General features: G+C 41.4%; 4 protein-coding genes across 4 annotated transcripts; 2 read left to right on the top strand and 2 right to left on the bottom strand.

The window, feature by feature from the left end:
* Positions 1-11,839: 11,839 nt before the first annotated feature.
* Positions 11,840-12,820, bottom strand: LOC139928449 (guanylin). Its single transcript, XM_071921009.1, has 3 exons — positions 12,746-12,820; positions 12,167-12,359; positions 11,840-11,898 (listed from the first exon to the last, which is right to left on the bottom strand). The coding sequence occupies exons 1-3, from the start codon at positions 12,818-12,820 to the stop codon at positions 11,840-11,842; spliced, it is 327 nt and encodes a 108-aa protein (XP_071777110.1).
* Positions 12,821-32,327: 19,507 nt separating this feature from the next.
* nmur3 (neuromedin U receptor 3) lies at positions 32,328-35,970 on the top strand. The gene is given in 3 exon segments (XM_071921006.1): positions 32,328-33,192; positions 35,539-35,777; positions 35,779-35,970. Coding segments are annotated over 3 exon segments (1,287 nt in total). The 5' UTR covers positions 32,328-32,336.
* A 1,962-nt stretch (positions 35,971-37,932) lies between these two features.
* On the bottom strand, positions 37,933-48,981 carry lactbl1b (lactamase, beta-like 1b). Its single transcript, XM_071921010.2, has 6 exons — positions 48,858-48,981; positions 47,526-47,626; positions 44,719-44,876; positions 41,465-41,712; positions 39,619-39,724; positions 37,933-38,911 (listed from the first exon to the last, which is right to left on the bottom strand). The coding sequence occupies exons 1-6, from the start codon at positions 48,979-48,981 to the stop codon at positions 37,933-37,935; spliced, it is 1,716 nt and encodes a 571-aa protein (XP_071777111.1).
* Positions 48,982-90,432: 41,451 nt separating this feature from the next.
* On the top strand, positions 90,433-214,236 carry ephb2b (eph receptor B2b). Its single transcript, XM_071920993.2, has 16 exons — positions 90,433-90,562; positions 138,479-138,558; positions 149,880-150,564; positions 180,128-180,283; positions 182,344-182,679; positions 197,073-197,197; positions 198,664-198,826; positions 200,505-200,613; positions 201,235-201,302; positions 202,984-203,106; positions 203,269-203,516; positions 207,063-207,278; positions 207,866-208,015; positions 209,369-209,562; positions 210,479-210,634; positions 212,340-214,236. Exons 1-16 carry the CDS (start codon positions 90,511-90,513, stop codon positions 212,446-212,448), a joined length of 2,970 nt encoding a protein of 989 aa, XP_071777094.1. The 5' UTR covers positions 90,433-90,510; the 3' UTR covers positions 212,449-214,236.
* The last annotated feature ends 21,849 nt before the right edge of the window (positions 214,237-236,085 follow it).

Below are 236,085 nucleotides of genomic sequence, written 5' to 3'. Positions count from 1 at the left end.
TCTTGAGGTCCATTCAAAGCTGTTTGTGTGGTGTCATGCACCAAAAACACTCTCAATCCATTTTTACACGTTAATTTTCCAGCATCTCTCTGATCCTTACCAAGAACAGGCTGTTTCTGTGTCTTTAAGGCTCATTAATATTAACGACCTCTCTGTTCTGATTGGTTAACCGTTTCAAGAGTGAAACTTGAGCCGCCACAGCCCAGCAGCGACAGGTAGGGAAAACTCTCTGGTAAATAAACAATGACAACCGCTCAACTGCTTTGAAAAAAACACTTTGTCTATTATTTCTTACAAAAATGATAATGAGCGAACCTCTGTGACGCCACAAAGTTACGGAAGTCCAAACGGCTCGTTTAGAGGCTCGGTTTTCTAATATGGATTGTGTGGATTTAGTTGGCGACCGTGTGTTTTGATACTTTCACAATGTTTAGAGAGCACATCCAACTCCTTTATAATCAAAGATGCAAGGGAAATCCCGTTTTACACGATATGGGACCTTTAAATCAGTGAAAAACTATTTGTTTCGCAGGTGGTCCTGTTTTGAGGTCAGCTGTGTTGATGTCTGATGTCAGTAATGAATATCCATGATGGTTCTTATGTAAATTAGCTGCTGTAGATATTAGTTATCTTAATTTTAGACAGCTGCACATATGTGAGAAGATTTCCTGCCCGTCATATTCCATTGGGGTAGAATAGGATGTGAACTATGTTGATAAGTTCAAGGTGTTTTCTCCCACTCAGCTCCTGTTTCCGGCTTCATTGGTGTGATAAAAAAGTTGCAGACCAGTCTGCTGTCAGTTGGAAAAGCTGCAGGATATGGACTAATGTTGACGGTATGGTTGATTAAAAAGTCATGAACTGTTAACATCCAGGCCTAAAATTTTGATTTAGTGACGTGAAGTTTTTGAGAAAAACGACTTTGTTTCAGGTGTGTACCGGATTGGTTGCTGTGGTGACAGCTGTGCCTGTCTTGTCTGTGCCTGAGAGTGCAGTTGGGATTAACGCCCACTTTGCAACCCGGAAAGTCGACCAGTTTTTGTGATTGAGTGAGTCATCTTCCAAATAGACGATCTTCAAATGAGGAACCAGCAGCTCTTTTAATTCTCATTCACCTTAAGTCTGCTCTAACCTTGGATGGGCAACTGAACACGATGAAAGGCCTTCAGTACATACAATTTTTCTTTCTGCTGAATAAGATTGAAAGAGCTGACCCCCATAAAAAAAACCTCTATGTGGGTGTGTGCGTGTCTGTGTGTGTGTGTGTGTCTGTGTGTCTGTGTGTGTGTGTGTGTGTGTGTGTGTGTGCGTATGTGTGTGTGTGTGTGACCAAGAGAGAGAAAGAGAGATTGCGTGAGCATGACTATGTTCTTGAATTTCAATTTGTGTAAAAAAAAAAAAAAAAAAAAAAAAAAATCACTAAAAAGTATAAACCTGCTCTCAAGGAAACGAACATACAATAGTTTTATTATGAATAAGTTGGTACAGACTCAATAAGTTAACATTAAAGTTCATTATGAAAGCACTCCTAGCTGAAAACGTAAAAAGGACAATAAAATAATATTCAAACATTGCAGAATAGGGGTTTGAACTCTGATGCGAGACCATGTATAAACAGCAATTTTACCACAAAGTATAAAAATGACAGCTGACTCCATGACTGTGTTTTCTTTGTAACTATTAAAAACCAGTGAGTTGAATCTGACCCTTGAGCCTTGAAGCGTGTCTGGCTCGGCTCCCGGCTCACAGGACGTGTTGTTCTGACGTCGGCCCATGGGCGTCACATGTGAAGAAGCGGAGGTATTTTGGAGACTCTCGGGCGAGTTGGTCGTGTCTCCTAACAGACGGCAGCTTCAGTCTTCACCTCAGACACCCAAAGCAGGACGGGTTGGCGCAGATTTCACACGGATCTAGAGGCGTGATGATCGCCGCTGGAAAGTGCAGGAGAACATGCAACATAAATATTTATCTGACCTAATAATAAATGTTTATGTCCCACACAAGGGCCCACTTACCACATTTATTTGAATACTGCTAATATTGACAATGGGAGTAAATGTATCAGTCTGGTTTGCGGAGCGATACGGCAACGTGTGTGTTATCTTTGTCTCGCGCCTTAATGGTCCTCGAAGTCTATTTACTCAGCTTTTCATTGGCCTCTTGTCTCCCATTATCATTTCAGAGCCACTTTGAGGTGCAGCAGTAACAGGATGTGCATACGGTAATACAAAAGGTAAACACTCGACTAGGAATCCACTTGAGTTAACTAGAGCCAGGGCTGGAAACAGGACTAAAACACACAAATCAAGCAGAAGTACTGTTACCCTGCTGAAATTATACTTAGAAGCAAGAAGTAGAAGAGTAAAAGTTACTGAGTGACTTTTTTAGAAAAGAGAATGTTTTTAGATGTGATCTTTTCCATGCAATTCTAAAAGGATGAGAGGACAAACTAGATTATTTTAACTGGAAAAATTTGATATTACAAAATTAAGTGCACAAACAAAGTAAAGCCAGATTACTCTTCTCTTCTTTGCTGACTGATTGTTCACTGCGAACGGCTCCACAATTGGCCAATTTACGATGGTCTAGTTTCTGACGCTTATGGAGAGACAAGTACTGAGCTAAGTAAAGTTACCGGCTTTAAAAAATAAAAAAAGCTACTCAATTACAGTAAATGCAGACTAGAACTTTGACCATGGCTAACATCTGCAGCATGATGGTTTCCTCAGACTGAAGCCTGCACATGTTGTTGTTGTCTTTAATCACAAGTTTGAGAGCGCGTGTCTCAGTAATAATGCAGTAGATTAAGCAGCATCTCGGCGTGAGATTGCTTGCTGTATGAATCTGACAGAAGCAAAATGTTGAGAGTGATGCTCGCACGCGCTCTCTGTTGTCAACGATTTCTCAATGAATCTTGAGACGTCATTTTGTTGACCTTGTAATGCGAGAATGATGTGGCTATTGTGTTAGTCTCTTGAGTTAATGTTGATTGCTAGAGGAAGATATACAGTATTATATAATAGTATATACAGTAAGCATGCTGCATTCTCCTCCCAAGATGGATAAACACTTAAGTCCTTTATGTTTTGTGGATCGTGTCCAACACCTGCTGTTGAGGATTGAGATGTTTGTGTTTTTGTTCCTCAGTGTTATTAGCTAATTATGACTGAGCAAGTACCTGACATTTCATTGGCACAACTCATTATCCACACAGTATCGTCTGGAACCGTATATACAGTACGCAGCAAGAGTGCTGTTTATTCTGTGAGAGGGAAGGTTATGTCCAGGGTGGGAAATAAACACCCATCACCTGCCAAATGTGGGTGAATTGGGTAGTCACCAGTTAGCAGAACCTTTACAAAGCATGCTCCCACAGTGATGCGGCCCTCTGTTTAGGTCCCAGTTTAGTCGCAGTTTTAACACAAATTCTTTTGATGTGAAATTTTGTTAGCTTGTCTACCCTGAGGCTGATAAGACCGTCAAACTGGAAGCAGAATGTGGCGACATGTTGGAGTTAAAAGGCCAGCAGAAACAACTGACACACTGTAGCAAGTGAAGAAGGAGACATCAGGCCAAAGAAAAAAGAAAAAAAAACAATATTTCAATGGGAAGTGGCAACGCAATGAGCAAAGCAAGATGAGCGACTGGCTGGTTTTCGAGTCATCTAGACAAACCATGTATCATGGCCTTTAACATCAACATTATTTTCCAAAAAATGTGGGTGACTGGTAGACTTTAGGAGTCTACCAGACAAAGTGTCAAGTGGATCAAAAAGTTAATTACCCATACTTATGACCGAGTTTCTTCACATTCATATGTTGATCAGAAAAAGACATTAGCAAGAGACTTGACAGGAGCGTAAAGTAAGAGTTTCAATATTTCACATCCAGCATTCCTCTGTTTCATTGGTTCATGTGACTCTGGCAAAGTCCTCACCTAGTCTGGAGAAGACGATGGCGGCCCCCCTTTCTCGGCACACCGGCTGGAAGACCTCTGACAGGGCGGGGTGGGCACACACAGCTGCAACACTGGTCTCAGCCAGGTGAGGGTTAATGTGGGCGTCGACATCCATCAGCTGCTTCAGCTGCTTCACTGCCTCCAGGGGGAAGCTCCTGCCTCCGTCCTAATGAAAGGAAACACTTTGAGAGGCAAGAAAAACTCACACATCCAAACCTTCTCACTGCAGGTGTGAGGCATCGAAGTGGCAATGTGAAGGAAGCGTGTCGTGCTGTTCTTGTACTGCGAATGATGAGATGAATGAAAGAGGTGTTTGGTCTGAAATAATCTCAATCTGTTCTCAAACTGGTTGGGATTTGGGTGTGAAATTCACGCTGCCTAGAAGGCCACTTTTGGTATAAAGAAGTGGATAAAGCAAACGTTAGTTGACTGAATAAAAGGTGTTGAATCGCAAGAGCTGTGATATTTTTTTTCACATTTTATGTTAGAGGAAGTGAAACTAGTAATTTGCTGCCTTATACAACCCTGAAAACGTCTGGATTTTCCTTTATAAAATAGTCGTTACGAAATGAAATGATAAGAAGAGGACCAAGAGGATGATTCCGATAACGTCTTTAATGAAATTAGATAAGTTCTGATGAAATATTGTGAATGGGGTTCAAATGAGTTTAAAGACCCAGGTAGGCATCAGAGTCAAAGATAACCAAAAACCAAAGATGAAGTCCAGAGGATCCTCTTTTTTGGTTTATAACCTCTATCCTCTTTTTGGTTTATAACCTCTATCCTCTTTTTGGTTTATAACGTCTATCCTCTTTTTTTGGTTTATAATGTCTATCTTTATTGTTTACTCCGTCAGCAGGAGTTTTCACTGTTGACTTTGCGTCTCAGACTTACGCACCCGATGCCTCGACATCACGTCATAAATCTGATCCTCCATCTCTCTCCCACAGATATTAGTCACCAACCTGTCTGATAAAGAAGCGGCCATACATATAGAATCGATACATATAGGTCAACAGGCACTTCTTTAAATAGCTGTGATATTTGCCAATGACGACGTTTTCTAGATGTAAATGTCAACTTTTTACTTCGATTACACCGGAGTGAAGAAGCACCTTAAAGCAGAAATTCATGTTCTGATGATCTTGAAAAAGCAGTTAGGTACCGCTCTCTTAATTCAAAACATTATTTACTCTCTGAATTCAAAACCTAAAATTTTTGAAAAGCTGTTATTTTGGCAAAGGAGACAATATGACTGAAGTAACTATGATGTTAGACACTTTGATCGACTTTTGTGAAAGGGAGCAGCTCTCTCCCAAAGCTAGACAACAGAGATAAGAGATAACCAAGGGTCAATCTGTGACGTCACTGTGAGTCAAAACCTGGAGCTCATCCATGAGCAATGACTTTTAGTCTGGCTTTGTGACCTCATACGCTTTGTTTCAGATTTTACATTGAAACAAGCTTTATTTCTGTGTCCTGCTAACAATTATGTGCCAGACAATGTGCCAAAGTCCTCACAAAATCACCCTGGATAGCCGACTTTAACTGTATTTCCAGTCTCCTGTTCAATTTAAAGGGAGGAAATTCGAGTTTTATCTCCTGAGTCTTGGATCTCTCGTTTCTGACTTTGAAACAGACTTCATTCGTTCATGTTCTGGACTGAACTCATCATGAACATTAGAATAACTTTTGTAAATGATCCTTTAGGGTGGGCTTTTCCTTTTAAATGGGATGCCGCTGAATTTTAGCTTTCAAATACTTTCCTACTAAACCCAGTTGCCTAGTCTGTGATGTTACAGGGATGTGAATCTCCACTGAGAATAAATAGCAAAATAAAAATGGAACAAAATGGCTATTACAATATAAAGAGTTCAGAAACACACACACACACATACACACACACGCATACACACATACACACACACACACACACACATACACATACAAAAGCAGATCAGAACACAGCTGTTAATCTAAAACTCAACAAGTATTGTTTAGAAAATCAATGAAGAATGTCAAACACCTTGGTTTTCACTGAGTTTACTTAATGGCTTGCATTGACAGCCTTGTTATCTGTCCATTAACCAAATTATAACTGAGGTTCAGATGAGGGAGTCAGTGCACATCTGAACTCACAATCACCCCAAAGCTTCACCAAAAACTTGTCCATCTTCTTGATAAGATATACAACTTATATCTTCCCTTCCTCCTCTATTGTCAAACCTTTGTACGGTAGTTACAACTGATCTCGCTCCTGTCTTGGGGGAAAAACATATTCCTCTGCCTAACACTCCTCAGGTATTTATTATACATAAATATTCTAGGGACAGAGGCATATTTTTATTCTGTGGATACTGTTGTTTGATCCCTGAACTCATTATTATTGGCTGCTGACAAACCTCAATTCATCGACCCTCTGACGGATTTTAACCTGCCCGATTTGAACGGATTTCAGGCGAATGGCCTTACGGACTTCACCGGCAGAGCACACCGCAAGGTATGGACTAGGAAGCGGGGGAGGAGAGGTGGCGTCCGCCTCAAGATGAAAAGTCGGCCTCTCTCTCGTATTCCCCTGCCTTCTATTATACTTTCCAATGTTCAGTCTCTTCGTAATAAAATCGAGGAATTGCAAGCCCAGGCTCGCTACAACCATGAATTCAGAGATGCCTGCATCTTCGCCTTGACGGAGACATGGCTGTCGGACAGAGACACGGACAAGGACCTTGAAATTGATGGATTTGGTGTGCCCATTCGGTTCGACAGAGACTCTGCGATCACAGGCAAGTCCATGGGAGGGGGAGTATGCCTCTTTGTAAATCAACGTTGGTGCAAGAATGTTATAGTTAGAGATAGGTTTTGCACTGCGGATCTGGAATTGCTTTCCGTCTCACTGCGACCTCATTATTTGCCTCGGGAGTTTTCCCAGGTATTTGTCACTGTTGTCTACATCCATCCAAAGGCTAATGAAAGTAATGCCTGTGAACTTATACACCAAGTAATACAAAGGCTACAATTAATATCTCCTGATGCCCCTAACATCATTCTTGGTGATTTCAATCATTGCACACTGTCAAAAACTTTGAGGAACTTTTATCAGTATGTTACATGCCCAACTAGACATGATAGGACTTTGGATTTGTGCTACGGTACAATTAAAGGGGCATATAAATCCATCCCTATCCCGCCCCTGGGCACGGCCGACCACAACTGTGTGCACCTCATCCCCATATATCGCACTGCACTAAGGAGGGGCAAGGTGCGAACGATGCAAGTGAAGAACTGGACAGAAGATGCTTGCCTGACTCTCCAGGGTTGTATTGACTCTACTGACTGGTGCATGTTTAAGGAGTCATGGTCCGATATTGATGAATTGACTGATGTTGTTAGTAGCTGGGTATCCTATTGTGAAAATGTTGTTATTCCAGATAAAACTGTTATGGTATACCCGAATAGCAAGCCATGGGTATCCAAGTCCCTTAAAATGCTGTTATACAAAAAGAAGAGGGCATTTAAGGAAGGGAACATTTCAGAGATGCGCAGGCTGCAAAAAGATATTAAATTGGAAATCAGGGCAGCTAAAAGCAGGTATAAGGATAAAATTGAGACACAGCTTAGTATGAATAATCTGGGCTCCGTCTGGGATAGCATGAAAACCATAGTGGGGCTCAAGGAAGGTAGTAGGAGCAAAGTAGATCTTAATGGCTACAATTCAGACCACCGGTTGGCTCAGGATCTCAATGAATTTTATATGAGATTTAATGTACATGATTTTAGTGATAATCATTCTGAGTTCAGAAATAGCCTACAGTCCACTGTCCGTTGTGATCCTCCCTTTGATGAGCAAAGTGTGATTAAGTGTTTCAAACGTTGTAGACCAAGGAAAAGTCCTGGCCCAGACGACATAGGTAGTCGCCTACTCATCGTATGTGCAGAGCAACTAGGTCCCATTTTTAATTATATTTTTCAGCTGTCACTTACTCAGCAGAGAGTGCCATCCCTATGGAAGCAATCCATTGTAGTGCCTGTTGCCAAAATTAGTCAGCCCAAGACCCTCAATGACTTTAGACCGGTTGCTTTAACGTCCTTAGTTATGAAGTCATTTGAGAGACTAGTTAAGAAAGAGCTTTTAGCTAAAACAGAGAGCCTTTTAGATCCTTTTCAATTTGCCTACAGGGCCAAGAGGGGTGTGCAAGATGCTACCATCACCTTGCTTGATCTCCTGGGTAAACACATGGAGGGAGGTAAGAATCATGCTAGGCTGCTGTTCGTCGATTTCTCATCAGCTTTTAACACCATACAGCCACACATTTTAGTTGAGAAACTTGTTAGTAAATTTAGCCTAGACTCCGGTATAGTGGGATGGATCCTAGATTTCCTTACAAATAGGACTCAGAGAGTGAGAGTAAATGGAAACCTGTCCGGTGAACTGATTTCTTCCACCGGCTCTCCTCAGGGCTGTGTTCTCTCTCCTCTCTTGTATATTTTGTATACAGATGATTGTCGCAGCCATTATGAGAATAGATACATTGTAAAGTTTGCTGACGACTCTGTAATTCTTAGCCTTCTTGGTGATGATGAAGCTTGTCATGGGCCTGTAGTTGACGATTTTGTTCTTTGGTGTGAAAATTCTTTTTTACAACTAAATGTAGCAAAAACAAAAGACGTGTATAGATTTGAGGCAGCTCCCCCCAGCTCCCCAGAGCAGTGTCATCAAGGGTCAGGCAGTCGACATGGTAACCAGTTACAAATATCTGGGCACCATAATTGATAACCGGCTGAAATTCGATCTAAATACTGATATGTTGTGTAAAAAAGGTCAGCAACGCCTTTACTGTTTAAGGAAACTCGCCAAATTTCAGATTGATAAGACCCTAATGACCCTGTTCTACAGAGCTTTTATTGAGTCTGTCATCTCTTTTTCTAGTATCTGTTGGTATGGCAACCTTGGCATTAAAGAGAAAAATGCCCTTGCTAAGATTGTGAAAGTGGCCAGTAAGATAGTAGGAGTACAGTTCAGTAACCCAAATGACTTATTCAATAAGCAGGTGCTTAAGAAAGCTAAAGCTATTATTTCAGATAGTGCTCATCCCTTACATTCTGAGTTTAAGTTGTTACCATCTGGCCTACGGTTTAGGTCCCCTGCTGCCACAAAAAATAGGTATAAGAACTCCTTTATCCCTGTTGCCATTCGAGCCTTAAATGCTGCTGGTAGGAGGAGGTAACCGCTAATTGTATTATTATATTATTATTATTACTTTTTATTGCTGTATGGTATGTTACATTGCTAGTAGCGATGTTGCTTGGTTAGGATGTCATTGCTCTGGTGGTGAAGTTGATGATGACAATGCACTGATAACCATACTTTTGTATGGTATGTTGATAAGCTGTAGGCAAGGTATTGTCGTTGATGATGTCACTGACTACTCCTGTGTCGATGGTGATGATGATGTCGATGATGCTGTTGACGTTGACATGGCTCAGTCTTGTAAGGACTGTTGTTGATGTATATGATTTTATTGTAAGCCGTATGGCATGAACGGACACGTGCGCCAATTCTCTTGGATTTGGAATGAACTTGGTGCAGTGGTGTGAGTCACCTCGGTTCCTTTATCTTAATGTTTCTATGTGATACTATATGTTTTATGTTGTCATATGTGTTTTATACTTGCTGCAGCACAAATCGCCCATCTGGGACAATAAAATTGACTTGACTTGACTTGACTTGACTTGACTTGCTTTCATTGTTGGTAATAATGGATTCTGGACTCTGGTAAAGTAAGTGTCACCGAATTGCCTTACATGCAAATTTGAAAATTATATATCTGCAAACCAAGAGCTGGATGTTAAAGACCCAGTCATGAATTGGAGTTTAACGCCTTTTGTGTTGCCAAGATCATCCCATTGGATTTGTTTCAGTTTATTCCACTGAGTTGAAGCTTTTTTTTTTCTGTCTCAATTCAACTGACTCAACTCATAACTGTATGTGAAGACTTAACACGACTTTAAAATGTATGTTGAAGGTATAAAATTAGTATTTACATTTGCATTGTTTTACCATTGATACATTTGAGAAGAATGGACTTCAAAACTTCAATGCAATAAGGCTGGGTAACTGTTTACTGATGTAGTGACATCTATTGATTTTAGTGGACTGTTGATGCACATTAAGCTGTTTAACCAAACACATACAAGTGATTTACAACAGGGATTTAAAGGATAAGTGTTTTTTAATGCATTGCTTACCATCAACAAATCCTATGAAAATAACAAAATCAGCAATGATTTTGTTTTGCCAACAAGTCTCGTCCATGTAGCCGGTGCCCAATGCAGCCATGTCCCTGCAGCCATAGAACTCCATTGTATTAAAAAAACTATTAAAAACACATCAAAGAGCCATGCTGTTGCTCTGGCAACATATTTCATCATCACGATGCACCAGGCCGGCCGACTTTTTCCTCAAACAACTTAATAAGCCGGCTGTAAACACTTTGCGATCTCAGGAAAGTAGTTCCGTAGCACCGAAAATAGTCCCCGGCGTAATGAAGAATTTGTTCCCATTTGAATTTGATTTGTTTTGAATTTGAATTGTATTAGTAGCAACAGCCAAAACATCAACAACAACAAAAACATGCATGTGATGTGGTTCTTCAGTGATTAACTAATTTAATCAAATTTCATTAATCTCATCACTTTAAATTATCATGAAGTTCTACCAATCATAACTTATATACATATACATATACATATTCAATACGTTTTTGTTCACAGTATGATGTGGAGAGACTGAAAAAAAAGCTTCTTAGCAGTGGACACAGATACAATTTGAGAACATAGTTACAGTGCTATAAGTGGAAGCTTAACCAGCAACAGTGGTGATGTTATAGCCTACAGGCCTAAAAGTTATGGGGAAGGTTTAGGTGACTGGAAGGTTGCTGGTTTAAATTCCCAGACTGGACGGGAGAATCTAGGTGGGAGAAGTGAATGAGGAGCGAATGAGCGATGCGCTTGAAGAAAGCACCTCTGAAATTACACTGATTTATTTACCAGAAGCAGCAAATGTACTCTACCAGAATTTGTCTCAATGGCATTGGTGCAGACACACACACACACACACACACACACATATATATATATATATATTTATGTATGCATGTATATAGGTATCACTGCAGTTTCATCATTAAATAATTATGTGCCTCCAGGCATCAAGGCAAAGAGCGTGGCTGCAGCTGTACAGGAGGGCATGATGAGGGTCCAGCAGTGTGTTGGACCTATAGTTTATCTGAGGTAGTTATGCTGAGTAGGATGAAATGCATTAAATAAATCATTCGCAACCCTGAAAATGGACATAATTCCTGAGGCGAGGTAGTTAAGGCTTGTGCAGATATCGTGAGTGATGCATTTTGTAAAGAACACAAGGTAAACTGGATCTATCAGTTAAGGCTTTTTATTCAAAACAATAATAAAAAAGAAGAAAAAAAGAATAGGCATCTTCTGGTTTAAATACGTATACAAAGCTTGGTAAGATATGTATGTGAAATGTAACAAACAAAATACATTCTAAATATGTATGATGAAGGAATGGTAGCAGAAAAATAAGTGCTAAATATGCTACAAGGTAACAGTTTGCAGAAAACATGCCTCAATTTGTCTCAACTCTTTTTCTTTTCGGCCATTTTGTCTGATGTTGACTTCAAAGTTTACAATTTGCCACAGTCAGAGACTCTCTCTGCCTCCAGGGAACACAAACTCTGCATCTTATCATTACATGCAACAATACCAGAAATGCTCTGAAAAAAAGGTGTTTGGAAAAAAAAAATCACAAGTTTTAAGCTTGGCAAGATGGTTTTCTGTTTCCTTCTGGGTCCGCTGGGTTTGTTTAGCAGCCGGTGCAGGCAGCAAAGGCGCAGATCTCACAGACGTCCATGGGAACAAATGCTAAATTGAAGAGAGGAAAGAAAAGTAATTTAGACAGATATTTTAAAAAAAAACCTGGATCACTGTCAACTCAGCTATGTTGCCGAATCATCTGAACTTCAATATTCACTTCAAATATTCACACTTCAAAACCGGCACAACTGCTGCATGACCTGACGTCTTTACCAAATGATTTAGTGTTCGCTATTGATCTGCTCATCACAAAGCTTGGCTGTGCATCCCGGCTCGTACAAAGAGCTTTTTGTAATTAGTCCATATTTTGTCTCACCTAGTCTGGAGAGAGACAGGCTTGCTCCTTTCTGCTGGCAGAGGGGCAGGAACTCCTCTGGAAGGGCGGGGTCGGCACAGACGGACACGCTGCTGGTCCTGAGCCGCGGGTTTTGTTTCCCTGTCGCGCTGCTGCTTTCCGTCAGCTCCTGGAGCTTCCTCACTGCCTCCAGGGAGAAAGAAAATTCACCCTCCTGCAAAAAAACACAAGAGAGTTTTTGGTTAAAGTTGAAAAACCCGTGGGCCAACAAAAAGGCCAAGATTATAGAAATAGATGAAGTTATTACAGATGTATTGTATTGGCAGTTTCAAATAAAAGTGACAAAGTGACAGAACAAAATTACATGCAGCTTTAATATGGTTTGTAATCCATGAAAGTACAAAATGCAACTCTGTAGATGTATAAGTCTTGCCTGCAATGTACCTACACTATATGCAAATGCACTATATGCAGACCCAACTATGAATGATCTAAATATGTCAATCTCTGTTTCTTTTAATGTGCAGAAAATGGTCATTATTGAAGACAGTTCAGTCCGTGAAGAAATCAGTTAAACAAAAATGTTAGAGATGCACTTACTTGGACCTGCACTGCCTCGGAGGCCAAGCCGAGAGCCAGGATCAGCAGAGCGATGGTGGGCAGCATGGTCTTCATGTTGACTGTTGACAGACAGTAGTTTACCTTCTTCTTGCTGTTGAAGTGCTCAGCAGGTGCTCAGCTCCGTCTCTGCCTTCCCTCTGTCTCCATCCCTCCTTTTAAACGGTTTTGCCCCGCCGTCCGCCGGTCATGTGACCACAGGTGCTACAAATGGGAGCAAAGTTTTTCTCACGGGTTAATGAGTAGTGATGGGGTTTTACAAGGTCGTAAAGAGGAATTCATAAATCCTACTCTGACCTCATCACCTGTCTGACTTTTTTATGGATCCCTGCCTTGCTCTTTCTCTCTCTCTTTCTTTCTTTCTCTCTCTCTCCCTCTCTCTCAGAGTGGATCACACCTCTGGTGGGCAGGCAGGTTAAACAGTAACCATGTGGTTCAGTCATGCAAGGTGCCTTCGTAATACAGCCACACCAGCCCTTTGTTAGAAGGTCCTATTACTCACACTTATGCAAATTAATGGACTTGATAAGGAAAAAATAATGGACTTTGGTTTTCACATGGAAATATCTGCCAGACCTGGGAGCTAACTAGCTGAGGTTCAGGAGCAGGGCCACGCCTCAACTCCACCTCTTCCGGCCTTAACCTATACAAGCTTTCTTACCCTGTACCCCTGTTTGTCCTCGTTCAACCGTGCCCCTCCCACCCTCCCTCTTTTCTCGCATAGGGTCCTCAGGGGGTCTGCTGAGCCCGGGAGCTACAGTAGATTCTTCTCCGAAGCCTTCCCCACACCGCAGTCAACGTTTCATCCATATCCAAGAAGAAGCCATCATCTATGGCCAAACGCTACAAACTGTGCTAACTGAAAACCTAACATTATCACTGAATAAACGTTCAAATCGCATTCTGTTGATGGCGTGGTCCTTGCTTGTGAATACCTCTTAGTGTTTTGATCTGATTAATTTGTTGTTTAATTTGGGGTTCACCACACTGGAACAATGCAGATAGTGCCAGGTATATTGCTAATGACAGAAAAGTATACTAAATGTAATGCCAAATGCTTTTCTGTTATTGTCTCGCCTTTCTGGCACACATTGTATAGTCTTGTGTGGCAAATCCCACCAGTCATACACCCAACTAAAACAAACCACAAAATCGTACTATAATACTATTTTATCCCATGTCTGATGTCTGCATGGTTCCCATTAGCTTGAGGGGCCATAAAATAATGATCTAATGCCATTCAGAGAATACATTGACATGTTTTAGTGTCTGCTTGCTATCATAAATTAGCTAAATAATCTTAGAAACTAAACAATAAAAAGCCAATTAAAAAGTTTGTTGCTTTCTAATTCAACTACGATTACAAATAAGACAGTAAAATCAAGTAATAATGTAACATTTTCATAAAAATGTCAGTTTTGCTACTTTGTATCACCAATTGATAGACGCAATAGTGATTCGACTGATTCCCAGTTCATGAAAGTCTTTACATTTGCTGCTCGGTGTCTAGTAGGTCTTTCCAGGAAAAAAATCCTCAAAAGAAAAAAGAGGCCACCTACAGAAAGTCAGCCACAGCAACGACCGCTCAGTACCAAAGATGTTGCCAAATTAAAGAAATGTGGATATTGCAGATTACCACTTTAGCTTTTATCACATCTCTCATTCAAATACCCTCAATGTAGACTATACTCAATTAGTCATATTTATTTTATTTTTCATATTTATTTAGCCCTTTATCACAGGCATGTCTCAAAGGGCTTTACATACAATCAGCTTCATACAATTGCCACGCACAATATAAATAGAACACATTCAGATGCATTTCCCCAGCAGATGGGGTTTATAATCTTGCTCAAGAGCACTTCAACAGAGACAGACTCATTGACTGTTGCAGAGATCACACCTGTGACCTTCCATTAAAGGCATAATGATGTAATTGCTAGGCTACTCTGCCTCTCATGAAGTGCCACTGCAAAATCAACTGACGCGTCACCCAGGGAGTCACTGCAGGCACTGACATACAGAGCTGTGCATGGGTGTGGCGTGCTGGTGACACATTTGTGAGGTTATAAATAAGATCATAAACCCCCAAACCTTTATGCATAGCATGACAGACGTCTATCTAACAGACTGGGAGTAGCTCAAAACACTACAACTACACATATAGGCTTGTGGTCAAGTCACTTACATTTCTCCCAGTTAGAACTGTTAATTGAAACTGCAAATCCCATAGTGATGGACTCAGTGCCTCTCATTAATTACTCGGGAGTGATGACTTCATTCTTTGAAGCAGCGATACGTGAGGTGATTCTGACCATAAATGTATTGATAAGGCTCTTAAGCTGCATGCATCACACAGGCAGACAGACAGGTAGGAGTGGTATTGTTGCTTCAGTGGCGCTTCAAATTGCATTGTAAAGTGCTAACCTTTGTATCAGAGAGGCAAGGCTTCAGCCAACTAGATTTGGAAATCAGGCCAATGGGCTGCTATAAAAACAAGGAGGCTTTCTGGCGGAAATGTGTGGGTGATAACAATGTGTGACGTATGGCAGAGAAAAAAAATATTAAGGTGAGGTAATAAATGTCAATAATTTAAGTTTGTTGACATATTCAAAACTCAGCATTTACATTTTCTGCCGTAAGTGAAGACTTATATACGCATTAAATGGCTCATTAATCATTTTGGGATAATAATAATAATATAATAATAAACTTTATTTGTATAGCACCTTTCATACAAGAAATGCAGCTCAAAGTGCTTTACAACAGAGAAATTACATGCACCGAGTGCTTCACATAAAACTTGATAATGATAGTGAGAATAAGATAAAGAGGAGAATAGAATACATAAAATGCATCTTCACAAAATAGACATAGAATGAGCATAACATAAGATGGAAAATAAAACCCACTGAATAACAATAGTAAAAATATGAGGAATGCATAACATAAGATGGAAAATAAAATCCACTGTAAAATAATAATAAAAATAAAGTTAAAAAATAGAGTACATAGGATGCATAAAATCAAGTAAAATACAAATTTTAAAAGAAGTGCAGCAGTGCATAAGTGCGAAGCAAAGTGAGAACAAAAAAAAAAAAAAAAAAAAAGTTTAAGGCCTGTATCGGGAAAGTCATAGCTAGTTAAAGGCTAAAGTGAAGAGATACGTTTTTAGCTTTCTTTTAAAAATATTTAGCGAGCTGGCTTCCCTGATATCTATAGGTAGTGTGTTCCATAGCTTTGGGGCGTAATTGACAAAGGCTGCATCCCCGATTTTCTTTCGGCTGTTGCTGGGAACCTCCAATAAACCAGCAGCAGATGATCGCAGTGTTCTTGAAGGCAGGTAGTGAACAAGGGAGTTAGCAATGTAGCTTGGTCCTAGCCCATTAAGGGCTTTGTATATAAGGGATAAGGGACAGATGGTGAATGGATCATTCTGGCTCTCACTGCACACAACAACCTTGGTTGACTTCATCCAAGCTGTTTGTGTCTTGCATTGCTAATCAGAAATTTAAAGCTAATCGACTTAATAATTCAACCGAAGGAATTGATTTCAAGTCGACAGTCCTCTACTCTTGTCAGTGGGATTACTGTGTGGTCAATAGACTGAATCGAACAGGCTCTCTGCCAGGCCAAGGAGTGAGAAATAGTCTGTGGGAAGGGCAACAGTTCAGACAAGCAAGACTGATGACCATCATTTAGACGAGAGTCGAGTAAATCATCAGCCTGACTGCATGGGCCAGTGTGGACAGAATATCTTTGGGCATTTGTCTGACCCTCTTACCCGGGACATCTTAACAGTCAAGAGAGCAGGTCGGTAATCAGTGTTTTGCTCAAGGACACTTCATCACGTCTGTTGCTGGACTTGAACTTGAGACTCTCCGGCTATAAGAGTTTCTCTAACCACTGCTCTGAAAACCGTTTCCCTTTTAAGTCATTGCATAAGTTAAACGCCTATGTGACCTGACTGGCTCAGTAATCCAATGTGTCCAATGAGTTTTATGGACAGTTGGAGTTCATTTCCAAAACAATATGCATACATTTTATTATTATTTAATGTAACTATTAAAGACGAAATTCATCATTGTAGATATTTAGGATATAGAGGCTATTGATTGTTACCTATTGCCCTTTGAAAAGTATGAAAATTTGGGGGGGATTTTATGCTGTCAATCATTTTGTAAGAAAAGGCGACACCCAGATTGATCTTCAGTGTTGTAACATTTCACGAGGAAATGCTTACCTCGAAAGCCAAGGTTTTCAAATCAAACAAAGAAATCAGAAGGCAGAGCGTTCAAACTTCATGTCAAATTCAATACCTCTCACTTTTCCATGTTGATCAAAATCCTTTGCTCTGATGAAAAGAGACACACTACTGTTCAATAGGAAGTGAAAGCATTATTTCCAACACTCTGTGATGCATATGTATGATAGAAAACAGATGAGATACTACATTCCCAGTGGGACTACAGTAGATATTGACATTAATCAAAGGAGGAGGTGACTGAAGCTGAAGTTTGTATTTCTAAGTAAATGAAACTCTGCCCTTGAGAACGCCATATTGCCTTATTGATCTTGATTTTCTTATGCTGTCCTAAATGTTTATTACTGTTTATCAGATAGCACACGTGCTTTCATACACACAGACCATAGATGGCTGTAAACACCTGCAGATATCGATTACTTAAATTTGTTTTTCTTCTAAGACCATGCAGCCATTAAAGGCACCTGCCCATAAAGTCAGTTGCCAATAATTGAGTAGCAACTGGAATGCATTGTAAAATAATCACTGGTGATTAAACAGTCTTACTAATATATATTCTTAAACAGACTGATAAGCTAGAAATTGCAGGACTGTAAACTAATTTGGCATGAGGGTCAGTCTGAGTGTGTTCATGCTTTTATGTGCCAGTGCACAATGTCACACACTTGTGTATTTGCTGACATATGTGGCTGTTAACTCACAGCTAATATGCATGTGCTTTTATCACTTATTTTCAGAGGCTAGCAAAGTGATACATGCCTCCTTGTATCTCAAGCTTAGAAGTGTTTTAACCCAGTTACTTAAGTTGATTGACAAAGTCTATTCCCATGCATATACAGTATCACTGCTGTCATGTGGAAAGCTTGTAACGCCAATTTTGATGATTTTTAGGGTTTAACCTCAATTCAAGGATCACCTGCTCCTCTATGAGACTATTGGACTCATGAAACTCTTTCTAGACCCTTTAGATAAACTCATGAAATGCACAACGGTCAAGCTGAAAACAAAGCTGATTTTCTTAGTTCCTGAAAAGTTGATGAGGTTTTCATCAGAGTAGATTAGATTAGATTCAACTTTATTGTCACTGCACAGAGTACAAGTACTTACACAATGAAATGCAGTTAGGCATCTAACCAGAAAGTGAAAATAGTATTATAAAAAGCAAGGTGTAAATAAATATGAATATACAGTATGTACAGTGGAATGTATGTATAATAGTGCAATTATTGTATGTAAAAAAATATAAATATGGGTATGGATGTAAAATATGGATGTGGGAATGAATAAAAATAAACAAGAGTAAATATAGTATGTACAGAGTATGTATAGTATGTACAGATGGGCAGTGCAATATATATATATATCTTACTGAGGTATTTATTTTATTTCATCCAACAGTGATGTAATAATCCTTGAGACTGAAGGTTTGATGTACAAACTCAGCATTATTAAATTGTCAGGCACACAAAAGTGAAGTATATCAAGTTAACCAGACGTCATGATTTTCATGTATGTGACCTTTCCTTATCTGAGACACTGGGCCTGTTAACTTGTGTTTATATTGTCATGCTTAAAGCTGTAAACTGGGCAAATCATTTCTGTCACACAGACTTATGTCATAGGATGGTCAATAAAGGGAACTTTGTAACTGCAGCAGCTGATGGTACTTTTGACATTTGTTATGTCTCAACAGAGAGAAGAGTCCATTTTAACAGCATAAACATCAATTTGGACTGTAACTCTCTTTATTCTGGCATCAATCAAAAGTCTTTTTCCCATCTTCAGCCTGTACAGCTTGTTGTCTCTCTTTCCACCGACTGGGATGAAGAAGAAAAGTGACCAGGCTTTTATCTTCATCAACGACCTGCCTGAAGAGTTTAGGCCAGCAGAATCACTACCATTGTTTAAATCAATCTCCTTTTTTATAGACTGTCTATTATTTTATTATTAGTTTATTATTATTATTAAAGTTTATTATAGACGTTATATCTATTCCTTTTATCTCGTGGTGCCTTCTAGTTGTAATTTATGAGTATGATGTAAACTCTGTTATAGATTAGATTAGATTAGATTAGATTCAACTTTATTGTCATTGCACAGAGTACAAGTACTAAGACAACGAAATGCAATTTAGCATCTAACCAGAAGTGCAAAAGAAGCAGTAAAAGTGCAGTGCAATGTAATGTACACACACATATATATTTATATGTATATATATATATATATATATATATATATATATATGTATATAGAAATAAAATAAGCTACAAGGGTAGTATGAATGTGCTAAGATATATACAGTATGAACAGTATTAACAGTATCAACAGTATGAACAGTGGATATGAGTATGCAAGATATATGAATATGTGTAGGAGCCAAATATGTTGTTGAAATAACCAGAATTGAATTGCCATTTACTGTGTGTACATTGGGTGTCGCTGTGTTATTATCTAGAGCTCAGGTATATAGGTAGGTAATTCACTGTTGTCGTCAGGTGTTTGAACCCGGAAGGGCAAAGGGTTTTTGACTAATATTAAAGGAGCTCAATCTTTTACTGAGCTACTGAGATGTCTAAACCAGGAGTGACCTGGTTGACGCGCTTCGCTAATTTGATGTTATCATACGCTATCGTTTGCTGTGTGTGTTGCGTTCAGTACGGGATCTGCAGGCTGTTCTTCAGTTGCAAAATCACGATCTCTTTATTGTTTCCATCGTGCATAAGTGTGAATACAGTCCATTTTCCTGTTTCCATCGAAAACCAAATACACCGCTCACAGCATGACAAAACAAACTTAGCGCCACAGCGGTCAAAAACCCTTTGCCCTTCCGGGTTCAAACACCTGACGACAACAGTGAATTACCTACCTATATACCTGAGCTCTAGATAATAACACAGCGACACCCAATGTACACACAGTAAATGGCAATTCAATTCTGGTTATTTCAACAACATATTTGGCTCCTACAATATGTAAGATGTATATAATAATATATATAGTATATTCAGTATGGTGTATATACAGTATGTACAGTATTAACAGAATGAACAGTATGAACAGAGTGGTATGAATACGCTAAGTATATAAATAGAATAATAAAGATAATAATAGAATTATAAAGAAGCGCTCTACAAATAAAGTTTATCAGAATCAGTTTTATTGGCCGTGTAAGTTTGAATACACAAGGAATTTGATTTGGTGAGTTGCTCACGTACGCCACATTACACATAACACAACATAAGAATAAAGAGTAGTATGTATACAATTTTTAAAGTAAGGAATTAGTGTCTTTTAGAAGTAGTATATAAAAGGATGTAGTATATGTAGTCAAAACATTAAAAATGGAAATTTAGGAATAGGTCCTTATTATTATGATTATGATGATGATGATGACTATTATTATTAATAGTCTTGTTGTTGTTGTTGCTGTTATTATTATTATATATATTGTTTTATAGTGTGTGTTATATATATTGTTTCTTGTTGTCTTCTCTTCATTCTGCTCAATAAATGTTGATGGATTTTGCTTGTTTTCTTGCAACCCTTGGCTGCCAGCCATTCGTCTATATTCACAAAACGAAAATCTGGCTACAGCATAAACATGTGATTGTGTTATGGACAATCTCATTGTAAATGGTCTCACCACTTGACAGAGGCTTTACGCAGCCATAAACTGAGATAGATGGGTCAGGTGGCTCCTGTCCAGATCCGACAGACTGAGCTAGGAATTAATCAGCGGTGTCAGATTTATGTTTGGATTGTTTAATCCTTGCCAATAAATCAGCATTGTTTATTTCAACTGGGAGGATGGGCGTCATAGCAGTGATTGTTTTATCTGCTTCCACTGTTCCCATCACATTATCATCCTCTTATCCCTGTGAGTAGACTGACAATAGAGCAGCAATAGAAACAGACAGCAGAGGCCCCTACTGTGATCACACAGAGAGAGCTGAGGTGAGCAGCGGAGTGGCTTTGCACATCTTGCTCTCTTATTTCCACAGTAGAGGCAACCTCACATGACTTCTTTTGTTGCCAGACATAAACAAAGTAGAAATTAATTTAATTGGCTGGGATGTGTGTGTGGATTTTCTTTCATACAAACACATTGCACGCACACACACACACACACACACATCTCATTTCGCTCACCCAGACACTTGATTATATTCATACTGATATTAACAATGTCTGCAGAGGCGGTATCTTAAAATGACAAGCCACAGTGAATTTGTTTATACTATGAGATGCAATGAAAGATACAATTTGTGATTGTATGTAGCCTGTACGAGAAAGAATCACAGAAATACAGAAAATATTCATAATCTAATTACTTTGTTTCTGCTGTAATTGTACTGGATTACTGATACAGATTATTGATATGGATTACTGATACTGATTACTGATATGGATTACTGATACTGATTTCTGTAATGCTGCTTCATGTAATCTGGGACTCCACAACCCTCCAGGTAAGTGATTCACAAGGCTGCTATAATGAACTTGATGAGTGAACGCATTTTATGAGTGATCTTTTTTTTTTTTTTTTTTTTGCTTGCGTATATTGGGTATTGCACTTTGTTTTGTCACTATTGCATGAGGGAATGTAATTTCCACATGAACACTGAAGTGGTAAATCTACATCAATTGTAGATCCGGTTACTCTATAATGTAGATGTAGATGTTATCTTATCTGTTATGGGAATTAAAAATGTGTTGTGACAGTATCTGCCTAGTACCAAACAACACTTCAGTCTTTATCTAGCCAAGTGAAGTAACTTATTATCCAGCTAGATTGTTTAGGAGTATCCAGCCCACTGGCAATCGCACGTTCAGGGCGAGGGAATCCAGATACAGACTGCGTGTTTTTGCTTTTATAGCTTTCAACAAGCAGGGATGACCTACATGTGTATTCATGTTCACACAAAAAAATCGCTGCTGTACTAGGATTTATCTCCATAAGTTTTACTTTTACTTTTACAAATTAAAATGCTGCAAAAAAAAAGTTGTTTTTATTCTACCAAACAAGTAATGATAATAAAAAATAATAATAATCACCAACATCATCAACATCTTCATTTATACAACACTTTTCAAAACACAGTTACAAGGCACTTTACAGGTACCTTCTCTGGCAGTTGTCGAAAGGCATTCTGGGAAACGTAGGAAATCACTAACTGAAGTAAAAGTAGATGAGGCAGGTTGAGGGAAAATGGGTTCACCAAAAAAGGTAAATTACAACACTTCATCACAAAATAACTCCTTGAATGCATTGAACATCACAGATTTATTGATATTATCCAACTATGGAATTTTCCTTTAAATGTGATCAATAAAATCTTAAAATGGTTTCAGAAACCAACAGGTAACCGATGTAAAGATGCTTTAAAACCAGGATGATGTGGTCTTGTCCCTGTAAGAGTTTAGCTGCTGCATTTTAAACAAGGTGGAGATTTCGCCTGAGGCAGGAACACAGAGAGTTGCAGTGGTCAAAGCTGAGAAACTGTGTAATTAAATGACACAAGATTGCACAACTCTCTTGACCTGTTTGTTGAAGCTCAATTTTGCGCCTCAGATTACATGTAAATTTCTTGCTACTGGCTTTACATTGGCAGACAGAGAATCTAATTCACAGTTGACCAATTTAATGGAGTTGGGTGAAATGACACACACTATTTCTGATTTGGTTTCATTAAGTTGGAGAAAGAAAGAGGCCAAAGTACGAGTTATAATTATATGGTATGTTTGCAGATAATATGTCCAAGCAGAAGCATGTAGATGGAGAATCCAGCAGGAACCGCCATTAAATATTAAACACTGAGGATGAGGATGAGTTGCCGAGGGTGACCGAAAACTTGAGTTGAACCACTGAAGAGCTTTGTCCCTGAAACCAACCCAGTTTTCCAGTTTTTCAAGCGATCTAATAAAGTGGTATGGTCAGCAGTAACATGTTTTTGGCCCCATAGTTTTGTTGCAATACTTTTAACTGATTCCTTTTATCTTGAATCATGCAGACTGAGGTGAAATGTCAAACTGAGTACAAGGTGGGGGCGTTATCATGCTATCACAGAGAGATATGCTATCAAACTGCAACGATCGCTGCTACGAACAACTGTAAACAGCATTTACATGATATGAAAAATGAAAAACATATATGGTATCTTTGCTTGTTGTCTTGAGTGATAATATCAGTCAATAAATCAATATCAAAATACTACATGAGATTTCTGACAAGCAGCTCAGTCCGCAGCTCGCCAGTGTGCCCTGTGTTGCCATAGTTACCTCCTGTACACCATCAAATCAAACAGCTACAAAGAGGAAAGTTTTATTTCCCTCTAAAAGCTAAATGACTCTAAAGCTGTTTTAGCCTCACAGTCGAGGTCAAGATGCTTCAAAGAAAAGCGCACTGACTGATTTAGCGTTTTGCATCGACTGCACACCATTCTCACATGTTGTTGTCAATATGTTTTATGCCATATAGTTCTGTACATACACTTTAGTGTATTTTCAGGCTGCCAGGTTTGATTGTTTTTCTGTAAATCATCACCATAAAGCCAGAGAGCGAAGCGTTTTTGTTTTATGTTTCTGGTGGGTGTAAATTTCTTTTCAAGTCTTTTCAAGGACACCAGTAAAAACAGTCAGCCATCCCAGTGGAGTGAAAGGCCAAACATGTACATATTATAAAGATAAGAGGAACTGGAAGAGCCCATAGGGCCTGTAAATGATACATTATGCAAGATTAATAGCACCTGCACTGTCAGAAATAAGGGTGCAGTATAGGTCCATTTCTGAACCCAAAGATACCCATACACTAGTGGTCTTTAAGGTACTTGTTGTGAAAAGGGACATACAGTATCTGTACCTTTTCGATGGATACATTTTTGTACCAAAGCATCTAAGTATGTACATTTGATTTTTGTCATGTCACTTGGGGTCAAGCGGCCAAAACCACGGGTGAATTCTGAAGCCAATACGAAAGTGGCGGCAGCGGCAATTCCTCTAATGTCCGCTATAGAGGCCGGCTCCAAAAAGACTCCAAACCCGGCTCAACTCCATGCAAGTCAGTGGGACCACAACCCAAGTTCTCGTCATACAGTCAATACATTTTTTGCTGCTACTGAGATTATGGTCTCAGTTGCTAATTTCAGTTATTTTATGTGTCTGCTTATTGCGATTTTCAAAATAATTGAGTCATTAACAGGATATAACGGATAACACACGGTTGTTTTGGGTTGTGTTTGCCTAATGATTGACAGGTCGCCTGTCCAGTGATCAACAGGTCGCAGATTGAGGGCCAATAGTAGGCGGCCCTGAGGCTCTGCGGACAACCCAAACTCCACTCTTGGCCCCGCTTTGGCTGCTTCAGCTCCTGAAAATGTCAACATGGCGGCGACCGTGAACACAATCTCCAGGCTTCAAAACGGCCCTTCAGAAGCCAGTGGGTGACGTCACACTCACCACACCCATCTGTTTTTTTACACTCCATGCTTGGGGTACATAATTGTTCTTTAGAGGTAGAGGTAACAAGGGTACAAATATGGACCCATACCTAAAAGGTACAATATTCATAAACTAATAGGGTACAGACCCAGAGATAAGCATTTCTACTCTTTTAGGTAGTTTCTTGTACCTTGTTTTGTGAGAGTGTGCTGTCTATTCAGGTTTTAATGACTTAAACGCTGCTGTGCATGTTTAATGAGGGGATAACACTTTTGACATTCGATGTGCAGTTTCTCAGTTGAACGGCATGAAGTTACTGCAACATGACAAGGAGAATAAGTTCACTCAAAGATGCTAGAAAATGCATTTGACAGAAGTGACACTCTCACACTTGAGTGTCAGAATTGATTTTAAGATTTTACTGATCACATTTAAAGGCATGAATGAGTCTGCCACCAAGCTGTATCACACACATTTTAGCCTCATATCAAGTCGTATCTTGAGATCTTGAGGTCCTGTGGCAGCTTCCTATTGGCTGTCCGGATTAAAAACAAGAGGCGATGGGAACTTTGCCATTAGGACTCTGAAATGTTGTAAGGACTCGCCTGCAGCAGCTCAGCCTGGCTCTAAATCCATATCATCTTTTAAATCACTTCTTAAAACTCATTTTTATAGACTTGCTTTTATGTAATGACCTTTTATTATTATTTTTGACCTCCCTTTTATGACTTGCCTTGTTTTTATTGCTTTTGCTGTTGGTTTTGTTTTTTTGTCCCCTGTAAAGGGCTTTGTAACTGTTTTGAAAAGTGCTATATAAAGAATTTTCATTGCCCTAACCATACAAAATGGATTTATCAAAATGAATAGTAGATACGCATGGCAATCCATCACATACACTGTAGTAACCTTGTCTCCACTGGAGGTGTTGACAGTCTCATCACAACCTGAATTTACTCTGCCCTCTGTTGGTAACATACGGTTTCAAGAGCATATTTACCTTGAATCAAAGATACCAAATATTAGGAACGCCGGAACTGCAAACAATCTCCATCTTAACAAGTCATTTAGTCTATTATTGAGTCCTAAAATTATAATTTTCTTAAAATAAGTCAAAATATCTGCCAATGGGGTTAGATAATTTCACTTTTCCATTGCAAATCAACTTGTTTCAAGGATTTTGAAGAATCAAGTGTCATTTTCTTGAACTGCATTGGGAACAAGTGGAGTTATCTCACCTCACTGGCTGAATTTTTCTCTTGGTTTAAGAAAATAAGATCTGAAGGCTGAATATGAGACCAAATTACTTGTTAAGATGGACGTTTTTTGCAGTGAGATGGATTGTGCAACAGGCGGTGAAACCTGATACAGTATTCCTAATGTTTCATACACTGAATGCGATTCTTGGAAACTAGTCTTCTAAGAGTTAAGATATGATATTTCCACCTGTTTCTGGGTTAAAAACAACATTTAAGCTGGAAGGATACACAATGTAGAGCCACAATAAATAAGTAACAACACAAATACCTTCATGGGAGGTTTCTGACAAGGAAAGGAGAATGATAATAGACTAATTATTAAAAACAACAGTGTTTTGGACTCAAAAAGAAAGCCACAGATTATTTCATGTCTGGAGCACTTTCATGACGTGTGCTTTGAGGAGACGGAATGTGGGAAAGAAAGGAGTTATGTATTCAACACACCGCTTTTGGGAGGTCGCTGGTCCTCCATACAATTTAAAGGAGTAATAGTCTTGGAGGAGAGAATGGATTAGCAATAAGTAGGCCGTACATTCTTCACAGTATAGCAGTGCAGCCTGAATAATTATAAACACACAACTTGAAAATACAGTGGAAAATGTATTTACGGTGGACACTCAAAGTGTTTAACGGAGCAGATTAATACACAGACTGAGGACGATGACCAAGGATTTGGTTTCAAACTGAGAAGGGAACAGCCCAAGGTAAAATTAACTGAGTGATTTTGAATTGACAGCACTAGCTTTATGAAACCATCGCTGTTATGAAAATATAAATATATAAAAAAAGAAACCCTGTAACCTGAAACAGAAGGCTGAATGTTAGTGAATGTCAGCCAGGCACAGTGTGGGATGTGTGTTACATACGGAGGTGGAAAGTAACTAAGTACATTTATTCAAGTACTGTGCTTAAGTACAGTTTTGAGGTCCTTTCACTATAGTTGAGTATTATTTTATGAGACTTTATACTTTTACTCCACTACATTTATCTGACAGCTGTAGTTACTAGTTACTTAGCAGAATAAGGTTTTACATGCAAAACATACAATAAGCTCATTAAATATGATGCATACGCAGTGGCGGAGCCAGGGGGTGGCTGGGGGTGGCCGTGGCCACCTTACGCTGAATCCTGGCCCCCCCATTGGCCACCCCAAGCACCGCGTCACTAATGTTTTCCCCTGTGCGGAACCATTCCTGCACTGCCGCAGCACCACTGCCGGACACTTTAGCTGCGCGCACATCCTGTTGTAGTGGTGCCCATCCCCCAATATAATGTAATATAGAACCTTAATATCTAGAACCTCCTTGATCCCCCACCGGTTCAACAGCACTCTGCCTGTAGCCTGACGCTTGGTTCAGACAGGACGTGTAGTGGCCAATTACCACGCAGTTGGCCCGTTCACACCAGAAGCTTATTTCTCCACGCCGGCCAGCAGCTCTCCTGCTCTACAGGAGGAGAAAACCCCGTGGAAACAGCTGTAGGCTGCTTACATTGTGCTCCAATAGCCACTAAAGCTTCATCTGTTCACTGCTGTCCTTGTAGAAACAATGCTGACAGCTCACTGTACTTTTCCACATCTGGGATGAACTTTATATCTTCCATCTTCTTAATTTCTCCCTTTCTTCACAAACTCCCTCATATCAAAGCAGTCACGTTTATTTGTTTGTTATCTCAGCCAGAGTCGTGACTTGTGATCAGGCAATAATTAGGAAAGCCTAATCTCTCTCCCTCTCTCCTTCTCTCTCTCTCCCTCTCTGTTTAAATGATATAGGCCTAAATAAATTAAATAGCCTATTAACAAACCTAAACGTGTACCCTTGTTTACTTTTGTGGCAATTCAATAACAGACACAATTTTCAAAAGGCAAGGGATAATTCAAAACCAGATAGATCATCATCCTACAATGTGTTGCATTTAAAACTTGCATCAGTGCAGATGGATTAATCAACAACAACAGTGAAGACCCTGGTAAGTTGATCATTTAATATATTTGTGCTTCTGTGGTGATATAATGTAGATATGACCATCTATAGTGTATTTCTATTGTGTTTTCCTGTGAAATATGTGCCGCAGCACGCAGAGAAAATAGACCAGACGCTGAAACTGGCGCTACAGATTGCAAGTCCATTATGATTCCTAATGGTGCACTTGTAAGCTTGGTGCTCATTTAGCAGTCACTGTTGCCTGAGTGAGTGAATGAAAGGGTGAGTGACCCAAAATAGTGACTATTTGGATACGTTGCTGCACTACGCAGACAAGGCACCGATTTCTGTGCCACCCCAAAGTAAATACTGGACCCAGCCTGGCCACCCCAATGAAAATTGTCTGGCTCCGCCACTGATAGTTAGAGTTTCAACTCCCCAACAGCATATAGAGCAACGCAACTTCAGGCAGGAAACTCTAGCTGGCTTCATCTTTCCAAGTGAACCAATCAACATACACACACACTACTGTCGAGCCTTTCAAATAACACACTCGCTCACAGTTTAGCTCGCTGTGCAGATTGCCACTCTGCTGCTATTTTCTGCTGTTATGAGTCTTGCTGCTTTTGTTCACCCACTTCCACTACCTAACAGGGACGTGCAGAGAGTTCTTCAGGGGCAGGTGCTCACATGAAAAAGGGCATCTACAGTGTCAAACAGTCTGTGGAAGAATCTCTGTGTTTGAGTGCAACAATGCGGTGTTGTTATATCCCTTTACTTTACTCATCTGTTATATTTGCTTCCATCTGTCCTCTTCTTTCTCCCCCTCATCTCTCTGCATTTCTGTCTGCCTGTGATATTAAATACAATAAAATATATATATATATATATATGTATATGTATCTTAGTGATGAATACTCAATTATCTTATTATATTTCTATCATAATAGTACAAGCTGAAGACTCTAAACAAAATGTAACAATCTTTATTGGATAGATTTTAAGATAAAGTCACTAAATCTATTTTTTTCCTTGCATGATGAAGGTAATTTAGCCCTGCCACTGTCTGACTCCCCAGTCTGCCTCTCACCTGTTGTCTTGAGTCCCATAGCTGCCTTCTGCTTTACTTTCTCTTTTACTTTCACCCTTCTTGCTTTAGAGGGCATCTTGCAGCCACTCACTATATAATATGTAAAATGAAAAAATAACGTCCACATGTGAGAAGGACAGAGAAAGGGGCAAAGCACTGTGTTTATTTGTGTTTTGCAGTTGCTCAAATACTTTCGCTCGTATCGCTACAATTTATTAACTATTCGGAAAATGCCTAAAATAAAATAATAAATTTAGATCGGAAGGGGCATTTTGTTCAATTAAGGGAAAAGGGGCAGGTGCCTAAGCACCCATAGCCGCCCCCTCTGCACGTGCCTGCTACCTAACTTACCTTACATATCAAAATATGGATGTTGGGGCGGGACATAACACAGTGAGGGATCATTCAGAAGTCTAAACCAATGGAATATGAGTCAGGGAGAGAAAGGCAGTTTTATTGGATGGGAGGGGTGCAGGGGCGGGATTGTTCAAAAATCTGTGATGGTTTTATTGGTTCAGAATTTATATTTACACCTACTGGTGCAGCATGAGGTCACCATTAAAGATACTCTGTTTTCCAGGAAGTAAAAGTAATAGGAGTTCATTTCATGGGGACTTTAAAGTTCAATTACTCATACTTTCAAACTACTGCAAATAAATTAGAGTAAATTTGACCAGAAGACATGCAGCTGCGTCACTCTCCTCCCCACCACTGAACGACTCCAGCAAGCTAATATCCAGAGCATATATTTTTTAAATGAAGTGCTTTTGGAAAGCCTTCATAAAACATTCTGGGCAGTTCTATATATATTTGATTTCAATGAATTTAGCCAAGGTAGCACTTAAACGTTTAGATATCTAGAGGGCAATCAATTTGATGCGGCTAGATGCATTACTTTCAACATTTTTCCACCAAAATCTAGGCCACTTCTCACACACCTGCACGTTTACTGCGTGCGCTCGCACACACACACACACACACACACAGTAGGAATTAACAAAAAACTATAATGTTATGGGGACTTGGGGACTGTGGCTGTGGTACACAACAGTATTTTTATTATGACCATATCATACTAAATGTTTTTATATATATATCTATAATATAATAATAATAGTTATTTTTCATAAGGGAAACATACATAATAGAGAACCAAATATCACAATAAGAAAGTTCACTGGTTGTTTCCAATGTAATATTGCTTTAGTGCTTTAGCACAGCAAAACACAAAGTTATCACAGAAGGAGGATTGACTGTATTTTCTTATGGGCGAAACATACAGTACAGTACTGCAGTCATAGTGAATTTGCTAATTCAAACCGTAAATAAAGTGGACGGAGTCTCTCTCTCTCTCTGTCTCTCTCTCTCTCTCTCTCTGTCTCTCTCTCTCTCTCTCTCTCTCTCTCTCTCTCTCTCTGTGTGTCTCTGTCTCTCTCTCTGTCTCTCTCTCTCTGTCTCTCTCTCTCTGTCTCTCTGTGTCTCTGTCTCTCTCTCTCTCTCTCTCTCTCTCTCTCTCTCTCTGTGTCTCTGTCTCTCTCTCTCTCTCTCTCTCTGAGCCGTGACAGCAGCGCAGTCTCATCATCCTCTGCAGCCTCCTCAGGTCTCGTCTCCGCAGCGACAAGTGCATCCATCAACTTTTGCATTCGTTGATAGTTTTTCCTGTCCTTTTCTTTTTTTTTTTAAAGGGAACACACTGTATTTGCTTCTCCATTTCCAACCATGGAGCGCGTTTTAAGAAGAGGCGTGCAGACCAGCAGCGTCAAGGTGAGCTTGTTTCTGAGCTTTTACTGCAGCAAGTCAAGCATCTATCAACAAAAGTTATTAGGTGTAGCCGACTCGTGCTTTATTGAATATCTGCAATATTCTGCATAATAAGCTTGTATTTAGGCTACAGGTTTATGGGCTTTTGACTGATGCTTCTAGATGATGGATAGGAATATATGACTCATTTTCTGCTCTTGCTAATCAATCTTCCCTTGCGAAAAAGAAATATACGAAAATAAATTTTAGAAGGATGCTAAACAAATATCACAGCAAAACTATCCTTTAGGTAGCCTATGTTATAAGAAATTTATTTAAAAAAAAATGACATTAAGTAAAATAAGATCATTATAACTCACTGTATAATCACGCTATAATTCCCTATAGGAATATTATAGACAATTATAATGTTTTTTCTTTAGGGTTAAGACTTTTATTCCAACCATGCAGACTAATATCTTATTATTCCAAACCTTAATATTCCAAGGCGATGCTTGAGCTGTGAGCGATATAATTAACCTTTTAGAGAAAGCCATTAGCATCTACCAGTACAGTGTGTGTAATTTAAATTATCCTCGATAGCCACCAGTTGATGAGAATGGTTTGCACCATATTAGTATAGCAGTGAAGCAATATGCAGCAGCTCAACAAGGGGAAGATTGCATTTCAATCAAAATGCGAGGCTAATTTGCATGTTCACTGAATTGTTCCTTTGATCAAACAACACTGTGACCAACTTAACATCAGAAAATGGATTTTATTATCATGAGTCTCCTTAGTCTCTGATGTTTGAGAGCAAAAGTGACATTTCCCAGCAGTAAGTAATCAGTGATTTTCTTTGTTGCTGCAGTTAATGGTTCTTAGGTCTGATTCGGTTTGTAGGTTTGGTCTTTCATAATTGCAATGGCAAGACAAGGTACATGGGGAAATGTAATGATCACAGTCAAATGTTCCTACCTTTCATGGCAGGAAAATCAATAAAAATAATCTTCTATATAATTACACCAATCACTGGTGGTCTATTTGATGTTTGGCATCATGTTATTACAACACTGACAAAGAAAGACACTACTTTGAACAATCATGTGCACACACACACACATACACACACACACACACACGCACACACACACACACACACACACACACACACACACACACACATCTTATTTATTTATTTATTTTCTATCCGCATAGCTGCCGTTTTGGAACATGTCAAAGGTGTTTTTGGACTCTATATGCTAAACAGAAGGCAATCTGACAAAAACACACACACACACACACACACACACACACACGCACACACACACACACACACACACACACACACTGTTGGATTCCTCTGAGCATGCTCCTGTCATCATTGGGTTAATAGCCTTTTGCCCTAAAAATAACATGCTTTCCTCCAATGTTGTCAGTGTTAATCCTTCAGAAAAGGAATCACCTGCTATTGCTTTAAGACCTTTTGGATCCTAATTTCCATCTGCATGCAGGGTGATAATTATTATAACTATCTGAATATGCTTAAAATTTTCCTGTATAGTGTGAAGTTAAATTGCTGTAGCCTAATGGGAGCACATGGATAATTTAGTTTCAGGTGAAAGGTGTGACTTGTAAGGTTATGAAACAAGTGGAAGTAAATTGTTAAACTGAGAGAGTGGCACCACAAAGTCATCACCATGCAGGATCGTGTGCAGTGATTTTTGAAAGTAAAAATCAAATCAAATCCTCTTCTGATAGCCCTTTTTGATTCATCTTTTATTTTCTATTTTCTCATCAGGCCCCCCAATGTTGAATGAACCCAGAAACACACACATAGGATGCCAAGGCCTTCCTCTCTGAAATGGAACACTCTCTGCAGATCTCCTTCTCAAACTTATCCAAACTGCACACCATGTTCCACAACGCCACCATGCAGCTGAACGCCACTGGGAATTACACCAACGACCAATCCGCCGACGACTACCTCTCTGAGATCCTGGGTCTGAAACGATCCCCCTTCTTCCTCCCCGTGACCCTCGTTTACCTGCTCATCTTCCTCACCGGCTTGTCCGGCAATCTGCTCACGTGCGCCGTGATCGCCAAGCACAAGAAGATGCGCAACCCCACCAACCTGTACCTGGTGAGCCTGGCCGTGTCGGACCTGCTCGTGCTGCTGTTCGGGATGCCCCTGGAGATTTACGACCTGTGGCAGAACTACCCGTTCCCCTTCGGCGAGGGAGGCTGCTACTTCAAGACCTTCCTCTTCGAGACGGTCTGCTTCGCCTCCATCCTCAACGTCACGGCCCTGAGCGTGGAGAGGTACATAGCTGTGGTGCACCCGCTCAAAACGCGCTACCTGTCCACGAACCAGCATGCCAAGCGGGTCATCACCGTCGTGTGGGCGGCGTCTATGTTCTGCGCCGTCCCCAACACCTCGCTGCACGGCATCTTCTACCTACCGGGCAGGATGGAGGAGTCGGCCATCTGCACCGTGCTGAAACCACTGTGGATCTATAACTTGGTCATGCAGATCACCACCGTTTGCTTCTATTTTGTACCCATGATGGTGATCAGTGTGCTGTACCTGGTGATGGGTGTTCATCTGTGCAGAGAGAAGCGCCAGTCCCGTGGGAACCTGGGAAAGAACTGCAGTTCCAGCACTCGATGGAAGATCCACGTGGAGCACGGGCGCAGGAGACAAGTCACCAAGATGCTCTGTGAGTTTTTGCTCTAGTCACCATAGTTAAAGTTATCACCTTCATTCAAGGGATTTTGCCCCTTTGCTGTAGTTTTTCCCGCATGTTTGTGCTCCTCATGAATGAATGCATGGATTCCAATTCAACTGAGGAATTGGAATTCGAAAAAACCTACAGGAAAGAATTGGAATTCAATTGGAATTTCAGAAAGTTGAATTATTTATATATATATATTATATATATTATTTATATATATATACATATATATATGTATATATATATATAATTCAATGAAATTCAGTGTTTTTTTGTTTTTTCTTACCACATATCTGAGATTACACATAGTGTATATTATCAAACTGAATAACATAAAATGTTTAAGGAAACTTTCAGGTGACATTTGATGCATAACGTAATCATAATACATACATAATTGAATGTATTTGAGTTGTTTAACTATTTGATTCATAAGTTTTGATTTATAATGTCTAGCGAGTCGAGACAACCTCTCTTAGAAGTGGAATTTGATAATTCTGTTTCCTGTCATTCCAATTCAATTCCAATTCTGTTTACTTGGAGCTGGGTGACATTCCAATTCCAATTCCAACTCCAGGAACTGAAATGGAATGTAACATGCATTCTCAATTCGGTTCATCAACGGCCCCAACCCTGGTACTGTGCATAGCAAGCTGAATCTGTTTACTGTATGTTGTTTTGTTTATGTTTACCTTGATGCCAAACACATGCGGATTTAGCTCAGCATCTTTCTTTCTCAGAAAACGTGCCTTACCAGTTGGCCCATTCTAATCTGAGGTGCCAATGCCCAGACGTGTTCCAAACACAAAACGTGATGAAAACACAGGCAAAATAATGAGAAAGTAACGTTGATTCTTTGGAAAGGAAATTTGTATTCCGAGCCGTGCCTCTTTGCTCCACATCTCCTATAAGCTTTAGGGCTTAACAGGATAGCATATACAGTGTTAGCACAGTTCTGCCACAGTATTCAATGCACCTCTCCAATTACCCAATATAACTACTGTATCTACCAATGTAAATTAGTAGATAATTGGTGTGCGAGTATTGTCCCTCTTCTCCCTCTTTCAGTGAGTCAGAAAATATCCGTCAGTTGGCCCTCAGCATATATCTATATAGTGCTTTCATTGTTAAATGGGCCATGTCCGCAAAGCTCGCCAGCCCCTTTGTTGTCAGTGGGTCCTGACAACCATCATGTAGCATTTTAGTCAAAGTTATGCTGGGTATGTACAGTATGTGAATCCAGTCTGATGCTCCATTCAAGAGAATGCTAAACTGGAGCAGAGAGAATGTTATTCACATGGCAGATAGGAGTGTCAAATGTAAGTGTCAAATTATCGTCAGTCACATATTCATAAATATCTCCTCCACGCTGTGTCACGGTGTTAATTCCACTGTGTTATTTTCACTGTGTGGAGAAGCACCAAGTTTCATACCATATGTTCAAACACTCTGCTGCACCCCCTCAGTGAGAGTAGCATGTGCCCTAAGAGCATAATGCTTTGATTAGAAGAGAGATCCTAAGAGTCCTCTGGTGCTGAGTCAGAGCATGCTCTGCTCCTCAGCGTGCCAATTTTCAAACTGGGATGAACAAAGGAATCATGAAATCCTGAAGCAGTTAAAACTATACACACCAGGATCAATGCTTTGTTCAGTTTTATCTTATGGGTTACATGAACAGAAATGTAATGGGAGTACATTATCCTAGCAACCTCATTTACATCTTTCCTTGACTTTAAAGCTGCAATATGCAACTTCTATCACATTAAAATAGCAATGAATGAATAAGATATATTATACATCATCAGTCTGTGTCTGTGACCCTGATGTGTTCATGACTAATTCCCCCCTATTTGCCTGTAATTGGCTTTTAAATTATGTTACAGACGTTTTGGGGTGTCTACCATTTAAAGTGGGCGTGTCATACGGGCGTTGTAGCTGTCATGTACAGAGAACAACAACGCAACAATGGCAGAAAGCTGTAAGACATGAAAGAACAGCGAAGTGTAAACAGACAAAATCCTTTGGAAATCACTGAACATTGACATTGTCTTTTTTTAATTAGGGATTGCCTGTGTTCACGTCTTCTTTTTTTAATGCCTGTGGAGTCTTAAGGGATGTAACCTCAGCCTCAGGCGATATGCCGTTTCAAAGTGTCCCAACTCATCAAGATGAGAAACAAGTGTTGGGTGTAAATTTGGGGGGGAGGAGGGCAGGACTAACAATACACTTGACTGCCTCAGTGCGAAAAGTTGCATATTTTAGCTTTAAATACTTGACTCATTCCTTCCTTCCCTCCTTCCTTCCTTCCCTCACTCACTCCTGATCCTCTAGCGATTGTCGTGGCGGTGTTCGGAGTCTGCTGGGCGCCCTTCCACATCGAGCGGCTCCTGTGGAGCTCCGTCAGCCAGTGGACCGACTTGATGCACGACATTTACCAGTGTGTCCACATCCTGTCAGGCATCCTCTTCTACCTCAGCTCCGCCGTCAACCCCATCATCTACAATCTGCTCTCCACGCGTTTCCGGGAGTGTTTCCGGGAACTCGTGTGTTCGCACACGGAGGACAACAGCCTCCGTTAGAGACTCCCCGCCCTTCCCTAAGATTTTGTTGGGTCCCTCTGTCTCAGGGTCCAGAGGTCAGGTCAAGGGTAAGAACTCCAACGCTTTCGTCCCTTTGCTGTCTCCCAACATGTCGCTGAGCATAGACAACACAATCCTTACATGCACATGCAAAGAGACTGACTGCATAACCTCTGTGTTTTAACCGAGATTTGATTTGAATAAGCTAATAAGCAGCTGATACAGACACACATTAAACTGATTACATGTAATTAAAATTACATGAGGTTGCAGCAGTTGTACATGAACTTTGGTTGATTTGGTTTGTATGGATAATGTTTTTCAGCAGTGCCTGCATATTCCACCTACTGTCGTGTGCTATTGATGCTGTATGCCTTAAAGAGTAAGTCCAGTAAAAAAAAGTAATTGTTTTCTGATCTCAGAAGTATGTGGAAGACAATTGGATCTGTTCTGTATGGTGCTTGGATCAATCCCAACCAACACATCTGAGACGGTGTTTGATGTTTGTGGTGTGCTTTGACTTATGTTGTTCTCATTTTGAAAATTAATGTATTGCCGGACAACCAACATTCACATGTTTCTCTGTGTTTCTGCGGAAATTGTAAACAAAACAAATGTATGGTTTTACTCTGAGCTTTTCCAAGCCTTGCATTGCCTCTTGTTGCACTGTGAGCCGTCATGCACATGGTTTGATTGGTAAGCTGTTGTTCACTGTGATTGCAATGGTGAAGACTGTGATTATGGCTATTGTGCAATGCCTAACTTCAAAGTTACATAAATAAATTTGAGGCAGTCCTGATGTTGCTATTATTCTTTTTTTTAACTCATGTTACTGCAAGGCTACTTATTGAGCATCATGTTCGGCATTGTAAAATTGTTCTTGCCTTGAATAATTCAAGTCTGGATAACAAGCCTGAACACAACCAGAGAATCGACATATGATATAGTTTGCAGGTCAATACAGTTCAGTTCCAGTATATATTTTGGCTCCTTGGCTCACAGTACTGCATAACAGAAATGAAGTTTTCTACTCAAATTATAATCTATGAGAATGAGTTTTAATAGATGCCGGTGTCAGTCTTTCCTTCATATCATGACGGATAAAGTAGCTTTGTTTTATACGAACCATAGCGTTCAAATTCATTTTATTTTGCCACATTGCACCTGATGCTTCAAGATTAAGCAGTATTTGCAATATGTATTCCGATTTCATCATATTTTCAGTCAGCCGATCTAATTTAAAAGGTAAAACAGCAGCATTTGCCTTAGGAGGGTTATTTTTGTCTCCTTGCATCTGCAAGTTCATGCTCGAGTCAGAGCAATATATTATTCATATTGAGGTTAGAGATCAGGATTGAAATTGGAGTCCATTTTTAGGGATTACAAAGTGTAGAGTCATTTCTGGTACCACAAGCCTCTCTGTCCCTAATCGCCTCTTATTGGACTGCCAAAATATTTTGTATCTTAGTCACACATACATTCATGATCATTGACATTGGATCAGCAATCCCTAAAAGGGATGCAACAACACTATTTAAAAAACAGAGTTTATTCGTGTTTGGCATGAACACATCATGGTTTTTATCTGGGGCCGCAAAAAGAGAGTTAGTGACAAAAACCAAAAGTGTGTAATAAATATGTATGAGATGATAAGTTTGTGGAATTGCAATCATAGACTAAGACTTGAAAATATACTGTTTGTAAATGTTTATGTAAATGATCGCAGTAGAGTTGATGAAAGCCGTTGTTCTATTCTCTCTCATGCAAACTCCAGAACAGAAATGACCAAGACAATGTAAGAGTGATGTATATGAAGGCAGGAAAAACACAAGCACTGCATCACATTAACATGAATATGTTCAGTAAATGCTCAGCATGATGAAGGATTTGTATGAAAACTACAATTATATACAATGCCATATTTAACAGAGAATCAAATTAATTTCCTGTGCAAGACATTATACAACTGGGTAAACATTCTGTGGTATTAATTATGTAATTCAATAACACAATTCTGTCCGCGAAATGTCCTCTAATTTTCCACTTGGTTTTCAATATACATCCTCCTTTTTGTTTAGAGTTCCTTACAGATCCCAAGGACACCTCCACACCATTTGTCTGTTACAGGCCACAGTTTTGCTGCAGTTCAGTTTGAAAAGGACGGCCTGCGGGCTATTCTAACCACGTTATATGTATTTAGTCCTGGTGCATCAAAACCAGGGGACAAACCCCGCTTGTCAAACATGTAGAAGTTAAATAGTTGTCCATCCTGGGCCTCCAGGGACACGGAGGCGGTGCTGACCCGTAAAACACAGGGGTACTCCTTCTCAAACACCACCCTGAACACCCGCTCAACCAGGTAGTTGAGTTTGATTGTCCTGTACTTCTCTGGGATCAGCTCCTCGATCTGCGGCCCAAACTGCTGCATGATCAGAACTCCATCTGGTCCGGCTTTGATCTCATAGAAGGTGATGTTTCCGTAGGTGAAAAAGCCGATGTAAGGATCTGGGTTTGGGGGGGCGAAGAGGACCTTCTTGGCCTCCCGGAAGGCTTTCTCTATGGCTGGGATGATGTGGCTGTAGGCCTTGCTGACCACATCCTGGCTCTGGGACCTGCTGCCCGCCATGAGCACCACCAGGCCCAGCTTCAGTCTGGGCACCAGGGAGAAGGTGGCCGAGTAGCCGTCCAGATCTCCGTCCTTACGCACCACCTCATACCCCAGCTGCTCGTTCACCTCCCACGGCGTCCCGGTGCGGTTGGCGAAGTAGTCCTTATCGCACCTGAAGAGCGGCGTCAGCATGATCTTCAGGGTGTCCGGCTCCAGGAGCTTGCGGTGATAGGCGCCCAGCAGCATCATGGCTAGCTTGGCCAAGTCCGCCGCTGTGGAGAACATCTGACCCGAGGGCCGGTACCAGCCCAGGTCATAGAGAGGGGCTGGCTGCCCGCTGGAATACACCCCCACTGCCATCTGGCTCTGCAGCCCGGGGGTGATGTCGAACCCAGTGTCCTCCATCCCCAGCCGGTCTAGGATGTTGTCAGTGATCCAGCGCTGGTAGTCGATGCCGATCACTCTCTCAGCCATCACATGAGCCAGCAGCGAGAAGGCAAGGTTGCTGTAGTGGCACCTAGAAGAGAACAAGTGAAAGAAATATAAATATCAAGTTCACTAATGTAGAAAATGTGAGACAAAACTTCTGTATATACCAGAGTTCAAAATTATTAACTGTGTACAACAGGCTGAAACTGTACCAAACAAGTGAAACATGTTGTCCCCCACAAATGATGCAGGCACCCCTTGGGCCAATTAGTAACAAGATGCATCATCCAAGTTTCATCAGCATCGGACTGGCGGTGCGGCCATTATGGCCTTTCAAACTTTGAAATTTTGACCTTTAATTATAGCGCCCAAATTAGGCCAATCAGTGTCATCTTTGTCAACGCCCGAACAAAATGCCAAAATGCATCATCCCTTTCGAGATTTGTCAAAATTGCACCAGTAGTGTCTGACATATCACATTTGATTTTTAAGATTTTGACCTTTAATTATAGTTCCCCTATTAGGCCAATCAGTGTGTATTTTTTTTAATGCTGGAACACATTCCTCCATGTTTTGGCAAAATCAGACCAGTGATGTCTGTGATTTCACCTGAGATATAATGTTTGGACGGATGCAGCTCAATCCATATTCCCAATTTTATCATGTGGGGGACAATAAACAGAGAATATTTACTGAACACTGGCAGAGTGGTAGCGTCTATACATTTTCTATACCAATCACAATAACAATTTAAATTTAAAAATATCTGAATCAGCACAGCATAACAAATCTTACTTGGTGCCTGGGTCTGCGACTAGGACGTCATCTTGTAGTAGATTGATTGCCGATTGTGTTTTCCCTTTCCAAAGCAGATTTGTGGCCCGGAGTCTCCTGGGCAGGCCTGGGAAGTAAAAAAAAAAAAAGAAAGAAAACAAAAGCAAACATAACTGATGAACTGTGTGTATGCATTAGATTCAAACATTACTACTTCTTTATCTCACTTTACTTCTCAAAAATGGGACAGCTCTGCACTTTTTACCATTTCACTTTGTTGGTTTAATCCCCTTTCACCGGTATCAGCAATTTATCAGTATTCCTGCTGAAATGACAAAGTTTCTTGAACAAATAGATTATCTAGCTCACCCTCGACACCTCCGTGATGAAACCAGACAAGGTGGGAGATTTAAAGGTTTATTAACCCCCTCATCTTGATTCAGTATACAGAGTGAAGTATTACAAAGTGAATAGCTAACTTGAGATAAACAGACGCGTGTGAATGCATGACCACAGGAACTCATCTGTTCTATGGATACATCGTTGTTGAATAACTCATGTATGAATAAGAATAACTTGTGTGTCTATTAGGTGACATAACAGCTCAGATTGTAAATGTATACCTCCACTGTTACAGCTATCCCTTTATCCCTTGCAATCTGTACAGTACACACTGGCATGCATACTGATTTCTTTTTATCTTGCTTTTAACTGTGCTGTAACAGTTGCTCAGCGGCCGGTCTCATTGATCACAGCAGACAATAAGCAGAAGCAGCGATAATCTAAATGCAAATGTACATTTCTTTTCATGTTTTTTGAATCCCAGTGATGCACCGGTGGGTCCTGGGCAGTAGGCATGAAGTTATGTGATTTGGTTTGCAACAACAACCTCCTTAATAAAGTCATTTCTGCAATGCATGCAGGAACACATTTAAAGCTGCACAGGGCAAATCCGTGCATTGGCAGATCCAAATGGCAGCGAAAGGGAACTGTTTAAATAAATTTAACTTCAATACTCAAAAATCATGTAACTTGTCGTCACAGTATGCTCATGTTTACCAACCCTGCCAGTCTGTGATTGCCAAAGGATACTAAAAGGGACAAGAGAGGCAAAATATCTAACATTGGTGAATCCAGCTTTCTCTGGACAGAGCGCTCACTAGCTGCTGTTTACGACAGTGATTCTCAACCTTTTTCATATCACAGACTCCTAATTTAGGCCACATTAGGGCCAAAGACCCCCATTTGATGAGATTTTGTCTTTCGGACCCAAATCTGAGAACATTTTTATTGTTAGATGTGATTTTGTCCAGAATTCCATGACTGTCTGTATTGTAGGTAGAGTACAGTGAAACTATGATCAAAATAGTCATTCTTCTACATTCTCTAATTGTGTTAACTGCTTGTAAATGAAATAATGGTGAAGTTTAACAATTCAGCAATGTGCTGGGGACCCCTTGGAACCTCTCAAGGACCCCTGGTGGTCCCCGGACCCCACGTTGAGAACCACTGGTTTAGGAGACCGATTGTATTTTGCTCTTAAGTTTCGATCCGTCACTTGCTGTGGGCGAAGAAGTGTCCATACCAGACACCAGAATTTCATTTGAGCAAATAGGGTAAAACCACGGCATCTATATTAGAGGAGATGGGACGCTGTTCTCTATTGCAGCCCTACTTTGTGATTTTGGCTGACAGGACAAGTGCATTTTTACATAAAAATCTTGCCTGGTGCAGCTTTAAGACATAAAGGAAATACATTGCCATATCTGATCAGTTAGATCTCAAACGTTCTGTCTTGGTTGTCTTTTTTGGAAATTTAGCTAAACTTGAAGATACTAAGTTGCTCAAAAGCACCCAGTGAAGCTACCTGAGAGCTGGCTGGCCATCCTGCGCAGGGTGACGGAGGAGGAGCGGATCTGAACCTCACCGCTGTCCAGAAATATCAGGCCATCTGTCACGTATTTCAGCTCCGAGTCTCGCGTCTTCCCCAGCGGGTTTTTGATGGTGAAGTTCTCCACATACTTCTCCAAAGGGTCGTCTAAGGAGCCGATCTTCCCGTCCTCCCACAGCCTGTACAGCATCAGCGTCGGGAAGATCTTGGACAGGCTGGCAATTCTGAAAGACAGAGAATAAGTTTGTGAGTATCTACATATTGGCACACTCCTGTAAAGTTCATTAAATTGGCTGAAATGTAATTTTTGTTGCATGTTTTAGTTGCTTTCAGTGCTGTGCTTGTTGTTGATGGTGTTATTTATCCATTATGCTGTTTGCTGTCTGCAGGTCCCTATGTGTGTCCGTCAACATTACAGTTTTTATGTTTTCTGTTGCCTTCTGTAAACACCTAGCCTTCTTATCTTGTCTCCGTGCCTTGTGTGTGTGTCCCTTTTCCCCTAATTCCCCATCAACAGGCATTTTGCCAGACCGTCATTGGAAAAGGGAATTTGTTCTTAATTTACTTGCCTGGTTAAATAAATGTTAAATAAATAAAATAAACCAAAATATGTACAAAATATGTATTTACATGATTAATTTGTGTTGTTAGTACAGTCATGATAGAGTTGGATTGGAAGACAGAGACAATAGCATGAGTATTTATTATTCTGTATTAGATATACTGTAGCTATGCAGTAGTTATTGACATGCAAAATACTTTGTTCCAGTCTTGGATACAGTGGCTTGGATAAAAAGCTATTCTGAAACTCTTTTAGATAGTCCTGACAGATAATTTGGACATAAAGATGGAGGACATTTTAAAACAATTTTTTTTAGAAAGTAGAAAGTTAGACAGAAAGTTTCCTGCAACAAGCACATGGGTGGGTGCAATCTGCCCGCAGAAAACACTTAAGTGAATTTATACCATCGGAATCCATCTGTCGCTCCGTTCCATCTGGTTGTCTGTCAGCAGGGTCTCTCAAAAAGCTATGAGTGTTGGATTAGGGTCAGAACTGATTCAGTTTTCACACTGATTGGCCAAAGGGGGGCGTGGCAGTGGGCGTAGCTTCTCAAAAATAGGCATGTAACTTCCGAACGCATTCAAATAACACCATCAGACATAGGAATTGTACGTCTATCAGCAGACAGAAGAAGAGACTCCATTATTGGCCCAATCAAACAACATGGGGGCACTGGAGAGCTCATTTCCGGTTTAGACATAACATCAGGGGTTAAAGTGGGATTTGGCAGGTGGGGGAACCCTGTTTCGGGGGGGGGGTAAGATACATAATTGGTTGGGGGGTCAGAAAAAAATAAAATTTCCTGCATTTCTACACCACCTAACCTCTTGGATTAAGTCAAGAAACAGCAACCCTGTATAATGTTAACCAAAAATGTTAAATTATGTTATATTGCTAGATTTCAGCATTAAGGTGCTTACATTCATGATTTTGCATAGGCATACTAACCTAAAAACCTATTGTTGGGAATCTTGAGAAAGTTTCAGAGCGACAGACACAGAGCGTCCCCGTAACCATAGTAACTCACTCTCACTCCTGCCTGCGTGCGCACAGGGCGAGAGGAGAGGGAGAGACGCAGAAGAGCAGCTGACTGAGATTACTCTGAGCAGCATGCATGGGAATAAATTACAATGTAATAGATTTGTGTATATTTCTCGCTATTCAGATGGTCTGAATAACTCTCTGCTGCACGGTGCTGCTCTGTCTCGTCTCGTGCGCTGTCAGTGTCTCTTTTCACGCTGCGATGTTATCAGTTATGAATTTGTTTTTCACTGCGTGAGAAAATGGACTTGTGGCGTGAGAGCGTGTGAAAAATGTCAATTGCGTGAGTCTCACGGTCAATGCGTGAGAGTTGGCAACCCTGTGAACAAGCTTGACATTATTATGTATGAAACTGCCAATCAGAATTATTTACTTATTAATCGAAGGTGCTGGAACGCCGTTCCGGATCGTTCCGGCCCACTTTAACCCCTGCATAACATGTACATGGAAGTGGCATCTTGACAATTGCATAGCGTTGGCGGAGGTAGGATCTCTACTGACTGCCATCTATTTTGTCCCAGAATCAATCCAAAATGGCTTGATTTTGATGCTGGGCGCTCATGAATAGGCTGAAAAGACCTGGGATTGATTGTGTCCGGGTGTGCCGAACATAATTGCCAGCTGCAGCAAAAATGTCTAAATGTGGAAAAATGTCTTAAATGAACCATCACCCCTTTCAAGAGCAGCTGTGAATTCGACAGAGCACTTACGATCTGAAAGTGCTCAGTGAATCTTTATGGATCCACCTTTTAAAGTCAAATCCTCTCAGAGCGAAATGGGTACTTCAATGCATAGATTTTCCTTTTAGATGCTGCAGTTTGTAGTTTGAGCTGTCAGTTATAAGCACTTAGTTTTGTTTCACCACAGATAGATTGGAGTCATGAATGTATTCTGTCCAGACTGAGGTCAAAACAACTAATTCTTAGCATTTTTTTTAACCTAAGTAACAGATAGTTGGGATTTGCCATATGGGACAATAGAATGAGCATGAGAAACTTTAGACAACCACTAGAAAGTATTTGAATGTCAATTTAGTTTACTTTTGTGTGATTGACAACTTGCCTGACACTATCTGAGTTAACAGATAGTGTGCAGTAAACCCCAACTATCTGGTACTCCAAGCAGATGAAAACAAACATAAAGACCCAGGTCTGATTCTGTTCCCAGCTTTCTGCATCAGGAGAATTGAGAAAATTCAGATAACACAAGACCAGAATGTGTCTAACATCACTCAAAGTGATGCGTTTTATGTTTCCAGCAGCAGCAACAGCAGTTTGTTTGGAATAAACAGAAGAAGAACTGGGTAGTTAGTATAAGCAGCGATAGCCACCGTGGCTGAACAAAGAAAAGAGCGCCACCTACAGAAACTCACACTGCATCGACAGAAAATCCAAAGACATCACAGTACTGGAGACACTGTTTGATTGACAGGTGATCTCTGGGAAGTGCAGTGCAGAAACACCACAGCAACGACCACTTATCACCAAAGATATCACCCAAAAAAACCCCCAACAAATACAAGGATCCAGCAGATTACTACTTTAACCGATCAGACCAGTGAAGAAGAAATTCTTATTTGCAATTACATGAATGATGACTTTGCAAAAGGCCACAGTGCAGTACTCACCTGTAGATTGTGTACTCATTGGGCGGGCCGGACAGAGGATCGCTCCCATTCCTTTTTCCAAAGTTGCCGGTCCACAGGACGGTGTCGTTGAAGATCACGATGGCTGACAGAGAGGGAAGGCTGATGGGGTTGACGCTCTGCCGAAGCAGCGTGTCCACCTGAACCAGGACAGAGCAGAGCAGGAGGTGAGGAGTTTCATTCCAAAATGTTACGTATCCATTTTAGATTTTTGGGGAGTTCAGAGTTATGTCAAGTTCATTTGTATAGCCCTTAATCACAGTTACAGTCTCAAAGGGCTTTGCAACACCCACATTATGAAAACTATAAATGAAAAAACTGTTATAGTGGGTGTCACACTTTTCACACTTTCCAAGTCAAGTCAAGTTCCTTTGTATAGTGCTTAATCACAGCTACAGTCTCAAAGGGCTTCACAACACCCACATTATGAAAACAATAAATGACACCCCCCCCCCCATTAGAACAAGGAAAACTCCTACAAAAACCTCAACAGGAGAAAAAAAAAAGAAGAAACCTCAGTCAGTGGGCACACAATACACACAATAAATCTCATTTTGGACTGAAACTCAAATACTACTCGTCAAGCATCGATTCAGTTCTCCATCATTTGTCGCTATAAAATTAAAAGTCTACTGTAAGGAAAGTGGATTGTTTTCATGACGCTCTTTTGCCATGAAACCATCAGTTCAGATGTACGGAGCCGTATTGATTCGTGGATCCTTCCTCGTGGTCTTTTCATAACTCAAGGTACTGTAAGGCACAGCAGTATGAATCTCTATCAGTCTATAAGTGTAGATGGAAATTTTGTGTGGCATAGACACATTTTTTTTCCACCTCTTAACTTCACAATAAAGTGAATAAGCATTATATAAAAAAAAGAATATGCCATCATTCCACCAGTACTCCATTACTACAAAGAGGAATGGATCACACAGGCATCTACTCTAACTGCTTCACGGATGTAAGTAAGTGAGTGCGTCTTTATTTTATACAGCACTTTTCAAACTGATATTACAAAGTGCTTTACACAAAAAAAGACATCAAAAAAAGGGCAGCAAACGGTGTTCAACACAGCGACTGCAACAGCAGAGAGCAATGTAACAGGCACTTAAAATACCAAACCAAAAGGAAAATAAAAAAATATAAGTGATAGGGAGGAAGACACAACATCATCAAAGCCATAAAAAAAAAAGTCTTACAAATGAACATTTTTTAGCTGACACAAGGATTATTTCCTCTATCTAATGCTTTGAATCCATCATGAGAAAAAGTACATCTTGGACGCAAACAAAAACGTCTGGATAATCCACACAAGATTACCTCCAACTAAGTCTCTGTATTGCTAGTCACGCACACTGCTTAATATTGGGTTAAAAACTGATATAATGCCTAGAAAGCAGAAAAAGGAGACATGGATTGGAGGTGAATGCGACCAGACTGTCAATCAAAGTGCAACTGTCTCCTCTGAAAAAGATACTAATGTCAGATGGGTGTTTTGATGATACTTTCAGAGGATGTTTGTTCATTGAAAAGCCATCTGGAGAGCAAGATGCTGATGCCTCATAAAAGTTATAAAAATTACAGACAAGGCTAAAGTGGGAAAAGCTATAAAAAAGAACTTGATTATGCACTTCTTTCCTGTATCTTTTATTTTGTCATGTCTGGAGGAATTAGAATCAGCATCCTTTTATTCACCAAGCATAATAAACGCACAGGAATTTGCCTCGGTGGTTTTGGTGCTTAGACATATTGACAATATATACATACAAAAGTGGCACAACAGATACTGACACTCATGATATTTGTGGTATCGAAGCTACTGGTATCCAAGATTTATCAAATCAACATCTGAGTTCTCAAGATTCAAGATTTGATTGGTCTCCGTAGAGAAATTTGTCTTGGACCCTAAAGAATCCCATGAGCTTTTTTAAAATTTTGTTTATTTAGAAAGTGTTTTGTCCATGATTATCCATATTACTAAATCCCAGCCTGAAAAAAGTGTTATACTTTGCAATGTTTCCTTAAATGTTAGTTAATTTGAATAAGTTAATACTAAAATAAATAAAGTGATAATACAAAAAAAGTGTTTGGATTTGTGTCCATTCAACAAATAAAATTTCATTCTGATAGGATGAAAGTTGTATTTTGTTCACCTGTGTTGCCTCACCTTAATATCTGTATTAATAAGAAACAGATGACAGCCAAAATTGGCCTGATACATCTATTTTCAGAAGGTTTACAAGCTATTATCCCCATTCTACCGCTCTGTGTTTGCATGACATTATGGTGGTTTGTTTGATCCGTACACAGTCATCTATTATTTAATCAGTTAGACCTCGTTTGCTGTAGAGATGAAAGATAGAAGTAAACTATGGTAGAGTTTCAGAAGATAGCAAAGGCACAGAATAAACTAAAAAGTAACTGGTCTGCCCGACTTTAAATTAATCAGCGAAAGTGTCCTGCTGATATTCATCAAACTATTCATCCACAAAATGCAATTATGTCCTCATTACTGATTTAACTATTTTCACATTCTCCTGTGAGCACTAAGTTGTTGGTGTGTCATTGTTTTGTGTTTGATGGACTGTGCAGAGTGGCGCCTCCCTGCAGACAGAAACACAACCTTTGATCAAACAGAGACACACTTTCTCATCAACTATATCTTTAATCTCCTTCTGTCAACCGTAACTGCTATTTGGTGTGAAGGATTATCACATCCAGAGTGTTCATTTTCCTCCTTGGTGGACACGATAGAAAAACATGACCACAGATCGAGGCACTGCTCTCACCTTCTCCAGGGCCTCTTTCAAACTGGGAATGGGATGCTCCAGTGGGAGAGGCTCGGGGAAGCGCGGACACATCCTCTCTGATTTGGCGTTGCGACCCATCGCTTCATCTGGCAGCGGACGGAAAACGACAGAAGCAGGAACCGGGCGAGAGAGAGGGGCAGAGGGAGCGTTGAAGGACAGGCCACTGAAATTCCCACTTGATATTTGATAGAATAATGTATGGATGGCATGACACAAAGGCTAACACAATGTGGTATAATTGCCTGGCTCAGAGCTACATTCATTCTCTCTGCCTCCGTGAGGAACCCCGTCGATCTCAAAGGATCCAATTTGACAGACCGCGCTAATGTACATCGATGGATGGATATTTCAATACATTCCATTGTGGCACGAGGCGAGCATTTGCCTTTTCATTCTCCAGAGCTAATGTAGATGAACAATGGGTATATTATAATATGAAAAGATGGATTAGTGCTCATTGAAAGATCATCAAAAACAATATCTATATACTGTATATATTTTTAATCTAACAGCATAGTAAGTTAGATAAAACTTTAATGATCACCGTGGGGGGGAATTGGGTCAAAGGAGTTGGATTCAAGAACACTGTATGTGTAGTTTGAAAAAGAAAAAAAAAACACCATCAAAGTTATTTCGTCATCCAGTTTCTCAATGTAGCTTTTCTTTCCGCATTTGAAATTTCAGGTGACATTTCAAAATTTGGAGGGATGACGCATTTTGGCTCTGTGTTCTGGTGTTTACAAAATTGGTGAATTGGCATAACTGATACAACTTCAGCAGGGAAGATCTGTGAGGCTGCACTGAGACAGCTGCTCTGCTCCTTGGTAAGCACAGTGAAGATCGACTTTAGGAGTGTAATCCAGTTCCCACTTGCAAGAAGAACTTAACGGTAATAGGATTTCACAGTCTCACCTACACGCCAGCGTAGGAGGCGCAGAGATTCACCTCATTCGGCTGCGAGAAAGTAGTCTGTTTTGTACTTTTGTATTTTCTTGAAATTTTTTTATCAGATTTTGAATTATTTAAGTGTTAAGTGAGTGTTAAATTGTGTCCTAATGATAAAATATAAATGCTCCAACAACAGATTCAACAGTCATTCATCTAACATAACACTGTTGTCAAGTGAAAACCTTGTAACTCCAATTTTGGTGAATTTCATGTTGTAACTTCAGTTAAAACAAAATCCAATTAAACTCAAAAATGCATGATGGGCAAGCTAAGATCAAGGCAGTTTTTCTTGACACTTTGGAGATACTAGGTTTTCACCCGACAGCGTCAATATATTTCTGTGTTTTTTCCACTGCCTGTCACCGATGGCGCCGGTCTTACCTGGCAGTAACTTTGGCAGGTGGTACTGCCAGAGGAAGCATCCCGTCATCACCAGCGACAGCAGCAGGAAGAACACCAAGCCCAGCTGGGTCCATTTCACCTTCATCCTCTTGGCTTTAGCGAGTCCGTCTAATTTAACCGTAGCAGCAGGGGCAGCCACGGCAGGAGTTGGCTGAAATACAGACAGACAGACAGACACACACAAACACACAGTGGGTTAGTGTGCCTTTTCTCAAGACACTCATTTCTAAAAATGTCCCCTATTCATGGTTTCTCACAGCCTCAGAGCAGGTATTCCCTTCCGGTTGATATCTGTTGAAGAGCCAGAAACCCCCGTCACCCCCGTTCAGTACAAAAACGATCCCAGCAGCGCTTAAGAGTACTCACCACCTGATGCTAATGCTTCACAAACAGCAGGAGGGCGGACTGGACTACCAACGGAAAACCAATCTTCTTATCACTCAGTCAACGTCCCAACCATCCACTCAGCACTAGTTCGACTGCGTAAGCAACTCCCAGAGCCCCAAAGGCAGCGGCCGGTCTTCCATGGCAGTTTTCCTGACCAGCGGAAAGGCACAGACATGGACTCTCCCATCTCTGATTTCTCACCGACTGTGCTGTAATCCCGGGCCGCCGGCGCTCCGTCTCTCACAATTCAATTTCCTCTCCTGCAGCCACGGGCCTCTGACATCATAATCCCCAGATTTACTCCACCAAAGCCCAGCTGAGCGGGAGGGGAAATCTTAATCTCTAATCCCTGTGAATCAATTCACTTCGGTCCAGTTTCGCCTGCTGGAGCCCACTGCCGAGTCGACACCGAGGCGAACCTTACCCACCTTACCCGAACGCATAAGCCGGAAAAGTTAAATCACATGGGTGCGCCCGTTTTGGATCAAGTGGATGAGTGAATGAAAGAGAATTTGGGATGCTGAGGGGAATTTAGATAATGACACAGGATCAGAGGCAGCAAGGCAATCTCCAACTCTCGGTCCCGCAGCAGCAGCAGCTCACTCTAGTAACAAACTGGCAACCGACATGCAAACTGCACAAAAATACGAAATCCAATTTATCTGCATGTTTTTTATTTAAAAATCGGAATTGGAATCAGAATCAGTGACATACATATGAGCACAGGGACAACAGAAGCTGGTATACTGTGTGAGGGGATATTGCAACACTCTGGGAATTTACTATATTAAATATTCAATCACATTCGGACAGCATGGCACACCGACTGACTGAGGATTTGAGATCAGATGAGGCCTTGACTTGTGGCGATATGCTGGTGCGGCCATTTGTGTGTCTGAGCATTGGGAAAAGCAATAATGACACGGAAGGAACGCTAGTAATTGAAATTACCAACAAATGTGCAAAGTAGCAACTGGGAAATATAAATTGAATGTGTGATCTCTGTGCTCCGAGATTTCTCTAGATTGCGTTTTCAAGATTTAATATTAAAAATGTCACTAGTGTTACAGTTACTACAACTGGTCCGGTCTGTGTCACAGATAAGACACCAAATTAGTGTTGAGCTACAAACGGCTTCTCATTCAATGTGTCCGAGAGATGAATATAAAATTAAAGCGGTGCAATAAAAACATTTTAATTCCTTTAGTTTAATAACACAAGAGCTTTAATAATAATAGTAATGTGACACTTTTTGATCTTGACGAGGAAATTATCTTTTTTGATTTCCCCCTCCACAGAGGTCAGAGGTCAGGCTCAGATACAGAACAGCAGCCCTGGAGCTGGAAGGGACTCAGTAGGCCTATCTTGCTCAAGGACACTTCAGCAGGGTGGAAACCAGAGCATGTGAGCGGAGTGGAGTGAGTTCAAACTCTGCTCAACCGCTCCAGGTCCTCAAGCCCCCGCTCCTCTTCGACTTGGATCAATTGTGTTTGACATCAGTTGCTTGAATCAAGTAGTAATAATTTCCTATTTTTGATAATGACATTCATTTAGTTAGTGATAGGTGTGTAAGAACTTGTAAAGATGAGATATTGGACCTGATTGCAGAGAAGACACCAAGGCGTAACTGTGTGTTTGTTTATATTGACTCAGCAAAAATAAACAAAACTACTGCCAAACAGGGCAGGACTAACCTAAACTGAGCAGACTGCACACTCGTGACTGCAGAGAAAACAACAAAGAATAGACTACAACTACTAAAGCGCATTTTATAGTCATAATCTAAACGTAAAGTAAAGCGCGAATATAAACAATGCGTCGGCAATTACATTTAAATTTTTATATTTCTGCATTGATGTGCAAGTAGCATGTTGTTGAAATCCCATACACAGGGTGGCAGTGTTTAAAAAAAATCATATCGCACCAAAATGAAACACAGAATTAGAGAGGAAGAGGAAGCAGACGTGGAGACAATCACCGGTAAAAACAAACATGGAGGCGACTATAGCACTGCAGCTGGAGGAATGGGATGAGTTGGAGCAGTTGAAACTTGAAGAGTTGGCCAGGATCGCCTCTACGATCAACCAATCAGAGTGCGCGACTCAGCGTAGACTCGACGCAAAATTGAGATTCTTGGGCAGGTACGCAACACCTAGGCGGAGAACTTTTTCATGCCCAAATACGCGTCAAATAGCGTCAGTTTGTGCTATTTTCATTAAAGTATAAAATGCGCTTAAGATAACGTAGCTCACCACAGCTAGGCTTAACAGGCACACAATCACAGGTCTGATACTTTGGTGAAATATTTTGCACATTCCATTTTAAATTCATCAGTTTGTTGCTTATCTGTGATCTTAACGTTAGCATACGGTAAATTACATGTGGTGTGGAGAACTAGGACATTCTGTGCAGAGCGGAGCAGAGCAGGAACTTGACAACATGGGGGCTTGAACCCAAGTCCTCTAGCTGAAGCTCAGTCTCTCTAGTCGCTAAGCCACCTTGACACTCCTACAGTATAATCTGTATATCATAGCGGCTTAAAATCGATAAACTAACGAAAATCTTGCTTAATATAGCTCTTGTCCATCATTGGTTACATCCCCCCGACTTTCATTCCTTCAGTCAACTTAATCACAAGATATTAATGGTTGAAATGGTCTCTCCAAGGCTCAGTAATGTATTTCGATGGTTATAGGTATAATGATGCGATATGGGCAAATAGTGTGTGAAAGCAGGCTGGAGCTGATCCTGGTTGCGTAACCCAGTGATAGCCAGGGAGCACAGCAGCTGGCCCATTTCACAGATGAGCACTAAGGCAGACAAACGCACGCACGCACATGCACACATACACACACACACACACACACACACACACACAGATAAACACAACCTCTCTCTAACCACCAGAGCAGTGTACTGTATTTTCTGTGTGTAATGCGTGTTGTGTGTGTGTGTCTGTGTGGTTTGCACGCTCATTTATGTGTCTGTGTGTGCATCAGTTTCCGTGTGTGTGTGTGTGCATGTGTGTTGGTCGGAGTGTGGGTGCCTTGTCTGTGTGTGTGGAGTGGATGCTTTTACCTGTGCTTGAACCCCATCCACTGAGGTTTCTCTGAGGACTTTACTCCCCGCCTTGCCCATGGTCTTACTGCACAGGCTGTAACACGAATAAGAAAAAAAAAATACAGTTATAGTTTTCGCACAAAAGACCTGCAGGCATCATATTCATAACTTCAGTCTTGAAATGATGCAGGATGTTATCTATCTGGTTATCTTTCCTCATATACGCTCTTCTTTCATTCCTCCTTGATCAGAGAATAGTAATGGTAGCAACACTTGCAATGTATAAATATCAGCTGTAATGTATAAAACCTAGAGGGACGCAGAAAAAGGAAAACAAAGGAGAGAAACTGGAACCTGGTCCTGGTCCAGTTGGTTATTGTTAGAGCTCATAGATTAAGCCTATTAGTAATCAGAATATAATGGTTGTGTTGATGTGTTCATGGCCGGCTGTGTGCCTGAGAGCTGGGAAGAGCAATAATGGCAGTGAAAAAGCGATTTGGATTGCTGTCAAGCTTGGCAACAATCAGAGCAATTGGAAAACACAGACTGAAAATGCACTCTCAGTGGGGTGAGATGACTCTAAATTTCCCTTTAACAATTTCATGTGGATTAACAATACCAGTAATGTTAACAATACTGGCAGTTATTGTTTAAAGGCCTATTAGCAATCAAAATATAGTGCTATCTTGGGCTTACCCAGCTATTGGCTTTGTCAAAATTACAGGATACAAGAATATGTGACAAGTGTGGCTTTAAATGTATTTTGAAGGTCTTTTTATAAATGAATCATTTGACTTTATAAACATTGCAGGAAAATGGATGTGTATTGTGAGTCATGGTGAGATCTGAAAGCTGCTGAGTTTATTTTCCATCAGCACCTCCCATCATTCACAAAAACAAAATAATATCACAGGCTTCAACCATAACCCCACTTCACACTGCATGTCTCTTATGAGTCACATAATGCAATACAACAAATTAGTATAAAAAACACACAAAAAAGAGTGTGGGCTGGTGGTTTCATAACCCTTTTGGAGAATAACAATGAGCTTCAGTCGTTGTTACTGCTCTCCTAGGACAGTTCAGTCTCTATGCAGTGAAGCTGCACTACAATCTCCTATTAAGATTGTGCCTGATTAGTGCCTGTTCACACCTAAATGTGTTTTGCATCCAGTGTCCAGAACAACAGTAACAACCCCATTAACATACCCTGCAAAATTAAAATTAATTGTATCAAGATAATGTCACTTGATTCAAGATTTTTTTTTTTAAACAATTTATTTTGCAGGGGGAAACAAGTGAAATATTCTCATCCCCTTGACAAAGTTTCGTATTTGTTCTGTGGAAAGTAAAGTTTTAAGACTCAATACTAGACTGACTGACTTGGTAAGATGGAAAACCACGCAGTGTGTAAAGGGACAAAACAAAATAGTCGCCGCACAGTTGGAAAAACCTAAAAGAACGCATATGGCTAAATACAGTTCCGATCTATAGGCGCCGATTTATGCTTCTGCCGGTGGGTGCTCAAAACAGTTGAATGCCCCACGCCCGAGATAAAGCTTCTGCAGTAACCATAGCCTACATGACTTGTTGCTGTACGGATATGGAAAAAGTAGTCAAACGCACGCATTTCAGCACCATAGGAAATTAACAGCGACCGACACACATGCGCGCGCACACACACACACACACACACACATTGGAGATCAAACGTTTAACTAACGATACACACCATGAAACGCACGGAAAATAATAATCAATGCCACCGAAATTATTTAGTAAAAAGGCTCACATGAACATAAATCATAGGCCAAGTGCACAATCCAACACAATCCGACACCACCGTGGCTGAGACACCGCTGCTATAGCCCAGTACACCCATAAAGAACTTGACATAACACTATAGGCTACAAGGGGCCTATTAACAAGCCAAACAAGTTATAATATCATTACACACGCAAAGAAAGCATACAAGCGCACGCAGTAAAATACAGTCAATTAATTAACCATCAACACATAGGCCCACACAGCTACTAAATATTAAAAATTGGATTTGTTTTTCACTCACCATTGACGTTATTTCTTTACGAGGAAAGTGTTACTCCTTGCAGCCGTGCGCTTGATGAATTCATCTGACGATTACATCCAGGTTCCTATTTCGTGACACATTCTTGTGACAGTTCAATACAGCAACATGGGTCAGTCTTGCTTGCCCCGCTGTGGACCGCAGATAAGTTTTAAGACGCCGCAGGCCTGAAAATGACCTTTCTGAACTGCAGGATGTTACAGGGACAGTCAGTGCGAGTTTCAGTAGTTTGGTGATCGGATCAACTTGTTTTGCAACGTGGGCTATGCTATCAAATCAACGTAAATTTGGCCCCGGCCGCTGGCGCATATACAGTAGGCCTATCAAGTGCATTGTCCCCATTGTCTTCATCGGCGCCTATGGTTCCGATGGCAACATATACTGTAGCCTCTTCACACACACACACACACACACACGCACAATTGCAAAGCAGCAGCAGTGTTCTCTTCTACCCAGTGGAGCTAGACATATTACACAAGGCACAAGGTTAGATTGCCATCAACAAAGCAGAAAGAAAAAAGTTTCCCTGCCTCCCAAGCTGTGATGTTCAGCAAAGCTCCATAGAGAGTGAATTAGAAATGAGAACAGGCGGAGGAGGTAATGGCAACAGTAAGGTCATTTTCCATGGCACATTTCCTCATTTCTGCTAGCACTGCTCTAGTATAAAATGTACTTTGCATGACTCACACTGAAATCACAGTTTGGAATTGTAACAGGCTGGTTGCTAACCTTCGGAAGGATTTGTTCATAAAAACGTATCGTACTGCACAAGGCAGTATGAGCGGCAATGCAAACTCTCGCATTGGGTGGTGTTCCTCTTAAATCATGAGAAATCACTTTGAAATTTTCTAATATTCTCCTCTGAAATATACTAGCCCTAATCTGAGTGTGGGAACGAAAAAATAGACTTCCACATATTGTCTGAAATGAATAACCAAGGGTCAGAGAGGCATAAGATACATCTCTGCTGTAAACTATAGAGGGAACAGATTTTTCCACTTAAACAACTTCCCAGTGGCATATAATAGTAAAGTATTACACATTACTAGTATGATGAAAGCTGACATACGGATTGGATCAGTGTTCATGAAGGTGCCATACCAGTGTTATGAAATTCTTGATCTGGCATTATGAATGTGTTATAAACCAGTGGTAAAGAATAGAGTTACAGAGGAGGTGAAAGTAAGATTGTGCAGATCTGTCTGTCAATCCATTACAGTCCTTATTACTCCAACACTTTACTGAAGCTAATCTGTCAGTGGCCCTTTAAGATTAATACCTTCAACTTTGCACTCAATTTGTCCATATTTGTTGATGACAAAGCATTCATATAGAGCTTGACATGTGCCACCATTATTAGGAGTCTGATAACATTTACTCTGTTTCTTTCTTCATCTATTTTAGCTATTGTAATCTGTAGAAGAAAATGAGTCTCTCCAGTGCATATTTCACATACTGTAGCTTACAAAGTTTACATGGCTATTGTAAGCTATAAAATTAGAACCATTAACAAGAAATCTTAGTGACTGAGTATTTAAGGGTGCGTTCACACCAAGCATGTTTGGAGCAGTTAATTCAAACCTTTGCTCCTTTAGTTCTGGTTCGTTTGGACAGGTGAGAACAATCCATTTGAACTCAGGTGGCACCAAATAACGGCAGGAAGACGCAAGGAGCTGCGGGTCTCGGTCGTCTTCCAAGTGACCTGCTGTGCAGTTCATTGAGTGAGAATGTAATCCAAACCAACTACAGGAAACAGCCTCAAAACACAAGGTTTTATGGGTATAAGGAGACATCTGATAGCCACCAGTTACTCATGCTTGGAAAGCCTAGCATAAGAAAATGAACTGAGGGCAAACCACAGTCTGGACTGATGCTCATATTCAGCTGGTTCATACCTGGTATGAACGCCAGAGAAAGTAAATTCATGGCAAAGAGACACAAACAAGTCCATCAGGTTTAGCTAAAGGGACTGGAATCAGATTTGTTTTGATTCCCCCGCTGCCAACAAAAACCCAAACATAGCGGGATGGCAAGTTACAAAAACTCTACTAAAAGCTACTTGTGTATCCATGTGACTTGTTTACAACTTCTGGGTTGATTGTAATTGGGCAGTGTGAACCTAAACGAACAAAATTCAAAAATGCAACAAAGTAAACTTTTCCACTCTGGTTCGGACCAAAGAAAATTAACAAGTGTGACTGCAGCCTAAGCACCAACTCCATATTTCTAGGCTGTGAGAGGTTGTTCAAAGCAGGTTCGTTGACAAAAGAGTATCAGTTGATTGGATGTCACACACTGGACACTGGAAGGAAAGAGAGGAGAGAGAAAGAGTGAGAAAGACAAAGTTCATGCATGAGATTTAAACCTACAGCATTGAGAGTGCATAGATATCCTGCTGTGTCACCAAGAATTGGAGAAATGCTTCAATAGCTGAAATGTTAGCATGCTATCCAGTGTTAACATTGTACCTCCAGCTATGATTTAGTTGAGAAGGGGCCACTTATGTATACATTTTGGAGTTTTACAGTTCTCAGTCGCTATATTACACACAGAATCATCAGGGATTTGTTTCTTCTTTTATTCAGTGTCATGCTCAAGAGTGCATGAGGGTGATTTCCCAGGTTATAAAACAGCCGAGGCTTCATCCCCCAGCAAATCTGTTCCGGGCCATGTTGCATTGCCTTAAACCCAAGGCAATAATGATAACTTACTACTTAATAAAACACTATTAAAGCTGCTCTAGGCACTTTTTACATAAAAATAGACCTGTTTTTATAAGCCTAAAGCACAAAGTGGGGCTGCAGCAGAGAAGAGTGTCCCATCTCCTGTAATTGGGACACTGTAGATTTGCTCCGTTTGCCTAAATTAACTTCTGGTGTCGGTTATGAACACTGACGGGAAATATTCTCTGCACACAGGAATCGAAACTTAGGAGCGAAATACAAAACTCCTCTCCTCTTTCTCATTCTTGCAAACACTGTGTTGTAGTCTGTACCAAATGAGATTCAAGCTCCCGAGGCGAGGCCTGCCTCCCATCACCAGTTAGCTGCTAGAGTTAACTTGCAAAATTTTAATAACCCGAAAAAGTTGGACAACACAACACCCAATCCACCTCCAGACCTGCTCTCAGTGTCTCTCTCTCTCTCTCTCTCTCTCTCTGCTTTATTGGCATGCCATGTGCAGTAAATGTGTTGCCAAAGCATATCGAAGGGAAAATAATAAATTAAGGAAAGAGAAATATGTGGTAGTAATAATAATAAGTAAGTAAATTATAAAAAGTGAACATAAGAATATGATTGAATGATATCCAAGTTCATTATTCTTATATTGTCTCTCAGTCTCGTTTGATTTGAACTCCATTTGCTCTTCCAAGTACATAAAACAGATTATTAACTTGGCAACTGTAATTAACACAAAATGATTCTGTGTCCTCTTGATGACATCATTTGGGGAACAATTTCACACTCAAAAACTCCTATCGAACCGCAAACTAAACCTTGTTTAATGGTCCAGAACAATTTTGAGAATATCATATCTAAGCTGAAATCCTCTGCAACATTGTTATTTGAATGTTTGCTACTGTTAACAATTGCTTGAAATCCATGTCCTTAAAATATGTGTGAACATCAACAAGGCCTATTGGTAGTATTTTATATATACTGCATGGCAATACCAAGCTTAATACCCAAGGGTTTGTCCATGTGCGCTTCAACACTGATCACAACATCAGTTAAATTCCAGCTAATAACCTGGGCCATGTCATGCCATCCTTCCTGTCTTTCTCTGCCTTTCACTGTCAAACAGAGCCTGTCTTAACAATAATTTAAAGAACGTTTAACTTTATAACTGCAGGGTCACTGAGCTAATGATGACATAATAAGTATTAGTCAGATGCATGATGTTGGATCAGTGAGCTAAGGCACATACAATATATCCGAGTCATCACAAGTTCAAATCCAGCCAGTGTCATGTGTTGCCAGTCATGTCATCTTTCTACTCTTTAGTGTCAAATACTAGCTGAAATAGTATGACAATAATCATAAAAAACGCACATTAGTCAATGAATCCAGTGTTTCTTTGGTGGAGAGAAGCTTCTGAGGTGAGGTGAGCAAAAATACAGGAGAGAGGGCAGTGGACGCTCCTTAATCATGCCATCAATTATTTCACAGCACAGTGAAATAAATAAAGCAGAGGAAACACTGCAGAGAGAAGACTGCATTACTCAAGCTGGAGTCAAACCCACACACACACAGTATTTAGATAATTTCCCATACATCAACCAACAGGCTATTTACTACTTACTGTCTACAGGCATTGTTTAATTGAATTTATATAAGCTGCAACACCAAAAAAAGAAAAATGTCATTAGCCTGCCGGGTTATTTTTCTGCTTTGTTTACTTTTAATCTTACTGCAAGAAACATTACTTGGTCTCCAAACAAATTACAGCTCTGCCAGAGATAGTGGGCACCAGACTAAAACCTGATCTGGCACTGTGCTGCTTTCTCACTGACAAGCTGCTTACTGTGCAACTTCTGAACTGCTGAAGTGGCTGTATCAACCCAGCAGGGTCATTAGCCTGTTGTTGAAATTAATGATTTTGTGTTTGAAAAATGATTCGTTGTGACCTCACAGGCTAAGTGTGAGGGAAAGTAGCCTATAAGTGCAGTGTGGGGTGTGAGTGTACAGTTGGTGTGATCAGGGTCAAGATCAAGTACAGAGGGGTTTGAATTGGGAAGTTTCTGTTATTAGTAGACTATGTTAATAGCAGTTTTAGTGTCACAAACATTTCTCTGGAGGCAAAAATAGCCTCATTGGTTAAAACACAGTGGGCGGATTGAGCTAAAGAATGACGATTTTTCAGAGAGAAAGTTAGCTAAGTGGCAAACTTTGATGGCAAAGAAGGAACTCTGGTCAAAATGCTAAATAAAAATACAAATGGCAATGACTTCTTTTTTTATTCATTCATCTTCATGGCATTCATGATCCTGGAAGGTCAGCAGGCTAGCTAACTAGCTTACCTAGATAGCTGCAGGCTAGTGTGGCTAGTTTCTAACTTGGACAATCAACTAGGCTAACTAGCTAACATAGCGTGTGGCTAGATTGCTGTTTTCCAGTTAATAGCAAGAACATGAGGCTTCCTAATATCAGCTACTCTTACCTCTTGCCTTTTTCACCGGGCTTCAGTCTACCGTTACTTTACCAGAAAAATGGTGGTTCTTTGGCTCCGCCCACTGAGGTGTAAGTCAACCAATGAGATTATTTCTGCCTCCAGTGCAGCTCTGAAATGTTTGTACAGGTAAACCTTGTAAAAGGCTCGTGTCCCTGCACAGCCAGTCTCTAAAACAGCATCAGCCTATCCCACTGACCTGCCATTAGTTTGTCCAGTTTTTCCGCTCTTTAAAACATATTACTAATGTTGTCATGAGGAGACTTAGTTAGCAAAGCAGTTGCATTCTGTAGCAACAAGAGGCAAAGAAAGGTATGATTCTGTGATACCCGGTCCTGTAAAGCATTAAGTCAAATTCAAGCAACAGCTGATGATATGATCTGATCTTATTTGATATGATCAGAGAAATTACTTACATCTGATCAATTGAACAGTAAAGTAATCATACTGTACTTTTATTTATTTATTTTTTTTTTCAATTGAACTCTTCAAATACCACATATCCTTATCTAAAGACTATCACAGTACAGTTAAAGACAGTAGATGCTGTTTTCATTCAGATGAAGTAAAACATTCACACTTAAAATAATTTTGACTGCAAAAGTAGGCTGTTAAAAATCCAATGATATCAATGAAGATATTCAGTACTGTATGTTATGCTGTGCGTTGTGCAGATCATCATGTAATCAGATGCAGACAGGAAGAGACAGGAAACCGCACATGAAAATCCATGTGACATAACGTTTCAAAGGGAAATAATCTCATTAGCCCTTCTCATGATGAGTGTTTCTCAGGGCATCAGTAACATTTCTACTTCTCAAATGCATCCCTCTTATTTAGTATTGTGTTGTCTTGCCAAATGTTAAAATAAACTGTTGACAGACGAAATGTTCCTCCACTGATTTTATGCTTTAGAAGCTTTAGCAATTATATAAAAAAAAAAGTTAAATAAAAATGAACAAATTTTCTCATTTGATGTTTTCTGTTGATTAGAAAGTATTCCTGAGGCTCTTGCTTTACTTCTGCAATACATTTTCACCCAGCAAATAAACCCTAGTCAATACACCAAAAAAACAAAAAAACAACCCAAAGCCTTGCAAACTTGGGCTCAGGCCAAAGTGTTCATTTTGCAAACAGCTCTTAAGTATGCCATGCTTTTGCAATTTGACAAACAATAATAGTAAAAATGAGCAACCATTCAAGTATCTTTCTTATAAATGTTTGACTTTTGAGCATGCAAATTGAATGCAGTGTTAAACTAAGCTTGATATCAGTATAATTCCAGAGGGATTTCAGGTAAAATAATCAATCAAGTTTAAACCCTTATTATTATAAATCCCTTGAACAGATACCTTTAAGTTATATAATCAATCACCTTGTAGGTCTATTGATAATAAGGTACAAAGCTGAGGCTTTCCTATTCAATTAGTTTTTGAAGCATGAAAACAGGTTTACCATGACAATGTCCAACTCAGAATATACATTATCATGTTTCCATGTTTACAAGAACTGCAGACCTTTTGTAAATGAAATCACAAGCCACATCCACAAAGCATCTAGCATCAAGGCTTTACAAAAACATGTTACATAAGCTATAATGAATCAAGTACCTCTTTTCTAGGCCACGAAACATCTTACATTGACTAATTCCATGTAAACTTACCTCAAATTCTGAATCTATTAACCGCTTTCCCCCCTCTTTGTCGATTGGAAACACAAAAATATTCCGCTTTTCCTCTGTCTGTGTTTGGGAGCTTGATGCAGGATCCTGACAGATGTTGGTATCATGGTCATGGTTAAATCCTGCTTGTATCAAACCCAGGATTCTGGATTAACCATCACAGCCATCGGCAACATCTGCCATGGCACAAAAATGGGTGCCCCTTCAGTGTGTGCATGTGTGTTTCTGCTTGTGTTTGTGCCTTTGTTTTGTTTTTTTGCATTTGTGTGCATGTGTGTGTTTATTGGTAGACAAGTTCACTGAACAAAAAGCCAGCCGGTGCCACTTACTGCTGAGCTGAAAATGGTGTTTTACTGCCTAGGAAAGATCATGCAGTCCATTAATGAGTTTATGACTGAAGTTATTTTTTATATGGAGTAGATCCTCTTCTAGAATAGAATAGAATAGAATAGAATAGAATGCAAAGACCATGTCCTAAAGAAATCTCAGATACATAAAAATTGAGTAATACATGGAGTAGATCCTCTAACTGAATAGAATAGAATAGAATGCAAAGACCATGTCCTAAAGACATCTCAGATGCATAAAAACAAATTTACTGCCTATAGATCATGCAGTCCATTAATGAGTTTATGGTTCTAGACTCAAGTTATTTTTTACATGGACTAGATTCTGTACTAGAATAGAATAGAATAGAATAGAATAGAATAGATTAGAATAGAATAGAATGCAAAGACCATGTCCTAAATAAATCTCAGATACATAAAAATGGAGTAATACATGGAGTAGATCCTCTAACTGAATAGAATAGAATAGAATAGAATAGAATACAAAGACCATGTCCTAAAGACATCTCAGATACATAAAAACAAATGTACTGCCTATAGATCATGCAGTCCATTAATGAGTTTATGGTTCTAGACTCAAGTTATTTTTTACATGGAGTAGATTCTGTACTAGAATAGAATAGAATAGCATAGATTAGAATAGAATAGAATGCAAAGACCATGTCCTACAGAAATCTCAGATACATAAAAATGGAGTAATACATGGAGTAGATCCTCTAACTGAATAGAATAGAATAGAATGCAAAGACCATGTCCTAAAGACATCTCAGATGCATAAAAACAAATTTACTGCCTAGGAAAGATCATGCAGTCCATTAACAAGTTTATGGGTCTTGACTGAATTTATTTTATATATGGAGTAGATCCTCTAACTGAATAGAATAGAATAGAATAGACCAGAATAGAATAGAATAGAATAGAATGCAAAGACCATGTCCTAAAGACATCTCTATGGGTAGATCCTCTTCTAGAATAGAATAGAGTGCAGAGACCATGTCCTAAAGATATCTCAGATACATAAAAACAAATGTATCTGACTCTTTACTCTTTACTCTTTACTGATTTACTGAGAATATTGTGCTGTTTTCTTTTGACACACACATTTAAGAAAGCTTTTCCAAATCCTTTGGTTTATGATGTTGGAGCGTTTCTTGGAAGACACACAAAACTAAGTGTCAGCAGCTAAAGCTAATAACACTCAAACAAGACCTCGCTCCTCCCCTGATTAAAGTTCTGTTTTGGATTCATAGAATATGTCCGACCTAATTATCTGTAATGTTCTCCTTTCCTATTGAATAGGAACACACGAAACATCTACTTACAGGTCAGATGCATTTTAATGTGAACTGATGTGCCCAGATAAGGACTAATATATTAAGTCAAACATGTAAGAGGCTGAGAGTGGCCCGTTGTCCATGACAACAGGAAGAATGTTTCCATTAGATGCAAAAGGGAGGGGGCAGCTAACATGCTAGTGCTGCTGCCAGTCTCTCTTCATGCCTATAAGCATTGCACCTGGAATTTTTAATTATAACAATAATAATACATTTTATTTATATATCGCTTTTCTAAGTACTCAAAGACGTTTTACATAGTAAACGAAATACACAAAAAACACAGGAATGACAATATCAATGAATAAGACAGTGAATAAAACCTTTTTAAATATTAATAACATTTTTAGATTTGAAAAATAATGAAAGGTCCACTCAAGGCAGCAGTGGTGAGGGGATGAATATACACACTACTCACTTTAGTGGTCATGGCTTATTGCAACAGAGTTGGCTTGGTGGACGAGAATTAATCCAAAGCTGCTGCACCCACTGGCTGTTTGATTACACACAAGATCACTGGTGATATGAGAAGGTCCGATGTATTAAATGATTGCTATAAGATGAGTGTCACACAATCCCCTTGTCACACTAATGCCATATCTGGAGGACAGATATGCTATTAGTATTACACAGGGATTGATCAAATCGGAGGTTTTGAACAAAAATGAAGGACTTAAGGCCGTTTGGTGAAGCACATTTAAATTAAATAATATATACTGTATGTATTCATAATGTGAATTGCTAAATGAAGTGGCCAAAACGGGGTAAACTGGCCCAAATATAAATCAAAAAGAGGCTGAGAAAAATGCAGTTTAGGTGTATTGAGTATTTTGGGCAGCATTCTTAAGATTGATATTTGAATTTATTTGTAGGAGGCACAAGTTACAAGCTATATGTTTACTATCCCCTCTAATGACAGTGTGACACATAATTACATTTACATACTGGTTATCATTATTGCAAAAATCTAACAACTAAATTCTCCCCTAAAATTTTTTAACTACCTTTATTTTTCATCATATTTACAGTCTGCAATGCTTCCCTGGGTCAGCTTCTTTGCCTGTGTATTTTCTGAATACATCACATCTGCACCTCTGACTGACCTGCTCCATTTAATTAATTGAGTTTTCATTAAATGCTACATATATAATGTTTATTTACTATCCAGTCTTCCCATCATTATTCTAACTGACAGCAGTAATCCTCAGACTTTAGCATTAACAGACTAAGCTAGGAGAAATGGAAAATCAAATCCTTTGTTTTCCATCAACATTCAGGGACAGTTGTCATGTGCATAATGAAATGCATGATAAAGATTTGACCTATGTGGTTGTGAGTGATATACAAAATATAAAGTACTGTGTTTGAACTAAGATAACTGACAAATCAGCTTTGGTACTACATTCACATGAACTCTTGACAAATGTTGTTTTTAATCTTAAAAGAAAAAAAAAAAAACACATATAGATTTTGTACTACTTTGTAAAAAAGTGTGCATCTGTGATTTGATACCACATACACAATACTACCACAGAGGTCACTGTTGTGGCACCAGTAGGGAAATCCAAATGGTCAAGATGGCAAGACAGTACAGTATTGTTTGGATATGTAATACTGCTATCTAGTGGATAATATCAATACTACAACTTTATCTGGGGATCCTAAAATCAGATTATGCTAATGTCTGATTATGATCAAACTTTAGCCCTACTGGGTGCAAGAGCTTCCGTACTATGATGTGTATTTATGTTAACCAGAGATGTGGAGGAGAGTATTGGCTGAGGTCCAAGGATTCATTTCAATTTACTGTCCCAACAGCTCGGACAAAGTTGGGTGAGAAAGCTTTATTGATCAGGCCCTTTGAAACTTAAGGAAGTGGTTACTCTCAGGGAGTTTAAAGCAAATGTCAGGACAATGGAAGATTAATCTATTTGAAATTGCTGATGCTTTGGTTAAATTGACTGATTTTGGACTGTGCAGCTCAGCTCCTACCTCTCTCTTTCTTTGTCTATGTCCTCCAATGGAAAGAGATTAGTGTCAGAAGAAATTGTATTTGTAGTGCATAAATTTGAATTTGCCATGCTCATATAGAACCATTGCATTTGAAGGGCACAATTAGAAATTGAATGCAATGGCTTAAAATTGAATGTGATTTACAGTATATTGGATGTAACTTAACTCTAATTTCAAATTCCAGTAACCCTTTAAATTGCAGGCTGTTAATTACACAGTAATGACTGGAAATAACTAAGTAATATCCAAGTAAAATAGATGTAATTACTAGTGACAATGCATTACAATGACTGGAAATCACTGAGTAATTTACAAGTAAAAAAAAAAAAGCATTTTACCAGTAATTGTATTGTGATAATGTGTATGTATTGTGAGTAATAGTGGTATACAACACTGAAAGACTGCTCATTGCCTATTATTGCCTAGTAATTACTGGCAATGGCAATATGTCCTCTGGTAATTACTGAGTAATATACAGGCCAAAACAGTATGTGTACATGGTAACAACTTAGAAATTTCACCCTAATTTCCTCCCCATGGCCTGTAAAATGTAGTGGCTGCTGCTTCCATGGAATAGTCGAATAGTTTCCAAATAATGAGGACATGGTAACTACTAGGAAATTTCACCATAATTACTTTGTCATGGCCTGTGTGGAGGGCGCTGTTTCTCGGAAATATTTGGGTAGTTTCCAAATACAAAACAGAAAATATTCAATTCAGTGTAACTTTTTGCTCACAGAATAATGCCTAACAATTATGGAATGCCCTTTCTGACAAAAGAATATCAATAAATATATAATTGATGAAGCTTAAAAAAAATATTAAATAACCCTTAGTTAAATATGAATAACTAACCCTTACTTAAATATGTACATAATTATACTTAAATATTTTATATTTTAAAAGTTAAAGGACCTATATGTAACAATGACACCCAGCGTTTAAAATGGGTACTGCAGTCCAAATTCAAAATATTGGAGAGAGTTGTCTCCCCCCGCCCCCTCCTCCCCAGACTCGAAGTTTACGCGGGTTGCCAGGTGAAAACTCATAGATTGAAGAGCGTGAAGCTAATCAGTATGGTAGATAGTGGTAACATGGAAGACAGGACTCTGACTGCTGGACCAAAACAAAACAAGAAGCCTATAACAGACGAGGCTAAAAGAGCTAAGAGGGAGAGGGAGGGGAGCGCGACACCCGGAGCTCCCGGGAGCCCCGCGGATCGTTCGGCTTGAAGTTCCCGTTCCCCGGCCCCCTGCAACACGGCAGACCGGAGACTCCGGTCAGGCTCCTGTAACGTACAGCTACTAAGCTACGGTATGTAACCTAGCCTAGCAAATTAGCTTCACTTTGTCGGTACATAGCCGGCTGCCGACAGAGAGTGGGGCTACAGAAGGGAAATAAACTATCATAGCCACTTACATTTGTCAGCAGACCATGGCATTCCTTGTGTCCAGTGTGTGTGGGTTGTAATCGCGTCGTTTAGTCCGCATTTGCCATCTGGTTCCGACGTCCTGTGTCCCGTTCATGTGTCCTGCCTTCTGCCAGCTTGATCGGCCGTAATCGCCACATTTAATACAACTCCATACTCCGATTATGTTACTTGATTTGTGTTTAGTCAAGTTTGTTAGCAGTAGCATTTTCCATTAGCTGCAGCTTGTAGCATCAGAATAGTAAATGTTGGATAAGATATGTTCACAGTCTCCATCTTTCAAATGCATCTCCAATATTTACCCGTATTTTACCACGGCTCTGGTCATGGAGCTTTTTCGAAAGAGGACGAGGCTTTTTAGGTCGGGTAGAATCCATCTCACTTGATGCAGTTCGTTTGCTTGCTTCCATGGCTGCAGTATGCTGTGTTTGCGTGCCAATTTGTTTCATATCTGGCAACCCGGGGTGTTGAACTGGGCAGTGGGGGGAATCACACAGACCAAAGCAAAAACAAACATGTCCGCTCCAGAACTGAAATTTCAAAGGAGAATATACTGGCTGTAGCATTGTTGTCGGAGAAGCCAGTATTTCAACTTAGCATGTTTCCTTAATCTCTGATGACATATCATGGTCATTTTATGATTTAGTACAGTAAATATATTACATATTGGTCCTTTTAATAATTACATATTAATTCAATGCTGAGTCATGCTTTTAGGAATACACTTTATGTTTTTATTTCATTACTAATTCAGACATAAGTAAATCCCAGCAGGTGCGTGATGTTGAGGTTGTCACAGGATGAGCAAGATGTCAAGCAAGATGAGCCAGTGTCAGAAGGCTGATGTGTGTGTTGGCTGGGGCGTCCCAAACGTTAAGTTCTATCACTGGGCTTTTCAGTTAAGAGCAATATCCACATGGATTAATCCATTACGAGATTCTGCATGGAGATTATTAGAAGAAAAATTGGTTGCCCCTCATAGATTACATGATGTGCTGTATGCAGACGTCCCTCTACATTAGGCCAAACTACATTTTGGTCCCATCATTTCATCAACATTGATAATATGTAAGCAAACGATGAAGCAGATGAATTTAAATATGAAATGGCATCTACACACTCCTCTTTTTCATAATCATAATTTGTTATTAGGGAGACACCCTATTGCATACCCCCATCGGAGCCGGAAGGGAGTATATACTTGGAGACTTATTTGACAATAAAGGTCTTCGATCATTTACTGACCTACAATTGATATATGAAATTGCCTTGTAGCAATGACTAAGCTACTGTGTGGTCCCACACAGCACAGGAGACATGAATGAACTTAAATCACCGCTCTGGTGTCTTTATTCATACGCAGTCACTTGTTGCAAAGTAAATCAAAACACAGCGGTGCTCTCTTCACCACTGTCTGTGCTCTGAGAGAGTGTGTGTGTGTGTGTGTGTGTCTGTCTGTTCTCTATCCACTCTTCCAACAGGTCCAGTCGCTACTGCTTAAGAGAGGAGACAGGTGATTAGCAAATGTGAAACACCTGCTTCTAATTCACCTGTCCCTGAGCTTGCTCCCATCAGCCACACCCCACTACCTCTCCTCTACAGACTGTGCTAAACAACACACCCCCTCCACATGCCTGTTTTTCTTTTTTCTTATATCTTCAGCTACGTGCGGCACTTAAAGCCTATGGTGTTCTGTGGACTTGTGAGCTCCCTCACCATCCTCTAACAGAGGAGGTGCACTCTGGTTCCAAAACTAAGGGTATCGTGTCAAGTCTTTATGGAAAGATTTTAAATGCTTCTGTGAAATCTTGTATGGCGTAATATAGAATGTGCATCCCGAAATCCAAATCACCAGCACATACATTAGAATTAGATTCACAGGACATATACAAAATGTCTATGATTTCCTCCCCACTGTGTGATTTATGTCCATTCCATTTTAAGAGCTATTGGTTCTTTTACGCACATGATGTAGGAATGTCAACAGGCCGACTCTCTTTGGGATACTGACATGTAGAATCCTGGATAAAGTGACACTTTATCCAGGATTCTACATGTCAGTAGCCCCTCTTGTCCTATACTTTTTCTTCTAAATGATAATTCCGCTGTTAGAATGTCTCTACAACAGAAAAGAACTTGGCTGGCAGGTTCTACTGCTGCCAAAAAGATACTAGCTCAAAGGTGGAAATACGCTAATTCTGTTACATGGTCACATTGGATGTCTTCCTTTTTAGAAATTGTACTCTTAGAACTGTCCAACTCTGGAGCAATTGATGCTTGGTCAAATGTAACTGATTCAATACGATCATTAATAGGTAAGTAAGATGAATAGATAACTAAGATGAAATCAACATAGGTCACTGGGGATGGGATTATTTCTATCTATGTCTTTGCTTTGTTTTGTCTATTGCCTGTTTTTAGGTGTGAGTGGGAAATATTGTTTTTGTATTATCATTATTATGTGTATTGTCATATTATTGTATCCTGTGTATGTCTTAATATTCAAAATAAAATAAAAAATTGATGGAAAAAAAGAAGACTGATGTGTGTTTTGACGGACATCCATCATGTGATTGTTATGAAAAGAGACCTGACATGACACGGCAATACCATGTTATTTAGACAGCGGTGAGAGTGCAGCAGCCTAAAGGTTAGAGGAACGTGCTCTTCCCCAAACATGGTTGGGAAGAATGAATCAGTATACTTCCTAAACCTAACCCTAACCCAACCCAATCCCAACCCTAACCCTCCAATGGAATGGCTTGCTCACCAAACATATTTGGGCAAATAGGCTAAATGTTAATTTGACAAACTTTCTTTGTTTCTTTTTTTTATTCCATAATGACTGTCTATCCCTTCAGATGGTAATGCTCAATGAAACCCAGATCTGTGGTGACATGTAGGGAATTAACCACTAGATGGCGTCTGCGCTCCTCTCAGGCTTTAGCTACAGTCAAACAGTCTCTTCAGCGGTCCTCTCCCAACCAAGCAGCATTCAACAGATTGTCTTCAGATCAAGCATGGTTCACATGTGAAAAGCTGTGGGCGTAATTTGGCAAAGGACTGATGCCTGTGATTAGCTTATGTCTTTTAGTCACGCTTTTAACGATTACATGTAGGTGTAAATGAAGACAAAATAAGCATATGCTGTGTGAGACAAAACTTGAATAGATTATCATAAGGTTATGCATAATAAATTCGCTGCTAATCTACTTTTGTATACCATTCACTGTCATCTGTTTTCCAACAGAGAGGAAAACACTATTAAAATAAATAGCACTGGTGGCTTGTGTTGCGTCTTGGCCACCCTCCCACTTTTTTTTTATTATTTGGCATTTGTGTGCCAAGTCTTTGCAGGCATGCCAACGGTTGCCACCAACATAAAACCCACAAGATTTTCCATCCCTGATACAAAATTGCAATCAAGTCAGATCCCCGGGGGAAAGCCAGGGTGGAGCGTCTCATTTTGTGATGTTCTGTGGATGGCAACAAACCCTTGTGCTGCCTGCCAGGATGTCAAGCCAGGAGTATTAGAGAGGGAAACTGGAAAATTAACCGGTGCCAATTGCCAGAGCGTTCACGTGACCGTAACACATGGAGCGCTGGTGAGGGCGGTTTAGCATGCGGAACATTCCAGGAAATTCACTGACATGTGACACTCAATTACAGTATCTTACAGATCCATCTCAATGTTTTTCTTTTTTTCTTTTTTGCAACAGCACAAACTATGTTAACTATCTATTCAGTATATTGAAGGTTATATGCAAAAATAAAACAACTATAATATATTTCAGGGCCCTAAAGCACTTAAAACACTGTTAAAAAACAGGTATTGGCGATGTACCTTGCATTTCTGGGCCCATTTTGTTTTGACGGTGCATTTTCTTACTCCTGTGGATAACTGGCCAAATGTAGATGTACAAACATACAATGAAGTTTGATAGCAAATTTTTTTCAGCGATCTCAAACGTCAGGTGTTAGTGTCAGTCTCTCAGAATCAAAGAGCAAGAGCTTCTTTCTAGAGCCGCCATTTTGCACTGACGTTCAACAATCATACAGGGAGAAATCCATCGTAGAAGAGGCAGAGAGACCAATTACTTCACCCACAGTAGCTTCAATAGACCAGAACATAATGCAGCCACAGCTTGGAGCTCTGCGGATCTGTCGTCGGTATAGCGTGTGAAACACTCTCCACACTTTTTCTTGACTGGAAAAACTCTCGCTGTCTTGCTCTTACTATGCTATATCACTATCGCTATCGTTCTCTCCACCTACACATAAAACCCACAGCTGAATGCAACAAGTTCACACCCGTTCTCTGGGTGTTGTCAAAAGTTATTCTGGGAAATGTAGGAAATCACTAACTGAAGTAGAAGAGGCAGGTTGAGGGAAAGTGGGAAAACCAAACTGGAAATTAAAACACTTCATCAAAAAATAACTCCTGGAAAGCGTTGAACATCACAGATTACTGATATCTAACAGTGTAAGAGTATCTGTTGTAGTTCTCAAGACCACTTTTTTGATGTCTTGGTCTCATGTCTATTTTGGGTCGGACTTGTTTGTTGGTGCCTGGTTTATTTTCTCCCTAGCAATACAAAGAGTATAAGGGATTTCACCTGTAGACACCTGTGTATGTAATGGTCCTCAAACTTATATGCTTTAATTAATCAGTTCCTCTGCATTGATGTTAAAGGGTTTAGTGCAGAGCTCCTGCAAATAGATCCACATCTCTGTTGGTCCTTACGAAACTCCTTAAGCGTTATTACATCTGGAAAGAAATGCACAGAGTTTGTTGCCTATTTTAGTCTCCATCTTATAGGACCCAACACTCTATGGACCTGGACTTGGAATTGACTTGGTGGTCTTCACCACAGCCCTGCTGTCATGTATTAATACTTATTATATAAGTGGAATGTACTGTCCCACAACCTACAGTACAACGTGTAACACTAAGCCCGCCATAAATCCTTTTAAAATCCAGTCAATGTCAAGCCTTCAAATTGCTTACTAATGAACATTTCTATGGCTTAGCCTCAGTGATGAGCTAGAGACAATGGCTGAGACACTCTATCTGCTTTACTGCTCTCTCAACCCCGTGTACCCCCCACCACCACCACCACACACACACACACACACACACACACACCCTGGACCCCCCTGTATATGGATTTGAACGTTAGGTTAGCGCCTGTAGTGTCTAATGTGTGGCCCTAGACTGGCCAAGCCTATTGCATATGTGGCAGAAACAAACAGTCCAGGCTTTTTGTTCTTCTCCAAGGGGCCCATTGTTGACTGTGTGAAACCTCCTTTTCATTGGTTTTCCCCTGACCTCTGACCTATTTTCACTCCGGTGTATAGAGAAGGGCATCTGGACACAGCGTACACGCTAAGAGCTACTCAAACACTGCATTCTATGTAGGTCAACAAATGGCCCTCAATCTCACTCGTGACCATAAACAATGTGTGTGTGTGTGTGTGTGTGTGTGTGTGGTATAGGCATACAACTCACTAATTGCAGGGTTGATGTGCGTTTCATGGGATGTCACTGCAATGGGGGAAAATTCCATCTGTTGCCATTGCTCCTTCATGCTTCATGCTTGTTTGGCCATTCATATGGTTTGTTTGTTTTTGACATGCATTACATGATGCCCATGCTAATACATGCTTTTTAATAATTGGACCATTCTTAGCCCTCCTCTTCTTCACCTCAAGAGTGCCCAGAGCCTCAGTGGAGTCCCCTTTTTGGACTTTTTTTCCCTCCTACTTGTTACATGATGTGTGTTAGAACTGGAGGAAGAAGAACTGAAGCACAAATACACACTTCCCTCCACTTAAAAGTAACGAAAAGGACCGTGATTACACTCTGTATACCACTGAAATGTTCGGATTGGTGTTTAGATAAGCAGCATGAAAGTGGAAGAATTAGTATTGTAAACATTACTTATCACAATAAGGCAAATGCTGACACTGACACAAAATGATTGGTCATACTTAACATAAACGTCAACATAAATGACTTCATATTGCAATATTAAAGGATACAGCTGGTGTTTTTAAATATATTTCTTATCATCGACAAATCCTATGAAAATAACAAAATCAACAATGCGTTTGCTCTACCCTCATTACTTTCCGACTTCCCACGTTCCCTTTTTAACCTTCAACCCGGAAGTCATTGGCTCCAATTGTAAGCTAAAAACCTTGAAATACAGCTCACAAAGACATAGTTTCAATATTAAAAATCGCTAACTGTTACCATGAAGTCAGGCTATTGTAGTTATTACCAAATCAAATTCAAATGGGAATAAATTCTTCATTACGCCGGGGACTATTTTCGGTGCTACGGAACTACTTTCCTGAGATCGCAAACGCCTTTACAGCCGGCTTATTAAGTTGTTTGAGGAAAAAGTCGGCCGGCCCGGTGCATCGTGATGATGAAATATGCTGCCCAGAGCAACGGCATGGCTCTGTGACGTGTTTTTAATCGTTTTTTTAATACAATGGAGTTCTATGGCTGCTGGGACATGGCTTTATTGGGCACCGGCTACATGGACGAGACTTGTTAGCAAAACAAATTAATTGCTGATTTTGTTATTTTCATAGGATTTGTTGACGGTAAGAAATGCATTAAAAAACACCAGCCTTATCCTTTAACTTCACCAGCTTACACATCTGAGGAATTTCAAAACAGTGCAACCCTGTACGCCTATGAGACACACTGCAGCTTATAGGCCAGATCGAGCATCACAAACAGGTCATTCAATATATAACTTTGTGTCCGTCCCATCCAAAGCCCATCCTATTTTTCACACTTATTAGACTCTGTCAGTTGTCATTTACACAGCTAACTAACTCTGGTTGGCCCATTGATCGGCCTTTCGGTCAGCTGATCTCTCTAATAATTTTGGACTGCAGAGGAGCTGTATGGGGTTCATGTAGTTTGACACAGATTCAGCAGGCAGCAGTGCCTGGGGGGAGGGGGTGGGGGGGGGGTGGATTGACGCTTCTCTGCCTTGACTAATATCGGAGAGTTCAGAAGGCCGAACTCTTCCTGACCCCCGTGTCACACCCCTGATCCAGCCAGCCATGGCTTATGGTAAGGGTCAGTGCTGGGGAAACACAAGCACTCTACCACCCAGTGTTAGATGGTTAGTCTGTAACCCCCCTGACACACACACACACACACACACACACACACATATACAGATCAAACCCATCCTCTCAACCCATCTCTCAACCACTCACTCACACACACACACACTAGTTCCAGTGAAATTAAATAAATAAATAGTTAATCCCGACATTAGTTGGGCACAATAATGCTGATCCTGCTATTGTATTTGGGGAAAACAAAGTCCATTTTTTGTGGTGAAATAGGCAAAACAGAATTATGGAAGCTTAGGGTCGCATCTGCAGAGAATTGTTTTCAAATATTTGAATTCATAATAAATGCTAATTACAAGATACTTTCATGTGATTTTTTTTTTGCATTGAAATGAGCTTAATTTTACAGTTTTGTCTCTTGTGTAGGATTCTGTGAAAAGTAATTTATTCGCAGCATGAAAATAAGCCATTGAAAGTCTATTGGGATGTTTACTAAAACATCTCTCCTGAGACATGATGATTAGTATATATATATTTGTTTTTTATTTAATTGTCCTGTTATTAAATTTTAACACAATTTAATCGGATTGTAAGCGCTTCAGAGAACAAATAAGTCACTTTTGACCGTCCAGTGGTTCGTTGTCATTCTTTTTCTCACCACAGTATCCGATATAAACCTACAGTGTCCATGAAGTCACATCAAGAAACACCTGAGACTGAGAGGCATGTAGACAGGTGAGTGCATGAAGACCTGTGAATCCTCTCCCACTGTCTTCACCTCTTTCATCCTCTGACTAACACTCTCCTGCACACAAGAGACGCGCCTCCTTCTCTGTAGATCTTCACACCATCCCCAGTTGTCAGTGTCCCTTGTGGTATCAGGGATGACAGCACGTTGACAGGCATCGATTTTAATGTCAGCAGCTTCACAGCATCCTCCTGAGGGAGAAAAAGACATCATTCCTTGAGAGTCACTGGTTGAGTAGCCACTTAGTGAAGAGAAAAGAGCTCTAACCTTGGAAATCACATCGTAACCTGGGACTTGTTCTAGGCAATCCATGTAGATGTTAACAATTAAATCACAGCTTATCAATGAGTAAGTAGTCTCATGTTACAACTGTTAGTGTAGCTTAACATTAACGTAATAAACCATTAATATAACAACAAGTTGCAGCTAGTAGTGTAATAATCCTGTTTATTTCCCATTACCAACCACTGATGATGTAATGACGTTTACATTACTGAGAAAGCTGAAATTTTCAGTTTTCAAACATTGAATGGATTGAATTGATAATGTAATAATAGGAAAAATGGAATACACAGCTGTCATCCAATCACAAATTCCGCTATTAACTCTGGTCTAAAAAAGGATGAATATGTATGGAAGAGGTCTTTGGGGATCAATGCAAATTACTTGCATTTAAAACATTTCAACCCTCTTGTTAATGTAATACAACACATTATATTATGTTAACTGGACAAAGGCTATTACATTAATGGTGGGGTAACCTTTATAACCTTAATGGGAAATTTATTACATTAACAGGATTATTATATTTTTAATTGCAAGTTGTTATTACATTAATGATTTATTATGTTAATAGGAAGTTACTACATTGACAGTTTTACCTTTTTTGCAGACAAGCCATATTCCCGTCACAAGAAAGCATTTGTTTGCAAAGAACTAAGATATGCACTAATCTCCAAGAGACAAAATACTATGTAAATGCTGCTTTTTGCTTTTTTATTTAGGTTATGTGCAGTTTCGAGGGCATGGTATTTGCTTTGGGACTGGTAAAAAAAATGAATATAATTTTGTTTATATAAATGTTTTATAATTTTTGTGTGCTACTTTTCAGAGAAATGTTTGAACACAAGGCAAGCACACTCCGTATATCTCTGAACACACACTGAGAAAAAAAAAAATCGCCCTGCAACTATTCAGCAAACAGCTTAACTTTTCTAACTCTAAATGGCAAATGCCATAACCTACTCCAAATTTTATGACTTTATATTACGGCGTCATATTGTGTTATACACAGCTGAATACCCAGCGTGTTCGGTTACACGCATCTCCATTCTCTACAAGGCATCGGCATGTTCCCTTGTTGCGTCCCGAGGGCTTCCTGCCTTCAATAATATATGAGTGTGTGTGTGTGTGTGTGTGTGTACCAGCAGCTTTTGTCTCCCTTCACTGTAATCAGCGTAGTTTGACTCTCCTTAACCTCGCAGACTGGCTGAAGCCAACAGTGAAGATGCTGCACTCCCACCGCTGTGTTCCCCTTCAACAAGACACCTAACCACACCAGATCCACCTGCTGGCTCTGACACTATGCTTCATGCCATGTGTACTGGTGTGTGTGCTTTAAATGTACTGTATGGTAATCTGTCAGGTAAATCACCGGATTCCAAAAGGCTAGTCCACTGAGAAATTACGAATACGAATACCTTGTAAAGAACATAGACAATAAAAACAATAAAAAACAGTAAACATGAAAGACTATATTTTATTATATTAACGTAGCAAGGCCCTATTTGCCGAAGACCGCAGCAGCCTATGAGGAGCCAATTTGAGGTTGTTCACTCTTTCCCTCAGCAATGTAAATCTTTGAAGAATTAGCAAAATGATTCTTACAATTTGCACAAGTCTTTACAAATTTAAAGCTGCACAAGGGAACTTTGCACGCTGGCGGCTCCGAATGTTTGAAAACTGCTTGAAATTCAATACCCAGAAATCATGTAATGTGACATCGGTAAACTGCACACAGCACGCTCATGTTTCCCGGCCCGGTGGGTCTGTTAACGCTTTGTACAAAGAGAAACCAAAAGGGAGGAGAGAGGCAAAAGATCTAATGGTGAGTCCAGCTTTCTCTGGACGGAGCGCTCACTCGCTGCTGTTTAGGAGACAGTTTGGATTTCACTTTGAAGTTTTGATTCATCATTCGTCCCTGTGGGCGTACATACTGGATACCAGAATTTCATTTGGGCAAATAGGGCGAATCTACAGGGTCTCAATTAAGGGAGATGAGAATCTCTTCTGTAGTGATGATTTAGGCTGATAAGACGGGTGTATTTTTACATAATAATCTTGCCTAGTGCAGCTTTAAGCACATCCTCTAGCTATAAGAGACCCCAAATGCCATAAAAAATGTAGTGGGGTGTATGAGTGTGCCCTCGGTCAGCTGAGCCGACACACTGCTTAAAGCTCATGGAGCATCAGGGATGGACAGATTGAGCCTAAGTGCTGAAACAGAGTCGGACCCCGGGGGAAGAGAAGGAGCCTTTCAAGGTGGCGGCTGTGCTGTTTCCCTCTGGCAGACTCGTCGGAGGAGAGTTGTTGTACAGCACTAACTACTCATTTGTTCACCCTTCCTCCTTTTCTCCCCCTCCTCCTTCCCAGATCACTGTCTATTTCCGGGCCAGCATCCTGAGTGGGGCGCGCTCTCATGTTCCAGATATTAAATTACTCATGAAATATTTGCTTGGCCTCCAGGCTCCGCTGCAGCTTGCTCCGAAGCCTCCACTTAGCCCCTGAAACGTCTCGGAGAGCAGGCCGGTGTCACCTCTCCACGCAAGGTCAATTTTTCCAATTTAGAGACGGGGCATTACAGGCCATTTCAGATTGCATTAGCGTCAAAGTCCTGCTCTTGTCACCTTTTCCTCCTCCTAGTTTTACCTCTCGTCCTCCGCGCCAAGCGTGCGGAAGGGGAGGGCTGCTCTCCTAAAACAAGCAGTCTGAGAGGTTGAACATTGCATGATTCAGTAAGAAGAAAAGGCCTGATCACTCATGCTGGGTGCACTTGACTGTGCCAGAAAGTTCCATCATGCTCAGTGAACCTCGAAGACATTTTAAAGATACAGCCGCCCAGTTCAGAAGGGCAACATGAGAGTTAGAAACCATCCAGGCTGAAGCGTTGTGACTGAACCTGGTGGCTGTTGGTCAGAAGGTTAAGACCGCTACAGTGTTTTATTTTCATTTTTTTTTAATTTATTGAACTTTAATTTTAACCCAGAATTGTCACCGAGTCTGAAAATATTCATTTACGGACAGAGCTTGCCAACAAAGCAGCATCATGGCAAATAAGTAAATTCCAGGCAAACAAAAGTACAGTTATAATCACATAAAGGTAAATTTTAGACAATACATAAAGAGAAAGAGCTACTGAGAAAAATAAAAAAGAATTTTGATCTACCTTTTTGGTTTTTGTCCTATGCAGCTGTCACTCAAAGACTATTAGGTGTGCAAAAAATATGTTTTCTTTAGATAATACATAATAAAATATCTATTATTATCTATTATTTTATGAAACATAAAAGTCGATTAAGGATTAAGTTACCTATTATCATTTAAAAAAAAAAAAAGCAATCATTTATTTGAATTTCTTTTTTTTTTCCGGTCAATCATTTTGGAAGAGTAAAAGTCACTTTTTTCAGAGGGTGGAAATCTCATTTTGTAAATCATAATATCACTTGGAATGTGTAAATCAGATTATGCTGACAGAGTGATGTTCTCTTTCATTCAAAATATAATCTTAATAAAAAGATCTTTAACAATATTCATGTCAGCCAGAAAGGCAGTGTTAGTTAAAATGCCTCTATGTCCTCCGGTAACTACACTAATGTACTGAATGTGACTGAAGTGTAAAAGAGGTGTGAAGTTAGAGGAGTTTGTGGGGAAAGAGGTGATTTGTTTTGTTAAAATTAGTTGTTTTCTTTCTCTTTTTTCAGATCGGGAGGCATACAGTCTCGCATCAAGTCTCGCGAGCACACTATGCTTGGAGTGGAAGAAAGACCGGGGCCTAAGAGTCTAAGCACGAGGAGACGTGGCGTGAAGGTTACTGTACAGTTTTGGTCTTGCGGCCCTGTGCAGCTCAACGGTTAGAGCATGATGCTTAACCACTACAAAAATTACAGGTTCAATTCCCACTGGAGCTGAAAATGTATGCACTCATGGTACTGTAAGGTAATGGATAAAAGCATCTGCCAAATATGTTGGGTTACTTTGAAAATGCAATTCATGTCAGAGTGCCTGCTAAAAACTGTAATCATTAAACCACTGGAATGTATTATCACTATTCTTAGCTACTTTTGAATTACTTTGCCTCCAGAATATGTAGAATATGCAAGAGAACCAATACTTCATTCGAAATTGCAGACTATGAATAGTTTTATTATCACCTGCAACTATTTTCATCCATTACTTCCAGAGCTGTAAAATTATGTTGATGTATGATCTCACCATTTAGCTGCCTTTTTTCTTCAAAGATGTTTCAGAGTAAACCCAACAAATAATCGCCTACTTTTTTCAAAAGTATTTGTAATCTGATTACTTACGGCAACGATAATAGATCAAAATGACATTTTTTATAATCAGATTACTGCAATTGTGCTCAGTGTAATATGTTACTCCCCAAACCCTGGAGTGTATGAGAAGTAGATAAAGCAATGAGAAGCAGATGCAGTGATTCCTCTGACTTCAGACCACAAGCATTCCCAGATGGCCATCGACGGCCTCTCAATTGTAGCTGTCCCTTCACTTATAGATCGCAGGAAAAGGTGAGAACCCAGTCACCCATGATTATTACCAGCTCACTCATGAAATCGCCAACCACGGGGCAGTGCTGGAGCGAGGACAGACAGCCGGAGATTGGGCGCTGTTTTTCTTCTGACCGAGGCGGCCCTCCTACATGGAGAGTGCAGCTTTGTTTACCTGACAAATATCAGGAAAATATATATTTTAGTGCCTACAAATTGGAAAAAACTCTTATAGCATTCAAATGTTAGACGCTGAAATGTCGCCTGTCTTCCAGAACTAATACTCTGTGTTACTTTAAATTTATATCAAATATTTATTTTCCCCTGAGCAGCCCGAGCCTTTTCCACAGAAATCCATTTCCTCTAGCTTTGTGTTTGTTATTACATCCGCATTAGATGCAACATTTTTATCAGCAGCAGTCTATAGTGCACACCCCAGCTGAATAGTGGGTGTTGGTGCGTATTGCATGCGTGTGAAAATACCTTTCATTCTGTCTTGATCCCATGCCTGCAGAAAATTAATGCTTTTCCCATATACAAATCAGAGTTTTATTAATGCATAACTGAGTGTTAAGAATTTAGGTGATCCAGGGCATGAAGCTGACTTGACCTAAAATGGGATTTAACAGCTCTCTGAACCTAAGAAAATAGGAGCTTGTATTAAGCCCTACGTTGCCATGTGTGTATCTGGAAACCCTTTACACAAAGCACATAAAACCAAGGCCCCTCTGAGTTTGGCTATGTGCACTGTTCCTACGTTCCAGAAACATGGCGTATAAATCATTCAAATCATCTGTTTTTCTGCTGCATGGCCGTCGGCTCCTAAATCTGCCTTTCTGAATAGAGTGCTTTCCCCAGCGTTTCTCGCACTGATGACTCTGCGTGAGGTTGGAAATATGAAGTTCTATCTGTCTTCAGAGAGGTTTGGGGAAATTTAGCGTTGAAATTTCCCTCAGAGCAAAACTACTACTACTATAATCTCTGTAATGTGCTCTTTTAACCTCTCAAATAAATAACCATTTTCAAAAATAAAACTTCAGCCACACGTGAAGGCATTTGAGTAGAGGTACACTTTAATATGAATAATTCATTTTTGTCCAAATTGTCAGACCGAACCTTATAATTCCTAGGACAAATTTGGGCATCCTTAGATATGAAACAATTTAATAAATGAGTTAATAAACAAGAAGTCTTTCAAAAAAGGTACATGCAAAGTAAAAGTATTGGGATGGGGCCAGATAACTTTGGGATCTGGATTTCTTCGGGTAAAGATTTTTTCAATTGTTGAGGGTGCAACTGTGTGAACATTCACATACATTTATTCTTGTAGTGTGTGTGATTTGGCTCAATTCAGTTCAACTCCGGTGGCAAGCTGACACATGCACAAAAAGTCTCTAAAATTTTAAAAACTTAATTAAATGAAACAGTGGAAATTTGAAAACGCATCAGTTTAGATTACAGAATTAGAATAACTAAAAATTGGTGAGTAAAGTTTGCAATTTGAACATGTAATGAAAACATTTCGACCTGTAAATCTTTATGACGGCTCTATGTCGGCTAACAGAAGCATCATAGATTTCTAATCTATTGCAACCTGTGTTTGCTCCTCGCTGATACAAAACATACATTTGTTGACATATACTTTTAATGGGTTGGTTCACCATGCTGTCATAAACATGGCCATTATCCTACACTTGAGCCCACCGATGAGATAAGCCACAGTGTAAACCAGCTTTGCAGCATAATTTATGACCCACAAGTCAAGCCAGATTAGGCCTGATTGGATCGTTGGTGCCATATGTGACCTACAATCTGTGCTCCGCTTGTACTGCAAGGCGGGAGGGTCAGCGATCTCCCTGGGCAAAGGTTTCCATGGGAACGACCTCTGGATGCTCTGCTCTGCTCTTTGCAGCCCTCACTCATCTTAAGGCAGAATTATCCGGGATTTCTTTATGTCAGTCCCATATTCTTCTGCTCTATTTCCCCACTGTTCTCCACAGTTTTAGCTCCCTCTGTTTTCCCTCCACACACAGACTTTTATGTACAGTGACACTTGCATGCATGCCGATACATACATGTGCACGCATAGACACCCACACACAGAACCCCCCCCCCCCCCCCCCCCCCCCCACACACACACACACACTTATGTCCCCACACATGCATCAGTCCATCCCAGCCAGTTAATCTGTGCTTCGACAATGCAGTCACACTTGTCCTAACCAAGATATTCAGCCATACTTTTATATCTCTGTAATAGCAAGCTAAATCAAACAAATGGCCACTTTCTTGATCTGTCAGTGTCGATTTTCAAGCAGTAGTTGCCCCCATTTCTAGTTTTTTTTAGTTCAATGAATGTTTACCTTATCTCTAAATCATATCCTTTAGCACCATTTAAAATACTTTATGATCAGATACGGAACAACGATATTCTACACTAGTTCAGCGAGTGTCATCTCAGGATCCTCAAGCCCCCGGTCAAATTCTGCTCAGTGGTGACAAATCTGCACTAGCCTGGAATGAAACATTCTAGCCACAAGCTACTGGGCTTGTGGCTTCATGGTTGAACTCAAAATGGTCTGTGACCTATAGAGTACATGTTTGCTTGAGTTATCAGTGTTAAGTTGTACCATTGCCAACCCTAAAATATAACAGCAATCGAATCAAAGCAAACTCAGTCCCTAATATTCATTCAAAACTATCACAACACATAAATCTAATCATTAGTATTTAACTACATTATAACCTGTTACCCTATATTAATCTTGTATATGGGCTAACTTCTGCACAACTCAAAATCAACATGACTATACCAGTTGACTCATACAAACAATTCATATAATGAACATTCGCTCATGCAGTATAAAAAACTGTGTCATCAAATATCTGACAAATTAAAATAATCACTTTCCACGACCTCACCAATGGCCCACATTATCAAATGTAACATCCTGAAATAAGCTGGTTCACAACCTATAAAAGATTAATGCACTACCACCACAATTACAATCAAATGCATATCATTTCAGTTATGCATACAACATTTGATCAGTGTTTGATACATTAAAATAGCACATTAAGTATTTATCATGAAGTCCTTAAAGTTAGAAAAAAACTAACTCCGACGTAAAACATTAAGAAAATGGCACAGAAGTCTAAATAAAATAGCCAATGTAACAATATGCTACTCCAAACAATCACAAACTGCTAAAACTAGTTACAAGATCATTAAATCTTTTCACCTAATATGCAACATCAGTTATTAAAATACTTTATTTATAATAAACATTGACCCATGCAACTTTTTTGCTAAACATCCACAAACTTTTTTATTAAATTAATTTACAATAATCATTACATTTCAACTGCAATATAATGAATGAGATTATCAATATGTTTTGTTGTTCTCTATACAGAACCTACTACGTCCCTCAGTAATCATAATGTTACCCATAGACTGTAAACAAATGACTTGTAACATCTTTCTACACCAAACCGTTCATCGTCTCAATAAGCGACTGGAGCTGTTTGTCTTTATATCCCTGACTATCATAGAAAAGCACTTACACTGCGTTACATTATCTGCCATAACGCTCACAACTGGCAAGGATGTAACTGGCACTACTCGAGGTTTCACTTGTTCAGCTGAATTGAAGTTAGTGACTGAATTATCTTTGTAATCCGTATAGGACTTTGTCGTTTCGGTTTAGATTCCATCTCTACTTCTGTAACAGCACCTTATCTCAAGGCTACGCATTGAGTCAAAGCAAATAAAATCCAAACAGCAAACTGCAGTGGGAAGTGCGCGGTGCCACTTGTAAGCCTGTTACTAGTACTGGTCAAGGTGAGGAAACTTGACACACAGGGAGTTGGCACGTACCTCAGAGCGCTGGGTTAAAGGTCAGAGTTCACATGTAAGACACTGCTGGGACTTTCTAATCCCACCTGGTTGCTTATTTTAATGTTATTCACTGTGGAGTTGATCAGGGATTTCTGTCAACGTGGGCAGCGGCGGGTTTGAGGAGGCTTAGCCAGCATCTCCAGCTCCAGTAAGCCAGTAGAGCTGGGTCACGATGAAGGAGGCCGGCCACGAAAAAGAGTCCAGAGTGACAGGCAAAGAAAGAGGAATCCTCTTAGTGGTAATATCCTGTTGTGCACCTCCATCTGTTGCTCTGAGATGGCCTACAGTCTGCATGGAAAGAGAAGAAGAAAAAGAGAAGAAGAAAAAAGATAAGGAGGAGAGTTTCCTTGAGTAATAAAGATTTTAGAGATGCCCCGGTTCAGCTTTAGTGTCTGACATATAAAAGTGATTTATCTACACAATCCAAAATTCATTGCAAAAACCTTATATTTGATTTGGATTTTATTTATAGTCCCAAATTTGACTGTACAGTTTCTCTGTCCAAAATGAAATTACCATGTGCACTTTTGTATTGCTCAATTATGTCATTCACACACAAGGAGATATATTTTATAAAACAAAGGTAACTTATTGATAAGATATTTTAGTAAGAGAGTTTAACATTTTATGAACATATACTTAAATATAAACAATTTATGGTGACTTTAACACACTTTTAAACAACAAAACTATCCATATTACAGAAGAATCCCTTCAATACATGTAGCCTGCTGCTGAGTCCGTATTGTGGGAATGGGAAAAATCCCATCTTTGGTTCAGAAATACGGCGACAACAGCACACACATCAAGCTAAAATACACAGCAATTGATTTATGCGAATGGTTCGTATCAATTAGTGGAGGGCTTAGAGGGGATGTTAGCATCCAGAACTGAAGCCATGATTGATGACTGCCATTTTATCAAGGCATTCATTTCGTTGTGACTGTCAGCTGAATCGCTTTTACTGGGCCTCTGTTTTAGATTTATTATGATAATAAAAAGTGTTGTCTGGCTTCCCGGAGTCGTGCACCATTCACGCACATCTCTTTTTAACTGTACGATGAAAGCCGGGACCCCTCTATAAACCGATAAAGACACTGATTTCAGTCTTTACCTCGCCTCACTGGTCAATACTACTGCAAAACAAGACAAGTTAACACTAGAAATTTTGTGATTAAATTCTGCACAGGACTTAAATTCAAGCATTTGTATTCAAGTCCTGGCAATAGTATACCAGTGAAAGTTCTACAGTGTCTGTAGAGTTCACTTAACAAGAAAGTAAATTAAATCCTGCCAAGGCATTTGGTCTATGTAATTAAAGCTGGAGCAACTTAGTGGGATTGAATTAAATTTTTGGCAGGAGGTAAACCAATACGCTGGGAAGGGGGGGTTGACTATTCATGAAAGATAAGCAGAGAGCCCATCTTGTCTTAGCTCCTTTGAGTAAATATTTCCTTTTCAAAACAATGAAGAGTGTCTTTGTATCCCCAGTGGCACTGCCATTTGATTGGCATGTATTGCTAGCAAAGGAGAATGTGAATGTCAACAATGTTTGCCTTCTCTGCTAAAATAAAACAACAACAAAAAAAAAAAGGATAATCCAAGTTAGGCTTGGTTCAATCCAGCCGACTCTACTCTGCCTGCCTGGTCTCTACTAAGGTTAATCCACATGCAAAAGGTCTCTCTAGATTAGAGGAGTCCATAGCTCTTTCTCAGCACAGGGTCAGAGGTCAGCCACCAACTTTTATAGAGAGCAGGCCATTTTGTTTCCTCACTCTTTATCCAGCTGCTGATGCTGGCTGGGCGCAATACCTTCCCATAAGCCCTTTAAGGCCAGAGGTGAAATCGATTCCCGTCTAGAGTGGGCATTTTGAATGGGCTTAAGTTAAAGCTAAATATTCCAAAGGATAAAGATAGCTTATGAACTGCAGGAACTTATTCGCACCCTCACCAACTTCATTTCATTCTAATATTCAGCACCTCTCTGCCACGTAATAGAATGTATTTAACTTCATCCACAAGATAATAAGCTTCGATGCAGGGCCGGGGTTCAATTCACTTTCAATTTAAAAAGCTGAAATTCATTTAGCTTCGTAATTCTCAGTGGATCTGATATGACAACACAGCAAAATCGTCAGTGTTAATTTAACGGAGAGTGAACAATATGTGTTTATATAACTCCACACCCATCAGAGTTAGTTTAACACTTTTAGAGCCATATCAGCTCTATCAGTGAACAAACAACTCTCCAATCAACACTTGCCAACTCCAAATAACTGTCACTGAAAAATCAACACTTATTAACACTGCAAAATTTACTATAATCATTTTAATACCGAAAACCGATCCTGAGCAGCAGTTAACAGCTGTAGTGGTTTGAGTTCTTAATTTTATATTTGTGGACAGATAATAGTTTTCAATTCACAGAATAGCAACAATAAAATTGATTAGCATCCATTATCAACAGTTAAAATTGCAATTAAGCCTCAATTAAAACAGCCGACCTTGAGCCTTCAGTCAATATATTTCTATGAATAGTCACAGCTTCTACAGCTTATTTGTAGGAATTGTGCAGCGTGTCTTGAACAATAAAACTGGGTATGAAAAGAAAACTATGAATGTTCAGTTTCTAAGCTCTGGGTGGCAGTGTTGATGCAATGACACATTAGATGGCTTGGGAAAGAATGGGTTGAACATTTTCTCCTCTGCTCATATCCTTCATGCACTGACCAAAACATTGAAATCATTTACTTATATGATTATTCTGCTGATGGTACTGCATACTATTGATATAAGTTCATTCAAAGATGTTTGAAAATACGACTGAATCACTCTTTCACCGTTTTGCACTGAAGATTAGGTTTGACCATTTCCCAAGGATAATATAAACAAAATGTCAAATTATAAAAGCTCTGTATATTGTGCATCTATATCTGTACAATGTACATTTCCATAGGCCTTTACTATTCACCTTCAACCAGTTATTTCTAATAAATTACATTAATTTGTACAATTACAGTAATAAAACATTGTCAAAATAACTGGAATTTCATTTGTGATTGTCGTTTTGAGAAAATTGTAATATAAACACATTTGAAGAAAACTGGAATCATAATGTATCAATTATAAATTTAGAATTGTAATACTATAATAATTGTAATAATAATATTGTTGTTCATGGCATTCAGAGGCAGCTAGGAATGTGACACACAGGGCATTTTACAATTACAGTTATGAAGGGCTATATGAAATGTCTTGAAATTGTAAATGAGCAGTTTAGGATTTATTATAATTATAAAAATCAAAAATGTTACCTAATATACTTGTGAATAGCAAAAATGCTAATGAGTTATAGATATAAAGTGAATCTATATTACAATGCACTAAATTTACAGTGAATTTATAATATGAGTGACTATAGAAATGGTTATACAAGGAGAAATATAAAATCTATGGTGGAAGTGTTAATGCTGGAAATACAACACATAAAAAACATTATGTTCTAATAATTTGCCAATACGTTATTGCATTGAATATCAATTTATAAAATTGAAAATCATTATTGTGATTAATTTGTATTTGTTGAACATAAAATTGAAATACACACACCCTCTCAAAAAACAAAACAAAACAATAAAAACAAAACTAAATCCTAAAGCGCTGTGGCACCATTTTAAAGATGCCAAATACATTTTAATATTAAATTGGCAAACAAATAGCTTAGCATCAATGCTGCAATGTTGCTTTACCAACAAGATTCCCAAAATGCAGCCTGTCAAAATAATGTCCTAACATTATGTATTCGGCGGTTATACTATTGGACTGCATGCTGCAATTTTTAGAGCATATCCAAGTTAAAAATCGATTTCCCCTCGGTGTAAACAGTGTGCAGTATAACGGGGTAATTTAACAGTTAATTTGTAACATGTAATATGTTTTGACTTTACTGTACACTGCCATTGCCAATAATACTGTAAAACAGCCTATCTTTGATTCTCCTATGGTATGTTATGGTATGCTATGGTATGTTATAGTATGTTTTGCTTTGGTTGGATCAGAGAGACACAGAGGAACATGAGAGGCTTTATGCCACATTCACAGTCTCTGCTTTGCATTACGTATACAGTATTTTATTACATGCAACCATTGTAACATAGCGTGGCTAAAATATGTCTTTGGGCAATATTATACAAGTATTAATATCATTTCTTCAACATCTTTCAGTTCTCTTTTGGCTCAAGTCAGTACTGAGCTTATATGGAAGTCATTATAGTGAAAGCTGCCCTCTCATTGCCATCTTGTTCTATCTCTGTTGTACAGTCACCTGAACATGATCTGAAGTCAGCCAGTCAACTGACCTGGAATCAATACAGTCAAACTCTGTGGAGGCATATGAATCAACTTGGCTCATTTAACTGCACAGCTATAGTGCTGCGGTGCACAAGAGGCAAATAAGCTATAGGCGTATTTGATGACAAATAATATATTCTAAATTCTGGAGCCAGGTTTGTTTCTCAGCCTGCTTTACATACTGAGACTCCATATTCCCTGCGGCGTCTCTCTCCATGTCCGTCAGTTTCTCATATAAATCCAAACTGTAAATTTTGAGCACATCTGTAATTTTCAGCCTGCTTTCTCTCTCAGTCTTTCCCACCATGTCGGTCACCTTCTTGTATAAAGACAATCTGTATTTTTTGAGCCTGCTTTCTCTCTCCCTCTCCCTCCATGTCGTCACCTCCTCGTATAAAAACCAATCTGTAATTTTTGAGCATATCTGTAATTTTTGAGTCTGCTGCTTTAGAGACTCATGTCCCTACGGCATCTCTCTTCATGTCTGTCACCTCCTCATATAAAAACCAATCTTTTATTATTTTTTTACCCATCCTGGCTCTGCATATAAAGACATTGGGATTACACTACCAGCTGCTGCTGCAGGAAACCAGTTTTATACTACTTTAAGGAAATTCCAAAATTCTGTTCATGGCTTGGCACAAGGTGCCAAATAAATTCAAATGTCATATTCTGCCAACCAACATTGACAACTTAGAACTGCTAGGAAAAGAGCAATCCTGTTAAAACAGGAAAAAAAATATTAAAGTTTAATGTGTTATGATTATTAATGTGTATCTTTATTTCATACAGAGTATTTTTATTGATTGTTGGGAAATGATTGCCAGCAATGCTGCTGCCAGACTGCCAGTTTACATCAACTTAATGCAAACATAGCTCAATTTTAATAATTTGAGATGATTAATGGTGACATGTTTTGAAGTTATACAGTGCTTTGAGCCAACAGCACATCAAATGATTACAGTTTTATGATGATGCATGCATAGAAGGGGAACTTTCAAATAACATTTAACTCTGACTTTAGTTACTTGCTTCTGTTGTTGGAGAATAACTGCTGCACAGGTCGACATGAGTGACAACTACAGCAGGTCTGTGTGAATGATGCATGATCCCTTTTGTACCTTATGTGATGCATGATTGACGGTTAGCTGGTCTGATTTTAGCTACCACAACAATTTGAGTCATTTAAATATCTGAACATTATTTCTGATGTACCTCCATGTTGACTGATCAAACTATTGTGAAATCCATCATGTAACAACCTTACAATATATATGCAAATGTTGCTTGATTGTTTAATGCTCAAAGAATCAGTAATATCAATAGATTCCTCCTCACTATTCGATTTCAATTCATTTCCATATGAAATGAGATTCCAGTCAAGTATAAACCTTTAGTGGATAGCCTACTACATCATGTATGAGGAACAGCATTTAAACTTTTTGTTGTGTCTTTCAACTGCACCTATCTGCAAAGTTAAGTGCTTAAAGCTCACATAGTAAATTTCTACTGAATCTCTGAATGGCTGTTTTGAAGCTAGTAAACGCCACCTCAGCAGCAACACAGACCATATTCAGTGTCTATAATATATTCCATCATACCATGAACTGTATTTCTTTCTCATAATTTTCTGAGCTAGTCCACTTTAATATTAGACGGCCCTATTTTAAAGGAAAAAACCTCTGGGCTAACAGCAGGAGTACAGTGCTGTAACCATGACCAGTTCCCATGTTAGTCTTAATGGTCTGCAGTCTAGACGAGGCTGAGGATCCTGGGAAACAGACGACAGGTCTCATGCTTCTCTTTATGGGCACAGCACATACAGTTCCAGCACTAATAATCAACACTTTGACAATTTTTGATCATGAATAAAAAATGTAATCATAAATGAAAAAGAAAAATATATAAAAACATCCAATGTGTATTTAATTTTATTAACAGACTATATTATTATTTTATGTATTTTAGCCATTATGCCTTGCGTCTGCTTAAATATATTTGGATTACACTACCGGCTGCTGGAACAGGAAAAGGGTTTTATTCTGATTTACATATTAGGCTACATATATCCAAGCTTAAGTGCCAATTTAGAAGTAGTTTCAATTCTGTAATAATACATCAGTACGTTTGCAATTACACATATGTTGCTAATGTGAGTGACGGAATTAATATTTTTTGCATAACAAACGATACATTAAATTAAGTAATTCATATCAAGTAGGCTAAAGGCCTAAATGCATATCAAGATGAAATAATAGGCTACATCACCTAATCAAGAATTAAAACCATAATGTAGGCTATTTTTATTGGTTAAGAAAATAAAACGGTATAAAAGACAGTACAATTAATACTATTAATACGGCTTAAGCCTGATAATTATTGTAAATAATTAATAATAAGCTATTTTCATACTGTTCACTTTTGAGTCACTTTTCACACTTCTGAATCAAGTCTCTTAATCTTAGAGCCAAGAAAACATCAAACGGCCTGGTAGAAAGGCAAGTGGAAAACTGGAAACTGGTAATCTGTTAAACTGTGAATGTTGGGGGCAAAAAATAGGAAATTAGCGTACAACTTACTTTAATTGATCTCCCATGCTCGTCACCTGTTAGAGCGCCAAAAGCCCTTCAGTATGGCCCATAGGAGGCTCACAATTTACCGCACAGCAACTTTTAGCGAGATCTGATAAAACTATGCTCGGTATCTCTATTTTGACTAGGCTAGTGGGGCAGAAAAGCAGCAAACCCGCAAGGTGCTCCATCTTTTATGAATGCCCCACATGGTCCTAAAATACTTAATTATCGCTAGGTAAGGCAGTGTGGATGGGCTTTCTCTCGATGATTGACAGCGGGGTAAATTGAAGTCGCTTGGAAGGGGGTGAAGGATCTTGCTGCAAGCGGCTGCATCGATGATTCAAATTGATAAAACCCTCTATCGTAAAATAATACATACAAATTCTCTTTTTGTGTTTTACAGCAGATTGATTTGATTGCTACAGCGTTGTAATAGGCAGTGGTATTTTTGTGTTTCTCGGCGCTCCCCTCTGTCTGTGGTTTTTTGGTCTCGTCCAAACTTGGTTCAGATTTGAGTTCATTTTCTCTGCTATCTGGGATCGCTCTACTGGAGGTGAAGGTCCGCCTGTCCCCTCTCTGCATTTGCTGTCAATGGCTTTCAGGACGTATTTTATTTGAATGTCTGGGCCTTTAAAGTAACCAATAATGGATATTCTATGGATATTATGGACAATACCGGCCGTGATAGCTGTTGAAGGTAAGCTAGTGTTTCAGTCCTAACGGTTAAAGCCGCATCTTTTTACCGGCTTTGAGTTTCTGACAAAGCGCGTGAATGGATGTTTGCTGATTCTAGCTAGCAGGTTGAGAAAATCCGCCACATTTCTGTAACAGTTGTTAATAATACAGCATCAAGGCGTCCACACTGCTTGTGTGGTGTAGAGTCGGCTCCAAACAGCACGGTAGGGATGTTGGGATGCACAAAACATGCCCCCGCATCCCCGCAGGTAGACGGATGCTGTTTGTCATGAATGGCATCAATTAGGGGATAAATCACGGGTGTTTGTGTTGAACAGCTAACGCCGGGTTAGATAAATCTCAGTCAGGTTTCGTAGCCTATGTGTCTGTGGAGGTGTGTGTGTGTGTGTGTGTGTGTGTGTGTGTGTGTGTGGAGCCGACAGCAGACACCGGTTTCACTCAGATGTCAGGCAATTGGTAATTAAAACCCCCATCCAGGACGGTCTGTAACACATTGGCTGAGATTGAAAACGCAGACATAAACACAAATATATCATATGTTAACTTATAAAAGGCTCTGTATGATCATTCACACTGACTGCAGTGATCTGGACGCAAGCTTCGCCAAGCAGTGATGAGCAGCAGGCAGCGTGGCTCAGCGCACAATGAGACAGGTTGAATGATACTATCCCTATAATATTCCTATAGACTTACAGTATGCCTGTGGTGCTCAATAGTGAGTTTATAGTGACCTTATCCCACTTTGTGTTACAGTATTTCTCTATCTCCTATAGCATCACTACACTATTCCTGTGATACTCATATAATATTCATATTGGGACTCACAGTTTTACTATGATATTTGCCTAGTAACCTTATAAAGTTTATTATAAGATAGCTAGAGTTCCTTTCCCTGGTTCCCAGTTCCCAGTCCCATTTCAACATTGAAGTAGGTGGATTTTAGTCAGTTTTACTTTAAAGTGCACGTAGCAGGTGAGTTTGTGTAGCTGAACTCAATTTGCCCTTTGATGGGAAAGGAGGCAGTTGCCACAAGAAGAAGAGGAAGTGTCAACCCATCCATTCATTCAGTCTATTTTGAGGATGCTGTAGGAAAACAAACTTGTCTTCCTGTGGTCAGTTAAGGCAAACCTCATAATTACAGGTGGAGCCAAGAAACGATGAAAAAAAAACACCAAATGCATCCAATACAGGATGAAATCCTTATTTGGATGTTTGTTTAGATGCCTTTAGATGTTTATTGTACATTATAATAACATCCTGTTAAAATGGCCAGTAAAGGTTGAGCGGCCTGGTGCTGCTTAGGACCCAGGTAGGACTGATACAGAAGTGGACAACTTTAATGTTTATAAATGTACACTACAGATTGAATTTTATGTATATTTCCAATCTAGTCAAATAGCCCACACCTACATATATGTTAAAATGCAATCTTGTGAAGGCCTACAATACCACTTTCCATTCAACATTTGTGTTGCCAGTGTTCCCCTAATTTTAATTCATGTTTGAACACTGAATACTGTCCTAGCATGTGTAATTTTATGAATATTTTCAGCAGTCAAAAGTACAATTTAGGCACAGCACTGAAACCTTTAGCACAGGGGATAGTATACAAGAATGACCATAAATTCTATTTTGTATTTGAATATATTTTAATATTTCTACTGCATACATAATGTAATTTAACAAGCATAACATAAAACAAACTGAAATGTTTTGTTTTTTTAAAACACTACATAAATGTTATCAGCTGTTATATCCATTTCATAAAATATTAGTTTGTCAATAACATTATTATATTCAATTAAAAATTATAAGTATGTAATAATAGGCTTTATCGTAGATCCCAAATTATATAATTTAGCCTATTTATATTATTTTTATTATCAATAGTTTGTTCACTCAATAAGCCCTGTTTTTTTTTTTTTTTTAAACTGGAATCATGATGGCTATTATCATGGTAATTTGGTTTTAATTCCAAGTTTATTCCTTGCTGTACTGTCCAAGAGCAAGGGAGCCACAGGATGTGAAAAATGCCAAAAACAACAACAGACACACACTACACAGAGTTCCACTTCCACTTGTTTTCTCTTTCTCTCGGAAATACAAACATGGCTGTAGTTACTGTGTATGCCTCAATGCAAAGTCTACTGCGAAGCCTAGATCTATAAGCTCAGAGCATACAGTGCAACAAATAGCAATCGACATCTTCTTTCCGCAGTGTGGCTGGCAACATCATTGCAGGAGTTCCTCAAATGGTAAATAGGGTATTACAGTGTGTTAAAGTCTACTTCTTGCTCATTTAAGAAAGCTGCCGTTGATCAGCCCACTGTATGAAGGGTTTTTGATTTGGAAATCGGCTAGTCCCGTCGCCAAACCCAATACAGCCCCCCTCCATTTTACCCTATGAATCACCCTAGCCGATTGTCCAATGGAGTTGCAAGGATGGCTTACGTATGAGAAATAAAGGGTTGAAAAAGAGGTCACTGCAGCCCTAATCCGAAAAAAAAAACCCCAGCACGCAATAGAAAAGAACCCTCCAGTGTCATCGTTTTGACGCTTTTAGTGCCATGGCTTCGTTACACGACAATAGTTCTTCCATGGTCATTTTTGTTTTATTAAAAATGACACATTTGCAGAATTCTTCTAATTTTGAGAACGTCTGCTGTTTTTCGCTTAAATGTATGCAAAATACCATTGTAACCTCACATTGTATTACTGTACATGAAGTTAGGTTGACTGTAGCTGACTGATAGTCAAAGCACATGTCGAAGGAAGGACTAGGTAATTAAAAAGCAATTCCTGTTACAAACTGATGAAGTACTGATGGAATCAGATCTTCACATCACATGAAGTGTTTTCTGGAAAGTAAAAATACGAAAGGGCATTTTTCTAATACAAAGAATCAATGAATCGGGCAGGGACCACACTGGAGTGGATCAGAGGATTACAATTGGTGCCAACTTTGATAAAATCCTAGCAATGTTCAACTCTGTCCAAGTGACAGTTTTGCGAATCCTGTCCGCTATGCAACACTGCAATCAATGGAAGAAATAGAAATAGTGTAAATCATAGAAATCATAGAAATAGTGTATATCTGCCAACAAATAGGCCTATCTACATTTAGATTTTACCTCTGACCTTTATTTCTTAGCCTATTATCTCTACTCAGACTATCATGTCCACCTTCTTCACTCAATATAGGTACCGTACATTTCGGACAACTTTATATAAATGGCAGTCCACTCTGCTGAATGCTAAGCATCTCTGAATTGTTGATTAGTGTCAATATAAGCTGCCATTGATGTCAAGTCTTATTGGCTTTAGCTAATAGGAACAGACAGGCTCTTTTAGAAAATTAATGGAAGTAGAACTGCCAGGGAAATTAGCCTAGCTGTGTCAAACATGTCTATGAAAACACATTTGTGGATTTATCCCTTCATTGGTTTGCCAGTTCGTTGTCATCTGTACTCAGTTGACAACCATAACAACAACCCTCATGTACTAATTTTGTTGAGTGGAAATTCTCTGATTCATCTTGGCGATAAAATTGTAGTAGCCCATGTTGTACAGAGGAGATGAAATTTACTGGACAGATCATTTGGCTTTTCCGATTTCTTCCCCCTTATGTTGTGGTGTTACAATTTGTACTGTAGAAACACTGCGAACATTTTCGGGGAGGTTGAGTGTCGCTATGATGCAATAACAACCTCCTCCAGACTTGTATGTAGGTTGTTGTTGGGGCCAGCTGGATGATAGATCACTTTGAAACAATATATTTTTTTTCTTTTTCTTTGAAGAAAACATAATGGGACACAAACCACAGTAGAAGCTGGTGAAGTGGGATAGAATGAGATCACAGTATGGAGTCTTTTAAAAAATGCCTTACAGATTTGATTGCATTTCAATATGTGCGCTGCATTCCTTCAGCCTTCTCTCGTGCACTCAGTAGAAAGTGAAGTTGGCAAATGTTGGCCAAGCTAATGCCTTTTATATTCAGATTTTTTTTGTTTTCATTCAATTTTGTCTATTACATATATTTGCCCTTTTCAGTACTTCACCATTTTTCTCTCGTAATGTAAGGCAGCCCGCCAGTTCAAGGCACAGTATGATTGTTAATGTTTTGAAAATCCTGCCAAGTTTGGTAAAGATGCTTTCATATGTAAATTCCGAAGCTGTTTTTGAACTGGAATTGTTTTGTTAGGAGTAGAAGTGCGAGTGTAACATGGAAGCATTATGGTTTGTGGACGAGTAACAAAAGACAGAGGGAGGCGGGCTCTGAAATGGGATTAGATAAAGGTAAAATGAGCGACCGTATACAATCCAGTGTTTTCTCAGTCCACCCAATGAGCAGATGCAGGGAGCTGGCCTGCACGCCAACCGCCACAGTAGGCTTTCACAAAGAATCTGTCTCTATTCAAACCCTAATCCATGCTGCCCAGGGCCCAGGCATTGTCACTTTGCATGCAAAATTTCAATTAGTGCTGGTACCAGTTGTTTCACTTGAAGGGGGGTGTCACATTTCAGGGACATCTATGGCTACCTTGAGGGTGAGATTAAGGCAGGAGTATCACCACGGCTCTGAGATGCGGTTTGATGGCAGGGCGGATGCTTGCTTAAGAAAACCCACTGCTCTCTACATAGCATGGCGTAATTGTCACTGCATTCGAGCTGCCGTGTTTTATTACGGCCATGTGTAGCCTGTGTGTTGTCATGATACCAGAGTTTTGACTTTAATAAGTTTAATATCTAAAAATTTGATTCTATTACAACACCATGGCAAACAAGAAAAAGCATCAAGCAGTGTGTTTCCACATTGACTTCGACAGCTTTTTAGCAACTTTTGCGCCGTGGTTTGGATGTTGGTTGGGTGTCTGTCTTTGTCAGCTTAGTGAGAGGAATAGTTCCATGTTGTGCTGCTGGCACCAGTTTGGTCAGTCAGTTTAGATGAACTGGGAATCAGTTCAAGACGTGGCGGACTGTTTGACACTGTTGCCATGTTTTCAGCTGTTCCTCTCCGACTGCTGCAGTCCACTGTCAACAGCCAATCCTTCTTCTTCTTCTTCTTCTTCTTCTTCTTCTAACTTTTCCAATCCACACATACGCCCTCTAGAGGTGACGGTGAAATGAATTTCAGCTTGCAGAACACATTTAGTGAAAGTGCTGAACTTTTATAAAATTCAATATCGACTTAAATTGTTTGCAACGATATTGCAGTAGTATCGAAATTGCACTAATGGTGTCTCACTCTCCACCCATATTCATTGCACTATTTATTAGTCAAAAACGAGTCAGTAAGAGCTCACCAGAGTAAAATATGGCTTCAGAATGTCATTTGTTTTTTATGGACCTGGAAAGGAGTGCTAGTGATGCCAGTCTCTCTTAATGTGTGTTAGCATTACAAATAATTGTTACCAATACATAGTCTGTTGACAGTCAGCATGGCTGAAATCATGACAGGCTGACATAAATACAAAAATAGATGTTCAGTTTTAGATATACATGATTTGTAAGGGAATCTTTTAGTGGGAGACGTGTGGAAGCACAGAGAATAATTTTCAGTGTTACTGTGTTAAGTGTGTTTTTTGTTTTTTTCAGTGAAAATGATTTGCAGTTGATCAAGTGTTTATTGGAGAATCGTTTGTTCACTCACAGAGCTGATGTGTCTCTGGGGCGGGTGTTCAAAATGATTTAAAAGTGTTAAATTAACTCTGATGGGTGTGTACCAAAATAAACACTGGCAGAGTGTTGATTTTTAACACTCAGAGTTAAATTAACACTGACAATTTTGCTGTGACGCATGGTGCATCTCCATGTGTGTATACATGGAGTAAAATGTGTTTATTTCAAAGCAGTGTTTGTGTTTTTAGGAATCGGAAATACTCTTCTTGATGGATGAGTGCACAGGACCTGGAAAGAAGATGAATCATGCTGTACTTAGTTACCAAGAGGGTGTTTATGTGTGTCATCTCTTTGTTCCAAAATAAAGGGTCCTTGTGTGAATTATGTTAGAGAAAATGTCTGTTTTATCATATGAAAGTTTAGGCCTATAGCTTATCCACCTCTTCTCTTTTCATTTCAGAAATTGCATTCATGCCACTGAGTAATATAAGGTTATCAGACGTTCTTTTAGCCACAGTAATTTTCTTTAACTGTACTTTATTCAGTGACCTTGCTAAGCAAATGCTAATGTACAGTTAAATCCTTACAGCATTGAGAGACTCGAAACAGCTGAAATTTATACTTGCATAGGCACTGGTATTATTATGGGTTGACAGCGATGAGGAAATATATTACAAGTGCATACATGTTCCACTTTGGCAAAGGAAAAACTTCAGGATCTTAATCTCATCACATCTTGAAACCCAACAGATAAACAGCTGTATCCACCCCATTTCACTTCATATTAGTTTTGGCCATGTCAAATAAAAACAGACCTGGGTCAAATAGTATTTGCAAATAATTCTTAGTGTTTGTTTTATCCTTCTTGATGTACCAGATGGGTGGGGTTTTTCACCCATTTCAGGACAATTTTGATGAATTGTCAGTCCTAGAAAAGTATACAAATTACAAATTGACTTTCCTTGATTGTCTAAACTTTCTGGCACTTATTGTGTTGTCTATATCTATCTAAGCTAAAACAAATAAGAAAAAAATATTTACAAATACTAGTTGACCTATGCCAAACATAACATTTATTTTCTTGTACAAAAAAAACTTTTTATATTTGTAGCGTCAGTGATCCAAGTCTAGCGTATGCTCATTCACAAACTTTTGCAGGAGGCTCAGTTGTGCACAACCCAAGCTCTGTTCAGAAAATAGTGTATCATATCCATTTCTAAACGGGCTAAGTGTAGAATTTCAACTAAACCAGTTTTTTATGAAACACTGGTGGTACTGTGTGCTATGAATGGTGAACAGATGCATTACGTAAAAATGTATTATTTGCTGAGGATCAGGTGAATTATGGGTCTTGAGTTTTGTTTTTCTTGCAGTGCTTTAAGGATAGGTGTGTTGTTCTACCCAAGGGCTGTAATTGTTTCAGTCTGTGGTTGGGAAAAGCACATGGTCTAAAAGTGAGAGGCTGTGACTAAGGCTGTTATAGCAGCTTTATAGTGCATCTTTAAGTCTTAATCCTAACAATTTAAGATAGGACAAAGATCAGACAGATAAGATCTAGGCTAGATAGATAAGAATTGAACTCAACATGGTACAGCGTGTTCTTTCTCTTTTCAAACTTCATTACAGAAAGTGTCTGTTATGTAGATTACCTAATCTTATCAAGTTTGAGTTAGACAGATGCTATGAATTAATTCAGTGAGGCCAGTAGACCTACTACACCTCTGTGGAATACGGTTTGCACAGTGTTTTCTTGCTGACTGATAGAAAACTAGTTCGAATAAATAGATAGTTACAGAAGAAACTTGTTTTACCTCCACATAACCTCTCAGATATTTCACACAGGAATCTAGATCAAGGATGTTCTGATATCCTGCTATCTTAATTAGCGCATGTTAATTGGCATTGTGCAGTCTCTCAGTAAGTCATATTTGTTAGGTAGAGCCTGATTCATCCAAACCCGTCGGGACTGGAAACCATCGGGGGGCCACTGAAATGTATTTCCAGACGTTATTCGTAACAGGAAATGTGTAAGCACTCACAATCAAAATGGCTCCGTAACGTCTAATTTGCAGTTTATATTCTCTTTGCGGCCTACTTATCACGACAGAAATCTCAACAATTATGCATAAATCAATATATTGTATTTCTGCGTCATTGCGTTATTTTCTCCTTTTGCCTAGTCAGTAGAATTGGTAGACCGGTCTGAAGATCAGATAATCAGGGTTTGATCAAAAACCGGAGATGAACTGATCAATGCGACCCTTGTTCCCGTCACGTCCCTCATGTGAGTGTTGAGCCATACGCATTAACAACATGGCGCTTATAATATTCAGCCGGGCGAACCCAGCTACCGAGCTAAGACGCAGGGAGAAGGAGAGACAGAAGGAGGAGGCGGAGGGAGAGTGTACCCTGAGAGAGGTCAGACCTCGTTTCAGAGACCCCCATCCACACACACCCCAGGTACTGTGACACTGCCTTTATGAGCGCGCCCAGAGAACACAAACCCAGCGGATTAGTGTCTGGCTCTCAATGTCCCCGGGAGCAGAGCCCATCGGCCGAGACAAAGAGGGGCTGATTGCGTTGTCATCTGCATCACAAAGGGAAGCCTTTTCCACCTGAACCATTGCCTCTGCGCCGCGCTGCGCATCACATCTATCAGCGACTCTGGACCCACGTGACATCTGCCTTTTTGTTTTTTGTCCGTCTCTCCCCCCCCCCCCCCCTTTCTTTCTTCCTCTCCGGCCCCCACCGTCTGTCCAACATGGCCCGTATCAACAGCAGGACCGCCCCCTCCCCTCCCCTCGCATCCCTTCTCAGCGGAGGCTAGCTTCCTAGCTTGCACCACCTCTGACCGATTTCCGTTTTCGCCGGTAGTTATGTGCTCAGCGCCGTGTGCATCATCTCCTCCCGCTATGAAGGCACACTGACACATTCGTTGTCTTTCTTCTTTTCCCCCTCTGGCTCTGGCTGGCTAGCTGCGGCTCCGCTCAGCCAACATGCAGACACATAGACAAAAGGCCCAGTCTCCTGCTGTCAGACCCTAACAGGTCTATCGGTCTCACTCGGACAGAGAGAACACCCCAACTGAGATGCTGCCAGCGAGCAGACATGTTTTATCTGATTAGTGTACAAGGCGGGCGGGATCTGGTGTTCTGTAACAGATGAGGGTTGTCTTGTGCTGGTGACCCAGCCAGGTCCAGCAGCCATAACATGCAGAGCAGAGATAGATCAAGCTCTCCTCACGGGATTATCTTCTTATGCGTATTTACATGTGACTCCGCTTGAGTTTACCATGAGGTTCGTGTTGGTTTTTCTAGGGTATACACTTCATATCGTCCAAGATAATAATAATAATAAAAAAAATCTTATTCTACCTTTCATATTTAATGATCTTGCACTGCTCTCCACCCTGTGAGATAAAAGTTTCATTTTTTTGGAAGGGAAAAAATGTTAAAACTATTTCAGGCATGATAACTGAAACTGAAAAGAACACTTTTTGTCCACCATTGGCATTATGAATAAATTCAGTGGATCAAACGGGATATGACATTTAAAAAGTAGAGAGAGAGAGGGAGAGCGAGAGAATGACTTTTACTCTAGTGTGATAGTTGAGGTTTCTATTCACAACTAATTGCATTAGCTTAGAGAATTGGGAATTAACGCAAGACAATTAACTGATTTGGCCTTTGGCTGTGACTTGTCTGCTTTTAGAGAGCAGGAGCTCATCTTGTGTTTTCCTAGATTAATAGATTAACAGATATAGCATTCAATCAATTGCAGAACCTAGCAAACTCTACAATAGGAGAGCCCAGAAGTGGATAATGGATATGCCTCAGTAATATGAGAAAAAATTTGACATGGGCAGGTGCATCATAGAAATCAACCCTTGCTGTGGGCTACAATTACATTAAGTTAGGTTTGTATGGCTGGAGATTGCTTGAATCTCAGGGTCCATTTTGATGACCGCAGTGATATTAATAAACAACAGAGAAGCCAGAGGGAGAGAAATAAAGTGCTAAAATTAAGGGTTGAGATAAAAAGTGCTAAAATGGGGGTTAAGAGGTGAGGAATCTTAAAGGCAAGGGTGATCACAACAGAAGGGTTAATGCACTTCTTAGTGCTTAATCGGCTGTAGTCCAATTACTGAGGACTGCAGCAGGCCATGGGGGCTGATTGTCAACACAGACTTAGCTCCGGTAAGCATACAAGCGTTTCCAGATTACCAGGGGATGGCAGGTGGAACACGATGGACCTTACAATTGTTTTACTTTGAGGATTTATAAAGGCTTCAATCTATTGAGATTTTAGAAATTTATATAACAGTGAGCAACTTGTTTCCCTCATTTTTGTCACTGGGCAGACTTTGGTGTAGTCGGAAAGGAGCGTCAGAACCAATTACTTTGTTTTGATGGGGTTAATGATTCAATCACAAACTGCTGAGCCAGCTGGAGCCATAGGGACATCCTGATTATTTCAAACATGTTTGATATATTATGGCAACTACTGGTTCTTTTGCTCAGAAAGTTGATCACAAAATATGAGATTGGAGACCTGCAATAGCCAATAACTTGAAGATTCATAACAGTTTGATTAATGTTATCTGCATGATTGATGCCCACCAGTCCTGAATTATATCAGTGTTGTAATATAGTTGTACAGTGCTATTTAAACTTTCTCAACTAGCCTACATACTGTGCAATTAGACCCTTGCTTTTGATTTGTCAATGCAAATGGCCAAAATGCAAAACCAAGTAGTTAAATGCCAGGCAGTGGTCTTGGCTATCTGATTACTGTAAATAATTACATGTCTTTTGCTATTAATTGTTGGCTCATGTTTTTGTCTGTCTTGGGATAGGCTAAGTGAATTGCAGATTACAAACCAAGAATCTTTATGGATGCTTCAATGAACAGACATTTTAATGTTTAATCCCCACCCTTGGCTCAGTATCATGTATGTGCAGGAATTCAGGACAGTAAATTTAAATTGTTTAATGTGAAACAAACTCTTCTTTTTCTCTGTCAGGATTTTAAAGTCTGTTCCCAGTTTATTTTAAGCCACCAATTTTGTTCTTTTGCTGCACATTCTCTCAGCAGAATTTCATTTGCTCAGTTATTTTCCCCTTCTTTTGAAAATACACAAATGGAGGCATAATTTGGATCGATTGAAGGCAGGACTTATTATAATTTTTCTGACTGTTTCCTCTGACCTCATACCACTCTCATCAATCTACCTCAGTTTACAACTCTAATCAATAACCTGGATTTAGCAAAGATTACACCTATAGGAATGTGTTTATGGAGTCACATCAATAGACACTTCGTTACAATTATTTCACACTCAGTATAGCCGATGATAAATACTCCATTTGGGCAGAGTAAGCTTACCTGCATTTACATAATCACTTCTCTGAAAGTAGATCCAGTGTGGGGAGCGACTGACAGCAGGATCTGCCAGACCCGCTCCTGTAAGAGCTCCTATTAATGCAATAACATCTTGTCCTCCTCTTGTTCCAGCTAACAATTCATTGTTATTTTATCCTAATTTCAATCCTGTTAAAGATTTCCAGCAGGAAATACTATCCCTAAAACACACGCCCACGACTCTAGAGCAGCCAAAGACAGAGAAATACATGTCCATTGGGGTCAATGAAACAATGTCTGGAATCACAATGCAGCCATGAGGTAACATGGCTCACCAAAACGGGAGCAAGGTATATAAGGAGATGGTGAAATGATGACTATTTTCCATGCCTTCCTCTGGCAGGGCTTCTCGGGTCGTAATCACAATGGATCATTTGGGAGGGCAGCTGGAAAATCCATAGAGAATCTCAGGAGACCTGCTGTGCTGTGAAATCAATGCAGAGATCCAGCTGAGACCATTAAATGAAATGAATGTCATACGATAGGGTTAAAAATGTAGAATATTATTATTCATATAGTCCAAATAGGTTTTTCATCTGCAGACAACGCAAGCAGGCATGGACGTCAATAAAGGTACCGCAGGTTCCCTTTTGTCTTTCACACACCTACATCACCAGCAATTCTTTTCACATTTCTTTTGAGACAACAATAGCCGTGTTTTGTATGCGTTTGACGAGTGACAATGCATCCCGCTGAATGCTGCTGAAACTGTTGTTGAATACAGTCATTGAAAACCTCGATTAAAGATTTCAAACGTCATTGTGCATTCATATAAGCAAAAACGGAAAATGTGTTTTTTGGAGTAGTTCAAATTGCTACTTACTGAAGAATTATCGTATGGCTTAGCAGACAAATGTTGTGGAGCGGTTGCTATTTTCCCATTTCTGTTGAACAAAACACTTAAAATAATAATTTGTGACATTTATGCTACTCTATATCGCCAGTTGATATAACAATGGTGATTCGATCAGTTCAGTTCATGAAAGCTTTCACATTAGCCATAATACAATCACAGGAAACAACACATCTTAATTTATAGTATTTCTTATAATTTCTTAGTGTTTATTATTCATAGTGCTTAATTCCAAGCATAGGCCCAGCAACATTTGTAGTCTATTATCCACATGGCCAAAAATACAACTTTCATAAAAGAAAATGCATAACATATGCCTTGTGCTGTATGCTTGTATCCAAAGTGCCTTACAGTACCATGAGTGCGTACATATTTGTCATGGGTGGCCTCAGTGGGAATTGAACCCCCTAACCCTGCCAATGTTAGTACCACGCTCTACCCATTTCAGTGCCGCCTGCCTCTACCGACACCTCTACCAAGTGTTTTTCAAGCCTCTTTCCTTTGGAAACAGTTTGACACGTTGTAGCGGTCAGGCAGGCATATTGCACGCATGTAGTGGCTGTACGAGTCCCTTGATGGACCCACTGTCAGGAAGCCTGCCTGTTGGAGTGATTGAAAAAACATGTTTGGGATTAGCCCGCCGTCCTCATCTCTGTGAAGCTCTGGCAGGGTGTGTGCGTCGGGGGTTGCACTGCTCTCTGGGCCTGCCACGGTGCTGAGCGATGGAATAGGTAGGGCTGGACCCCACTACTCCTACTTCTCACACACACCGTCTCACACTACCACATGTACGTGCACACACTCTGCACACACAGACACACACGTGCACATACACACACGTCTCTGCCCGGTGGCTCAACATACCCCTGCTGTCAACTAAGAGGAATGAGTGAAGAGAGAGAGAATACAGGGATTTAAATCCTCGCTCCAGAAGAAGTCCCTTGGGCATTCTGCATTCAACTGTTTTTCCACAAAGAGTGAGGCAATTGTTGTCTTACTTTAGCTTCGTTTTACCTCAGTGAGCAAAATGGAAAGGCTTTGGTTCATTTTACCGTGTGACTTAACATTTCTTCCCACCATAAAAACCAGCAAGACACCACATTACGCAAAATTGCTTTTCCTTTGGTCTTAGTGCCTATGGTAATCTGTTCTACTTTTAAGACGTAGAAATTGAGACCCATAATGGTGATTTTCCTCCTGAAAGACAAACTTTTGGCAAACTCTGTCACACACTCCCTTTCTCACCCTCTGTCTCTCTCTTTCTTTCTGTGTCACTCGCACACACACATGCACGCGCGCGTTCGTCTACACAATGTCTAACTCAACACCTGCAGGGTTGGTCCGTCTGGCTTTTTTGGCATTATAGCATTAACATGGAAACCAGAGGCCTGGGGCTGGATTAGTCTCTAGGAGGTGTGAACACAAGGTCAGGGCAAAGATGGCCTTTCAACTAACATTTTGTCACCATACTTTCACCCCTGTCTGTCTTATCACAGTATTTCCCACATACTGAAACATGCTGTCACAAAAGTAAAAACTAATGTCTCTTTCTCAGTTTCAGTTTTGTGGTTGCATATAGGCTACACACATTTTCTTTCTTTCTTTCTTTCTTTCTTTATTCCTCTCTCTCTTTCTCTGATAAATGCATATGCACACACTTCTGATTCTTGGTCGTCTCATAGCCAGAGGCAGGTGTTATAAAGGCCCTTTAGATTTCTGTCTTTGTTATTCAGGACCTAGCGTGACACCTGGGCAAGGTGCCTTCAAAACCACTTTACAATAGTGTAGCAATTGGGGAGAAACAGGACTCCTAAAATATTTAGAAGCATAAATCGCACCAGGGCCAGGCTTAGTGAGCTGTATGGTAGGAACTCCAACAAAAATAGGCTAGTGGGTCTTATATCCAGCAGCGCCAGTGGTTGGGTCTGTTATTTCTGGGCTTTCTTTTTTGGTTTTAGATAAAGACTGTAAGTAATCAGCAAAATAGACATTTTACATTTATATTTTAGGCATTTAAATGACACTTTTACCCGGAACAACAATCCATAAGCAGCAACACACATTGGGAAATCAAACTTGTGCCATTATGATTATGAGACGGTCTCTCTAACCACTAGGTCACCCATCAGACACTTGTAGACTTGACAGATGCCTATAGATACTAGATCTAGTAGGCTATAATGTTGCATTTGCTACTCCACTATTTATGAACAGGTACATCTGTAAGATGTTTTGAATAAATAGACTAATTATTATTCATTGACAAATGGTCGTTTAAATATGTTCAGGATTCAGGCGGTGCATTTCAGCAAGTGATTGCTGCAGCACTCAAATTAAGAGGATAAAAGGAAACTGTGGTTCTCAAGGTTTTTGCTTTTCAATTGTGGTTAGGCGGCTGATCTACCAATTCACAACATCTAATCCTTCAGTTGACAAAAGAAGTGTGCTCAACTCTCACTTATTGTCTCTCACACTTATGGTGGGTAGCTAGAGGGCACTTCTCAACGGCTCGCTCTCGTAGCCTCACATGCCTCTGCATTTCAAAACGGCACATTAGCTGCCATCTTTACCTGTTTTGTCCTGCTTTGAGCCAGTTTAATAAAAACACCGGCTTCAACCTCTTTTCTTTCTCTCCCCATCCGCCACCTGTCATCCCCATGCTAATGCGAAACATTAACAGCCGTAGAGCCAGGATGGAAATACTCCACTTCGGAGAAAGGCATTACCTGTCACTCTGTTTCTGGATTAGGACTTCATTGGTGCCAAACGATTTAAGGGGCTTTTGCTCGCTTGTCAGGAGAGACATGATTGCGCCTGTGGCCATAAGGAAACATATGTGCTGATTTTTGAAGGCGTCAGGCAGGCAGCTCCAGATGTGTGGGGTGAATGGTGTGTGTGTGTTTTTTTTTTCTCACTTGAGCGCGTGTCAGACGCTGCGTACAGCTGCGTGGAGGGAGAGTTAAGGCCGTTTCACAGGGAGTGAGGAGGAGGTGAGAACCAGCAGGTCTAATTGAGGCGGTTAATGGGCTGTCGGAAAGCATCTCTCTACCCGGCATAGTACATGGAGCAGCTCTATATCATTGTAGTTAAGCTGATAAAAACACCTCTTGTTCAAACACAAGGTATCAGCCAAGACACTTCGAATTTGGGGGAGTTGTAGAGATGTAAACAATGCTTGATGAATAATGTCGTACATGACTACTTTGTACCGGATGTGGATAATTTATGGAGCTTACAGGTATAGGCTGTAACAGTCTCCCTTTGTCCTGTCTTCCTCTTCAGGGTTAGACCTCTGCCCTAAACTCCTCCCTTCTTTTTCAGCCCTGGCTACTGTCTCTACTGGCAAAAAAAAATAAAATGTCCATTTTAACAAGTCATTTAATCTTATAATCTAAATGTTCTGAAAACAAATGAAAAAAAGTTGACATAATTTCACTAGCTTCCAAAGCAGCCTTGTTCCAAGAATTTTCTGGAATCGAGTCGCATTATCTTGGAAAAAGAAAAGTGGATCTGCCTTTTTTCAACATTTTGTCACTTGTTTCAGTTAAATTCTCAAAACAAGTGAAACTGAATTGGAAACTACATTGAAAAAAATGATCTCGCTCCAATTGGCTCCATTTTGTTCATGTATTTTCACCAAAAATTACATTTTAAGACTGAATACATGGATAAATAACTTAAGAATAATTTTTTTCTGCTGTGTTCCCAGCCTCGGTTGGCCTCGGCCCCTGTCGTAACCACATCCCTCCCTTTAGAGTCCAAGCCCCATTCCTCTCTGCCTGGCTGGCTCTAGCCCCGGCCTTCCTCTCTCCAGCCCTCGCTCTGTTCCTCCCTCTGCAGCCCCAGCCCTCATCCCGGCCCGAGTCTCAGCTCCAACTGAGAATACAGTTTACAACACATTCTCATTCGCAGCAATGGTCAGCGGTTAGCAGCTGCATGGGCAGAAAGGATAATGTACATGGGAACATTTGCACCTGGGAGCTGCCTAGTAAAACCACAGTCTTGCACCGATGGCCACTGAAAAGCGCCACCAGAGCAGTTGGGGATCTGTGTCTTGCTCAAGGGCATCTTCATGGGATTTTTTGATGATAGGGGAGAGCAGTCCTTGTTCACTTAACCCAGACAGTTTTTCTAGCCATAGGGCTACCACCGCCTCCTTTGTAAGAGTTGAAGAGGCAGGGGAGCCGAAAGAATGGGGGAGTATTCAACATCCGTGGCACAGCAAAGTGCTCCTCGGGGATGTATGCGGAGAAGGGGCAAGGTTGTGTCAGAAGCACACTGTGGGGGGATTTAGACAGCATACATTCAATATATAGGGGCTTTGCAGCTGTATCACAAATTTCCGTGGCTGGTGCCATCATCGAGGTGAATTGGAGAATTGGCTGTATCCAAATAATAGCTAAATATGTATCAGCATTACGGCACTTGAAAGCCCTCTGTATGCAGCAAATAGTGTCTCATTTCTATTCCAGTTTTTGAAGCTGTTGTCTTCCTTGAAAAGTAAAACACCTTCATATACAGATACATAGAATATCTATATTCTTCATAGGTTCATAGAGAAATCAGGCTGCTATAGCAATGTTTTGATTGCCCTTGAAGCACTTGTCTGAATTGTCACTAGACATTTTTTACAGGCACCATACACAGTAGGTGGGGAAAGCAAATGATTAAACACTAAAAGAGTCTAGATGACATTAATCAAGTCTTGCATTGAGCCTTAATCACCCAGTTGCAATTAAAACCCTTAACACTCTGGCTAGACAGTGTTTTAACCTCACTGTCCAGCTTTCAGATGGAGCTGCAAGGATTTGAGTTCTCATTTCTAGAGAACACTTAAAGATAACAGTTCTTCAAGTTTTTTTTCCGTTTTCTGCTCTGTAATCAGTTTCAAATGAGAGCCGAGCCTTTGGCAGACTTCTTATGGCTGTGGGTTTGATTCAGCCAAAAAGCCTCTTGCAGAGTGGATGAATAGTGAGCGAAGAGTTCATTCATAGAATCTCAACAGCAAGGGCCACATTAGGAGATCCCTATTTGGTTTATCAGCATTTCCTTTTTGAGCTCATTTCAATTTCAATAATTATCTCACATTCTGAGAGCAGTGTGTGGAAGATCTCCCTTTGTGCTGTCGAAACTGGCTTCATATTCATCTGCCGAGGAAAGATTGGGCTGAAATAAAAACCATTCACTTCAGACAGTAAGACTCATTTCATTACAGCCAAGATTATTTTGTGTTTTCTTTTATATTTTTTTTTCTGTTATCAGCCAGGGTGCTATCATGGGAGGAGGAGCTGCAGTAAAGGAAGTGGCTTTTTTCCTATTCATGATGTTGAGCATACAGTAGGGCCCGCATGTTGTGATCGCTATTCAAATAGCAAGTACCTCCTCCTCTCCCCCCTTTTTGGTTGTTTTCCGCCTTCCCGTCTGCCTCCCTCTGCTCCCCCTCTCTCCTCCGCTCCTCCTCCTTCATACCAAGCCTGAGTGACTGATTCAGCCCAGGTTCCTATCAGCACCCCCGCCCCCCCATCTCTTTATCCCCCCTACTGTATGTCAAATCAGTTTAACACCAAATTACAGACTAAATCAGCATTGAGGTGGGTTGCCATAGTGACAAGCCACAGTCATCTTGCAGTGGGGCTTAACATTTTGGCTCATCTCTTCTGAAGTAGAGGGTTAGAAAAGTGTTTCTGTGATACAGGATCACAATTACTTTTAATCTGCAAGTAAAATAAATGTACTGGAATTTGTCTTGGTGCAAAGAAATACTGTTGTGTGTACATGCTGCGGTTCTGGTTTGTCTCTGAAACTACTCTTAGAAAGAAAAAAGCACAGCATAGACTCCTTCCCCCTGTGATCCTCTAAAATTTGTAATTCAATCAATGCTAATAGCGGCGATGCTGCTGCTCATTTCTGTCCTGTATGCGTGGCTTTACAGCCCCCTCAGCCACTGCCAACAGGAGTTTACACGGCTGAGTAGGAGTTGGATGTGATTTTCAACGAAGGCCATCTGCACACAGGGTCTCTCGCTTGTGCAAGCAGCATATGCTTTAGTATGTGGGGTAACGGAGCTGGTGAACACGCTAGTTCCCTGAGTGAATTAACCTGCCTTGACACGCTCCCTGTTGTCTTCCATCTTGGTTGAGGCTATCTGACAGTGAGGGGTTAAATCTCAGAGGACCCCCCTCTAGCCTACCCCCACCCTTCCCCTCTCTCTCTCTCTCTCTCTCTCTCTCTCTCACACACACACACACACACACACGCACACACATACCCTGTACATCCATCAATAGAGCATGAGCCATTAGTTCCTTCCAACTCCCCAGCTAGTGGACTCAAGGCAGATTGTATATGCAAGACTCAGGTTTGGGAACAGAGAGACTTTCTGCAAACAATAATCAGATATTTTTGTTGGAGAGTGAGATCCTGAATTGATTGCAACCAACTGCCTTCTCCTTGTCAGCAGCAGTATTTAATATGCTCATTATTCAAGCCAATCTTGGCAGGCGGGAGTCCGAGCAATACATTACACAGACGCATGATGATGTTTGGTGCAAGAACTGTAGGGAGGAAAATCATACTTAATCCCCTCATTAAGAATGCAGAAGGCAGCATCTAATTTCTCTCTGTGGCGGTCGACAAGCCCATCAGGAGATGAGCTTAGCTGGGTTAGGCTGGGTCATTTTTGGGCACTAGAGGCAGATGTGGGTGTGCATTTTATCGGGGGATTTTACATGTAGGTTCATCACATTTTGTCTTGATCAGCACATCATCTACTCCACTCTACAATTAGTTTGGGGAGGTAAGCAGATTAAATGTCTGTGTATTACACAGCTGAGCGAGTTTAAACATTCAGCACCCTCAGTGGAGAAGACCTCCAGCACATAAGTGTAAGATGTCTAATACAGCAAACTTTGAAACAGAGATACTTTAATGGTAATGGTGGCATTTTTATCTGCCATAGGGAATGCAGCGAAGACCATAATAGTAGAGTTACGGGACACATGTTAGGCCAGAAGGGGAACAAGGGACTGTGAGTGTACTTGATTCAATTCTGTGCCCTCGAGGACTGTCTGCGTTTCCTCTGGAGGTAATCCAGTGCAAGTGTTGCGTGGCCTACTGGCCTTTAAAGATTATACGTGCAAGAGTTGTTGTTTCACTGCTCCACTTTTTCTCTGCTCCACATTAGATAGATAGATAGACAGATAGATAGAGAGAGGGAGACAGAGAGAGAGAAGGGAGAGACAGAGAGGCGCGTGAGCGTGTTGAGGGTTGTAATATCCCCCGGCAATAGCACAGAACCCACAAGGGAAGATATAGCACTATAATTTCTCCTCAGCATGTTCTAGATGTTCCCTTTCTTCCTGCTTTTACAGTAAGTGACATGTCTGCTTGGGTTAACATAAGGAACGCTGCCCTTGTTTTCCAGTGCAGAACTGCTTTCATGTCAACTACAAGCAGATCGGCGGGGGATTTGGCCCGCTCTGCTTAATCGCTGCCTCACATTACGCACTACTTGGAACAGACATGCACACAGACACCGACACGTTTATGATTCTCTGACAGAAATCTACAGATTATTGCAGAGATTTGATGTAGAGGCCACAGTGTCCACTGAGGGGCCCTGCATTATTCTTAGTGAGAACAGAGAAGGCGGCTTTGTTGTGCTCCAGGGCTGAATACCATACGGAGATTGAGTAGAAATGCCAGTCCATCTGTAGTGGCAGCCCTCAAGAGACTGTTGTTGTCCCAGACAGCCATCCAGCCGGTCAACCAGTCATCCAGCTTTCTTATCAGTCACCCCGCCAAAAAAACAGGCGACCAACTGGCTCATTAGTCATCCAACTATCCAGCAAGCCGACCAGCTAACCTGACATTTCCCAAATATGAGACGTCAGGTCAGGATTTACTTATTGGTCATGTACTCCTACTTCCTAAAAAAAATAAAATTGATGACCATACACACAAGGATTGCACTGATGTGGAACAACAACAATAATTACACATTGTTTGTGATGTAGCAATCAAAGTCATATACGCCATGCCAAAATATGTTAATGCTAGAATGTTCATTGTACTCTGTGAAAAAGTTAAACTCCTCAAAATGATAACGTGTAAGTGAATATCCGTAATTGCATGGATTTTCGTACTGAGATTACCGCCAACACTGTAGCGCTGTTGATTGCAGTTCCCTCCTATCACATTGAACTCTGCTATTACTCCTACTCTTTAAGTATAAAATGACTGATTCATGTGGAATTCATGCGGATTGCTGTGTTAAAAATTGAAGCCACTCATCCTCTTGTAGCATAATTGCTTATTCAACCTGGTTTCAGAGATATAAACACAACTCTCTCTTTCTTTCTCTCTCTCTCTCTCTCTCTCTCTCTCTCTCTCGCTTGCTCGCTCTATGTTGCTCTTGATAAACCCCAGGTCCTTGATTTCATTTTATGTCTCCATTGTGAAAAAAACACAGACACTGAAAGAGACTGTGGTGGGAAGTGGAGCCCTGACCCCACTTATATTTTGATTGTTTAAGTGTAACAGATGTTTGAAACAGATTTCCACTAAGACAAACTGGTAAATAAATAGGTAGCACTATTCAGAGTGTTATACAGCTGAGGTGACTTAATGGCATACTTGATTTTAAGGTTGAGGTCATATTTGTGAGGAAAGACTATGAATCACTCAAAACACTTAACAAGCTGGAGAGACCAACACACTAACCTTCACTATTGTCCAACAGCCAAGACTGGAGGCATAAGTGTGGAAAATGTTACGATCCTTATCATACGTAATGTTAGCTGTGATGTGTGTCTTGTGATACACATCAATCCTGTCCATACTCAGTCTTGATCTTGTTTTAACACAAGTCAGTGGCAGGCAATGTGGATGTAAAGTTGTGGAATTTGCCATATATCATCTGGTAGCTTTTGAGGATTCAAAATCCTGGGGGATATCTATTCATTCAGTGGTGTAGCTAAATGCAGTACCGCTGAGTAAATCGTTTTTAGGCAGCACAAAGATGGCGTGCGCTAGCAAATAAATCACACCTGGCTATGCTGACAGGTGAACCAGAGGCTGATCTTTTTCAATAAATATCCATGAAGAATCTGGCCTTTGGATGCTCCTGGTTTGATTTTCCAGTCGCTTACATTGGCTCATCCAGGAGCACTTTCATCTCTTTTCATGAAACATACCTTTCTCAAAAATACCGCTAGTGCGAGTCATGCTTGTACAGCTGTTGATATACAGTTGGATGATTTTATTATGCACTTTTTATCTTCAGATGCACATAGCTGTAGAATATTGAACGTTGACTGTATTTACCTAGAGTGATATATAAAGCCTTTTGTCCATAATATGCCTTGCACTCCTTGTTTACAATTTTTTTCGTCCCATTATGAGATAGATATTTTTGTCCATGTGTACTGTGAAACTGTGCATTGTTAATACACTATGTCTCAGCACCAACGTCGCTAAGATAAATTCCTGCACATTTATTGCACATTTTACGATAAGTGATCCTGATTCAAATTCTGATGCTGTGGCAGAAGGGAGTGGATACCATCCCTCATCAGACCTGGTGGGCAGGCTGGGGGCTTGTGCGTATAATCACGTATTAACGTCAGCTCACTTTCTGATTGTCGATGAATTTGTCCGTCGTCATCGGGGCTTCGGTGAGGCAGAGCCCTTCGGTGTTTAGGTTTCTAAAAAGCCATCGTTCACACGGTTAAAGCCGTGGCAGGAGTGCTGCTACAATAACCAGCTGCTAAAAATAGCCCCAGTGGTCCAGCCAAGAAATTCTGTTTTCCTCCAGTGAAAGGCTGTGTTTGCGACATGCTCTCTCTCTTTGTTCTTCCTCTCCCCCCTTTGAAACACAGAGAGGGTGGCAGTCGTTAGGAGAATGCTGATGCTTGTGTCTCTGCGTGCCGAGATTAGCCAGCTACGTTGTGTGTGTGTTCTCTCGCTATAAAGACGATTTCAAGTATAATATGCAAGGCTGTGGTTAGTGAAATGAGATATTTCTCCTCTAGCTAAAAGGCAGTGGGTGTATTTGATTGTGTCTGACCATTCTGCTTGCATGGCAAGTATGAATAGAAAGAACAGAGGCGTTCAGACCCATTGATGACATACATTTGGCTTAGTTTTCGCTATCAGTTTCCCGAAGATACTTGTGGCTTTATTGAAAATATGCACAGTCACAGGGAGCATCTATCCGGAGGTTTCTAAAACCTCTGACCTGCGGTACTGTTCTGCACATTTAGTCTAATATTGACTTCATCTAAAATGAACATTAGTTGAGTACCTTGGTGTTTCTGAATGATCTCTCCCCCTTTTTACACGTTGCTTGGCATAATAGCCAGTATCCACAGAATGAAAGCATTTAACTCCAATCAATAGGATTTATGGCTCCTTTAAAAGGCAAAGGTGTCTTTTCTCTTTTGAAAGTGCAGTTTTGGCTGTCTTCCAGCTCAGATTGGACCAATAGCTACGCATGATGAATTGTTATTATCTTGGCTGCCTGCTTAGGATTCACACTTCTCTCCAAGTTTGAAGGGCTGCAACATCCCCCTGCATTAAGCAGTAGTGGAGCGGATTTAAGCAAAGTTTTACCTGCCAACCATATGTCATGTTTTAGTCTGCAAAGATGAAACCCGACAAATATAAACCAAACAAATGCAACCAGAGCGAGGGATTTATTTGACAGCGTGCATACAACCATCCTACGCCTACTTTCTCAAGCTTCTCTCTCTTCTAACTCTCCTTTCATTCATGCACTCGCCTTGCATGCTAGGAAAGTAATGGTGTTCCCGAAGCCATTAGCCCGAGTGAGATGTTTTTTTCTTTTTCCAGATTAGTTCACGCAAGCAGAATAAATTGGGAGCAAGTGTCAAGGAGTGTGTTCTATCTGGGTGAACAACAACGTTCTCTCTGGTCCTTCTCATGTGTGAGCATAGGGGAAGGAAGAGTACACCAAGGTTAATACCACAAAGATGGAGAGCGTTGTCTTATCAACTGCAGGACTACTTTTGTTGGCAGTGGCTGCTGACTTTGATATTCTGAGGTTCTCAACCTATTAATGAGTTTTGTTCTTTAGATTCCAGCCGCTGGGTAAGAAACAGACACTATTTGGGCTGATCAGATGGACACTGTTGCCTATGGGATTAGACCGAGGAACATGACGAGCATAATGTTGAATAAACTCCTTGGACCAGGGCGCACCTCAAGGCAGCTCAGGGATGCTGTATTATTATACTGACAGAGTCCAGAGCAGAATCAATTGCAGGTTTATAACCTATGCTCATTAAGTTGCTCCCTGTCTCCAGCCTGGGGCATTGTGTATGTGACATGCATGGGTTTGTGTCCTGACCTTTCACCCTCTCTCAGCTGACTACTGCGCTCTTGTCATGGCCGGTGGGAATGGGAGGTGGGGGAAGGTTAAGGCTGCTGGATGACCTGCAGAGCTGTAGGAGGTAGGAAGCTATAATCAGCTTCACATCACTCGCCATTCTGCTGTACACTGCATGGAACTGTATTGTGCAAGATTACACAGGAATGCACATATTTGGGGTGGGGTATGGTCCAATATGGGGCTCACGAATATGAGATTCCATTATCTGATAAGAAAAGATTGGACTTTTTCAGCCAATGCATTCATTGCGCTCAAGGCGTAAATTGGAATGGAACGGTTACAAACTACACTACACTAATTGAACTCAAAATTGAACTCGTATCACAATATTTTTCTTGTTGACCTGCTTTCATTCAATATGGTGTTTTCTCATCCCGTTTCTATCACAAATACACTAGAATACTGCTACATTGTGCATTTTTTTTATCTGTTGGGCTACATAAAATAAAATATTGTTGTGAATAGTATTATAAAAACACATAGCCTACATTTGCATGGATCCTTGCTGGTATACCTTAAAATATTCATAGTGATACAGAGAATACAGTCCCAGATTGTTGAGGTGCTGGCTTCACTGGAATATTATGCAAATGTGATTGAGGACACTCCTCGTTTAAATTGGATCCAAGTGCCCACTTTCTTATTATATGACCCAATGATATTCTATTCTTGTTGCCCTGATGTTTCAAGACATTGTTTTTTAATGCATGAAATAAAACATTATTTGCATCAAGGCTAACTCCCGGCACCTTCAAATACAGCATACTTCCCAGCACTAAACTAACAGGATGAGAATGAAAAACCTTTTCTCTTCCTCTCTGTATATTTCCACAAATTTGTGACAATGCGTCTTCTTTCTTTTTTTACAGTAAGTGCTTGGCTTTATAGAAAAAGAAGTGGGTAGTAATGAATTAAATCAAGAACTATACATGTTGGAGAGGACAGACGTACTACTTTTGAATTGACAGGAAGTGACTCAATTGATGCTGAATTATGTTTGTGTTGCGTGTGATGTGTTTTGTTCAAGAGGCTTCATTCTTTGCTCTGTGAAGGGATTTGCCCCACTGCTCAAGAATGTCCTATTGTTATTGACAGGAATGCTCATTCTGAATGTGTATCATGGTGTATTGGAAAGAAAAAATAAAACCATATTTTAATGGGCAGCTGCCATATTTGTGGCTTACATCAAGTCAAACTTAAGTTTTAGACCATGTAAGAGATGAAAATAGTAGTTTTTCAGCTCTTCTTAGTTTTTGGTGAATGTAAGGCTTGAGTTTGAAAAGGAAGCGGGGTCCAGGCCGCTGTCTATAGACTGTGCTTGGGAGCTCATTTGCCTAATCTTGGGAACTAGAGTGGAAGCTGTGTATAATGAGGACTGAGGCTTGTCTGGGACGGGGCTGTCGGGTTGGGGTTGGGGGGAGGCGCCTCTGAAAGACATGAAGGTATTAATCGGACAAAAGGGGCAACCGAAAAGTTTGAACAGAGGGAGAACGCCTGTGGAATGGTCAAGCATTTTTGCATTTTGACTGCCTTTGTGCAACTGCAAATCAAAAGACAGGGTGAGAGAGTGAGAGAAGCACAGAATGCAGTGATGTTTTCAAGTTTTCCGGAGGCTCTCTCCTCTTGAAAATGTTTGTCCGCTGTGGAACAGCAGGGACAGTCTGTGACGTTACCAGCGCATACGACGTGCATATTTTCATCAGGGGTGAATCCCCCAGAGCACATTTCTGCTTAGTTGAACGTAAAAAAGAAGCAGTTCAATCTCTGGTAATGACAGAGGTTTCGGTTTCTGTTTCCAGCTCTATCACAAGCTTTTCAGACGTTAAAACAATCATTACAGTTATTTTTTTTATTACTGCATCAGAACATGGCAGTGCTGTCTCAAATTTCTCTTCACATGCAATAATTAGATTAGAACTCAGACAAAAGAAATGATCTGAAAGGTTTAATTCCCAAAATGTTTTATTTCCACTTAGGAAAGTATAGTTACCTAATGTTCAGTGGTCAGTATTTCAAAACTACAGATCATCACACCTCTAAAATGTCTGAATGTTAAACATAACTTAAAACACAAATAAGTCTCCATAGTGAGCTTTATTTTCATGTTAACAGTCTTGTAAGAGGAGCCTCTCAAGCATGGATTTCTCATTTTCAAATGAAACTGTTTATAACATTTTTGTTCAGGTGTAACTTTTTTCAAAGCAATTATGCATTTTCCCTGATGTGCACCAGTCACACAACGCTTCTTCTGCATCGTGCTGCAGCTATTTTCCATTATTTATGCAATAGGCTATTTGCCCATGTGTACATCTGTTAGTGTATAATTAAACATCATTTCCCACTTAGGCATGTCTCAAGGGCCATAACACTCCTCATTGTGTGTGTGTGTGTGCAAATAGCCCCCCCCACAAACATTCACACAAACACACAAATGCACATTCACCCATGCACTGACACATGGCCGGTACTATCTACACCAAGACCACTGTCAACCTAATTTTGTAATGATACGGGCATTATCCAGTGTAATCTAGCAGTAAATTAATTACAACCCACAATCCCTCATTCCCCTCTGCACTCCCTCAGGAGACGACCACAGTTGCACTTCCACTCGCCAGTCTGTCTGCCGATGACAACAATGAACAGGAGAAATAGCCGGCATGTTTAGATGTCTCAGCTCCAAACCTCATGGCTAAGACTACAGTACCTGTCAATATACTCACCATTCAATATCATACTTATATGATATTAGATATACCAAAGTATTACTGCGTAAATGTTGTTTTTGCTCCACTCAGTTTGAAAAGAACTTGCTTTCAGAAATGGCCTAGATATTGTGTTTCCAGGTTATGTGATATCAACGTCCACAAAAAATACAAAATGAAAGAGTCAAAAGAAAAAAGATCTTGGAACCATCTAACCTTGGCAAGGGAAAACCTGATCAAATATTCAGTTTGCCTTTTGTTTGCATAAAATCTGAATATGCCAAAGGTGTGAATGCATTACTGTGTTCTGTCCTACTGCCAAGGTCAGCGAATGTTTCAAAGTACAACTTTCTGGAAATTAATTTGCCCTCATAAATAACGATTAATGGCAGGCAAGTTTGACTTTGGCTGTAATTAGTCCTGAATGATGCCCTCAGAAAACGTTGAGACTGTTGTTTAAACATGCCATTGAAGTTCTTATTAAAGCTTTTGGGCTAAAGTGGGCTTTTAATTGGTGTAAATGTAATCATTGGTTTATATATTCATCAGAAATGCTGACGGGGTTTGAGAGAATGAGACCCAACATTGCCCTTCACGAGTAACAGCCGTGTATTAATCTTTTGAAAAACGAATCTTCTCTATCCTTTAGCGCATAGAAAGGGAGGAAAGTCTCTCACACTCCCCTCCCTTCCCTCAACACTGACCAAAATGAGAGAAATTGTGTGCTGTAATGATTTTCTTAACGCAGCTGCAGTCCATTGGTAATGGCTACCTACATGCAGCAGCCTGACGGAGAGCCCTCCTCTGAGTAATCCGAGATTAAAATGTATATACACCCATTATCAAGAAAGAGGGAGAGAATAGGCCAGGCACCCTGAGCACTGAGTACACACACGCAGTCACACACACACACATGGGCACAAGGTCACAGCAATGGGCTGGCAGAATGTGCTCAACGTATGCAGGCACACACCCCAGCAGAGAGAATACACAGGGAAATTAATGCGCACACACACTCTCACAGAGATAAGCTGTGGCAGCACGTCGTCAGGGGAATTTGGCCATCCATATCATCAAAAAAAAAGAAGGCCCCATGAAAATTTAAGCCCCTCTAGAGCTGAGGTTTATAGACTGTGGAATTATATTTGTAATTTCTGATATTTATTTGAGTCGTTTTCAAGGAAAGCAATCCCAAAAAATAAATGTTTCTTAAACTTTTACATGCATGTGAGGAACTGCAAAGGTATTGCAAAACAAAGATAACACAAGGAGAGCTTTTTGCCACCCACATGGCGTTTTCCCTTTGGAGAGCTGCATGCTTTGCACACAAAAGCTTGCTGACAGTCTGGCAAAAAGGATCTCCAGAAATAATTGACACAGGGAGCAGTGTCAGACAGGCAGAGGCTGACAGTAAAACTTGAAAAGTTTACCCTGGATATCACATTGTTAGTCAGGAACACGTTTTGAGAGAAGTACACTGATGTCTGCGCTTTCAGTTTCCCTCTTGATGTGAAGTTTTGCATGTCAGACTAGTCAGTAGTTGCAGGTGGAAACTTTTGCAAGGGGGTCATTAAGGTGATGAGGTGTTAGTTCTGTGAAATGTTCTCCACAAGGAACGACGTTGTTTCCTGTTGTGGGCTGAGGAAAGCCTTTGTCCTCTTCAGCGCTGTCTTTAAAAATAAAAAAAGCAAAGTGAGATATAATTAAACAAGCAATGCCAGATGTAACTTAGACTGCTTTTCCAGAAGAGTTCATCGGAAATTATAAAACATGCAATCTTTCTTGTCAGGCTGACAATGTAACAAGAGAGCCGATGTTTTGAAATCGACGTATTCTGAAGTGGCACATAGTTGTCCGGACGCGGCCCCCAGTGTTCTGCCGAGCCTGTACAGTTCCAGACACATTTTTACAGATGTGGTTAATTGCGTGCTGCTTTGGACAATTAGTAAATGAGTCTGACAGTAACCTCCATGCATTAATCACAGTAAATTACACAGAGGAAGGCACAGCACAGAGGTTCAATTAACCTTTTAGCCCTCGTCTGAATGTGGCGGATGGGGCTGGTTATTCAGCGAAGGCCCTAACACCCGCTCAGGTCACCGGGGAGAGAGAGGCACCCGGTGCCAGAGCAGACGTGTCAGAGACCCAGGGTCCCTCCCTCCTCTCCCTCCTCTCCCTCCTCTCCCTCCCAGCACTGTCCTCGCCCGGCCCAGTCCAACCCTCGGGAATCACTGAGCTGTCTGGAAATCAAGGCGACCTTTGTGTCTTGCATTTTTCTCGCAGCTGTGGTGGCATTTTTTTCCGAAGGAGTCGTGCCAGAATCCCCCTATTTATTTTGTTTAATTTAGATGATGGGTGAAGCTGACCTTGTGATAACCACCAACACAACCCAGCAACTCTCAGGAGAAATCAGGGGCTGGTCTTGGGGACTAAAGTCTATCTGGACTGCTCTGTGATATCTTTAGCTTGTTGTGATTGACAATATGAAAGATTTTGTTCTGAGATACACCGGACCTAACCAGCCAAACCAAGCCAAAAGACAGTAAAAGTTCCTAATTATTCCATGGCTTCTAAAATGCGATAAAAGCATCCGTTTAAGTGCTTCATTCATTAAGCACATATGATCAGAGACATGGGCTTGCTACCAGAAGGTCAGAATATCAGGTTTGGATCCCTGATATTCTGGGTGGGGGGAGAGTGAATGGGTGACATCTGTTCTTAACAACTATCACCTAAGTTCCCTGGAGCAAGGCACTAAACCCCCAACTGCTCCACTTGACCTTCTCAGTGGCCAATAGTAGAAGACTGGTCAGCTCTCAGGTTCGAGTGTGTATAAACGTGGAAGCTTGATAAAAAAAGAAGATGACCATACGCACATCCCATGAATTTTTTATCAGGTGCTGGAGTGAACTACTGTATTAAAGAAAGAGAAGTTTAGCAGTGTGCGGCGTTCTCACTTCCCTTCCCCACCAGCTACTCTCCCAGCCGATGGCTTTAAATCAGAATGTGTTCCTAGTCCACGTGCTTGGTTAACATTTACCTTTAATAACCCACATTACAAGGGTTTTATGCGACCTGGCCTGAATGCTGTACTCTATACCTCAGTATACTGTTCTATCATAGCTTTCTCGCACTTTGTCACAGAAGGAATGCAGCTGCCTGGGTGACAGACCAGAGATGTAACAGGAGGATATCAAATTAGCACTTAGTATTCCTACACTCCCATTCTGCATTTTTACATGTAGTGCTTTTAGTCGTTGTTGGATTTACAACCTGCCCCGAGCAAATTGAGAACTGTTGAGTAAAAAGAGAGGGAGAGAGAAAGACTTTCCTCCCTTTCCATGCTATGAGAAACAGACAGATAGACAAATGAAGAGACAGAGGAAGCATACAGACAGATAAATGGGGAGAAAATACTCCGCTCTCCATTGCTGTTGAGTCAGTTCCCAGAGACAAGCTGGCACAATGCTGCCTCTGTCCTGCCTCATCCAGTCCAGTTTGTGCTTCTGGGTTGATGCTGATGTTTCAGGATTGATTTGTCTGCGTTCAGCAGTGAGGCACCCTGCACAAACAATGAAACAGGCATGCGGCCCTAACACGCTGCCCTCTTGTTTCTGACTGCCCAATGCCCCTGTGAGAACCAGCGGTCACATGACCCGGCGAGTCATGCAATGACCCCCCAACCACCCACCCCACCCCTGCACCCCTGGGCCCTCTGTTCTCACACACACACACACACACACACTCAACCACTCTCAGCACCAATATACACACACGTGCAAGTCTCCACAGACGCACACACAAGTAAACACATATACACACAAACACACACACACACACACCAACATGTACTCGTACTGACACAGTATACACCCATACACACACATTTGCACACTCTTCCTGTAACTCCTAATGCACGCATGCATGCACGGCCACCCACATGCACAACAGGCACGACATACAATAAAACACACCCTCAGACTCACAAATGCCCACAAGAACACGATTCTTTGTCATCTGTATAGGGGCCTTTTCCTCTGGGGGAGGAGCACTATTCAAGGTCTAAACATGATTTTAGCCTTTAAATCTCCGTCCCAAACATTAAAGGGCCTCACACACACACACACACACACACACACACACACACACACACACACACACACACACACATCAAGCCTTACTTCCCGTCTTTTATCCTCTACTCCCCTTCTTTCTACCACACTGCAAAAAAAAAAAAATCTCCATCTTAACTAGTCAAGTAATCTATTATTGAGTCCTAATATGAATATTAATTCCTTATTTTTCCTAGAACAATTGAAAACATCTGCCAAAGGGGGTGAGATCATTTCCACCACAGTTTCCAGTGCAAATCAGAATGCTTCAAAACTTTGCTTGAATAAAGAGACGTTATATTGGAACAAGTAGAGTGGTCTGCTTTATTTCAAGTTGTTGTCACTTGAGTTGACAAAATAGAAACGAACTCTGGAAACAGATTTATCCCACACCATTGGCAGAGTTTTTAAAAAAATAGTATAATATTTTTAAAAGGCTTGTTAAGATGGGCGTTTTTGGCAGTGTGGTGGAGAGAGATTTTAAGAATCAATACTTGATTGAATGAATTGTTAAAGCTGCACTAGGCGACTTTGCAGGTTGGTGGGCCCCAAAAATTAGAATTTGAGTACTTCAATACCCAGATATCATGTAACATGACGTCAGTAAAGTGCACACAGCATGTTCATGCTTAGCAGCCTGGCCGGGCTGTGATCGCTTTTATCGAAGGGTAACAAAATAACGAGAGAGGCAAAAGGTCTGAAGTTGGTGAATTCAGCTTGCTTACTGCCGTTTATATTCTGCTCATATTATATTCCGTTTTACATTCCAGTTTTGATTCATTACTTCCTTTGGCGGTAAAAGTGTTCGTACCCGACACCAGATTTTAATTTGGGAAAATAAGGCAAATCTACGGCGTCTCAATTAGGGGGGGATGTTCTCTATTGCAGCCCCATTTTGTGATTTAGACTGATGAGATGGTTTTATTTTTACATATAACTCTTGCCTAGTGCAGCTTAAAAATGGCCATTTTTTGTAGTGCAGCACTAGCAGCCACCCCCCACTACTCTTGTTGCCGCTCGGCTGGAATTCCTCGCGGATCACTGCCCGCGCCCTCTTTATTCCCATTCTGCGGCTCCTCCGACACCTGGCCGTTGCCCCCCTCTGCCCCCCTCCTCAGCCCCCTCTGCCCTTTCCCTGCTCCCCCCTCTAGCCCCTCATTAATCGGTCCTGATATTGATGGGAGGTGAATGCTGGCAAATGACTGCCTGTGAAGACCCCTCGACTCCCCCTCCTCTCGCCCGGCCTGCATCCACATACGGGCCTGATTTGCATGCCAATCGACACATTGGCCTGAGCCGTTCCCAGGGCCGCGGCCCGCTCACCACGCCTGTGAATCAGCTCCTCTGTGTGTCTGCTGGCTCAAACCTTCTCTCTCTCTCTCTCTCTCTCCCTCTCTCTCTCTATCTCTATCTATATAGCCTATCTATCTATCTACTATCTACTGTCCCTCTCCCTCACTTCTTTCTCTCTTTTTCTTCCTCTCGGTCTTCACTTCCTCAGGTCTACACTCTTTTCTTATTGGTTTTCAAGACTGTCCTAGCAACATTGCTGTTTAAATGTTCGCTTTTGTGCCTGTCTTCAGTGTTACTCTTTGCCACCTGTTGATGCCTTTCTATTAGGAGGCTTTGTCAGGTCCCCCTAAGAAAAGTTGTCGAAGTGAAAAGAGAAAGACCCTCTTAAGGACCACAGGAGCACACACACACGCACACACGACACACACACTCACACGCACAAACACAAATACACACACACCAAAAAAAGGGATAATTTATTTTTCAAATGGCGATAGCTCATTTTCAAACAAAATTCTTGATATCTCAATTCAAGAGCTGTATAGTGTCTCCATAGACTTAACATTGAACTTGGCCCCAAAAATAAAATAATAATACCTTTCTTCCTTAATATAAAGCTACTGAATACATCTTATCAGTACTGGCTTCTTTCATTCTTGAATATGAAGTGTTTGTAATCAAATTCAAACACAAAAGCTGATTCAAATCTTGACTCCTACTACTTTAAAATACCCTGGAAGCTTTGTAACAAGGAAATGGTATTCAGCCATGGATATATCAGCCTAACATGCGCACACAGGCACACACAGGCACACACACACATAGCATATTGAACTGGATGTAGGCATTGACAGCCTCTAAATATCTCTGTACTTTGAAAAGGCTTTGGAAACAGCCTTCAGCACGCTCCACTCCACAAATGTAACAGTGCTGTACTTGTGTGGCATTGCCCGATTTTCTGCAGATTCCCTTTTTGTGTGTTTAAACTATCAAGGTTATGGCAAGGGATAGGCTTTGCAGAAATCCCCTCTCATATGGGGCCTAATGTGTGGTTATATCCTAAGAACAAGATTATATTTGAGTGAAGCTGTTGTGGAGTAACATTATTGGTTAAACAGATGGAGTAAGTTGCTTTCAGAAAGGATTTGGAGACGGTGAGCAAGAGCAAAACATGATGTTCAGATGAGGTTCAACAAATTGCCTACGCTCCGGGGTAAGAATAAAGCCGGTGTTGGGGAATTATTTGTTTATACCTGCAGAAGGAGATATGATTTTAGAGTTAACACCGGAGCCAAAGCTAAACCAGGTGGAACAACACTGGATTTAGCTGTTGCAATGCAATCCAGATGGTAATGTCTAGATAGGAAATCAAACTTTTCTACGGTGTTACAGGGCCTTGGATACCTGGACGGTGAGACAACACTGCGACTATGTAGCTAAACAGGTTTTTCTCCTCTCTGATCACGGGCTTCGTCTCTGAATCTCCCCTCGCTCCTATAGGACAAAGTTATCTTGGCCAGAGGAGAATGGAGTCCACACATCCCATTCTGTTGATGACATGCTGCCCATCACAACTCGGCACCCCGCTGACCAGTTACCATAGAAACAAGCAGTTTGCTCTGGTATGTTAACGGGGCTTCTACGGTCTCAGGCCTGACTTTGAGCTGTGCCAGTCAGCCTGAGGCCTGGGCAAATCACTCAAACAGACAAACATTCCCCCGCTCTCCCCTCTCCTGGCCGCCGCTATCTGCCACTATTACTGTTGAGACGTCTTTGTCCTGGGCTCACCTGTCAGAGGCAGCCCTTGGTGCTGAAATACGCCACTTGCCTTTTCCCTGTAGGAATGGGACCGTAAAGTCACTCACAGACAGGGGTTTGTGGTCCTTTTTACGGCCGCCCGCTCAAAAGCAATCTGTCTTTGATCTGTGTCACGAGTAAACACGGTGATAGGAGGTAAACCCAAGGTCGTACCAACGCTAAAAACACTTATGCGTTTTAGCCGTTCTGGAGATAAGGGAAACAAAGTGCTCTGTCAGGCTAAGTGACTGTAATGGCTACAAAACAAACAGATGGAGGGCTTGCTGCTTTAAAGAGAAGAACGACTTTGCATTCCAGAGAGAACAACAGGAACCACAAAGCATCTCTGGACTTAACTTGAGCCAGACACTCTCTGTTTACTTCGCAGGTTGTAGAACAAACATTTATCTGAGTTTAGAGGCCAAAGGCTAAGTCTGGCCTACACCTCCCTGTTCCCGACATAATGCCAGATGACAGAGGGACTAAGGCAACATGTGCCTGTTTCTGCACAGGAACCTTTACAACATCTGGTGTGACTACAGTACTTGTTTGCCATCACTGTGTGTGTGTGTGTGTGTGTGTGTGTGTGTGTGTGTGTGATTGTGTGTGTGAGAGAGCGAGAAAAAGAGCGGGAGAGAGGGTGTGTATTTCTGCATATCGGTGTGTGTTTCAGCATGGCGGTGTATGAAAGTTTATCTTGCAAACAACAAGCTATTATCCTTGTAACCGTATCATGTTGGAGGCTCGCAGAAAGCAGGCAGATCAAAAAAGGGCCAAACAACTTGCAAAATCCTGTCTCTGCAGAGAATTCAAATAAAATATTTAAAATCTGTCTGTGTGTATGTGTGTGTGTGCTTGTTTGTGTGTGATAGTTTGCAAACAAAGGATTTTATCTTTCCTTTATTTTTGGAAAATTACTGACATAGGAGACAATGTCTACACACATGTATACACATGTCAAATGTGCAGCCTTGTGCTTGTCTTTATGTGGTAAATGAATAGTTTTATAATGTTATAGAGGATCTTTAGGCTGGCAGGAGCTGGAACATCTGAACCTCTGCTGTGATGGAGCCACAGCCGGTGAGTCAGGTTTCGATTGCAAGGCCAAACAGAACTAGCCAGGACTTATTCAATTCTCATTGTTCATCTCACTCACTTTCTACCGAAAACGCATCACTGTTTATTTTTCCATCTTGGCCTGATGGTTAGAGATACTCTTGTGTCTTGTCCCGTAACTAGACAGTCACAGGTTGGACTTCTACCGAAATGTTCTTGAGCAAGATGTTGAACCTCCCACCTACCCCTGTCTGACTCCTCTGTATGTGTGTGTGTCTCTGTATGTGTGTGCTCTGAATTCCAAAATACCCTTGCTAACAGAATGCTACTTATCCAGAATCCAAAATGCTGAATAATAATCCATCAAGAAGAAGAAAAAAGTACTCAAGGTTTATCAAAATCTTATACATGAATCCGCCTGTACAGGTGTTATAATTTTGTTAAACAATTACTTCAGTTAGGTGAATTATTCTAATATAAAGTGTATCAGTGTATTTGTCACTTTTACTAAACGGTAGAGAGATCTCATTTTGATATACAAGTCTTCAAATAATGCTTTTGATTCCCATGAAAGAAAACATTTGAATTTTGTCCTGGCAATGTGGGCATGCTGTGGAAAAATGTACTGTTGTGCACTATAGGTGTACTGAAGAGTAAGCCCCAGCTTTGAGATGAAGGGTACACACTGTGCACTCTTACTCTCCGAGGACAGACATGGGTCATGGAAATGAGTCTGGTGGTTATTTCCTCACATAAACACAGTCTGCAGAAGGGAGTGCTCTCCCTTCTGGCTTAAATCTCCTCCATCTTCTCTCTTTCTTTCCCTCTCTCCCTCTCTCTGTTTCCTTTTCTGTCTTATACTCATTCACAGCTGACCACCATGAAACCATTAGCCTGTGCTTCACTGGTATCCAATGTCTCCACTCTATGTTAGTTTTACTAACAGAGGGTCTTAAAGGTGCCTTAATGGTACACAATTTTCATTGTGCCGTACAGTCAGTGATTAAGAGGATGTTGATTGCAGGGGCTTTAGGCGTTCCTGTACTGGGAGTGATATTTGGGTTAGTCCAAGGCCTGTTGTGGCTTTGTGTCTGTGTGATTGGATGGAGTAATGGTCCCAGCAGTGCAGCAGGCAGCCAGGCGGGCAGGCACATGGCCGAGGGACTGCCTTCCACTGCCTCCCAGTCTCTGCTTTATAGACCTCCAGGGGGTCGTGACCCACCATAACTCTTCCACAGCCAGAGAGAGAGAGCAGCTAGCTCATAGGCCTGGAATCCTGGAAGAGGGTGCCTTGCCTCCTATGTCCCGTCTCTCTCTTTTGTGATATGTGTGGTCCCCCATCAGGGAAAGCGGGGTGGGGAGGGGATGGTGGAAACGGTCACGGCTGTTAGGAGGTACACTCGCCTCCTCCTCGGGTCAGGGAGTATACAGGACGAGGGTTGGATATGGGGCGTCTCGCAGATGTAATATGGTAATGTTAAGGGGGGAGGCAGGGAGGAAAGGAGAATACGAGTTGGGAGCGGGGATGGGATGAAGAGCGAGGAAGGAGAGAGGAGCATGGGGAAGAGGAAGGTAGAAAGGAAGGAAGAAAGAATAGATGCGTAGGAGGCGGGTGGGAGAAAGAAGGGAAGGAGAGATAAGTTAGGGAGACATGAGGCCAGACGTGTCTGTGGTGTACTACTAACTAAGTGGAGAATTAATCATGACTCCTACTTTACCATTCATACATGAGAGCAGGCATTGCAACACGGACGTAAAGACAACCCATTAGTGCACTCCTACACCTAGCCTCCCACTCTTCAGACGATAATACTGTATCATCCATATCAACCGCTATTTTATTGCAGGTTGCTCAGCCACATGCAGCATCTTTACTTTTCCACACTTACCTCATCGCTTTTTAATGCTTAATACATAATTTAAGTGCTCTTGTCTTAAGTATTAATGCTCTCCCTAACACCGAGCAACGGAGAAGTGAGAAAATATGTAGGCTAAGTACACCCAGGCATTGATTGGGGGGAGCTGGGGGATGGGGGGTGGGTGCGGTATCGGTGCAGACAGAGGAACAGCTCTGATCTGATGACTTTCTTGGCAGACAGGCGGCATCGACTGGCAGCGGATCAACTCCCCTAGTTTGACCCTGTGACGCTCTCACACATCAATGACGCTGTTCAAATTCCTCTGCATGCCACGTAGGCAGGAAACACTGTACCTGGAAATAGAATAGAAAGGATTTCATTATGTTTCATCTAAAAGAAAGGCAGATACGGTTGTAAAACACACAGTACCTTCCAAAATAACACAGAGCAAATGACTAATTTGGATGATTGGGTGGTCACATTTTTAACCCATACTGCATTTTGTTTTGTTTGTTCATTGTCAGGTGTCTTTTGGTGGAAGTATCACCAGTTAAATTCAAATGTAATAGAATGCATTCCCTTTTTTTATTTTTAATATTTTTTTTATTTTTTGTGGATGCTCATGTGATGAAACTGATGATGAAACCCGACAAAAGATGAGCACAGCTGTTGCCAATACTATACACATATGGGATTATAAACAACAGGGTTAATGGACTCCTTTTGATCTTTCCTCTGTAACCAACACCGATGTTGTGGTGTGTTGCCTATGATTGAGAGAGAGTTAACAGTAGCCTATTTTATTTTATTGTGTACGATTTCGACATAATCAATACATTTGCATAAAGATTTTTTTGTTTCTTGGAGGCCTTTTGTAAAATTAGAGGTTAGCATCCATGACTAATTTCCTCAGTTTTGTGATTATTTTCAATTGTGTTCTTTTTCATTATATTATATTATATTACATTATATTATATTATATTATATTATATTATATTATATTATATTATTCAGGCTTTCTATATTCATTCGTGAGAAAACAGCTCTGTGACTGAGGCTATTATTACCGTGTATCAATAGCCTACCTCTGAAAAAACTGAAAACATCTGAGTAAAATCAGTTTGGTTCCATGTAACAGCATATGTGCAGCTCCTCTCTGTCATGCATTTTATAATGCATGCACGATATGCTGGTCTGCCACTGCATAGATGTGTTTGTGAATGTGTGAATGGTTATCTGTGCGTGTGTGTGTGTGTGTGTGTGTGTGTGTGTGTGTGTTTGTGTGTGTAGGGAGCAAGGTCTGTCCTTCAACCAGCAACCATTGGAGTAAATGGTTGCTGGCGAAACGGCTCTGAATTCAGATTGACTTGTGTTATTAAATGGCAGACAACGATAATAATGTCTTTTTGCTTTCCATGTGTTCATATGTTCATTCATCAATTACCAAATGGGAAAGACTAGAGAAACCTGAGTGCTATTGAATCTAAATTAAAGATGGCTTTGGGTTTCCAGACTGCATGGGTGTAGTTTCCATTACAGCGTGATTTCCTGGATACCGCTATGTTCGGCATGTCATTTCTTCCCAAGTACATTGAGGGATCCTTGTTTGCATCCTTGATTGCCTGTAATGATGAACGGCCCGAGACGAACAAACACTGGTTTGCTCAGAGAGGAGCAACTACTCATTTATTTAGATTTCGTGAAACATTTACAGCTTCAGATGAGTCACATTTATCATTAAACACAAGGAAGTCTAAGGACCTCTTTACTCTCTCCTCTAGCACTTGACCCAGAAACCAGATCTTAGGGAAAAAAAATGAAAGCAAGTCATGTAAGATGGCTTTTGAGACATATTTGTTTGTTGTATTTATGATGACAAGCAAGGCTACTTTGTCAAATGCATGCTGCAGCACTTTTCAGTTGTCATTTACAGCAGCAGGGTGTTGGCAAATCTTTGAAAAGTCTTAAAACGTTGTAAATAGAGTCACTGAAATTCAAGCCCTTCAAAGGTCTTAAATACAGAGAATACAAGAATACAATGTGGTTGAATGTCTTAAATACAGGGATCTAGAAAATGTTGTGTTTTCTCAGTGCGCTGCTTTTCTAGTAAGAAATCAATCCGGTCATGCTGACCTATATTTTGTATTATTTGGTTTTTGTTTGGATCTCTACTAGACTGACGCCTCATTCCAGGAAGGCTAGTTCTATGTAGTTGTTTTTTTCCACATATATTTTATTGGGTAATTTGTCTTATATCATGTACTAATATGCATCTAAAGAGTCTGAAAAGTCAGCTGTCTTCAGTTTTCCTGAGGTGATACCTTGGCATCTGGATTAGTGTATTATTTTTCTTCACCAGGCATTTGTGACGTAGTGATAAAAAAGTTTGAGTGAGCATTTGTACTTAACTGTAGTTATCATTCCTCATCAAAATCAATTTATAGAGCTAGTACATTTCAACAAGTAATCCTGAAGGACAGATGTAGAAAGAAATTCCCCCAATATTTCACAAGTGCTTGGTTGAAAAATCAATCAATGAATGATGCATCTTGGTGAAGGTCAGAGCTAGTGTGTGTTTAACTCAATATATTTCAGTTTCTGCTAGCCTGCCTGCCAATGTATAGCCTATTTGTTTGTGTATGTACAGTATGTGTGTGCTTGAATGTGTGCATGTGTATACACGTGCACACATATGTTGGTGTGTGTGTTATTTTTGGCCAAAGTCAATCTCTATGGCTTTTGAATTTTGATATCAAGAGTTTTGTTCTGAAATGAGATATCCACCATTTGAAAAAAGTGACCCATTTTCTTACAAAATAAGGAAGGTTAGTGGTTAATTTAAATCTTTAATTGGATGCATTAGATTTTAGAGATACTGAATAATTAATTGAAGGTAATGTTCCTCTGTATCTCGCTCATAATCACCATAATATCAGGAAAGTGGAAACCGCTATCTCACACATTTCCATTTCATGAATATTCCAGGTCAAGCAGACAGCTGTGGGACATGGCAGGGTGCTGTAAAACAACGTTTAGTTTCTGACAGGTAGGAAGCGTTCCATCTGGACGTCTCTCCATTAGGGTCCAGCCAACACAGTGGTCCGCTGATACTGTCGGGTCATATCGGCCTCCACTGATATCTCTATGAGCAGTAGCTCCACCGATAATGCATCAATAAAATGAGCACAAAAAAACTTCACATTCACATTTCACTCTTCACCAGACCCTAAAGAAAGACTGAAATAAAGAGAAAAAAACAAAAACAAATCCCAGACTTCTAATCCCAGAATCTGTGTATTTGGTGAATTAAGGTCAATAATTTAGTGTATAGGTGCTAGGTTATAATATTTATGAATTGTCTTGGGTAATACCATAAATCACAATTGACAGATACACTGGATATGGTTAATTTTCTTTTAAGACCCAAAATTCATGTATATGTCAGGCCCTACTGTCCATTCCAGTAGGCTATACACAGCCTTGTCCTTTACATTTACATTTTAGGCGTTTTATTGATGCTCTTATCCAGAGCCTCACTTACAATGAGTGAGCAAGTAGGGCTTCACTGTCTTGCTAAAGGCGACATGGATGTTGACGGACATATCGTCTGTTGTTGGGATCAAATCTCTGCGCTCTCGGTTACGGGACGGAGACTCTAACCGCTATGCAACGCTGCCATGAAGCAGCAGCCGCAGGTCAACCATATCACCAAGCTTTAAATGATAAGGATCTGGCCCCAACCTGGGCCTCTGCACAGGAATTTACAACTGGTTTTAAAAGGACCTTTAAGAGGATGTAGAATAGGCCATAAACCAGATTTGTTTGTCAGACTTTAATGACTTATCTTGGCACTCAGTGGTTGATGTAACAGGATTTAGTATGGCCAGATATAAAATAGAGGGTGAATCCTTTTATCAGCCAAACAAGGACAGGGCGTCATAATAAAAAGAGGTACCCATCCCACACACTCACACATACACACACAAAAATGCACACACACACATATACACACACACTTTGAATTAGGGCATAGAAAGACTGCAGGGCCTCACCTATCAGTCTGAAGTGTATTATTCTCATCAACATTTGTTTTTCTTTTTTGTATCAAGTCTTCTTCACCTCTCACCCACCTCCTCACTTAACCTGCACTTTCTCAGAGCTGCCAATCAAAAACGGCGTATTCCCTAGATCACCGGAGACATTATCTTATATAGCACAAATTAAGAAGGGAAATGGGTCCCTTTGCTCCTTCACTTCCAGTTCGGTATTTTTAGGCTTGGGGGAACACCTTGTCGTCTGGACCAGTACAAGCGTTTCACGGCGTATCGTACAGGGCCTCTAGCTCAGTTATTACCTGATCTCTCCTAAGGATGGAGAGAGAGAGAGAGAGAGAGAGAGAGAGAGAGAGAGAGAGAGAAAAATTGAGCAAGAGAAAACGAGTCTTTCATGTAAAGCCAGGGACCACACATCCGTGAAATAAATTATTTCTTCATGTTCTTGCATGGTCTGTGTACATTTTTTAATCATCCACTTTTAACGAATGGCTTGTAGGCAAGGCGTGGGAGGATTATTTCCATCAAGTCAATTAGTAATACTGTCTGAGAAGCTGTCACAAAGTGATTTGTGCATCCCTGCCTAACTTTGCTGCAGGTATTTCAACCACAATAGTAGGTGAACATCACAGTGCTCATAGCTAAATTGACTGGATGGATGGGTGTCATTTGTATGCCCTCCTTTTTGAATCATATGCATGTTCTCTTCAGCTGCTTCTTATAAAATTGTGGGACCCATTTTTACAGAATTTTCCACTGCAGAATTTAAAATGTACTGATCTATTAAACTGGTCTCAGTGGGTGCTCAGGGAATTGGGAAATATGGAAAGCATACATATATAAATCCTCTAGCCTGTGTTATTAGCCAGGTTTCTTTCACACAGCAGTATGATTGCCCAGGTGACCGTTCCCTCTCTCAATTTACTGGTTAGATTGATGTCTATCCGTTCACTGTGGAACACTCCAGCACCATGAAATATGGTGTCACTCAGAACTAACTACATTTTAATGGCCAGTGAAACTGTGCGCTAATGATACACCTACAGGTGCAGCTAATAGCAATAACACATCTTCTTGATGCATGGAAAGAAAAGCTATACTTTTAAATGATTGGCATGACCACAGGGGTGTTGTAATCCTAGGTGAGATAGGACAGTGACAGTTTCTGAAAAATAGGCTAAAGCTGTTCTGTTGGAAAAGCATCTTTCTGTTAGCTTCTGGGTTAATTTGTCCTATATATATATATATATACAGTATATTTTACAAAGCCATTCATTATTATTTTATTTAGTGCAGTACGTTTCCCTCTGATCTAAAAAAAAAAAGATAAGGGTAATCTCTAGTGTTTGGTGTCTTTGTATACAGTGCAAATTATAGACTGCTTATTTTACCCTTCATCCATGTTATTTGAGTTACTGACATGTAGCATAACATCTCACAGGTCAGTAAGAATAGTACCTTAATGGGAGGTTTCATTGACTCTGCCGTTGAACAGTCAACAGTCAACACTCAACAGTTATACATGAACAAAGACAATGGTGGGTGACGGTGGCAAGCGTATTTGTGTCTCTGGTTATTTTGTGCTTTTGGTTTTGTAAAAAACAAACTCCTGTGGACAATACAGGAGTTTGGATCGTATTGCATTGTTTCACCTCATATATTGTAAATGGTATATCATATGATTGTGTCATCCTCCTTCATCAGTGAAAAAAATAAAAGAGAGCCCTCAGACAGGCAGGTGAAGTTCGTTAGTGTTGGATGACCTGACATAGTTTTTCAGTCGTATGTCAAGGAGTAGTTTTTGCTTTCTTTAGGCCTACTTTTTGTTTTTGGCCATTGCTCCTTGGCCTTGCTGACAAGTTTAGTTACACTGAATGATAACGCCGCTCGGCTGTGTATGGATTTCTGTAGTACATCCTGCTGGGGGCCCCTGGGAACACCATGCTGTATCATTCTGTCAACAGTTAGTGCTCGGAGGTGCTCTACTTTCTGTGTGTGTGGGGTAGCATATTTCACAGGGCACTGTCCGCTGCCAAAATCAACTACCCAACTTCCCCTCTCATCTCATCTCTCCCTGCCTTGGAAAACACACCGCTCATCGGCCTCGGCTGTGCCTCAAAGTTCAGCTCCACCTCATCATCATCCCAACTCCAAACTTGCCTTTTCAGAACCCAACAATAACCTCCCGTCCACATAAATTTCCCTGATAGAGTGATGTCTCACCAATGACACACAGTAAAGTGCACCGGATACCCAGGGCTGCGTGCCAAGCTGCCTTTGACTCTTGAAAAAAGAGAAAAAAGCCATGCTTCTGGGGTTTGGGCCGGTGCCACCTCATCCACAAAGCCCCTGTTTCATTGTAAATGTGGGATTAAGAATTCATTTACCACACAGGGATATGCTGTTATGTGGCGTTGGTGGCAGCTCCACCTTAATGGGCCCAGCTCGTGCTGACAGATAAGTTGAGCTATGTTGCTCTGGACTAGAGGCTCCATCCACTTCTTCCCTCTAAATGAAACAGACTGTTATTCTTTCCAACATGCCATACAGTAGCCCTGTCCGTCATTACAGCTATGAATCATGTCTCTGCACTTGCACTGGCTCCCTCAGGGGTATATCATTGCTTTGCCCCTTAATCTGGGCAGATTTCCTTGCTGGGTCCAGTATAGTGTTCTGTTTTTAGCACAGTGAACAGCTTGCTCATGTTACTCTGCAACTGCACTGCATACTGTAATCCTCCCACATTTCCCATCAAACGCTAAGATTCCAGGTGTATGGCGAAATGGAAGTTAAATGAACATGTGCACCCAAGTGGTGGTTAAATTGAGCTTTATACACAACATGGATTTTAGCGAGAAAAAAGTGCCCTGTAACGTGGCATTATCACAGCAATGGAAAGCACCATAAGTGGTTTATGTTGATGTTAAATTCAGTGTTGAGGGATTTGTTCCATAGAGAGCCGAAGCTACAATTCCGCTGGTGAGGAAGATAAAAAGAAGTCATGCCTGCGAGCTGCTACATGCTGTGTTTTGGAGGTCAATTTCTTCTTCAGAATACCCTCATTAAACTGTAGGCCTTAAGTATAGTTTATTACAAGATTGTTTTATTCTCTTTTATTCTGGCTAGAACTGCCAAATTCATTTATATGCAATGCTGTTCCTCAATAGTGATGCAAAAAGATGCAAAGCAATTTGTCTAATTTCATGCTTCACACTGAGAAAAAGAGAGCAGAGGAGACATATCTCAAGTCCTACATTTAACACTATTATACCTACTGTATCAGCATGTGCCAGCATGTATGTGCTTGTGCTAGAAAGACAAGAGATGTGCATCTGTTTGGAAAGCTGCACTTGTTGCATTCCTTGCCTGGGGGAGAGGGATATGAGTTGGAGGATATGGTTCCACTGAGAGATTACTCATGCCAGTTGAGAAAGCTCCCATCCATCACTCAGACTCCAGGATTCTGTCAAACCCCACTAACTAATTGGACATCCATCTTTCAAACCTGATCTCCATGCCCTTAGGACAAAGCATGAATGGTCACTCACCATTCTAAACCAGCTATAAATGTTGAATATTCACTGAGAGGTAGGAAAGCAGAAAACAGGAATACCATGCCCGTGAGCACAGTACCTTTTGCAGAGAAGATGAATACATGAATACATTGTACACACATATTGAGGCATTTGAAGTGCAGCATGAACTGCACTGCTATTTAATAATTCTGAATCACAATGGCTTGCAGAGAAGTTTTTCTCTCACCCAGCCATACATTTTTAATAGATTTTGTATGCATTTGTGTGCATAAAAAAAATCTTTTTGTTTAAAAATCTGTATGCGATCTGAAATTTCTTTTCTTGTGAACCCGTGAACAGCTCTCTCCTCTCTAACCTTCATTTAAAATGCTGTTGCTTTCTTTAGAAAGCTGAGATGCAGCATTGACCCCTCTCAGAGAAGAGGAGTGTTGTTGTAGTACCGCTGCCCCCCTCCCTCTCCCCCCCGTCTGTCACTTCAGACAGGCCTCTCACTGGAGAGCTCTCTCTCAGATCAGCACTAAACTCCCTCCTTAGTCTCAGGAAGTGTTGGAGGAAGCACTCTCAGCCCAGTAAGCGTTTCTAAGACTCCCAGGTCTCATTGCATATTCATGGCCCCCTCAATGCAGGAGGGTATCAAGTTTAAAAAAAAAAAAAAATCCACCCATCCAAGTTCAAGCTTTTATTTGTCTCAACTTAAATTATTTATTGTTACATTTTTCCTTTTGCTTGTAATTTTTTAGCAAATATATTCATTAAACTTTGCACAAAAATGTATTTATATTTAAAAAAGTAAACATTGTTTGAGCTCACATCTTTCCTCATGTAGAGTGTGAAATATTGCTGCTGCCCTTCGACCCCCAGCCTAGAGGCCCATTTTGACATCAGCTCCATACTTAGTACGAACAGAACTCTTTCCTGCATCACTACCATACTGTTCTACATAACCTGCATTAAGCCTGCACAATTAATCAAAATAAAACAGACAAAGAAGAAAGAAATAATGAAATCACAACCCTGACTACTGCAATTTTGAAGTTGAGAGGCCGTAATTTGTCATCAGATGTAAAGGCATTCCAGATGGCCTCCTGAACAAAAGCATTGTGGCGTTGTGCAAAATCCTTAAACTACAAACTGAGATTCACATCATCAAACATCCCTCTTTTCATTGATCCTGAGCAAATTGCAAACACTACAATTTTTTTAATTCATTTTTTTCTGTCAAAAAGTAAATTATGTAGAAAAAGTGATGTTCAGATGTATCAAGATTCATATCGTACTTGCAATATACACATTTTTTTGTCCCTAAAGCCCCTCTCAACCCTGCACCTCGTTACTCACAAGAGTACGTGCTAACCTACCAACCCATAGGTGTGGGTCCGATGCTTGTACGCTCAAACTGCTCCTCGGAGGAAACTGCTGCCAGTCCCACAAGTGGCAAAATTGAAATGGTTATGTAGCAAACGAGCGCGCACGAGCGAAAACGATAATAAACGATTCCTGCGGTCAGATTCGGACGAGCACCTCTGCTCTCTCTCCACCTCCTGATTAATGGTCAGCGTGTCCGCTGAGCAGCCGCGCTCTGCCACTGCTGGGGGCTCCGGCTGAGGGCCAGGCAGTGGATGACAGTGGTGAGGTATGTGCTGCTCTGCACCACGGGAGGTAATGAATTGGTGTGGCTGCCAGGACTGAAGTGTAGACAGCAGGAGGAAGAAAGGTGATCAGTCTTCCAGGGTGAGGTACTACTTGTCCGGCATGTGGGCCACTGATAGCAGGAGAGAGACAGAGCATGGGAGACAGGGAGGGAGGGAGAGGGAGGGTCTGTGATACTAGGAAGGAGACAGTATGAGAGAAGGAAGAGAGGGGGGGAAGAAGGGAAGATACTGTCAAAGAGAGTGAGCAAGAGAGAAAGGAGCAAAGAGAGGAAGAGGATGGAGAGAAAGAGATAGAGAAAGGAGGTGAGGAGAAATAGAGGGGATGGGCAGCAACAGACAGAAAGAGGGAAAGAGAGAAAGGGGGATGGAGGAAAGGGGGGAGTCGCCCAGTCTGTGTTAACATTCCTGGGGAAAATTCACTCCCTGTTCTCCACCACACACACCCCTAAACCGCCACCAAGAGGGTTCATTATTCTCACTTTACTTCTCCGCTAATTATCGTTATCATTACGGGGGATAATTACCATTTCACTGCCTAACACCCATGTAGGCTGCTCAGCTCAGAGTCACACACAAGGTTATCAATAGCTGCACAAATGCAGTCTCATCTGCCTAATTATACGATTTGGGCTTTGTGATAACTGAATAGGATGTGGAATCTACTATTATGCCTTGCGCGTGCTGGTGAGACGCTGAGATTCAGTAGAAGGCCCTGAAATAAACCGATGCATGTGGAGCCTGTTAATTAAAAGCTATGGCTTTCTCTGGAATATAAATCAGAGGAAATCCAGGGTTTTGAAACAACTGGAAGTCTCTAAAATATTCTGCATGCTGGTACAGAACTGGGTATGCAATGAAAGTTGAACTAAATCCTGTGAGGAATAGCTTCGGTGCTTCCACCATTGGATTCCTCTACTCATTACCCGTAATGCATTTCACAGAGAACTTTTACATGTTATATATGAATTCATGGGCTTCTTTGAAAAGAGGAATATTGTATTATTTTAATTTAATTTATTTCCTGGGATCTCTTTAAGACCAAAAGTTCTGTTTTTTTCAAAGAACCCACAGCACTAACAATTAATTAATTTCACAAAATTAATGAAGATCTACATCAGAGTCCAACTGTCGACCAGACCTGTAGTGCAGTCACCGGCTGAGACTTACAGAGAGCTTAGTAGCCGTGTTTGTCAAGGAGCCATCTAAATCCCTCTCTGGCACTTCGGAGTTGCAGCTGACGCTTCGAACCTGATGAATGTTCTCTCCATCTGCTGCAGCTCAACACTGGAGTACAAGACTGGAGCAGGCCTAATCAGCAGGAGAAATTCATTAGACCTGCCCTCTGCTACAGAGAGAGGGACAGAGGCTGAGAGAGAGAGAGAGAGAGGGAAAGAGAGATGGAAAGAGAGAGAGGGAGGCAGAGAAAGAGGGCAAGAAAAAGAGAGAGAGAAGGCGAGGGCATGAATGGCCGTGTGAGTGTGTGATGGACAGCCCGGCCCGGCTAGTGGAATGTCATTTGCTCGCCTCATGACAAACAGGAGACACATTCTCTTTGACCCCAATTACTAGAGGTGTTCTTTTCCACCAGTTAATCCATGGCATGTAGGGTGGCCCCTCTTCTATACCCTGGAGATTTGCTTTTCCAGCTTGCCGTTTGCCCCACAAAGTCACACGGCTGACTGCATGTATCTGCTGAGTGGGATATATCTGACCTGTTATGAAGTAGCTGGGGTGAATGTGTGGTAGCACTGACCCAGGTTGTTGGCCTCGACTGATTTACGGTCAAACCGGCGATCTGTATCTTAACACGTGGATTGACTCAATATGTGCCTCCGTAGTTTTCTCTGTGTGTGATTCCTGTGCATATGCATGCAATTGGCTGGCATAGGTGTGGCCTGTATCTGATGTGAAATAATTACAAGGAGATCATAGATGCAAATAGTCTCTATATATAAGGTTTGTTGATTTGAGTCAGCAATATAAACCAGGTTTTAATGAATGGATGCATTGTTGAATATTTAATGAATGAATGAATGCAAATCAATTATCAAGTGAACGAATAAAGGAAATTTCTCATAGGTGATCTCAAATATCTGCTTTGTGACATTAAAGCTTTGTGTCAAAGCCTGAAGTCATGATTTGGTTTTACTGTTTTTTTTGTCCTCTTTTATATCTTTATATCTCATATTTGACTTTTTTATTCTTATTGTTTGTGTTATTTTATACTGTTTTAGTGCTGTATTTTGTACTTGTTTTGTGAAGCACTTTGTAACACTGTTAAGAAAGGTGCTATACAAATAAAGTTTATTATTATTAAATCAAACTGTTAACTGTTGTGTATATTGCTACTCACACATTTTTTAAATTGTTAAAAACCCATTGTACAATTTAAAAAAATATGCAGGCATCATAGAGAAAATAAGCATTCTTCATTCTTGAAAAAACTACTTTTATAGTACTTGTGTGGTTTTCGTCCAACAACAGTGACATTTTCATAAATGGATTTCTCAGGATAATATCTGACCACCGTCTCTCTTTTCCCTCCTCCGCAGAGACGCTCATGGACTCCACCACAGCCACAGCGGAGCTGGGCTGGACAGTCTACCCCGTGTCCGGGTCTAGTGACAACAGCGTAAGTGGCATGGCCTACTTACATTATGCTCTGCTCCTCATAATGAATGTTTTATTACATTATTGCTCTATTATTCAACTAATAATCTAATTGAAGATAATTTTATGACATTTTCAATGTTGACAAAGTTTAAATGTGTGGTGCCCCTCCCTTTTGCTAGGTTTAAAAGCGTGGCTAATGTGCAAATTGGCCCAGTCGCCCATGGTAGATTTATTTCTCGTGGGTGCCTGTGTTTTGGTTTCTCACTTTAAGGTCAGAGATCAATTAATGAGTCCTTTGCTTCCCAGAGTGAGCCAAATCTTTGCCAAAAAAAGGAAAAGAAAATCCAACTGCAAAGCCTGACATAAGTATCCTAAATTTAACAATGTGAGAGTTTTGGCTAAAAAAAACTGTACAGTAGTAGACATTTGAAATAAGTAGCCTATACTTTGTAGTTATTGTTGAGTGCAGTTTATGAAGTGTTTCTAGATATTCATTACTTTTACTTTTACAGATACCCACATAGTTCTGTAGAGACCAAGGTTTTTTTTGTTTGAATACGGTATTCACTAGCTCCATGCTTGGTTGGATGTTCCCTCCATTAATCCCAGTTTTATACATTCTGACCTGATCTGAACCCTTTGGCCCATGGCAAACATTTACAGTATGAAAGTAATTCTGAACAATCATAGACTTATAGCTAAATACTTGTGTTCATGTGCCAGGCATGAAGCTATGTGTTATATGGGCTCCGATGGTGTTTGATGCACATTATTTCCACATGGTGTGCCAGGGCATTGGTTCCCTCTCGCCACATGCAAGCCAGGCCCACTTCAAGCCAGCCAAAACCAGAGTCTCAGTCTCCTTCACTTCTTTCCCCACCACAAGATTCAGACTTCTTAGAATGGGTCCAAAAGAGAGAAAAAATGTTGTAGACTTATTTGCTGGTGCATTTCAAAAAACCACTCCCGATTTTATTCAATTATTTATGCTTCTGTGGTTTGTATTCAAGCTGGTTTGAGTTATACTCTATCATGTTGTGTCTTTATGCACAAAAAAGAGAGAAAAATGGAAGTATAGAGAGTTGGCCTTCAACAGTGCCATGATACAACTTCAAAGTTGCTCAGCAATAATTTAGTACAACTTCATCTCTCCCAACCTGAGGGCATGCTGTCTCCTCCCTGCTAATTCCTACAATCAATACCAAAGCACGAAGACGCCCGGCTTCCTCCTCTCTCCCCAGCTCTGGATTCAATCTAAACAGAAAGAGTTTCACCCCCCCACCCCCCCCCCTAACAATGCTGGGTATCTTACAGACAGCTTACATCACATCTTCCTTTCATCTTTACAAAATGTTAGACTTAGCAAAACAATCACACAAGTCGTATTTAATTATTGGTATGAATAATAAGGGAAAATGTCAGACTGAAAAAATCAAAACACTCCAAAAAAAGGTCACTGATGCAAACTGTGTTTTGCTGGGTGAAATTCCCCAGTCTGGGCAGAGCAGGGTGAAATTAGTACATCAAAGGCTAGAATACCTCATCTAAGAGCCATCTCTATTTCCATGTGTTAGACAGCCTGATACTGGGGTTGTTCTCTCTTCCAAATCAAATATCTTCACGTTCAGTTTTACTTGTAGGCTTACCTATGTGGAACTTTTTTTTTTCTACTTTAGATTACATGTCATTCCATGCCTCTTTTTGAAAGCCTCCTCATGCAGATATGGTATATCCCTCTCTTGGAGTGCAATAAAATGCGAAAAAGTTCTTAAATCCCGGGATTTAGTCAGGTATAGGTTGGCCTTATCAACATGGGCACTGAAGTTTTATGATGATATGGTTGAGCCCGTCCAAAGCGCAGTGCATTCAAAAGTTAAGAGTGCGCGAGATGGAGATAGCTTGTCCCCAATGGCCCAGGGCAACAGGTGTGGAAACAGAGCTCTCTCTCTCTCAATATAACAGCAAGAGGTGCTTTACAGAAGCTATTGTCTTACACACACATATGCATGGCTTCATGGGCTTAGCTGGAGGATCAGTAACATTCAGCACAGCACCGCAGCAGTTGGCTTTCACTACTCTGTATAGCTTCATGAAATATATCCTAACTCGCTATATGATACTTTGCCACACAATGCAAATGCAAACAAGAAACAGTATTATGTTTAGTGAAAAATGTTATGATAGTTGATGTCTCTTTTTCCACAGCATAGTTGAAAGTCACCTAACGTATCATTATTGTAAGAAACTTCATGAAATACTGCAATATAATCAGCTTTCTACAGTCGGTTTTTGGAAGTGATTTGCGTGAAACAACATTACAGTTCAACTTGTGTAAATCAAGTTTTATAACTCTCTCTGTGTATAGCCAGGCTGTTCACCCTTTTAATTATGTAAAAAGACAGACTAACTGAAATTGTCCCTGAGCCAGACAAGAGAGACATCTTTATTATTCCCTATAGTGACGCCTAAAACATTGAGAACCAATGTAATATTTACCAAACTAGAATTTCTCCCCAGGCACTTTGAGGAAGTGTAATATGTTCTGAGTACTGAGAATCTGGTAATATAACAAAATGTTCACATGCCTCACTCGATTCACACAGGGAAACCAGTGCTCTTGACTGTCATGTAGATCAGTGTGTCTCTGGGCAACTTCATGAGGACTTAACCCAAAGTATACACAAAAGCACACAGACACTGATATAATGAGATATACATAAAATTGTAGAGTACTGTTCCAAAACAAGGTGTGATGCTTTACATATAGCTGAAGACATAAAAAAAAGAAAAGCAGTTAAAGAGGAAGAAAAAGTATTACAAAAGAAAAGGGAATCAGAGAGAATGAAGTAAAGGACTAAAAATAATATCCAAAATACTGTAATACAAAATACTACTGTTTGGATGCAAATACCATCTTCATCAAACATAAGGTGTTTTGCGCCTCTTTTATAAAGAAGCATAACCGTATCCATGTGCTTGAATAGCTGCTTTGAGGTAAGTCTCTTGTAAAAAGATTTGGATCTACTGGGAATCTGCTGCTTGATATGGAGCTGATGTATAGGCAGCCAGCAGAGCAGGGTTAAGTGGTCAATGTTTTCTTCTCAAGTGGAGCTGAGAGACGTGTGAACATCGGGTCAGACCTCCTGACCCACTCACTGCTTCGGTGAAGCACTGTCAACAGCAGTCATTTAGAAATAGACTTATGACCGTGGGGAACTCACACACATACTGTGGAAAGATAACTGAGGTCTTCTGCATAGGAGGGGAACATAATGAGGTGGTGTTCGGGTTAGGTTATCATTATGGATGTGCCATAATCTGCTGTACCAGGATATGTGGAGTGTCACTTCAGGACACGCAAGACAACAGAGTTGCAAGAATGCAACATGTAGGGTATGTTGCAATACATTTGGGAAAAGAAGTTTGTCATGATTTAGCAATGATGTATTGTATTAGAATTCCTTTGGAATAAGGTTGAGGTTGTTTATGTGTAATTGTGGACATGTGTGGCTGACCAAAATGGCTTACTTTTTACATAGCCCTTGTGTTTCGTCACTGGTAATTTGTTGAGCAAATTTCATTGTATGGGACTCATTGTAGATTGAAGTGACCACTAATTTGCTATGATTCCCAATTAAAGTCTGTGAAATTATATCTTAGGAATTATGCAAGGAAATATGCAAACATAATCCACATGTAGATTCGTGGAGTGGCGGTTAAAGAGGTAATAGGAAGCTTGTTTGTCTAGTTTCACATGTTGTGCATTAACAGTGGACAATGGTAATTGAAGTTGACTGCAGCAGACAATTCTACTTATGTCTGTGTGTGTGTGTGTCTGTCCTCTCTATGAGGCTGGGTCTCCTACAGGATTTGGCTCGCTTTGCTTCTCTCTTAGTAATTGAATGCAGAGAGTGGGTGTCATTTGTCCTCTGTCCCTCCAGGGAAGGCACTCTTACTCTGACAGATTTCCCACAACTGCAAATGGGACAACTGTGCCTCAGGAGTTTTCCACTGGGTTCTCTCCCTGCTTTTGTGTGAATTATTTATTTACTTTTGTCAGTGACAGAACGGTGCTATGTAATGTGGCTCTCTGATTCTGAAACCAGTCCAGGTTGATTCAGACACTGTAATGACAAGACAGGAAAAATACACAATTCATGTTATGTCAAAACAATGAAACCTTTTAAACTGTGAGTGGTCTTACCCTGCGTTCACACTGCGAGCGACTTGGTTGATTGTGCAGTTACGAAGCTTTAACCAAGAGAAATACGTTATGTGTTCATACAAATCATGTATTTTTCGCTGCTTTGCTATTTCCTTTCACAACACATCTATTTGATGAATAATTTGGCAGTAATTAGGCAGCATTAATCAAAACAGAAAAAAAAATCTATAGAACTATTTCAGAGATTACTATCGACCCCAATGATGGATGCAGTCGTTTTCCAAGCATGATTTTCGAGGCGTTTATTCCTGTAGTCTTTCAAATAAAAGTTGTAGAGAACTAGGAAGCTGAATGATGCTGGAGCTGTAATCAACTTCTCATCCATATTGCACTTGCCAGGCAGAACTATTGTTCATGACACTAAAGTACGGAGACAAGGAACGGCAGAAATCTGAGTGGCTGTCGGCCGCTGATGACCGCGAAAAGTTCAGCTGTGGACAAGTTTTCTTGGCTGATAAGCTCATTGACCATCCACACATCGTCCAAGTTTTCCTGGACTCTCAGCTCTATCGGAAGCGAATGGACTTCCGGTGACTTGTTGATTGTGTTGCACGCAGTGTGAACACACAGTTAAGAGTCCCAGCAGAGAACTGTTATGGGTGGCAGAGTGACATATCAACAGCCATGTGTCCACTTGCCCACTTGCGGCACCCATTGCACACCTGACCGTCCTGAAGGAGGATCTCTTTCTGTGAGGTCCTTCCCTAAGTTTTTCCTTGTTCTCATTGAGGGTCTAAGGTTGGGGGTTGTCATTTTCATCTGTTGTTTTTTCTTTGATGCTTGTGATAGGCACTAAAGCTTTCTGTGTCTGAATCGTTCATAATTTGGGTGTTGTGAAGTCCTTTGGGACGGTAACTGTGATTAAGGTTCACACAAATAAACTTCACTTGACATGTGTCCTTGAGCACTACACTGAACTCCTACCTGCTCACTCATTGTAAACCAGTCTGGGTTACAGTGTCAGCAAATGTAAAATAGGAGTAGCGTAGCCCCAGCACAGAATGTGTGCTTGTAGAGGAGTTCAGTAACTAGATGCTACACAAAGGTCCAGTATGAGGCCCAAGACGTATTCTCTCTTTTCAACTGGTGAATGAGGCAAAAAGCTGTCTTTGGGGAATTGTCTCAGCTGTAGGGGTAGCCTTAGTCTATAACTCAGGCCTGACAGTGCGTTCCGCTTGGCTTTACAGATAAAGCAGAGACCTACTGTCAGGGAGACTTATAGATTGCAGGTCAGCTGAACTTTTCTCTCTCTCCTGGAGTGGCAGAGGAGTTATTGATTCTGAACCTCATTCCCAGAGAGCATCACTGAACTGTAGCACCTTGTATAACTCGAGAGGAGGACGGGAGCGGCTGACATATAGTAGTCTCAACCGTTACCGCCATACTCTAACCACCACGATCCATACACACTTTAGACAGGTTATCTGCACAGAGGAGCATTTGTCAGTCAGTATTGCTGCTCTAGCACAATATAAATTACAGGCTCTGTACCACACCAGAGTTATTGGACACAAGGCATGTGTGGGAAAGTAGCTTATTAACAATATATAAAGTGGTCTAATAACAATTAGAATGGCAAGTACAGTAAAGGTACAGGAATTTGTCTTGGTAACAATGGTGCAGAGGCAGTGGCACACACTAACAGACAAGGTAGAAGGACACCAGGACATTGAATACAATGCAAAGGGACAGTGCAAGACACATTATCAACAGTATATTAAATAGGGATGGGACAATATATCGAAATTCAATATATCGCAATACAGAAATGTTACAAAACGTATTGTGGGGAAGAAAAGTGAATCACAATATTACCTGCATTTTATTCTGCTGTAGTAATCACAAATGGCATTGCTCATCACAATTTCACAAGCTCTCCCTATAAATTATATTATTTACACTTTGTAATGACATTTTTAAACTGTTGTTTACATTCTAGCAAGCCAATGCCATTGCTAGAAAGTTTTGTTGCTCAGAAATAAACATAATTCTGCACAGTCACACTTTGTTCTCATTGAATTTTATTTATCACTTCGTATCGTGAACCCCATACTGCGTATCGAATCGTATCGTGAGATAAACATATCGTCCCATCCCTAATATTAAAGGATGTTTGCGTCAACCAACACAGATTCAGAGCACCAAGAACATACACTGTACATCACTCTGCTCTGTCATGGTAATGCTGTTATATATGGGAGTAATCCTCAAGGCCACAACTGTGACCATGGACTTTTTGGCACCGTTAATGTGTCACTCCTTCATGTTTGGCTGGTATACTCGGAGCACCCAGGGTCTGATGACAGCTCATTGGAAGTTGCTTGTTTATTTGAGGGAGCGACACCCCATATACCACACTTGGGTCATAGAATATTTGCTGACGATTCCATTTGTTTTAACCTCCCTGGAGTAACAGACTGGTGATTTTTTTCACACTGGATAATACAATGACTGCCTGAAAGTTTAGACTATTTGAAGGTCAATTTGCTATAATTCTCTGTGGTTAACAATTTATCTGACACAAAATTACCCTAATGTGATAAACTGGTGATATCTGGTACTTGGAGCAGGTTAAACTAAACACTAAACACACAATTATTTGCAAACACTACTTGACCCAGGACTACTAGACTCAGGACCCCAAAGAGAGGAACTCAACCGGTGTGTTTGTGCAGCTACCCAGTCATTTCGTTTCAGACCCTCGGCTCTTGTGTTTGTGTGGTGTTTCTCAGAGGAAGGAAGCACATGCAGTGTGCCATGAAAAAAGACCTTTGCTTGTTATTTTCCTTGAAGTATTATTATGTCTAATAGCTTTGATATATTACCCAGAACATTTCACAAATGCGAATGATCTCCTGATATATTTGTTTTGCCTACGGTTATTAAGCTATCCAAGGATTGATCCAAGGAAAATGTCTGTGATAGTTTGATTCTTATTAAAAGGCAATTTACTTTAGTTTGTGCTATATCTTATTTTGATTTTAGTTATGTACCGCTCTATGCACTTAGCCCTATGGCTGTTGACTTCCACACTCTGTCAGAGATTCAGATAAACAACATTTTTCCCAATGTTGTGAAAGGGATCTCAGTTGAAAACAGCTAGATTATTAGTTTCCATCCTCATCTCAGGGCGCCTCATCCCCTCTAACTAATCCTTCTTGACACCCACTGCCACCCTTACCTCCACCTTCTCTACTTAAAACACATGACCACCCTTTTAACAGCACTCTCGGTAAAGAGCCGGGGGAAAAAGCTGTGAAAATGAAGACGTTTCTTCTAATTTCACACTTGGCGCTTGATCGTTAGGCTCTTATTATGCCCCATTTGCTTCCCTCCACTGGCTCTGATGAAAGCGGGGCAAAAAAGCCGTGACAGGACAAAAAGGGGCCCTCCATCAAAACACATTTTGTTTGGGGTCTTTTTTAGCCTGGCTCAAAAATCCTCCCCCCAACACTGCCAACACTTTCCCCTGCAGTTTCCGCGGTCTCCATCCCTCATTAGCAGCAACCCCCACCTGTCTCCACATTCATTTTATTAAAGTTTGATTGTGCAATGCTCGGGGGCTTAGTACAAGGGGACGTCACAGTCTGTCCTCTCTTGTTTAATCGGCGCACAGCCTCCCTTGGAACAGTGTGTGGCTCTTGGAGGAGAAGTGGGAAGGTCAATGGCTGCTCGTGACCCACGATGATGATGTCCATCTAGGTTGACTAGAAGTGGGCCAACCAGCAGGTTTATCCTTAAAGAATGTCTCTTGACTGTTCCACCAAGAACCTCCAGCATGTAGACTGCCTATCCAAAGTTTGTTTAATGTTTAATAAATAAGCATGTTTTCTTTGTCAGTTTGCAATAACTTAACCCCATTAAAGGTTTAGTTTGAGAAAAAAAAAATCATACATGCAAACTTTTGTGACGATGACACTAAAACAATTAAACTATATGTTCATCAAAAAACCTCCCTTAGCAGCTCTAACTGCTGTACACACTTTCTTCATGCGAACAGTCAGTTTTTCCAGGCCAGTTTTTACCAAAGGACACATTTTGATGAACATGAAGCTGAATGTTAGTTAAATATATCCAAAGCATTAGCAAATAGCTTGAAAGATAAGGTAGGCAAGGTCTCCCCAAACTTTTGACGGGCAGTGTACATTCAAGCAGTCACACAATGGTTGCTTAGCAATTCTTTTATTTGTATTTTTAAAACCTATTGACACTAGTCAGGTTTTTGCATTCAGACAGTATTTAAAATGACAGAGGTAGTGACAACTGAGCACACTTTGTAGTATGCTGCAATGACACTGCCACGCAAATCTAGGATTAAACTTACATTGGCATGTACTAAATATGTATGAAATATTCTGTATGATCAAATTTAAGGTTTACACAACCCAATCTTCAGTGTTACTCTCAGAAAGTGTGAAATTAACTCTGACAGTGTAAACATCGACGCGTCGCTATGGCAGTGCTTATATAAGTCCACAACCATCAAAGTTAATGAAACATTTTTAGACAGTTTTGAACAGCCTCCCCAGAGCCATATCACTTCTGTGAGTGAACAAACAACACTCCAATCAACACTTGTCAACTCCAAATAATTGTCACAGAAAAATCAACACTTATTATAACTGGACATTTTTTGTGTACATGCGCTTATTTACGCAAACAAATTTCAACTATTATGCACAATCATTGAAATGTAATTTTTCCAAGCTACACTTTTTGCTCTTTATGCCCGTTTGGCAGAATGAGACAGTTTTGATATCTACATTCAGATAAACAAGGTTCTATTATGGCTTTTGTGAAGATGTTTGTCTGCGTCCTCTTTCCTAAAATATTTTTTGGCTGCACATCACTGTCTGTTCTGTTTAGCAGGGTGGGTTTGGGCTGGCTCTTGAAATGGTTTGGGTTGGGTGTGGGTCAACCCGAGCATCACTAGCAGTGATTAATTGGGACATGGGAATTAAGAACTAAAGCTGTTCTAATTAGTCAGAGAGTGTTTGATAGAACGTCGGGCTGTAACAAGAGGGGTGACTTTCTTCTCCCAACCCGTCAAAATCTCTGTCAAAATCCTTGCTAAATGGGCACTAATTTGGGAAATTATGTCAGCTGTGAAGTGAAGAGTGAAGGGGGGAGGTAGAGGGGTAGAAGCAGTACAGGGTGCGGCTGAGGCGAAGTGGCTCTGGGGGTTGAGAGCAGGGTTTTCCTTGGCTGAAATGCCGAGGTCAAGGTCATGACTCACTTGGTGGTTAGAATGCATGGCGTTTTGAAGCCGAGACGCTCGGTTTGATCCACAGCCAAGCGGGTAGGAAAACCGCGGAGGTTGCATCTGGAGTCTGTAAGAGCGAGAATTCAAATTTGTGTGCATTATGTGGATTTTGAAAGTAGAAAAGCGTACCCAGAAAACCTAAAGTGAAATTTGCCCTTTCGTTTTTCTTTACATGATTACCTGTGTAATATGATTAAGCCAATTTTATTGGAGTGTGACTTTGATTATGGAAAATTCATGTCATGTTTTTTCACAGTGCTTCACTGTAAACTATCTCTGCCATAGTAGTGAAAGGAGCTTTCGCCGTAATGTCAATAACCAATTACAGTATGTACTATGAATGTGTCCTATAAAGCTAAGATAAAAAGTGGGCCACGCTATCACATAAAGCAGAGCCTCTCTGCTCTGGAGGAGTGATTTAATGTCACTTCTCCAGTTTCTGTAAAAGCATTACAGTATGTAAATGGCTTCCTTCTGTCTCCATGAGAGGACAGGAGAGGGGAGGTAGTGAACTTCAAAGCTGTCTGGCTGTGCAAAGAAGGGTTACGTTTACTTTAAAATCCCAAAATCCCAAAATCTTTTTTTTCGTAGAAAGGTTCACACATCCAATCTTGAATGAAATAATTGAAAATGAAAGCTGTATCATTAAAAGCTGAATAGCAATTACACTTTACAATATGAATTAATTGAATTAAAAAGCGAATTGACCCCAACCCTAGTAGGAAGAGGAGAGTAACACCTGTTCTTTATAGTGTATGAATCATGCATCTTGGACCAAGAGCCTCCAACAGTAGAAATAAAGTAAAGTAAAAATACATAAAATAAAGTCTTACTTACAGTGACAACTTTCTAATGAAAGCCTCTGTGGCTTACCTGTCAGACAGTACAAAGTGCCAGGGAACAGATGATCCCAGACTCTATCCTATAAATTCAAGCTGCAATTCATTGAGTAATGACAGAGCAGTCATTCAAATTTTTTGTAGGCTGGATATAACTTCCTTTTTTATAGAAAAAGAGATTCAATTTTCAGATTTGAATGCAATCCACCTCATGAATTTTTTGAAACTCAAACCTATCCCTGCTGTAAGTGGATACCACTACTGTGGCCTTCTCATTGAGTACGTTTACGCGCACACTAATAATTTGATCTTAACTTGATTAAGGCAGTACTCTGACTGGTGAAATTGTATTGATTTATTGAGGCATGTAAACACTTAAGTCAGGTTTCTTATGTTTTTTTCAAAACATAAGAAGACGCAGGCAAGAAAGGAGAGGATGTGCTGGGAAAGCTGGTTCTTAGATTTGTTCCTTTAGACATATAGACCAATTATGAAATGAATCCATGTAAACTGGGTTATTAGAGAAATCACGTTTCTTCAAACCATGTAATCGTTGTAATTGAAATATTGCTTTAAGAAGATTACTCCCAGTAATCTTAAGTATTGGTGTGCATGTAAACATACTTATTATTGCTGCAAAATGGGTATCAGCGTGGGCTTCTTCATAGTTTACATTTGCAGAAAACACTTGGAGCATTTACTGCTTTACAGCTGATTGAATTGCAATTAACTGAATGGTTCTGCTAACCATGTGCCTCACTTTCCAAACGCTCTTCACAAATTTTGCGCATAAGCCCAGATCCTTGTCAAGGTTGTCATTCGTGAAAAATTGATCTAGATGCCAGAATTAGCAGATTAGAGGAATGTTCTGATATTTCTGTGGTATATCGAGAACTAAAACTCATTTCCAAATTACAGTTGCTACAAATATGTTATAAACAGTATATTGTGTATGGTATATTGAACAGTATTGTGTAGACTGACTGGTTTCTGTCTCTGTCCTTGGCCAACAGTGGGAGGAGGTGAGCGGTTACGATGAAAACATGAACACCATTCGTACTTACCAGGTCTGCAATGTTTTCGACAACAATCAGAACAACTGGGTCCGGACAAAGTACATCCGGCGCCGCGGTGCGCAGCGGATCCACGTGGAGATGAAGTTCTCGGTGAGGGACTGCAGTAGCATCCCCAACGTGCCGGGCTCCTGTAAAGAGACGTTCAACCTGTATTACTATGAATCGGACTCCGACACGGCCACCAGAACCTCCCCGGCTTGGATGGAGAACCCCTGGATCAAGGTGGACACCATCGCGGCAGACGAGAGTTTCTCCCAGGTGGACCTCGGGGGCAGAGTGATGAAGATCAACACCGAGGTGCGGAGCTTCGGCCCGGTGTCGCGCAATGGCTTCTACCTGGCCTTCCAGGACTACGGCGGCTGCATGTCGCTCATCGCCGTGCGCGTCTTCTACCGGAAGTGCCCCCGTATCATCACCAACGGGGCGCTGTTCCAGGAGACGCTGTCGGGGGCAGAGAGCACTTCCCTGGTGGCGGCGAGGGGCGTTTGTATCCCCAACGCCGAGGAGGTGGACGTGCCCATCAAGCTGTACTGTAATGGTGACGGAGAATGGATGGTACCTATCGGGCGCTGCATGTGCAAGGCTGGGAACGAGGCTGTGGAAAATGGGACTGTGTGTAGAGGTAAGGTCTGCTCTTATTATTACCCTGATGTTTTCATCAAATCCGCTGGGCTCAATTTGCCCGTCAGTTCTGCCTTCATAATAGAGTAATCCAAACACTAAAGCATCCAATCCATACGGTGCTTATGTCTGTCAGTGCGCTCTCCGTTGTAAACTGTTGCAGGGATCTACAGCATTTATTCCCATTGAACTAGCAATACAAGTAGGTGATATATGGCTATGTACTGAAAAAGATGATGGGATGCACATTCAACGACAGTTATTCATTTGGAACCAGCACCATATTTCCATGTGAATGATCATCACTCCTTACTGTACATTTTCCAATAGGAATACACTGCTGAATATCACTTCACATGACAGTTCAGGCTGGGGTTTGATCTGAAGATATATTGCTGCCTTTTGAAGTGTGTGACTGTTGAACATTTTTAGTTTGTTTCTTCTAAGCTGTCATAAAAGGAGGGGAGTGTCTTATCACAGGTGTTTGGACTCCAGTCACAGGGGCTTGTCATAGCTGGAGTTTTCTCTTTCACAAAGTTATTTATTACTTTCCCTACCCCGCTCCATGTAGCAGATGTAATGTTAAACTTCCATTCTGTTACTGGATGAAAAGAATTCTATTAAATGCACTTTACCTTAAGGGTGTAATGTTTTTTCATAGGAAGTAAGAATGTGAATGTAATACATTTAATAATTTTTTTCGTAGTTTTTCCCTTATTTGAATGTTTTTGCAGGTCGAAAAAGGATATAAAAAGATTTCAAGCTCTCCCTAGGGAGCAGCTTTTACCTTGCTGTGCATATTTAACAGAACTGAACATGCTAAAGGGAAAAATGCACAGAAAATAACACACAGTAATTGCGTATCTGTAAAATTTCAGCGCTGTTCTTTTGTTGGTACAATGCATTCTTCCATCTATGAGGATGAAGAGGATACTTTTCAAAATCGCCTACATTTTCCTTTCCTTTTGATTTGCTGCAACAGGAATCCTCACAGGCAAATCGATTTGCCTTTTCAGAACATCAATGTACCTGCCATTTACCTGTGCCATGCCCTGTCCGCGCTCTGGTAGGTGGTATTCGCTCGACGTGCTTAGAGATCCTGATCATTGGGAACAGCGTGACAGTCTGCAGCCTGCAGACTGGAGCCATGCTGATGCAGCCCGGCACAACAAACCACCCACCTGCGTTTCAGATCGGTGTGTTGCTGCCTCTCTCATACGCCTGCCTGTAATTACCACACATCCCCCAGTGTCTGCGCTGGGAGGGGAGACAAGTGATGGGTGCTGCCTCGCAAACACTGCCAGGCCTATTCAATGACTACTAATGAGGACAGGCACTGGTTCCTCCTTAAGGAATACAGGCCAATAAGAGACGCGTCAAGATCGCTACTCTGCTGTAGCACGCCGCTCTAAATCCACACCCCCGCATAATTACACAAATCTGCTTGTTTTTTGACCTACATGTAATTCACTGCGTGTGGTGGATTGGAGCATCTCAGGGGTGTCCTCAGTCATGGTGTGTTTGTGTTAAACGGGATTATACAATTAAATGCTGTCCGCTCAACTGGGAAAGCGTGTTGATCCATCGCTATCCTCACAGCGCTGGGCATGAGAGTGTTTCACATACAAAATGTAGCGTTTCACCTTCCAGTCCTGGCCACGCTGCTATTTTTTTTCTCCTTACTGACAGTGGCTGGCTATCCAAGGTTCCCCCTGAAGAAAAGCTTCATTGACCACATGCTTTCATCTTCATCAGCTCCCCTTGCTGTAGTGAGAGATGTTTGCCTGAGCACTGCAAGGCCTCATAGATTCTGTAGAGACACAGACAGAAACACACACACACACAAACACCAGCATAGAGAGCCGATTTTGACAGTTCTTCTCAGTGTCACTATGTCTTCGGTGATCACATAGACACACTGAGTGGACTATTAAAGCTTTATGAGAAGGATGCATTATCTGAGAGTGGATCTGTGGCATGCAGCAAAACCCTGTGCAGGGAGATGGATTTTATGGCTCCATACAATAGTTATGAGACTCAAACAGGGTTGGAAGTGTGTATCTTACCAAAAAAGAAAATAAAACCATTAAAGTTAAAAAAGGCTATTACTCTGTGGTTAGACCATTGTTCAGAAGCCCTTTTTGATGGAAGGCTGCCACCAATTGGTCTGCACTCTATTCATCTTCCTCAACACTGAAAGTTGATACCACCGCTTGAATCTGTGGTCAGTGCCTGCCTTTCAACTGCCAGAAGTTGGCTAATGAATTGATTTATGAAAGATGCGCCTTTGCCTGCCGATGTTATGGGGTAATGAATTGATTTCTGAGAGATGCCCTCTGAGGGTTTGTAAGATATCCTGTTTCATAGCTAGATTATGGAGCCACAGAGACAGCATAAAGCAGCCAAGATGAAAGAGACTATTTGTACTGTAATATTAATAACGCAACCAACGCTTTGTTCCAACATCTCTGCAACAAAACGTGTAATTACGCATGTAACAATTAAATCCTTGGCAGGGATCCCGACAAATAATTATGCTGACATGAAATCTGTCAAAATATTGACAATAGAAGGGGGTGCTTAAACTCAAATTGCTGAGGCCTTTTTCTCTGCGATTGTCTTACTAGTGAGATTAAGTTTCCTCTCCAAGAAGCGCTGGGAGCGAATGAACCACACCAGGGTCTTTCAGCAGAGACGGCCCTGAAAAGAGAGATCTTATTTCCCCTCAGAGCCTTGAGGAGATGGTGCACCACAGAGACACATGGGGTCCTGTTTGCCCTTGCCGTTCACTCCAAAATGAAAAGCACTCTCTTCAGCGGGGCACAATGAGAGCCATGTTCACGGGTGGAAATGCAAACTCCCTTAACAATGCCCATGTGTGTTTTTTCACTGTAATCTGATCATCTAACCCCATGCCATTGTGAGTTGAAGGGTCCCGACTGTGGGAGTGTGGCTCGCATTATGGAGCAGTGGAAGTTCAGATGCAGACAAACAGTTGCAGTGATAGTAACAGTTTCATTCATGTATTGGTTTTTGTTAATGAGCGTATTTGGGGTGGGGTGGGGGGAGCTAACCATCGTCGTAAAACAAGCACCATAGTTTGCTTGGCCCTGCGGCTAAGAACAGTCAACACGTAACACCAAGCACAGCGTGACAGTCGAATGTGGTGGATAAAAGGGAGACTGTTACATGCACTACACGCTCTCCCACTGACATGCAATGGAAATCACAGTGTGAAACACAAGGCATTTTGACAGTGAAACCAATTACGGTGTTACCTGAGAAGAATTCTTAGAGAAAGTGACAGACATTGAAACATACTGTATCACCCTTCTGTATCTTGTGTCTGTAGTTTACTTGTTAACATTGATACACACATTCTTATGTAGAAGTAAAGCACTAGCGATCATATTAATATAGGTTCAATATTTGGTTAGTGACAGTATAGTTACAGTACAGTTACAAGAGCAACATGCTAGTAGAATGTTAGTTTCTTAAAAATGAACATATCATCACACCTACTGTTCTGTTTTACACAGATGAACTCACACAGCGCATCTACACACTCACAAGCCGTCACACTATTCTCAATTCAATCCGCCCTCAATTCAGATATGTAATGAAGAGAGCAAATTCCTGTGTGTACTCCTGAACACACACACACACACACACACACACACACTCACACAACTTGCCCCATAGTGAACTGTAAGTCACATGAATGATGAGCATTCTAGGTCACAGCGTGGAGAATTGGGAAACAGCACTAGTGCCTCTTTTAAAAGTGTATCCGTCTGTTGGTGAGGTCTGCGTTAGCGGTGGGTAGAGCTGCTTGGAAGGCAGGCTCATGCAATTGCACACCCAGAGAAAGTAGATTAAGGAGGAGAGCTTCAGTAATTCTTCAGCCAAATGTAATAGTAGATAAATGGTGTTAGTGGGGATCGAGCGCAAAGGTTGGCACTGGGCTTGGATAGACATGATTGCATGGAAAAGAGGAGGGGAGGAGGGGGATCTGTGAGCCAGGAAATGAGTCCCCCTAACCCACTGTCAGAATCCCAATTATTGCAGTCTCTTCGTCTGGAGAGGGTTTAAGGGTGGAAATCAGCGTAGCACAGACAAATCCACGCCGCTGCCTTTATTTCCCTGGGTGCCTCTGTCTTTAATGGCAGCTCTAATTGACTAACAGTGCACGCGGGGAACAGCCATGCTGATGGCTGGATGACTGTCCTCTGTGCTGGAACAAGACGCAAAGCAAAACAAAACAAACACACCCCCTCAAGGCTTTTGCTGCATTGCATGTGCAAACAAAGACACATGAAGGAAGGTTTGTATTGGAGAGAGAGAGTGAGAGAGAGAGAGAGAACAAAACGCCCACAGAATGTCTACACTCTATACACATTCACACAATATCACATTATAGTGAAAGCCATACTTATTCTCTTAGATTGATGGCAGCTACGGCTGCTGTTATGAGCCTTTTAGTAAGCATAAGGAATACACATTAGCGCCTGAACAGATGTTCATTACTGCAACATTTGCCTGTTAAATAGCATCATAGGCAACATCACTTAATTTCAGCATCATAGGCAACATCACTTAATTTCCATTACTGATCTTTTTATTTTGAGCCAATAAAACGTCTGTGATGTGTGTTCAATAGTTGTAGTCTCTCAGCCCAGATTGGTCTGTATGCAGCATGGGATGTTATAACAGCAGGGGGGGGACATGGGAGCTCTGAGACATGTCAGCCTGTCCGCAGAGGCCCCAGGGAACAGTCAGGAGGCTTTATTCCCTCCTCCCCACTGTGATGGGATTTCAGCATGGCCAGGTGCTTGTTTCTGTCTGCCTGTCTCTTTCTCTCTGTCTGTGTCAGTTCCTGCACCCTACACATATCCAAACAGCAGGACAGAAAGAGAGAGAGAAAGAAAGAGATCTAGGAAAAAAACAGAGAGAGAAAGAGAAGGGAGGGAAGAGGGAAAGGAAAGTGTCTTGCAAGAGAGAAAAATGCAAATTAAACACTATTTTTATACACTACCTTATGGTGAGTACACAAAATCATGCATTATTATGCACAAACACATACTGTATGTACTCCCTTATGAAATCATATGCACATGAAGGAACACAATGTATATTTTCCCCCACACACATGCAGTTTATCATCTTCGTTCTCACAGCACATCCATCACACGCGAATGTGATAACGCGAGCTGAGATGTCTGCGAATCTCCCTGAACTCAAAGATCATGGCCTGTTAAGCGTGTAAACTTTTTCCATATGTCCTTGCGCGTGTTGGTTTCTGCTCCATATGGCGTTGCAGCCTGCACAAGGTCCTCCTTATCCCACACCATCTCTGGAATCCCAAGTTGGGGCGGTACCACCTCTGATAACTCGGTCTCTCTTTTTTTCACTCTTCCTTGGTCGTCTGATCTAGTTGCTGCAGGAGGGCCTGGTTTTTTACTTGCGACACCTATCCATGTCTCAGCCTGAGCCCCTCTAGACCAGAGAGCCTCTTGGCCACAGACAGTTTTCTGGTGGTCCTGCGTGAGAGCACAGCTGGGTGACGACCCCGAGACCTTATGGTTTGGGTCATGATAAATAGGGTTGGGTTCCCTTTAGGCTGTTCCATTTTGGAACCTGTTCCAAGTTGGTAAGATACCCGGATTCGTTAAGCTCTGAGTCTAACGAATCTCTAATTGAATCTTTTTTTTCTCTTCTGTCTTCTACAACTGCTGTCTGCAACTAATGACATAATACGAGTGTGCGCTAACTCCCCAGTTTGTTTACTGGACTGACTGAACATCGCAGATCGCCTCAGATTGAAATGCCATATTTGCGGTAAGGTCCTCACAACGCTATGCTTAAACATTTACCTATGCAGCATCAAATCAAAGTAAAGGAGTGCAGCATTTTGACAACTTGATGATGAGTACTCCGCCTCAAACTGCCGGTGCAACCAGTTCATCTTCGGGTAGGTTCAACATGGTGCTACGCCGCTATTGCAGCAATTTCTTTAGGTGAAGTTGGCTAAATGAGAAAGTACAATTAGTATTATGTATATTCGGATTTGGATTCGATAAGCACATTCGATACTGGATTCAGATTCGATACAATGCTTTCGAACCCCAACCCTAATGATAAATTCGCTTTGTGCAGGCCAACCTGGCACCGGGAGAGCTGCACAATATATAGAGATCATTCCGTATGTGCCTCTCTTTTCTCATCAGGGACATGGCCAAGGCCTTTTTCAGAACATCCCCCATGTGCTCGCTCAGATGTCCTCGACTCTTGTCCTGTTAGAGGATTCACTCTTGCTCTATCAGCTAAGCACAAGGGAGACTGATGGATCGAGCATCTGCCCGGAAAAAAAAAGAAAAAAAAGATGAGAAACAAGAGCGCCCACTGTTAAAGACAGGAATCCCTCTCGAGTATCAGTGACCTTGTTTTCCACTGATGTATTAGAACTCGGTCAACAATGAGAGAAAATTGTCGTGTCTTGTGTTGCGCGCAGTTGACCTACATTAGAGCTATTCTGAAAGTGAGAGCAGAGAGAAAGCTAATCCATTCCTGACATTGGTGGGATGTGCCACGTGTATTTTGTGGCCTTAGCGTCCCAGAGATGAGCACAGTTGTTCACACACAGTTAACCCCTTGGTCATTCACTAAAAGGCTGAAGGGTAGGGTCTAGATTCTGTTTCACACAGGACTGTCATTCAATCTCATGGAACATCATTGATGTGGTAACATTACTCTATACATAAAGGTGCTTACTGTTGTGGCATGTATACGCAACCTGTATATGTTATTACATTACATTATTACGTTATTATTATTATTATTACATTATTATTATTATATGTGTCCCAGTCCCTTAACATTGCCTGCAAGAGAGTAGAAAAGACAAAGAATGTGGTAATTATACAATCCATTATTCAGTTCATTTGAATTATTTGACAATTCTTTACTTTGTTTTTACTTTGATATCGACTTATATAACTGTGGCTGCAGTCTATAATGGCCTTAACTTTGAGTTAGTATTAGTATAGTGACGCAGAAGATAGGCATTTCATCACTCCAAAACTACAGTGTAATGGACTCTAAAATAAGCAACATCACCCTCCGACAAAGATCTCTCCCCCGTTAAACTTCAGGTGTTTAAAGATTTAACGGCTGCATGGGTGAAGCAGAGAGATGGGAAGATAGATCGAGGGAGAGACGCAGGGAGAGAGAGATATATAGAGAGACACACATTAAGAGCTCGGTTTTCTTTCTTTTGCCCTGTTATCAGTGTTATATGCCTCACTGCCCACTGACATACTGCAGTAATAACCGTGAGAGCTCTTCTCGTTTGGAGAGCAGCATAAAAGGAAGACATCATACAGAGAGCATATCGCTGTTGTTAAGTGAAAATGTACTAACTCCAGCTTTTGGTGATTTTAGATGTTTCGACTTCAACTGAGGGATTACTTGGTCCTCTGTGCGCTCAGAAGATTGTGTGACCCTTGGGCTTATGCAACTCCTTGAAAACACATTGCATAATTTCAAAAATGTGCCGTTGTCAGCCTAAAAATAAGGCTGTTATCCTTAAAAGATTACATTTTTGGAGAGTATTTTCACCATATAGCAGGGCTGCCTGTGCTGTACTATTGACATTTGGATGGTAAAATTGTACTCTTCTCCTCTTCTACATTGAAACAGTACTATGAATATGGTGTGGATACAGAGATAGCAGAAATGTAAATTAAAAATCTAATTTACTGCTGCTGCTCTACATTCACTACATTGTCTGCTGGTTCTTGGTATGTTCTGCACTGCGCATTGCACTGTGAGAGCTCCACTTCTCCTTGTACCTTGCGAGTCAGCATGTACTGTGAATCTCTGTGAGACGTCAATATGTCTCTCTGGCAATGGCACAAAGACGAAATTCCTGTGCTTTTAATTACTTGGCAATCAAAGTGATTCTGATTATGAAAGTACACCCAGCTGTTCTCAAAGGAAAAGTTAAATTAAGAGTTAATTCCGATGCCTGAGCACTGAATAACAAAAAAACAACAAACAGAAAGTATCCTTGGATTCAAGGGCAACATCTCCGGTAACCCCAGTGAATCCCTGTGAGGTGACTGTGTCCACACAAGCTTTATCTATCCGTTGGGGCCTCTGCAGTGTTTGAACAAAAACAACAACCAAATCAAGCAGTTTATATTGAGGTTTATTTTTCTTTGGGATTTAATTCTGAAATGTTTAGAAATTCATTGGCTAATGTAAACTCAAAAGTTGGACTGGCATAGCAAAGTTTTCTGTCATCATCCTCCCCGGGAGGTTTCCGAGCGGTGTTTGAGTTTGAAATTGAACACACGCGTCTAAAGCCCCTCCACTGCAAAGTTAAGCTCTCCCCTATCACTTGAGGAAGTCACCACTGTAGGATTACACTCTGTTTGCTTTGCCAGATTACTCCCTGTGTGTTAGTCACATTCCACCTCACTGTGTTGTGCTCAGTGATTACAGGTAAGTAATATTTGTTCATTAGACATACTAGACATTGCACATGTCATTCACTATATATGAAGGTTGTCATTCCTTAAGAGATATCCACCATTTTAGAAAAGTTGGCACCTACTCTTAAGGCCTTGATTGACAAAATGATAACACTTTACAGACTGAGTCCTCTATATTCCTCTATATTTTAGAGAAATTTAATGATGATGATCTGCAGTTAGGTTTTTTCAAGATGTATATTTATTTAGTTAGTTGTCATCACATAGTTTACTGTGTTTTGTATTGTTTGCAGTGTTTAATATTCTCACTGCCTACTTCTGCTTGTTTATTACAGCACTCAATTAAGACAGTAATTGTGCAGGATGCGTGTACTTGATGCTGGGCAGGAAAACAATGTTGGCTCTATTGGCCTGGTTTAATTGTTGAAACCTGGTTGAGGGGGATTGCTTTTCATTTGCTGCGGGGGACAGCTCGGCTGTGTAAATTGGCTAGTTACAGAATTTTCTGGATGTTAAAACTTTTTTTACATCCCCTTGGGCAGCTGCTAAGCAAATAAATTACTCAATATAATGAGCTGTTCCACTCCCCTGTGGAAATCCCAAGCTCTAGGCTGAAAGGTACGGCTCAACACGTTTTTTTTATTCTTATAACTCTTGTAAAGAATTGGGTTCATCTAAAGGATACCAGTTTTTTTAAACCACGCTTTGAAAGATGAAAGGCATAGCACAATCCACCAGGCTAATCCTTATCTAGTCAGTTAGAATATTTCCACCAGCACTAGTGTCTGTGGTTTATGAGTGAGAATAATCTCACCATTTTCCCTCTTTCCTCCTCGTCTTTCCCTTCCTGCTCTAGGTCTTTGCGTTGCGATTAGTGTTACTTTCCCACAGTTTATACTGTAAAGCCTTTAGGGATTCTATGTTTATACTGAATTCATATGGAGAAGGAGGAGGTGAGATTGAAAACAACAGGCTAATGAGAAGACTGCTCTGTTTTGCTTTGTGTGGAAAAATAACAATTGCTTCCTGTGCACTTCACAGCATGAGTTAAAGTACAGTGCTGGGATATTACAATGTTTTAGTGTCCCCATCATGTTTGAAAATTAGACAGTAATTACTGCTTCATTTTATTCATTAGATTGAAGTATAGCCTGTTAATTTCAAGTAATTCAAGACTCAACAAGTCCCTGCTAATTCCACACACCGTAAAATCTATTCTGCGCATAGTGAATAGTGAATAGTCTTCCCAGAACACCTATAGAAGAGTTTGCTGATACACTCAACTAAGAAATAGATCAATATCTCCATATGGTGCCTCGCCTTCTCTCTTTTTCTTGTCAATACTTAAACCCAATACTTATAAATAATGGATTTTCAGCAACCTATACAGTGAAGTCTCCTTCATATGGAACTACAGTATATCTTGAGATTGTGGAGTTGAAGAATCAAGAGCCCTAAAGACTTCTGCGCACCAACACTTCCAGGGTCAGGGGTTGATTTCCTATTTAGTCAAACCATATTGTAAATGTTTGCACTCACTGAACTGCACGGCGCTTTAGATAAAAAGGGCCCTCTATATGTAATAAGAGGAGAGACCAAAAGGGACTGAGGGAGGGAGAGCGAGAGGCACAGAAATAGTGAGACAGAACTGACTCAGGCTAAACAAAAAATCACGTACACAGCTCCTCCGGGCCAGACATTAACCACCCTCCAGTGTTTACTACAAAGCCTGGATTGGCCTCGCAGTGTATCGACGCCTGGGAAATGCTCACTTCGTGCTGGGACCAGTGTTCTGGTTTATTGTGGTCATCTCAAGGCTGTGTGGTCTCTACGGAGTTATTCGGGGGGAGGGATGGGGGTGGGAGTGTAGGTGGGGGAGAGATCCGTGCATTTTCATGTGCGGGTTGTTTTCTTTCCACCCTGCCAACCGACTCTGTATGGCACCGTCTCGGCACACCAGGGCTACCGCTGCTTCCCCTCACAGGACGGGCATCTCTTCTCTGTGAAGTAACAGGCTTAAAGAACCGTCTGGAATACATTAGTCTCGGTTATTAATGAGGCTGTTTTGATTCTCCTCTCCCCTTGTCTTAGCTTCTTCACCGCGCAACGCTTCAAAATGATGACGATGGCTGAGGATTTTGGCAGAATCCAAAACGCGGGACTAGTCAGCTCAGAGGGAGAGAGATACAGTTGGAATAAGAGCGAGGGAACGAGAGAGACGGAAGGGAGGAAGGGAGGCGAAGAGTCTTGGAGGAAGAGATCATGATATATGTGTCTCGAAAACCACACTACATGATGTTATGCACTTGGCAGAGAGTGGATTCGTCTCTCTTTACAGTGAGCTATGAATCGGAACAGTTTAGGGTTATCAGCAGCACCATGAAGACAGAGTGGAATAAGAAAAGTTTATGTTGTATCATCATATTAATGTCACGTTGGAATAGGTGTCATAACCAGAGGTGGGAAGTAACATTTACACAAGTACTATACTTTTGTACAGTTGTGAGGTACTGACACTTTACTTGAGTATTTCCATTTTGTGAGACTGTATACTTTTACATTTCAGAGGTAATTATTGTATTTTTTACTGCTCTACATTTATCTGATGGCTGTAATTACTTTGCAGAATAAGGTTTTACATGCAACACATACAAAGCTCATAAAATATGTTGCATTGTTAGAGTTTAAACTACACAACAGTATATGCAGCAATTAGACCTACAACATTAAAATACTTCTTACAGGTTAATGCATCAATAATTTAACACTCTGAAAGGGACCATTCTACAGAAGTACATTTTACTGCTAATACTTCTACACTTTAACTTACAAGTAGTACAATTTTAAATGGAGATTTTTCCTTTTAATGTAGTATTTCTCCATTATGGTATTGGTACTTTTACTTAAGTAAAGGATTTGAGAACATAACCCACTTTGGTTGCCATCAACATATGTAACCAAAAGACAGTGTCAGTGCTGTAGCCCAGCAATAAGATCAAGTGGTTTAACCTCACAGCGCTAACTTAGCTGTGCACACTGTTGTGGTGCTGGGGTTACCATTGTTGTCATAACTACGGCTAATGAAGGTGGACATACAAACACACATGTACACATACAAATACACACACACCCACACGGCATGGTGCTGTTATCCAGGGTTAATGGTGGGCTTTGATGATGGCTTTGAAGCCAGAGATACTCGGATATTGAAATGCTCAGGCCCTGAAAGCAATGTCTAAAATTATATCTAGAAATGAGATGCAAACAGTACTCAGCAGTAAGAAAACAAAAGATGCTAAGAAGATTAAACTTCTGCTCTGCTCTGCTGAGTCTCCATATGCGTGTTTACCCATATCATTGAATCCATTGGAATATTAATGCCCCACAATGCACAAATGTTTGATTACAGTGTCTGGTGTGCATTGTCTCAGAGTGGCACCTTGGCGGGCAATTGCATGACATTGTCACTGAACAGAATGTGACATTTTCAGCCGCCGTAAGGGATATCTCACTCTCCATGGAGAGAAGCCTTCACTGGAGAAGACATTTGGAAGTCATCTGCATCTAAAATAAGCAGGCTCAACTCAAGCACAGCACTGATGCGTGATGTCACTCATTCCCTGTACAGCCTCGATAACTCCTCCTCGTGACCTTCTTACTAAATATAGCATTTCACGTATTGATTTGGGGACGCGGCGCATTTACGGCATGCCCATAATGACCTATTTCAACAGATTGGAGTGGAGTTAAGTAGTTTTCTTCTGCACTCTTTGTCTTCAGGCTGCAGGAGGAAGAAGACCGAGCCACGCGTTCTTATCGGAGGCAGACATAACATACCTTGCATTTTTATTGCATTGGCTGTTTACGCCTAGCTACTAATTCCTCTAATGAATACATGATGGTCTCTCGGCAACATGAGTACACGTGTCTCTTCTATGCGGTGACTCATATATGAGTTCATATTAAAGCGTGGATTTTATTAAGTTTTTATCACAGCGGTGAGGGTCTGTGTGTGTGCTCTCAAGGCAGTCAGGAGATGTTTTATCTAGACACGGTGCAAAGCTGTGAGATTACCAGAACCAACTGGGCCTGCTAGCAGCATGATTGAGTATGGATCGTTTACAGTGTTGTACTTCACTGGTATTAATGTGTGGCAATGGGGAAAAAGGCCAATGAAAGCTTGGCAAAAGATGGCTCAAATTCCATCTGTGTGGACAGCATGCCAGCAGGCAGGCTTCCCATTAGACTGAATGACTGGCTGTGATTGAGATCATGGCTCTAACACGCTTCGTTATCTGTCAGTGTAGTATCTGTCAGTGTAGTGTTGCAAGAGGGATGGGCATCAACAGAATCATTGCTATGCTATTCTAGGCAGCTGAGATCCAGGAATACTGCTGCTGTTGTATCAAAACAGTAGAGAGTTACATGCCTAAACACCTCACTAGTTGTCTTTTTGCTCTTCCAAAAACACAGCTGCCGTGTCAAAGGACTGCTGCAAGCTGTCTGGCCTTGTCAGTTAAATGCGTCAGTTAAATAAGTATGGTCTGTGTGTGTGTGTGTATGGGAGCGGGTGAGTGCGTATGATGGAGGAGACTTTTTGCACTCACCAACCTTGTCGATGTCTGGAAACACCAAATTATATCCTCATCCATTTCAGCAAAACAATCTTTCATTTGAAACTCATTTATCTACACTCGCCTCTATTATGCTCATTTCAGGATTTTGACCTCAGTGGAAGTAATTAATCCAAAAGACTTTCTACAGCCGTATTGTCATTTGGCTGGGAGATTCCTATCATCCATATCACCATACCCCTGAGAACAAGTCCTTCCTCCCTCTTTGCCCATTCACCGACCTTCCAGGGACTGCCACAATCGGGCCTTTGTGGGCCCGGCTTGTCTGTCATCTCCCTGGTTCTGCTGATATGGGCCTCGTGCTGAGAACGTGGTCTCCTCATACACGACACTAAGCGCTGGCTAATTGAGCTTGTCGAGCCAGAACCTGTTAGCGTGCTGATAAGAAGGTATTTGACCTCTCAGGAGGCCCCTGGTACTGCCCTCTAGAACACTTTCTTAATAGGTCTTCTCAGTAGAAAAGCATAGCAGCCCAAGGGCAGATAGATCCTCAAAAACGTGTCTGTGTCTGTACTTGATTTGTTATTGCAGTGCAGGACTAATCTAATCAAATATGTGGTCTATTGATATTGGAGCAGTATTTAGATGCGTTAAGATGTTAATGTTATTCTTAAAACAACCACTTTGACAGTGAATGTGAAGGAGGGAATTACAGGGATGCCGGGGCACTCAAAATCCCCTCATCATGCCAGTTAGATTGGGCTTCGGGTATTCAAATTCTGACACGCTGATCAAAGGCTTCTGATGCAATCTGAGGAAAGAGCCTATAAAAATCACCACTGAGGACTACAAGTGGGATTTTCCTTATTCTCGACTCATTGCTTATGTCTCTGGTTGAGGTGGTTGGCAGAAGTCCACAAATCGTGGGTCTTGGATGGATGCCCTTCCCATTTCCTCATCAAAGTGCCATGCAGCGTACCAAGGCTCCATGTCTGCGCCCCTCCTCTTTTCTCACAATAATATTTGCAAATGACTCTTGCCGTTTGTTTTAACCTGCTTGGAGCAGGTTGAGCAGGGTTTTACAAAACAGGACCGTTAAGATAGTGTCAGCTCAAGTTCTCATTTACAGGAATGTATTCGAAATTTACTTTCATAGTTTAGAATTTCTGGCGCTTATTGAATTGGTTGCAAACCCCATGCATCTGGTATTCCAACCAGGTAAAAACACACGCAAAGAATCGTTTGCAAATTGTATTGGATCCAAGTCTGCTCTGGATAGGGATTTTAGTCTGTGAGTGCAACTGACTCGACCCCCACCAGTCTCCTTGGGATAATCCTGCTGCCTCCAGGAACCCAAGACTAATCTGCCAGTCCCCCTGTCGCAGGCCCTCGCTCATTCCAAATTGCCTGAAGTTCTATAACGGCGACTTAAATTTGGTGACCTTTCACGGCCACGGAACAGGATTTTGAAAACAGGCTGGCAGTGAGGTGTGTGTATTTACAGTATGTATGTGTGTCTGTGTGTGTCGAGGATGTCATGACTCATCTCTGAATAGCTCCCATCTGCCCTCCTCTGCTCTAAAATGCCAGCGTACAGAGGGGACACACAGATAGTGTCGATGCCACACATGACACTGACATCTCTCACAAGGAATACAGTAGGCTATCCCCGGGAAGTACAGCCATCGACATTATATTTTTACAATGACCTTTTCAGCACGTCAGCATTAACGTGGGAGATGAGATACGTACCGGCCTGTATGGATATGTCAGGTATGTAGTGCTGGAATGTGCCGAGCCGTGCCAAGGGGAAAGCTATGCCTTGAGGCTAGGTGGGTTGCATTATATATGTATATGTGTGTGACTCGTGCATTTTAGTCATGAGACTAATCCTGTCTATCTGAGGATGATTGACAGACAGGACTCACCAGAGATGTTTTGCCATGGGGTGACACTTGGTGGGGGGATGGGAAAACCTTTGGTTACCCTCCAATCACCACTCACTGTCTTTCTCTACACATATCCCTTTGGAAATATTAGTCATCTTGTGAAAGATATTGACATTTGATTTGTGATTAATTGACAGAATATTGCAATTGCGATTTAAACTGCAATTCATATCATCACTATCATCAAGTTTTTTAGAACTTTAAAATTGTTTAAAGAAAAGTGATTTTGTTAAAAGAAAAATAGATGTCAGTGTGCAGGATTTACTGAGTTTAAGTATTATGAAAGGTTTTCACCAATATTGTACTTGATTCATGGACCAAAGATTACCTGGAGCTCTGAAACACCTTGTTTAGAAATCCATTTTGGACACAACTCTCTCTTAAGAAATTAATTGAAGCCTCTGGAAATTTGGAAATTGCAGAAGTTCATATTGCCATTTCAATTTTTCAGTTCAGTTCGAGTTCAGCTCTATTATCCTGCATGACTTGAGAAAGGCCTGCAGAAGTAAACTGCAACTGCTAAAGAGACAATCACCTGCCCTCTGTGCCTCCCGACTCTCTAATTTCATTGTTCTGTGAAATGACTACACTACACTACATAGAAACTGAATAAAACTATCAAATTTATTTGTGATTCTGTGCAGTATCTGAAAATGTACCAAGGCGGTATAAAAGCGTCTGCAGCAGCAAGGAATAATTTATTACTTGTGTCAATGCTGTGCATGTCTAAATCAATACTTGGAATTCAATCAATGTATTTTGTTTGTAAGGAGCTCTCCATTCCTTTGGGAATTTGGTTTATGTCCCTGGTGAAAGATGATTTCACTGCACACACAACAAACTTGATATGTTTGCGTTGGTGTTATGCATAACTTCTGTTACTGCTCAGCTGTGTCAATGTATTGACCATAAACAAACAAATATGTTTCTCTAAATACGATGAAAACTGTCAGAAGTCAGGAGTGGAGGCAAATCTCCCACAGCCACACCTGCTATGACACTATGTTAATTTCCCTGGGAGAAGCTACAAAATATACATTATTGTTTTCTATAGGCTGTGTTCCTTAACCCTTACTTAACCAGGCAAGTTGACTCAGAACACATTCTTATTTACATTTCCATAAAACCGTTTTTTCTGTTATTGCCCGCGGTGCTCCAGTGTCATTGTCCTCACAGAGCAGCCATTTTGGCACAAACCATCCCAACAAGGGGAAGAGTTGGACAAGAAGGAGTAGACCGGGGAAACTAGGCAGCAATGGAGTTGCCAAGGTAACAGAGGGCTTGTCTGTCTTCCTCCTGCCCCAGCACTGGCCCGATCCCTCTCTGTGTGAGCTGGGTACTTAATTTCACTGACCCCCCGGGTCTGGGCTGAACAGCCTCCATTGATTAGGACAAATGGAAGGGAGACCAGCCAGCCAAGCCCCTCCTGTAACAGGGTTAAGGATGTAGTCATGGAGGGGAGGAAGACGCAGAGCAGGCACATGAATAGCTCAGGGATCCCTTGTTTTAGATGAATCAATGACATATTTAAAGGCTAATTAGTCGATCTATTCACTCAGTATAAATTTGCTGGGGCCACCACCTCACTCCGCAGCCGTGATTGGGCTATTTAATATATTCCACCTCTAAATAGCAGCCATTAGAGCCTTCAAATGAATCTCCTCCCAACAATACTGGCCCTTTCAGGCGCAGGTGTAATGGCGCAGGGAGGAGGTAGTGTGTGTCTATGTGTGTGTGTGTGTGTGTGTGTGTGCATGTGTGTGCTTGTTTGTGTATATGCATGTGTGCGCACATCCTTCACTGTGTACTTTAATCACACAGTCTTTTTTTTAAGTCTTGATACCAGGTGAAATCTTGTTTTGGCAGTTTAACTCTTACATGGCTTGTTTTGGCATCAATTTAAAAAGCTTTTTAATGTACATTTGACAAGCAAGCAAGATCTAGGTCACATGATCAGGGAATATATCCACTGCCTGCATAGCACACTTTTACCTATTTTTAGTTTTAGAGGCTTACAAGTGCTCAAATGTTTTTCTACATTTCTCAGAGTTGTTAGACCATGAATGAAAACCCTATTTTATGTTTTTCAAAAAACTCTGTCAGGATAATATAAGATATATGTTGATTTTCTGTGATATGCTGTGATAAACAGGGTTGTTGGGAGATAGGTGAGGTAGCTTCCATTTGTTTTAATGTACTGTGTGTGGTGTGTGTATCAAAGCATAACAATCTCAGTACTAAACCTTTATCATAAGTGAAGCACAGAATATCTTTTACAATCTATATGTGTGTGTGTGTGTTTGTGTGTGTCTGGATGCATGCATGCGTGCAAAATAGGCAAGATGCAGCTGTTGTTTTTTTCTGTTGTAGATCAGATGGATAATAGAATTCACTCAGACTCCCTGCTGCCTCATTAAATGCTTGTGGTCAGAAGAATTGATGTAATCTCTAATAAATACACTCAAGGGAGAGATGGCTGGAGATATGAAATCCAGCCTATGAACATGATACTCAGTCTAGCTCAGGGTAATGTTTATCTTTTGTCCTTTGTTTGAGGTGTCCCTGCATGGTTACGTGTGTGTGTGTGTGTGTGTGTGTGTGTGTGTGTATACATTTGTCTGCGTGTGTGCCTGTCTCGGTCTGTCCTGTGTGTGTGTGTGTGTGTGTGTGCACACTGGAGGGTTACACAGGGACAGTGACAGGATTCAGTACCAGCTGCTCCTTGCAATGCCACCCCCTCCCTCCTTTCTTACTCCCCCGCTCCCTCCCCTGTATCGCCCCTCTTGTCCCTACTGACGGACAACACGCAGCCCCTTTATGCCACCTGTCCGTCAGCTAGACTGCACCTTGGGGAGCCTCTGTCACCGAGCTCGGAGCTGCCGCCGCTTGCTGCCTTTGTTTGGATTCTGGAAAAACCCCTCCTTCCCCCACTCCCTTCTCTTTTTCTCTCTCACTCTCTCTTGCTCTCTTTTGCCATATATGCTGTGATTTACAAACACAGACCAGCAGAAACACACACACACACACACATACACACACATTAGTGATAGCCTCTGTCAGCTATTTCCTACATCTGCCTCTGGGCACAAAAGACGCCCCCCTCCCTGCATGCCTCTCACCTATATTGGCCAGGATACCAACTGGCCGAGCTATTGTGTGCAGCGCAGTGTCATGCAGAAAATGCCGGCTGTTGAGCCAGATAGGGAAGATTGAAATCAACATGAAACTGATGATATTTTACAAATACCCGCAAGCTCCAAAACATTGCGGCGACTTTAATGACAGCATTGGGTTGTTTATTTCATGGCCTGAGCTGTGAGCTTCATTCTGTACTACTTCTTATCTCGTCCAGGACAATCATGTGAAATCCACACAGAAATGCTGGATGTCTTCAGTGGGTCGCTGAGGTCATTTCTCCCTCCTTCCTTCCTCTTTACCTTCTCCACCCCTCATCCTCCTCCTCCACCTCCACCTATCCCCACTTCCTCCACCTCCTCCCACTGTCATCAGCAGTCTGAGGCTGTGATCGGTGCTGTGAGCTCCGGGTGCAGCCTGCGGAACGGAGCGGTGAGCTGCCTTACATGGCAATGGCTCCTGTTGCCCTAGCAACTAGCTGTCCTTGAGAAAAGGGCGCATTTGGGGGTTTTGGAGGCCGAGGCACTGACAGCCCCAGTCAAAACTCATAAAGACTTCAGACACATCGATCTGTGTGTCCAAGAGACCATGTACCGTAAACACAGCCCTGCGCGCACACGCCTTAAAAATAAACCTATGAATCATAGGTTTAGAGAGTTGTGGTGTACAGTATGTGTGGAATGGAATGTATGTGTGTGTAGGGCCGTACGTTCCCAGGAGGGAAATGTGATGGTTCCCAAGGCAGCGATTCGTCACTGCACCTACTGTGTGATGGAGAAGTAATCTTCTGATCGGGTGTTGCCAGTGATGCTGTGCTATTCGGTGCATCCTGTGGTGCAGCAGGTGACCTGTTCCCATGGGGATGAGGGTGAGGGTGGGTGGTGGCTGCTCACATCCTTTTGTTTGCCTCAACAATGACAGCTTAACATTCTGACATCTGATCGCTCCTTGGTCTCCTCATTTCCTACCTGTTTCTTCTGTCTCAAATTCCAAACAGTCTACGCCCATTCAAGCACTCGTACAAGAAGAGAACAGTGTTGTTGTTGTTTTTTTCCCCCCTTCTTCCCACCATCAGGAATCACTGTAACACTAGCAGCACAGTAACTGATGCTTGGTGTCACATGACAGTGAAAGTTCTCTGTCGGAGGTTTCTGGTCACATGCAATGTTAACTGAAGCCATGCTGTCTTTGTCTGGTAGAGATGAGCTTTATGTAACAGCATGAACTCTCACAAAGACAGGAGAAATCACTCCAAGCAGAAAATTTGTGATAGAGCTGGTATGATTGTGCTGGTCTCTGTGTTATTATGGTGGGTGGCTACACATTATACATAAAACATAGTCAAGGCTTTCTTATTGTATAATTACATTGATTTGCCATCATTATACATAATGTGATGTGATTTGTTATAACCAAGCCATCCTCAATTTAAGTCACAAAGCAATTAATTCTTAATAGATACATTGAATAATTGAGTTGAATTAATTTGAATTATTTTGTAACCACTGAACGCCATGTTTACACACTGGTAATTTCCACCCTTATGCAAGAATTTGACTTAAATAGTCATCCCGTCAGAGCAGAGGCTTATTCGATGGTCAGATTATGGAAGACCATGCTATAATTTCAAATTATGTCCGATTATGTACATTAAGTGGCATTTTTCCAGGTGCGATAATGATCTAATGATCATTTCAAATAATGGAATACGATGTAGGTAGCTGTAATACGGTGTGGATGCAGAAGGCTGACAAGCGATCTTAAATGGAGATTAATGCCTACACAGGGGCCTGCCTAATGCCACACCCCAGCCATCTGCAGCCCTGTGTACCGATGGGGTCCACCAGCAACCTGATTGGATCCCCACATTCTCCGGAGAGCAAGCTGTCAAGTGATCTGCCTCCATGAAATGACCCTTTCCGCTTTATCCCCACCCCACCCCACCCCCAACCTTGTTCAGACTTTTACCCTGTGTGTATATGTGTCGGCTCAGATGCCTGTAATTTCGCCATTCCACATTTATACCCTTTTTTCTCTGGGCTGAAAAAAAGTGGGAGAGAGGGAAAAAAGAGTGCAGTGAAAATTCCAGACGTTATTACTGTGCTGTATGCATGGCTCCAGTGATACTCCCCTTTCATCTCCGTTTCCTCCTCTATTGACAGATGGTAGTTATCAGACAGTATGGAAATACTGTGGTTAAGATAGTTTTCACTGATTTTTTTTTCTCTGGTATTTATGACCTGATGATCATCATGAGAGCGCTGCGGTCTCGAACAGAGGACCACTCCGGGGGTGTTGTTTGAATTAAGAAACTAACGTTTGCCACATGGGAATGACGCACTATCTCCAGACCGTCTGAGTGTTCAAGAAGTGTTTGGGATGGTTCGCTGCGTGTGTGTTTGAGTGTGTTTCAGTGTGCGTACTTGTCTGTGTATGTCTGTGCATGTACGTTTGTACGTGTATGTGCCACGTACATGTACACGCACACACACACACACACACAATGCTCATATATGATTTAAGTGCTCTTGTTGTGTACATGTATGTTTGTGTGTGCAATAGTTTGAAAACAAGGGCTATTATCCTTCCTTTAGTGTGTGTAGGGCTGCACAATTAATCGTAGGTAATGTTCCCACGATTAATAATTGTGTAATTTGATGATATTGAGACAAAGAGAAACCTTACATAGACCATTTGTAGAATAGTGACGAGCAATGTGGGAAAGAATGGATCGGCCCGCAATGTTAGAGAGGAAAATCCTTTTTTCCTCCCGAGTCTGAATGTGAAAATGTTGTTTTAGTTCCTAAAAGTGGATCATCGTCTGTCATTTGGAGATACTTTGGGTTTAAACCAGACGACAACAAACAAATTCTGATTCTGTGCAAAGTTTGCCTTAGGGTTGTAGCTGCACCCAAAAGTATTAAAGTTATTTATTTGGGGGAATTTTGTAAATAAGGACTGGAATAAAAGCAAGACAGTAAGCGTGAAAACAGGATTTTGCATAAATTTGTAGACTTGCCCTGAAAAAAGTGAAAAAATGAGAATATACTGTATGTGAAGGTGCAACAGTACTATGAAATAATTTTGAATCCTGAAACTGAGACAAATAATCGTGATTAATAACTGTGATCACAAGATTTAGCAAAATAATACATTTTGCCATGATTATGCAGCCCTATGTATACAGTACATGTACAATTTGTGTGTATGTGTGTGTCTGTGTGTCTGTGTGTGTGCTCAGATCTCACAGTGTATGTATGCTATGCTGTTTGCTGGTGTTACATATGAACCGAGTTAAGGAGATAATGAGGTCAGTTTATGGGAAATTAATTTACACCAGTTGTTACATGACAGTTATTTCCCTTAAGGAATATTTTTAGCTGCCATTGACATTCTGGACAGTGTTACACATTACCTTCTTGTCCTTGTGATGGTGAGCCTTGTGTATGTGACACCTATATATGGGATTAAACCCCAACAGTATGAGCTTTAAATTGTCCTCTGGACAGCGGCCAAAGGTTGTTTATTAACAGCTTCCCTCATTATTGTCTCAGTGCTTATTTATATGTTGATGTATGTGTAAGGGGAGAAGATGGGTGTCAATGACAGGAGCTGCGTGTGTGTGTGTGTGTGTGTGTGTGTGTGTCTGTTCAAGGTATCTGTTTTGAGTGTCATGTGTGTTATGAGTGTCCTGTATGTGTGTGTATAATGCAGAGAGTGTCCTGTGTGTGTGTGTGTGTGTGTGTGTGTGTGTGTGTGTGTGTGTGTGTGTGTGTTTAAGGAGAGGATGGCTTTCAGTCAAATGTCCTGTGTGTATATATATATATATATATATATATATATATATATGTATGTATGTGTGTCTGTATGAAATGACCTGTGTGTGTGTGAGTGTTACTGTCCTGTGTTTGCGTGTATATGCATGCAACGTGTCCTGTTTGTGTGTGTTCTGAGTCTCCTGCGTGTGTGTTTTGAGTTCCTGTGTGTGTGTGTACATGTTTGTGTGTCCTTTAAGCCTGCGCCCTCAGAGCTCATTTCCCAGGTGTCCCACATTTCCAGCTAATCTCCCGCTCACTTTGGCTCCTAATCTGTCTCAGCGGAGCCTGCTGGGAGGATTGGGGCTGAGAGCTCTGTGACAACTGCAGAGGAGATGCAGCTTAGAGCAAGAGTCACCTCCCAAATGCCCCCCCCCCCCCCCCCACTGCACACACACACACACACACACACACAAGCCCATACCCATACACATACACAGGATAATACACAAATATATATAGACACACATTCAGCTCATCTGCACATTCACAGGATGTCCGGACCAGTGAACATGCATGCATGGTGTTCCCGCGGCTCGGACAGATCACATCATTAGTGGGCTGGCTGCTGATCTGAGTGACTGTCTTCCAGCCGCTCAGATCAAATTTTTGGTTTGTTTTACCCATGTTGGAGTAGTAGAAGGGTGGGATTTGCCACGGAGGGCAATGCAAGGAGTAAAAAGTGACACCTAATGATTAAAATGACTAGTTGCACAAAATTAGAATGAATTATGGTGCTTTAGAAACATACAAACAAAAAACAAAAAAAAAAAAACGGGTAAGGCCACAAATGTGCCTCTGCCTTTTTTCAGTTGGTTTCAATGGTTTGGTCGCGGCAGCCGTGCGTCTCCTCCAAACTATGCCCCTTGTGTCTAGGATGTGGGCGCGTTATGTCAGTGTGTATACAGCCCTTAAAACAAGCAGTATCTAGGCGGAGCTCTTGGACGAGAAGATAAAACTTTCCATGCTCTGTTGTCTCTAGGAAGACCTCATGTATCCATACCCACATCCTCTGTTTTGGACCAACTTTCTCTTGTTTTGTTTCATTTTCTCTGCTACTATCTGCACTTTGCGTTTGAGCATGAGAGAAAAGCTAAGTTAAGTTATTTATTGGCAAAATAATGCTACTTTTAGACTGGATCCTCTATATTTTGTACATGATGACCTTCAGGTAAGAATGTTCTAGAAGAGAGCCCTTTTAAATGTCCCTGTCCTATCCTTGAGTTTTGAGAGTGGCCTGATTTACGGCAAGTAGATCATTGATGGTCAGCCTCACACACTGGCACTGTCCTGCCCTACGGTGTGAGGAGCCACACAGAGTCCCAGACCTGTTAATTGCACCAGACACGGAAACCTAGAGGGAGAAATGAATATCTCATTTGTGTGCCAGTGTGTGTGGGGTGAAGCAAATGCCAGTTGTCTAATAGCTTTCACACAGCCCTGATTGAATTAGACGGCGAGGAGGGCTGCGTTCCTAATTGAATTGCGGGGACCCTGTGTTGCAAACAGTGCTAGCTAGGGTTCCCCATGGAAGAGCTGAGACAGAGGGGGGGGGGGGGGGGGGGGACAAGCTGGCTTGATCAGACAGTGTGCCACAACTCGTATCTGCTCTCCTCTGGTTAACCTGTGGCCACAACTGTCTTTTCACAAGGTTACGCTCCTCTCAGATGTGGCCAGTTTAAAGGTTGATGGTCTGAGGCTGTAGCTGTGGTTGCGGGGTAATAAGGGTTAGCTGGCAAGCTACTGCAAAAGCTAACAGGTTTTCCTAATCTAATTTGCTCCTCTCATGGGAACAGTGGTATACCTTGTAAACAAACTCCTCTCTTCATGATATGCCCTTATTAATGGATCAGTGCCTGCCAATGATTAATCTGAATTGTTTTTGCAGGTGGCACCGGAGCAAACACTGGCCCAAATTTGTATATTGCTTACTGTAACGGCCTGTTTGGTCACAATGGGATACCGGAAAATACCCAGCGTCCATGCACACAGAATCCCTCTGACGCTTCCCATTTTCACCGCTTTCAGCACTTTTTTCTGCTGTGCTCACAAAACCTTGCACCTCTGATGTTTTTTCCCCCTCCGGCCTTTTCTCTTTCACACCCCCAACACCACACACCTTGTCTGTCTTTCTCTCCCTTGTCTCTTCTTTAATGGTGCTTTCATTAAATGCAGCAGTTTTGGGGGAGGGTGGATTTGAGCCTGAAAAGGAGGAAAGGGGGAAACAGGGAAAGAGGGGGGGTAGGAGGTGGGGGGCATACCGTTATTGCTGTGGTGCCCCAGACCGCTGGACAAAGAGCCTCTCTGTCGGGTGGGGTAGCAGGGAGACGGCGGATGAAGGGAGGCTGGATGGGTGTGTGTGTGTGTGTGGGGGGGGGGTGGCTGGGGTTGGTGGAACAGGTCATGTTTTTTTTTTCTCAATAGACGTGCCTTTGGCTGGATTAGCTAGTATCAGCCAGCTGATTCCCTGGCTGTGGCCACACACCATATAGCACTGCCCGGGCGGCCATGATGGAAATGTCAAACGCCCAGTCTTTGTTTGGGCTCCGTGTTAGTGTGTGTGTGTGTGTGTGTGTGTGTGTGTGTGTGTGGGGGACTGCAGAGCCAGAATCAGCTCAGAAGTGTTTCCAGTAGCATGGCTGGCCACATCAGCTGAAAACAACACACTCCCTGCCTTTCTCTCTCTGTCTGTGTGTATCTCTCTCTCCCTCTCTCTCTCTCTCTCTCTCTCTCTCTCTCTCTCTCTCTCTCTCTCTCTCACACACACACACACACACACGCGCACGCACGCACACACACACACACACTCTTCTATGGATTCAGATGGTTTTAGCTGCAGGTCTCCTCTTCAAAGCGCTATAAATCTCCCTGGCTGTAATATTCAGGAAACCTTTGAAACAACCAGCAAATTACCTGCTGTAAAAACCGACTAGCACCCTGGCGCAGCACCTCACCTCTCACAGCTCTCACAGTACTATTTTTATTCAGTGAGTCTAGCAAAGGCCCCTAATTAAATCCTTTATGTCATTGTATGTTATTAAAAGTCATAAACATAGTCAGAGAGAAGGGGGTGGCGGTTTGGACTGCAGGGGAGAGGGGTTAGGGCTCCCCACTGCAAAAAATGTCCATCTTAACAAGTCATTTAAGTGCAAATCTAATATTGAGTTTTAAGACTCAACACTAGATTTAAGTGATCTAGTACTGAGTCTTACAAAACGAGTCAAACTGCATTGGAAATTAAACTATTTCACCCCATTGGCAGAATTTTTTACTTGTTTTTACAAAAATACGATTTTAAGACTGTGTCTGCCGTGTGTCTGGAACCAATTTGAGGTGATCTGGACCTTTTGACACGGCTGCCACCAAATTGAGTCTGAAGTGTTTATAAATTCCATTAAAATGTTTCTGTGTGACTTTTCATCATTTGTCCCAATCCCAGGAGATCTGATAGGACAATGTGGCATGTTTGTTTAATGATATTAATAGCGGTGTGTTTTTTGAAATATAGGAAGTACAGGGAACAGAAAAACTCTTGTCAATGAATATTCCTGTGGTAATTAACTCTTCTTGCCAGAGGGACATCTGAAGTTGGAAGAAACATCCAAAAAAACAGCCTTTAGCATGTTGAGCGAGGCTGCCAGGATGATGATCAAACAGCTCAACAGCAGCAATCTGGGCAGGCAGGGAGGAAGGGAATCAAAGCTGTGATCTGTTTTTTAATCACAGCGCTCTCCTTCTCTTCTTCTCTACATCTGACACCAGGCAACTTCTCAACTCTCAAACTCTGTCGTCCGGTTAGAAAAGTGGAAATTCCCCAAATATTTCCCCCGAAATAATGACCGTAGCAGGGAAGAGAGGCCTGCCCAGACATATAATGCTGTGCCCACCACCAGACGAGGATCAAATGGTTTTTGCAAAGAATTTTTCATGGTTTGTTTTAGCCTACTTGGGTGCCAGATGGGTGGGCTTTGTCACACAGGACAATACAGTCGGCGGCAGAAAGTTTAGACAGTTACTGGTAAGTATTTGACCGTCAATTCTGCATTGTACTGAATATCTGTATGCTTTTCTGTGACAGCTTACCTGACATTATCTGAATTGTCTTGATGCAGTAAGCCCCACCCAACTGGTCCTCCATGTAAGACAAAACAAAACTACTATTTGATCCAGTTCTAGCCCACCAACAATTAATGTAGTAATATTCAAATACAGCTACTGTAGTTGCAGGACAACATCATGAGGCTTTATAGGTGCTGATCAATTTCAATCTCTCATTTAATTCCCTAGATTTTAAATTCGGTGTCATAAAGCGGTGCACAGTATGCATACTTTTGCGGGACATTCATTGTGGGCACAGCACAGCAACACACTATATTCCTTGGCTCAAAAACTCTCCAACTCTGCCATTCCACTTAATCATAAGCCCCGCCTCTCCCCTCCTGTCTCTTTATTTCCATCTCCTCTCTACGCTACTCCTCTCTCTCCTTCCCCCCTGCACTACTTCTTTATGCTGTTTCCTTTGGTGTCTCTCGCTGGTCTCTCCACTCCCATAGACCTCACTGTGTCGTTGAGTCTCGCTCCCAATTCCCCACATAGCTGTTGCCCGGGCCTCATTCACGGACTCTGTTGACTGGCAGTGTGAATGTTCAGGCCTCATGTTTCGCTCGGTACCCGAAACCTTTTCCCCCATCAATCATGTAAGAAGAAAAACATGTCAAGACTAATATTTAGTGACGAGGTCTCTCAGGTTTTTTCAGTTTTTATTTGGGAATGCCACTTCCTGCCCCTGATGTTCGTGACGACTGTCGTTTTTTGTTTATATACATATATATATATAAATATACATATAATTACATTTTTAAATAGAAATTGACTGATCTATATCTGTGTCTGTGTCCTGCAGGATATGGAAAGCAACTTATCTAATATGAGCTTATTTAGCTGATTGAATTTACAGTCCTCATTTCTGGTTTTATAACTACGTTACTGGCCGTAAGAAAAACTCATGAAATAATTATTGAACTAAATAATTTGCCAATCAAGTTAAAATGATATCAGATTATACGTGACTTGCCCTTTAAAGTCTGTTGTGATGACTAAGAAACTAACTTCTTCCCTACACTGAAGCTTTCATTTCGCTCATTCATTTGTACTGACTGCAGAAGATTGCAGTCCACTTCATTTAGAAATGATTGCATGTAACAAATAATCAATTAAGCCAGTAAAAAAACTCGAAGCACTATTTTGTAACTTGAGTGAGTAATTTAATAGAAGTAACAATAAAAATGCTAATTTCCCAGCATACACTGCACTTACATCTCATTTATGTTTTCTCATTTATCCCTTTCTTTCGCTTGGCATATATACCTCTTGTGGGTGTTATTTAATATGAATGTTTCTTTTGTAAACAAACTGCATTGATGAAATTGCTATCTGTTTTAACATCGTCCACTCTCTAATAATATGGTTGGGCCAGGCGATCATATTGAACCAGTTAGGCCTCTCTTTGAATACTTGTTAGATGGAGCTAAACTAATAATAATAGTAACTGCGTCTATGTTAATCCATAAAATCAACAAGAAACCATTTGTGCTTTCTCATTCATTTAGGCTATGTAGTTCATTTGTCTCTGATGCTGTTGCATCAGTTATCTTGCATTCATGCACTGAATAAAACATCACACATCATACTAAAAGCAATGAAATGCTCTTACATTTTCTACATTTCAAAGTAAACCATGATATCATGGTAGTTCTACTGAAATGTGTGTATTTATTTGACATGAAATATTTGCAATACCAATTAAAATACTTGCGATTGAAAGTTTATACAGTACGTTTTACAGAGTTTGCAGTGCATTTACAGCACATTTCTGTCTTTTGCTTTCGGTGCTATAGTGTGTGTACATCTGTGACGATGTAGAATCACTCTGGAGTGTGCAGAGTTCGGAAGGCGAAGGCTCTGGGATAATTTACAGTGAGTCATAAAGGGGAATACACAAGAGGAAAAGAGCAGTAATCCCTGCCCAGGAGGGTCAGTGGGCACTAGGACGTGTCTGTCTAATATAAACAGTGGGATTGAACCCGGACTTATTCTGCCTTGTGACTTGACCTCCTGCAAATGGAGTTCCAGCTGCAGATGTTTCCATGTGCCAGATGTTATAATCCAGCTGTTATTGCCAGTACAGCCCCAGAAAGGAATAATGGCTTTATTTTTTTCATTATTTCACAATGTAGAAAATTGTTCACTCATCACTAAGTTAACTAAGATTTGATATGAAATACCACTGAAAAACAATAAGTATGACAGTGGAATGATTTTAAATTCCTAGTTTGCCAGTATTACAATACAATAGTCATGAGTGCAAGCTTCAAAATCACAGTGCCTTGACAGTGGATGTAAGAAATATTCTTGTGTCGGGAAAGAACCTGACATTGAAGGAAGAGGTTCTCTTTGCTCTGCTTTCTTTGATCATCAGAATCAATAAATTATTTTGCTTTTTTACACTGTAACTAAGGAGAAGTAACAGCCAGACCTTAGTACTCTCACTTAGGACACCACTCAGATATGTGGGGCCTCCCGTGTGTGAATTTTTCATGTGTTACTTTACTTCCAACACCACTAACCCACACCTCTCCATTTTCTGCTTTTATCTGTGGGGCAAGTGGGAGCCGGGTGGTGATTACCTCAAGCAAAACCCAACTCAGCTGGTTTGGTTCAATTAAAAAAAAAAGTCAACTCTTGACATGGGGCAGGTGCAGATGCTGGAAAAAAAGGAGAGATGGACTGGGTGGGATGTGACTCAGGAGAGGATAAGGGGATTTCACAGACAGCTTATTTCCCAAATGAAGTAAGTTTGTGTACAGCTGCAGTGACTGATGCTTATGCGGACACACGGCAACACACACACACACACACACACACACAAACACACATCAAGATGCGCCCACACACACTCATACACAGAATTTCAAGGCAGCCATGGTGTGTGTTCATCATCATCCTTATCATGAATGTAGCTCTCCTCCCAGGTTCTCAGAGATGGGGCCTTAAAAAGGCACTTAACAGAAAGCAGAGCACTCCAGCCGTTCTCAGGCAACTACAGCATGGTGAATAATTCAAAGCAAACATACAACATGTTTTCATATCTGCATAGAGTTGCCTCACATGCAAGGCTGCACTGACGTATATTTATATGTTGGGTTGCACTGATGTATATTTATATGTTGGACTCGTGGTCTGTGTGTTTTGAGTGTTTTGCATTCTGGTCACTCGATGGCTTCTCTTGTAAAGCAAGATGTAACCAAACGACAGTTAAATGCAGCTCAAAGAAAATCACTTGAAATATGGAAATGGCAAGAATCTCAAGCTCTATCTCTCCTTTTCCTTTTCAAATAGATATTGAATGCTGAATGTTTATATGTGGAGTGGTGCTTGCAATCTACGGCCTATTTTATGTTTTGCTCTTTCCCTTTGCATTGTATGTGAGGTCCTGTTGTGATACAAAACAAATTCCTTTACATCTACTGTACTCATCGCATCAAGTGGTTGGAATTCTTATTCTGATTCTCATTCTTATTCTGCTCTGTTTTTCAGCTTGTCCATCGGGCTTTTTCAAGCCGACTCAAGGCGATGAGCCCTGTATACAGTGTCCCATCAACAGCCGCACCACCAGCGAAGGCGCCATTAATTGTGTTTGCCGCAACGGTTACTATCGCACCGACTCCGATCCCTTCCAGATGCCATGTACAAGTAAGTATTGCGCTATGGTTGATATATGTGAACTTTCATATAGCTTGAATGCACACACACACACAGAAAATTCCTGCTCAACAACATACACACACATACACTCTTTGATTTGGCACACATACACAGACCGGAATGCATATACATTCTCATAGTCACAAACGCAAACTCTTTGATTTCAAACATGATCTCTTTGACACACATACACACACATTTCACACCCGCAACCTGAGGAGCCCTGGGATCAAAGGACAGTGGTAGTCTGTGTGAGTCCAAACAGAGAAACCCTGTCAAAGCCGTCCCTCACACCAACACAACACTGACATGCCCATAGTGAGGCTGTCCAGAGGTCTGACCCAACACACAAGGCTCGGCCGCCCCTCCTCAACATCACACAGCCCTTGCTCTGGGCCAGACCAAAGGTTACTGGGCCAGGGCGCGGTGCATTGTGAAGGGGCAGGCTCGGAGAATGAGCCCAAGCGAGGCTCTCTCTTGTCATGCCAATGAAGCTGTTTGAATTTGAATTTGAATTTGAGATTGACACCGAGGTTGAGAGAGAGACGGAAGGAGAGACCAAAGCAAAAGTGAGCAAGGGAGGGGCAAAGCGTGAGGGGGAGAGACGCGTACAGAAACGAACAGGGAGACAGAGACAGAGAGAGTATATGGGTGTGTGTGTATGCGACAGAGACAGAGAATCAGTGCACAGAGTGTGGTCTAACTAAAACAGAGCCGGGGTGAGTGGGAGAGAAAAAAAGCAAGCCCCTTTCAACATTTTGGTAGTGTTTTTTCCTCGCTCTCTCTCTGTGTGCCTGTTGAAAGGGAGAGAGGAGGGAAAAGATTTGATGGTCTCCAACAAAGGAGATTTGCATAAGCCTGGCTCTGGGAGTCGAGCAGCTGTTGTGAATGAGAAAGCGGCAGCGTCACGTCACCCGTATTAAGCGCAGCAGGGCCCGGCCTGATTAAAGCAGGGGAATGGGCCCATCAGAGCGGCCCGCCAGCTAACGCGGGGGATATTAGTCCTCCTCCCCAGGAAGGAGTTGCCAAGGAGGAGCCATGTTTCCGTGTACGAGAGACACCCAGAAGATCACTCCAATGGGCTTCCTTCCAGACCCGGAGGTCTGTAAATGGCGGCCAATTAAAAAGGAGGTTAAATAAGAAGTGATCAATTCAGGTTTCGGAGGTTGTGGGCGGTGGGGAATTTTCTTGTTTATCTCATTAGTCCTGGAGGGGGCGTCTTTTGTAATTAGGTACACATGCCTGTAAAAGATAAACAGTTCTCAGTGTTTGTTTGTTTGGGCTGTCACTCAACATGCAATGCCATGTGAAATGTTTCCACCCCGTAATGCCGAGCTGCTAAGAATGTCTCTATAGGAGAAACTGTCGCTGTCTCTCCACTGCAGTAACTCTATACGATGCTCTATGAGAAAATTATCATGAATAGATGTAAAGAAAACACTTGACAAAGTGGACACCAGCATGGAAAATGAGTGTGTGTAAATGGGGATCCCTAGGGAAGAAGCGTTTGCTGGCTTGGAACATTCCCGGTTCAGACCTCAAAGAGACTACAGTATGCTAGTGAGCTTGTGGATTTTCTCTCCTCCAGTGTAGGGGTTATTCGAGTAGAGCGGCAGTAGCACTGGTAATTATGCCCTCCGCGCCATCAAGGACACACGGAACACGACTCCCATCTCAAAATTAGAACAATGCCACAGACTAGTGCTTTTGCACTGAGTGCGCTGGAAGTCGTCATAGCTCATAGAAGGAGAAACAACCGTGTTTTATTATCTGTCTCTTTTATGTACTGTCTTGCATTCTTTGGCATAGTGTCACAAACCGAGATATCTTCTAAGGCTATACAGTTTATATTATGGTTTACCTAGTCTTATAGGAATATACAGTATTCACTTCACTACGGTGCATCTGAGTGCTTTAGCATGCAAGCGAAACTGCAACCAATCTTCCTGTCGTACAGCGATAATTTGATCAAAGAGCTTGCTTCCCAAAACATCTGCATACTCCTTTAATAACTCAAGTGTTAACTATCCCCTCCATGTGTTTTCCAGCGGTCCCGTCGGCTCCGCAGAACGTCATCTCCAGCGTGAACGAAACCTCCCTGATGCTGGAGTGGATGCCTCCGCGGGATTCGGGGGGGCGCGAGGACGTCGTCTTCAACATCATCTGCAAGAGCTGCGGTGGCGGCCGGGGAGGCTGCACCCGCTGTGGGGACAACGTGCAGTTTGTGCCCCGTCAGCTGGGCCTGACAGAGCCCCGGGTCTACATTAGCGACCTGCTAGCCCACACGCAGTACACCTTTGAGGTGCAGGCTGTCAACGGGGTGTCGGATCAGAGCCCCTACTCCCCTCAGTACGCCTCGGTCAACATCACCACTAACCAGGCCGGTAAGTGGGCCCATCTGTCTTTTCCTACACTTTATGTTCTCTCTCTCTGTCCTCTCTTCTCTTCTTTAATCATCCCTCTTACTCTTTGTCTGCCCCTTGTCTCTCTCTTTTTTCTGTCTATTTCCGTGCTGCGCCTTTTCTCTCCTGCCCTGTACAGTGCCTCTTCATCACTCTCATTCTTGTACAAGCACATAATGCGCAGTACACGCACCCCCACTAAGTCAGTTTCTCTCCTCTCTGGTATGGTGATGTATGCAGATGAGGGGCTCTAAAATCGGAAGGAGAGTGCCGTTGATGATGTGACAGACAGGATGTGATGGCCTGCTGGTCTTCACAATGTGACCTCATCACCATTTTTTTCAGACAGTGAGCTGGGAACAGGGCAACCCCTTCCCCGCTGTCTCCACTCCATCTACTGTTCAGTGATTACTGCCCTAACATATCAACCTCTATTCTCATCCACCCACTTGGTTCTAGTGTTACATCTAAGCTCATAAAGCCCTGGGAAATAGATCCTAAATTCAGTGTGTTATATATAGTATATATATATATATGTATGCACATTCTATGTATGGGCTACCTTGCAAACTAAAACGCTAATTCAAAGATTAGCAAGAGGCCAGTATCTTTCCAGTATGTTATGAGGCCTAATGGAAAACAGGTTCCTTTGGTGATTGGGGTAACATTTTAATCTTCAGGATCTTCTCGAAATATACCCCAAAATCTCCCCCAATCTCTCTTCCGCAACTATTGGAGCTGTGCATGTTTTCCACTATGTGATTGCGGTTGAAGTCGACCGCGCCTCTAATTATTTCACCGAGGCAGCAGCATTGATTTGCTCTTTAATTGTCTCTATGAAACGCATCATTTGGCGTGCCAAGCTTTGCTCCCCCAAGCACTGATGAGCGGGGGGATGCAGGCTGGGCTTTATCTTTGCACTGGCTTTGTGTCCCATTGGCAACATACGTAAGTGCCTGTCATCTCCCATCATCCATCCCCTTGTACTATGGGCAGTCTTCTATGACTGGGCTACCCAAAGCACTGTGTTATTGTGCTTTTATTGAATTGGACATATTGAGTTTTGTTCAACTATACACTCTCCTTCTCTGATTACTTTCTACTGAAATTCCATTGTCCAGATGTCCACAGATAAGGGGTCGAATAGGAAGGTTATGCAAGTTGGATGAACACATTTAAAAGACCAGGAAACTGTGAATTTCTGCACTTAAATGGACCCATTGTATAGCATACTGCAACGTTTATGAAGATCTGTTTGCGTAAAAGCGTCATATAGCGCTCGTTTACAATGCTGGAACTCTCTAAGTCACACTAAAATGGGGGCCTTTATTCAAACACCGACCCCTTTTTATTGTCTGTTTTGATTTGAGTCACTTGTGTGGTGGGTTAATGAGGGCCTGTGAGTGCAGTAAAGCGTTGTAATGAGGCCCCTGCCCCACTCTTTCTCACTGGGCCACAATAAGTCTGCCACCTCAACCCTTGCCTTCTCTGCCTCCCCTGCCGTGGGGTCCTGGCGGAAATTGGGGGGCTCTGCGCCCTCTCCACTGAAGTGCCCGTCACTTTGGATTAGGCGGCGAGAGCTCCCGTCAGAGGGAGCTGTGAAAAGGACTGAACTCTTGCTCGCTCCGCTCCACCCTCCCACCTTCCCCCTCACCCTGCAAAACCAGGCTCACTCCTGGGACATGGGAGTGCAGTTGCAGTGCTAGGCTCCAGGGCTGGGGTCACCGGGACCAGGAGCCCATAATTGTGTCTGGTTTGTGAGGCTTGGAGGTTACATAAACATCATGTCACCCTCAATTACCCCAGGCAGTTCTGCGCCTCCCTCTTACATTGAGAATGAGAGAGAGAGATGGAGAAAAATGAAAAAGAGAGTGTGTATATATGAAATTGCGTGTGCATATGTGTGCGTTAATCAGTCACTTAGGAAGCTAGCGAGGGGCCGGGGGCTGGAGTGTTCCCTGAAAGCAACAAATAAATAAGTAAATTGGAAGTGACTGGCGTGAAAGTGTCTCTCGTTTCTCGTGTGGATGGCTGCCGTCCTAAGCCGGGACTTGTTGGTGTGAAGGGCGGGGGTAGGGGATGAGAAGGGTGTGAGATGTGAGCAAAACTTCTCACTCTCCATACCCAATCAAGCACCCACCACACTCTATTACACACAGGGCTTATCCTCCCACTCTGTAGGTGGTTGGCGACAGTTCCTCTGTGATAAAGGACGTGATTGCCCTGGAAAGTGCAGCGCTTGATTACATACTGTAATGCCACACAAAAGGAGAAGCCGAGCTGAATGGAGTTTGAGCCTGTTTTATAAGGACGTGACTAATTCTCCAAAACTCTTATTGTGTGGAATATGTCATGGCCTTGAAATGCACCTCCAAATCTTTTTTATTAAAATGAGTCACAAGGCAAGCCATCTACTTTGGATTTGCTACTCTTTGCGTGACATTAAATGAGTTGAGGGAGAGAGAGAGAGAGAAAGAGTGTCCCAAATGTGATGCTTTTTGTCGGGGGCTGACGATGGAAACCATAGGGTGTCTGTGTGAGAGGTGTTAGAATGATTTAACCGGGTCTGACAGGCGAGAGAGTGGTGACAAGACCAGCCTCACATAACCAGCCACAACTCACCGACTGACGTAGGAGCCTGCAGTCGTATGGCAACACCACAGGGGAAGGGGTGAAATATAAATGTAATATTATTATATTACATTTATTATTATATTGCTACACCACAAAAACTATCCATCATAACAAGTCAGGCAATCTAGTATTGAGTCATCTTATTTCTCTCAAAACAAAGAAATCACTCTATGGGGTAAAATAATTTCACTTTTTTCTGAATGAAAATCAACTTATTCAATATTTATTGAATAGAGTGACATTATATTGATACTATGGGAGTGTGAAAATTCTTGAAATAGGTGAAAGTGCATTGTTAATTTGTGAAATTATCTCAACCCATAGGCTTCACTTCTTTTAAGGACAACAAGCTTTTAAGATTCAATATTAGAATAAATGACTTGTTAACATAAATTACTTTTTTTTCCCCCAAAGATTTATATTTTTTGGCATTTCTGCTTTATTGGACAGTTGCAGTAGAGAGAAACAGGAAAGACAGGGGAGACGTGATGACGTGCGGCAAAGGACACAGGCCAGATTTGAACCTGTGCTGCTGCGATTAGGACTTAGCCTTAATGGTACACTCTACTAGTTGAGCTAGGATGCCCCAATATCAATTACTTGCAATTACTTTGCAGTGTACTTTGGCAAGTTGGCAGGGTGACCTAGTGGTTAGTGAGACCATCCTGTAACCATAAGGTCACAGGTTTGGGTCTGTTCAATGCAACAGCCAAAGTACTAATCCCTGATGAGCTGTGCTTGAGGAAGACACTGAAGCCCTAGTGCCTCTTTCGGTTGGTCCTGCCGTCTGACCCCTCCACTGCAATGTGCACATGTGGGGCCATGTGAAGAAACACATTCCTAGTTATACTGCATATAATATTGGAAATGAGCGCTCTAGATTCCTTAAAAATGGTAACACCATGCTAGATTTGCTTGCCTCAGTTCTATTGCACTATGATTTATCTGGTTTGTGGGACACGAGGAAGCCTTAACAAGGCTTATTGAGCAAACACTGTGTTTTACTGAGGCTGCATGCTGGAGGCTTTCTGTTCAGGGAGCAGACTGTGGGTACACAGGCAGATACGAGGAGTCCGAGGGACAATAGATGAAGACACAAAGCAAGCCTCTATCTTTTCTTCTCTTACTTTCCCCCTCCTTCTTATGATTAATGACTGTTAATCATTCATCGCATTTACCCATTTGTTAAGGGGGCAGTCTACTCTCCTTGATATTTTCTTCTTTACTGAGGCGGTAGGAAAGCTGAGACGGAGGAGGGTAGACGCAGAAGAGAAGGTCTTTGCGGGATTTGATCCTAAGCGAACAGGGGCGCATGTGGTTCCAGGTCTTAACCACTACACCATCTCTGTCATGCATTTTACCCTTTCAGGCCAATCCCCACTCTGTCCTTCTATCTTTCTTTTCCTCCTAATTTCTCTCCACCCCCCTCCTACTGTAGTTGGCCTCCAGTCATTATTGTATTAGGTTAAAATTGTTGCTGAAAACCCCACTCCCACCATGAAATTTAATCAGTTTTCTGACAGCTGAGTGGCAGTATATGTTTTTGCTTTGACAGACTTCCTAATGCTACATGCTGTCACTTTGTCTTCTTTGAAACACTGACTAAGACACTTACAGTAGATGGACAGACGGGACACACAGACACACACATGCAGTATATGTGTGCGCCCACATCCACACATGTCAGTGAGTGTTTGATTTCAGGTCAGCACTGCCAAGCCTGCGTTTCAGCTGTCAATAAGGGAACATTTAAATGGCATGGTTCCGATTAAAGATGCCTTGAGTGGAAATTACAGTCATCACTATGTCATTCATGTGCAGTATGATAGACAGTGGAGTCTTTTATAGCTTACAATCAATAACTGTTACTGTCTCACAAAATAATTGATGTATACGTATATAAACTGCTGCTTTAAATTATGGAGACAGACAAACAGATAATAGCGAACTAAGAGTGCGACTGCCAGTCATTAGCTAGCATTATACCGTAGAGCTGCAGTATCAACTGTTTCACTGCATGTAGTGAGATTATCCTCTACTTGAATGCAAACTATTAATATTCTGCTAGAGAATTCAACATTGCACAGCAGATAAATCAGACCTCCATATACTCTGAATGTATGCCATTCTATAGTGGCGGGCCATATTAAATTCCAGAGGACATATTTGTTTAGGCATTTCATTAACTCAAGGTGAGCCGGGGATTCAGCTACTAACGCTATCCAGAAGCAGAGGGGCTGAATTGGTTTCTTATCAGGCGAACCGGCTGATTGTGGAAGTGAACCACATTACTCAGAGGGGGGTGCTGTAATCGGGTGCACCACTTTCATATGGTCCGGGGAAGATTTATGACTTAATTATTGTCCAAATTGCCCAGGCCTACTGTAACCAGGCCACTGGGGACTTTGCTGCTCCATTGGTGCGAAAAGCACTGGTGCAGGGCCAGGTGGGAATGCCAGAATGTGTCAATATGCCAGCCAACCAAATGCGGCCACAGCATTGTTGACTTTAGTCCAGTGTCTCCGGTAAAAAAATTAAATAAGTACAGATTATGTACAGTCCCACTACACATTCATGGCGATGACATCTAGACCTAATTTATTAGCAGTTTATTTGAATTTGATCCTTAGTTGATCAGCTGCCTTCACCTCTTCTATTGAGAATAAAGTAACATTGGGCTACTTCACTTGCTTGCTATAACATTAGCAACTGAACCATACATCTCTTTATAGCAGCAGTCCATGTAAACTAATAGACCAAGAGCCCAGAAGTATGTTCTCCCGTTGTGTGACGTCATTGAAACTCATTTGCATGTGAAGAAGACTATGAGCGAGTAAAATTGTAGCTAAGGCGTTAATTATAGGTAGTTAAATCTTCACAATAATACAGTTTTATGTTTTATTAATTAGATATATACTGCTTAATAAAGAACAGAGTTGATTTGTACAACATGACTTTTACCACACCTTGACAAAGTTTCATAGGGTCGAGGTATAGAGCAGTGAAGTGCACTTCCAGTTGCCCTGGCTAAATTTGGCAGTGTGTGGACTGTGCCATGTTAAAAAAAGACAGCAGTGTAAAGTGATAACAATAACTCATTAAAGTGGCTAGATTACCGGCAATTACTTCCATGCTGTTTTAAATGATGCTACAAATAAATGAGAGAAAGAGAGCGAGAGAGGCAGAGAGAGATGTAGGCTCAACGATGAAAGAGACAAATGAAGAGACTAAGAGACAGAGAGTCAGAGGGAGAGCGACAGGGACCACCAGCGTACATGGCTTACAGTGTGACAGTGACAGAAGGTGTTGAGAAGGGCGCATATGGTGGGTGCCAGTGTAGGTCAGCCAGGCAGACAGACAGGAGGCCTCTGCATGCACCTGGAGCCCAGTACTGACAGAGTGGCAGAGGCTCCTTTGCTAGTCAGCCAGCCAGCCAGCCACACACATAGCACATTCATTCTACTGTTGATATCGAACAACCTGTTTACAAAGACAGATTCAGAGAGGTACTATAGTAGAGAGAGCGAGATTTGCTTAGTGGTAAAGTATGCAGTATGGAGACTGCAGATTTGACAAGTAGGTTGATAAGATGACTTTAATGACCTATGCATGTAATATGCATTTAATTACGACTTCCCAGAAGAGAATTAACGCATGGATTGTCCAAATTAGTTAACTAATTGACGATCTTGTTCATAAATCATTCATCAGCCATTCGTTTCTTTCTGGGTACAATATATGGATATATTCCTTGAGGATATAATCTGCAGGTTCAAGCCTGTGCCGGAGGAAAGAGGAATAAAGTATGCACATTGCATGCATATAAATGTAGGTTAAAAGATCAAGACCTTTTGGCCCAGTGGGCTGTAAAAGGGAACATTATGTGAATGTAGAATTAATTATTTTTGAGTGCATTAGCTTTGATTTATGCTGAAATGCCTAAATACATTGCCCTGTTTTAATGCAGGCATTTATTCAATTTTGTTACAGCCCAGAGCATGGTGATGGTAATGATAAGTAAAGCATGGGTCGTGACCTAATCAGCATTGTGTTTTTGAATGTATTTATATGCAGTGGCAGACTAAGTGACAAATTTGGCCCGCTGCTCCAACACCATTTATTGACAACGTTTCGAGCCTCTGTTTGTGGGCTCTATGTTCATATTCCAGGCTATTTTTAAGCCCAGCACTGAATGCAAAGTGATGGCCGTACTCTTTCATACTTTACCAGCCTGTATGCATGAAATATACAAAATAAATCAAAACAATTCATCTTCTTACATGTGAAACAGGAACGTTCCTATGTGAGTAGTGATAGTTTTTAAAGAGGGTAGTTGAATTTCGTGTGAACACAGTATTGTCTGTGTTAAACAAATTGTTTTATGCTACATAACAAACCACATATATTTCCATACTTCTCATTTTGCCCCATCATGTGTAATATTTTTTTTCCATTCAACTGGAAACTAGAGAACGGGAAGGATGAGGTTGAATTGTCATCACCCTTCTCTTGCTTTCCGTCCTGAATCCCCATCTTCCACTTTTTCCCATTTCTGACCTTTTAGAAACCCTCTCTTATTGAACAGAGACAGTTTCTCTTTGAAAAGTAATGTGTTATATTTATGGCGCAACTTTTTTTTTCATTGGTGTTGAGAGTTGATTACATTTGGAAATGCTCTTTTCCCTCAATTTCTACTGCCATTTAACTGATGGAGCACTTTTATGTCCCTCAACAGACAAGGAATGAAGTGTCGGCTTTGAACAAATTTGCAAATGAGGGATGTGGATCTATGATAAACACAATTATGCTCCTCTTTCTGCCTCTCTCTCTCTCTCTGGCTGGCTCACGCTCTTTCTGCATCTGTCCCTCTCTGCCAAACACGCACTCTGAAGTTGGCTTTGAAATTCCAGTGGTGATATATAAATGAAGTACTCCATTTAAGACTGCTGCAAAACAGAGTTGCCATTGTCTGAGCGACTGTCTTGCCACTGTCTTGAGTTGCTTTTCTGAACAGGATGCACTGCTTCCTCCTGCTCTTACTCAGATGTCACTAATACGGCTCATCTTTTTCATGATTTCACTCGCATAGATCTAGCAGATCATGTGATCTGGCCCATCATCCTCTTGAAGGTTTTATGTGTAAATTGGGGTCGGGACCTTTTTAAGCAGAGATGATCTTTTATAATCTTTGCTATTGTGTGCCGGTCATTGCAGCAAACTCATACTGTGGAGATAAGCATCATACCAAAGTTAAGCCAAAGGTCATTACTGTGCATTGAAATAGAACTAGAACAGATGTGCTGTATGCAATTTCCACGTCTTGTGTATGTTCGAAAAAATGTTCCAGTAGAGCTGCTCAGTGGCAGATCAGTAGGAGACTTGTAGGACTGGCCACCTCCCAGATATGAGTCTGTAACTGAATGAGTGTAAATCAAGGCGTTGCTGAAAATATGCTTACGTGTGCAGCAAATTTTCCCTGGATAAATAATGGTCAAATAATGGGTATGTAGCGTTAACTACACTTCCCCAGAAGTCTCCATCTTGGTGAGACCCATTCCAACTTCATATTGGAGGATTCCAAATTTATAGTTGTACTTTTCTGGATTTGAACCCCCGGACATTCTTCATACCCATGTGATGGCATTCGTGGCACACGCTGTCGTGAATGTCAGCAAATTTTCTCAAATATTTTGTAGCAATGACTGTGGTGGATTTAATATCAGGTTGGCTGAATGGACTGAATCATATCAATCCATGAGCCATCTTTTTGTACAAAATGACATTCAGCTCTGTTCTGCTCATGTCAGTATTATATATATATTTTTTGAACTCACAAGTAAGCTATTCACTTGATAAAACGAAATCTTTTCACTAGCATGCCATTCAAATTAGAGAAGAAGAAGAAGGCTACAAGCCACACTGTACAACATTGACATGCATTCTGTGGCTCGTAGAGTTTTTCTCCTTTTAGATGCCAGTTTGGAAGTTGTTTAAATGCAGAGAAGCGGCTCGCTGATTAAACAGAGTCCAGTTTCCTCCAGAGCAGCATGAGTCAGAAGCCTGACGCCTCGCCGCTGTGGCGGACTGCTAAAACTGTTGAGTCTGCTCAGCCCAAATCACCCATAAGGGCTTAAAGGACCACTGCACATCTGTATTGCTACACTCTTTGTAAAAAGGGTTCTATATAGCACCAGAAATGGGTTATTTTGGCTTGTGCAACAGCAGAATCCTTTCTGGTTGTATAAATAATGTTTTTGACAATGTATGAAATATTTTAAGTTGACTGTATTAAAAAAACCTTTACAAGAACCATACATGGTTCTTGTTATGATTTGGCAGTATGTTGGACAATCACCAGTGTGAATGTTCTTGCTCCAGAGGCAGATGCTCAGGCTGCTTCAACACCAAACCAAAGTTTTTTCAGCCTGTTCAGATTAACATCACTTAAAACCACTGAAGAACCATTTGGTTTTATGTGGAAGTACCAGGCAATATGAAGCCACTAATGGTTCTTCAAACAGCGATAAAGAACTATTTATAGGCTCAAGTGGTTCGTCAAACAATGTTGGTTCTATAAAGCACCATTTAGCCCACAAAGAACCTCTGAAGAAGTGTTAGCCTAGTGGCTGCAAAAGGAATTGTCCCTCACTTCCTCTGCAGCCGTGTCTCCACACATCGTTCGCTGGGTTGCATCTCCTCAGTGTGCAGAATTGCTGGGTGGGCTTATATTTAAACCTTAACCTCTGCAAGCATCTGAAAACTCTTCAAGCCCCTGGAGTGCCTATTTTAGAATTAGCTTATGGTGTGTATATGAGTGTATTAAGGCCCCCAATCTTTTCCAGCGCAGATGGTTTAAAGCTTGATGAACTGAAATCTCGCTTTTGTAGCTTTACTGCATTGGAAACTCTTTGGAGACGTAAAACCCACAATCCATTGCAGCTGGGGAAACAGGGCGGGCTGCCAGCATGCAAATATGGGCCTCTCCCTTTAAGACGGCTCGATATGCAGCTCGTAAATGGACAGCAGTCGGAGAGAGTGGAGCAGTGGCAGCCTGTTTGGGAGGCTGCATGGTAAAGGACCAGCTGGTTTCGGGCCTTTGGGAGAGATTGCGCTGTGGGGAAACTGATTTTTACAATGAAAAGGAAAAGGGATTTACAAGCCCTGACCTGTTCTCGCTACCTCCCCCATCTTCCCCAAATCATATAGCATTGCTCTCTGCACCAGAACGTCAAATCAAATCAGAGCCACATGGTCATAGAGCACAAAGCCTATTGGGAAGTAAGAAAGATGCAGAGAAAAGTCTTAAAACTAAGTCTCTTTCCCAGAAACAAGATTAATATGCAGGAACATGTATGAGATTTACAGGAAAATGTATGAGATTTACAATGTTCTCTATTTTGTATGCTGCTTTGTTTGTAAGGATTGATGCAGAGACCAAGCAAAAAGTGTTGAATCACAAGGTGCCATTGTCTCTTGCTGTCAATAAAATAAGTCAATTGCAGGAAAACTATCAAATCCATAATTGTGATTGCTATGATTTTCCCACCCCCCACTCCTCCAAATATGGCTTTGATGTAATGGTTACTGTGGGTGTCTCTGGGGCCTGGAGCTCCAGCGGGCCCCTGCAGTCCTGGAGGTTTGTCCAACCGGGGCGTTATGGGCATGGGGGCCCACAACTGAGCCTCTCCATGCTGCCAGCCATCAAAGACCAGAATGGTTTCACTCCACCAGCCTTACTTAATGAAGATGCCCATCATGTTCAGAGGGGTTCTCTGTAAGAGAGGCGAATCAATAGACTGGCCTGAAAGGAGTCCAGCATTCTTGGGGAAGGAGGGAGGAAGGAGGATGGTAGAGGAGAGAGAGAGAGAGGCAGAGGCAAAGCCCACCAAACTAGTGGAGCAGAATAGAAGCGAACAATAACAAGCACGTATATTTATTTACGGAAAGGAAAGAGAATGTGAATGGAATGGATGAGAGCCTCACTTCTGTGTGTGTGTTAGTAGAAGCATGCCCCATTAAATCGGCTTGGACTTAAATGAGTGGAAATAGCCCTGTAAACTCCATCTTTGATTGATTAGGGAGGTTACTAGGTGTTCAAACACAACAGTAAAACTTCTATTTGAAATGTTGCACAAAACAGAGCCTTTTATATTCGCCTCCTGGGCCGAGGCCAGAGCGTCATGCTAGAATAGACTCCAAAGCACTGTCTTTCATATCAGATCCCAGGCCCAGTAATAATGTGGGGTCTGAAACTTAATTCTGTGACAACAGCTGGGGCCTCACATCCTCTCACATTAAGCAATGTGATATACAACCTTGAAACTTTCATATGGACCCCCCAGGCCTCAACATATCCACTGTATAATTTGATTGTCTCTCTAATCATCTCTGAGCTATCTGCAGGCTTGGATATATTTGAGATCAAAAAATGTAAACATTATCTGTTTCTGATGGGATTGTTGTGAAACTCCCACTCCCACATTGATCGCTACAATGTGTCCGAGCAAAAGCCTTGCCAGGGAAAAGTAAAACACTTTGTATTCTGTGTAAATGGTCCTCATCGCTAACGGTTTCAGGTTATCATTTGGATGTCAGGAATGTTCCATGCCTAAAATATTTTATCAGCTGTGATTATCACCAGCGTCCCTCATGGCAGGGACTCTTCTGTCTCACTCCTCTGTGGAGCCATGTGGGAAACTCATATAATACTCCTCCTAGAGAAGAATTCATCAAAGCAATTTATCGATGCTATTCAGCCACCTAATTTAGTTATATGAACTTACAACCCCTGTGTTTGTCATTATAACTGCTTCATTAGTTTTAAGAACATGAATAGAGCATTCATGGAAGAAACTCATAAATAAAGCATTCAGTGAAAATGGAGCTCACTCAAACTTTGAAGAACTTTGAACTGACTTGACATTTCCATTTGTCCATTTGTGATGACTAAGAAACTAACTTTGTTACATCTTTTCTAAATTCTAATTAACTTTAATAGGTCGCAATCCAAACGATTTGAAAATGATTATTGTAACAACAAAGAAAATGGCTAGAAACAACTTGAAAATGCCATTTAGTGACATAACTTGGTGAGTGATGTTGACACAATGGAAACCAACTGTTTACTCAACTCCTGAAATTATAGATTAGATTGGAAAAACATCTAGGTATACTTGCAGATTTGGAGTACATAAATTAGATGTACCAAAATGGCTTGCATATGTGGATCAGTGTTGTAGGCCATACTGCAAAACAATGAAATGTTGACTTGGCATACCACTACATTCCATAGTAAATTGGTGGAACGTCAATTTAGTTGAAATGTGCGTACTAAACTGACTTAAAATACCCAACACCGCTGGATTACTATTTTCTCTATAAACTGAAATGTACTGATACTGAAACCTTTTTTTCTTAGCTTAGTATTTACCTCACAGTAACAGTTATGTCTTCCCTTTATTTCATCTCAGTCTGTTTTGTGTTACATTTCCGCTTATCGGTTCCTTGAGCTCAGACGTGGCGACTGCCATCCTGCCGTCTGGGACTTGTCCTTTAGTAGAAGGAAACCACAGTGTTCTCCTTCAACAACTTTTCATGTTGGCATGTGTCCATCCTCTGTACATGAATACATGAGCTGCCTTTGTTTCTCTGGCCCTGTATCAGGTTACTAGGCATGGCTGTGCCGTGTGTTTAATGGAAATGCTATGCAGGAAAAGGCCATGTGGCAGTCTTGAATATATGTACATCCGTAATGGGATACTCGTGAGTTCCCCTTAGAGTAACTGTTTGCCTTATTAGGCTGTCGTCTTGTGACTGCAAACAAACTGCGAGTACAGTGAGATGGAGGAGATTCCTGAGACTGGTGTCCTGTCTGGATATTGTATACAGTATAGTACCTCCAGCTGCAGGAGAGGGGCATGATGTATGATCACTGCAGAATCACAGAATCACAGGCCATCATGGTGTAAGTGCTTTGCTGGGATGAAACACAGAGCATCTATTTATTATCTGCTGGCACATTTATACTTCAGGGCAGCAGCACACGAGGAACTAGTCTCCTGACCATCACTGTTTATATGGCACCTCATGATTTGTTGCCTCAGATGGATGCTTCCGTTCAGGTCAGAGGGCATGCAAGACGCCGCTGACAAGCTGGCGAGAATGAGTAGGTTATAAAAGGGACTCTCCATCATTGGCTCTGAGCCACCAGGGTCCCTTATGCACACACACTCCTCATCCACTCCACACGATAGAACATGTCTATCTGATACCCGGCCGCAAGCATTTATTTACATGAACAGCAACGAAAGAAATAAACGAGCGAGTTATACAGAAGACGTTAAAACCACACACACACGCAGCCTCAGATTCTTAGATAATAGCAGGCGTGGCAGTCGCAGTTTTCCAGTCGGTGGATTTTCCATGGAGAACGCGTGCCGGTGGAGAGGCTTCTGTCTTTATTGCTGGGACTCTGGGGAGCCACTGTGCTGCTGGCTGAGGGCTGTGTGTGTGTGTGTGTGCAGCGTGGGGCTGTAGGGGATGAGCCTGGGGCTTGGGGTCCATAAATCTTGGTCACCACACCCCCTCTCACACACACATACACACATAGACCCCTACAGGCACCACCAGGCCCCCCAGAAAGGCCTTTTTATCTTCAGCTTCTCTTAGCTTCACACTGACCCACAGCACCCTGAACTAATCTTAATGGTTGTTGGAGGACATGAGGTGAGCACACCCCCCTGACCTTTTAGCGGTACTAAAAAGAGAGTTTCAAGTTTTCAGTCTTTGGGTTATCCTAGACTATACCAGCCCACCCATGCTGCACTGCAAAACGTATCGTGTCGTAACAAGTCATTTAATCTACTATTGAGTCTTAAAATCTTGTTTTCCTTAAAGCGAGTGAAAAAATCTGCCCACGGGGGGGGGGAATGGTTTCACTTGTTCCCAGGGCAAAACAACTTGTTTAAAGAGTTTTCTTCAGTCATGTGGCATCATCTTGACAAACTTCTTTAAAGATATTGTAACTTGTTTATTTGGAAATAGTATTTGTCGTAGACTCACCACGCATATGATTAAAGTAAAATAAAAAATCATTGTCTGGATTGTCAAATTGTCTGGATTGTCCACCATGACCATGTGTCTTGTCCTTATATTTTAAGGTAATTTACTGGCTTCTGTTAAGTTGTCATCCACAAGGAAATATGTGTAAACATAGACCACAGAAATAAAGTGAAAACGTCGGGGACAAGAAAATGCAGAAGAAAAACAATTGCGTGTAGCATATTTGTGGCTCCTTTTGATTTGTGCTATGTTTTGTTTTGTTTATGTAGCCTGCAAAATGAGCTTCCTCCACATAATTTGTCCCGCACTCACAGGGAGTGATGCTCCCAGGCTATAGGTGATTTTGAAATGATTTCTATCCACATGGTGGTCTCATGTCAACAGCGTGACAAGCGTAGATTAATCACAGGAAAATCACGGTTGATACTGGAAAGTCCCATGAGAACGCTTATGCGGTTTAGCCAGTGTTGTGACTTGCCAACTTACAATGCATGTTAGGTCAGGAGACCCTCTTAAAGAAGACTGCACTATATTATGTAGATTTTATGGCATTACATATTATACCTTTGCAGAACACAGTGTTTGACTGCAACATTAAAGATGCTATAAAAATCTGACTGTGGCGCTGCTAGAAATTGATTTGCCTCACCCTTAACACACTGTCTTTTGTCTATCTACAGCTCCATCCACAGTGTCCATAATGCACCAGGTCAGTCGTACCGTGGACAGCATCACCCTCTCCTGGTCCCAGCCTGACCAGCCCAACGGAGTTATCCTGGACTACGAACTGCAGTACTATGAAAAGGTACCATTGATGCAGTAACACAGTCTCCCTCCTGGCCCTTGCCCTCCCTGATCTACATAAAGATAAGTTCCGCTGCCTTCTCTCGCTGTCCAACTAAATAAGGTATGCAGTAACGGCAAAAAAAAAAAGTGACTCCTTTGTTTCGTGCTGCATTTAAATTCAGAATGTCTCCTCACGGTAGTTTGCATAACAGCGCGTCCTAGGAGGCATGTAGACAGAGCTTCTGAACAGTGCTTAGAACTTCTGCTCATTCTCTTTCAATTATAATCACGGTCAGTCACTGGGAAAGGAAACCGCGCTCAGCCCTGCAGTTGGGCCACTGGGGATTGATGCGCAGAGATTTGTGGTTGAAACAATGTAGCGCTGACTGCTGTAAAAATAGTATTCAAGGGGGCAAGCTCCTCAGAATCAGCATACTTTCTCACAAGAACACTCCCAGTCACAAACACACGTCGATTTATGCGCACTGCACACACAAACGCATGCAGCCGTACACAAACAGACAGACAGACAGACTGACACAATCACTCTCTCGCACACACACGTGCACACACATGCACACAGACACATACACAGCATTTGTTGAGCTTTCCTCTGCATGCTGCGCCGTTCCACTTTTGAGTATAATTCCTTTCTCAGACACTGCTGGAGAGAGCTGTCAAAACAATTGTCCCGGCCCCTGCTGTGGCTCAGAAGTGTGTACTGAGCAGTGGGTTGAAGGGAGCAGCTAAAAGAGTCTCAGTCTCCACTCTCAGACCTGTCAGCTATCTGGAGAAGAGGGGCATGGCAGTGAAACGCAGCTCTGATCGTCAGAAGACACAGCTCAGAAAACCTGCCTGACCTGAAACTGCCACCAAATCTACCCTCTTAACTCCAGTTGCCGGGTGTCTGCCTCTTTCAGTCCTGCAGCTTTATCAAACAGACGCTTCGTTCTTGCTTTTTGTGTTGCCGCGTCGTTCGTCGTTGAAACAAATTCCTTTCATTGTGGTTACTGTGGAATTTGCATGCTGATATACTTCTAGAATAATTGTCTTAGAAGGGCTGGGTATCACTACGGTTTTTTCTACACCGTTTCTGCTCCCAGTATTTCTAACTAACTTAACTTCAGTGCATTTACATTTTCCTTTTCATCTTTCTTCCAAGTAGTCTCAGACCATGCTCAATTTATTCCATCAATAAGATTGTCCATAAACTAGTAGAAAATTTGACATCCTATTGTAAGAACCCAAAATGTGGACCCTTTCTCAGTTCCTTTTGATACCTTTTGAGGCCTTAAAAATCAATAGCAATGCTAAAATTCAGTACGGTACTGTATCATTTTTCATTCCCTCTCCCTAGATCCCTAGTAAACAGACGTTACATAATATATATTTTAGTCGCAAGGTATTTCATAATTGTTAGCCTTTGCAATTGGACTGTAATTACTAATGTGCACAAATTTAACATGTTGTTTTTTCTTCTCCCAGGACCAATCGGAATACAACGCCACCACCATCAGGAGCCAGACAAACACAGTGGTCATCCGTGGCCTCAAGCCAGGAAGCATCTACGTGTTCCAGGTCCGAGCCCGCACCGTGGCCGGGTTTGGACGCTACAGTGGCAAGCTGTACTTCCAGACCATGACTGAGGGTGAGAATTCGGCCAATGTTCACCAAAGCACGCAGAGCTGTTATCACCTCTCATGCATGGCCCATCGGCACACCATGTACATGTGCATGGATACAGACAGCTGCGGGAATGAGAAAGAATTGTGTTGTGAAGTAAACAATTCAAGTAGTACTCCACAACCAGACGTTGTATATGAGCATAGCAAATCGCAGTGCATTGAAATCATATTATCATGTTTCAGCATGGCTTTTTTTTCCGATATCAGAGAACATCCCTCTGATATTATGCTCTGATGAATATTTCATTAGTAGTATATTTCTACAATTCAGAATACGTTACTTTATATGTTACATAAATAATGCCCTCCATTAGAACACATATTTGCAGTTCGCTGCTTGAGCCTATGAATCGGGATCAGGTTGAAACGGTCTTATCTTAGGACATGACTGGGAGACGAAGGAACATTCAGTAAACAGCAGGCATGTAGGCTAATGTTAGAGCCTAGGTCTGGGTTTTCCCCTCTGAACATCTCATTTCCTTCTGCCTGCAGTGCCCAGGGCCATCATTAGCCTGAACTCCCCTACAAACTGCCTTGATGCTGCCAAACACGCAGATCCCAGCACTAAAGATACATTGAATACACTTTATCTTTTAAATATTGGGTAAATCGAGGGCATATGAGCTTTTCAGAACTTACTTAGCTCACCATACCTCTAAATACATGTTGTACTCCAGTGTTTATAAGCATTACAAATGTAAAAGGACATTCTAATCCAGCGGTTCTTAACCATGTTCCATCAGGGCCCAAGAGTCTGCAGGTTTTCACTCCAGCCTCATCACAATACCAGCTGATTTCACCGATTAGTTCCTCCTCTCCGTTTCAGGCTGTGTTAATCAGTGAAATCAGCTGCTGTAGTGTTTAGCTAGAGTGAAAACATGCATACTCTTGAGCCTCAATGGCTCATGGTTGAGAACTACTGTTCTACAGCCCTGAAATCAATGTAAAGTTATATCTAGCGGTCATATGCTGACATTGTTGGTGTTTTAAGCTCATGCAATCAATTTATAGAGTGACAAAATGTATTTAATCCAATAAATTAATAAGTAAACAAAGCCAGTAGTGGGCTGCCAGAGTTTCAATAGAGGAAATCGTACAGCAATTACGGATCGGGCCTTTAAACTGTACTGTATACTGTATGTTTCCTATCCAGAACCAGGCACAGCTCTAATGAACCCACCAACCTCGCTATCTGGCTCCAACAGTTGAGTTGAGACTTAGTTGTAGTGTTAAAGAGAAGGATTTGGGTCTGCCTCTGTATGCCCATTCAGTAGCTGGATTCCCTGTGCTTGGCTGCCTGACCAGGCTGGGTCTCACCCAAACATGCTCTCTCTTCACTCCACACACTCTGTGCCAGATGATCGCCCATATCCCTGGCATCTGAGCACACTCAGTGGGCTTTGGAGAATGGTCCATGCAGCCAATCAAGATGCCAAGATGCTCATTGGTTCACCCAGCCGTATGTCTGTCTGTCACCCATTGCTCCCTCCATATGCAATGGCTCAGATGTCTGCCCATATGTTTCAGCCTGTGACTGTGTATATATGTGTGTGTGTGTGTGTGTGTGTGTGTGTGTGTGTGCCTGTGTGTCTGTGTGCGCGCACGCGGCTGTGTTTATGCATGTGTTTCCCCTTATAACAGAGGAGTACAACACCAGCATTCAGGAGAAGCTACCTCTCATTATCGGCTCGGCAGCGGCTGGCCTGGTCTTCCTCATCGCTGTGGTCGTCATCATCATTGTCTGTAACCGGTGAGTCAGTCCTGTCCCAGTCTTTTTAAAGTGCCTGTGAGCCACTGACCAATAAAACATCTGCATAAACTGACAAAAGTACTTTCTCTGTTTAGTTATTGTGTTTTTATTGAGTAGCCGCATTGCACAAGGTCCTGTGGCTTGTTAAATGTGGGATTTATAGGTACAGACCACCTTAATTCTTAAAAGTTTACAGTCTTTTGGCAGTGGAGACAACCAAATATATAAAAGTCAACATGGCTAACATCACGAGAGTTCTGGAGGTGGTTCTGCTCAATGTGTATCAATTGCACTAATACTGCCAGGGTTAGAGGTTCAGTTCCCACTGGGGCCCCCCATACTAAAGCTGCAGTCTTGGTCCTGTAAGGTGCTTTGGTTCAATGAAAAATAGATGAGAGGATTTGGTTCACTGACATCCTAAAACGATGTGGTTTGGATGCGAGTCTCCAAATGGAGGATAAGCATGTAGTCTGCTGGCATGTTTCCCCCACTCAGCCCCGGCTCTCCATGTGTCTCTAGTCTGGGTGTCTTTAGGTAGTTTTGGGGTGTTTGATTTGCGTCACTGCCCCTCCCCGTTCTTACTCCCTGGACCAGAGCTAGAGTTCTTTGTCTTTCCCCCAGGAGGCGTGGCTTCGACAGGGCGGATTCGGAGTACACAGACAAGCTGCAGCACTACACCAGCGGCCACAGTGAGTAAACCAGCCCTCCTCTCTCCTTGCGTGTAACACTAGTCCCTCCCCCCCCAGTACCACGCACACCTGTCTCCATGACGACCATCTCACACAGTCATCTCCATGGCTATCGTTCAACCCTCTGCTGCCTCACACACCTGTCTCCATGGCTACCACCTTGCATGCTGGTGTCCTTGGCTGTAGCCCAGCACAGCGATGCTTCACTTGCCCACCCCCCCATCACAAGTAATCCTGTCTGTTGTTTGACTCTGCTCACTTAGAGCCTGGATTTACCCCATCATAACCAGTGTTCAAGTGTGTGTTCTGCGCATCATCACATTTCATAGTCAACTAAATCTATTGTTGTGGAAATAGGTCAGTCTTCACTCACGTTACAGCCATTAGCATGCTAATGCCACGAGTCATTTACCATTGTTAAAAAATTCAAAAGACTTGGTGAATGAATGGAATCTCTCAATGATGATTTTTTTTTCTTCTCCATACCGCACAGTAGCGTACTGTTACTGTTATTACAATAATGCAGAAATAAATCTGGGAGATGGAGCTGAGGAGAAGCTTTTTAACCCTGGCTCCCTCCAAGATATCATGGGTTATCCTTTGTTTTCCTACCTGAATGGAAAGGCACTGATCTATTTCCATCTTAAGTTTATGACCCCATATTTATTTGTTTATTTGATTGTTTAATGACTGCTCTGTTTTACCCGTTTTACGGTAATTCCGCTGTGTGAAGGTCACAGCTCTCTCAGTATATTACGATCACAGTAAAAGCTGTACAAAGAACCCCTTTTTGCCAGTTTGTGATTCAGTGTGCCAGTAAGAGGCTAGGGTATTTCACAGCTATTAAGACAAACAGAAGCCAACGTGTCCTGTGTGCGTTCTGTCCTCACACCAGTCACACTTTGGGTGTCTGCCCCTGTTTTTGGTGGTCTTTGCCATTTTTGGCGGGTGGTCTTTTGGATGGCGCTTCAGATTGGGAAGAGATTGTGGGGTTTTGATAATGGGGGGTTTTGCCTGGTAAGATCCTCTCCATCTGTTCATCCCTGCCACACACTTCTTCAGCTTAGTATGCCAGGTTTTAAGGCTGTGTGCTTGCTCCCCGAGCTCTGCAGCAGCCCAAGCATGAGTGCAGTAGCCATTGAAATAGCCTCAGGCCAGATGTGGAAGTGAGAGCCGAATAATCGGATTTAAAACTTGGGACACTTAAGTCCCTGAACACTTAAAGGCCACCTTAAGCCAATTTACCTGGCATCAGGGCTTAGGAGAGCCAATTTATTTCTTGGAGCGGAGCTGAGCGATGCTGATATAGCGCCCGGGTTTCTCTCCTGGGTGTTAATGGCACTATGACTCACAGGAGTTGATATATACATTAACCTGCCTTATCACCACTAAGAGGACTTTGGAGTACCATGTCCTTGGTCATTGACTACTGTACAGCAGCCATGAGGCACTAGTCATAACCACCATTTCTAACTACACTACCTTCTCTATCTCTTCCATTTCAACCTTCACTGGCTGCCCAAATATAAAAAAAAAATAAATCATATAATTGCACAGGAATGTGTGAACGCAAGGTGAATTGATTGTTAATGTGCCTGAATGCGTTTGACTGTCAAACCTTGAGGAACGCAAGTGAGGCTGTAAGAATCGAATATTATAGTGGCTTTTTCTTTTTTCCAAGTGACTCCAGGAATGAAGATTTATATTGATCCGTTCACATATGAGGACCCCAACGAGGCTGTGAGGGAGTTCGCCAAGGAGATTGATATATCCTGTGTGAAGATTGAGCAGGTCATTGGTGCAGGTAATGGAAAAATCTGACTGAAAAAAATGGATGGAATAGAATATTATAAAATCGCTTGGTTGTTAATTGATTTCAGAATATAGATGGATGCAGGAAAAGTGGTTACTTTTAGTTGCTTATGCTACTCAGAGTTTAATAATACTACTGCCTCTTCCGTGACAGGAGAGTTTGGGGAAGTGTGCAGCGGCAACCTGAAGCTCCCAGGTAAAAGGGAGATGTTTGTGGCCATAAAAACTCTCAAGTCTGGCTACACAGAAAAGCAAAGGCGGGACTTCCTTAGCGAGGCCAGCATCATGGGCCAGTTCGACCACCCCAACGTCATCCACCTGGAGGGCGTGGTCACTAAGAGCAGCCCTGTCATGATTATCACCGAGTTCATGGAGAACGGATCTCTGGACTCCTTCCTCAGAGTGAGTAACTGAATCTCTATTGTTTGTGTTGAGTCACTGTCTAACCTGGAGTAGTTAGTTATTAAGTCTGACTAGTTTAAACTGTGACTATTCAAACACAGGCACACAGACAGACAAACAAAAGGACTCATATCCTTGTATGTGCACACACTCACACACATATTTGCCCAATAATCTCACTGGGTTAATGCACTTATGCACCGCCATCTTTGTTCCAGTGAACATTAGTATTCAGAACATTAATCATGTGCAATTTCTGTCTCTCCTCTTTAGTTAGCATAGCGTCCATCACCAATTCCTCAGAGGTAACCTTATCTCTGTGCAATCACGCTACACTATTAACACTCACACAGAATGTCTGCCTAGCCCAATTATTGATTTATCTTCTACTTCTTCTCTTGTTATTTTTTATTTTCTCTCTTGATCTTTATGGTGGACTACTGAATAACAGGGTCCGGCTGTCTGGTTACTGAGACCGGCAGTTCTGTTGCCCTTTGATGTTTGCCATGTTTCTGATTTGCATTCACCCCACAGTAACTCTACTGCTTATTATGCAGTATATGGATGCATATAGGAACCACGCGGTTATTTTTCCAGACTCCCTGACAAAAAAAATTTGCAGTGCTCACAAGTTCATGGGATTTTGAATTTTCATAATCTAACCAGAGAAAGATATTCCACAGAACCTACTATGCTCCCCATCTTCAACCCACATAAATAATTCACATCATTTGCAAGATTTAAAATGAAATGTCAGATGTTTGAAAATTAAGTTGGCTATGAGATGAGAAGATGCTGCTGTCACACAGCACCGCACCGTCTGTCGTATGATGTCAGTGGAATAAGAACATGTTTCCGCTAATATGACAGATTTTTCGGATGCTTTCATCCACTCTAATTGGTCTATTCACATTTTTTAAATGAGCAAAAAGAGCTGCTGATTTATGGAAATTGGGAATGTATGATTTTTGCCAAAATAAAGGCCTATTTTTAGTTAAACTTCACTTCACTTCACAAGATATGATGGGAACCCTGTATTATAGATGACATAGACAGTATATGTATATGCAAGTGCTATGCTCATGCCAAGACTCACGAGTGAATGTAGATTAAAATTTCAAGTCAACATTTCTTTGAGTATATTACGTGCTATATGTGTCATGTATCAGGGATCTAAGTCAGATGTTTAGTTCTTGTGGCGAACTAAGTCAAGCCATTTCCTTTCCTAATGTAAGAATGAGGAAATGTGTTATGCACTACAGTTGCATTGCAAAGTCACTGTTTTGTGCATGCAAATAACAACGCTGATGCAGATCGTAACATTTCCAGCTTCACTTCTCGATTAATTTAACAATTTAATGGTATTAGTAAACTACTTTTACTATTATCTGCCACTATAAATGATATAATTTCCACCAGTTTGATCCCAACCCCAGTTTCCGCCAGTTTGATCCCATTCCCTTACTCAATACAAGACTTTCATAAGCTTTCAAATGTACAGTGCCTGCAATAAGGCTACAGAAAAATCTAAATGTCATGAAAACCCTTCCTCTGTGGATCACAATACAGATCAAAATCATCGTCAAGAAACAAGACATGCCAGCTCCTGTCAGTACAGTTCTGACTGCTGCTTGGGGTTCAGAAACAGGATCTTTATTTGCATTCAGCCTCCGACCTCTGAGACACAAAGCATCAGCTCTTTCTTGAATTTGATCTGGTGGTGAAGGGTGTGTGTCTGTATGTAGACGTTTGCTAAACATATTTGACAGCACATTGTATTCAAAACAACAGGGAACCTCTGTGGCACCTCACGGTGACAGCTTATGACAACAATTGCTGACAGTGTCAAAGCCTCTTGTGTCTTCTCTGAGGGAGGCAGGACTGGTGGCTGGTTATTTAAAATGGTCACTGCAGTCTGCACCTAGCTGCCTGCTGAAGGATTGTCTCTCCTGCTGCTCCTGCAGAGAAACCTGCAGGGAACAGAGGGGTTAGGATGGAGAGATCGATCACAGCCGTAGTGTTATCTGGAGGCAATGGAAGTGAATGGAAGTCTTCCTTTGATATGAAATATTACTATATAATTCATACTAGACCTTGATTCATACAGCTCTACAAATATCATATTTTTTTTCAGGAAAGATTCCTCTTTCTGCTAACCTGACCCAAAAGACTTTGGAAGAATCTTTCCAATTAAAGTATAAACAAACACAGTGCACGGATTAGGTGGCAGTGTGTATTTGTGAGAAAGGTTTCACCCTCATGAATAATGCATGCTGCTTAATTGCTGTGGTACACGAGGAGGAGCGGCTCGACGTGAGCAGAAGCCTCCGCTTGGCTAATGAGCAGCAAAGTGTTTGGAGGAGAAATAGGCTAGGGGAGCGGTCACACAGACTGTTAATATGGCTGGCTGGATATACAGCCAATATCGGGGCCCAGCTAACCCGCCCCTCCCACTCCCTGTCCAGGCCATGAGACTGAGCCGTCCCGTCTGTCCACACCCGGCCCTGCGCTCCCATGCTCCTTTCTCTGGAATCCTCTCTGTTCTCCGGGCCTCGTGGTGGGTGGTGGGGAGAGTGCAGGTGTGCACAGTTGGAGGCACAGCTGCACTGCTGCTCCAGACACTCCCCATACATGGGGTAAAGCCCTCACCAAACCATGCAGGGGAACAGCTGTAGACAGCCAGCCAGACCCAGCTTAGCCTGGCCCGGCCCTGCCAAGACCAGTTAAGCCCAACCCAAACTGCGCCGTTACAAACTATAGTCTAACTGAACAAGGGCGCCACTACTGGGGGAGGAAAGGGGGGAGAGGAAAGGGGGGAGTAGCTTGAGGGGGGGCTAAGCCTGCAGAGGCTCTTCAGACCAACAAAGTAATACTGTTCTACATTAGCCCCATCAGGGTTAGTACAGTAGAAAAAATGTGACTATGAATTCACTGAAATGAGTCAAATTTGACTGAAATTTGAATATTTATGATAAAATATACATATTATTGACACATGAAACAGGAAGCAATAAACGGACAATGCGTTTTTGAACAGATAGAGATTATATCCAGAGTTGATTCACAACATGTGATTTGGGTTGGTGTTTTGTTTTAAATTTGCAAGAGAGAAGATCAGAGTAAATCAGTGGGCGAGTCTTGGCTTTCACTGAGGGGAATCCAGTGTATCTTCCAAAATCTAGTCAGGCTGTGTTATCTGCCGTGATGCTGCTAGCAAGCATGTGTGTGCTAACAACAAACCTGCAGGCTAGTAGAAGAGAATTGCAAGAGTGGCAGAGTATGAGAATCTATGGAGCTGAGGCGTGAGTGGCATCAGTTCAATCGGCTGTATAAAAAGGAAAAAAAATGCTGTTTTTGACGCATTCAGTGGGCAGATTGGGAGTCGAATTCATTATGATTGTTTGACTTTCGACTGGAATTTGAATATTGAAATTCATTCTGACAGCTGCATTGTCCAAGGTCACACCAGAATTTCCAGCAGCATCCCACGTCTCTGAATACTCAACGCACTAAGGGATTTTAATATGTTGTTTGTTTGTTTTCCAGCAAAACGATGGGCAGTTCACTGTGATCCAGCTGGTAGGCATGTTGCGCGGTATCGCCTCAGGCATGAAATACCTCGCCGACATGAACTACGTCCACCGCGACCTGGCTGCCCGCAACATCCTGGTCAACAGCAACCTCGTGTGCAAGGTGTCGGACTTCGGGCTGTCGCGCTTCCTGGAGGACGACACGTCAGACCCCACCTATACCAGCGCCCTGGTGAGGAACATTACCACACACACACACACACACACACACGTGCACACATACCAGACCAGGGTCAAATAGTATTCACAAATAACTCTTCTTTAACATGCTTGTAGGGTATGCTGGGGTTTGGGTTACCACGTATGACGACATAAGTTCCAGAAAGTTTAATATAGTCGAATATCAGTCAGTTTAATAGACTTTCCTGTGACTGACAGTTTGTCTGACACTATCTGATCTGTCCTGATATTGAGAATCCCACTCCTCCGGTGCCGCAAGTAGGTTAAATCAAAAGCTAAGACTTGTGTGTTTTATTTGACCCAGGTCTGACACACACACCACAGCACACTCCCACACTACCCTCCCTATCAAGACACACATCGCCCCTTCACCTGTTCTTCCCCTCTTCCTCCTCCTCGCCTGTCCAGTATTTCATGTACCACACTTTACTCCCAGGGGTTTTGTTATATCCATCTCCCAGTTTGGATTACCGTCAGTATTGTTGCCATGAACGATCTCTCTCTCCGGAGCCAGGACACTGTGACGGTCAGGTTTCGGTCTCGCTTCCCTCGCTGAGGTTGTGCCCTTTGTGTTCGCAGGGAGGGAAGATCCCTATCCGATGGACTGCCCCCGAAGCTATCCAGTACAGGAAGTTCACCTCTGCCAGTGATGTGTGGAGCTACGGGATCGTCATGTGGGAAGTCATGTCCTACGGAGAAAGGCCTTACTGGGACATGACCAATCAAGATGTATGTGTTTATCTAGTCAATAGTCGTTATCATAATTGCTTTCTTTTTTGTTCTCCCGACAGTCTTTTCTCCCTTAAACACCTTGCTATTCAAACAATGACTCATATACATACAGTTTTTGCTTCCTGAATTTCATTACGGCCTCAAACTCCTTAGAGATCCATTTTGTCATTGTATCTGCTTTCCCTTAGCTAAACAGAGGCTTTCACACATGGGTTTCATGTGAAAATCCCCCACACTTACCACAGGGAGATAATCAGATCATTTGAAATGCACGGCAGTGCTCAGCGGACAATTTCTGCTCTTGACTGGAGCCTCCATTTCCTAGCTCCCTCTGGGTGGCGGCGGAGAGAGCAAATTATGGGGAGAGAGATAATGAAAATAGTTTCAAATTGAAAGTGAGAACACTAATGTGCTAAGAGGGACTGAGGACCTCAACGGTTATCTTATTAGCAGCTCCAGATAGTGTTTCTGCTCCATCGGGGTCCTCGTTTGGAGGTCTCATGAATGAGATTAATCTGGGTCTGAATGGAGCTCCTTTAATGGCCCTGATAATGAGCAGGGGATTGTGGGTCCTCGTCAGAAGTGTCCTCCGGGTTGTTCCACTCTGTTAACCGTGCACCACCTCTGTGTGCCCCTCTACCAACAACATCACTGGGCACTCACAGGCCAGAGCCAAGCATATCTTTAAGGTGTTTTTACGGAGGGAGCATTAAATACTTTGTAAAGGCCACCGATGCCAGGCAGCGATGAGGTCACTGCTGGCAGAGTGTAAGTGGAGGTGGGAAGCCATTGGAATAAGGCTTATCTCCTTAATGAGTCAGCTGGTAAGTTTAACACTGCCAGGTCCAGCTATTAAATTGTGGTTGTGATTTCCTCACATAGAGAACTAATGTGGTAAAATGTGCAAAAGTACATCTTTATGAATTCATATACGTATGTATGTATGTTTAGGCAATAACCATCTTTTTCTCTCTGGCAGTAATGCTCAGTAACGACTAAAGCAGTTGCTTCACCACATGGTGAGAGAGGGACAGATTATCTTGTTAGATATTCAACAGAAGAGAGAGCAGTTGTTAAAACAGACATTAAAAACAGACGCTAATCCGCCACCAGTGCCAATGTTTACCTCAAATCATGCCAGTCGCTCTTGTGAACATGGTTATCACCTCATTCAAAGTGGAGTGTCATTCAAGAACTCTACCATAACACATTTACTAGATATTCAGAACATCTATTCAACCAGAGGGGATGCTTTCCAATCGGATTGTACTCTCTTCTCCTTTCCATCGATCCACCTCCTCCTCGTAGAGCCTCATAGCAACCCTTAGAGATCTGTGTCTCCCCCTGCAGGTCATCAACGCCATAGAGCAGGACTACCGGCTGCCCCCGCCCATGGACTGCCCCAGCGCCCTCCACCAGCTCATGTTGGACTGCTGGCAGAAGGACCGCAACAACCGGCCCAAGTTCAGCCAGATTGTCAACAACCTCGACAAGATGATCCGCAATCCCAACACCCTAAAGGCCATGACCCCATTATCTTCAGGGTGAGTGGCAGGGAGCTGGGGGAAGATGATCTTTGTCTGATTTATGTGTGTTTGCGGTGTTTGTCTGTCAGTCTGATACTCATAAATTGAATATACTGTATAGTGCAGTGTTAAATCTTTTTTATGCCCTTCTCTCTCCCTTCCTCTGTGTGTGTATGTGCGTGTGTGTGTTGCATCACTGAGTGTGTATGTGGTTTATCTATGTATCATCTGTGTAGGCATCCCACAAGAAATGCCGTGGGTTTTAGCATGATTGCACGTCGATGTGGATAACATCTAGAACAATCTAATGCATCTGATTTTCTGTCATTGTAAAGGCTGCCTTCTTTCTAACAGGAAATTCACGATTTTGGTACAGTGCCGTCCGTGGTGCAGTTCACTTTTGCCGAACACAGTGTCTCTTGTTTCTCCTGGCGCCAAGCGGTTATTTAAATGAAAGCCATTTGGTTTGATAGATCAAATCCTTCCCATGAATGCTTTAGGCGAATCTTGAATTGAAGCAGTTGCACAATTTTCAAAACAAAACATTTTGAAGCGGTTGTGCTCTGGGTGTTAGTTTCCTTTGAGAGCCAGGGTTTAGTGATTTCCATTATCCCTGTCTGTACTTTCATTTGTGGTGGGGTGCAGAACCGAGGCCCAGATTTTCCACAGACACTGAGGGGATATATTGGCTCCCTAAAGCCTATCACTTCATTTGGAAAAGTACACTTTATGAGAAATCAGCTCGGAAAATATTGGTTCATGAATAAGGCCAGAGGGATTCTCTTTGGTGCTGTCTAGCCTTTTGAAAATGTAATGTAATAATTCATATTTGAATCATATGCAGGTGGTCTGGACTGAGTATGATGTTCGACTTGCACTAGCAGCATTCAAAATGGATCTAAGTTTTTTGTTCATGTGTCTCTGTCCCCTCCAGTGTTCATCTCCCTCTCCTGGACCGCAGCATCCCAGACTTCTCCAGCTTCAGCACTGTGGACGAGTGGCTGGATGCCATCAAGATGGGCCAGTACAAAGACAACTTCGCCAACGCTGACTTCACCACTTTTGATGTGGTGTCCCAGATGACCATGGAGTAAGTGCCGATGATTCCTGGCGTTCTGGTTCTGATAAGCATGAGGGAAAGCATGTTGATAAGAGGCAGGTTTCTAGAGGAGTCTCTTCCATACCTAAAACCTGTACCAGTGCCAGACTCCGCCCCCGGCTCATCGTAAACCTGACTCTGGCTGCACTGCTTGTAATTAGCAGATCGTAATGTTGCAGTGGCAAGGCTAAGCAGTAGGCACAATAGCTCAAAGCCATAACAGAAACCCTTTATTCTCTGCCATGTGTTTACCAGGCTTCTCTTATTCCTCAGTTAAAAGGATTGAGAGGAAAGATTGGAATATGTGGTTGGTTATGCTCGATGTTTGGGGGAGAAAAAAAAAAATCCTGACTCAGAAGATTTAATCATGTCAAGAATGCCACCTTTAAAGACACAGAGACATACTTACTGTAGACAGAAACACAGTATCTGTTTACTAAACATGAGACTATGTCACCTCCTGTCTACAGCTGACAGTATCACCAGTCAAAGATTAATCTACGGAAGTCTGCCTTTAAATTCTTTGAATAAAATAGATTGTAATGTGTAATCCAATAAGGCTTGTCACTGTTGAGACTCGAGGTTAAGAGACTGGAATTCCATTGTCTCATGCATTAGAGATTGTGTAACAAACAGCGTGTAAGCGGTCATGTCTGGAACTGAAAGGAATTTGTTGACACTACCGCTACTTTGCCTTGATATAACTTGTGCTGTTTATCTTGGCATGCTGTATATATCATTTGAGTTGTGCAATAAATACTATGCCTGTGACAGACCTGGGTCAAAGAGTAGTTGTGAATTCATAGGATTTGTTTTTACCTGCTTCAGTACCAGATGGGTGAGGTTTACCACATTAGGACAGTTCAGATAGAGTCAGGGAAGTTGTCAAGTTGACATTCAAACAGTCATGTGATTATAACAAAGAAATCAAAAGCGACTCTAGTTGAAAAGTAAAAAAAAAAAAAATCTTTATTCTTATGGCTTCTTATGGATGTATCTTGCAGAGATAAAAAAAAACGAACCAAGAACAAAACAAAAAACTGGCACCAGTGAAAAGAATATATATATACATTGCGTCTGTGATGACAATAAGCAAATATACACTAGAGCAAATTTACATGTGAGCACATATACAATGGACTAGAAGTATACTAAAGTGACATTCAAACACATTCTTGTTATTGCCTAAACTTTCTGGCATCAGAGGGACAAGCAGCTGTTTCTCAGCAAAATGACTACGTAACTTATCTATCGGCTGCCGTATGTTTTTATTGCGTTTTTTAATGGCTTTTGGTGTCCTTGTTGTTGATGGTGTTATTTGTTATGCTGTGTGCTGTCTCCAAGTCCTTGTGTGTCTGTACAGCATATGCCTGTGCTGCTTCACTGTCTTTTTTAACATTACTGTTTTATTATGTTTTCTGTTGCCTTCTGCAAACTGCAAGCCTTCTTGTCTTGTCTCCCTGTTTTTTTTTTTTCCCTAATTCCCAATTAAGAAGCCTTGTGCCTCTCACCAGGCCATAATTGTAAATACAAATTTGTTTCTTAATTGACTTGGCTAGTTAATTAAAGGTTAAATGAATAAATCCATAAATAAATAAATTAAAACCAAACTTTTAAAAGTATTTCCAAACACTATTTGACCCAGCTGGTCTGTGGTAATGCCGTCCTGACACTCTGCCTCTGTTTCTCATCACAGTGACATCCTGAGGGTGGGAGTGACGTTAGCAGGCCATCAAAAGAAGATCCTCAACAGCGTCCAGATGATGCGGGCGCAGATGAACCAGATCCAGTCAGTGGAGGTTTGACCTTCCCAAGCGGAGCAGAGGGAAACGGGCGGTTGGGATGCAGGGCTCTCGGTGCGGAGGATGGAGTGGATGTTTTTTTTTTTTTGCGTGACAGTGTATCTGGTCTTCCCACCAGACTACCGTTCATCCCCAGTTCCCCTTTCCACTCCTCTCTCCTCCTCTATCCCCTCACCCTAAGTCTCCCTTCATCCTTGGGAACAGCTGTGGAGAGTTGTGGAAAGTAGATCCATGCGATGAGGCGTCAGACGGCCCACAACCGACCCGCCTTGGAGCCAGGAGCATGGAAGGTTAGAACTGACCAGCAACACATTTTTCAATCTTCCACCAATTTTCATTTGATGTTGAACGTTTATTTTTGGTTTGTTTGTTTTCGAAAATTTTGTAAAGAATTTTTTAAAGAAAAAAATAGAAAAACTGAGAAAAGGCAAGGAGTCTATCTAAATTTATAGATGATATAAGGTTGTACACTAGATGAACTGAGTAGGAAAGCTACCCTTTAAAAGGGCAAAAAAGAAAACAAGGAAAAGTGGGGGAGACAAGACCATACTCGGCAAGGTGTGGATATCTTCTTTGTCGTTTTCATCTTCGGACATCTGGAGGAAACACGATTCTCTGCTGCCCAGTGGAAGGCAAACTGCAGAGGAGACTGACGGACCTGACTTGCACTCCCAACCATTTCCCCTGGAGGAAAAAAAAAATAAAAACCATGAAATGGACATCTTTTGGCATAGACTGCTGTCATAAACAAATTCATTCAGACTGATGATTTACAAATTCAAATCAACATACCGAAAAAAAAAAAAAACATTTTTTTTCTCATAGCAAGTAATTTTCTATATTGTGTGAAATTTTGTGATGAAGATTCCCTCTCACCATGCTTCCTTTCACTATAGACAAATGGAAAAAATTTCTGCCTTTTTTTCCTCAGTGAAATCTTCACAGCCTGCCAAATGGAACTCTTTCCCTTTGCACCCGGTCATGATCCTGTACATATCAGATGCACTTGACATGCGATGACTCGAGTTATTATAACCCTAACTGATCCGTCAGGGTTGACTACAGGGAGGATTTAAGTTGTTGTCACCATCAATTTCTTTCCTGATTTTGCGAAAGTTAGTTGTGAAGTATAAGTGTAAAAAAAAAAGCAAAAAAAAAAAAAATACAGTCAACATACTTCCTACATAGACTCATAGAAAAAGAAACCAAGGTGATTCTCCCTCTACTGTTTACATCGAATGACTCTGAGTGCACATACAGTATGTCACAGTATAGCATTTTCCCTCCTGTTTTTCATCTGCAACGTCCGTGTGTGTGTGTGTGTGTGTGTGTGTGAGTGTGTGTGTGCGTGCGTGTCTGTGTGAGCGTATGCACATGCACGCATATGTGCGCACGTTGCACAAGCGTACCACGTGTGCACAAAGCAGTTGCTCCTAAAGCATCGGGGATCGTGTTTGATAGCATGCTGAGAGAGTGATTAATTTCACAGTGCTTTGATTTGCTACAATTACTAGAACTCTGTTCGGTAAGAGCTTGGATTTGACACACTTTACAGAGTATAATGTGCTTACATTATATTTAGTGTTTTTTCTTCCAGTTTTCCTTTTGAAAAGACATTTTTATGTTGAAGTATTGAAGTTTTGATACCATACTTGGTCATTTTACACATAGTCACAAATAGACTTTTTACAATCAGGCATTTGATGAACGCTAAAATAAAAATGCAATGTGTTATATTATTGCAATTATTGATATTGTTGAAATATTATTATTATTATTACTATAATGAGGTTTTTCTGCACTGAGTCTACTGTTTGACTCCCAGAAAACTCTCTGGATCTTCCATCTTTATTTTGATTTTTTTTTTTTTTTTTTTTTTTGAAAAACGAATCATGTTTGTGCACAAAACCATGTAGATAAACAGATAAACAATGCATTTCCCTGTGACAGGTTTTTGATTTCATTTTATAGACAGTATATGCATTTTATTGTATGGTTTTCTGTGAAAAATACTGTCTGACGAATGGAGAGCTGTCAATCATTGTGTTGTCTCTGGCAACCTGGTGTAAGGTTTTTGGGGTGAGGGGGGTGGGGGGGCGACGATGGAGTTTCAGGGGGGTAAACGAGAGACAGAGTTGGTCCTCTCTCCAAGCTCCTTTAACCCCCTTTAACCTGATTCCCTGGAGACGCTGAATCAAGGAGTTTATACATACAGCCAATAAATGATATCAGCAGCGCAGAGGTCCTACTGAGCTCGGCTCTGAGACTTGACAGCCAGACACGGACGTCCAGCTGTGATCCATCGGTCAGATGTGTCCGGCCGCAGCGGGGCGCCACGCCCTGATCACAGCCGCTCTGTCCTGGCACTGATTCGCTCTCTACCCCCTTGATCACAAGCCTCTCAGCCACCTGTCTGCTGCTCCCACTGATCTCCACAGTCAGCTTTCAGCAAGTTGTTTGGTTTCCTGTCGGCAGTTTAAACGGCGCCAACAGCAGCGGGCAAACTGACACTCGTGCGTTATTACACCGAATCAATAGGGCAGTTGTGTCTGTCTTTTCCTGTTCCTTAAGACTGGACAATCTGGAATCTGTTCTGTATTCACTTGTATTGCATCCTCAGCTCTTTACCTGACATTTCCCTGGTATTTTCTCCTCTCTGTGTCATTATAAGAGAGCGTTAGTACCAGAGCCCCGGTTAAAGAAAGTGTGAAACCTCAGTTAAAGTCCCGCTGTCATCCTACCATGTCACATCCGTGGCTGTCGAGAGACTTAAACAGGGGTGTAGGGATTTATTATTCTTCCTCTTCTTCTGCTACGTAATCCTATCTTTATTTTTTTTCATCTGCAGTGCAACACGTCACAATGAATATTTCAGCGGAAGCTTTATAGCATATGAAACCGGAGGAGGGGAATCGTGAGCGGTTAGTCACAGCTGAGAAGGGAGTGAGAAGTGATGCTGTGACCCAAATGCCACCGATGCCAAACACGCAGTTTGCTTTTCAAAAGAGCTCAGACCGTCTCCCTTTTTTCCGTTTCGCATCGCTTAAATAATTAACAGCACATCAGTGTTATTTAGTAAGGCTGAGTCTGTATCTCTTCGTACGGTACAACAAATATCCCATCGTCAGGGAAAACACTCGCAGTTACTTTTGTTCGGGAAATCAAGCTAAGCTGTACACAAGGCGGATGCTTGTGCTCAAGACTGACATGCAAGTCTTCCCTCTGTCTCCATTAAAGCTCATTTAGATGCTCGTCCATGGAAGCTGCCAACACTTTGAGTTATTAATCAAGTGATTATCCTTGAACTTTGCTTCAAGGAACTGTCTGAAATGTTCATTCGCTTATAGCAAGGGAGGTGGGTGGACAGACATACTAATTGCTGGACATACAATAGTGGTGAGGTTGATTTTATGTTGCATACTGCAGATATTGTTGATATTATATTGTCTCCACTGAGAGAATACTTTAGCGTTGTTGAATCCCTTCTGAAAGAGTAGTTTGTTGCTTTCCATTTCTTCATAAGGACTCGAGTTTAAAAAAAAACAACCTTTTGACTGAATGCGGAATGTCTGACTGTAAAACTCCTCTCTGGAAAGCTGAAAGCACTCCGTAAAGTATTTATATATCTTTTGAACTTCATGGCACAAAACAACTTTGTTTATCCTTACAGTTCACCCTGAGCAGTGGGAGAAGAAGAAGAAGGTGCTGTACCTCTATCATTTGTTTCAAGGGATTTAGCGTTTCTTTAAAGAGCAGAGCAGCCACTATTTTACACACCAAAGCCTAAGCCGTGAGCCCTGGAAATTCAATGCTAAACCGTTGAATATGTATAGAAAGCAAGTAATTATTAATCTATCTGGTATGGCTCTTACGGTAGGCATATTTCTAAAATGTATTCTCACTCAATTTGAGGATTAATAGTATTTTTTCAGTATATGTATTCGGGGATTATGCCTTTTATCGCCTTTCTAAAATCTGACCGAATATTTCTTTGGAGTGAAATTAATGGCCATTACAGTATTAGAACTGTTTTCGGTTTTCACTGTGCAGATGTGGAGTCAGTGATATCTTTACATTGGATCACTGGTAAATTTGCATCCACTATAAATCGAGTTCAAAATTTGTATGCACAGAAAGTAGTTATGCCCTATTATTTCAGTTGCTTATTTACGCTGTTCTAAGCAGTTCTTTTCTGCAATTCACTTTCCAAAAAGAGTAGTGCTTCTTTAACTTTTATTTCACAACAGCCACGATCGTTAGTGTTATTGTAAGATTTCAATATAGTGGCAAAAAGATCAAAAATGTGGTATCTACACATGCAGATTTCAGTCTCCCTATAGTTGTAAGACGTCTCTCAAATAACTCCTCCCTTTGGAAATGATGTAGATGCAGTGCGGTCAAGACTACGGTTTCACACAACGTACGCCAACTCAAATTATCAGCGAAATATTCTTTCTCTTCTTACATTTGTGAAGCAAAAGCAAAACCATTCTGAGGTGTTGATTCACTGCACTTTGAGCACAGACAACCCTACCCCCTCACCGCGTGCCAATTTTTTTGAAGGACGGAGGAAGACCGTTAAGTCTCAGTGTTACAGTTACATGATAGTGTGCATAAACACAAGCTGTGCCAGGCTATACCCACTGGGCTGCGTTTGAACGCCGCCCAAGTTACGGTCAGAGCAGAGATCCGCCTTCCTTCTGTGGCAGACGGCGCGCATAGAAAATGGCTCCTGTGTAACGGCTCCGGCGTGAAGCACCAGGGCTCCCTCTGCTGCTGTGGTGGTCGGAAGTAGTTTCCCACTGCTGGATTTACATTGTTAGGCGTTGACGCGATCATCCAGAGAGACCTTCGGTGCTGGAGCAGGCGGAGGGTTCAGTGTCTCACTCCAGGACTTTCAGCAGGCTGTTGATGGACGCATGTTGGCTGTTGCCGGGATCAAACCTGTGACCTTCCCGCTGTTGGATGGTCTTTCTAACCGCTAGGCCCATGTTCCCCATGACCCAGTGTTCCCCTATGTTGCCCCCCGCCCCACCCCACCCCACCCACTCTGGCTGTTGGTAAGCGCAGGCCCGTTGCAGCCCGCGCTATCGACCAGTGCCGGTTCAGACCACTGTGACTTACGTGGGAAAATCCTGTATTTCTGTATAAATGTATATTGACTGTAACCCTGTGAATGATGTAACAATTTCATTATTTGTAATATTGTCATTGGTTTATTTTCTAAAAATGGAAAGCCCAACTTGACTCTCCTCAATAAAAAAAGAGATCTGTTATAACAAAGTGTTGAATGGTTTATTTCCTTTACTTTATTTGTTATTTGAAAAGTATAATTCAGTTTTTTTGTTCCAGTGGTGCTTTGGCCTGCAAGTTGTTTATGTTTGATTAAGTGGTAACACAAGCATGAGCAAAATGTAGCCACTGCTAATTTTTTTGCATAAAATAAATTATTATTGAAATTATTACGTTTATTTTGTAAGATTTTTTGACATGACTATTCACAGGCCTAACAGCTATGTTAATAGCATATCATTATAAAATAAATGGTTTTCATTTTGCAACAATAAATATTTTACAGTAGCATTTTCAATGAATTTATTGTCATTATTATTATTATTATTATTATTATTATTATTATTATTATTACTATTCTTATTATTATAATATACTAGTCAAGAAATTCATTGTTTATAAAATACTTAACCACAAATCTATTCAAGAGTTTTAGTTTTCAATCAATTGCTAACTGAAATATTCAAATATTTCATCAAACTTTTAGGGACCACATTTCACAGAATTTACAGTTCAATAGCTACAAAAGCATTGCATTTACTGAGAGATTATAGTAGTAGATTTGGTTGTGATGAGCAATTCTGTCTGCAATAAAAAAATTAAAAAAGGGAAAAGAGTCCTCTGAGTTACAAATGTCACAAACAGGACATTTGTTTCCAGCTCACAGACAAAATATACTTCAAGAAATTACTCAAATAAGTAATTCAAGTTCTACATTTTAGTATTTTAAGTAAATCCAAAAAATGTTTTTAAGAAATAGTAAACACTGCTGCATAGCTCAATGGATTTAGCATGGCACCAAAACAGTCAGGGTTAAGATTTTGATTCCCACGGCAGGCACCCATGCTAAAAATACACACACTCACAGTAAAGAAAAAAATCTACTACAATGACATACATAAACACTATCACAACCCACAAATATGCTGCAAACAGAATATATAACAACAGACTTACCTAAATAGTTGATCATATCTAGGCAAATCACTGCCTAGATAATTTTTGAAGTAAAAATTAACATTTTTGCTAGCGTCACTTTCCTCAGTGTATCCCCAGAGCCAGACTGCTGCACATTGTTCTGTGGTTTTATGTCAGAAGTGATTTGACCACAGCGCTGCAGTCTCTCCACAGCTCAGTTTCTTGAGTGGAGGTCAGACTCCCCTCACCTTCCTCTGAGATTTTGAAACCTCATTAGCGGCAGACGTGTGAAAGGCTGGAGACCTCAGCATGACCTGGCGGAGAATGGCGCGTGTGTTAAAAGGTTTACCCCAGGAGCGGGAGAGGGGGGTTCAGGAGTTCAGTGGGAAGACCCCGCTGGCATGCCAAACTCTCTCTACTTCTCGTCTCGACCACCCGTAAGTACCCCCCCCCCCCTTCTTACGCCGTGGTAACTGTGATGACTCTGGGCCCAGCACCACCGAACATGGGAACAGGTTGGGAGAGGCTTGTGGGATCATAACATACAACTGAGGGAGGAAAAGAGAGTGTGAGGGAGATTACAGCAGGGTGTTATGTGATTGATTACACGTCGAACAGTAGCTGTTTCTTCAGCTACTGGGTAGAGCCCAAAACCCATCATTTCCGATAATGTGTCCAATAATTGATCAGTAGATGAGTGGAGGTGAACACAGAAGTTTGCGAGAGGAAAGTGGAGGAGGGCCCAGAGTCCCCAAGGCCCATAATTCCTAGCTACGCCCCTGTGCCCGTCTCAGCCACCCCGCTTTCAAGTCTGAAGTACAACACAAATAACCAGTGGTGGAAAGAACGAAAGAAAGAATGTCCTACTCAAGTAGAAGTATTGTTACTTTGCTGATATTTTACTAGAAGCAAAGCAACTAGAAGCAAAATTACTGGTGTAAAAATCTACCTAAGTAAAAGTAAAAAGTAGCTCATTTAAAATGTACACGGAGTAAAAGTTACTGAGTTCGTTTTTAGAAAAGAGAACATTTTATCTTTTCCATGCAATTCTAAAAGAAAAGAGAGGACAGAGTTCAAACTAGATTCTTTTAATTAGAACAATTTTAGATTGCAAATTAAAGTGCATAAACAAAGTAAAGCCAGATGTGTCTTTTTGCCGACTAACCGTTCACTGTGAATGGCTCCACAATTGGCCAATTTATGATTTATTTATTATTTATGCTTATGGAGAGCTACAAAATTCAAACTCTGTAATGACTGTGATTTAAAATGTAGTGAAATACAATAATTCAGTAAAAACATACTTAAATAAAAGTAAAATTACTGATTTAAAAAAAGTACACAAAAAAGCTACTCCATTACAGTAATGTGAGTAAATGTAATTAGTCACTTGTCACTAGTCACATTTATGTGTATGCTATGAGGAAATGAACAAGGGTACTCGTGCTACAGCTGAACCCCGGTGTCTAGAGTGTGCCACCAACAATGCCAGGGTGAAGGGTTTGACACGCACTGGGGGCCACCCATGCTAAAAATGTATGCGCTCATGGCACCGCTAAATGGCACATGCTCTGTTATTTTATGTTATTACAGTATGAGGACTAATGCTAATTCATCAGGTTGGTTGGTGCTGTTCTGCCTGTGTCTCTGTCTGTGTTGCAGCAAACGTCCCCCGATCACCAGGCAGTCTGGGAGGCAGGACGCCGGCTGCAGGCTTGAGAGATTAAAAAAAAACTAAAAAAAACTGGATGTGGCCACAGAGTTTTTCGCGGGGCAATAGGGCGAATGTGAGTAAGGAAGAGTTCACCGGTGCATGTTGTGTAGAAAAGACCTACAAATGGGTCAGAACTGTCACAAGCCATTCCCATCATGTCCAGCTGAGAACATGATGGAAAGTGGAATTGGAATGAAATAAGACATAGTGATTCCTCTGGGCACAGGGGGAATGGATCTGCTTACCATACAACTGCCCTTAATTGGCAAGGAGCTCAGAACTTCGACCCCAGGAGCCAGATTTTAAGAGAGTTATGAGACAGTGGCTAATGCAGCACAGACTGCTAAAAAGCCCTTTGCTCGGATTGATGAATTAATGCGTCCAAGAAATCTGGACATCTGGGCTTGCGGTTTGGAGAATTACATCCAACCTTAACTGGACTCAGCCTCTGCTTAATGCGCACCAGCAGGTAAATAAGAGGTTAATGTGGGCCTTGGTTGTAAAAAGAAAGAGGTACAGTTCTAGCTTGCCAGTCAGAGCGAAATCAAAGAAAGTCAAAAATGATGTTGTAATTGTTATTAATGATAAGCAAATGCCAAGCTCCATACTCAAAAACTGCCAGGAAAGAGTGTCCTCTTGTTCCTTAACGTGACATTACAGGTGTGGAATGTTTAGCAAATTGCAAATGAAAATCATTTTAATGACTGATTGATATGAATATTCATGCATAAGATGATCACTCCCTATCAAACTACGGTGTGCAAACTAACTAAAGTAAAAAGTGTCTATAAAACAGAAGAATGTGTGTGAGAATGACATTTGTGCAGCACATGTCCATGTTCTAGACAAGAATTATGGTAATCAAAATCGAATTTGAGTCTGGCTTTAGAGTGCAAACATCAAAGTACAGATCCAGCGTTTTCATTGGGATAGAAAGAGACATGTGAACTCTTAGTGACTGCTTTTAGAGTCCCTGAACCTCTTTTCTTCTTAATTCCCTTCCCATTGAGTTACACAACCCGCAGATGCCACATCGTGTCAGGGGCGGAACCAGAGGAAATATCGTTCCCCTTTACACTGAAATGCTTACTGTGTTTTAGGTCTGAGCTACATCTCCGTCTCCAGCAGGAGGAGGGTGGCACGGAGGGCAGAGGGGTGGGGACGCATGAGAGCGCATGGCACATAATGGGAAGTGAGGTGCTGTGGAGGCGACAGGCCTGTATCTGACCTGGTCCGTCTGACCTATATAGCACTGTGAACTCTAGGACCTCAGAAACCTCCTGCCTGCCGCACACTGACGGCACAGACTGCCCATGCTCAGTCAAGCGCACCCGCAGGCGCCATTTTGCCCTGCTCTTTCCCAGATTATGAGGGGAAAAAAAAAAGCGCATTAGAAAACTGTATTGTGCTGAAAATCCATGGTCAGTACATGTTTTGTTAACCCAGTTTGAGCTGACGTGGTTAAATAATGTGCATCTGGGCAAGTCGTGGAAGCTGCTGAAAGAATAGACCTTGCCCGCCATCTAGTGACAGAGGTTCAGCATTACATTGTGTTTCTTGCCTATAGGTATTAATTCATTCACTTCATTGTGTTCGCAGTGTTGTTTTCAGTGTCTGTGTTAGATTTGCAGGCATGCGACCGAGGATCAAAGGAGATCATTTCTGATTCCATTAAACAAAATAAGATCTCAATCTCATTCATAGTCTTACAGAGCAGCATATTCAAATAATATATAGAGCATGTTGTATGTTTGAAGGATAAAGAGAGATTTTTTTTTATCTCTCCTCTGTATTTGAGGGCAGTGCAGTCGTTCTCAGCCATGTGCCATCAAGACCTGAGAGTCAAGCCAATCACTACAGCAGCTGATTTCACTGATTAGGCCCTCCTCTCTGGTTGAAGGTGTGTAAATGTAGAATGAAATCAGCTGCTGTAGGGTTTGGTTGGCGTGAAAACCTGCAGACTCTTAGGCCTCAATGGCACATGGTTGAGAACCACTGGGGCAGTGGTTTGGGTTCATATTGGTTTGTCAAAACATCAGGCTGATATTGCTCTTGCAATACTTGTTCTGGCACTCGATGATTCTGCTCAACAGCTTCTGGGGTGGCAGTCTGTAAAACCTGAGAAAACAGAAGAAAAAGTGTTGCACACTCCAGCTCCATAGAAAATGCTCTTTAATTACCTCCGCCAAGGAGGTTATGTATTCGGTGCCGTTTGTTTGTCTTTTTCTTTGTTTGTTTGTCTGTTTGTCAGCAGGATTACGGAAAAACTACTGGCCCGATTTTCGTGAAACTTCGTGGAAGGGTGTAGCATGGGTCAAGGAAGAACCCATTACATTTTGGAGCGGATCCATATATTGGTTGCGCTTGCACATTTGCATATCATAGAAGACTGGACTATTGGCCTTGGCGGAGGTCTGCGCTCTCCGAGTGCCCTTCTAGTGTTTTCGGTGCCGTTTGTTTGTTTGTCTGTTTGTCAGCAGGATTACGGAAAAACTACTGGCCCGATTTTCGTGAAACTTCGTAGAAGGGTGTAGCATGGGCCAGGGAAGAACCCATTAAATTTTGGAGCGTATCCGGATCCGACTCACGAACAAGCAATTCGTAGAAGACTGGACTATTGGCCTTGGCAGAGGTCTGCGCTCTCCGAGTGCCCTTCTAGTTGATAATGTTTCGGCCTTGCGGCCTTCTTCTAGATCAAAGGTAAACTATATAGACCAGCAACACCTTAAATAAACAAATGATAAATTACATATAGATATGTAATTTATCAATTTGTTTATTCTATAATGTTACTGACCTATGTATTTTTGATGTGTGTATATATCTGTTTATTATTACATCTGTCATTGTTTTTATAAGTAAGTAATTTGATTGGCCTGGGGCCTCCTACTTCACCCTGACTGGTTTAGCCTGATTGCATGATTACCATCAGGTGTTGCTGGTCTATATATTGTACCAGGGCTTGGTTGCTTTTACTTGATGTAGAAGAAGGCTGCAAGGTTATCAACTAAAGAGTATTTTCTATGGAGCTGGAGTGTGCAACACTTTTTCTTCTGTTTACCGCCAGTGATCAGCACCTCTCTACAAAAATATTTTTTGGTGTGCATTACCTCTCTACAGTAGTCTGTAAAATCTGCATCATCCTGCCTTAATGAGCAGCTAACCCTAAAATAATTTCATTAATTTGGGTTTCATTGGAGAATTGCAGTGTCCTATGATTGTAAATGTTGTTTACAGAGGCTTTTCCAATCTGACAAGATTAAAATCCTGGGGGAAACACTGGCATTTGATTTTTCTTGTATTTAGAATTCTCTTCCTTAAATAACACAATACAAGCTAACTGTGTTTAACTTGATCAAACATACAGAAAACAGTACAGTACTAAAATCTGTTTTTGCTTGCACTCCCTCTACTCAGAGGTCAGCTACAGAACCCTGTTACAACAGCTGCAGAACAGCAGCCCTGGAGCTGGTAGGGTGGTTAGGGTTACCCTAACCCTAACAGGGGCTTGAACCTGGATCCTCTCCATACCTTCCTTTACCAAGTTAGTATCCAAGCGTCATCAGTAGTTGTGTTACTATTCTTTTATTCCAAACTCACAATAAGTAGCACACCAACATATCTTTTTAATATCTATCTATTTTATATATTGTTTTCCTCTTGTCTATATGTGTATGAATGACTGTATATTGTGGTCTCTTGTTTATGAACTAAAGAAAAAGTATTTTGATTGACCAAAAAGGCATTTATGATCCAAGCAAAAGGAAAATAGTTTGTGGAAATAAAACCAGTGTGATTTATGGTGGGAAATATGCTATGCCACCAAATACTATGAATAAAAATAATAATGTGATTGATTGATTAATCCCCATAGGGAAATTCTGTTTTTGCATGCCTCCTCAACAGGGCGGTCAGAGGTCAGAACAGACCAGTGACCACAGAGCTAGTTCGGATTCAGTGTCTTGCTCAAGGAAACTCCAGCAGAGAGGATGACTGACACGAGGGCTTGAAGGCTTGGCTCTTTACTCTTTCAATGCTGCTTTGCTGGCCAAGGGAGGGACATTTTGAGACTTTCAAATGGAGTTGTTTTTCTTCACTGGACACTCGCCAGATTAGGGGAAAAAGATTCTACATCTGCCCTTCAGTCTCCCTTGAACGGCCTGTTAGCATTGTTCACATTCCTCATTGAAACCGTAGGGAACAGCGAGCCGATTCCTGCGGCTGGCTTTGCCCCTTGATTTCAGCAAGGAACTAGCAGGAGAGCGCAAACCTCTGGATTGCTGAACAATTCTCTAACTTGCTGTAACACCCACAGATATCATCCGTATCATTTAAATTTTGCGTTAAATTGATTTCTTGATCCTGCAAACATGTCCTTAGGATTTGGAATCAAGTCTCTATCTCATTAGTTTCATGGTTATGGCTAAAAAATGATAATTGTGTAATGGCAGAAATCCCATATCGAGATCACCACCAAAATCTAATCAATTGTTCTTGGCTCAAGGCCTATCTGTCCACACAATTTCATGGAAATCAGCCCATAAATTCTTGAGACTTGAGATATCTTCCTGATAGACAGACACACTAACAAGGGTGAAAACATAACCTCCTCTGGAAAGGTAATTATGACTACATTATATAAATTGTCTTGATGAATATATTGTATTTATAGGGCATCCTCGCTAGACTGGCATTGACAAAGACGGGCTGAGCAACACATTTGAACACAGGGGGGCAGTGTATGATAACTGGTCATTCTCCCTTTAGGGCACGTTCCCCTCCAAGGTCCTTTCCTCGTCTAGACGGCTTGCAATTTTCCTCTATTTTGTGAGAGCGGGCAGAGAGAGTGTGAACATTTCTACTTGAATAGCCTAACCTGAAAATTTCACAGTTTATCCACTATTGTCTAGTCTGAGCTGATGAAATTTGTCAACAAACAAAATGAAACTGAAATTGGGCTTCAAGGAGAAACAAGAGGCATCGGGACATCAATCAAACCAGGCAGATAAATGTCAGCAGCACCGAGGTAATATCTCCCCTGCTCTCCCCTGGTCAAGCAGAGACACTGAAGGAATCTTTTAAGAGGCAGCGAGGTGCGTCCTGAAGTCCCAGTAGATTATGGGGTCGGACCATAATCCAGCAAAGGTCACAGTTCACCTTTAATCTCCTCCCGTGTGACATTACATGAGCGGTTATCACTACATTCTCTCAAATGACTGATTGGAAGACAGTATAAATATGACACTCACACCGTTCCATCTGCGACTACAGGTGAGTGACATCAGGATCACATGTGATGATGTGCAGTGTAGGAGTCACTGACTACTTGGCAGACTTTGGATCTTTCTCTTTAATAAAGGTTTACCAGAGACTATTAACCATTTAGTCTAGTATGGATAAATGATATCCAACCACTGAGCTGAGTAAACAAGAAGTTGGATTGTTTTTTTCCATTGTCTCTATTACAGTGGTGCATGTGCATTCACAATGTCTACAAGATACATGACAGGAGTGCAAAACTACATATGTGTGAAAAATTGTGTGTGAACATGGAGATGAGGCGTGACTCTAAAAATAGCATAGCTTTATTAAAGTTCCATTAAAAGCACAACATTTCTGCCGTCAAAGGCCTTCATCCGAATCATCTTGTGTCATTTTTGTGATTGCACCTTGACTCAAGCTGGTGGATGCACCACATAAAACAAAAATGAAAAATGGTGTGTGAAATATGTTGCCAGAGATGTGCATATAATTTTTGGGAAATAGTATAAAAGTTGTGGATCAGCCTCTGTGGGTAGACATTTTGATGAGGACAATGTGATATTTTGCTCTTATCTGACATATTTTTTTAATCTGAATTTAAGGCTTTTTTGCTCTCTAAAGCACTGTCAATCTGTTTTGTTAAATGCACTTAAATTGGCTTGTCTTGAGCAGACAGGCTTATTTGCAAACAATTCTGCATTTGTTTTAACCTAATGGACCTATGGAAAGATAAGACAGCACTTTATTGATCCCCTTGGGGAAATTCAGGAAACACAAATATTTGAAGCAGGGATGGGGTTCAAATAGTCCAGTATTTCTGGCTCTCATTGCATACAATGAGAGCCAGAAATACTGGACTATTTGAATTTAGTTTACTTTTAGTTTACTTGTCTTTCTTTGACAGCTTGACTGACAGTATCTGAATTGTCCTGGTGCGGTAAACCCCACCCATCTGGTACCACAAGTAGGATAAAACAAACAGGATTATAATATTTGTGCATTTTGTTTTTACCCTGCTTTGCTTCTTTCATGGAGTTGGAATAAACAGCAAGTCGACTCCATCCATCACGCCCTTAAGGACAGAGTGACAACTGAGGTGTGGAGGCGAGGAGGGGAGAGGAGAATGATAGATTGAATTGCTTTGACTAATATGGGCAGAGGGAGACGTTTCACGGTAGCTGTCCGCTCTACCCTCGCTATCCTGCTGCCTCCACATCATAGCTTCAATCCATCTCACACTCAGATGTCTCAACGCCCCCTACTCACACACACACACACACAGTGCACACACACACACACACACTAAAGAATCTGGTCAGGCTATGACTCGCTGACATTTGCCAGGCAGGAAGGTGTTGTGAATGATAAGGGAGGGATGCATGAGTGATTGCAGAACTTCTCGCTGTGGCTCCTTGGGAGACATCCATTAGATTGGAGCAGAATTGATGGGGACATTCGTCTCTCTCCACTGAATTTTTTCTTCATTGGAGTTCAAATCATGGGGACTTTTTAGAGGGGGTTTGCAGTAGGGGTTTGACCATTTTGTGTCCTGTCTGGTGCAGTGTCTTAGCCCGTGTAATTTAGTGTCTTATCCTGTGCAATGAGGATCGTGTACCATTAGGTGGCTGCTGTGTCCCTTCCTGTCCCGTGTCCTTTGTGTCCTGTCACGTCCCTGAAATGTCCCAGTACAATTACGTGGCTATTTCCTTGTCATGCCACATTTTTTTTTGCTTTTAGCACAAGCAAACGTTTATTGGATTGACACCCTTATTTACACGTTTGGGGGTAAAAAAAAAAAAAAAAAAATGCAGTTTTGCAAAATTTTTTCAAGGTTACAAATGCCCAGTCTGCAGTCTGGATAGCCTACAGCTAGCTTTTCAAAATAACATGCCCTCTGACAGAACAGTAGCCTACAGCAACTGACAGGCTGAATTCTGATGCCTTTTGATCCCCAAGAAATGGTTCATAGAGTAATCAATTAATCCAATATCAAAATTTCACGGAGTGGGATTTATACTGAGAACAACTGCATAGTGACTTACATGGTCATGTGACTGTGATAACCTAGTGTTGGTGTGGTAATACCTATTGCTACTATTCAGTCTGTTATCCAAACTCCGGCCATTGTATTCATCTGTTGCATTTTATAATTTGTGAACTGGGTTTTTAGTTTAGAGTTCTGTATTGTATTCAGTGTTACGTGATTTCAATGAATTGTCTCTCGCTGTTTGAAGTACTCTGTATGTCATATTATTACTTTTCTTGTAATTATGGTAGTAACTGTTGTCTTGTTGTAATTGGTAATTTTTATTTTATTTATTTATTTATTTTTTATACATGTTTGTCTTGCTTTGATATTTTAAGTGGACCCCAGGAAGACTAGTCTGTCGCTTGTGCGTCGACTAATGGCGATCCACAATAAACAAACAATAAACAATACCATGTGGGTTTGAATCTCACGTGTTTTCACATTATGTTGCCTCAAACAAAACATAGAGCATCTTATGTGCTTATTTGATTGATTATCTATGGATAACTCTCCAGTAGGGGTGCGATCATTTTGTGTCCTTCCCTGCATACTTCTAACACAGCACAGGATAGTGGGGGAGGCATGTCCATATGTTTGTGTATATATGTTTATGCATGTGCATGTGTGCATGCATTTGAGTGCATGTGTGTGCACGTGCGCATTCATGCATGTCTAATCTACTAATTGATGCAGACTCTGAATGTCACCCTGGACTGAATCCAACCATCACCTGCTAGAATATGGCTTTCATGGCCAATTTGAAAAAATGGTGACATGCCACACTCAGCTCAAATGTCATCACAATCCTCCAAGTGTGTGTGTGTGTGCGCTTGTGGCTGCTCGACATGGCATGTGCTGACAGAACATCCTTACACTTGCTGACTAGCTGTGAACAGGAGGGAGATGTCTTTGGTGTCACTCAAAAATAGTCTCTCCCACTCATCATATGTGAAGCCATGACTTTGACGATGATCTAGGAAAAGGAAAACAGGCAAGACCCCCACCTCTTCCTCTCCACAGTGACATTGCATGTGTGTGTGTGTGTGTGTGTGTTGGGGGTGGAGGGAGGGGTGAAACAAGATGCTGTTGTGGTCGTGTGAGGTCTGACGTCGGAGGAAGGAGGGAATGAGATAAATTGAGGAAGGAGGCAGGGATACTAAATGAATAAATCAGTGACGCATAAGTCACACCTCACGCTTGCAGGACTTATCTCCTTGGCAACTATCTCCGCCCGCTTCAACTCGCACCGATTGAAATTCTCTCTCTCTCTCTCTCTCTCTCTCTCTCTCTCTCTCTCTCTCTCTCTCTCTCTCTCTCTCTCTCTCTCTCTGTGTTTCTCTCTCTTTCATTAGCTGTCTCAAAGTTAATGTGCCTTTGAATGAAATTATGTATTCTGTCTGAACGCCCTACGCAGACGCCCCTGTCTAATTCAGAAGCACATATCTCATGTAGCTGCCAGTATAAACACTCTTAACCTTGGATTTCCCACATTCCTCTTGGATGCAACACAGTTTCAAGCTGAGGATGCGGCTCCACTGCCAGGCACGATGTGACGCTCTCTCAGTGTGTGATGGAGATGTGCAGTTTGATGGCGAATGCAAGTTTGTTTCTGGTGGCTGGAGCGGAGGAGGGAGAAATTTACACTCGTGTTATTTTTGTCCTTCCACCCTGCAGTGCCACCCTGCATGCCCTCTGCCTGCCGTCACGCTGCCCAGTGGCGCAGAGCTAATGATGTCATCATTCCAAGCCATCTCTCAGCTGCACCTCTTGACCCTTGTGCTTGTGCTGGGGACACATTAGTGATGATGTGTGGTGTGTGCAGCTGTGGACATGACAAAATAGTCTCCTGGCAAGATGTTTGAGGATGCCTAAGTGCTGTAAATACCGTTCGGGAAATCTTGGTGATTGACATTTGAAATGCTTGAAAATACCACCGCTGTCTTTATGCTTCATCTGTGTGACAGAGAAGTGAAACGCTGAAGAGGAGGCCTGCTCTGAGCTACAGGGAAACAGCTTAATATTCGCTGCCTAAGAAGGGAATCAAAACACAGCTGATGATGTACGGCTGGGTTAAAACATAACTAACATCCCGGCCTCAGATGGAGCAGATATGACTAGGAGGAGCCGACCTCTGGCTGATGTAATAGCTGTGATTTGTCTTTGGCCTGTCAAAACACGATTCCTGACTAAAAGGATCGTGGGTTTCCTTTTGATGTGAGCGGTCAAGACCGGTCCTCACATCCTCGGAAACTCGCTCCGTGATGAAATATGCAGGGTCATGCAGCATCTCCTGTTCCCATCCAGGAGAGCCATCATTCTGCTTCAGCTGCTGGGGTCTCGCAGGCAGCTGTCAGACAGGAAGGTCTGTCAATCACCCTGTCCTTCTGCCGGTTGATAAGGTCATTAGGCTTCATGTGACTTCTACGTCCCACGATCAGCAGATCACAATTCATCTGGCACGTTTACATGTCCCCATAAACTCTGCAAGTAAAATTTGATACAGCCAGCAGCGCTGAATAGGTTACAATACAACTATCAGCTATCACACGCATTCACAGGGCGATCCGTTACTTGAATATGTGAATCACGGCACGCAATGAAAATCCCTGGTTGTAGTTCTGCCTGTCAATCAAAGCGGATCTATTTTTGCATGTGCCTAAACCCCAAGGACTGCTGCCGTCACTGAGCGCACCGAATGTGTGACATCTTCACAATGGGCTCTTTGCGGTGGTTTGTGGCCGATCCGTGGAGGATTTTAGACCCAGTTTCCCCAGCAGATCCTCAGTGAGAGTGAAACAGATGAACTTTGCGGTGAACCATTTCTTATGGATCGATGTAAGAGTTACTGCATTATTCACTATAGCGGTATACTGTGCTTTCAGTTCGTATTTTACCAGTGGACCATCTTCAAAACGCATGTCAGCCCGGTACAGGATGCCGTTCAGCTCTGCCAGCCCATTTCACAGTGCAACAATCACAAGGCAGCATTTTCAGTTAAGTCTTATTGGGGGTGTTTGTAAATTCAATCTGACATTGAGTGTAAAAAAAAAAGAAAAAGAGCACTCTTGGAATAGCATGGGAAACACTAGGGCATTTTTCACATACACAGTCATTTTCTTGCATGTTTATGCTTATAAACCCTACAGCTATGATGAAAATTAAAATCTGGGGTAGATTATGTTCTGAAAAGAGTTATTTGCACTGTGTATACATATCTTAGTAGCAAGTTAGCTTGATATGATTTGGCTACTGTTGTAATGGCTGGCTGTGGAAAAAGATGCACTCTGACACTGAGCATCCATCATAATATAAACTGACATTAAACACAAACAACAAAATTACTTGAAAATACTATGTGTACCAGGTCTAACAGGAAACTGCATACTGCAGTGAAAATAGTGTTCTGGTGCAATGTTTAAGTATGTGCAAGTGCTGCTGATGTCTTTTGAGAAATCTATGCTTGACATTTAAATTTGCTTGAAATTGTCCACCATGTATTTCTGGTCATTTGTATGACAGATTACTCACAACCAAAGCATTCATTAATGGGCCTATTTTGAGTTAAGTGCATGGATACTGGGAAATATTCTCAGTCTAAGTAGGGGAGCACAGAAAAATATGCTTGAAATAGCAATGTATGTGTTGAGAATTGCAATATTGAACACTTAAATACGGTGTTGAAGGCTATGAAACTTAAAGATGCAGAGCCATTGAAACAGTATATAAAAAGTTAACCATTTTTGAGCTCATGCTGTTGGTTTATGGTCTTGCTTTGTAATTTCCCTGTTGCCCACAGTTCTGTAAACATGTCTAACCCTTGTCTACCTATGTTTGAGGGCTCCTGCCTCACTGAAACAGGAGTGCAGTCCTGTTGTTGCTGTAGTAACTACACCATAGCCAGAGAGTTACATGAGAAACAGATGTTCTCTTAATCTTAGCCTCATGGGTCCATCTGTGCCTCCTGTACTATTGTGTGCTGTCATGAGCGGCACTTATATTCCCCCTTTTTTGTGTGTGTGTGTGTGTGTGTCTCGGACATGCTCACAGTTGCCAGACCCAGGGCAAAGGCAGAGACTTCTCCTGGAAAGCCAGTCGCTTTGCCCTTTCCACTAGCACTGTTCCACAGAGCCTGGGGGCTGCTGGGTGCAAAGGCCGTCCTTGGTTTCTGTTCCTCTGCACACATCTATTTTGTGTGTGTGTGAGACAGAGAGAGACAGAGAAAGAGAGGGAGAGAGAGAGTGAATGATGACGTGACACTGTAGCTTGGCCACTCAGTTCGCTGTCCCAAAACTAAAGGGATTGCACCAGAGATAAATGAGATTAGTCGAGTCCGAGGAAATGGCGTGTGTGGGTGGTGGGTTACCCAACAAGGATTTTGATCCCGTAACGTAATTTCAAATGTGATGAAGATTCATGGCAAGTCCCTCTGTTAATATCTCCAGAACTACAGCGAAATTACAATCATCAATTTGAAATATGTTAACTTACTGAGGGAAAAATGCATGTATGATGTAATAAGTGTTACAATAAGTTTTCCTCTTAAACTCTATTAAAGGCCCAAACAAAATTGCTGGATGGCGCCCCCTGATGGAACACTGTTGTCCCACTATGAGCTTTGTTTACATAGTGATTCACTGGATTGACAGCTTTTTTTCATGCTGAAGTTTAATGTCTTAGCTTTTGACTGAAGGTTTGACTGTACAGCTCAATATGAGTTTCATGAGGATTTTGAAGGTATAAAATGTTTACATTTGTAATGCTTGGAAAAACTGGTACAAAATATATGCATTGAGTTGTTATGGGTTAAAGAAGTAACTAAAAGCCCCTTTTTCTTCTGTAACTCTCAACACCATATGTGAATATATTCCCATTTTATAATGCTAAATAAATTATGTCTGCAACACATTTCCAATTCCAATTTCCAAGGAACGACTTGCCAGGCTGTCACTGCTGCAATGACATGGCAGAAAATGTTCAGGCTGTGTTGCTGACACCACACACAGATGGCGACTAAATCTGGTGGCGAGAAAATTACACAAACTCAGGCGTCTAAGGGCAAAGTTAAACCCCGATTGCCACATAAACACTTCCTTCAATAGCGCAGTTGAGAGGGAGCAGTAGAGCTTCTCTGTTGCACGGGGGTAATACAAACCGTCCGCAAGATCAACCGACCATCTCATTTGCCCTGGCAGTTGGCAAGGCTGGGGAGGTGTGTGTTGGCGGTTGACGAGTCAGGGGAGAGTCTGAGGGTGACAGGCCACACTCCTCGTCAAGTGGCGAACAACGTGAGTGAGGGGAGCGAGGGGAGTTGTCACAAATTTGTGTATCTAAGCTTTTCTCTATTGAATTATTCTGTATTCTCTATGCCTACAGCCATATTTGTTTTTTCTGTTGAGTGGCCATCTCTTTATCTCTCTGTCTATTTCTCTGATTCTCTTTCCCCTACCTTTTTACCTTTTCATTTCTGCTTTCTTCCTCTGTCTCTCTCGCTCTCTCTTTTTCTCGCCTGCTTTTCCTCATGCTGGGAGATGACACAGTTAGGGAGCCGTGGTTAGTCAGAGCTCGTCCTCGGGGCGTAAGGGCGTAGCTATGTTCGTATGCCGTTTCTCTTCACACTATCTTGATTTCAGCAGAACTTAGCCTCGCTCTACTGTGGCCAGCCAGCCAAGTGTAAGGGGACCGGGACCTTCTGATGGTTTGATGGTGAGTGATAGGCATCACAGTGTGCAGGGTATATGCCACGGCTGGGGTCAATTCACATTCAGTTGATTCAAAAACATAAATAGCAGCTGCAATTCATTAGCTAATCATGGAGCCTTCTCAATTATGCCTCAAGAGGTTACATGTGACAAGCTTTTCATGCCAAAGATTTTTAATAGTTGAATTTTAAAGAAATGTCACTTTCTAATCCCTTGGTGTCAAGGGCAAAAGAGGCCAATTCTCATCCATTTTCACTAGTGTTAAAAACAAAAGCTCTTTATCTCAAAAACTATAAATGGTACAAGTATGGTTCAAAGTTTTTTTTAAAGTTGAGACCAAGCAGTCAGAATTCACAGAAATCAAGTATGTGATACAAATTATTTTAACAACTACATTAACATAAAATACATACATACTGTACATAAAATGTAAAAAACTAAAATCAAGTTTAGATTGTTTTCCTGATGAGCTACAACAGCTAGGGAGGAAATAACTTTGAATGAACTGAAAGTGAATTGAACCCAACCATAGTATATGCTTTTTTTTTAATGCAAAGAATGAAGGTACTATATGTTCACAGGGAGATTTTGATTCATGTGGACTTTCTTGACTCTTCAAAAAAATGTGCCCAACTCACCACACTTCACTGATAACAGTGGATTGCAAGTGTCTGTGTGTTTTTCTGTATGTGTGTGTGTGTGTGTGTGTGCATGTCGTCCCCCAGCACTATTACACAAGAGGGTGTTTACAGCTGTCTGTCAATCCAATGTCCTCTTGTCCAGGGACCTTTGCATCAGTTTGTGATGCTTCAGTCATGGGTCTGCTCCTATTGATGCACAGGAGCAGTCGACACCTGACAGGGGAACAGTAGCCGTGGCAACAAAGACCAGTCACAGCTTAAATCTCACAATGCCGTTTCATAAAATCCCTGTGACCAGACACACAGGCACACACACTAAATCACTGGTTCTCAAAGTAGGGTCTGGGGACCCCTGGGGGTCTCCAGGAAAATTAGGAATATGTTAATTTCACTATTGTTTAATTCACTAGAAATTGACCCAGTGGGAGAATGTGTAAGAATGACTAATCTAATTGTAGGCTGCACTCACCACTATTATGTCCCCACGTACAGTGTAGACAGTTTTACAATTCAATACTAAATCAACAGCAAAAACCCTCTCATATGGGGGTCCTGGGGACAAAAAAAACAACTAGGGGTTTGTGGCTCTAATGTGTGTCTATTGGGGGGTCTGTGATGAAAATGTTTGACAATCCCTGTACAAAAAATAAAAGCTGTAGTCTATTTGACCATTTAAATTGTCACAAATTTGGCTTGTAGATCGAAAACAAGCTTTTTGGAATCCACCATAGCCTAAAATATAGATCTGTTTTATTCAAGTGTTCACAAACTCTGTAAGCATAAATCTTTTATAGCCCCAAAATAGTTTAAACTTGTATTTAGCTGTTACATACTTGTATCATATCTCAAACAATAAATTTGTATCATTATGCATGACCATCCATTATATATTATTGTGTATTTCAATGGCCCAGATGCATAAAGCTGGCAGTCTCCCTGAATCACATCTTAACATCTTCCTAACATCCATCACACAATGGATGTTGATTTCTTGTGCTTTGCACTGTGGGACAAATATGACACAAGAAAGACGTCAAGCGAGCAGAACATTGTTTTTGTACCTCTGACCCATAGGCTGCAGCTGGTCTTAACTTTTCTTTCAGGCCCAACATTTTACTTTACAAGTTTGTAACTTTCTTTGACTAATAACCATGGTCCTTGAACATGGCTTTGACAAACACCAGAGGCAGGACTTTACTGAAAATAGTTTCCACCGATGGAACAGTAGCACTTTGACTCCACCATGCTTCTCCATCTAATCTTTCATATCTGCAGAAGGGAATCACTTGGCATTTGGCTCTGATGGATTTCACTCACATACAGTAGTACACTATGAATTGAAGCTTAATGGCTTTCCTGAAGGAGAAGGGGATCATGTCACACTTAAGTCTAAAATATTCACAGAGACATCAGAGAGTAATGTCAGAGTGTATCAAACTGGCGTTTACAGTAAACACCCGATGGTGCTTCCACTTCACTAAAGCTGAGAGAGACAGGATAAACCAGATGGCGTGCCTTTTTACCCATATTCTCATTAAATGTATATGCAAATAGATTGGAACACACATCTACCATCTAAAGGCCCACTTAGTGTTACATGCATCCTTCTCATCACAACACTCAAAAAAGATCCACTTTAACAAGTGATTTAAAATATAATTTTTACAGTTAAAAAGCTGCAATCAAGTTCCATAATTTCACTTGTTTACAATGCAGTTTAATAATATAAGAAGAAGATAAGAAAAGTTGATTGTAGAAAATTCTTGAAACAAGTTTATTTGTATTGGAGACAAGTTGAAATTTTCTCACTCCATAATGACTCTCACTCCGTATTTGCACTTGTTTTAGCAGAAAAATACACAAGATTACATTATTGTTAAATGGGTCATTTTGCAGTGAAAATACTAACATACATCAGAGATAGCTGAGACTGACATGGGCAGGTTTAATTTTTATATCGTCTCAATGTTACTTTTGATGTTAAATCAATGATCAAATAACATTGACATCGGACATTGATGTTGGATCAACATTATTTCAAAACTGAATTTGTTGAATCAGTGTTGGTTGCGTTGATGCATTAAC

This window comes from Centroberyx gerrardi, chromosome 5, assembly GCF_048128805.1.
Source record: "Centroberyx gerrardi isolate f3 chromosome 5, fCenGer3.hap1.cur.20231027, whole genome shotgun sequence".
Taxonomy (NCBI): Eukaryota; Metazoa; Chordata; class Actinopteri; order Beryciformes; family Berycidae; genus Centroberyx; species Centroberyx gerrardi.
The sequence above is the reverse complement of the archived record's forward strand: the minus strand, read 5'-3'. Positions and strand labels throughout refer to the sequence as shown.

Coding starts and splice junctions, on each gene's coding strand:
- LOC139928449 (XM_071921009.1), bottom strand. CDS start 12,820: ATGAAGACCATGCTGCCCACCATCGCTCTGCTGATCCTGGCTCTCGGC. Junction 12,360..12,745: donor CCGAGGCAGTGCAGGTCCAA/GTAAGTGCATCT, acceptor GTTTTTTTGCAG/GAGGGTGAATTTTCTTTCTC. Junction 11,899..12,166: donor CCTGTCTCTCTCCAGACTAG/GTGAGACAAAAT, acceptor TCTTCAATTTAG/CATTTGTTCCCATGGACGTC.
- ephb2b (XM_071920993.2), top strand. CDS start 90,511: ATGGATATTCTATGGATATTATGGACAATACCGGCCGTGATAGCTGTT. Junction 150,565..180,127: donor AAATGGGACTGTGTGTAGAG/GTAAGGTCTGCT, acceptor TCTGTTTTTCAG/CTTGTCCATCGGGCTTTTTC. Junction 198,827..200,504: donor CTTCCAGACCATGACTGAGG/GTGAGAATTCGG, acceptor CCCTTATAACAG/AGGAGTACAACACCAGCATT.
- lactbl1b (XM_071921010.2), bottom strand. CDS start 48,981: ATGAAGGTGAAATGGACCCAGCTGGGCTTGGTGTTCTTCCTGCTGCTG. Junction 41,713..44,718: donor AATGAGTACACAATCTACAG/GTGAGTACTGCA, acceptor TCTGTCTTTCAG/AATTGCCAGCCTGTCCAAGA. Junction 38,912..39,618: donor GTCGCAGACCCAGGCACCAA/GTAAGATTTGTT, acceptor GTTCTCTTCTAG/GTGCCACTACAGCAACCTTG.